General features: G+C 43.9%; 1 protein-coding gene across 2 annotated transcripts; it reads left to right on the top strand.

The window, feature by feature from the left end:
• Window positions 1-69,699: 69,699 nt before the first annotated feature.
• On the top strand, window positions 69,700-264,874 carry TLL2 (tolloid like 2). 2 transcript variants are annotated; one of them, XM_088473853.1, is made up of 21 exons: window positions 69,700-70,048; window positions 173,814-173,924; window positions 212,153-212,230; window positions 219,641-219,787; window positions 220,684-220,801; window positions 225,857-226,035; window positions 228,520-228,625; window positions 234,423-234,547; window positions 236,962-237,077; window positions 238,539-238,641; window positions 241,150-241,266; window positions 243,998-244,143; window positions 245,501-245,696; window positions 248,486-248,611; window positions 250,306-250,466; window positions 250,743-250,923; window positions 251,045-251,170; window positions 251,775-251,902; window positions 253,715-253,928; window positions 255,263-255,513; window positions 263,361-264,874. In XM_088473853.1, exons 1-21 carry the CDS (start codon window positions 69,892-69,894, stop codon window positions 263,493-263,495), a joined length of 3,021 nt encoding a protein of 1,006 aa, XP_088329979.1. In that variant the 5' UTR covers window positions 69,700-69,891; the 3' UTR covers window positions 263,496-264,874. The 2 variants fall into 2 exon arrangements, with proteins under 2 accessions (XP_088329979.1, XP_088329985.1); XM_088473859.1 differs by lacking the exons at window positions 69,700-70,048; window positions 173,814-173,924; window positions 212,153-212,230; window positions 219,641-219,787 and having other exon boundaries at window positions 220,699-220,801; window positions 225,874-226,035.
• Window positions 264,875-281,537: the final 16,663 nt, after the last annotated feature.

Here is a 281,537-nt window from a genome sequence, read left to right as displayed (position 1 = left end):
AGGGGTCTAATGATCTCAATGCACAGTTTGCAGTTATATATGTATTCATAGAGGTAATGGAGAAAATAATGTGAGCACCAGGTTTTGGCTATGTTCCTATTTTGTGGAAATACATGCGAATACTGCATTGGGAGGGATAACTAGCGGTTTTAAGGCAATATATCGGATCACATAAAAAGGTAGTCCTTTCTGGAACGGCACCTCTCCAAAGAGGTGGGTTTTTTTTGTGTTTTGTTTGTTTTTTAAATTACTTTCTATTAAGGCTGCTTCCCTTTTATTAATATATTTATCTGCATACCAGCCTATACTAAACAGCTATACAGCTTAGCAGTTAACACAAAGCAGTGTTCTCCCCACGCTTTATTTGTCGGGCGGTCCACCCGGCAAAAAATCCCCCACCGCCCGGCAGTTGAGCTGCACTGAGAACTAGCGGCAGTGCATCCGGTGCATTGCACCCGCCGCTAGTGTCCCCAGGGCCCCACAAGTGTAGGCCAGACTGCAGTGAGTAGTGCCCTGCCCTACACAGAAACAAACACACAGCCGCCAGCGGCAGCTGTGTATTTGTCATAGCAGAGCAGCCAGCCAATGAGAGTCATATAGACTCTGGGTGCTGCGGCCATGGAGGGAGCCGGCTGGAGCTCACTCATGAGCTCCCATTCCGGCTCCCCCCGCAGCGGTTGATAGGAGAAACGTCATGACGTCTCTCCCATAGTGCAGAGCGGGCAGGGAGCTGCGGTAGTCGTCTGGAGCGGGGTTCAGGTAAGTTGTCTATTTTTTTTTTTTTTTTTTTGAGTATGTGTTACTGTATAAAGGGGGCTGCTACTGGGGGCACTGTATAAAAGGGGGCTGCTACTGGGGGCACTGCATAAGGGACACTATTTAAGCCTGTGGCCAGTCTGGGGGCACTACTTCAGCCTGGGGGCACTGCATCAGGGCAAAGCTAAACTACAGGGGGCAATGTATAAAGGGCACACATACAGGGGCCACTGCATAATGGGCACTTTTGACTGAGAGCCAGTGGGGGAGCAGCCTGAGACCTGTCGGGCTGGATTGGTAAGGGAGATGCCCCTTTTCCCGGTGCGCATAATTGTGAAAGCCCCCACCCGGCTACTTTTTGATGCCACCCGGCTGGAAAAAATTTCTGGGGAGAACACTGACAAAGCTACATAAGAAAAATAAAGAAAATTTCACACCTCCAAGTTCCAGCTTGTCATGCCATCATTTATACAACTACCTGTAAATGTATGGATTAGCATTTATGCCGTGCCAGCATTCTCTACTGTGCTTTACAATTCCAAACAAACCTAAATCAAGACAGGGTATTAACAGGCTGATAAAAGGTGGGAGGGTCCTGCTCTCTATCTATTGGATAATAGCCATTTGAAACCAGAAGGGAAATGCCACAGATTGCACTGTGGTAAAGTCTTGAAAGACGACTTTGCATATTGGATCAATGTGTGTGTGTAGATTTAAATATTATAAATAACATTGCACAGTATTTGTGATGGGAACTAGTTATCAGATTTCATTATGGATTAATGTGCCATACATGTATATTGCAATCTAAACTTTCCTGATCATTTTGTAAACTTTCTGAATATATTGCTACTGTGTAATCGGTGTTGTGTAGACTTGGGAAAATCAATTCTATAAAATATAAATGACTATTTCCTGTGTAGCACAGCAGGGAAAGTCCCATCACGTATAGGGAGACAATTATTGCTGTCCAGCTGAGCTGCACCCAAGCTGTTCTCTTGTGAGGAGGATGGCATTGAATGAAATTATCACATTTTCAACACACGATTTCAGGACCAAGCAGAGGATTACAGCAGAGTGTTTGTCTGCCATTGAACCCTTAAACCAGTCCAGAAAGTGCATTCAAATGGTTTTTCCAAAGTAGTATATTTTTGCATAAGGAAGTAAAAATAACTATAAGGGATTTATATATGTATTTTTCTCATCTCTCTCATATATATATATATATATATATATATATATATATATATATATATATATATATATATATATATATATATATATATTTTATTTCTTTTTTTTACACACACTAGCTGGAGCGCCCAGTGTTGCCCGGCTTTTAAGAATGTTTAAACATCATCCTCCAACAAACCTCTCCTTAGGCAGGCCTCACGAAAAGTGTGACAAACTTCCCCATGAACAGTCCTAAAGTCTTTGAAGGAAGTAGGAACTGTAACGGTGTAAAGCAAACTTCGGAGATAGAAGCATTCAAAATTTGTCGGATGTACAGTGTAAACACGGCCAAGAACTTCTGTTGCTCTCATACCAGGATGACTGTGTACTTCCTGGTTGCTGGATCGCACTATGAAATGCACAGCAACTACTTCCAGTTCCTTGTGCAGCTGTTTCCGGCATTCAGGGTCTTCCACGGTGTATAAGATTCATCCAATCGGTTTTACCCTTCAGGGGCTGACAAAGGAATGAACCGGAAGTAGCCTCTGTGCGTTCCATAGTGCAGTCCAGCAACCAAGGAGGTAGACAAAGTTTGGTCACCACTGTTGACACCATCTAGTTGTGTAAGCTGATGCATGAGCAAGTATAAACAAAAATTTATGCTGCAGAGCTGCGTTTTTGCATCCCAGTATAGTTGCCATCTTTATGGGCCTGATTGTAAATCAGATGGATCTCTCCTCATGGATGCAGATAGCAATTTTTACCATATTCAGACTCATAATAAGCCTGGCTTAATATCAATAGTGGTTATAAAATTTAGAGATATGCGCCAATCAATTTTGACCACCTCACAATATTATTTTTTTTCATCTAGTTAAGGCCAAAAGGTTGCATCCAGCTAGCTGGCTGACTAAGCTAAGCAACATAGTGGGCAGCACTAACGTGGCAGTTCAGCTTCCAATTTCCAACACAGATACAGTGTGGGTTGGATACACCAATAGTGCACTTACTGTGACAGCAGTGTCGGCAGAGCAGAGTTGCTGACTGTGTCCTCAGTACATGGAATGGCAGTGCTGCGGTGTTGGCAGTGTCCTCAGTGAAGGGTACTGGCGATGTCCTCAGTGCAGGTTTGCTGACTGTCGGCAGTGCAGGGGTGTTCTAAATACAGGGTGTCGGCGGTGTCCTCTGTGCTGACAGTGTTGGCCTGGCAGGGGTGCTGGTGGTGTCCTCGGTGTGGGAGTTTCGGCAGTGTGGGGGTCGCTAACGGTGTCCTCAGTACGTGGGGCAGCATTGCAGGGGTGTCAGCAGTGGGGGGTGCTGGCGGTGTTAGGCAGCAAGGGATGGCGGGCACCATCTTCTTTTTCTTCTGTGCATATTAAATGGGCTTAACGCTGATTGGCTCAGAGCTGTGACACAACTCTCAGGCAATCAACGTTAAGCCCGCTCAATACAAAATCTCGTGACCTGACAGCGGCATCGCACGGTTTTGCCTCGGGTGAGGGATCTGGGGCAGGCAGGGAGATCTGAGCTTGGCTTGGATCGCCCCGGATCCCTGAAATTCGGGTGGGTTCAGTTCTCTGAGAACCAAACCCGCTCATCCCTAATAAATTCATACAGCATTTAAAAGGTACTGTAAACGCCATGTGAGAGCCATAGTAAATGATGTTCAGAGACTTAAGGCCCCCATACATCAGAGATTGATTGCAGCAATCGTGCAATTTGCAATCGATTGTGTTTAAAAATCTTTCCCTTTTTCAATCGATTGCAGAATTGCCACAATCGATTGTGTATAAAAATCTTTTCCTTTTTCAATCGATTGCAAATTGCACGATTGCTGCAATCAATCTCTGATGTATGGGGGCCTTCAGATTATATGCTACAGAATAAAATTCCATAATTCCTTAGTATGTAGCAAAATGCATGTTATAAAATCAAATTATATGATGATATATTTTGTGATGAAACAAAAATAAAATTTTTATATTTTTAAAAATAAAATTTTTATATTTTTATTATTGACCTTGCAGATGGCCCAAGAAGAATGGTATCCAAATCTGCATCTAACAATAAACCAAACAGGACAATGCTTTAATTCTTCTTTGGTGTTTAGGTGTAGAACCATGAGAGATCTTGGCTTGTAAACTGTGGGCTAAATCCTTTTCTAATTCCGTACCTGACCTGTAGAGGGTGAATGCTATGCAAAAATTGTGTTTTTTAATTAAAAATTAACAGTAATTTCAATTTCATATTTTTTTTTTTTAGTTGCCTCCGCCATGTTTTAATACGCTCGTTTGTAAAATTTCACGATCTTTGCTTGTAAACTGTGGATTTGTATAGAAAGACAGAAGGACAAATGTTCACTTTTATATAGATCTATATGTATATATACATATATATATATATATATATATATAGATATAGTCCAATATACTGCACTCACACCTTAAAAAGTAATGTGTTCAGGGTGCTCTCCAAACCCTTGGGTTCCAAAATATAAGAAATATCTGTGAATTTCTCAGATGAAGGCACTCACTTAAAAATTATTGATTTTATTGAGACATTTTTCTTCAAAAAACTTTTAGACGTTAAAGTCAGACACCATATTTGGTTGGTTGTGACACAACCAAATATGGTGCCTGACTTTAACGTCTAAAAGTTTTTTGAAGAAAAATGTCTCAATAAAATCAATAATTTTTAAGTGAGTGCCTTCATCTGAGAAATTCACAGATATTTCTTAGAGATTATATATATATATATATATATATATATATATATAATCTCTATCTCTTGAGTCTCTCATAGCCACATATTGCGAAATACGGAAAATACCGGAATATTTTTAGCATGACTGAGATGGTGAAACTTTTGATTTGTGATGGTTCAATGTACACAAACTTTATTAAGGCATACAATTATTAAAAATATTGTGTAAATTGACCTTCAGGCTGTGTATAAGGTGTATATGATTCATAAATGCATTCTTTGTTTAGATTTGGGCTCTGTTCCTAAGACATTTCAATATGGTATGCAATTATTCCAAAATACAGAATATTCCGATATCCAAAATACCCCTGGTCCCAAGCATTTTGTATATGGGAGACTCAACCTGTATATATATTTCTCTTTAATAGCTGCTCCAACAGTTTTGTTTGAAGGTTTTTACTATTGTGCAAAACTGAACTTTGCAATTTAATATGTATATTCTGGTTACAATGTTGGTAATTCTAAACCATCTTAATTGCTATCATTCGATAAATGTGCAACTGTACAATGTACTAGCTTAGCGTCCTGGAAACAACGCTACGTCACTAATCCTTAAATGGAATAAAAATGCTGCGTCTATTAAACTTTCTACAGCAATTTATGCTTGGTGTATGTACAACGTGCACACCCAGACATTTTGGCACATAATACATGTAAACTGATTTGGAATGCCTGAACAAAACCATGTAGGTGCAATCCTTCATATGCCTAATGTAATGAGTATAAAATGACTTCGGATCAGTTTGCGTTCACAGAATTTCACTTCATAGTAGAACTTTTATACGCAGTGGTGTGCAGCTATGATGCTACAGTACTCTGTTGCTTTGCCTTGCTATATTTACACCCTGTACTGAAAATCTGTAGAAAGGGGTATTAAAGGGGTCATTTACCATGTACTTAAAGTGATTTCAATAACTAGCATATGTCCAAATACTTTACACACCACAAACATTCCTTGTTCTAGGTGTGTTAGGAGTCTGGCAAAGTACCGTAAGCTGTGCATTTTATTGTAGGACAGAGGTTCCCAAACTCCTCCTCTTACAGTTAAGGTTTTAAGGATATCCATGCTTGAACCCAACTGGTTAAATCAAATTGGATGAGGTGCAAATTAAGTCATCTGTGCTCAAGCATGGATATCCTTAAAACCTGGACTGTAATGGCGGAGTTTGGGAACCTCTACTATAGGGAGCAAAGCCGCATCTTTGTGGGCAGCCAAACTGCACTCCGAGCAGCTGATGCCAGGATAGCAGCACGGTAGATTGCTGGATAAATGACACCGTATTTATAATCTTTATATTTTCCACCATATTAATGATTTCGCCGACTTCTCAAATATAGACGTCTGGTTAAACGATCTTTGCTTTTGTCTTTTCCATTGGATTACTGATAACGGCCGTCATAAAGGTGAGTATTGGAGAACACCGGCAGCTCCTCCATTTAATGCAATCATAATATACCTTTTGAATGTCAAATATATTTTAAGCTTTAATAAAATTACATACATCCCTTTCTTTTGCTGTAACAAGCATGTAACTCCCACTTCTGGAGAGGACACTTACCACACCTGAGTCAGTGCATTTTTTTAAACTTAATTTAATTTGCAGAGTTGTGATCATTTGCACTGTACTGTTTGTATGGGAACAGTTATCTAGAGAATGTTGTAAATACTAATCTTGGACTTTTAATGTCTTTATACTGTTTTGTCCAATAGCCTTCTCCTTGTACCTGGCTAATTTAATTTCAGCTAATTCTGGGACTGTTAATCTAATCATTAAATATGAAAAACAAGGTTTAATTCCGCTATTTTGCTTATACCCCTTTCAGACAGAGAAAATAACTCGGTAATTCCCCTGCTCTAGCCGGGTCGACCCAGGTTTTTTTTTTTTTCTGTCTGAAAGGGTCAATACGGGACCAAATTCCTAGGACTGCGACCCAGGTATTTTCCTGGGTTTTTCCCGGGTCCTACACGGGTTGCCGGCTGTCTGAAATGCTCCGACCCGGGTTTTTCAACTTTGGGCATAGTAAGCAGCATTTATTGGCTGAGATGGCGGGGCACTGGCTGAGCAGCAGGGTCTCCCTGATTGGCTGAGCGGGCGGGGCAGTGGCACTGGCGTCTGATGTCACAATTGTGCTGCAGAAAAACAGAGAAATTGCTCTCTTCTCCACAGCATAAGCACCTGCATCAGGCTTTCATTTGCTGCGTTAACCAGCAAAAAACAGCAATTACTGTGGAACTCTGGGCTACTGTGTAGTAACTCGTCAGCCATGGTTAATGCAGTGAGCAGTCACCGCCCACTTTTCATGACCTAATCTGTGTGCCATAAAAGCAGTCCTATTATTATGACAGTATATTGCAGGGCTGACCTGGGTTCTGTGTGAAAGGTGTCGACCCGGGCATTTTCCGAGTCTAACGTGTTGTGTGAAAGGGGGGTTAGGAGCAAATTCCCGGGTCCTTCCCGGGTTGAAAAATATGGAAAAAACCCTAGTTTTAGTGATTTTTCTGTCTGAAAGTGATGTTAATAAAACATTGGTTAGTGACCATCTGAGATGTTCTTAATAAAGGCAAACCAGTACTGTACCATGTGTTGGTATTTGGCTTTGAGGGGTGATGTGGATTTGGCACTTTGAGATTAGATTTCAGTAATACATTTTTTTTTTTTTTATTTTAACTTCAGTTTAATCTCTAGATTTAACGGAGGCGAAGCTACTGAGGGTGTTCCTGTGCTGTATGCTCCGAGCAAATTAAATAGCATAATTATGGAATTCTTGGTTTGCGCTGTCTTTTTAAATGTGTTTACAGAGATAAAGAATATCGGACAAATCTTCGTCAAAAACTACTGCTAAGAGGGTAATCTCTAATGCAGGTGTGGGAAATGGCTTTCCAGCTGTTGTTGAACCACACATCCCAGCATGTTCTGCAACAGTTTTAGCATGGCCAAATGGCAAAACTTTGTCAGGGCAAGCTGGGATGTGTAGTTCTAAAACAGCTGGGGGGCAGCTTATTGCCCACCCCTGCTCTAATGATTACTCTGAGTAACAATGGGGCAGATGTGTTAAGCTCTGGAAAGTGATAAATTGGAAAGTGATAAAGTACCAATCAATCAGCTCCTAACTGTTATAGTGACTGTATAGTGCAGTGTTGGCTAACCTTGACACTCCAGCTGTTGTGGAACTATATATCCCAGCATGTCCTGCCACAGTTTTCATGGAAGTTTGGCGTGTGCAGGGAACCACAATCTGATTGTTACCCACAGTGACTTATGCTAAATTCTGTTTGTTCTCCCATCATGTAATTGCAACTGAAATTGTGCCATTTTTTTAAACTACCTCCTCTAGGTCCCCCCACACTCTTTACATTTGGGGTCCTTGATTAAATCCAGCCCCCACCACAGAGAACTGCAATTGGAGCAAGTCCCCAATCATAGACATGTATATGGCTTACATTCTGCTCCCCTCATCTCCTATAGCTGTCAGTCATTACTGAGCTGGGACCATTGCATTTGGCAGACTGAAGCAATGTGCATGTGACCTTAAAAACAGATCCAACTTGTGGCCTATACCCCGTCGGGCACACTGTCAGGACTCGATCATTTTAAGGAACCCCTATAGCACAAAAGAAGGGGAGTGCCTAATGGGCTATGGTAAGGTGCAGCAAGGCTGGTGGAGACTAGGTTGTAATAGTTTCCTCCGAAAAAGTGTCTCCTTTTATTACTGACCACATTTTCTCTATTTGTGTTTGTAACCATCCATTGCAGTGTGTGCAGTGTGTTCTGATAGTAATATGAAGAGTTGTAATACGGAAATAAAGATTTTGGTAACAATAGCAAAAGGTCTTATTTTAAACAAAATCTATGAACTTGTAAGAATAATAAGTGAGTTGTGTCATTCATGTTAATGAAGTAGACCCAGCTAGCTCTGCATTAAACACAGTTCAAACAATTTACAATGGTGGTAACTGTGATGGAGTTAGGAACATTACAACAGGAAACTGCCTAACCTGGCATTGAGAAAAAGATAGTAAATGTTTTATTGGGCTATGTTTAAACATACCTTGTTAAATTCCAGGGCCAATTGACCAGCCACCTGAAGACTATTACGATGAGTCAATAAAACATGCCCTGGAATGTTTTAAAGTAATTATAAGAAATTGTGTTTCCTACTTTGATTTTTCCTGAATTGTTAGTCTACTTGACATCTTTGTGTGGTAAGTGCGTTCATCTGTGTTGGTGAGTTTCACGGCTCTAGTATGGCAATATGCAATGCATAATCCTGGCATTTACATAAATAGCTAACACTAATTTGTATTCTGGAGCTGTATATGCTCGGTGTTGTCCAAGGTTTTCTTCTTGCTTAAGCAAAAGAATCCATATCATGCTTAAAAAGAAACCATATAAATTACTGGGCTATACACAAAAAACTGTATCCATTTTGAAATTCTGTTTACTCCATTATATTGAGGTATGGGCATGTCACAACTTCTTTTTTTTTTTTTTTTTTTCTTTCTTCCAAGCAGTTCTTTTACTATGACATTCACTAAACTAGAATCATTTTTTCTGATTTATAATTACTTAAATATTAGGTCTCGTACAGACTGCAGCAGCTTTATGCCATAATATGTCTTATCAATCCATTTTGCCCAACATTTTGAGCAGTTTTTGCAACTCCAACCCCAGTAGCAGTAACTCCAGTAGCAGTAGAGCATCCCCTAATGCTTCCACATTTCACTTTAGTTGGAGTTCTTGGAATGATGCTCAGTGTCAGGTTTGTGGGGTTGGATATGAAATCCCGGCTGTCTGGATGCTGCTGGTCAAAATACTGACACCCATAGGGAAGACAGGTAAGTGGTTTTTCTAACCCTCCCCGGTGCCTAACCCTAACCAACCCCGTTTTCCCCCCTCTCCTAGTGCCTAACCGCCGCTCTCCCCGTTTTCCCCCCTCTCCTAGTGCCTAACCTCCGCTCTCCCGCACACCCTAACCTCCCCCTAACACTCCGATACTAACCTTCGAGATGCCAGCAGTCTGGATACTGGTGCTGCAATCCCGACCTGTCAGGATTTCGGTGCTGGTATTCAGACCGTCGGCATCCCACGCCTGGATGCCGACTACATCCCATGTTTGTGACATCTAGGATGGAGACCAAAAAAAATGCATTGATTTACATTACAGAATGTTCCCCCACTGTTTTTGTTGGTCTCCCACATGCTTTTTGACAAACTAGCTAGAATTTCATGTGAGGCTAAATCAACTAGTTTACTGTTTGCTGCCCTCCCATTTACTCAGATTTGTAAAGTGCCTGGGCTATTGTCACATGAGCAGGATATAAAGCTGTTATCAATGCCATAGACCTCCCTAACAAGAGGCCCGCACCGTTGTCTGATTTTTATGTATGTTTACATTTTACCTATTACCTAATATTTCTACTTCAGGGTCCATAGGGTATCCACAGGATACCTTGGGGTATAGGTGTGACGTCAGTCGCTGGGCACCATAGAGTTAAGCTTTTCAGCCTCCTAGGATGCACTAGGGTCCCCCTCCTATACCCCGCCCCCGAGCCAAGGCACCCCAGTTTAGTTTGGTGCCCGGCCGGCGTCGGGTGCACCTGTCGGAGTGGGGGCTAGAAGAGCCCCTGAAGCTTTCTTCAGTGCAGCTGTGGCTGCACATCTGGATGTACAGCATGGACAGTCAGTCCTGACGTCCATGCTGTCTTCCCTACACCCCCGCCGGTACCAGAACGCCGGTACCGATCCGGGGATGCTGGTGAGCATCTGGGGTCACAGCTAGCGGTGACCCCAGATGTTCCGGACCATGGCCGGATCCAAGGGGGACAAAGGTAAGCAGCGGGGTCCCGCGGTGGGTCCCCGCTGGTCACATGGTCCTAAGTCCCCAGGCAGGGGGCTCCCTGGGGACTGGCTGCAGCGTGGAGCCAGGCGACCAACCTGCGCTTTTCACTACCCCCTGGGACAGCGGACCGCAGCAGAGCGGTAGCGCTGCGGCGTCCCAGGGGTTAAATGCATGCCAGGGGAGCGCGCCTTCCCTGTCTCACAGCCGGCGCCTCCCCCGCTGCACACAGCCCTCTCTGCATGCTGCCGACTGGTCCTGTGGCAGCGCTCCTCCCCCAGGCCAGCCTCCTCTCTGCTCCTCGGCGGCCATCTTCTCCAGAACGCATGGTGAACGCTGCTGGAAGCGCTGGACGGAAGCATCGTGGTCTGGGTCCCCCCGCATACCTCTCCTCCGCTGTGGCTCAGGTCTGTGTATGCAGCGCTGTGTCCTACCAGGCCCTGTGTCTGTGTAGTTGAGTGATCAGCGCTGTTAGTGCAGGAATTGTTATTTCTCTGCATTGTATGTGACTGTGCTAGCGCTGCCTGTAACTTTTCTTCTCTAAACCGTCAGCTTTATTACTGTCCCTGTTCTTTCTGCTAAAGCCCTTGCGGTGCGGTGCTGCAGGGTGGTCTCTCGCCTATTTAATACTTAATTGGTGAGAGAGGTCACATACGTGGTGCCATCATGTCTGAAAGTGATTTTCCCCTCCGGCTACAGTGTACCACGTGCAAAGTACCGTTAGCGGAGGGGGAGGGTAGCGCGGAGGGCCTTTGCCGGCAGTGTTTGTCCATGGCGCGGCCTATTACGGTTACAGCACCGGTACAGGAGCCGCCCTGGGCTTGTTTCGCTCAGGCGTTAACAGCTTTAGTGGGCCAGTTAGCTCCGCAGCCCGCGTTTACTCCGATGGGTTTGTCCCAGCAGTCTGTGGTGTCGTCACCCATGCAGGGGTTCCCACGACAATTGGTGGTACCCCACAGTCTTTCCCCGCTCCCGGGTTCTCAGGAGCCAGCGTGGGTTAACTCCCTGATGAGTTCTGTACAGCACTTGTCGGATGTGTTGCAAGGGGAGTCTGTGATGCGGCCTCAAAAAAGGACGGTGGCGTCTCTGTCCGCTCCTTATGAGGATGACGAAGGGATGTCTGATGATGGGGAGATTCTGGATCCTTACGATCAGGAACCTCTCCATACTAAGGACGCTGATGCTAAGTCCAAAGTATATATTCCTGGACTTATTCGGGCGGTCCGCACAGCCTTGGTGATTGAGGACGAAGTTCCCCCAGCGGCTAAATCTAAGTATGCCTTTTTCAAAGATGTGAAGGGCGATGCCACAGTCTTTCCTCTTTCGGGTCAGTTGGTGGACCATTTAGAGGAGGCGTGGAAACAGCCTGGCAAGCGATACCAGCCGCAGAGACGCCTGGCGGTGGCTTATCCGTTCGCGGATAATTATTTTGCTAAGTGGGAATCCCCTCCACAGGTGGATTCTCACGTGACCCGTCTTGTCCGTAGTGCCACATTGCCGATGCCATCCATGTCCTCCCTTAAGGATGCTACGGACCGCAAGGTAGAAATCTGCCTGAAGTCCGCTTATTCCCTTGCAGGGGGGGGCAGCACGGCCGGCTATGGCCATTTGCTGGGTTGCCAGAGCGATGGAGCGCTGGGCGGATTCATTAGAGGCTTCTTTTGAATCCGACTGTCCGGCCGAACAGGCGGAGTTGATTGGCAATCTCCGTGATTCGGCCACCTACATCAACGAGGTGGCTCTAGACATTAGTACTCTGATGTCTAGAATTTCTTCAGCAGCGGTAGCTGCTCGTCGCACCTTGTGGCTGCGATCCTGGAAGGCGGACGCAGATCCAAGAAAGGTCTGGAAGCGTTGCCGTTTACCGGAGAAGTTCTCTTCGGTCCGGATCTGGATAAGATTGTGGCCACGCTGGCGGCAGCCAAATCTGCTTGTCTCCCGTCGGCCGCTGCTCCTTCTGGTTCTGGACCATCGTCCTTTTGGTCATCTAGGGCCCAGGGCAGGCCCAAACCACAGTCGTTTCCTCGACAGGCTGGCCCTAAGAAATCGGTCAAGCCCCGGAAGCAGGCATGGAGTACCAGACGTCCGGCCCCCAAGCCAGATGACAAGCCTGCAGCCTGACGGTCCGGGCCTCCCTTTGGGGGATCCCAGGGTGGGAGGCCGCCTGCTACAGTTTGCCCAGTGTTGGTCGACCACTACGACAGACACTTGGGTTCTGGAGGTGGTTTCCCACGGATACGCCCTCTCCTTCCGGCACAGATCCCCGGCTCGCTTCTTCACCACGGGTCTACCATCAGACCGGAACAAGGCTACGGAGCTGCGGAAGGTATTGCACACTATGCTCCAGGCTGGAGTTATAGTGCCTGTTCCATTCTCCCAGAGGGGCCAGGGTTTCTATTCAAATCTATTTTTGGTACAGAAACCCAATGGGTCATATCGTCCGATTCTCAACCTCAAAGCACTCAACAAGTCTTTGCGGGTCCCGAAGTTTCGGATGGAGACCCTACGGTCCATCATTCTGGCGCTGGAACCTGGGGACTACATGGTGTCATTGGACATACAGGACGCTTACCTGCATGTCCCTATTCTTTTGCGCCATCAACAGTTCCTCAGGTTTGCAATCCGCAGCGACCACTTCCAGTTTCGGGCGTTACCTTTTGGCCTGGCAACAGCACCACGTGTTTTCACCAAGGTGATGGCGGTCATGGCGGCTTCTCTGCGGCTGCAGGGAGTCCGCATGTTGCCGTATTTGGACGACCTGTTATTGGTGGCAGGATCTCCAGAGCTCCTGTTACGCCACTTGGACCTGACCATTGCACTGCTGCAACGGCACGGCTGGCTAATCAACTGGCAGAAGTCCACTCTAATCCCGTCTCGGAGGATTCTGCATCTTGGAGCCTTATTGGACTCGGGACAGCAAAGGATCTTCGTGACGGAGGGCAAGATCTCTGCTTTACAGTCAAGGGTGCGCAGTTGCCTGCACAGCCGCCGGGTGTCCTTACACTCGGCGATGAGGTTACTGGGCTCCATGGTGTCGGTGTTCGACATGGTGGAATACGCCCAGTTTCACTCCAGACCTCTGCAGCACCTGATCCTGTCCAAGTGGAACGGGCTGCCTCAGTCTCTGAAGTCCCAGACGATTGTGCTCACCCCGGAGGTTCGCCTGTCCCTTGCGTGGTGGTTACAGACGACCCACCTCAACAAGGGACGTCCGTTCTGGGTTCCAAATTGGGTCCTGTTGACAACGGACGCCAGTCTTCGGGGCTGGGGAGCCGTTTCGGGTCCACACTTGTTCCAGGGCAGGTGGACGCCGACAGAAGCGGAACTTCCAATAAATATCTTGGAACTCCGTGCGGTCTTCAATGCTCTCCAGCAGGCACAGCGGTTTCTCCAGGGTCGCCCGGTGCAGGTCCAGTCGGACAATGCTACCACCGTGGCCTACATAAACAGGCAAGGAGGAACCCGAAGTCGGGCTGCTCTCGTAGAGGTCTCTCGGATCCTGGTTTGGGCGGAGCGCAATCTTCCGGCCATATCAGCGGTCTTCATCCCGGGAGTGCTAAATTGGGAGGCGGACTTTCTAAGTCGCCAAGACGTTCATCCGGGGGAATGGTCCCTGCACCCGGACGTTTTCAACTACTGGTGGACAGGTGGGGTCTTCCAGAAATCGACCTCATGGCGTCCCGGCACAACAACAAGTTGCCGGTGTACGGGTCTCGCACAAGAGACGAAGGGGCGTCTCTGGTGGATGCTCTGTCCGTCCGGTGGACGTTCCGGTTCACATACCTGTTCCCTCCGGTCTCCCTTCTTCCACGGGTAATCCGGAAATTCAAACAGGAAGGAGGGACGCTCCTGTTGATAGCTCCAGCGTGGCCCAGACGGCACTGGTTCTCAGACCTTCAGGGTCTGTCCGTGGACAGTCCTCTGCGGTTGCCGCTACGACCGGACCTTCTGTCTCAGGGTCCTTGCCTTCACCCGGACCTGACTCGGCTGTCTTTGACGGCGTGGCTGTTGAGACGGCCATGCTGAGGTCCCGGGGGTTTTCCAGCTCTGTGGTGCGTACCATGTTACGAGCTCGGAAACCGTCTTCCGCGAGGATATACCATCGCGTGTGGCATACGTTCTTCCAGTGGTGTCGACCGAGAGGTTATGCACCGCGGGAGTTTCGTCTGTCTCGGATCCTCGCCTTCCTGCAAGCGGGACTAGATCATGGGCTTCGCCTTGCTTCTTTGAAGGTACAGGTTTCGGCCCTATCTGTCTGGTTTCACCGTAGGATTGCTACAATCCCGGATGTGCGCACCTTTATGCAGGGTGTTCTCCGCATTCAGCCGCCCTTTGTTCCACCTGTGGCGCCTTGGGATTTGGCTGTGGTCCTGAGGGCTCTCCAAGGACCGCCGTTTGAACCACTGGGCTCAGTGGATCTTAAATGGCTAACAGCTAAGACTGTTTTCCTTCTGGCTATTGCTTCGGCCAGACGTGTTTCTGAGTTAGGGGCTCTTTCTTGTAGACCCCCTTTCTTGGTTTTTCATGGGAACAGGGCAGTGCTCCGCACTCGGCCCGAGTTTCTTCCCAAAGTTGTTTCCCAGTTTCATGTTAACGAGGAAATAGTTGTTCCGGCCTTTAACTCACCGGGTCTTTCCGTGGGTGAGGCCTCTTTGGATGTTGTGCGGGCCTTAAGGACTTATGTTGACCGCACTTCTTCGTTTAGGAAGTCGGACGCTTTGTCCTCTATGGCTCCCGTACAAAGGGTTGGCCTGCTTCAAAGCAAACTTTGGCAGCCTGGATCCGTATGGCTATTTCTGAAGCTTATCTTTATGAAGGCCTACCAGTCCCACCTTCTCTGAAGGCTCATTCCACTAGGTCTGTGGGTCCTTCGTGGGCAGCTCGACGTGGTGCCTCGGCAGTCCAGATCTGCAAGGCTGCGACGTGGTCCTCTGTCCATACCTTCGTGAGGTATTACAGGTTTGACACCTTCGCCTCTCAGGATGCTTCCTTCGGGCGGCGGATTCTCCTTTCTGCACAGGAGCGTCCCCACCCTTAAAGGATACTGCTTTGGGACATCCCCAAGGTATCCTGTGGATACCCTATGGACCCTGAAGTAGAAAATATGAGATATGGTAAGAACTTACCCTTGTTATCTCTATTTCTACGAAGTCCATAGGGTTCCACAGGACTCCCGCCCTGTCGCACCTGTGCTGCAGATGGGCTTTGCTCTGGTCACCGGTTTTCCGTCTCCCTCTGGTGAGAATGTGATTCTTGTATGTGTCCAGATCTTTTTTCTCTCTCTTCCTTCTCCTCCTCCGGCCTATGGCTTGATAACTAACTGAGGTGCCTTGGCTCGGGGGCGGGGTATAGGAGGGGGACCCTAGTGCATCCTGGGAGGCTGAAAAGCTTAACTCTATGGTGCCCAGTGACTGACGTCACACCTATACCCCAAGGTATCCTGTGGAACCCTATGGACTTCGTAGAAATAGAGATAACAAGGGTAAGTTCTTACCATATCTCATATTTTTACTTTAACTTTTTTTTAAACCACTTTTTACAGTGGATTTTCCAGTGCTTCAGAAGATCTAATTTTTCAAATCCTATGCTCCTTGATTTGAGCTTTTACATAATTTTTTGTTGTTGATCTTCATGATAAATCTCTACTTTGGAAATGCCTAAACTGTGTGACCTGCACACAGATATTCATTTTGAAATAATTGAATCACTATAATTGTACACAGGTGGGGGTCTAATTATGTGATCTCTGCACAAAAGTGTATTTGTTTAGGTGTATGATTTGCAAAGGGGTGAATACTTCAGTAGTCTACTTTTCTTTCTTACCTACCATGTGCAAACCAAGTTAAACATGTACATGAAGTGTAACTTCAAGATGTGGTCGTGCACTATTTATGGCAGCTCCCCTCTATCAGCTCAACTCAAGGGGTTGTAGCATAAGACAACAGGAACACAGGACACATACAAGAGTGATGTTTAAGTAAAGAAACAGTTTATTTAAAGTTAATGTTGTGTTGGCTGCAATCAAAGCTCACAAACTAAACCTCACTATGGAGATTTTCTTCTTGAAGTCCTAGGCTAGGAAACACTTTGGCAAAGTCCTAAGACTGCATGTGCATCAGAATGAGGGACGGAAAACAACAACCTAGGCCATTATAGTCTATTTTTACACATACTGCAATCTATTCCATGCACATTTGCAAACCTAGTACCTGGGAAAGTGATACCAATGTGAGGACTAATAATCCAAATTCTAAATGTAAAAAAAATTATAAATGTTGTCTACACACATTGTGCCTCCAATGTGTGTATTAGGACAATGGTTCCAAGTTAATTGATTGTGGTTTTCTGTATATTGGAGTAGACTTATGCACTTTAGAAATATGTTGTACACCTTAATGGAACAGTGCCCCTGTTGCCAAATTATGTTAAGTTGCACAATACATGCCTGGCTTCAGTATCTTATAAAGAGAAACTTTTCTCTTGGTGGAAACTGCATTTTTAGGCGTGTTACACTAAGGTGTCTGTTGTATTAGTTCTGAGGTTGGTGATGTCTGCGTTTGTGAACTGCATGGGAGCTTGTGGTTTTTACATTTGAATGGAATCCTTGGAATATCAAGTCTTGGTGAAAGTGCATTAAAATAGTACATGTTTGCATGCTGTTTGTGTTCATTAGGACTCCAGACCAGTGGAGTCATGCTGGAGGCATCCAAAGAGCATGGGCACTATCTTTGCGCCCATCTTGCTCTGAGCAACTATCCAACCATAAATGGCTTTTTATTGAACCATCTGGACAAAATGGCGAGAGTACATGGACAAATGTGAATTGAGTGAAGGCTTGGACTCTGGCGCATTGTGTTCTAATGTCTTGCATCCATGTTCCAAAAGCCGCTTAAATTAAAAGAGCCTGGGGCTTCAAGCCCTATAATAAAGTAATATTGGCAGGGACCCAAGCTGTGCCCTAGCAGCAATGTATGTATTGTATACTAAGTGACTAGTAATCTTGTATAAGGCTATAGGTTATTTAGCACAGAGAAGAACTTCACCAAATTATAATTGTTACATCTGCGCCAATTCCACCCTTCTCCCTGGCATGTAATCACCATTCCCCTCCAAATAATGTGGAATTTAGAGGACATTTCCTGTGTTGGTATAACAGCTATAATACCAATCTGATGCAGCTGTAGTCCATTCCCAACTGGGTTCAAATCTGTAGCCATCCATTTTCATGCCACGGACTTATGTACGTTGAATTCACTTAGCATGATTATTCATTGAACTAAATGGTTTCTTGACAAATGTTGGCTTCTACTTCTCTGCTTAAAACTTTTAATTCATATATATGCACAGACCTTCTTTTTGAAACACTGTTCATGCATCTAACTTGTTTAATTAGTTAGAGCTTTAAAATACATGGCTTTTAAAACTGACAGTCATACTACCCATTTGAAGCACCATAAATGCACCAAAACAAGTAAACTACCTGCAGTTTTATCTCTATTTCTTGTACACAAAATGTTTTGCCAGGATGTGACGACTTGGTGTTTGGTATGTACTATTATAATATCATGAAATAGCTGGTCACATGTCTGTATGTTTTGTGCTTAACCATCTTTTATGGATAGTTCTAGAGATTGGAGTGTCCCAGTACTAGTTGATTTAGGTCCCAATAAATCCATCTGTATTTACAAAAGTTACAAAAGTAAATTTGTTTAAATTACAACTGAGCAAACAGGTGTTTTTGATTCTTTGCTGTTGCCTCAGTAATGAGGGTTTTTTTTTTTTTTTTGCTACAGCACAAAGTATTTAAAATAAAATAAAAAAATTCTATAAGTGGCTTCAGGTGGCAAGATACATGATTATGTAGTGATACAAGTAATAAGTAATTATCCCCTATATCCACCCTTCACATTTGTGCTGTAAACTTGGACGTGTTGGTTTTTAATTTTGTTTTGCATTTATTTTTATCAAATTTTAATGTACATTTGTTTAGTAGGAAAACAATAACATAATAAAATCAATGTTCCTGTGTTAGGAATATAATCTCAGTTGGGAAAAGAGCTTTAGACATTGCATTGTAAGCTCTTGTGAACAGGACCCTCTGTCTGCTCTCGCCTCACCCAGTTTTGCATCATGGTATCATTCCTCGTGCATGTTTTGTGCTGACACATGTTGTATCTTACCTGTTACATCATTAATGGTTAGCATTACAGCTTCACAGCATTGATGTCACAAGTTCAGTTCCCGGTCATAGACCATCTGCGTGGAGCTTGTATGTTATCCCCACGTTTGCTCCTGTTCTTCCACACTCCAAAGACATATTGATAGGTTAACTGGATGCTGAGAAAAGAAAATTAAAGCTAGTGTGTATGTAGGTCTATGTTATAGGGAATATAAACTGTAAGCCTCACTGGGGGCAGAGGGACTGCTCTGAATCACTTATATAATCTATGTAAATTGTGCCCAATCTTCCGCTAGTGTTGCATCTATTCTTTTTGAATGTATATATGTTGCCTGTACGGTCCTGTCTTTTTAATGTTTTACTCCCCCACTGTATGCACTTCAGATTCATTTATTGCCGTCTTATACAATTAAAATAAAATATTTTATGAGCACTGAAGTTATATCAATATGGTGGAATTGGAGAGAATGATATAGAATTAGCATTTTTTTTATTTTGGTGATTGTACCACAAACGTAGATAAAATACAATAAATAATACTGAAGGTTTCTGTAGGCCTGTGTTGCATATATGTGGCAAACAAAACAGATAACACATACGGCTTTAGTCAGACTGGGAGATTTGTAACATAATACTGAAAATGTGCAGCTATTCTTACACGTAAGCAGGTTACCATGGCCATAACTATTCAACAAATGGCTGAAATGATGAGTGTCCTTGATTCTTGGCTTTCTTTGGAATGACGTTCAGATCGGAACATAAAATGGCGTAGGCGTCGTTAATAATGAGTATATGCATGTGACAGAACTTATGTCATTTAGCAAAAAGTGGTTACCTGAAAGGCTAGATTTGTCTCTTACAAGACTGTAGTTTGTGCACTATATAGGTAAATTATAAATAAATGTATTGGTACGGATGTTTACTAGTTAGCAGTGATTTTTTTTTTTTTGTTTGGTGTAACTTATTTCTTGTCCAGTTTCCATGCCAGTGTAAATAGCTACTTCTGCTAATATCCATCTTTTATGTGGCTAATGGTGCATACACCCTCCCTGGTGTGCTGGATGATCTATATTGATCACCCAACGCACCACATACTTACCGACCACTATGGCCCGTATTAAATTAGTTTCACACCCGTGATACTTTTTCGCCTGCTGGACTTTTCGCCTACATCACGTCTTTTAGCCGTGGAAACCTATTGTGCCTGTCCCCGCTATTCGCCCTATTCAATTCCAAAAGATGCGAAAACGGAGATGCGCTATGTCAGAACAGGCGAAAAGTGGTGTCAGAATCTGGCAAATCAGCCTGAACTCATCCCCCCCCACCCGCAAAAAAAAAAGCGTAAACTTTGGGGATCAATGTAGTAGTGCCCGATTAGCCCTAATGAAACAATTTGGAGTACTTCAGTGTGCACAATTGCCGCTATTTAGCATCTTGCACAAGTGGTGAAGAATGGCATAAAGCAGTGTTTTTAGGAGAAAATAAGTATTCCTGCCAAACTTGGGGTACTTGAAAAAATGGGTGTAAACATTTAAAAGTTGCTAAAGTGAAGTTATAAGAAACAAAGGGCCTGATTCAGAGCCGCTCGTAAGCTCCGAGCGATGTTTGCCCAACTGCATATGCGTACGGATCGTTATACGCATGCGCGAAACAGTCAGTGCGGTCGAAATTCATGTGCTCGCAAAATAGCGAATGCCTGATAATGAGTGACAGGAGTAGGCGTATGTGGGTGCTAACGGGGGAAGGTGCTTGAAAACGGGAAGTGGAGATCCGAACGCAGGCGTGCTTAAAAGTCAAAACGGGCGTTTTATGGGTGTGCATAATTAAAACAGCAGCGTCATTGACCACGTCACTGGGTTATTTTATAGCCAGAACTGCTCGCAAAATTGTGGTAGCAAAAACCAACCCCAAGAATATCGAGCAGTTCATACCCTGGTCGATGTACTCGATTAATCTAATAAATAGCGGACATGACGTAGGATGCGAGCGGCCAGGGGGCGTATTTTTTCAAAAAACAACCGCAAGTATTGTTCGCTCGTTCAGACCTAGAGGCGTGAACAGACCGCAAAGAGCGAACGGTTGATTTGAATAGCCACCCCTATTTTCTGGACGAGCGAGCGCTAATTGCGTCCGGCTCTGAATGAGGTCCAAAGTACGCACCTTCAACATACACCTGCAATGAAAAAAAACCTCACCCATACTTGCAGACCCCCTAAAAGTCTATTTCGCTAGTTTTTAAGTTTGTACCCCCACTTTGCACTTTTTCGCCCCCATTTTCAAAGTGCTTTTTTGGGTGTTCCTCAAATTTTGTTTTAGGGGTTTTTTGACGCAGTTGACCTTTGGGGGCTGTCCCAAGGGTGCTTAGTGGTTGCCCGACCTTTGCACCCCAAAATAGTGATTTTGCACCACTTTTCTCCACCTATTCATAGGCTAATCTCTTTCGCCTATTACATTGCATTGCGTTTTTCGCGTACGCGACAAGAGTTTGCAATTGAATACGAAGATAAGTTTCCGACTGGCGAGGAGTCGCAATCGGCAATACTTTTTCGCGGATCTCTGCTTTTCACTTCTAATTGAATACCCTACCGCTGCACCGACACCCCCCCCCCCCCTTAATCCGGCTCTGAGCAGCTGCTCTGCCTTTCTGGCAGCCCTGCATGACCTCTAGGGGCTGCAGCCACTGCAATCCCTAGAAGCAGGTCTTCTGCACATGTGCTTGTCCCGGTGCTGGGGGCCAGACGGCCGGGCCAGTAGCCCCCTTCATGCAAGAGGGTAGGAGCCGCTGCTGAATATAATAGATATACATATACATGTGTAAGGGAATAATGTTAAATCCTTTCATCATGACCGTTCTTTGTATGGCTCGCAACACGCTACCTATTATTTCATCAAGCTGAACATCACGAAGTGTAATACCTACATTACCCAACTTTCTCATCAGACCAAACAACTTCTCTCCAATTGAACGATTCTGATGTCACAGAAGTAGGCGGACACCAGGAGTGGTTTGAGCCACTGGGTGATCGGGACAGTTCCCGCTGGGCTGGGCCCTGTGCTCCTCTCAGTGGCTTGCAACAGCACTTGGCTGTTCTGGTGGATACAGTACCTGTTTTTTTTAACTGGGGCTTCGCTCACTAACTTGTGTTGGGAATGGCACTCAAACAGAATGGCAGCCAAACAGAACCCCGATCCAACCACCACTGATCCCCCTATCATACTAAGCACTGATTGGCTGTAGCCTCCTAACTATTCGCCGGTCTCCGAATTCCACCCCTTTCCCACCTGCAGCATTTAGAGCCTTCCTCACTTGCCGATTGGTACCATTGGCGAGTGCTGCACCTTATCGCATCTGAGGACACACTGCGCCGCACCGTTGGTTGGTTTGGTGTTAGTGGCATGATTTAGAGCAGACTCAGTCTGTCAGAGTGTGTGGGAGAGTGGCCAGCCTGTGTTGGATCAGCGGCTGTGAGGAAATTAAATGTACCGCAGTCATTTACCTCACTTTCCCGATCGCTGTGGCACCGCCAGTTTGGGTAAGTGGTGGGCAGGATCACCAGTCCTGTACTGGGTGGCCACTAAGGGCTGAGAATGGATCTGCACCCTCCCCCGTTGCTGAGTCATCTGTCTTTTCATTGGCTGCCTCCAGCCTCTATACTGTGCTCACTGATTGCCTCCCTCCCCCAGACTCTACTGTGTCACTAAACTCCTCCCCCCCCCCCCTCTCCCTTTATCCTGTGTGATCTGCTCTTTAGGCCTTCCCCCACCCTGGGTCCGCTCTGTAACTGCCCCTCCCCAGAAGAAGAGAGGGACATCTATCACTCTAGGAAATCTCTTAATAGATTGTTTTGTTTACTCCTGTAACTTATGAATGTATACAGTCAAATTGTTCACCCCTAGTGTAGGAGGAACTAACACAGACAGGAAAGGATTGGTTCAGACAATACAGAAAAAAGTGTATGTAAGTGGTGCAATATAACTTTTATTAAATACTTATGAAAAATTGATTGTGTCATGTTTAATAAAAAAAAAAAATATTTGTATTAATATGACAGTGTATAAAGAAAGAAAAAGCGACTGTCCACACTTTCTATACAGGGTCCCCTGGAGTAGGTATTAACATACGTTAGAAAAGTTAAAAAGTGCCCTATCACGAGCATGGAACACCTAGAAGCTCGTCCTATAAGTAGGAAAAATGTTTTACACCCCTGTAATCGACACATCTTGGTTTGCAAAGTCATGTGCTAAATCAATGAAATTGGCTATAGGTTAAATCTGGGTACACAATGAGATATATCGTTCCTACAGTCGGCGAATTAAATATCGCTAGGTGCATCTGAATGATGTCATTTATTCACAAACACATTGCGTTGGCCCAGCATCACTGCAGATATATTGGTGGTACTTTCTTTTTTTTTTTTCTTTGTGTGACCCAGCCACCCGACCTGGGATGCGACCACAGATTCTGCCGTTCAGAATGCCGACACTGGGATCCTGAAGGTAAGTACTGGGGTTCTAGGGAGGGTTAAGCCACGGTAGGGGGGGGGGGGGGGAGGGGGGGCGTTGGCCCTATACTTCTACTGGCTGTTGACTTTCCTATTGACCTGTTGTTTTTTAAAGTGCTGAGTTAAGTCTGTGCCAATGGCAGATAACCGGATTTGTATAGCTGCAGAAGTACTCTGAAGTGTTCATTACCTTCTGGATGATAGTTTCTAATACCAACTATCTTGATGGTTCAATTAAAAGAATTGGGGATCTTCTCAGCAAATTTTTACATCACGTCCCTTAGAGGCATTTAAAGCTGGTATCCGGCTCCTGCCTTAATTAACAGTTGTTATTATTAAGAAGCAGAGCGGAGACATGGGCACTGCCATGCTGCAGGTAGCTTCCCACATGTTACTAGCTGGATGAAGAGAATTCCCACAACAGGGTTTAAGTCTATGTTGTCTGAATGAGTAATAACAGTAGTCACTCAGCCAAGGGGTGGCACATTCAATGCATATTAGGCTCCTAAGGACACAAGGGCATGCTGAGTCAGACCAGCATAGTGTTAGCAGTAGGGCACACCTCATCTGGAGCACATACTGTGTTATGCTCAGTAGTTCTTCCTGGGGGGAGCCCATAAACCAAGACTCTGATTTTATCACCAGGTGCCCAGTCGGCTGTATCCTTTCCTTCATTTATTTTTTCTTCTCCTTGTAGGGAAATCGGTTACATTGTGTTCGCTTACAGAATGTCTATGCTTTTATTGAAGTTATTTCCAATAGCATATACAAAATATTGTATAGTCCTGGAAATTATATTCTATTACACCTGTACATTGCTTTCCAGTTGTCTGTTACAATGTCCATTTCATGCGGCATATATAATACAGGGTGTCTCTCCCATAGCCAAATATTTCGAAATACAGAGTTTTCTTTAGCATGACCGAGATAGTGAAACCTTTTGCTTTTTGATGGTTCAATGTACACAAACTTTAAGGCACAAAATTATTGAATATATTGTATAAAATTATCTGCAGGCTCTGTATATAAAACACAAGTGCATTGTGTGTTAGATTTGGATCCCATTGCCAAGATTTTTCATTATGGTATGCAAATATTCCAGCTACCCCAGGTCCCAAGCATTTTGGATATGGGAGACTCCACCTGTAGTAATGATTTACACCTAAACAAGCATTTTCTCTTTATCATATAGAAAGTTGAAGGTTTGTGGTTTTTATTTTTTTCACTCCATATCAAAGTCTCTTTATATTCATTTGTTTTATCATGTTTTTTCAATAATACATAGAGGGCAAGGTGTGAAATTAGTGTTCCTTTTTAATTAGAGTTCTAGTAGGCAGGCAAGTGGGTTAATTGCTCATCATGTTACAACTTCCTGTAGGACAAGCTCCCTGGTGTGTGTTCCTGACTGTGCAGGGGTCAGACAGTTTATCTTGGGGCATTAAGTGAAAAAAAAAAAAAAATCAACTAGTAATTCATTGTAATGCAATTAGTCCAGAGTTGCATCAAAGTACTTAATGCATGCCTTATTTCCTATATGCACCACAACATTTCTGCACTCTAGCATTTGAAGCAGTTATTTACTATATTACAAATAGGGTTCTGTAATTAAGTTGACATGTGTATGTCTATTGAAACAATCCCACATTAAGTATATACTGCAAAAATTATTCATTTATTATAATCTTGTCCTCCTCTGAAAAATGTGTACAAGCTCCAATGTCCTGCGAAAATAAGGCAGTGGAAATACTTCTAACAGCTTTACACATGCAGCAAGGGTCAACTCTGGTCGAAATTGCTGGGTCTCTGACCCAACCAGGGTCGGACACCCGTCAGTTTCGACCCGAGTTGCCCCTTTCACACAGGAAAAAAAAACAACCTGTGTTGATCTGCAAATTACCAGGTAAATGTGCTTTACCTGGTAATTTTGTTTTCTGTGTGAAAGGGGGGGTAAGTCTTTAACTGACATTCTGTGTGAAAGTGGTATAAATTATGGCAGACGTTGATCCCGCTGCTTATCCCCATAGAGAGTGGATGTCTGTAGTCTGTAAGAAACTAATAGGGGTATTCAATATGGAGTGAAAACTCAGTTTCTGTGATGTTTTCACTCGGATGACGTTATTTTCGCTGCTTTTACACCATATTCAATTTGAAAACTTTTCGCCGGTGCGAAAAGTATATTGCATTTGACCCTGCGAAAAAGTATCACCAAGGAAAAAAAAGTGCAGAATTGGGGTTTTGGGGTGCAACATTTCGGAAACCACCCTGCAACTTTCAGACAGTCCCCCAAAGGTAAACTGTGTCAAAAAATGTTAAAAGAAATACCTCAGAAGACCCCAAAAAAAGCACTTTCATTTTGGGGGTGAAAAATTTTTTTTCGGTACAAAGTTTAAAAACTAGCGAACTACAATCTAGGGGGTCCCCAAATATGCCCCAGGTGGTTTTTCATTGCAGGTGTTTGCGGCAGGTGGATTTTTCACGTTTTTTATACTTCACTTTAGCAACTTTTAAATATGCTCACCCCCATTTTCAAGTACCCCAAATTTGCTGGGACTACTTATTTTCTGCAAATAAACCTTCTAAATACTATTCATCACCACCTTCCCAAATCCCCAAAATAGCAGCTATTGAGGCCATTTAAAGACCCCAAAAACCTTCAGCAGGCCTATTCGGGGGTGTTAGGGTGATTTCCCCAAAAATCAGCAAAGTTTTCGCTGATTTCACTTTTGCCGGGTGCCGTTTTCGATGATTTCATATTGAATACGGGTATAAGCGGGGGCGCGCAAGATACTTTATCGCCAGCAAAAGCTCCGATGTGCGGTGAAAACTTCAACACGCATAGACGGCGAAGTTTACGTTTCATATTGAATACCCCTCTAAGATGTAATAGTCTCGGGTGCAAATCATATGAAATCTTTTGGTGATGTCTCAATCACCAAAGCATTGTGAAAATATATCCAAACAATTATTCAATGTAAGTGGGAGACAAATCCCCAAATAAAGTTGATGCAGAGCACAACTCAGACAAAAATGCTAACTAAATCAGAGATGTAGAAATGTACCCAAGTTGGGAGTAAATCAAAGTATCCCTATTTGCCTATGTGGGCTAATGTTCCAAAATAATATCTGTGGGCATAGGTTTACTGCATAGGATGATTTACAATATGTGAGGTAAAAAGTTGTGGTCCCAAAGCTTTCATCTAACAATCCATTCACATGTCGCTGCAGCTGTATATTACATATGTAATGGATAATTAGTGAGAAAAATGTTATCCCCCAATGCTCACAAGTGTTTTGATATTTAAGTCTTGTAACAATTACATGATATTGCCCGTAGGTACATAAAAAAAATCACACCAACACACATGTATGCAAAAATTGAGTGCAAAGATTTTGACACAATTCTATATAATATGTGCATTAATTATTGTAACACTTAAATGGAATTTCCCAAAGGCACACAAAGGATCCACACAAAATTAGAAAAAAATGCAACATATATGTGTTTACATAAAGTAGTACGTACAGAATCCACATAGAATTAGAAAGAAAGCAATACATGTATGTAAAAGGTGAGTGCAGAGATTTTAACACATCTTTCTAATAAAGTGCATATGCATGTGTTAATTCTTATAACCATTGAATGTCATTGCCAGTGGGTACATAAAGAATCCACACAGAATTTAGAAAAAATAGCCAGATCTATTTTTCCAGCACATGTGTAACATAAATACATATGAAGCACACACCAGTTCTATTGCCAATGTATAAAGGCAAGTACATGCAATATTGACCTGGGTTGAAGTACAGGAGAAATATAGCACATATGGCACAGCACTGCCTATTCTCTCTCACATATATATGACCAAAAGGGTCTAACCCAGAGGTTCTCAATCATGGTCCTCAAGGCTCCCCAACAGTTCAGGTATGCGATATATCCATGGTTGAGCAAAGGTGACTTAATTATTACCTCAGCCAATTTAATTTAACCACCTGTGTTTAAATATGGATATCTCTAAAACCGGACCTGTTGGGGAGCCTCTGGTCTAACCCAATGTGCACAAATGTTTTGGTAGGTGTGTAATTTGCAGTGATTTTAACACTAATATCATTCTAATAAAATGTATATATGTGTATACTTGTAACAATGAAATGGCATTGCCAGTGAGTACATAAAGAATCTAGAAAAAATGCAACACATGTATGCAAAAAGTGAGGGCGGAGATTTTGCTACAATTATATATTTCTAATACATCTTTCTTACGCACTGATCTTCACCTACGGCACCAAGATTTTTGGGGAAATAGTCTAAATGAAAATTGAGGAAGTGTACCTTTAAACTCATCGAGGAGCCAGTCTTTGTATCTCATCTGCACGTCTTTCAGGATACACTTAAAGTTAGGGTCCTTATTGGTCCCTTGAAATTTCTTTACAACTTCTTTGAATGCTTCCCAGGCCTGTTTTTCAACTGTTTCCATTTTTGTTTCAAACCTCTTTTATAAGTTTCCGAATATCTGGACTGACACACAGCTGTGTAACTGTGTATTTATTAGCCCAGTAGGCAAAAGTTTGTAAGGGCCCCTATGTACCACTCAAAGGTGAAAAATATATATAACACATGTAACTTTGACAAGGAAGATGGGCCCCCTCACCTCTGGGCCCCATAGCAGCTGCACCACTTGCACCTATGTTAATTACAACCTATATACTTTCACTTTTCCTTCTGACAGTCCCGTAAACCTTGTTAGGCAGGTATTGAAAACGCATCTTCTTTTAACAGAGCCTTTACAAAGTGTTTCATCAATCCAAGCTTGATATGAAGTGGAGGCAGGGGGACTTTCTGTGGGTCAATCAAACTTTGCCGTACTACATTTTTGCTTCCAGATTGAAATGTTACCCTATATTCATGATGACTCTAATAGCCAACCTCACTACTCCACCCTATTTACCCCTCTTTGCTCTTGGAAAGCTCCTCCTTCAAAACTTGTTTAAATTATAGTATACAAAATGTTCTGAAAGTGCGATGATTTTTTTTTTTTTTTTTTTAAAAGCTTAATACAGTAATTCTGGATGAATTTGAGTTTGTAGAAAAATGGTACATGATGGAACTTTTTTGTATGGTTTCTGAAAATAGCACCCAAAAACCTATACAAATCAGCTATTTGTTTTCAGACAATTTTTTCATAGTGGACCTGTGTAATTGGGATGTAGTTATGAGACCGATCCCGACACAGAAATCCCGGCAAGGGACTTAACATAGGCATTGAAATACCGACTCCTATGTTAATCCCGATGTTAATGCCGGAACGCCGAGAGGATGCTGGACTGATCGTCCTAAGCCGGGGGTAAGTATACACTTAGCCGGGGATGGAGGGGTTAGATATAGGGACCCCCCAGGGAAGGTTAGGGTTAGGCACTAAGGGGGGGGGATTAGGGGTTAGGCAGCTGTAAGGGGGGCGAAGAAGGGTAGGGATAGTATACTTGTCTGCGCTGTTGGGATTTTGAACCATCGGCCTGCCGGCATCTGGATTTGAACTGCCGGCCTGTAGTCCGGCGGTCATTCATACTGATTCCGTGTAATTAGTATGAATGTCTTTGGTTTAAAAAAAAGAAAAGGCCTAGAAAAATTGTAGATTCACAGCTGCCACTTAAGAACCCCTATATGTTACGCAGAGTTATACTGCGGGTTTATTCTTCACGTCAGTCCCTGGCAGGATTTTGGTTTGTATGAGGAGAGACATGAACGAAGGAGAACAGACAAACTTCATACATATAGGGCAGTGGTTCTCAAACTCTATCCTCAGGACTCCATACAGGTCACATTTTTCAGGTCACCAAGCAGGTGCACAGATGTAGTCATTACTCACTAACACATTTAAAAAAAATCCACAGGTGGAGCACCTGGGAGATTTGGAAAACATGCACTGTTTGGGGTCCTGAGGGCCGAGTTTGAGAACCTGTGATATAGGGGCTTATTCAGAGTTGTATGCAAACCCAATAGTTTACGTACAATGCCGATGGTTGGCGATCGTTGCATGCGCATGGTCTGTAAAATGGTAGCAGTGCCCCCCTAAGCCGCAGCATGATTGGTGATGGCAGGCGTCCCACAAAACAGGCCTGTTGGCCTAATTTCCTGGGCGGTGCTGGGGGAAGTGTTGCGTCTTCTGATGCAGTGTGCTGGGGGAAGTGTTGCGTCTTCTGATGCAGCTTTACTGGCCCCGGAAGCGTGAATTTCACAGCAATCCTGAGTAACCTGAGTCTTACTCAGGATGGCTGATGTTCATGCAAGTGATCCAATGGCTGCGTCTATTTATACAAGACCCCTCCTGCAGCAATACATTATTATTGTGCAGCAGCTGTGCAATACTGTACAACTCTGAATTGAGCCTGTGGTTTCCTGGTTGAAATTAAACTTGCATCCCCAGTGGAATTGTACAGGGTGAGAAATATATTGAGGACTATAAAAAAAATTCAGTGTTGTGTTTTGTTAATATATTCACAAATGTTTCATCTAAACAAAAAAAATTACCATCATTTTACTTTTTTTCTATACTTATTTTTTTTCTTTATCCATCAGTTTGGAGGAGATATGTTCTTCATTTTTGTAGACTTATAATTGGAACTTACCTCTGGGAAATGGAATGCCTGATTCACCAGCCCATGTTAGACTTTAAAAACAAACAAACTGTGCTTTAAATCCTGTGGCAAAATAGCGAAGATCTGTTGATTTTTGATAAATTACATTTACACCAAAGACTGGATATAAATATTTAACTGACAACTACTGTATGTTGGATACATATTTCGCAAAATATCTGAAGTATTATAAGTTAAATACCAGATCAGGCAAGCCTTTAATTTAAACAATAAAATCAAATTTAGAAAAGAGAATTAAAATGACTTCTAAAAGGAAGTGAAAAGTGGGGCTATCACCTTATTTGAACCAAGCATTGACTGTGAGAATTGCAGCTATAGAGTTTTTTTTTTTTGCACTGTTCAAACAAATAGCTCTTTGTACTTTTTATGGTCTATTACTTGAGCCCGACTGGAGGAAACACAACATGAAATGCATGTGCTGGCTCTCAGCCAGGATTAGGGTGGGGTACACTGCACTGCCTAAGGAAAGGGGATTGTCAGACTATCTACCCGGTCCCAGTATGTGTAATAAAAGGTGAGGTGAAGCACAATGACAGTGTAGGACTAACACAAACCTTGGATATGAGATATGAATCAGCCATGTTTGAAATTAAGAAATTATTAGGGAATATTTTGGATTTTTATAACTAGGATTCATATCTGTAAAGGGGCACATCCACTAGCAGACATGGAAACGACTGCACGCTTACGACATTGTAATCGTAAAGTCGTTTCACAGTCTGGTGCTGTGTCTACACTTAACGTTCAGTGTAGGCACATCAATCATCTCCTAACATGCTCAACCTGACATTATCATCGGGTTGAGCAGCATGTTCGGATGATGATCAATGTTGGAACCGATCAGCGGGAGCGCGCATCGCTGGTCGTTTCTGACATTTTCATCTGCGATGTGTGCCCGTTTATTAAGCGATTGCACGATTACAATGTCTTAATCGTGCAATTGCTCTGTTATCTGGTAGTTGATATAACACTTTTTGTACTCAGATTTAAAGGATTGATGTAAAAAAACTTTTTGTGATCCATTTGTATACAAGTAACATGTGTTATAAACAGCTTTTTGCTACAATCACTTATATGTCTACCTGCCATTTTACCTAGTAGGTGTAGTATAGGTAACAATCCTTTGAATTAACAACTAGGAAAACTATTTAATACTTCTTAGAACCCAGCAATATTTAATACTTGTTTTATATACATATATTTTTTCGATGTACCCAAACTTTGAAACCTTTTGGACTATTTTAAAGGGTAATATCTAATTAAAATTATATTTTAAAGTTGTAATCACAAAATTTTGATGAAATTATTTTAAGTGTATCCCAAAAAGCCATTTTTTTTGTCTTTGCTTTGCTCTCTTCCAAAGAAAAAGAAGAAAGAGTTTAGATACTTAAATCTTGGGAGCACCACCAACTAAGAGCTGTATTATATATGTATTTTAAACAGCTATTTATGTTGGAATCTATCAGACATCTATTTTGATCTTGGGTGGACTCCACCTTTGTATATGTCTACTGCCAATATGTACGCCAAAGAGACATTTAACCTACTTGAATAACATTGATCATTTTAAAATGTGTTTATCGAGATCAACATTCTCTCTAAAGCGGAGGTTCCCAAACTCTGTCCTCAAGGCACCCTAATGGTCCAGGTTTTAAAGATATCCATGCTTGGGCACAGGTGACTTAATTAGTACCTCAGTCAATTTGATTTAACCATCTGTGTTCAACCATGGGTACCCTTAAAACTTGGATCTTTAGGGTGCCTTGAGGACCAAGTTTGGAACAACTGCTCTAAAGTAATGATTCCCAACACTTTTACCTTTTGAGCGACCCTAAAGTAGTTTTCAGATACTGAGAAACCTATGTTAATGTATTAGACATGAATGGTTTGGATTCAGATAAATCTGACCAAACCGAATTTGGAGCTACCAAGGAGAATAACCGAATTTGGAGCTACCAAGGAGAATAGAGTCCCGGTTCAGTACCTCCTGCCAAATGCGGTTCTCAAAACGCATCACCTACATCATTTCATCTTGTGTATTTTGGTTTGCATAGAAGTCCCTCCCTCATGATTGCAAGTGCATGGAGAGGGGGTGGCTGTAGCTGTGATCAGGTGGGGTATGAAATCCTGGCAGGTGCGATGCCTGCTGTCAAAATGCAGACAGTGGCATCCAGATGCTGGGAATCCTGACGGCTCGGGTAAGTATGTTAACCCTCCCTTCTTGCACCCTAATCCTTATCCTCCCCCCTTTCTGCCTAAATCTAACCCCCCCTCATGGTGCCTAAAGCTATCTCTTCCCCCCCCCCCCCATGCAGCTAACAGCTAAAGGCACCCTGGCTTACCTAACCCTCCCCCCTTATTGCCTAAGCCCCCAGTGGTACCTAACCCCAACCTTCCCCACCCCAACACTTAACTGTAACCCCCCCCCCCCCACGCGCAGATAAGGGCACCCTGGCTTACCTTTGATCTGGATGCTGTCTGTTGAAATTCTGGCGATGGGATTTAGCCACCTATGTTAAATCCCAGGACTGGATTCCAACTCTGGGATTTCAACAGACGCGTCCCGGCTGTCTGTATTTTAACTACATCCCACTGTGCTTGAATAGCCACCATTAGAGAGAGTTGTAGGTGGTTGGAGTGGGTGAGAGGGGTGAAAAAGAATGCAGGCATCTTTAATCTGTGCGTCTGTGAGGGTCAGACACTAGCAAACAATCTGCACTACATGCTCATGTGTATGTTATGTTTATCAGGCAATTGCAATCTTCAATACAGACTCCTCCTGTATGTTTATTTGAACTTGAAGTGAGCTGCACTTACAATTGTTTTTCACAAGGGTATCTATCTGCACAGTACTGTAGTATATATTAGCTGACAAAAATGTGTATTGTGTGTAAGGGAGCTGCACACCAAAAAATACCTTTCTTTTTATTATTTATAAAATATAATCTCAAGTCTTTTATAATTCAATTTACATATTTCAAGGGCAGAGTGTGTGTTTTAAGAGGTAGTGTATATTACTGCACCGCTGTGTGTTGTGTCCATGTCAGCTTCACCCAAAAATAATAAAAGTGTAATTTTTTTTTACATTTTTTTTCTTGGTTTAAAATAAATTCTCAAGTCTTTTAATAAAACTGTATGGTAAAGGTTACCGTTCCTCATTTCCCTATCTCATTGTACCTTCATTTGGTATGGTGGTAGTTACGGTCAAGTACACAAGTTTTACTCCTGTCCTGGTGTAAAACAATCATAAATCATTCTATAGAAGAACAGGAACAACCCAGTGCTAGTGCTGGTAGTATGAATGCCGTTCAGTCGCTAATTTACGGTGGAAGTTGCTTTAGAAAGAATTGCTTTCTAATCATGTGGTTCCAAAGCATAAAAGTTATTTTATGTAAAAAAGGGTAACATGATATAAGTTTAACAATTAGAGTAAAAAGCAACAATTATATAATAGGTACAGCCGATACATACACGTGTGCACTGGTCCCAGTATACAGTCCTTAAGTCCAGAAGTCTGCGGTTGCAAAGAAGATGTCTGTACACTGAAGCCAGTACACAAGCCTATATACGGTACAGGTTACAGAGATAACAAAGGACATAGTTGGCAGGTTTTCATTGGTTCTTGCTTCTGGTCAATCAGTTCACTGGTCATTTCATACGGTATCATCAGGGGTATGGATCAGTCTTCCGACAGTCACATTGTGTATCTTCCCACCGAAGAACTGGTTAAAACTGGCTACAACACTGCATACAAGAAATAGCATTCTACTCAATAACTCCCTATCATCCACAACTAGCAGACGCATGATGCAACTTCTTTGCCGATAAAAACGGATGTCTGCAAATAAAGAACGATTAAGTATGATACCAAATATGACATGTCCACTGTATTCTGAACCTTAGATCTCTTTTAAGTACATCTTAATTATTAGCTAACAATACCTTTAATAACTATGATTATTATCTATAATGTGTGGGAACCATTTTATATGTATGCGTTTGCATATGTGCATCTGTGTGTGTATGTGAATACATGCGTACGTTCGCATTGGATTGCACCGACACAAAGTAGCGTCCTAATAACACGCCATCAGACTATAGACGACTATATTGTCAGATAATAATTGTAAAGCGATCACACCCAATTATTTTACTTTGACAATCCACCCTTCGATAGCAAACATAACACTATCACTTTCTATTCTTAATAATTTATTATACATGACTAAATAGGTTATCTAAAGTTCTATACGGTATGACACAATTCGGTCATTGAATCGTCAATAGTGCGCCTGAGAAAAGGGTAAAACAACCCTTAAACGCACTCAGCAGATCTATAGGGGACCATTGGTAGGATGTGGGACCTCATCTAACCTATAAAGGAAGTTTGTGGGGAATTGAGACTACATTATCTATGATGTTTAATGTAACATTTACGATATATATATATATATATATATATATATATATATATATATATATATACATACATATACATACCCTATTCACATTTTATTATCGGATGGTACATTCAATTTCAGGATCATAATGCAGTTCTTTATCGACCTTAGTACCTAGACTACCACTACTCCCCTCCATCATGATTTCATTTTCACTGTTTACCTTGGTGGTACGTTTTCCACACTTCAACACACTAGGAACACATCTGACACATAAACCAATCACTAAACTGACAACAAGTATAAGAATAAGGAGCTTACCTACACTAGCAATCATTTCCTGGATCCACTGTCCTAGACCGGAGAACCATTTTATAGGGTTCAACCATGAGAACCATTCCTCTGCCTCTTCCTTTGTCTCGTACAGTGAAGAATTGTGATTCTTCCGAAATTCCCATTTCAGTTGTAGAATTTCATCCATTCTCCAGTCAATCACCTCTTTGGGGTCATTAGTATTATTGGTGATGTATGTGCAACACTTGACACCAAATTTGGTGGCCAAAGTCACACAATATCCACCAGTAATAGATGTCAGGTAGTTTAACACTAGCCTATGTTGTACCAATTCCTTTTTATAAGCCTGTAGCTCCTTACCCGTAAACCTGAAGTGTCATCATACATCTCGGTGATATTGTCTATTAATTTAGCCAGGTGTTGGATGTATCTAAAATTTAAAGTTCCCCGAGTGATCCTGGTGGGATCTAATGCTACCAAAATTTGGAAACCAGTCGTTTCACTAATCAACTGTGTGGCTACATGTTCTTCACCAGGGATTATATTTCTTTTGTTACGATGTTCATACTGTGTATGTATGGAGGTGGTGCAGTTTTATGGACACCAATCATTTCATCATGTGTAAGGGTCATTACCTCTGGGACCAATTTGCCTATAAAACATAAACCCTTGTAACTCGGAGATAACCAAGAATAAGCCCTTCTTCCACAAACATAGTATATATTATCTGGGAGGACATAAGGTATATTATGATCCTGCACAATATCACATAAAGTTAACAAAACTACCTATACCTATTGTCCCCATCTGCTCAAGACACGTTTCAGCCTGAATAACATTTTGACAATAACCCATAGGAACTTTTCCAATCGATACCACATTCGGTTTGTTCCTATGTCCTCGTCTCTGGGGTTCATCACTACTGGTATGGCAAGCCATTGTCTGATCCAATAAGTCTGCTTCCCAATTCTCTAGTCTTTCTATGTATGATATGTTTAGACACAGCAAAGACCGATCTATGGAGTATTGGTGGAGCTTTAAAATAGGGGACCTGGTGATGTTATACTTCCTGTCTATGGACTTCCCTCCCCATAATGCAAGGACCTGAGAGAAATTTAATGGGAATGGTACTAATCCTACATTATGTTGTTCCTGAGGCACGTGAGTTCACACCCAACATTCAGTCTGTTTAAAGACCTTACCCACTAAGGAATGGTAATCCTCTAAAGGATGCCCGCCCAAATACAGATTACTCTTGGACTGGCATCGTTGCATGCATTTCTCATCAACTAGGGATCCACAGTACTCAAAGATACAATATTACTCAGACAATAGCCCCTCACACTGTCTCCGAGTTCCATGGCTAACAGATCTCTTAATAATCCCTGAACTGAGTTTGACCATGTGTTGCCCTGATCGTTCTATCGCCCTCTCCTCTGACTTCACTCTATCAACATCACTATCGGCCTCCCTCTTCGTCATCTGTTCTCTGTCACAGAAATAGGAAATCCTGAAACAAATAAAAATTAGAAGAACCCTGGAACAAGAAAAGGAAATAAATCGCCACTCCATTGCTGGGATAGCAGTCTGTACACGTCTCTGGCTCAGGTGTTTTCACTGCAGGCTCTAGTTCTCCCGGTACAGGTTCGCACTGGCTTGTGGTCGGTAGGGGGTCTGAAGTCTACTATTGATTCCCATAAGTTTACGCATGTTCTGGAAAACATCACCAGTGAAATGAGTACCCCTATCACTTTCTATGATTCTAGGGATACTGTATCTGCATACAAACTCCTGAACAATCTTCTTACCAGTAAAAACAGCAGTATTAATGGCAGCTGGATATGCATCTACCCAATTAGAAAATACATCTTGTACAAACTAATACATACTTGAGATTCCTGCAAGGTGGTAATTGGATGAAGTCAATTTGTATTATCTGAAAAGGTCCATCCGTCGGAGGGATATGTGATGGCTCAGCTGGTATTGTCTTCCCGACATTTTTCCTCAAACAAGACACACAGGACATTGCCCTCTTTCCAGCTTGTGAAGAAAAGCCTGGTGCACACCAATATTCTCTGACCAACTTGCACATACCTTCTTTTCCCAGGTGAGTCAGACCATGTGCTGCCTCAGCCAGGCTTGGGTAGTATGCCCTGGGAGACACAGGCCTACCTTGTCCATCTCTCCAGAGTCCAGAGGACTCTTGACCACATCCCTTCGATCTCCAGACCACCTTTTCCTGTAGGGACCATAAATTTTGCATTTCAATTAATTCCTCTGTGTCTATTGTCTGGACAACCATCACTTTGTTAGTTGATATATTTTCACGTAACCCTGCTGCCCATTTGGCAGCTTCATCTGCTCTGTTATTGCCCAACAACACCGGGTCTTCTTCGCATGTGTGGGCATTGCATTTGATGATGGCTACTGCCTTTGGTAACTGTATTGCTGTCAGAAGTCCTTTTATGTGCTGTGAATGTGCTACTGGTGTGCCTGCTGCTGTCATAAAGTTCCTAAGATGCCAATGGACCCCAAAATCATGTACTACCCCGAAGGCGTACCTAGAGTCAGCGTATATATTAACTGATTTACCTTCTGCCAACTCACATGTTCTTCTTAATGCCATTAGTTCAGCCACCTGGGCTGAGTGAGGTGGACCAAAGGGTTCAGCTTCTATAACATCCTCACCATCTACAACAGCATAACCGGTGCATAGTTCTCCTGTGTCTGTCTATGACAACTCCCATCTGTGTAAAACATCAAATCTACATCTTCCAATGGTGTGTCACGTATGTCTGGTCTTGCAGTAAAGGTCTGATTCAAATATTCCATACAATCATGTGTATCAGTATACCTGCAAAACTCACCTCCAACCAGAAACTCACCTCCTTCCACCCTTTGTGCATCTCGAGGCACATATGGTAAGTACGTTGCTGGATTTAATGTATTGCACCATTTAATGGTGATGTTTGCAGGTTCCATCAGAGCTAGTTCCCATTTTGTGAACCTTGTTGAAGAGACATGTCTGGTTTGGGCTGAATTCAACAAAGCAGATACTGCATGTGGTGTATAGACAGTTGTATCATGCCCTAATACTACGTCCTCGCTCTTATTTAGCAGTTGCAGCTGCACTTCTTAAACATGTCGGGAGTGATATTGCCACAGTATCCAATTGTGCACTGTAGTATGCTACCGGTCTGCTACCATCACCATGTTTCTGTGTAAGGACACCTGTTGCGCAGCCATCAGCTTCCATACAATATAATTCAAAGGGCTTTTCATAATCTGGTATTCCCAAGGCAGGTGCTCTCGTCAGACTATCCTTAAGGTTAAGGAAGGCCTGCTCTGTTTCCTCAGTGTGTGTGACACGGTCGGGTTTTGAGGATGAAACTAAGTCCTGCAATGGTAATGCCAAAATAGAAAAACCTGGGATCCACGTTCTGCAATATGCACACATCCCCAAGAAGGTACGTATCTGCTGCTGATTTTGCGGCAGTGTCATAGTCTGTTTTGCCTGAATTCTGTTTGTTGTCAAGTGTCTTAGCCCCTGGGTTAGACAGTGTCCCAAGTATTTGACCTTAGTCTGGCATGGCTGTAATTTGTCCTTTGCAACCTTGTGCTCTGTTTGTGAAAGATGAATCACCAACAATTTAGTATCATTTAGACATGACATAAACGAATCAGAGCACAACAACAAATTGTTTATATATTGAATTAGGACAGACCCATTACTTGGTTGAAAAGACTGCAAACAGTCGTGTAAAGCCTGGGAGAAAATACTGAGGCTATCTATGAAGCCCTGGGGAAATCGTGTCCATGTATATTGTACGCCTCTGTAGGAGAATGCAAATAGATATTGACAGTCAGGGTGAAGAGGGTCAGAGAAGAAAGCAGAACATAAATCAATGACAGTGAAATGAGTAGCAGACGGTGGAATCTGCATGAGGATGACAGCTGGATTGGGCACTACGGGGAATTGGCTTCAACAACTTTGTTAATTCCTCTAAGGTCCTGTACTAATCTATAGCCCCTCCCCCCACTCTTCTTCACTGGAAAAAAATGGACTATTGGCTGTACTTGCCATACGAATTAAAATCCTCTGTTGCAGTAACCTCTCAATTATGGGATACACCCGTAGCTCCACCTCTGGCTTTAATGGGAACTGAGAGATTTTTGGAGCCTGTCTACCACTCTTCAAGTTAACCATTACAGGAGCTACGTTTGCCATCAATCCAGTGTCTTGTCCATCTTTGGTCCAGAGGGAACCCGGTATTTGCAATAACATCTCTTTTACCTGAAATGGACTTTGTTCTAGAATGGCAGAGTGCAGCATCAACCTTTTGTGGTGTGTCCAATATATCCTGTATCTCATGTGCAACCTTCTATGGAATATCTAGGAATATACCATCAGGGGTACAGTATATGACACATCCAATTTTACACAGCAAATCCCTTCCCAGCAGGTTAGTAGGAGCTGCCGCTGCCAGGAGAAAGGAATCCTTGGTGTGCAGCGGCCCGATAATAACCTCTGCAGATTTGGTTGGGAATTTATTACGGATCTGGTCGCCCCTGTATCTACAAGAAAAGTGTGTTTAGTACCAGATATATCAACTGTCATTGTAGCTTCTACCCTAGTATTCTCAGTTAACCTGACTGGTTGTAGACTACAGGTATGACCTGACCCCTAGCACCTAGCACTGACTATCACCCTCCAGCAGAGCATTTGCTGTCACTATGTGAGCGGATAACTTTCAAATTTCCTGAATCTTGCGAGTGCCCTCTCTGAGTATCTATGTGTTCCCTTCTTAGGTGGCCCCCAATTTCTCAATTTACAATCCCTCTTTAGGTTTCCTTCTTTATTGCAATTATAACACCTTTGTGGTTGGTATGTGTTGTGGCTGTGTATATAATTCCTCTAGAGCCTGAATGCTGTCATTAACCTATCGCTTTGTGTCTTTTTCTTCCTGGATATATTTTTGTCATGTTCTATAGCAGATTCCCTAAGTGCATCTACAGTGATTCCTCTCCAGTTAGGTAGAGAGGTTTGCACCCTGGTCTTTAGATTATCTTTGAGACCATCCATTAGTACTGTAACAGCTACCTCCCTGTGGGGTACATCATCCTTTATCTCTGATATCACTGTATACTGGGTTATCGTTAGCAGCATTCTGGTGAAATACTCTGCTGCAGATTCATATTTTTGTTTAATAGTGAAGATTTTGCTCCAGTTCACTACCACTGGAAAGTATAAGGCCAACTGTGTGATTATTCGCTTTTTGTTTACCTGGTTATCCTCATCCGTTAAGGATCCATCCTCCTCCAATATAGCATCTGCAATAAACTTTTGTATATCTGTATTGGAAGGAAGACAGGCCCTTAACACCACTCACCAATCTTTATTAGTTGGCTCATGAGCATTACCTAAATCTTTAACAAATTTCTGACATTTGGCTAACTCTTTCCTAGGATCTGGGAAGTCTGACATAAATGAATGCAATTCTGCTCTTGTCCATGTACTGATGGGAACTATACCATCTTTGTCCTGTTTCCCATTGGGAACTGCTATTGTATGGACTGGATGTATACCTACCTATCACTATGTTCAGGATTAATTTCTGGACTTACTGTTTCGGTACTAGGGATGTTCCCTCTTCTACTATGTTCTCCACTACTCTCACCAATTTCAGCGGCTGCCCCTGCTGGTTGGATTGCTCCCTTTCCTTGTCTCTGTGGAAAATCTAGCATATGAACAGCATGGGCAATGGCTGAAATTACAGTGAGTTCAACGTCTTCTATAACAACATTTTCTTTAAGGCGACTTAAGACAGGATATAAGTTACTTGTTACGATTTTTTTATTTTTGGTATCGGCTGCACCTTCACCTGCGGCCGCATAGGGCGGCGGAGGTGCGCATGCACTTTCTTCTTTATGCGTGGTAGCGCTACCTTGCAGCGTGAGTACGCTACCCTGCGGTACGCTACCTTGCAGAGTGAGTATGCTACTTTGCGGCGTTCTACTTTGCCACATGAGTACGCTATTTTGCCTCATGTTCCCCTTGTGCTGCCACAGCTTTAAACAGTCATTGTACTTTACTCTTTTCTTCAGTGATTTGACTAAACATATGTTATCTCTAACATTACTTAATACCTCTGAATCGAAACTGCCAACTTTGGGAAATTGTTTCATACATCCTTTGGTCATCTTGACCCATATGTCGCAGTATGCCGTAGCGTACGCACCATACTTCACATGCATTATATACCTTGCCGAACCAGTTGGCCCTTCCATAAGCAGCACCTCATCGACCATCCCTAGAAACTGCTTAGCACCCATCTGGGACAAGCCTTTCGCTACTTTCACTAGAGATTTTGACTGGTGGACGAATCTTACAAGCAGGGTCCACTCACTTCCTCCCACTGTGCACAACCGACCGCTTAAGCATGATTGTCAGAGTACACAATGAGGATTTTTACCCAAATCCTGCCAACATTTGTCAAGGCATTTGTAGTGTCAAAGTAAGTAGAGGTAGGGTCAATAACCATCTAGGCACCTCCTCCCTGTTATGTCATTTGCAGCATGTTCATTCAAGTCCTTTATCAAAATCTGGAAAATCCTATATATTAACAAGCAGCATGTATAGATATCAGATCATGCAATCTCTAACGCAATCACCTTCATCATCAACCTCATTAGCAATCAGAGGTAGTTCTGCAGCCAATATGCAAAGACAAAAGGGGCCCATCCACTAGATGATTAAATTGAGCAATTAAATGATAACGTTATCATTCAATCGTTCATTAATCATTTGCAAAAATGTCTAAAATGACCATTGCCCAAACATGCTGGACAACCTGACGATAATGTCAGGTTCAGCATGTTAGGAGATGATTGATGTGCCTACACTGAACGACTGCTCGTTCAGTGAAGGCACATCACAGACTGACAAATAACTGCACGATTACAATGTCGTAATGGTGCAGTTGCTTTGAGGTCTTTTAGTGGATGGGCAGCATAACTGATACTCCTATTCACAATTCCTAAGAATAATCCTTGTGTGCTAGGGCTGCTGCTTGGAAAGAATTTTCATCACAGAAGGGGACCAAGAAGACTAATACCCCTTTTACACCGACCTAAAAATCCAAGGTTTATGTGTATTAACCTGGGATTTTGTCTGTGTAAATGGATCCACCCGGGTCCAGGGACCAGGGATCCAACTCTGGTGCTTTGCAGGGTTGGCCACGGGTCATTCCCGTGGCACTCTGCAGTGTAGACAGCATGACCCGGGTCACGATGACCCGGATCGTGCCGCATGCTGCCCGATTGGCGGTTTCAGTGGCACATAGAGATGACATCATTTCCAAGCATACACTGCAATGCCGGAAGAGCCGGGTCACTGTAGACCCGGCTCCAGTGTGAACAGCACCGACTCGGGAATATCCTGGGTTGGCGCAGCAGTATGAAAGGGGTTAATTCCAGGTTTGATCCGGATTGGAACCCTGTTCTAACCCCCGGATCAGACCCAGAACTTGGTATAAAGGGTATAACAGTTTAAAACAACAATTGTCTGTATCCAAAGGTGTGAAGTTGAAATAATATTGCCAATAGCCACACTTAAACTTGAAGTTCAAATAGTTCACATATTAAGAAAAGTTGAACAAAATATAACAGGTCCATGCAAAAGATGCTGGCTGTTGCCTGTAAAATGTATTGGGGTGTATAACATTGCAGCAGCTGCAAGAAAAGTTCAATTTGACATGCCACCAACTGAAGCAAGAGGTAGTAACCAGGTGGAATTCCACTCTTTATATGCTTCTGCAACTGGAGGAATAGCAATAAGCTATCATGACATACACATCAAGCCACGAGATAGGCAGAGGGGGGATAAGTTACCCCCTTAATGCAACACACTGGAGAATACTCTTTTTTTTTTTTTTTTTTTAATGTAGGCTACTGAAACCATTTGAAATTGTAATGTATTAAATGAGTTCAGACACTGCCAGTCTGAGTCAGGTCATACCCTTAAATAAACTACTGGAAAAGCAGCTAGAAAATGTTGAGGAGATGAAACAAAGTGATTTTGCTGAGTATGTTGGACTTTAAATCAAGTTCTTTATTCTAGGATCAAAGGGTTTGCAACATCTTGCAATTGAATCACTACATTTTGGCAACCATGCTTGATCCTAGGTTTAAATCCTATGTAATGTCTTTCTTTCCAACTGGCTTGACCTTAAGAGATGCAAAGAGCTCATTGTGAGCAAGTTGTCAGCTCCAGTGGGACATGACCTGGCATCTCCTTATTCAGTTTTTTTTGCAAATACCACTGCTAGGAAAAAAAGCTTACCTTTTCTAAAAGACCCACTGATGATGATGCGTCTACTCAGAGCACCAGAGAGAAACATTATGACATCTGGTCAGGCTTAAAAGAAATATATTGTCACCTCTTTCCTGACTCAGGGGGTCATTCAGACCCACTCGCGAGCAGCAGTACGCTCACAAGTGGGTCGATGTTCCCCACTGCGCATGCGCACGACGGAGGGAGCTCCGTCGTGCGCATGTGCGAGACCCGGGGAGCGACGGGCTTCCCATCGCTCCGGGTCTCGCACCAAAGGGGGCGTGCTGTCGATGTTGATTGACAGCACGCCCCCTTTGGTGGGTGTGCCGGGGGCGTGCCTGCCAGACGGAGGCGTTCCCATGGGAATGCCTACCGTCTGAAGCTGGCCCCACTGACATCACTAGTGTCTGATAGAGCTAAAATCACTCCAGGGCTTGTGGCAGGGAGACGCAAGTCCGTCGCAAGTCCGATGGTCGCGATGGTCAGCACCACTCGCAGACCCATAATTATGGCCCTGGGTGGGAATATGCTCCCGAAGGAAGTAGTTCCAGAACTTAATCAAATCTCTCAATGAGATGTTCACAATGTACAACACTAGTTAATTACAAGATGAGATGCCCGGCAGCAAGACAGACCCAGCTCAGCATGGTGCGCAGTGACTGAAGTTTTCATTAATGACTTGAGGCAGTTGCCCAGGAACCTGTTCCTTGTCATGGGTTGCACTTTCTCCACGTAGCTCTGCCAGGCTATGACTTTATCGAAATCATTTCCGGTCATTCCAAACTTTAGTTTAGTATCTAGGGTTGGAAATAATTAGTTATTTTTGTTGCTAAATATTTATCAGAACTCTTGAGAACGGTTTGCAGAACCCTGGATGTAAATTATTGCTCTAATGGTCTGAAAGCAATATGATGGCCACCATTTTGGAGGGGAATAAAATGTCTCAATTTCACTATTCAGATTAAAACATGGGGCAGAAAATCAATTATGACAAGCTGATTACAAAAACACATGCAACTTTTTCCTTGAGAAAGAGTGTATTTCACCTGTCATAACATAAATAACCTACAACGAGACATGATTTTGAAATCAAAATATGTCTTGTCAGACAAGTTAAGTCCTGATACTTTATGTTGCATCTGGCTACCACAAAGTCACTCTGGAACATACTTGAAATTAATGATTCTACGCGTTCTCATTTTCGAATCTGACTTTACATTTGTAGAAATGTACTTAATTGACATCAAATGACATCTCAAATTGCACACTTATTTTCCGATATTTCTAATTGTCCCCAAGTATTGCAGGTTTGCAGATTCACCTGAAAAAGTATGCAGTGGACTTACTGAAACTTCACTTTAAATTATTTTCTGGCTTCTATATATGACCACAATGTTCATAGGGGTCAATCCAATTAGGTGCGAATTGCAAGTAGCGAGTTTGTTTCATGAAACTCGACAACTTCGCACGAATGCGCGCACACGAGAATCCTTTGAAAAATTTTAAAAAAAAAGTATAAAAAAAATAATTTTTTAATCAAAAAAATTACTGTCATTAAATTGAAACTAAAGAAAAAGTGATCTTTGGGATAATTTGAGGCTTTTTTTAGCCCCCAAAAATAATATGTAATTATTGGACTAATTAAGCTAATTGGAAACTTTCATTGGCCTAATTAGTCATTAGGGGGTCTCCAAGGGGTTCAGCACGGCGACCAGACATTTTAAACTTAAAATAAAGTTTTTCCCACCCTCAGGAAGGTGCGAATGGAAAAATGCAAATTCACTCTGACTTGTTCAGTGCGAGTTGCTAATTGAATTGCAAAATGAATTCACTGTGTGAATTCTAAAAGAAAACAGCAACTCGTACCTCGCAATATGCACCTATTTGGATTGACCCCATAGACTTTTTGGTAGTTTGGAAGTTTATTACAGACAAGTAGAAATTATAAATTAAATTGTGTTTGTTTTTTAACCTTAGTATGTAACGTTTACATTGTGCACTAGAAATGTGCTTGTCTGCAAAATAACTGGAAGAGCTAACCAAATGTGCCTCTCCCCTCCTTAAAGAATTCCCTCTGTAAAGAATCTTATCCTGCACAATTAAATCTAATTTTTATATATGCAAATGTAACTCATGCACTTAACCCACACTGAGCGGTGACAGCCCCAAATCCTTATTACACTTAACGTAATGTTTGGATTTGATACTGCCTTTTTGGAAAACATTCTTACCTAAACATAAAAATGTGTTCGCTGAGATTAGCAAAGAATATTAGTGAATGAGCCTTAATGAACACTGATAACCTTACTTCAGTAACTCATCCAATTTTCTTCAGATCACTGTGACCCCATCTCCCACTCTCCTCAGAAGTACCCCAATTCTCAGAACCTTACTATAAACCAGGAGACACATTTGCAGTGAATTTGGAAACAGAGAACAGGCAAATTACTAAAAAGCTGTGAGTGCAGAAATATATTTTGTACAGCTAACTTGTGTACTGCATTACTATTATGTATCATGTAAGATGTCTCTTTTACTGGCACTGGGGGAATTAGTTTGTTTTTTATTGTCTAGATTAACCTCTCCCTTACATGCATCTGTGATGGACCAATAAATTGATTTCAGCAACTACGATTCTATGTATCACTGTTCTGAGAGTCATGGGTGGGATCAGTAGCTGGAGGCTATGCTGATCCTTGTAGTGCAGTTTTGGAGGATCTTGGTGGCCTCCAGGTGAGTTGGCTCTCAACTAAGAAATACATGAACTTATTACCCAAAATGGTGCTATTATTATGTAGGATAGGACCACCAGATCAGAGACACATTGCTGTGGTTGGTGACTTACCATGTGTTTGCAAATATGTGTAACTGAAATCTCTGCATTACTATTATCATGTAGGATGTATGTCTCTCTTGCTGGCTCATCATGGGGGAATTTGCACCTGTGATGGGCTTTCTAAAGTGATTTTAACAAATTACATAATATGTATTGTGTGACTGATGCAAAGCTAGAATGTTAGCAATTTTGGTGTATAAAGAAAATCTTATTAATAATAATAACAATAATAATAATAATAAACATGACAATGCACAACAATACTGAGCAGTGTCGCTTACCAGCCAGTCCAAGTCAAGGCCTAATGCCCACACAAGCTATACAGACAACATGCAATTATAAAGACTGGAGTCAAAATCCAAATTCTACCACCATCACCAGTTTTCCAAGAAAGCTAAAACAAATACATATAGTACAGTATATATTCGGTGGCAAATGTTAACATTTTCTGGCTAAAAAACAGGGTTCGCAATGAGTCAAACTAAATAAGACGTCATTGGCAGGTTCAACTTTCTCAGTAAATCTGGTAATAATTTACAATATCTGCCATTTAGAATATGAACATCAGTGTTCTCCCCAAGCTGTTTTCTGCGGGCACATTGCCCGGCAGAAACAGCCTACCGTCCGGCACTTCCCCCCGCCGCATTCCCGATCACCCACCACCTCCTGCTGTGGAACGCTGGCGTATGAAGCGAACGGAGGCTAAAGAAGCCCCCGATCCATACAGAGGCAGGCGTTCCCAGGGATGCACTGCGTGCACGCCTGCTGGATCTAGTTAGATCCAGTCAGAGCGAGGCAGCGGGAGTGGGAGCGCCGAGCAGCATATTAAGGTAAGTTCTGGGCTGGGACCCATCTGGGGGCACTGCAAATGGGGCCAGTCTGAGGCAGCACTGCATAAAGGGCCAGTTGGGGGGCACTGCATAGGAGCAAAACAAAAATTCAGGAGGCACTGCATATGGGGATAACTACAGGGGGCACTGCATAATGGTCACTTTTGTCTGAGAGCCAGTAGGGGAGCAGCCTGAGACATGTTAGGCTGGAATGGTAAGGGGGGCAGTGTTCTCCCCAGGCTGTATTTTGCGGGTGCACCACCCGGGAGCCTGCAAGTGGGGACAGTATCTGGGAACTGTATAAAAAGGACCAGATCCTATAGACTTTGCAGCTTTTCATAATCAGACAACTGGGCCTCTAATAAGAGGAGAGTTAATATATAAAAATGTAATTTAAAGTTTAAATCATTATAAGGTCAGGGTTTAAAACATTTTATTATTGAGAAGGCCCCACCCAGCTACTTCTTGATACCACCCGGCTGGAAAATTTTCTGGGGAGAACACTGGAACATTATTACACATGATGATGATGATGTCCATGGCATGAGAAGAGCACTGTTTCCATCTCACACAGCAGAATGAACAGACATAGCCCGATTAGAGCTAAGGGCATAATGATAGATATAGAAGACCAGTGACCACTACAGAGCTAAGCTGGATGTAAAAGTGTCTGGAATGGGTTCTTCTCATGGATATTTGTAGCAGATAACTACCTCACATGTCCATCTATATAATGTTAGTGGTAAGGAATGTGTGCATGTATGTACAAATATATTATTATATAAAATGAAGCTCAATGGCGTTGGCGAGCCACTGAATCTGTGCAATGATGGTGGGATCCACCCAAACATGTTTAAAAAGGAGGATCCAGCCCAGGCCAGGTTTCTTGTGGCCATATGTTCAAGAAGCAGGCAAGACTGTGACTTTGCATGAGGTGGTACTCAGACTAGCTACTCTGGATGGTTATGGCAGAAGAAGTGAGGTAGTGCCCTGAATGGGGGATAGGTTGTTTCTTATTTTCAGTTGCTGAATGTTGATGATATTAAAGCATCATTTTGTTTGCTTTAACCCAGACAAGCTGCATGATGACCTTTATTTGAGCACCCAAACACTGCACAACTGACCACTGTACAGAGCAAAATACCACAGAACGTCACATTATGGTGGAAAAATTGCCTTGCAATTGAGATGAATGCAGAAATTGGATTGCACACAACAGCAACAGCTTAATGTAAAATATGGGTGCTTTCTGCACAGCATCAGTATAATGGTGATAACATGACTTCCTTGCATGAAGCCCAGGGAGGTGGTGAATGACAAAAGGCCTGTTGTGAGGTGTTGTTTAAACAGAAAATTGTATGTGTGGACAATTTGCTAAAAATCAAGTGTTTGTGAAGTGATGCATCAGTGTGCAGTCAGAGAAAGGGTTAATAGAGGAAAACCCAAGTGTATTTCTGCTGAAGAAATCAAGTATTTTTATCTGCCTCATCAGAGTAGGGTGTGGTACAGAGCAAGATACTTTTGCAAAAACAATTAAAGGGACAGTTACTGTGATACATGCTGGTAGTTGTGGTGTCACTCTTGCAATGTCAAGTAAAGTGCTTTCAAAAGTGTTCTCAACACAGAAAACCAAAGTGTGATACAGTAACTTAAGAAAAGCTGCTCATCTATGTACTGTGTGCAGATAAATTTGGGGAATACAGAGAAACCTGCTACTAGAAAAAGCAGGTTACATGCAAAGGTTCAGCTTCAAGCTGGAGAGTTGCAAATCCAGGACTGGAATATACAGTCTGGAAATAAAACAAATACGTATCAAAGAGGTGATTTAAAGTCTTTTGAACTCCTCTGTGATATGATTGAGGATAACTCTTTTCTAGACACTGTGTTGCAAGGTGATATTCTAGAGAAATAGACCTTTAAAATGCAAAAGCAAAGTAAAACTAACAATGTGTATGGTCAGTGTATGGTGCTGGGTTTACCAGCAGAGGACTATGGGCCTGATTCTCTACGGAACACAGCTGTGAATGCTATAGTCAGAGCCGTAACTAGACTTTTTGGTGCCCTGTGCCAGAAAGAGCATTGGCGCCCCCTCATTTTTCAAAGGGACATAATGCACCCATAAAAGGGCCATGGCTTTATGGGGAAGGGCCAGGGAAGAGATAGGAGAGGCCAGGAATGCTGGGGATGACATAAGAGGAAGCTACAAGCAAGAATGATAATAAACAGAAATTTGATAGGCCTAAACAGCGCCCCCCTGACCTGTGGTGCCCTGTGCGATGGCTCCGGCCGCACTACCCTAGCTACGGCCCTGGCTATAGTGATTACGCACGGAGTTCAACTGGAATAGTATGCTAATTCATTGCGATCGCAATGCCATACGCAGTACTACATAAGGACGCCCACCTTACCTAACACATCTGTGATGTTTAGCAAGACTGCAAAACCATCAGTACAATCGAGTACCATCGCAGCCTCATGCACACTTGCACAAGCCCTGACCTTACTCAGAAATTGCTATCTTCCACACACGCTATCAGGCCTCTGGCTGCATAGGCCATTGCAGTGGATAATTTATACACTCAGTTGCAACACTGTTGAAGGGGCATCAGTGATGCAGCACGCACATGAAGAAAAGTAACGGGCAATCACATTTTGCCTCCTCTCCAGTCGTAAAATATATAACATTCCACCTTGTGGTCTCATCCTTGCTCTGAATATGCTGCTCTTACCTTTACCCCCCTCATATTCCTTTTCCATTTCTTTCTAATCGTCCATTTCTTTTTCTCCTATATACCTTTCTTGTACTATAATACTCCTCCCTCTCTTTTCATATAATTTGTCAAGAATAAGTTGTGAGACATTTATGTTCTCTGTCTACCATATCTTTAAACTTAGTGAAATAATTTATTTTCACTATTTATATCTCTATTTGCAAAAATGTAAAACGTAACCATTAAAAATATGAGGTCGTACCTCTCTGCTAGTTATAACAAGGTGAACTTAGGTTGGATTTGGACTTTTCCTCTCCTTTCTTTTTTTCCCCAGAAAATAACTACGTAGCAAAAGAAAATTTGAGCTATTCACCAATTCTATTTCAATGTTACTCGGAATTGTTTAACCCTGCTCTGGGACCATGAAAAAAGTTACGTTGACAGTACCATGGGGTCAAATTGACCACATGGTAAAAAAAAAAAGTACTATATCACCAGAATAAAAACTATGTTTATTACAATATTTTGTTTTTCTCCAAATAGCATTATACAACAAACCTTTGTACTCAAATCTCGACAAACAGAGGTGTATTTGTCTTAGGAACTTTCAAATAGCCTATACAGAAGCCGATACAGAGAATGTATAACAAAATCTTCTGGTTAGTCCAAGTCACAAACCCTGTTATCATGGCGTCATCTAAAAATAACTCAAATGATTTCAAGGGTGTGCCTGCTTGACACACATTCCCTTTCGGTCCTGGTCTCTGTTTGACAATATTTCGCATTGGTTTTCTTCTGACAGCTTTTAGCTTCTGTGACTACACATATCTGTCTTTTCCAAGAATTTCATGACTGTCACCATCTTGCTCCTCTCCCGAATCTGATTCACTTGCACTTAGTTCACTGTGGTTGTCTGACTCTTCATTGGGTTCGGGGTCGCTTCATTCCAGCTCAAACCATCTTCAATATCGTCCTCATCTTCACTGTTGAGGTCACATAGGTCACCTAAAATCGTCTGAATGTCTTCGCTTGACAATTCCTGTTGTTTCGCCATTGTGTTATGCTGTGCACGTCACAGAACCTCGAAAAAAGAGAAAAATATTTATATCACATGGAAGGTACTATGGGGTCCATTTGACCCCATACGGAAATAAACATAAATAAAAAATAAACAGAAAGACATGAAAACTAGCGAACGTGTGCCACATTGTTAGGAAGGCCTTACGAAAAAATACGTGAAAGACGAAGTCACTAATCGTGATAGTTTGAAAAAAAAATGGGTAAAAGAGGAGTGGGGTCACAAAAACCCCATGGTACCACACCAGGGTTAATTTCTGTATTGTTATGTTCACCCTTGATTTGCCATCAAACCATTTTATGTCCTCATATGTATAGTTTTGTGTATTTGTACCTTAATCTTTGTCTCAATAAAAATACTGAAAAAAAAATAAGTGACGGATTTAGTGCTGGTGTTGAAAGAAAAAGACTAATTGCGTCCACACAAGCAAAACTTGTAAAGTGTGAATTAGAGATTGTGTAAATGAGAATCTCTGGGGAAAAAGGAGGACTACCTGCATTTGCTACAAATTCCTGCTCAGTGGGAAAGAAACAGGGATGAACATGGAGATTTTGTTTTCAAGCAAGTTTTCAGGAGCAAATACAGACGTTTCAATCCATCTTTGTTACTTCCAGAGCAACCTCAGACTTTCTTTCTGAAATAAATATATTTCTAGAGGAAATACTAAATGACACAGCAGATCAAAGTGGAGGTTTTGCAGAAATAACTTTACCATGTATATGTTGTGATTGAGGAGTTGTAAATAGAGAATATGAGCCTTGACAAATGTCTATCAAGTGCGAAGAAACAGTTGCACAATCTTCAGATGGAAATGAGTGCCAGAGAACAAGAGCTTGATTGTAAAATAAAAGTTGCAGAATCTGAAATAGCTGAACAAAAGCTGGGACTTGTTAAACTTGAAGATATGGAGAACAATCTTCTGCAGACTCAGAACTACTTGGAAAGTGCAATGGAAAAATGACCTAGCTGGAAGAAAATCTTTCTGAAAATAAGAAAAAGTGCCACTTGGCAGTGGGAAAAGCAGAAAAGGAAAATAGGTTGGACTACACTTTGGTATTTGATTCTGGCCATGTTGATATGATTGATCAATTTACTATTAGTGAATCAAAGCTGATAAACGTCCCGTTATATATAAAGATGTGCAGTCCTCCAAGTGGGTTACAATTTCCAAGGATAAAGCTGTGCCTAAAGTTGGTAATATGGAGTTGACAAATACAAATAGTGATCTTTTGTCCCATGAGGCAAAGGTACTGTACAAGACATATATATAAAAAAAACTACAAAATTATCTAGAACTTCCCCGGATAAGACTTTAATTCCATATGTTCAGAATAATATGGATATGAGCAGGTCACACACTTTTGCAGTTGAACCTAAACCTTGCAGGGATTGATATCTACACTCTTGTACTTCTCCTTACTTTACTTTCATCTGCTTCTTACTCCCCATTAGGGCACCTAACACCTGGTTGCTTATGCTCTGTTGCTTATTTGGGTGTTAAAGTCGCTATTGGAGCAATGTATATTATCCATGTCCTTGTCCTGCATTATATTGTACTGTAAGTCACTGGCCACTTATTGTTTATGTACTTTGTAAGGCGCTGCGGAACACTTGTAGAACCATATAAATAAACAATAAAAATAATAAAGTGTGAAGATTTGTGCTCATGTACATAAAACATTGACTTCTTTATGCAACCAAGTCAGAACTTGTACTACAGATAAATTTGTGTTGTAATGAAGAGAAATTGGAAAATCTCGACCTCCCGGGGACATTTACGGTCTCTGACGTGGCTTTAATTCTCGACATCACAAAAGGTGTGTAGGATGAAGATCCTAACCTCTTGACTTCTGATGTGTGGGAAATTGCTTAAGTTCTTAAGTACAGCCAAAGAGATATGGATGTGGCTATAGAAAATGTTGGGCTAGAGGTTCAAGATAAATATTGGAAGTTTTGAAATGGAGAACGAAGCACAAAAGGCTGTATCTGCAATACAGTATGTTAAAATGCAGGAAATTGTTGCTAAATTTCAAAGCACAATCAAACATCTGATGGAGGATTCACATAAATATATAAAGTCAGCAAAAAAAAAGTACTGTAGGAACATGGAGAATGAGATCCCCAGATGATAAAAATAAGTCTGGATGATATCTTGAAGGTGGTTGATGGCCCTGATGAGTAAGATGGAGAGAGATTACATTATAAAAAAGTCTCACTCACCCCATATATAATTATATAAATGTGACACCCTGCTAGCCTGCATGGAAAGTAAACTTATTTCTAAAGCCAGCATGCAGTAATGGACTCTGGGCCTGATTCAGCAGTGTACACAACTGCAACTCTGTACACAGGGCCTAATTCAGACCCGCTCGCAAGCGGGTCGATGTTGCCCAAGTGCGCATGCGCACGAGGGAGCCGGCTCAGTCATGCGCGAGAACCGAATAACGATGGCCAAGCCGTCGTTATGGGTCTCGCACCAAAGGGGGCGTGCTCTCGATGGTGATTGACAGCACGCCCCCTTTGGTAGGCGTGGCTGCCCAGACGGAGGCGTTCCCATGGGAATGCCTACCGTCTGGGGCTGGCCCCACTGACATCACTAGTAATGTCAGTGGGAGTGCTTTTGGCTCTGATAGAGCCAAAAGCACTCCAGGGCTTGCGGCAGCGAGACCCTACCGCAGGGTCTCGTCACAAGCCCGATGGTCGCGATGGTCTTGACCATCGCGATCATCATTTTGGCCGCTCACTATAGCTGTGGGTGGTCCCCCACAGCTATGCGAGCGGCCAGGAGGCCGCTCCAAAATGGAGAAGGGACGGCCCTGATTCAGAGCGAGCGCTCTGTCAGAGCGTCCGGCTCTGAATCAGGGCCACAGATTGGCCGATTGTTCAGTACTGTGCATGCACCGCACAGCAATCGCACTAGGATTACGCACGCACATAGGAATCCATTGCAGAGTGAGTGACTGACAGGCCGTGAGCGTTTGGGGGTGGTGACGGGGGAGTGGTTGGAGAAACCCAGGTGTCTGTCCATTTGAATGCCGCTGCATGGGCTAAATTAGCCACTGTGATTGCATATGCATCTTGAGGGCTCACGGCGTGCGACGAGACCTGCACTTTCTGCGATGGGTCAGACCTGTTGTAATTCTGCGTGACGGGCCGATGTGCTTTGATGGTACCGATGTATACACAGCACAGTAAGGTATTATGGATATAAGAAAGCAGTAGTGGGCGTCTCTATGCTGACTGGGCTGTGGCAGGCATTGGCATATTTTCGCAGTTTCATTGCGTACGATTACGTAGCTGCGATCACAATTGCGATCGATACTGAATCAGGCCCTGTTAGAGAAAGCTGCACCTGATTTAAACACAGCCTGGGAGTTGGCCCATGCTGGCTAGAGGCACGTTAGTACAGGCAGTTGGTAGCTCAGCCATTGGGGATCAACTGCTCTGTTTTAACGGAAGGACAGGGAGAGGCAGTGTGTGTCTTACCTCAAAGCTACTTGAATGGGAGTCCTGGATTTGCCTGGCTGACATTGAGAGGAAGCGACACGTGGTCTGACAGGGGCGGAGGGGAGCCCATAGATCACCTTGTAAATCAGCCAGAGGTCATGACCGAACTCCTTCGCCTCACTGGGGGTGTTACCAGAGGCAGCACCCATTCACAACTGAACCTCCGGTGAGTAAAAGTGGTCTGATTTTACAATACACAGAATGCTTACCTGCATCACTCCAGTTACGCAGCACATAAAAGCCATATATTGATAGGTAGGCAAGAGCGCCTTGTATAGGGGCAGTGACATCTCAAAACTGTATATCTAATAACCTCTCTCTAAGGCAGTAATAGTGAAAGGGACATTGGGAGAAATTCTAATTAAAAAAGTTACTGAAAGTCAAGCAGTGGGAGAGAGACCGGTAACGCTCAGGGAAAGAAAGACTACTACTACATCACCTGTTATAGTCATTTATTATATGTATCGAGCGGCAGGATTTCTACAATTTCTCAACGCGCCCGGATTGTAAGATCAAAAGAGAAGACTACAGATGTGTCCTCATGCATCTTTGCCGATTGTGCTGCAAATGTGCTCACGAATCGCGCCATGCGATTAGCTGTGGCTGCGTGCGCCACGCCATGCCGCATGCTGCGTTTGCACCATGCTATCCTATGGAGTCGTGATTTGCGGCACAAGCAGCAAAGATGAAAGAGGACACATCTGTATCTGCTAAAAGTAAAGGGATACTTTTGTTGCAGAAACAAATTGGTGAGTGCAAGCAACAACTCTACTTGATTGCAAATGGAGACCAGGGGCATATTTTAAAGCAAGAATAAGATAACTTTGTTCTTTGGGTTACAATTAGCCTAGACCTGAAAAAAATCTATTTAGCATAGGACTCTGAACTTAGAAAACTGAGACAACTAGATAAGATGCTATAGCGATCGCAATTGAGTACTCCAAAGGGAACCGTTTAACAGACTTAAACTAGTGTATGGGGCCCCAGAAGTGCGGTTATTGGTATCTTAATGCATAGTTAATAATAATAACTAAACTGTTTTAGAACTTAAGGCGTTTAGTTCTATTTTGAAATTACCTTTGTTTAGTTTAGTGAACGTATAGACTTGTTTTATTTCTTGGTATAGCTTGTAAGCTATAACTATTTTTGCTGTCTAACCAAGATTTGTTTTAGCTGGTGCAGGTAGTCAAGCTGAGTTCCAGCTAAATAAATATTATATTGTAGTAAAGCGTCAGAGTTATTGAAACTGTAACTCTCTGTATGTATGAAATGATCTGCACTATACACTATAAAAAGTGATTGCAACACTTGTGTTAAGAAAGTATTCTCCCATACTTACCTGAGATCCGGAGAATTGTTGCCAACTTCTGAGATACTCATTCTTACCTGAGTGTTATATATATATATATTAGGGGTGTGCACCGGCCACTTTTCGTGTTTTGGTTTTGGATCTGGATCTTTCTTCGTGTTTTGGATCTGGATTGGTTTTGCCAAAACCACCCTTCCGTGTTTTGGGTTCTGGGTTTTGTGTTTTGGATCTGTATTTTTTTTAAAAAAAAGCATAAAAACAGCTAAAATCACAGAATTTGTAGGTTTTTCTGCTCCTATGCTATTATTAACCTCAATAACCTTAATTTCCACTCATTTCCAGTCTATTCTGAACACCTCACAATAGTGTTTTTATGTCCAAAAGGTTGCACCGAGGTAGCTGGATGACTATGCTAAGCGACACGAGTGGGCGGCACAAACACGTGACCCATCTAGGTGTGATACTGCAGTGGCAGACAGGATGGCAGTTTAAAAAACTAGGCCCCAAACTGTACATAATGCAAAGAAAAAAAAGAGGTGCAAGATGGAATTGTCCTTGGGCCCTCCCACCCACCCTTATGTTGTATAAACAGGACATGCACACTTTAACAAACCAATCATTTCAGCGCCAGGGTCTGCCACACAACTGTGGCTGAAATGATTGGTTCGTTTGGGCCCCCACAAAACAAGCTGGTAATTAATCTGTCCCTGCACAAACAGGCTCTACGGAGGCAAGATGTCATCCTCATCCACCGATTCCTCACCCTCTTCAGTGTTGTGTACATACTCATCCTCACAGAGTATTAACTCGTCCCCACTGGAATCCACCACCACAGGTCCCTCTGTACGTTCTGGAGGCTGGTCTCCCTGGAAGAGCTGATAATTCATTTTGATGAACATCATCTTCTCCACATTCTGTGGAAGCAACCTCCTACGCCTTTCGCTGACAAGGTTCCCGGCTGCACTAAACACTCTTTCGGAGTACACACTGGAGGGGGAGCAACTCAGGTAAAATAGAGCCAGTTTGTACAGGGGCCTCCAAATTGCCTCTTTTTCCTGCCAGTACAGGTATGGACTGTCTGACATGCCTACTTGGATGCTGTCAACGATGTAATCCTCCACCATTCTGTCAATGGTGACAGTATCATATGCAGTGACAGTAGACATGTCAGAAGTTGTTGCTAGGTCCTTCAGTCCGGACCAGATGTCCAAACTTGGTCCTGCCTGCCCTGCATCACCGCCAGCGGGTTGCTTAGGATAGCGAAGTTTTTTCCTGGCAGCCCCAGTTGCGGGAGAAAATGAAGAAGGAGCTGTTGACGTGTCACGTTCCGCTTCAGCTGACAGTGTGTTCACCAGCAGGTCTTTGCACCTCTGCAGGCTTGTGTCGGCCGGAAAGAGAGACACCACATAGGCTTTAAACCTAGTATCGAGCACGGTGGCCAAAATGTAGTGGTCTGATTTCAACAGATTGACCACCCTGGAATCCTGGCAAAGCGAATGAAGGGCTTCATCCACAAGTCCCACATGCCGAGTGGAATCGCTCCGTCTTAGCTCCTCCTTCACTTTCTCCAGCTGCTTCTGCAAAAGCCTGATGAGGGGAATGACCTGACTCAAGCTGGCAGTGTCTGAACTGACTTCACGTGTGGCAAGTTCGAAGGGCTGGAGAACCTTGCACAACACGGAAATCATTCTCCACTGTGCTTGAGTCAGGTGCATACCCCCTCCTTTGCCTATGTCATAGGTGGATGTATAGGCTTGTATGGCCTTTTGCTGCTCCTCCATCCTCTGAAGCATATAGAGGGTTGAGTCCCACCGCGTCACAACCTCTTGCTTCAGGTGATGGCGGGGCAGGTTCAAGAGTGTTTGCTGGCGCTCCAGTCTTCGGCACGCAGTCGCTGAATGGCGAAAGTGGCCAGAAATTTTTCGGGCCACCCAAAGCGTCTCCTGCACGCCCGTCGCTTTTCAGAAAATTCTGCACCACCAAGTTTGTGTGAGCAAAACATGGGACGTGCTGGAATTTGCCCAGATGTAATGCCCGCACAATATTGGTGGCGTTGTCAGATATCACAAATTCCCAGGAGAGTCTAAGTGGGGTAAGCCACTGGGCGATGATTTCCCTCAGTTTCTCTAAGAGGTTGTCGGCGGTGTGCCTCTTACTGAAACCGGTGATACACAGCGTAGCCTGCCTTGGAACGAGCTGGCATTTCTGAGATGCTGCTACTGGTGACGCTGCTGCTGTTGCTGCGTAAGGTGATACATCTACCCAGTGGGCTGTCACAGTCATATAGTCCTTAGTCTGCCCTGTTCCACTTGTCCACATGTCCATGGTTAAGTGGACATTGGGTACAACGGCATTTTTCAGGACACTGAGGACACTTTTTCTGACGTTTCTGTACAGTCTCGGTATCGCCTACCTAGTGAAGTGGAATGTAGACGGGATTTGGAACCGGGGACACACTACCTCCATCAATTGTCTAAATCCCACTGCACTAATGGCGGATACCGGACGCACGTCTAACACCAACATAGCAGTCAAGGCCTCAGTTATACATTTTGCTTCAGGATGACTGCTGTCGTACTTCATCCTCCTCGCTAAGGACTGTTGGAGGATCAATTGTTTAGTAAAAGTAGTGGTGTTCCTACTTCCTCTCTGGGATGATGAACGACTCCCAGCAGCAGCAACAGCAGCAGCGGCAGCAGGAGGCGTAGCAATGCAGGATCCTCCGGAGGAATCCCGGATAGGAGAGTCAGTCAGGCCAGTGACATGGCCTGCAGGACTACTTCCAATCCTGACTAAGGAGGAAATTGACGAGGAGGGAGTTGACGGTGTGGTTTGCAGGCGCTTGGATACAACAGGACAACGGGATTTAGGTGTCCCTGGACTGCTTACGGTCTTAGCCAAAGTTTCTGAACTTGACAGTAACTTATTATGAACACGCTGCAGGTGCCGTATAAGGGAGGATGTTCCTAGGTGGTTAACGTCCCTACCCCTACTTATTTCACCGTTACATTTGGTACATATGGCAAGACAGTTGTTGTCCGGATTTGGACAGAAATATTGCCAGACCAAAGAGGTGGAATGTTTGGTCTTCTGCCCAGGCATGACCGTGATGGGCTTTTTCATCCCACGGACAACAACTATCTCCCCCGGAGCCTGATTTAAACAAACCACATCACCATCAGAATCCTCCTCGCCAACTTCCTCCTCAGCTCCAGCTACACCAGTAGCCTCATCCTGTTGTACTTCAAAAGTGACATCTTCAATTTGCATATCAGCAAGTGGACTGTGGGTGCTCCTTTCAGCACTTGCAGGGGGCGTGCAAATGGTGGAAAGAGCCACCTCTTCCCGTCCAGTGCTGGGAAGGTCAGGCATCGCAACCACCACCACACTTGGACTCTCCTTGGGGATTTGTGATATCTTCTTAGAACACACAGTTCTTCGCTGTGCTTTTGCCAGCTTAACTCTTTTGATTTTTTTAGTGGGAGGAGGGCTTCCATCGTCATGTGAAGCTGAACCACTAGTCATGAACATAGGGATCGACCTTAGCCGTTCCTTGCCACTCCGTGTCGTAAATGGCATATTGGCAAGTTTACGTTTCTCTTCAGATGATTTAAATGTTTTTTTCAAGGTCATTTTCCTGAACTTTGTCATTTGGGATTGTATGTGCCCTCTACTATGACATTGGGCATCGGCCTTGGCAGACGACGTTGATGGCATGTTATCGTCTATGTCATGACTAGTGGCAGCAGCTTCAGCACTAGGAGGAAGTGGTTCTTGATCTTTCTCTATTTTATTTTTAGCGGAGAAAGTTTGGTCCTCCATTTATGTTATATCGATTTGATATATACATGCGGCTAAACACAGAAAATATTTTTTTATTTTTGCTGGAGAGTAGTGCACTTTGTGGGTTACACCACCCTTTAAGAAATGAGCCAGCTGGCTCTTTACTTATGGGACACAGGCGCACGCTTCACGCTGCTCCTTTGTTGATGCACGTGCGGCTACTGCGCACACAATTCACAAACACAGAAAATATTTTGTTATTTGGTTTGGAGTGTACTTTGGGGGTTACAGCACCCTTTAACGGTCAAGCCAGCCGGCCCTGTACTTATGACACAGGCGCACGCTTGGCACTACTTTGTTGATGCACGTGCGGCTACTGCGCACACAATTCACAAACACAGAAAAAATATTATTTTTTTAGCACTTGGGGGGAGCACCCCTGATGGACAGAGCACCCCCTGGACAACACTACAGCACCCCTTTAGGACTGGGACACTGCACAGGACTTTGGAGTGGACACAGCCCCTATGGAGAACTGACTGCACAACACAGTCCAGCCAGCCCCTATGGACTTTGAAGTAGTGGACACAGCCCCTATTAACAACAGCAGCACAGCACAACACAGCCAGCCCCTATGGACTTTGAAGTAGTGGACAACAGCAGCACAGCGCAGCACAACACTACTCTGCACTACACTACACTACACTACACAGCCCAGCCAGCCCTAACTCCCACCCTCCCTCTTCACTGTCCACAGCCGAGTGAGAAAATGGCGCCGACGCGGGTACCTTATATAGGATCCAAAACCTGCGAGACCCGGAAGGCGGGATGATGACGTTTTGCCTCGATTTCAGATCCGAGTCAGGCGGGAAAAGTCGAGCCTGACTCGGACCGGCCTCGGATCGGGGGGGGTTCGGATTTCAGAAATCCGAACCCGCTCACCCCTAATAATAAATAAATTATATATATATATATATATATATATATATATATATATATATATATATATATATAGTGTGTGTGTGTAAACAAATAAAAATATAAATATATATATATTGCAACACAGGGTGTTGAAATGAGGACTCCAGACAGGCAGGTACTTAGTAAAGCAGTGTTACTGCACCTTAGCATACGTGAGCTTAGGCTTGGACACATACAGGCACATAACAGAAAATATATAAAGCAAATAAACATAAATGTCCCAGCACTCCTTGTGCTTAACAGTCAGTTGTTACAATGTCTGTGGACCCTTCCAGGTACTGGCACCCTAATGCTAACTACCACCCGTGGCCTGTAGCCTTGCCAGCTTGGCAGGCATCAGAAGCAGTGAGCATCAGGTATGTGGGAGTTTTAAAACCTTCCTGTGCTACAGTGGTTATTCCAGCTGGGTCTGTGTAAATGTGAAAACCTGAAATTACACACCTCCACTGCCAATGCAGAACACACAGGTTTCACTCCAGCTTCCCTTAGAGGGAGCTGATTCCACCAGAATGTGGGCAATTCAGGGGAGAGACAACTCCCCTCAACACAATATATATATATGTATACTTTATCATGCCATTTCTTATCAGGTCACACCCCCTTATAGTACACCCTGTACTTTTTTGTTGCGTTGTGAACATCTAGACTTGGAATTCCACTGGCGGATGATAAAAAAAAGATTCTTATTTATTTATAAACGGAAAAAATGCTTTATTTCAGTCAAAGTATTTTTCCTTTCTTGACCACCCTCCTATTGCTGTCCTTAGTTGCCATATTGATCAATCACTTCTGCCTTAAGTTGCTGTGGTCTTTTTGGAACATTCCACTAAACTGTTACCAGGGCTGGATTAAGGCTTGAGGGGCCCTCTTGCAGGGGCCCTCTTCAAGCCACACGGAGCCTACAAAGCCACTCCCACCCCTTCCCCCTAGCCATACAGAGCCTACATAGGCATACACACCCCTTAGTCACACGGAGCCTACCGCCCCCTTCCCCCTAGCCACCCAGAGCCTGCCGCCCCCCTACCCCCAAACCACATGGAGCCTATTGCTTCGCCGCTGATTACTTACCTGAGTGACGGTGTGACCTCACAGCAAATTTGCTCCCTAGTCCCTTCATCAGTGTCACGTGACGCTGATGAGAGGGCGCACTGACTGTGCTGCTGCACACAGTAACGCAGAGCCGTGGCAATGAGCCTCAATCCGGGAACAGGTGCCACTGGACACCTGTTCTCAGCAGGGTCGCACTGACCCTGTGTGGGGGCCCCTCCGTGTGGGGGCCAAGGGACAACCGCCCCTGTCCCCCCCCTCCCTCAGTCCGGCCCTGACTGTTACTCTTGGAATGATAGTGTCATTTCACAGCCATAAACCATGCCATTCACCCAGTCCCAACGCCATGATTAAGCAGCTTTAGGCAGCTGTGAGGAAAGCTAATATGGTGTATCAGGCTAAATCTGTTGGCAGTAGGAAGCAGGTGAGGAAAGTTGGTGCAAAGGGAAGCTGTGAGAGACAAGCTATTAGGCAGGGGAACATGTAAGGGTAAAGCTAATGGGCATAGGAGAATGTGAGGGAAAAGCTGGTTGGCAGAGGGCATGTGTGAAGAAAGTTTGTTAGAGATTTCCATTTTGTTTCTCGGTTTTAAAATACACTCTTTTATGTAATGTGTAGGTTCTTAGAGTGGTGCGTGAAAGTTTGTGAACCCTTCAAAATGTTCTATATTTCTGCTGAAATTTGGCCTAAAACTACCTCAGATTTTCACACAAGTCCTAAAAGTAGATAAAGTGAACCAAATGAAACAATAAAATTAGACTTGCTCAATTTTTTTTAGGAAAATGATCCAATATCACATATCTTTGAGTGTCAAAAGTATGCAAACCTTTAGGCCGAGCAGATATTTTGAAGGTGAAATTAGAGTCAGGTATTTTCAATCTATGGGATGACAATCAGGTGTGAGTGGACACCCTGTCTTTTTAAAAGAACAGGGATCTATCAAAGTCTGATGTTCACATGTTTGTGGAAGTGTATCATGCCACGAACAAAGGAGATTTTCTGAGTTGTTGATGCTGGAAAAGGTTACAAAACCATCTCTAAAGAGTTTGGACTCCACCAATTAACAGTCAGACAGATTGTATACAAATGGAGGAAATTCCAGACCATTATTACCCTCCCCAGGAGTAGTTGACCAAAAAAGATCACGCCAAGAGTAAGGCGTCTAATAGTTTGCAAGGTCACAAAGAAACCCAAGGTAACCCCTAAGCAACTGAAGACCTTTCTCACATTAGCTAATGTTCATGAGTCCACCATCAGGAGGACACTGAACAACAATGGTGTGCATGGCAGGTTTGCAAGGAGAAAGCTGCTACTCTCCAAAAAGAACATTGCTGTCCGTCTGCAGTTTGCTAAAGATCACCTGTACAAGCCAGAAGACTATTGGAACAATGTTTTGTGGACAGATGAGTCCAACTTGGAGCTTTTTGGTTTAAATGAGAAGCGTTATATTTGGAGAAAGGAGAACACTGCATTTAATCATAAAAACCTAATCTGTGAAACAAGGGGGTGGTGGTATCAAGGTTTGGGCCTGTTTTGCTGCATCTGGCCCAGGACAACTGGACATCATTGATGGGACAATGAATTCTAAATTATACCAGAATATTCTAAAGGAAAATGTCTGTTCATGAGCTGCATCTCAAGAGAAAGTGGGTCATGCAGCAAGACAACGACCCAAAGCACACAAGTCATTCGACCAAAGAATGGTTAAAGAAGAATAAATTTTGAAGTTTTGGAATGGCCAAGTCAAAGTTCTGACCTTAATCCATTTGAAATGTTGTGGAAGGACCTGAAGCAAGCAGTTCATTGGAGGAGACCCACCAACATAGAGTTGAAGCTGTTTTGTATGGAGGAATGGGGTTACATTTTTTTAGTCTAAAAACATGCGAGTTTGCACGTTCTCGGACTCTATTACACTGGTCGAGTTCAAAAAGTGTGCGAGTTTACCGCTAAACCCTCACATTTTCTAAACTCTCATCCTGTTACCTTTGGCCGAAGGAGTCTAATTTATCAAGTAGCGATTTCTAATTAAAAAATCTCTGAGTTATTTTATTAAATATAGCTTTTTTCAATGGTTTACCAGAGGTTTTGTCTCTAAGAAACCCTGCCGGTTTGTATCTTGGCAATACAAATATGTGACAATTTTTTGAATTCACTCCTTGATAAATCAGACCCATTTAACAATCATTGTAAAAGTGTCTGTTGCTGGATTATCATGTCAATTGTATCTGCTGTGATCTGAAATCAAATCCCCCTGACAGCAGCAAAGCATGGACAACATTCAGCATCAGATATCAGCATTTCTGGACTGCAGTCTTTGCCAACCAGCCAGGAGGAGGTAAGAGCAATTATTTTTATTTTACCAAAACTAAATGTGCAAGGGGCTGGTAAGTGGTTATTGGTGGGATTAGAGGCTGTAGGCTGAAGCTTTGTCTATGGTACTGAGGCCCTGATTCAGAGCCAGACGCTCTGACAGAGCGCTGGCTCTGAATCAGGGCCGTCCCTGCTCCTTTTTGGAGCGGCCTCCTGGCTGCTCGCATAGCTGTGGGTGACCACCCACAGCTACAGCGAGCGGCCAAAATGATGGTCGCGATGGTCAAGACCATTGCGACCATCGGGCTTGTGACGAGACCCTGCGGTAGGGTCTCGCTGCCGCAAGCCCAGGAGTGCTTTTGGCTCTATCAGAGCCATAAGCACTCCCACTGACATCACTAGTGATGTCAGTGGGGCCGGACCCAGACGGTAGGCGTTCCCATGGGAACACCTCCGTCTGGGCAGCCACGCCCCCGGCACGCCCACCAAAGGGGGCGTGCTGTCACTCACCATCGACAGCACGCCACCTTTGGTGCGAGACCCTTAACAACGGCTTGGCCGTCGTTATTCGGGTCTCGCGCATGCGCACAACGGAGCCGCCTCCGTCGTGCGCATGCGCACTTGTGCACCATCGACCCGCTTGCGAGCGGGTCTGAATCAGGCCCTGAGCCAGTTAGCCCTCCAGTCACCTTACCTATAGACTACAACAGTGGTTCCCAAATTTTCTTGAATCACGTGCCCTAGAGTATCAGCATTTTGTTAATTGCATCCCTAGGCTTGAAGTTTCTGCCCCTTTCACATCTTCATATTAACCCGGGTTATTGCCGTGTTGATGCGGCTCGACTCAGGTTGAGGTGCAGTCTAAAAGCACCACTTTCGAATAACCAGGGTCGAGCAACCCGGCATTTCAAACCGGGTTATAAGCAGTGTTAAACACAGGTCGGACTCGGGTCTATGTGCACTTAAAACTGTCTGACCCGAGTTATTCAACCTGGGACTCAGGGAAAAGTGCCGATTGGCTGCTTTTTGTATGCCTTGATGATGTCAGCAGCCCGAGTCCTGCCAGCACACTACACAGAGAAAGAGTGAGCTCTTTCTGACACCTGACACATCTTTCTGAGCCTAAAAGTCCATTTAAAATGACATCCATGGAGTTTTAGAAAAGGGCCATCCCGGGAATAACCCGGGTTGAAAGTGCAGTGTGAAAGGGCTTGACCCGGGTTCAATATCCCTGGTCGGACCCGGGTTTGAGATGTGAAAGGGACATTAGTGAGAAATTTTGCAAAAATGATTATTAAGCAAACTATGCTTATCTGTCAATCTTACGCTACGTTCAGTTACCTGGTGGAGGACAGGGTTGTGCTTGTGTTTGTCCACATATTATATTTGACGTGCAGCCATCAATACTGGCTTTGCCTATCAAATTCACCATAAATAATTTGATTTGGATCTGGATCACCAACCATGGCACCCCTGCACATAGGCAAACGCAGGGGGGGTTTCTGTCTGCCTGGAAACCCCCCTCCCCAGTCCACACCATGACCACAATAGAAACGGTAATATAATAGATTGTTACTAGTGCTGCATGTTCTTCTCAGTATCACAAATGAAATAATTAGCACCACCTGTGGATCTTTTAACATGTATCAGCCAGTAATAAATAACCTGTGCACCAACTAGAAGATCTGGAAAACATGCACTGTTAGAGATGCACTGCAATATAGCCCAATATGTACATATATGTCCAGGGCAGTGCTAGGTTCTTCTTCTGTTCCCCCAGGCTCCCGAACTTGCTCTAATGGTCTGGAATGGTGCCCACATCTAAAGTAAATACATTCAGCTCTGGCAGGATGGCCTACTGGGGCATCTAATGGCTTACCGTGATCACTGGTCCTGTATATGCTGGAATTAATACACACAATACACTTTGTATGACGCTTATTAAAGCTGGTCAAGTGCTAATTCTGCCCTCTTCATTGACAGGCCACACTCGCTCTAAAATTAAGCATTTGGAAACCCCTCTCTGGAAATCCTGCATTTGCCACTGTTGCATGTGCCCCGTGGCACCCAGTTTGGGCACCACTGGACTGCAACATAAGCAGGGGCATATCTATAATGGGTGCAGGGTGTGTGGGGAACAGGGGCCCCGCACCGCACACTCGGCACCCATAGTATTACTTACCGGAGAGGTAAGTAATACTATGGGTGCAGAGTGTGCGGTGCGGCGCTGTAAAAACGACTGGAAAATGTCAGCTGCGGCCATTTTCCCATTGTTTGCGCATGCGCAGTGCAGGGAAAATGGTTGCAGCGGCCATTTTCCCGGTGACCCGCGCATACTCCATAGACTCTGGGCACACTCTAGTGCCCAGACTCCATAAATCCGGCGCTTGCCGCGCATAGCTCAGTGCGTTGCCGGCCGCCGGACAGAGAGGAGGGGGTCCCCTCCTCTCTTGAAATGCCCCTGAACATAAGCATCTCCACAAGATCTGTTCTATAAAACAGATACTAGCACAATTTGCATTATTTTTAGTTTAATGTTTAGAGACATTTCTTTAAAACAATTTGGCTGCCAAATGAACATTGTGTTTTATAGATGTTTATTCTGGGAACAGAAATCTAATCTTACTCTAGCAATATTAAAATATTTGGAAAGGACAGATCTGACAACATCTCATATTCACATGGAATTATCAGGCCATGAGAAGAGTTTCACTTTTTAGGTTCAAGCCCAATCATTTTTTAATTAACAGTCTAATGTAATTTGTATCACATTTATTTTCCAAATCCCCGAAAACTATGAAACAACAATATATAAGCCTAGGACAGAGTGTGCCCTCCACTTCCCGCACATTCTCCTGGGAGTGTGATGCCAGGCTGTGACATCATAGCTTGCTGTTACACTCCCAGTCTATTCGAAACATGAACCAGCAGCTCCCACCAGCTTCCCTGTCAGCAGTTGGCACATATTGAAGTGGCCCCACGGTTACAATAAAGACACTGAATGAGTGACACTATGGGGTAATTTCAATTAGGCGCAGGGTTTGCCGCGCGGGGAAGAGCTTCTGGTTTCATGCCGATTTAATTGTGATTTTCCCCGCGTGGTAATCCAGGAGTTAATGCGCGCTAACCCATAGATTCTGTGCAAAGTGCTGGAATCTATGGGTTTCCCAAGTGTTGAAATGCAGATTTTCTTTGTAGTTCCCGAGAACTTTGCACTTTTATGAAAAGGTCTGTTCTGCTGTAAAACTCAATTTGCACAAAACGTCCATGAAACTGTTAAGTGTTAATAAATAAATAAATAATACATATGTATATAGCGCACACATATTCCGCTGCGCTTTACAGATAACATTTGGCCATTCACATCAGTCCCTGTCCCAGTGGAGCTTGCAATCTATATTCCCTGCTTCATATACACAATTAACCCACTGCACCAGTATATATTTGGAATGTGGGAGGAAACTGAAGTACCCGGATGAAAACCGATCAAGCACGGGGAGAATATACAAACACCACACAGTTAGGGCCATAGTTCCTCAGGCAGCAGAATGTTAGGAGCGGCTGCAGGTAATCGTATATCTCATACCAAAGACGATATTTGGTCACAGAACATCTGTACAGAGAATATCAGAGGTGCCGGGACAGTGGCGTATCTATAATGGGTGCAGTGTGTGCGGGGCACATGGGCCCCTGGGTCCAGGGGGACACCGTACCACACACATTGCACCCATTTTTTTTAAAATTTACCTGTCAGAGGTCCCGCGTCGGGTGTCACTGCTGCTCAGAACACCGGAAAAATGGCCACCGCGGCCATTTTTCGGCGTTCTTCGCATGCGCAGTAGACTCCGGGCACACTCTAGTGCCCAGAGTCTACTAATGTTCCGGTGGCTGGCCAGCCGCGTCAGTCGGCTGCCAGCAACCAGGGAGAGAGGAGGGGGCCCCGTACGAGTATTGCACATGGGCCCCCTCCTCTCTTAAAACGCCCCTGTGCCGAGAGGGGGTGATCAAGTACTCTTTACCTGGGCCTGTTCAAGGGGCAATGCGGTGGCCTGTATCCTACAGCACCCCCCACCCCTGATGCGGTACTATGGGCAGGGAGAGAGAGGACAGCCAGCAGCAGTTGTCCTCTCTCTCCTTGCGTGATGTGCCGGGGGGTGCAATCAACTACTGGGTGTTGTGACCCATATAAATAGAGACCATGTACTACACTCCAAGACTACGGGCACACCAAAACAGCTTCTCATTGATGCAAATATCTAATCAGCCTATTGTGGCAGCAACTCTGTGCATGAAACCATGCAGGCATAGTCAAGAGGCCCTGTTTGTCAGACCAAACACCAGAATGGGGAAGAAATGTGGTCTAAAGAGACTTTGACCTCAGAATTATTGTTGGTACAGGCGGGTGGTTTGAGTATCTCAGAAACTGCTGATCTGGAATTTCCAGATCAGAGGAGAATGTCCAGACTGATTTATGGTGAATTGATGGCATCACAACAGTGGTATTCAGAAGAGGATCTCTGAAGGCACAGCACGTCATACCTTTAATAGGATGGGCTACAGCAGCAGAAGAACACACCTGTTTAATATTAACAAATATTTTGTGACAACCGCATAGTAATGTTACTGCATGGTGCTCTCTAAATATTTTGTAATGTTCAGTGCTACCTGTGTACCCCAGTAGTTTATCAGATGAGGGTGTGTAGGAAGCAGAGAACTGGGGCCTACAGAAGAGCCAATTAATATGCTGGAATCATTTTGCTACTCAATTAATTTAGTAAAGTTACATTTTAGAATATATATTGTTATTGCATTTTTGAACAAAGAACACAATTATAGCAGAAGTTATATTGTCTATATTGATATCCACACTCAGCTACTTTCTGGTTGCCCCATGTGTCAGTTGGAATATTAGCTGTCATCTTACATTCACACCATCTCCTGATAATTCACACCTATTAGTTTCATCCTTTCCTGCTCATCATACAGAGAACCAGGAAATGTTAAGAGGTGACATGAGTACAGAAAGATTGATTGGTTTCTTGCCTTCCACATTACCACTCCTGATTACAAAACAGAAAATATAATGTATAAAGCTATGTATTTATATACACATTATGACTGCACATGAAACAAATGTGGAGTGAGACATATATGCCATTTGCAATGTGACTTGTTTTCAGGTGTACAGGAACTGGAACCAGGTCTGGATCAGGAGTGCAGACATGGCCAAGAGTACAGTAAGGGTGCGTAGTCACAACTCCAACTGAAAAGAGACACTAAAAGTTGCCAATGGGTTGGGTACAGGGTTAGGATACCGACACCTGTTTGTAGGTATCCTAACCTTCCTCCTACCCCTAACCCTCCCTCATGCTTAAACCTAACATCCCCCCTTAGTGCCTAACCCTAACCCAGCTACTTACCTTCAGGATTCCGGCTGTCAGGATTCCGGCGCTGGGATTCTGACAGGAGTCGGGAGTCTGGCGCCGGTATACTAAGCACTGGCATCCCCTTTGCCGGGATATTGACCGCATCTCGTTGCCAACGTATCTAGGTAGAAGGGTCAGACTTGGGGGTGCTATAACCCTTGTCTAATACCTCTTTCAGACCGGCGACCTGGAAAATACATGGGTCTATCAACCCGTGAATTTCCCGGGTCTCAGTTCCTGACCCTGGTATAGTTTGCGTTCACATATAGCAAAAACCCGGGTGAATGCGAATTCATGTGTAAAAGCCAGGGTTGTTGCTCTATGTGTGAAAGGGGTATAAGTTGCACACTGCTGATGATGGTTGCATCTGATTGGTCACACCCATTTAAAACAAACCCATTAATGCAAAAAACACTGAAACTGCTGGAAGTGTTTTAAAAGTCACTTTACTTTTTACAGGTGCATTTTACTTCTCCGTTTGAATAAGGTGTATAAGGGTTATTCAGTTCTCACATACTAAGCACTCAGTATTACATTGTACAAGTGTTCAGCAAATATACAAATAACTTAGGGCATCTATATTTTGGTTCAGTTTCTGCTGGGCTATGAGGCGAATAACTGCCATGGTGCTGGTTACTACACCTCTCTGCCAGTTATTACCGCATCAATGTAATCAATTTCTCCTAATATATATGTATATCTATCGCGAGCTGGCTAATTAATTACAGCATTATCCAGATGACTTCAAACTCACCCTGTTTTGGCATAGAGGATGCATCCATAGAATAAAGAGCTACCTTCTTGTAATACAAGTTTCATGCTACACCCTATACCGTCGCGGTGCTGCTGGGATGAAGTGTGAGCTGCAGATCTCCCTGGCTAATGAGCAGCAGGGACCGGCCCCGAGTACTGGGGAACAGCTGATTGGATAGAGCGGCCAGTGAGAAACACCCCGGGGAGAGAGACAGAGAGCGGGGCTCAGAGCAGCAGCTCAGAGAGACCGGCATCTCCCAGAGCACCGAGACCCCAGCAAACACCGCCTCCGGGACCGCCCCCCCATAACCCACATTTATAGCCGACAGGCACTGGCACCCTAAGATCACGGTACTGTGCACCACCTGCAGCAGCTTCCCTCCCACTAGAAAGACCAGTCATTACTGCTGCTGCCTCCTCTACCCAGCAATGAGCGGCGGGTCCCATGTGAGGAGTCTCTGGGCACTACTGACCTTGCTAGTTGCCATATACCCGGCTCTGGGGCAGCAGGATTATCACTTTGGGTTTGAGTACTTAATGGAAGAACCCGCAGATGAGGCTGACTACAAGGATCCGTGCAAGGCTGGTAGGTGCATGCAGCTACATATATATTTGTACATAGAGAGAGAGAGGTAATCTGTACAGAGTTTGAGTTTATTTCTTTATTATTACACCGCTCTGTCCCTATGATCTGCCAGTAGCTGGGAATTATGTCAGGATAATGACACATACTGACCAATCTGATAACTTTTGGCTGCTTCATTTGCAGTCACTTTTCAGCCTGATGTCTAGTTATCTTAATGCTACAAGTGCAATTTAAATATGAGTTTTGCTATGGTTCTGTCTGGCTATCTTGGGGGACCATTGGTCTATGTGGGCACTGCATTGACGTTCTGTGTGTTTACACTAGTTTGTTAATAAAAATAATTAACTGTAGGGACTACCAAACAGTTTGATGTAGATACATATAGTATACTCAGGTTTATAGTGGATGGTGAACAGCCTAAGCACTATGTTAAGGTAAACTGGCAAAATATATACAACCCTAATATGTGAACTTAAATATTGTAGGTGTATTTTTATTGTACCACCATTAATAGAATATATATAATATATATTGCATAAACCATAATAAATAAGTGTGTGTCACACTGATCAAATAATATGTTTGCTGTATAGGTGTTTTACATGTACCCAATATTAATTTTAGGCAACACAAGCATGAAAACAGTATTTGTCTTCTGTGACATATCTCATTCTAATCAGCCCATGGCAGATATGTTTGTAAAACTTAGCAAGTAAACTAGGGACTCTTGTAAGGTTGAATCATCTGTAGTCCCAGGCTACCAGCAAGTTCTGCATCTTACTGTACAAAAAATGAACGTAAAGCAATGTGTAGCAGGATTTCCATTACACATTCTTCATAAAATATCCAGGTGGTTTATAAGCCAGGGGAGGTCTAGCAGATATACTTTTATAAGAAGAAATAGGGGCCCATTAACTAATGATCACATTGGCAATGTGATCTGGGAATGATATTACTGCCCATGATTGCATTACAAGATGTGATCATAACGATGGAATGTATCATCCAGCGCCCGCAAAGACTCCAAAAGGCGTCCATCCCTGCGATGTACCAGGAGTGTGTGGGGCTACTGTGCACGCGCAGTCCCGCTGACTACACATGCGCAGCCACCATTGCCGGGGAGGGTACCCTCTGCCGGCTAATTATGTGCAGTTTAGCCCATAGGCTACAACAGGCTAACGCCATCTTCAGATGGTGTTAGCTGCGGGGGCCAATATCCATTATGGAACTTGGAAAATCTGGCAGCATCGCATCCCCCATAGAAACCTATAAGGGCTGCCTGCGGTAATGGAGGGATCGCAGCAGTTATTGGAGATATCACAAATATTTCATGATAAATGTGCCCCATAGTAGTTTCCTGCATTTGTCTTTTATTCAAGCCCCTGGCAAAATACCCCCTGTAGAAAAGGCGTGTAACAACTTTAGAATTAAACATTTACAATGCTCACTGACCCTCAATAATATTGTACTTAATGAACTCTTTTGCGGAGGATAGCTTATAGTTTGGGTTTGTAAGGAATTTAATAGGAACTGAGATGGCATAATGCAAGGTTTCCCAAACTTGGTCCTCAGAGCACCATAATCAGCAATCAAATGGGGCAATTCTGCGTTTGCAGATGATTGTGTACAAAAAAAAAAAAAAAAAAAAACTCCCCCCCAAAAAATGGTAATGTATTTGGATTTCACCGACCAATCAGAGCTGTAGATTGTTAGTGTATGGTAACACACAACTGATTCACAGACCGTTACTAGTAAAATGGGCACTTTCATGATTCACAGTTTTGATCTTGGATGAAAAGATCTGCAAATCTGAAAAATATTGGCAGTGTATGGGTGCATATTAGTGGATTGGAGAATTGTTAAATCAGGGAAAGAAACGCAGAATCTGTGAATCTTTTTTTTTTTTATTTTGTTTTGTGATTGCTGATGTATGAGCCCCATAACAGTCCATGTTTTAAGGATATCCATGCTTAATCATAGATGGTTAAATCAAACTAACTGATGTACTAATTAATTCACATTTGCTTAAGCATGGATAGCCTTAAAACCTCGACAGTTAGAGTTCCATGAGGACCGAGTTTGGGAAACACTGGCCTAAAGCAGTGTTCAGTGTATTAGATAAGTGTTTCTCAAACTCTGTCCTCAGGGCCTGGTGCACAGGAGGGGATGTAGTTACAGTGCAGTCGGCGCTCAGAGTACTGGCACAGGAATCCCAGCGCTGGCATCCCGAAGTTTCGTAGCAGGGTTAGGGTTAGGCACTAAGGGGGAGGTTAGGCTTAGGCATGAGGGAGGGTTAGGGGTAGGAGAAGGGTTAGGATACCTACAGACAGGTGTCGGGCATACCAACGGTAAGTATTGGGGATAGGGGTAGGGGCTATGATGAGGACGGGAAAACATGAACTGTTGGGGATCATGAAGATAGAGTTTGAGAAACACTGTATTAGATAGATCTAGGAAAATCAGCAAAGTGGACACATCATCACAACATAAAGCCAAACTGGTAGTTTTAAAGTTTACATTTCTGTCTGGTTGGCTGTGTTAAGAGGACTGTTGTGCTGCTATCTTTTTACTCATATCCCCTCTTATTGGGGTCTATTCAGCATTGATTTTTTGACGTAAAAAATATGGAAACTATGATTTCCGTATTCTTTATGTAAATCTCCTATTCTCAGTGGGATAATGGAGAAGATAACACAATTATCTTCTCCATTCATTCCGTCTCGCTGAGTACCGCACTGTAGGGATCAGGCCATTGATCTCTACAGTGCTTTAACACTTGTTGCTATTCAGCAAAGCAAAAAGTGTTAATTCACCCGATTAAATATTTCCTTTATATAACGCCATTTCAGAATGGCGTTATATGAATAAAATACTTATATTTCCCAAAAACTGCAGGGACAGAGGGACATTTTCCCTTAAGTCCCTGCAGCATCTTGTAAGCCCGCCCAGCCTCCGTCCCTGCTTCCCGGTGATCGGCGGCAGGTAAGTCACTTTTAAACCCCGCAAAATTGATTGATATGTGTATACAGGCTTTATACTAGCCTGTATACATGTATATTTATGTGCGATTATATTTATCATTTATATATAAATGTTAAATATGTATATTTATGCGCTTTTATATTTAACATTTATATATAAATGTTAAATATAATCACACATTCACACATGTGTACAGGCTAGTATAAAGCCTGTATACACATATCAATCAATTTACGGCTGTAGCTGTACCTACCCCTCCACGGTCACCGGGAAGCCAGGCGGAGACTGTTCCCGAGCGCATGACTGAGCATGCGCAGGGAACAAACCGAAGGGATTGTTTTCGGAATCCCGATAGCAATCCCTGCTGTGACATCGCAGGAACAGCGTGTTACCGCAACCGCTGTCCCTGCTGAAAATGTTGCTGAATAGCTGACATATTTTATCATAATTGATAAAATATCGTGACGATGTTGCCCAATAATATTCTGGGCAACATCGTCACTGTTGCTGAATAGACCCCATAGACTTGTAGAATGTCTACTGAATCTGTTTCTAAAGAGGCATCCAAGGTCTTTTAGATCTTTAGCAGTCTGTTGTCAAAGAAGTGTTTCTGGCTTGGGGCTAAATTTATCACAATCTTTGTTTAAATGCGTATGTGATAAAATATTGTCACCTAAATTCACAACCTGAAAATTCAAATTTTATTGCGAATTTAGCAAAGAACTTTTTCCGGGACAGCTTCCAGACTAAGAGCTGGACGTTTGAATGAAAACTTATGTCAATGATTCTCAAAGTTGGTCCTCAGGACACCACTCAGGTCCCATTTTCCAGGTCACCCAGCAGGTGCACAGGTACATTCATTGCTCACTGCCACATTTTAAAAGATCCACAGGTGCAGCTAATTATTTCACTTGTGATTCTGTGAGGAGACCTGGAAAACATGCACTGTTTGGGGTCCTGAGGACCAAGTTTGAAAACCTGTTGCTTATCCTCTCTCTCTGCTTATGGATTTGACGTTGGCGCACACATGTGTATTCATGGCCATCGACCTGCATATGTGTTATCGGTGGCAGATGGAGAGGAATCTGGGGGATACCTCTCAGAGAGAATCTGTGCTACAGTAGCCCCTAGGCTACTATGGGCATTGGTATTAGTGGTCAGGGCCAATGGATTAGCAACTCCCTTAGAAAACTATGGAGGCTGCTTTGTGGTCATATATGTAATGATCGTGTTAGATATTGGAACGACTGCTGCGATCCTTCCTTTTTAAATCCTGGGGATCCTTGATATTCACGGTACTGCCTGAAAAATTTGGGTTTTCGGGGAATATCCTGCAAATGTTCTTTAATAAATATGCCCTTTGTGTGTAATACCGATCAGGTGATATTTTTGGCCGAAAAATTAATTATTACCCATAGTCAGGCTACTTAATCGCAGTGCTTACTTTCTTTTGCATTTTTCTCTTTATTCTCTATTTTTCCTCTGTCAAACTTCCTGTAATAGTTTACTGTGTCCATTTAAGGATAACTCCATAAACAACGTACTTCCCCATTTGGATGTCTATTCCATTCATACACCTTTCAGACATAAGCCACGTGAACGCGCATTGACCGGGTCTGGTGTGCGTCTGAAAGGTCTGACCTGGGTTGATCGTCCCAGGTCGGTGACCCTGTTTGTTATTAGGGTTTTTCCCGGGGCTTGTAACCCGGGTTGACCACCCAGCTCAAGTCTGAAAGATGCGAACCGGGTCTTGCTGACCTAGGTCACACCTAAATTAAATTGCCCACTGAATTTCGGAAAACCCGGGTCCGGTGTGAAGGGTGACAACCCGGGAATAACCTGGGTCATTACTGAAGTGTGAATGGGGTAACCCCGGCTTCAAGTCTTGCTCAGTGTCCGGGGTCCGAGCTGGGTTGAATCTGGGATTTTATGTTTGAAAAGGGTATCTACATACATCTATCCACCTTGCCCTACAAGTCGCGTTACACATAATGCATGAGCGCTGTGTGACTTGGTAGCGCCAAGTGTCTTTTTGTGGGACTGTATTCCTTAAAATGTGTCTTATTTGCGCAGTGGTGCGAATAGGATGCACAAGTAGCTACTGCTGAATAAAATGATATGCGGCATGCCTATGTTCTGTATGCGACTGCGGCTGTATCTGCATGCGAAATGTCAGTGGCTGTGACACTGTAACGTACCATTTTGCATGCAGATACAGCCGCAGTTGTATACAGAATATAACTATGCTGCATATCATTTTATTCAGCAGAAACTACTTGTGTGTCCTCGCATCGCTGTGACACATTTTAAGGGAAAAGGGCACACTAAAAGACACTTGGCACTACCATGGCGCGACTAGAAGGGCTGTTTAATGTGCAAGGAGGCTACATGTATGTGGACACATCTATAAGTTGAACTGCTCATCTAACTGACCACCGGGTACAGTGTTGTTTTTATGTAACTTCCCTGCAGGCTTTGAGCCTAGAGAATCATGGGAGGTGAGGCTTGCTGCCCCACGGCACCTGAATGGTATGGCAATGTGCAGACTGTAGGACTACTGCAGATGCTCTGGGCATGCAGTCTGTACAGCCATGCCCTAGAGAAGATTTTGGCTGGTGCCCCGTAGCGCCACCACTAAGTACTGCCTCTCCCAGCAGCACAAATCACAGCAGCAGCCAGCAGCACCCCTCACAGCTTTCAGCTCAGCACCCCTCACTCATACATGCATCCTGAGCTGAGCAAAAACTCACTCTTAAAAGCTGCCAGGCAACCTGTGAAGCTGATTGCTGAAGAATATAAGAATGCAGCTGCCATGTGTCCGCCGCTGCACTTGTCTCCCGGCTGCTAGTCCTTCCTGTGCTTGCAGGCAATCAGTGCAGCCTGCTCAAGTCTGCAAGGCCCATGGGAGGAGCTACTGTGGCTGGGTATGCACAGTAGCCAGGGCCGTCCCTAGCCCAAAATTTTTTGGTAAGCGAGTATTTCCCCCCCCCCCCCCTGCAGTGCTTTCCAGTAGTATTCCTCCCCTTGTAGTGCCCCCAGTAGTATTCCTCCCCTTGTAGTGCCCCAGTAGTATTCCCCCCCCTTGTAGTGCCTCCAGGACTATTCCCCCCTAGTAGTGCCCCCAGTACTATTTCCCCCCCCCTTGTAGTGCCCCCAGTAATATTCCCCCCCCCTGTAGTGCTCCCAGTAGTATTCCCCCCCCTGTAGTGCTCCCAGTAGTATTCCCCCCCCTGTAGTGCTCCCAGTAGTATTCCCCCCCCTGTAGTGCTCCCAGTAGTATTCCTCCCCCTATAGTGCTCCCAGCAGTATTTCCCCCCCCCCCCTGTAGTGCTTTCCAGTAGTATTCCTCCCCTTGTAGTGCCCCCAGTAGTATTCCTCCCCTTGTAGTGCCCCCAGTAGTATTCCCCCCCCTTGTAGTGCCTCCAGGACTATTCCCCCCTAGTAGTGCCCCCAGTACTATTTCCCCCCCCTTGTAGTGCCCCCAGTAATATCCCCCCCCCCTGTAGTGCTCCCAGTAGTATTCCCCCCCCTGTAGTGCTCCCAGTAGTATTCCCCCCCCTGTAGTGCTCCCAGTAGTATTCCCCCCCCTATAGTGCTCCCAGCAGTATTTCCCCCCCCCCCTGTAGTGCTCCCGGTAATGTGCCCCCCCCCTGTAGTGCTCCCGGTAGTATTCCCCCCCCCTGTAGTGCTCCCGGTAGTGTTCCCCCCCCCGTAGTGCTCCCGGTAGTGTTCCCCCCCCCCCCGTAGTGCTCCCGGTAGTCATCCCCCCCCCCCTTGTAGTGCTCCCGGTAGTCCCCCCCCCCCCCTTGTAGTGCTCCCTGTAGTCCCCGCCCCCCTTGCAGTGCTCCCTGTAGTCCCCCCCCTGTAGTGCTCCCTGTAGTCCTCCCCCCTTGTAGTGCCCCCAGTAGTAATCAACCTCCCCCCGCAGTAAAGACATAATAAAAGAAAAATAAAATACTTACCTGACACCTGCTCCTGGTCCCGCCGCCAAGATCAGCTCCTCTGTCCGCCGCTTTGCATTATGGGAGTGACGCGTCACTCCCATTACCCACTGTGGGAGCCGGAAGATGTCCGGCTCTGGCAGTGGGAGCAGCAGCCGATGAGAGTCTGTCTGACTCTCATCAGCTGCTAAAGCGAACCCACAGCTGCCGGCACCGGCGGCTGTGTGTTTGTGCTGTGTAGCACTGACCGAACTCCGTCCGGTCAGTGCTACACACGCGGTGCAGCTGTGTCACAGAGACACAGTCTGCACCGCGGCCCGCATGGTACGCAGCTGAGGCGCCCTTCACTATGTGGTGCCTTACGCAGCTGCGTACCATGCGTAACGGGAGAACCGGCCCTGACCGTAGCCCACCAGAGTACAGCAGCAGTGGCGGAGCTAGCAAGTGGGGGACCCAGGTGCAACAATATGCTGTGCCCCCCCCTCCTAAAAAAAACAAACAAACAAAAAAAAAACATTATCTCAAACAGGAAAAAATTAAAATACATTGCCTGTCATCCATTATCCACAAACAGTAACCTCCCCATCTCCCCCTGCCCACAGGACATTGCAGTTGTGGGATGGTTGGGAGGTATGCAAAAGACATATAGATCTATCTAGATGGCTATATACATATAAAACTCTCTCTATCTCATCACCAGATGTGAGGTGAGGGGCCCCCTCCTCTAGCTGGACTGCCTCCCTCAGCATTATGGCCCACAGCTGCCAGTGTACTATGAGTCAGTCTGACTCATTATTAGTACCTGGCTGGCTGCGGACCCCTTAATAGCGGCGGGCCCCGGTGCAATGCTGAACCAGCGGTCATTTTAGTTGCTATCGGCTGCATGCTAGCATTGTAGCCAGAGCAGCCATCCAGGTGCCCCAAACCTCCGCCGGCCCAAGGCTTGGAATGCCCTAGGCCAGAGGTTCCCAAACGTGATCCTCAAGGCTCCCCAACTGTTCAGGTTTTAGAGAGATCCATGTTTGAGCACAGGTGACTTAATTAGTACCTCAGCCAATTTGATTTAACCACCTGTGCTCAACCATGGATATCTCTAAAACATGACCTGTTAGGGAGCCTTGAGTACCGCGTTTGGGAACCTCTGCCCTAGGCATTTGCCGAAGTTGCCTATACCTGGGGCTGACTGGTGCCGGCAGCCTCCCCTCCTCTGTGATGTCATGTGTTTAGGGGCAGCGCTGGCGAAATAACACTGCGTGGCTAGTGATGGCCATCGAAGGCTGTACTGTTAATGGGGTTTAAACCATCTATGGTTTAGCCATTGTTGGCTGAATGCTGCGCATGAAATCTCATCTATCATACATGCATGTGCTTAATATGTCCTACGCTATTTGAAAAGTGGCATTATTCTAACTCCCTGCTTCCTCCCCGTCTACCCTGTCTGTGTCACCCCTGTTTGTCTTCCCCCTCCCTTTTAGAATGTAAGCTCTTACGAGCAGGGCCCTCTAGCCTCTTGTGCTTCTCCCTACTTTACTTTCATCTACTTCTTACTCACCACTAGGGCACCTAACACTTGGTTGCTTATGCTCTGTTCTTATAATATACAGTCAGGTGCATAAATATTGGGACATTGACAGAATTTTCATATTTTGGCCTCTATTCACCACCACAATGGCTTTGAAATGAAACAAACAAGATGTGCTTCAACTGCAGAATTTCAGATTTAATTTGAGGGTAATTACATCCAAATCAGGTGAACGGTGTAGGAATTACAACGGTTTCTATATGTGCCTCCCACTTTTTAAGGGGCAAATAGTAATGGGACTATCAACTCAAAAGCTATTTCATGAACAGGTGTGGGCTATTCCCTCGTTATTTCATTGTCAGTTAAGCAGGTAAAAGATCTGGAGTTGATTCTAGGTGTGACATTTGCATTTGGAATCAGCTCTTTGGATCTCATATGGAGAGTCGACAGCAACTGTCACTATCAGTGAAGCAAGCCATCATTAGGCTGAAAAATCAAAAACAAACCCATCAGAGAGATAGCAAAAACATTAGGTGTGGCCAAATCAACTGTTTGGAACATTCTTAAAAAGAAAGAATGCACCGGAGAGCTCAGCATTACCAAAAGACCCGGAAGACCACGGAAAACAACTGTGGTGGATGACAGAAGAATTATTTCCCTGGTGAAGAAAAACCCCTGCACAACAGTTGGCCAAATCAATAACACTCTTCAGGAGGTAGGTGTATATGTGTCAAAGTCAACAATCAAGAGAAGACTTCACAAGAGTGAATATAGAGGGTTCACCACACATTGGTGAGCCTCAAAAACAGGAAGACCAGAATAGAGTTTGCCAAACAACATCTAAAAAAGCCATTACCGTTCTGGAACAACATCCTATGGACAGATGAGACAAAGATCAACTTGTACCAGAGTGATGGGAAGAGAAGAGTATGGAGAAGGAAAGGAACTGCTCATGATCCAAAACATACCACCTCACCAGTGAAGCATGGTGGTGGTAGTGTCATAGCGTGGGCATGTATGGCTGCCAATGGAACTGGTTCCCTTGTATTTATTGATGATGTGACTGCTGACAAAAGCAGCAGAATGAATTCTGAAGTGTTTCGGGAAATATTATATGCTCATATTCAGTCAAATGCTTCAGAACTCATTGGACGGCGCTTCACAGTGCAGATGGACAATGACCCGAAGCATACTGCAAAAGCAACCAAAGGGTTTTTTAAGGCTAAAAGTGGAATGTTATGCAATGGCCAAGTCAATCCCCTGACCTGAATCTGATTGAGCATGCATTTCACTTCATGAAGACAAAACTGAAGGGAAAATTCCAAAAGAACAAGCAGGAACTGAAGACATTTGCAGTAGAGGCCTGGCAGAGCATCACCAAGGATGAAACCCAGCGTCTGGTGATATCTATATGTTCCAGACTTCAGGCTGTAATTGCCTGCAAAGGCTTTGCAACAAAGTATTAAAAAGTGAAAGTTAGATTTAGGATTGTTTAGTTTGTCCCATTTACTTTTGGCCCCTTAAAAAGTGGGAGGCACATATAGAAACCGTTGTAATTCCTACACCGTTCCCCTGATTTGGATGTAATTACCCTCAAATTAAATCTGAAAGTCTGCAGTTAAAGCAAATCTTGTTTGTTTTATTTCAAAGCCATTGTGGTGGTGAACAGAGGCCAAAATATGATCCTGTATTGTTCTGTAAGTCGCTTGTCTACAACTTGTTTATGAACTTTGTAAGGCGCTGCGGAACATTTGTGGCGTCATATAAATGATGATGATGATGATAATAAAAACATTGGTGCTTTTCTCTTTGCTGTTATGTCCATATTTATATTTTTTTGTGTGTGCCGGGACCGACCTAGAGGACCGACCTAGCAGTAAAGGTATGTCCCGGCAAGGAGATAACCGATCCCAATGCCGCCTTTGTGAAAGACAGCATGTGCTCTCCCTCTGCACATGGGAGATAGAAGCAGGAGAAGGGACTGCTGTCATTAGTGATTCTTCAGCACTTTTCTTTTCTCTAAATAGTGGCAAACAAAAGTAAAGGTGTTCTCCAGCCTTCATTTTATTTACTAAATAGACCCCTTCGTATGACAGAAACTGAGCAACATCTGAGTGATTGACTAAAGAGCATCATCAGGTGGGTACCATGAATGGTTTACTACTGCAACAAGTACATGCAGACAAGGTTACATATATGATCTATTTGAAATATATTCTCCCTAGAGGTGTATTTATTGCATTTGCAAAGCCACCACTTGTTGGCTGTTCTGGCTGCAGGATTTAAAAGGGCAATAATATTAAATGTGAAACCAGGAGTGTTGTGCATTTAATATTATTGCCCTTTTAAATCCCGCAGTCAGAAGCACAACTTGTAAATATAAGTTATTTTTAATCCTAACTGAATGATTTTAAGAAATAAGTAAATGGTCAATAAGTAAGTTTCTGTATCAGAACTGCTTGCATAAATAGGAAGTGGTTCCTATCTCAGTCCCACAAAACACAAGTAAGTACCTGTGGATTTGGCTGCCCCTGTCAGCTCTTTTAGCTTTAAATAAACATGCTTTGCGGATTTCTTTCCGGAAACACTGGTGGATTAACCCTTTTGTGCAAATGGCGTAGGTTGTAAGGTGGCTGTCCCATAGTTCATTGACTACAGTGAGCCGTGGGAGGAACTTGAATCACATGCAGGAGGGGATCTATTTTAGTGTAGTCAAAGTATAATTATCCTGTCTTGGTCACACAAATGGAGATCTCTGAGAACACAGTGGTGATCGGAGCAGCTACCTGATTTTCTGGGACATCACTGGTATTTCCCTGAAGGTGAGAGAACCTCTAAGTCATGTAAAACCTTAATCTGCTCAATTTTTAGAGCAAGTGTTTACATGCAGTAATATCTCCGCCCCTATTATGGCATGCTAACACTTGTGAATGAGTAGAAATACAAATTGCTTCCCTAAAGGAACGAAAAACAAGTGGACACAAATATGACCATGTAAACTTTATTACGGTCCACATACCTCAGCGCCAATGATAAGAGTGTTGGTGAGCTAGGCTGGGTAAACACTACAATGATATCTGCACGATTTGCCGTTTACAGACAAATTGAAACGACATATCGTGCAGTGTGTATGCACAATTGCGGGTTGTACACGGTATCTTTTGGTTATCCCTGCTGCACGGCCAATCGGAAGATATCGTGTACGAGGTGGTGCACTTTAATGAAGGACGGAACGAGATTTTGCTCAGTTAATTAAATTGCACAGTGTGTACGGGCAATCATAGATGGTCCGGGACGAAGGGAATTCGTTCTGACTGCCTGTTGTTGCAGTGTGTACTCGGCCCTAGGCGGCATCCTTACCTCCTTTGGAATAGACCTCCTTTGGTGACCTTGTACTTCCCTGACTGCTGGTTATGTTAGCAGGCAGGAGGTGACCTCTCTCTGGGAGAGTGGTACTGTGCAGTTATGAAATTATTCAGTACTACTCTGTCAGTCACTGATATGGAGTAGCAGCAGCTTTTCACGTAAGAAGCTGCAGGTTGCAGCCCTTGGATTCGGTGTCCGGAGCTCCATGAAGATGAACAGTGAGGCCATTAAAAGCACATAATGATTAACATTATCAAAGTCACTTGTTCAGGGTCTATTTATCATTACATAAATATCACTAGTGATAATTATGTTTTAAACTCGCAGCAAGTTTAATTAATATTTCAGAGGCATTCATCATGCCACTTTAACAAAAGTATCACTTCTGAAAAGCTGCTCTTTTTGGAAAAGTGATATTTTTCCTCCTACAGCTGAGGATATCCATAAGGATTTCCTCACTGTAGCCCAGCCGCTGCTGTATGTGCCCCCATCACCCCCCTTCCCCCGCGTGGCCGCTGGTGTCAGTCCCAGCACCCTTGCACCCTTGCAGGAGAGCACAGGAGGGAGCCAGTGACAGCCGTAGATGCTAGAGGTAAGTAGAGACAGCTGGAGGGAAAAGATCCCTCTGCTGCACAAGGTGCCGTGTAAACGTGCCTCATTCAATTTAATTTAACCACCTGTGCTCAATGGATATCTCTAAAACCTGGACTGTTGGGATGCCTTGAAGACCGTGTTTGGGAACCTCTGCTCTAAAGAATAAGCTAGTCACAAGCAAAGTGCCCCAGATGCCCATGTTGCCTGCAACATTTTTGATGGGAAGGGGTGAGAGTGGCGACTACAACCTTTTACTTTAATGTCATTTTGAATGTTCTATAGCTACTACATTTTGTGAAAATTTTTTTAAACATTTGTTTTAATAGCATAAGTCTCATTTACTATTCATTTTTTGGTAAAATAAAACAAGCCACAAAATCTTTTCCAAAAATCCTTCCTTGTTGTTTACCAATGAAAGTATCAAAGATGTCATGGTAAAAATATGCCCACAAAAGTTATATAATTTAGGTACACGCAATGAAGGAAGCTAAATGAGCTTTGGTGGTCAACCGCAATCAGCCTATTAGAAGCAGAGCTAATGCTGGCGGCTGTCCTTGCCATCATCCATTTGCAGAAGCTCTCAGACATTGTCTACTGAAAGGACTATAAGGGGGGAATACATTTTTTTTTTTTTTTTTTTGGGTGGTGATAATTAGTGGGCGTCTGACTGAGCAATTCAATTGTTTTGGGCTCCCATTAATTAAACCCGTCTAAAGTTCTGGCTAATGCACCCAAACCACACACTTTTTATATATTTCTGCTCACCACCTTAGCTGCCGTCTAAGCTAACATTTCTCTATTGCATCCTAGAAAATGATAGACAGAACCTGATTGGCTTCCACACCACTTTTCAAGTTTAGAGGCTTTAGTAATTCTACCGCCTAGTAGGAATACATCAGAACGACCAATAACAAAATGTAACAAGAGACAGGGAAGAGACAAGTAAAAATCAAAGTCCTCACATTTGCTCAACTGCAAAAATTGAAGAAAATAGGGGAAGTTTTATATCCATTATCCAAAACATTTTTTAATATAATTATGTTGTATCGTCACTATTGTTGTGAAGAAGAAAGTTGGAGTCTTTTGAACTGCTTCATTTGGATTATTTTTTGTCAAGTTGTGTTAGGGTGCGTACACACTGGGCGATCAGGAAAGACAGTACGATTACGACATTGTAATCGTACCGTCGTTCCTGATCCCCTGTAGTGTCTGCACTGAACGATCAGTCGTTCAGTGTAGGCATAGTCCATCATTCCTGAACATGCCAATCTGTCGTTATCGGCAGATTGGCCTGCATATTCAGGCGATGGACAATGTCGGAAACGACCAGCGGGAGCGCACATTGCTGGTCGTTTCTGACATAAAATTGCATGATTTGTGCACGATTACTGAGCGATTTCACTATTTTGTAATCGTGCAATCGCTCAGTAATATCGCCCAGTGTGTACGCACAATTACTCATAATTAAACTCCATTGTACAGATGGGAACCTAAAACTACCATTTGCGTTCTGCTTCCTCGGACCAAAATGAATAGTTGCTTGCTCTAGAATCCGTATAGGGAGATTTTTTTTTTTTCAAATCAAATTCTTCCTCTATTTCTGTTTGGTGGACACAGTCATCAAAAGAGCTGCATGACCTTCATTGTGATTATTTCTACGTCTGCTCTATACATGGCATGTAATTAACAATGTATACATTTTTATTAGACTTACTTTTGTGTGTGTTTTATTCTCTATTGTCATGTTTTACCTGGCTATGTGAAATGCAAAGCATATACGGGAGTCTAGCAGTGAAGTGTTAATCGCTGCTGTAACTAATTTCAGTACCTGTTCCCTCTTTTGTAAGGCGTGTCATAAAATATGCACTGCCTGGAGCACAGGGCTGAGAAGCGCTGTTTTAGGTAACAGAAGTCTAAACTCTTGTTATCCTTGAGGATGATCCTAATCTGACAAGAAGTTCCATAAGAATGGAGGAGTGGTATTGAGGATTGTAATTGAAGGGAAGAAGTTCTACCACTGCCTTAATTATATCCTAAGTGGAAGTAGGATATCAGCGACAAGAATAGCTGTTGCCTTGCTTCTAGTTATTGAATGATTACTTATCTGTTAGATAATGTCATTACCTCCTGCTGTTTCCATGATCTACACTAGGGGAGAGATGTATCAAGCCATGGAGAGAGATAACATGGAGATGGTGCTCAAAGCAACCAATCAGCTTTTAAGGGGGTGATTCAATTATTTTCTGGGTAGAGAAAATGATTGGACGCCCGACAGAGAAATTCAATGTTTTGGGTGCCCATTATCACACTTGTTGCACCCAAAAGCACCAGGTTTTTCCAACCATTACTACTTTATGCTCTCCATTATTATAATTTTATTATCTCGTATATAACGGACATTTGATTACGTGGCCATGTTGTAACAGTGCTTACATTATAAATTCCCCACCACACATAGACTCGCACACAAACTTGGTCTCATTTTATCAGGATTCAGTTAACCTACTAGTGTATTTTTTGGGCTGTGGGAGAAAACCGTAACAACCATAGGAAAACCATGCAAACATGGGGAGAACATACAAACTCCAAATAGGACAGCCACATAAATTACTCATGAAGGGGAGGAAGGTAGAATCATATCCATGAACTGTTAGGATTCTCCAAAATTTTTGAGAAGTGTGTGTGTGTGTGTGTGTGTATGTGTGTGTGTGTATGTATATATATATATATATATATATATATATATATATATATATTAGTCCCAATACTCCGCACTCACATACCTTAGTGGAGCACCCCTTTGCTGAATTTTGTTGGTAATAGGCAGTCCATGTACCAATAATAAAAAAAAAGTTATGGTCACTTGGGCCAAAAAGAGGGCACTCCAGTATGAGGAAATTGAAGGCTTTATTGATTCAACAGTATCATAAGTCGACGTTTCGACCCCTGAGGGTCATTGTCAAGACAACCCAAAAAGGCATCAGCACAGCATGCAGTCAATAGGTACTGCATGCTGTGCTGATGCCTTTTTGGACTGTTTTGACAATGACCCTCAGGGGTCGAAACGTCGACTTATGATACTGTTGAATCAATAAAGCCTTCAATTTCCTCATACTGGTGAGTACCCTCTTTTTGGCCCAAGTGACCGTATCTTTATATATACGTCTCCCATATCCAAAATGCTTGGGACCAGGGGTATTTTGGATATCGAAATATTCTGTATTTTGGAATATTTTCATACCATAATGAAATATCTTGGGAATTTTACCCAAATCTAAACACATAATGAATTTGTTTTATATACACCTTTTTTATACCAGTGCTCGAAGTGGGAATTTAGAGGTGCGGGGTGTAGATTGAATTTCTCCCCCTGGGCCCCTGCTTCGATATCACCCCATCGTATATCTCACCCCACCCCCACACTTCTCCCTGCCTGCTCCCCTCTCTCACACCCTGCCCTTCTCACTGATTCTCTCTCTTGTCTCACCCCCTACAATACTAACTGCCTGCCTCCCTCTGTCTGCCCCTCTCTCTACTTCCCTCTTACCTGCGCTGCTGGAACGGAGCTGCCAGGAGCACCGGCCGGGTCTTCGTTACTGCTGCAGTAGTGTGAGCCAATGAGAAGCTGCCACTTGGCAGTTTCTCATTGGCTGGCAGCCGCGAGCCCCGCGATTGGCTGGCGGCCGCAAACGTCACGTTTGGCTGGCAGCCAGTGTACGCTGCTTACAATGCAGCCGGGACCAGATGGCTGCTTTGTCCCGGCTACATGCCAGCCGCTGTTCGAGATGTGTCCCCTGCGGGACATATCTCCACACATTGCCACCGCTTCTCCAGTGCTGGGATGCCATACTGCATCCCAGCGCTGGTGCATTCTCTTCTGCGGTCCGGGAAGTGGCGGTATGTCATACCGCCATATACCGCCATATACCGACCACTGCCTGCAGGTAATTTTATACAATATTTTTAATAATTTTGTGGCTCAAATGAAGTTTGTGTACTTGTATGCAATTCATTTGTTTCGTATACACCTTATACACACAACCTAAAGGTCATTTTATACTTTATTTTTAATTATTTTGTGCCTTACACAAAGTTTGTATAGATTGAACCACCAAAAAGCAAAGGTTTCACTATCTCAGTCATGCTAAAAATATTCCATATTTCGGAATATTTGGATATGGGAGACTCATCCTGTGTGTTATGTTGGAAGTGCAGCTTTTCTACTTTTTTTTTTTTTTTTTTTTCTACAGTGTAAAGCGCATCAGATTATCCCATTTTAAGAGCACTTTGGGGCAGGAAGGGGAAGGTATGCTGGGATATCAAATCTTTTGTCTCTGAGCAGCAACTAATGAGTGTTATCACCTGTCCATCTGTGAAATGACTTAAACAGTCTGTTTTGTACTCTTGAGCTGCTTCTCAAATAATTGTTACCTTTATGACCACAATGCCGGAATGATGGATTCACTACCAGGTTGTGTTCCTAGTTAAAGAAACCACAGAGGCTAAATGTTGCTACTTATCCTGTGTCTTTTGTTTTTGTGTTTTTCTGAACTCTAAATTTATACTCCCAAATAAGAAGATTATCGGTTACAAATTGGTAGTCACTGGGCAAAATTACCTATGTTTGTTATTGTTGGAAAAGGTAATATACTTATGCTGCCCAAGAAATGTTCTTTAAATAAAATACTAGGGAAAAAAATAATAATAATAAATATATATATTACATGTTTAGTGCTGTAAGTGTTGCTTCTGTTATGTATACAGTATAGGACTTTGCCTTTCAGATTCTGAAATAAGGGGACTCTAGATAAATTAAAAAAATGTATAGGATTAATATAAATATTATAGGATGAATGTATGACTTCTTACAGCCTTCACTCTTCAGGGGTTCTGTATATTTTATCTACATTTTATAATGTTGACGTGCAGCATGTGACATAATGTGGACACAGGTGAATTGTCGGCATGATTGAAATGTTGACAAAACAGTGTATCCCGGTGCAGTGCTCACTTACCTTCTATCGGATCTCCGGTGTCGGTGGTTATGTGATAGTGAATTCCGGGTATCATCCAGTGGTGAGTAACACCCCTACTCATATCTCTCCCCTCTTGGTGTCTAACACCCACCTCCCCCTAGTGCCTAACTCTAACCCTTCCCTTCCGCAGCCTAATGTCTGCCTTCTGAAGATTGTCAGCATTTCAGATGTCCACATTGTGAAAATGTCGACATATCAACAGTGTCGACATCATGACTGTCAACAGGGTGACTGCATCACCACTTCAGTAGTAATGCCATTGTTTCTCTTTTTTATAATACATTTATCTCCCATTAGTGTTCTCGTACCAATCCCATTAAGACTGATAATCCATGCAAAACATTTACTTAACTGAGAATTTGTAAGGACAATCTCCTTAATTTATTTATAGTAATTAATAATAGTAATTCATTTAGTTACTATTTGTTTTGAACATTGATATTTTTTTAGGCCATTCTTCAATAAATCTTGTGACTTTAAGCAGAAACCATAGTTAAGATTTTTTTTTTTTTTTTTTTGCTATTGGTTTGTTATCCGATCTAGGTTAAGAATACTATTGGATGTGATTATTATAATAATAATAATAATAATAATTTATTTATATGGCGCCACAAGTGTTCCACAGCACCTTACAAAGTACATAAACAAGTAACCAGTGACTTACAATACAATACAAAGCAAGACACGGACATGTATAATAAACATTGCTATATTAGCGACCTTAACACCCACAAAAGCAGCCAAGTGTTAGTTGCCCTAGTGGGGATTAAGAGATAAATTAAATTACAGTAGGGAAAAGCACTAGAGGGTAGAGGGCCCTGCTTGAAAGAGCTTACATTCTTTAAGGGAGGGGCAGACAAACAGGAGTGACACAGATGGGGTAGGCGGGGAGGAAGGAAGATGTAGCAACAAGCTATGATGAGAGCTGGAAGGCTTTAATGAAGGGTCTTAAGAGCTCGTTTGAATGATTGTAGAGAAGTGCAGGGTCTGTTGGGGAGAGGGAGGGAGTTCCAGAGGAGGGGAGTAGTGCGTGCAAAATCTTGGAGGCGGGAGGAAGTAATCAATATCATGTTTACCATGTTAAGTCTAATACTACCTAGACCTTCTATATAACGACACTATGGGTCAAATAATAGGGTGAGAGTTTAGAAAATGTGAGAGTTTAGCAGTAAACTCTCACATTGGTCGAGTTTTATCTTCAAAATGGGAAAGCATCTGGATGAGATTTTAAATCGTGAGTTTTTTGGGATGTAGTCTGGAACCCGACTGTCTAAATGCCGACCGCCAGCTTCCAGACTGCTTTATCCCGACTAGGAACGAATGACAGGCGTCTAAATCTAGACGCCTGTCATTTCCCCGATGTCTAGAGACCGGCGCCCGGCACCCCGATCGAGCGGATGCCGGGTGCCGCAGCGGGCAGCCGCACGGGTTTTAGGTTTAGGGCTCCCGGGGGGGACTTAGGGTTAGGCACCCCCCCTGGAGGTTAGGGTTAGGCTAAGGGGAGGGTGGGTTAGGGTTAGGCACCCCCGGGGGGAGGTTAGGATTAGGCACCACCCCAGGGGACTTAGGTTTAGGCAGCAGGGGAGGGAGGGTTAGGGTTAGGCACCCCTAAGGAGGGTTAGGGTTAGGGGGGTTAGGTTAGTAAATACTTAACTTTAGGACCATCTGGCTTTCCTCCTTTGTTGGGAATTGTCGGTAATACATATCACACCCAGTTTTTTGAGTCTGAAAAAAAGGCGAGGTTGCTTTGTTCTTGGACTCTATTACATTGAAAAGTGTGCAAAGGTTATATTGGTTGGAGTTTGCACAGGACAAATCTAGAAGGGGGTTGATGTAAGATTTGTTACCACCCAAGTATATTCCTATTGATATAAAGATGGTATAGTAGAAGATGATTCAGGAAGCCAACTAATTGAAATTTATAGCACCAGAAATTGGTAATTGATTTTTAGAGTTCGCGGTGCACCCCAGAGTTAGAATAAATTAATATATAGGTATGGAGAAAAGAAGACTCTTTTTTTGGGGGGGGCACTCAAATGTGTATTATAGTCTTAAAATTTAACTTTTAATAGTTATAGAACTAAAATAAGTTTACACACAAAGGACGATAACAACATATAAATATAGATGATGGTTACCAAAAAAGAAAACCTAAAGAGACATATACTCATAAAAAATAATAATAGTGAAAAATGATCTGGATGAAGGCGAGTATTTAAGAAGCAAAAAAGTTAATCCCTTCATGGTATTCTAATAATACACATGTAAAGGGGATATTACAATTCGATTCATTACGTAACAACTGGTATATAGATAAGTACAATTGGTCTCTATATTAAATATCATAGGATACTCCTAAAAACGGCATATGTACATTGATAGTACAGTATTTTTCTGCTTCAAAAACCCTAAGCATGCAAGGTTATGTATAGAAAAACATATCATATCATAATACATATGAAAAAATAATATAGGTCAAGTACTTCTTTAAATGATTTGTATCCAATTGTAATAAATTAGATAATAAGCGCCACAACAACAGTACCAATTATTTATTTGTTTTATAGCACTCCTTAGGTTTGAGTTGATACTGTGATTCAACAAACACAAGTGCTCCATCGAACATAGGGCCTGATTCAGAGCCGGACGCTCTGACCAGAGCGCTCGCTCTGAATCAGGACCCTCCTACCTAAAAATGGAGCGGCCTCCTGGCCGCTCGCATAGCTGTGGGTGACCACCCACAGCTTATGCGAGCGGCCAAAAAGATGGTCGCGATGGTCAAGACCATCGCGACCATTGGGCTTGCGACGAGACCCTGCGGTAGGGTCTCGCTGCCGCAAGCCCAGGAGTGCTTTTGGCTCTATCAGAGCCAAAAGCACTCCCACTGACATCACTAGTGATGTCAGTGGGGCCGGCTCCCATGGCAACGCCTCCGTCTAGGCAGCAACGCCCCCGGCACACCCACCAAAGGGGGCGTGCTGTCAGTCACCATCGACAGCATGCCCCCTTTGGTGCGAGACCCATAGCGACAGCTTGGCTGTCGCTATGCGGGTCTTGCACATGCGCACTATGGAGCTCCCTCTGTCATGCGCATTAGGGCACCATCGACCCGCTTGCGAGCGCTCAGCGCTCGCGAGCGGGTCTGAATTAGGCCCATAGTCATTTAGATGACTCACTTGTTAAAAATAAATTGAATTATGTACATCCTTTTCCAAAATATCGAAACGTGTGCGATGGATTGTCACCTAAAATAACTGGCAATGTCAAGAATGATAATATGTACTTGCAGCTTAAAAAATCAGTAGTAAGTAGTAAGAGATACCAAATTTATGACAGAGTAGTCTGTCAAGGTGACAAATAGAATGTAAGAAAAATAGGGACCCAGGATCTGTCTCCCCCACTTCTGCTGTCGCCACGTCTTGTAAAAATAAAGGACATGGGATGAGAGAGTGGGGTTGGCAGCTGGTGGGAAGGAAGGGGTATGGGCACTTCTGCTGTTAGTGTGCGCAAACCCTGGCTATCCTGATATTAAGAAACATTGCAGGACATACAGAGCCGGTCAGCTGATGAGAGAGTGCGAAAAAAGATATACAGTACAGCATGTAAGCCAACTTGATAAATAAATATCAAAGAATAGCAAGGACTTAGGCTATGTTATAGGTGGACTATACTTTATCCACCCGATAAGCCAAGATCCAGAGTTTAGTCATACATTACTATTTTATGTTCTGAACAGTGATAATACAGATGCATAGATATATATTGGGCCCAAACGGAGATATTTTTACAGTCCCAAAGGGTCAGTAAGTACTAGGTACTGTATAAGAGCCTACTAGGTCACAGCTCAACAGCTGATATCTGTAAATCCTATGCGGATAAATCTCAAGCGCTATATAGGGTACTTGCGTGTGGGAAAATCCACAGCTGCAGATCAGAGCGGCTGGGCAGGATTGTAGCCGTGAAGGATAGGCAGTTTCTGCTGCCGGTCACTGATCGAGCGGCGGTGAAGTGCATGGGAAATCCTTTATGCACACCAGATGGAAAGTGCACCACATGCAGGTAGGAGCGGCTGTACAGGAATGTGGCTGTGGACAGTAGGCAGTCTCAGCTGCTGGCACATGATATAAACGCTTTACTAGAAAACACGCCTAATATCTTCCCAAGTAGAACTAAACAATCGACTCATATCTATTGATCGCCTCGTGTTTTTTAGACAGAAATACATCTCGATTGAACATGCAGTGAAGCAACTTACACAAGCATCTTCAATGAATGAACATTTGGACTATAAATTGAGTCTTTCAGCATAACTGTTGTGAAACCGTGGGGCACAAGACTCTGTAAATTATATTACTTTTAGATACTGTTACTTTCTTAAGTACAGTTGGCGAGTCACAATCTTGTCGCATATCTGGCCTAATGAAGAGAGACTCTGGAGTTACATCTTGTTTAACATTTCTGTAGAAACATCCTGAGGTTGTTCAACTAACATTACTTATGGCTCTTGAATTTGTTTGACGTGAGCTTTCAACCCCTTCCTCCCTTGTGCACTAAGTTTGATCTACATGACACCGCAAAAAGGCTCCTCCAACACTAACGGGTATATATGAGAATACCAGATATATTAACGATTATCCTGGTTGCCATTTGTTAATTTGATTTTCTCGAGCGAACACTTACTGACCAACTCTAAAATATCTTGTTGGTGTGTGATTCATATTTTTGCTTTGTGTGTAACCCTGGTTAAGGGTTAAAATTAGAACTGTACTTCTAAATCTATGTAATATTTATAAATGTACAAATTATGAGGTAAAATATATATGTATATGTGTGTGTATATATATATATATATATATATATATGTATGTGTATGTATGTGGTACTCTTTTATCTCTGTGGTGAAGATGTGCTACAGTGTGTTGGATGCACTGGAGAAAAAGGGACGGAGTAATATAGGTGGGAGTGATTTGGTTCCTGTCAGGAAAAGAGGATTCGGTGAGGGGGAGGATATATAACTGCTGTTAGCAGCAGCTGAGGGTTAGTCTCCTGATACCTTCCTCCAGTGCCTGCCCTCCTGTGACCCGGGCAGCCAGTGAGCAGCGATATGCTGCCGGGCGCAAGGGGGCAGAGCCAGAGAGGGAGCCTAGCCGGAGCTGGGGAAGAAGGTGGGACAGCGGTACTCACTCTGTCTGCCTGATGATGCCAGAGAGGCGGCGTCGCGGGAGGTGGACCCGCGCTGATCGGGGCATGGCCAGTGTGGGTGAAGTGCCTGGTGAGTCTCCGCTGTGTTGGGTAGCACCTCCGTAGTTACAGGGAGGCTGTCAGCAACAAGCCTCCTCCTTTGGCTCATGGGAGCTCAGCCGGCAGCCAGTGGGGGAGAGAGAGCCAGGAGGTGGGGCCGTTTCAGTGTAAAGGACGGCAGCAGCAGCACTGACAGGGGGATCAGTGCTGAGGTAGCGGTGGTGATAAGGAGAAAGCAGGATCAGCGCTTATACATGCAGCAACGTTGAGGGGACTGTGAGTAAATAGTACTTGGCACCTACACAGCTACATATAGCCCATATATAGGGTATACAATCGGGAAGCCGGCTGCCTTAATACCGGCAGCCGGCTTCCCGACTGTCATATCCCGGCGAGAGATGAAATGCCGGGCGTCTAGATGTAGACGCCCGGCATTTCCCTGACGCCGGGAGACTGGCGTCCGGAATCCTGATCGAAGCCGTGCCGCGAACGGACAGCCGCGGGGGGGGAGGAGGGTTAGGTTTAGGCCACCCCGGGGGGGACTTAGGGTTAGGCACCCCCCCGGGAGGCTTAGGATTAGGCTAGGGGGAGGGAGGGTCAGGGTTAGGCACCCCCGGGGGGGACTTGGGGTTAGGCACTCCCCGGGGGACTTAGGTTTAGGCAGTGGGGAAGGGGGGGGTTAGGGTTAGGCACCCCTAAGGAGGTTTAGGGTTAGGTTAGGTTAGACAATACTTACCTATCCACGATCGGGATTTCCAGCGCTGTCGGGCTTCCGCTGCCTGTAACTCTGCCGATGTCGGCCAGGCGCTGCCGGGAATCTAATTCATACCGATTCCATATATAGAGACCGCTGTTGAGGACAGAAGAGCAGTAATATCCCATATAAGATCCCATATACTCTGTACACAAGGAGTACATACTTGGTTGTGGTACTGACACTCATATGGAGAGAGAGTTTCAGCGCATGTTATCTGTGTGGATGATGCTCTAAATAGTGGCAGTGGTAATAAGAAGTATATGCCATTCAAGGAACATTACAGTAATCTTTAGATTACATTCAGGGAAGAACAGAAAAGGAAAAAGAGAAGAATTCATAGTGTCTATATGAGACATTTTATTATATCCAAAGGAGACAGCTTTCAGCATAAGGGAAAGAAGAGAGGGAAGGATACAATTAAATACATAATACTGCAATTTAACTTATTCCTGAGGATTACAGTATAGGATATAGATATTGGATATATATTCTTACTACAACTATCCGAAAACAGCATATTCTAGCTGTATGGATGAGGCACTGGTTCCATTTTATTAAGACCCACATTTTTTGTTGTTATAATACTTGTCAGTGTCAATATACAATATTTATTCACCCAGCACTTAGAGAATACAGCCTTGAACTGGAATAAATATATGAACTTCCTTTTACTTTAAGTGCAACAGGACTTATGCTCTAGGGTTCTGGACCTTTAAGAACTCAGTATTCTCTACTCTAACAGACTCTTAGGCAAAAGCTAAGTGTTGGGCATAATATTCAGAGTTAAGTGATTATATTGTAATTGAATATTCCATTTGCATAAGGAAACAAAGTATATTGTGTTTGTGATGAAACATGTCATGATATGAATTATTTCGCTTCATGAATTACATAATACAAAGTGTTAACCTATTCAAGAGTGGTGCATAGTACTTACCTTTTAGGAACTGGAACAGCGTCACCAGTGGAGAATTGAGAGACCTGAAAAAAAAGAAATAACAGGTGGCCGAATATTTGTATATTTGTGTGTGTATATATACAATCAGGTGCATAAATATTGGGACATTGACAGAATTTTCATATTTTGGCCTCTATTCACCACTACAATGGCTTTGAAATTAAACAAACAAGATGTGCTTTAACTGCAGACTTTCAGATTTCATTTGAGGGTAATTACATCCAAATCAGGTGAACGGTGTAAGAATTACAACGGTTTCTATATGTGCCTCCCACTTTTTAAGGGGCCAAAAGTATTGGGACAAACTAAACAATCCTAAATCTAACTTTCACTTTTTAATACTTTGTTGCAAATCCTTTGCAACAATTACAGCCTGAAGTCTGGAACGCATAGACATCACCAGACGCTGGGTTTCATCTCTGGTGATGCTCTGCCAGGCCTCTACTGCAAATGTCTTCAGTTCCTGCTTGTTCTTGGGGCATTTTCCCTTCAGTTTTGTCTTCATCAAGTGAAATGCATGCTCAATCGGATTCAGGTCAGGGGATTGACTTGGCCATTGCATAACATTCCACTTTTTAGCCTTAAACTCTTTGGTTGCTTTTGCATTATGCTTCGGGTCACTGTCCATCTGCACTGTGAAGCGCCGTCCCATGAGTTCTGAAGCATTTGACTGAATATGAGCATATAATATTGCCCGAAACACTTCAGAATTCATTCTGCTACTTTTGTCAGCAGTCACATCATCAATAAATACAAGGGAACCAGTTCCATTGGCAGCCATGCATGTCCACGCCATGACACTACCACCACCATGCTTCACTGATGAGGTGGTATGTTTTGGATCATGAGCAGTTCCTTTCCTTCTCCATACTCTTCTCTTCCCATCAATCTGGTACAAGTTGATCTTTGTCTCATCTGTCCATAGGATGTTGTTCCAGAACTGTAATGGTTTTTTAGATGTTGTTTGGCAACTCTAATCTGGTCTTCCTGTTTTTGTGGCTCACCAATGGTTTACATCTTGTGGTGAACCCTCTATATTCACTCTTGTGAAGTCTTCTCTTGATTGTTGACTTTGACACATATACACCTACCTCCTAGAGAGTGTTCTTGATTTGGCCAACTGTTGTGAAGGGGTTTTTCTTCTCCAGGGAAATAATTCTTCTGTCATCCACCACAGTTGTTTTCCGTGGTCTTCCGGGTCTTTTGTTGTTGCAGAGCTCTCCGGTGCGTTCTTTCTTTTTAAGAATGTTCCAAACAGTTGATTTGGCCACACCTAATGTTTTTGCTATCTCTCTGATGGGTTTGTTTTGATTTTTCAGCCTAATGATTGCTTGCTTCACTGATAGTGACAGCTCTTTGGATCTCATATTGAGAGTCGACTGCAACTGATTCCAAATGCAAATGTCACACCTAGAATCAACTCTGGACCTTTTACCTGCTTAATTGATAATGAAATAACGAGGGAATAACCCACACCTGTCCATGAAATAGCTTTTGAGTTGATAGTCCCATTACTTTTGGCCCCTTAAAAAGTGGGAGGCACATATAGAAACCGTTGTAATTTCTACACAGTTCACCTAATTTGGTTGTAATTACCCTCAAATTAAATCTGAAAGTCTGCAGTTAAAGCACATCTTGTTTGTTTCATTTCAAAGCCATTGTGGTGGTGAATAGAGGCCAAAATATGAAAATTCTGTCAATGTCCCAATATTTATGCATCTGACTGTGTGTGTGTGTGTATGTGTGTGTGTGTGTGTGTGTGTGTGTGTGTGTGTGTGTATATATATATATATATATATATGTGTGTGTATGTATGTATATGTATATATATATATACACGCAGTATACATTGTAGTCAAAGAAAACTTATACTGACATTATATATTGTGGGTTTTCCCAAGTAGACCCACATAGACCATAAGTACTTGGGTGGAGGCACTGAAGATGGAAGGTACATCACCAGGAGAGGTTGGGGTGGGTACATTAGGAGTAACAAGCGTGTTAGTAACCTGATGACAGTTTATGGATAAAAGGGGGGTTGCATTTGAAGTTATAATATTAAATAGAAGTTGAGAGGTGTTAGTAACCTGGTGGGTTACATGTATGTTATGGACTACTTTTCGTTTGAAAAAATCCCTGCAATATCTCAGGCCCTTGCTGAGTATCATCATTGCTGGTGCTTGTCCTGTAGTTGCATGTTTAATATTTTGATAATTATGAAATTGTAGAATTTTATGTTGTAGAGTAATTTGCTTATGGCTCATGGCATTGATTGCCTTCAGTGTCTTGAGTGAGTGCTTTACTCCATCATTTTTTGAGGAATCTCTGTAATTTTTCTGAAATGGATGGCCGTCAATCAGTACTACAAATTTGTTCAGGTAACTTCTTTCTGGAGACTATTCTCAAAATACTCATAGCAATAGCTTTTGCAAATGACGTAGACTTTATCTTGTAGACAACCGGCCACTTGGAATGTACATCTACTGCACTCAAATCTAGGATTCATGAATGGACCTATAAGACCCATATGAACTGAGTTAATGGAGGTGCATTTTGAATCTTTTGACAACCTTCACAATATTTGGGTATATATTCCAGGCCGCCATACATATCTTCTAGACTTTAATTTTCACTGGCAGGTGGATTCCATGCAATTTTTCGAATGTTCTTGTACAAAACTTGGTAGCCACTATTACTCTAGAACCTCACATTAATGTTTCTTCAAATACAGATTGAAGAATCAGCTGTGCCGATGTTACCTATAAAGATGTATTCCAAACCAGTGATTTAGTAATATTTTTTTCAGTTTATTTTGTAAAAAATAAATAAATAAAAAAAATCTGAATAAAATGTTTGTCTTAAGCTTATAATTCACATTGTACATCCATATCACATATCATTCACAGCTTGATCACCTATCTATTTGAATAAAAATCTTTCTATTAAAGTCTCCAAATGCAACATGTAGATGTATCAAAACCATTTAGACAACATGGTCATAGGCGAAACTGGGGGGTGGTCCGGGGGGTGCACAGGTCCACGCATTAGCCCAGTTCACTTAAAAAAAAAAAAAAAAAGGCCTACCAGGGGAGCTGCTGCGCATGCCCAGCAGCAGCTCTTTCCACAAGCAGTAAAGCAAAGGAGCAGCAGGTAAGTGCTGGCGGTGACTGCAGGGAGGAGGGTAGGGGGGATTGGAGCTGTGCACAGTGCATATTGTAGCTGTGCACAGTGCTGAGGAGGGAAGGGGGGATTGGAGCTGTGCACAGTGCTGAGGGGGGGGATTGGGGCTGTACACAGTGCTGACGGGGGAGGGGGTATTGGAGCTGTGCACAGTGCTGAGGGGGGAGGGGGAGATTGGAGCTGTGCACAGGGGGGAGGGGGGGATTGGAGCTGTGCACAGGGGGGAGGGGGGGATTGGAGCTGTGCACAGTGCTGAGGGGGGATTGGAGCTGTGCACAGTGCTGAGGGGGGATTGGAGCTGTGCACAGTGCTGAGGGGGGATTGGAGCTGTGCACAGTGCTGAGGGGGGGATTGGAGCTGTGCACAGTGCTGAGGGGGGGAGTGGAGCTGTGCACAGTGCTGTGGGGTGGTGGAGCTGTGCACAGTGCTGAGGGGAGATTGGAGCTGACTGCACAGAGGGCCGGGGAGGAAGGCTGGAGCTAACTGCACAGGGCTGGGGGAATGGGGCTGAGAAATGCACACTGGGGCAGAGTGATGCACACTGGGGCTGGTGGAAAAAGGCTGAGAGCCACGGTGGGCCTGGGGATGGAGAGACAAGGGGGCCTGGAGATTGAGAGACATTGAGGCTTGGAGATAAAGACACACAGAGAGCCTGGAGAACCACTGAGGGGCCTGGGGATGGAGACATTGGGGGGGGGTCTGGAGTAACACAGGGGAGCCTGGAGAGACACAGAAGTTTGATCAGGGAAATTCACATTTTTCCTGCACAAAAGCTTCTGTTCCTACAGTATATATATTATCAGGTTATGATGATGACATGGGTTATATTTCTACGTAAACAGCCATTTTCCAGGGAATGTTATCTCCTACGTGAATAGTGAATACCGGCTGAAGACACTGCCCAGTGAGGCTCAGGCAGAGAAACCACCATATAGGTAAGAAAAGACTTTCAAACTGACTGGGGTCCCAAAAACCCGCCTAGGGGTGACACCATGGTGACAGGTTCCGGATGCTGCACTGTAGCATTAAATGCAGAACTCGGCTCCTGACAGTGTGAGGGAGCTGGCACTGCACAGTGCTCACTAGTACTTCTTCCACACACCAGACATCTGGGGTTCAGGCTGCGAGGCTATTCCTCCTTCTCAAGTGCCCACGCCCCCTGATCACACGGCCACGCCCCCTTATTGCTGGCGAGCGGTGTAGATGCGCGCACAGCATACCTCCCTATGCCGGGTGCCACCATGGGGAAGGATGCCACTGGTGTTATTTTCCAATATCTGACATGGTGCTAAAACTGGGACCACCCATTAACAGATCTCTAGTTTCGCCTATGAACATGGATATAAGTTGAGTTGTGTAAACCACAGGCAATCTGAGTATATTAGTTTGAAAAAAGTGTCTTTGTATAACCGAACCCAAAATATATCTATGTCTAAAATATTGTGGATGCAGTCAGTCTTTTTAGGACCATTCGGGGCAGGACCACAGAATAATAAAATGTATATAAGTTGAAGTCAGCAGCCCTTAAAAGTTCATGTAGGCTAACCTGAAGGGAATGTAGTCATATGACCGGCGTCCGCGGGGTTAGGTTTTTGGGGGGGGGGGGGGGGATTAGGGATTAGGGTCCCTAGGGGGAGGGTTATTGTTAGGGTTAGGCATCCACAAGGAGAGGTTAGGGTTAGGCACCTTAGGTTTAGGGAGCAGTAAGGGGAGGGTTAGGGTTAGGCACCACTAAGGGAGGGTTAGGGGGGGCAGGTGAGGTTAGGGTACTTACCTGTCGGGATCTTGATCCTGTTGGGCATCCGCTGTCGGGATTTGAACCGGCTAAATAGCCGCCGGCATTTCAATCCCATTCCATCATGAAGTCTACTTTTAAGTGTTCTTATCCATTTTTCAAATGTGTGTTGTGTAGAAGTTATTTGAATCTCCTATTCGTAATGTTGATCCTGTAGATATTGATGCCTTTTTCGGGGCCAAAAAATAAATAATAGAGGAGAACCACACTGAGTAGCATAATATAACACAGTATTATATATGATCAAGAATTCAGATGGACTGGCTTAGTAAAAATAACAATCAACCATTTTAATTAAACCTCAAACTAGCAATTAAATATTGTGATTCACCTGGAGGTACAAATATATAAAATCAAAGATTTTTCAAATAAATATGAAGGACACATAAGGAGTAATCTAAAGCACCAACTGTCAAATTTTTCAGACATTGTCAATTAGGACTACTTTTCTGCTGTAGTCTATTTTTTTTTTTGGGAAGGAAAAACTCAGGGTAGGTGGCTAATTTAGACTTGGGGTTTGTTTTATTAGGTAGCTATTGTGCCAGGGTACTTGCTTTTGGGGTTCAGGTAAATTAGAAAGTTACGGTTTTATAACTATTACCTCAAGAATGTGCCATTGTAAAGATAGGACTTTTCAACTTGTTGTGCAGCTTCAGGAGAAGCCTCCAGAAGGAGTTCTCACTGTGGCTTCACTTGGGAGCACAAAGATGGCCGTCGTTTGCGGGCGATAGCGGTGCTAGAAAACACCATTGGTAGCAGCGGCGGGGACACGGCGGCAGTGGGGAAATAAGCAGTGGCGGGTTGCGAGTGTCGGTACCCAGCGGCGGTGGAGGGTCCGGTGGCGGTGCGGGCGTTGGTGGCGGGCCGAGAGAATCCAGTCCCCGCCAGCCATTCTGCCGAGTACGGCAGCGGCGCCGATTTAAAAAATGGCGCCTCAGCGCCATTTTTTTCAATTCAATGATGGCCGCCGCGAGCCAATCACGGCTTGCGGCGGCCATCTTTGAATTTCAAAAATGGCGCTGAGGCGCCATTTTTATTAAATGGCCGCTGCTGCCGCACTCGGCAGAATGGCTGGCGGGGACTGGATCCTCTCGGATCCAGGCCCGATACCTGGACAGGCGCCTGTCCCGCAGCTGCCTGGTGCAGTAGACGATGTTGCGAGCCATAATTGGCACGCGGTGGCCATCTTTGATTGCCGCCGCGAGCCAATCATGGCTCGCAACGTCATTGGAGGCGGCAGCACCTGAAGAGGACTACAGAAGCCCTGGGGAGGTGGCAGCCACCCCCCCAGGTGAAGACACCAGAATCCCTGGTGGGTGGGCGCCCGCCAGGCGGAGACGCCATAAATCCTAGTGGGAGGCAGCCACGAAAAAGAGCTAACACAGGCTGCTGCCCACTAGGTGAAGACGTTGAAGCCCTGGCGGGTTGGCGCCCGCCAGGTGAAGATGCCAAAGCCCTGGTGGGTTGGGGCCCGCCAGGCGAAGATGCCTAACTCCTGGGGTGGCGGTGGCCACGTAAAAGAGCTTAATGGCCGCCGTCTCCCAGGTGAAGACCTGTAAAATAAAATATTACAATACTAAAGTGTGTTGTGTTATTTTTAATATTTTTTTTTTAGAGGTGGCAGTGGGCCCTAATGCCTAATGTTTTCCAAGTACCAGCATGCAGGATGCAGGAAGGCGTCCTGGGACCTATAGGTCACCTGCAAAAGAAAATATTCTTTAAAATGCACCACATCACACAACCTGGCATCCACTGCCCAGGGGTGCTGGGGATAGCCCCGGGCAATCAGCCTAGGCCTGGGGTGCACTGAGGAGGGGGACCCCTTTATTGGGGGGGTCCCCAGCTCCTCAGGGATTTCCGGCATGGACTGACTAGCGGTCAGGGTTGATGCTGCGGCTGGGGGGCCCGGTGAAAGGGCTTCCCTGGCTGTGGCATCAGCCAAGTGTTAAATAGTCCGGTGCTGGTTCTGGAGAATACAGGGGGAGCCTACTCATTTTTCTTCCCCTGTATTTCCAGAACCGGATCAGAGCCCAGTGCTGATGGCGCAACGTACGGGGGATCCCTACGTCATTTGTCCCCCGTATTTTGGCAACCAGGGCTGGTTCTGACTAGCCCGGTGCTGGTTGCGCTTAAATACGGGGGACCTCTATGTCATTTGTCCCCTCTATTTAAGCACAACCAGGACTGGCTGCCAGTATTTAAAAAAAAAAAAAGAAAAAAAAAAGGGCGCCTCAGCGCCATTTTTGAAATTCAAAGATGGCTGCTGTGAGTCAATCACGGCTCGCGACGTCATCGCCCCGCCCACCTCGGCTGGCTTATATGCAACTGGCGCAAGGGCCGGCCACTCAGTCCATTGGCCAGGAGGCAGCAGAGAAGAGCTGCTGAAGATAGAAGACGCCGTGTAAGCCCTGGATGGGCGGCGGACATGCAAAATAACTGAAAGGCTGCCGCTTTCCAGGTGAAGACGCTGTAGAAGTCCTGGGGGAACCAGCAGATATGAAAAAAATCTTAAAGGCTGCCGCTCCCCCAGGTGAAGGTGCAGCTAAATAAAATTATTTAAAAACTGTCTGTTTGTTTTATTTTAATAATTTTTTTGCAGGGGTACTATAGTTACCGGCAGGCCCTTAATGCCCTGCCTGCTGGCACTTGTGGTTCTCCATGTACCAGTGTGCGGGGATGCCTGCTAGGACCTGTATATTTATATTTTCATACGCACTACACACTGCCCTGAGGAGGGGGACCCCTTTAATGAGGGGGTCCTCAGCTCCCCAAGGATCCCCGGCCTGGGCTGACTAGCGGTCAGGGGTGATGCTTTGGCTGTGGGGCCCAATGAAAGGGCTTCCCTTGTTGTGGCATTACTCCCCCGCTAGAAAGAGTCCGGTGCTGGTTCTGGGAAATACAGGGAGACCCTATGCATTTTTCCCCCTCTGTTTTCCTGTACCAGGACTGGCTCAGAGCCCAGTGTTGCGCTGAATACGGGGGACCCCTACGTCATTTGTCCTCCGCATTCTGGCAACCAGGACTGGTTCTGAATAGCTTGGTGCTGGTTGTATTTATTACAGGGGACCCCTATGTCATTTGTCCCCTGTATTTAGCACAACCAGTACTGGCTTTCCACAGCCCGGTGCTGGTTGTTTTTTGGGGAGGGGACATGCCATTTTTTTTTTTTTTTTTTTTTTACACAGGGGTTTTTTTAATCACAGAAGCATAGACTGGTCTCTCTAATCCCATCCGTGCTTTTGTGTTTATTTATACACAGATGCAGGTATCATGGATCTTTCAGATCTGAGCCTGCATCTGTCTGCTGCTACCTCCCCCGAGTCCTTCCGCCTGCTCCACCGCCGCCACTAACGCCCCCGGGTCCCGGCCACAGCTAACGTCTGCTGCCCCTCTGGGTTCCTGCCGTAACTTACGGCTGCTTTCTTCCCCCAAGCCCATCCGCTGCTACCGCCTGCACTGTCCTGCCATCTTTGTGCACCCAAGTGAAGCCACAGTGAGTACACTTGATGGAAGCTCCTACTGAGGCTGCGTATCAAGTTGAAACTTCCTATGTCTGTAATGGCAGATTTGTGAGGTAATAGTTTTAAAACTGTAACTTTCCCAATTACCTAAACCCCAAAACACCTAACGTTGAACAATAGTTACCATATAAAACAAACCCCAAGTCTAAATGTGCCCCCTACCCTGAGTTAAGCCTCCACAAAAATCCACCATAGAGAACAGCAGAAAAGTGGTCCTAATTGAGTGTCAGAAAAAAAACGACAGTTGAAAATTTAGATTACTCCCAAGTACTCAATTTTTATGTTTTTGCCCTGAAATTTCATGGCAAATTTCAGCTCCGTACCTCCCAATAACTTTTGAGGTGTAGCCCCTTTAAACACCATGCAAAAAAATACTTCAGGAATTGCAGACTAGCACAGTTGGGAGAACACATAGCTGTAGGGATGGGGAAGTTATAGCAGCATGGAGGCAAAGATAGTGTACATGTATAGACAGAGTATGATAGTTTTAGCAATTGGGAAGCTGAATGTGTATAATGAATGAGATGGATGTCTGGAGTGAGAAGGATGTTGGAACACAGTGAAATTTTTGTGGTGACTGAATGGGAAGATTGTGGGCACTGAGTGGGATGTGTGTGCCACATAACTGGTCAGACCTCAGTTGCATAGACTGCATGTGTATATTGCAATGAGCACACAATTCTGTGAATTAGCAGCTCCACCATTTTGTGAGTGACCGCAATCTCACTCTGGGCTCTATTTATTAACATTATTTTTACTAAAATAATGTGAAAAAGGGTGTTTTCACACCCTTTTCACATTATTTTAGTATCACCTACAGTTACTAAAGGGCTATTGGAGTAGAATTTGTAAAATTCTACTCCAAGCCCTAATTATCACTTATTTTTAGTAATCAGATCGCATTTCCCATAATTGTAATGGGAAATATGATCTGACCAAAGTTACTAAAAATAAAATGTGAAAAAATATTGGGGAAAGCCCTGTGATAATAACGCCACCAGGAGGTGGCGTTATCCAGGGTCTCCCCTGGTTACCGGACTCCTGCTCTGCTATAACAGGCAGAGCAGAGCCTGGAACCGGCCCCAGTGATCAGCTGTGTGGTCTAAACAGACCATACACTGTAAAAAAAAAACACAAAAAAAACCCCAATATAAACTTACCTGAGTCCAGGGACCGGAGTTCGGGGTCAGCTGGTCTCCCATGGTGCACTGGGGCCCGGTCGTCACCTGACAGGGTCCCAGTGCAGTATGGGATGTCACCTGACCGGAGCGACAGAGGACATCACCGGAGGCCCGATAACTGCAGGTAAGTGTAATTAAGGGGGGTCCGCGATCGCGGGGGGCGGGGCTTGGTGACAGGGGGGGTAGCGGTGGCCGGTTGGCGCATGCGCGGGGCAGTTGTCACGGTATTTTCGCAAAAAATACAGTGATAAGGCTCCGGAGGGGATTCGCAGGGACAGAGCTTTATCACAAGCTCTGTCCCTGCAAGGGATTTGTAGTAAATCCCTCTGACATTGCCTGAATTCAGTCAGTAATATCACACTACAATCTGCATTACAAATGCAGATTGTAGTATATAGAGCCCTCTATGAGAGTGCTGAATCTGCAGTTAACCACATGGTGTCATGGCATACCATATCTGTATTACGCAAGGAACACGTCCATTAAGGCGTCAGCCTTCATAATCGTAATTTCATTGCTTTTTGAAGTTTGAGTGGCAGAAATTCCATGTGTTTTGTGAAATTTCAGATCATGTCTAAGCAGCCTTAATGGGACATGTGAAACCGTAAGGTTATTTGTCTATGGAATATATATATAGTAATGCAGACAACGGGGATAACACTCAGAGACTCCAATGAATTAACAACCAAATGCACAAGTGGTAGCCACTTAATTTAATATTGGATTAGCACCAGAGCGTGCAGTGTTATTTTGGAGTGCTGGTCCTTCACGCATATATATATATATATATATATATATATAATAAAGTTTTTAACATATGTATATCACCAGATGTGTCCGCATACACTATTACTGCAGTTGTGCCAAACAGCCCTTTGTGGTGTACTAGGTCCCTGCTTGCGCAAGGTCTTTTACATATCTTTTTTTTGCCAGAAGATAAGTCACAAATGGATGTGACCAACTGATTCACGAGACTACACTGATTAATTTGATATGCAACACTTGTATATCTGTGTGTGTCTGACAATTATCCATAAATATTGGACATAATTACACAACCTAATGGAGAACAGTTATAAAAATGTATGCAGAAGATAACTTTTTTTTTTCTAAACCATATAGGATTCTAGCCATCATTTTTCTAGGGCAGTTTAGCAAATTATAATGCGTTTTACATTTACTTCCTATGATCATTTTCACGATATAGTGCCATGTTTTCACGATTATGACTTTTGTTCTTTATATAAAAACTTTTGCGGTGTCTTACTTTTAGAATTTTTTTACATTTTATAATCTCATTAAGTTTTAGTACTCCAGACAAAGAGCAAGTCGGCATATTAGTGGAAATGGCGATAGGTGTTGAAAGTGGTGTGACCAACCCATTATATACTCCTTTCTTCTTGCCTGGATCCGCAGAACTGTTCCCTGTGACCTTTCTGCCTCCACACACTGCACACTATGGGCATGCTGCCCTAGCTTTCAGCACTGATAGGGGCTAGAACGTATCCTGATTTTACATCATGTCATCTCGTCCAGCCCTCCCCCCTTCCCCGATCCTTGTCCTCAGAGATTTTTTCTGCTAGCCTCATTTGGCTAGCAGGGTTCCTAGAATGGCACACTGCAGCCAGAATCTATGCAGCAGTGCCGCCTGGAGAAACCTTAAGATGCTTCAGATGGTCACACCGCTGCCTTTACAGCTCCCCGGAACATCCTCAGGTTGCTCCAGGCATTGCTGTAATCAGCTGCGATTGTGGCCCTGCCCCCATGTGACGTCATGTAGAGGGGGCGTGGCCTAAACCAGGCCCGCAAATATGTTATATATATCAAAATGGCCCTCGGCAGAAAAAAGGTTCCCCACCCCTGCTGTTAGTAGGACATATACGTAAAAGAGCATCCTACATACTGTACATGTCTTATAGGTTTCACATTGGCATAACTTGGTAACTGTCTATGCTAACTGTATGTATTCTACATAATGATAAATTGACACATAAATAGGAATCAAGAACATGTGTCAATGATTAATACATTGCATTTATAAGGCAGTAATCGCATGTGGTCCCTAGATGTGAACCTATTATAGCATTATTAATGTAACATTCAGTGAAATAAAAAGGTGGAGAAATCGGTGATCTCTCAACACTAGGCACTTTTACAGAGAAAATAATACTTTTGCTGGAGAAAAGTCTTTTTATAGTTTAATAAATAGGGGGGGGGGGGGAGAGAGAGAAAAAAAACACAACACACAAAACAACAACACACACCACGAATACTGGCATAGAAACAAACTGTGGGATTTTGGGGCTGTGTTCCCGGCGTGGAAGCTACTTAAAGCGGCTGGGTAACCGTATGGAGATGGTGGTAGCGTGGAAGCTACTTGGAGCGGCTGGGTAGCCGTATAGAGATGTACAAGCTGAATGGTAGCAAATACCTATGGAGCTCAATGGGAAGGCTCACTTATAACTAAGAGACTTGTTGCACTGGCAACTTGTGAGGGCTGTAGAGATCCTTTTATAGGAAGTGCAGGAAGCTGTTTGGCTGAGAAATGAGGGAGAGGTGTTCTATTGGATGAGCCCGTGTCACATGGGCAATCTAAGATGGCCGCGTCTATGGACCGGAGGCCCGTGGTGGACCCACGTGTGAGACGCCGGGCCGGGGACTGAGGAGAAGATGCAGGCGCCATCAGGAGACAGGGAGAGAGATCGCCTGCTGGAACAGGCCGGCGGAGCAGCAGACTGCAGCGCTCTGAGAGGTAAGTGCCTAGGTCTGATTCTGGGGTTTCTGTGGGGAGTTATGACAGTACCCCCCTCTTGACGAGTGGCCTCTGGACACTTTCTGGGTTTATGAGGCAACTACTTGTGGAAGATCTTGACCAGGCGGGGTGCATGTACATCAGGAGCATTAACCCAGATTCTTTCCTCTGGACCGAAACCCTTCCAGTCTATGAGATATTGAAGGCGATTGTATCATAAACGAGAGTCTAGGATGCTATTGACCTCAAATTCCTGTCCAGGTTTAGCTTGAACACCAGCAGCTTTAGGAGGTTCCTTTTGAAATCTGTTGCGGATAAATTGTTTCAGAAGAGAGACATAGAAAGAGTTAGGAATGCAGAGGTGTGGAGGTAGTTTTAGCTTGTAAGCTACTGGATTCAGAACCTTGGCAATTGGAAATGGCCCAATATAACGTGGAGCGAATTTCATTGAGGGAACCCGGAGTCTGATGTTACGAGTAGAGAGCCAGACCAAATCTCCAGATTGAAGACTAGGTACCGCACGTCTCTTGCGATCAGCAAATCTTTTATAATGGGCAGATGTTTTAATGAGGGTGGAACAAACCTTCTTCCAAATATCAGAGAACTGCTGGAGAGAAATCTTGGCAGCTGGCACATCCAGTGTTGGAAGAAATGAAAATTCTGCAACTCGAGGATGATGACTTAACACTGTAAGGAAAGGAGTGGAATTAGTGGATGTGTGGTAATGATTGTTGTGGTAAATTCGGCCAATGGGAGGAGTTCTACCCAATCATCTTGAGAAGAAGAAATGAAGGTGTGAAGAAACTGTTCGAGATCTTGGTTGATCCTCTCAGTTTGTCCGTTGGTCTGGAGGTGATACGCAGTAGAGAAGTTAAGTTTCACCCGAAGTGCCGAACAAAGTGATCTCCAAAATTTAGCTAAAAACTGCACTCCTCTGTCAGACGGTTTTCCTCAATATATTACATGGATTGAGTTTCCGGGAGTGAGAGTGGATAGGTGTGTCCCCTAGGGGGGTTCTTCCCTGGAATCAAATCTATGGGACAATCCCATTTGCGATGGGGAGGTAGAAGATCCGCCTTTTGCTTACTGAACACATCCGAGAAATCCGAATAGGGTTCAGGTAGACCCTTAGGTAGCTGTAGATCAGAGGACCGAACGGGAACCACCCGATGTAGACAATTCTTGAAGCAATTGGCACCCCAAGAGGTAATTTGCATGGTTGACCAATTGATTTATGGGGAATGTCTCTGCAGCCAGGGTAACCCGAGAACTAGGGAATGAGAGGCTTTGGGAATCACTAGGAAAGATAGTTCCTCAGAGTGGAGAACCCCGACGGTGAGCTTAAGGGGTTGAGTACGTTGAGTTATGGTTCCACTATTAATTCGACTACCATCGATGGCAGTTAGAGTCACTACTCTGCTTAGAGCTTCAACAGGAATCCGATATTTTTGAACAAAGTCTGTAGTCATAAAATTTTCTGCAGCCCCTGAATCTAGAAGGGTTAGAACGGCAGTTGGACCCTGAGGAAGTGTCACTTAAGCGTGAATAGTGGAGTCAGACTTCTTGGGTGTTTCGATGGCTACTCATAACTTAACCTTTCCGCGATAGGTTAGGAGGAGGCGTTTCCCGGGCGGATGGGACAGAATTGAACTAAATGTCTCTGTCTTTTCTGCCGTTCCTCAGTGGACAGGTGGGAGCGGTTGACCTGCATGGGTTCGTCGCCCACGGGAGGAGAAGGTAGTCGAGAAGCTGGACGTGGCCTTCCACGATTGAATCTGCCTCTCTCCAAGGCACGCTCTCTGTGTCGAAAGGTCCACCTTATTGCAAAGAGAGATTACACTATCCAGACTGGTTGGAAGGTCACGAGAAGCTAGATCGTCTTTGATTCTTTCTGAAAGACCACTCCAGAAGGCAGCAATGAGAGCATCCTCAGTCCAATTGAGCTCCGAAGCCAGGGTCCGGAATTGGACGACATATTGGCCGACGGTCCTGCTGCCCTGACAGAGGCGTAGAATATCAGCTGATGCAGAAGTGGTTCTTCCAGGCTCATCAAAAATCCTGCGAAAAAGTGGCAACGAATTCAGGATAGTTGGAGAGCAAAGAATCCGACTTCTCCCAGAGTGGCGAGGCCCAATTGAGTGCTTGACCAGAGAGTAGAGAGAAGATGTACGCCACTCGGGTTCTGGGTGTCGGAAAATTGGTGGGTTGAAGCACTAAATGAATTTCGCATTGATTCCAGAAACCTCTGCATAACTTGGGGTTGCCATCGAAATTGCTTGGAGGTGAGAGCTGAAGGTGGAACCGAAGGAGCAGGTGACACTGCAGGAGGAGAGGCGGCTTGTGCGCCAACTGGAGCAGGGTGGGCTAACTAGGCCTGAATGTTGTCCAGACGCGAAGACATATCCTGGATGAATTGGATCAACTGGGCCTGAGAGATCTCTTGTCTTTCCAGACGAGATAGCACATCCTGAGAGGAATCAACTCCAGATCCTTGACCACTTGCCAAGTCCATCTGGCCAGTGCAAACTGTCACAAGCCTGGGATTTTGGGGCTGTGTTCCTGGGTTTTTGGACCTGTGTTACTCAGCTCAGATGCTCGCTGGAGGAGACTTGTGATGAAGTTCCTCCCCATGAGAGGGTACAGAAGACTGGTAGAGGATTGGTATGACACGGACTGCTAGGTGCGACTAAGGAGTCGTATGGTAAAGGTGGCAGCACGGGCTGCTGAGAGCGGCTAAGGAGCCGTAAGGTGACGGTGGTAGCTCGGACGCTACTTTGAGCAGCTGGGAAGCCGTATGGAGAGGGTGGTAGCGTGGAAGCTACTTGGAGCGGCTGGGTAGCCATATGGAGATGGTGGTAGCGTGGAAGCTACTTAAAGCGGCTGGGTAACCGTATGGAGATGGTGGTAGCGTGATAGATACTTGAAGCGGTTGGGTAGCCGTATAGAGATGGTGGTAGCGTGGAAGCTACTTGGAGCGGCTGGGTAGCCGTATAGAGATGTACAAGCTGAATGGTAGCAAATACCTATGGAGCTCAATGGGAAGGCTCACTTATAACTAAGAGACTTGTTGCACTGGCAACTTGTGAGGGCTGTAGAGATCCTTTTATAGGAAGTGCAGGAAGCTGTTTGGCTGAGAAATGAGGGAGAGGTTTTCTATTGGATGAGCCCGTGTCACATGGGCAATCTAAGATGGCCGCGCCCATGGACCGGAGGCCCGTGGTGGACCCACGTGTGAGACGCCGGGCCAGGGACTGAGGAGAAGATGCAGGCGCCGTCAGGAGACAGGGAGAGAGATCGCCTGCAGGAACAGGCCGGTGGAGCAGCAGACCACCGCGCCGCAGCGCTCTGAGAGGTAAGTGCCTAGGTCTGATTCTGGGGTCTCTGTGGGGAGTTATGACACAAACTACACACCAAACCATACATACCAAAAGACCCAGGTGATCCCAGGTTCAACAACTAGTATGTACCTGTGTATGTATGTAAAACATTAGTAAACAACCACATACCATTACTAACTTCATCCCTAAAAACACAAACTTCAATATACCTCCCTGAAAACTATAAATTACCCCATATTAATGTACCCATTTCCTGATAATATAGATACACACCCCACACCTCATAACCTTAATCCATACCCCACTCCACTTACAAGTTGCATTAACACACACTCGCTCAGATGGCTCTCTGGTCTGTGCACACTGCGGAGTTCCAAAGGAGAAGCATGGAGAAGAGAGACAACAGGAGCAGGATAGTGGAGAGGAGGAGGCAGGGACTAGGAGATGAGATGGAGTGTAGGAAAGACAGGGACGGGGCCACAGAGAGAGGAGGATAGCGATAAGTAAATGCAAAAGAGACGAGGCCTCAGGAGGAGGCTTAGAGCGTGATTGACATGGGTAGTCCAGCATACTCCCTGCAGCATGTCACGGCCCTGTGATAGTGGAGTGGAAGTAGCTGTGGATAGTGGGCCGGCATCAACTGGTGCGTAAGCAATTTTTTCTACTTCAGGGTCCATAGGGTATCCACAGGATACCTTGGGGTATAGGTGTGACGTCAGTCGCAGGGCACCAAAGAGTTAAGCTTTCAGCCTCCCAGGATGCACTAGGTCCCCCTCCTATACCCCGCCCCCGGGCCAAGGCACCTCAGTTTAGTTTGGTGCCCGGCCGGAGTCGGGTGCACCTGTTGGAGTGGGGGCTAGAAGAGCCCCTGAAGCTTTTTCTTCATGCAGCTGTGGCTGCACATCTGGATGAACAGCATGGACAGTCAGTCCTGATGTCCATGCTATCTTCCCTACACCCCGCCGGTACCAGAACGCCGGTACTGATCCGGGGATGCTGGTGGGCGTCTGGGGTCACAGCTAGCGGTGACCCCAGATGCTCCGGACCATGGCCGGATTCAAGGGGGACAGAGGTAAGCAGCGGGGTCCTGCGGTGGGTCCCCGCTGATCACATGGTCCTAAGTCCCCAGGCAGGGGGCTCCCTGGGGACTGGCTGCAGCGTGGAGCCAGGCGACCAACCTGCGCTTCCACTACCCCCTGGGACAGTGGACCGCAGCAGAGCGGTAGCGCTGCGGCGTCCCAGGGGTTAAATGCATGCCAGGGGAGCGCGCCTTCCCTGTCTCACAGCCGGCGCCTCCCCCGCTGCACACAGCCCTCTCTGCACTGTGCTGACTGGTCCTGTGTCAGCGCTCCTCCCCCAGGCCAGCTTCTCTCTGCTCCTCGGCGGCCATCTTCTCTGCAACGCATGGTGAACGCTGCTGGAAGTCTGGAAGGAAGCATCGTGGTCTGGGTCCCCCCGCATACCTCTCCTCCGCTGTGGCTCAGGTCTGTGTATGCAGCGCTGTGTCCTACCAGGCCCTGTGTCTGTGTAGTTGAGTGATCAGCGCTGTTAGTGCAGGAATTGTTATTTCTCTGCATTGTATGTGACTGTGCTAGCGCTGCCTGTAACTATTCTTCTCTAAACTGTCAGCTTTATTACTGTCCCTGTTCTTTCTGCTAAAGCCCTTGCGGTGCGGTGCTGCAGGGTGGTCTCTCGCCTATTTAATACTTAATTGGTGAGAGAGGTCACATACGTGGTGCCATCATGTCTGAAAGTGATTTTCCCCTCCGGCTACAGTGTACCACGTGCAAAGTACCGTTAGCGGAGGGGGAGGGTAGCGCGGAGGGCCTTTGCCGGCAGTGTTTGTCCATGGCGCGGCCTATTACGGTTACAGCACCGGTACAGGAGCCGCCCTGGGCTTGTTTCGCTCAGGCGTTAACAGCTTTAGTGGGCCAGTTAGCTCCGCAGCCCGCGTTTACTCCGATGGGTTTGTCCCAGCAGTCTGTGGTGTCGTCACCCATGCAGGGGTTCCCACGACAATTGGTGGTACCCCACAGTCTCCCTATTTCCCCGCTCCCGGGTTCTCAGGAGCCAGCGTGGGTTAACTCCCTGACGAGTTCTTTACAGCACTTGTCGGATGTGTTGCAAGGGGAGTCTGTGATGCGGCCTCATAAAAGGCCGGTGGCGTCTCTGTCCGCTCCTTATGAGGATGACGAAGGGACGTCTGATGATGGGGAGATTCTGGATCCTTACGATCAGGAACCTTTCCATACTAAGGACGCTGATGCTAAGTCCAAAGTATATATTCCTGGACTTATTCGGGCGGTCCGCACAGCCTTGGTGATTGAGGACGAAGTTCCCCCAGCGGCTAAATCTAAGTATGCCTTTTTCAAAGATGTGAAGGGCGATGCCACAGTCTTTCCTCTTTCGGGTCAGTTGGTGGACCATTTAGAGGAGGCGTGGAAACAACCTGGCAAAAGATACCAGCCGCAGAGACGCCTGGCGGTGGCTTATCCGTTCGCGGATAATTATTTTGCTAAGTGTGAATCCCCTCCACAGGTGGATTCTCACGTGACCCGTCTTGTCCGTAGTGCCACATTGCCGATGCCATCCATGTCCTCCCTTAAGGATGCTACGGACCGCAAGGTAGAAATCTGCCTGAAGTCCGCTTATTCCCTTGCAGGGGGGGCAGCACGGCCGGCTATGGCCATTTGCTGGGTTGCCAGAGCGATGGAGCGCTGGGCGGATTCATTAGAGGCTTCTTTTGAATCCGACTGTCCGGCCGAACAAGCGGAGTTGTTTGGCAATCTCCGTGATTCGGCCACCTACATCAACGAGGCGGCTCTAGACATTAGTACTCTGGTGTCTAGAATTTCTTCAGCAGCGGTAGCTGCTCGTCGCACCTTGTGGCTGCGATCCTGGAAGGCGGACGCAGATCCAAGAAAGGTCTGGAAGCGTTGCCGTTTACCGGAGAAGTTCTCTTCGGTCCGGATCTGGATAAGATTGTGGCCACGCTGGCGGCAGCCAAATCTGCTTGTCTCCCGTCGGCCGCTGCTCCTTCTGGTTCTGGACCATCGTCCTTTCGGTCATCTAGGGCCCAGGGCAGGCCCAAACCACAGTCGTTTCCTCGACAGGCTGGCCCTAAGAAATCGGTCAAGCCCCGGAAACAGGCATGGAGTACCAGACGTCCGGCCCCCAAGCCAGATGACAAGCCTGCGGCCTGACGGTCCGGGTCTCCCCTTGGGGGATCCCAGGGTGGGAGGCCGCCTGCTGCAGTTCTCCCGGTGTTGGTCGTTCACTACGACAGACACTTGGGTTCTGGAGGTGGTCTCTCACGGGTACGCCCTCTCCTTCCGGCACAGACCCCCGGCTCGATTCTTCACCACGGGTCTACCATCAGACCGGAACAAGGCTACGGAGCTGCGGAAGGTATTGCACACTATGCTCCAGGCTGGAGTTATAGTGCCTGTTCCATTCTCCCAGAGGGGCCAGGGTTTCTATTCAAATCTATTTTTGGTACAGAAACCCAATGGGTCATATCGTCCGATTCTCAACCTCAAAGCACTCAACAAGTCTTTGCGGGTCCCGAAGTTTCGGATGGAGACCCTACGGTCCATCATTCTGGCGCTGGAACCTGGGGACTACATGGTGTCATTGGACATACAGGACGCTATGGCGGTCATGGCGGCTTCTCTGCGGCTGCAAGGAGTCCGCATGTTGCCGTACTTGGACGACCTGTTATTGGTGGCAGGATCTCCAGAGCTCCTGTTACACCACTTGGACCTGACCATTGCACTGCTGCAACGGCACGGCTGGCTAATCAACTGGCAGAAGTCCACTCTAATCCCGTCTCGGAGGATTCTGCATCTTGGAGCCTTATTGGACTCGGGACAGCAAAGGATCTTCGTGACGGAGGACAAGATCTCTGCTTTACAGTCAAGGGTGCGCAGTTGTCTGCACAGCCGCCGGGTGTCCTTACACTCGGCGATGAGGTTACTGGGCTCCATGGTGTCGGTGTTCGACATGGTGGAATACGCCCAGTTTCACTCCAGACCTCTGCAGCACCTGATCCTGTCCAAGTGGAACGGGCTGCCTCAGTCTCTGAAGTTCCAGACGATTGTGCTCACCCCGGAGGTTTGCCTGTCCCTTGCGTGGTGGTTAAAGACGACCCACCTCAACAAGGGACGTCCGTTCTGGGTTCCAAATTGGGTCCTGTTGACAACGGACGCCAGTCTTCGGGGCTGGGGAGCAGTTTCGGGTCCACACTTGTTCCAGGGCAGGTGGACACCGACAGAAGCGGAGCTTCCAATAAATATCTTGGAACTCCGTGCGGTCTTCAATGCTCTCCTGCAGGCACAGCAGTTTCTCCAGGGTCACCCGGTGCAGGTCCAGTCGGACAATGCTACCACCGTGGCCTACATAAACAGGCAAGGAGGAACTCGCAGTCGGGCGGCTCTCGTAGAGGTCTCTCGGATCCTGGTTTGGGCGGAGCGCAATCTTCCGGCCATATCAGCGGTCTTCATCCCGGGAGTGCTAAATTGGGAGGCGGACTTTCTAAGTCGCCAGGACGTTCATCCAGGGGAATGGTCCCTGCACCCGGACGTTTTTCAACTACTGGTGGACAGGTGGGGTCTTCCAGAAATCGACCTCATGGCGTCCCGGCACAACAACAAGTTGCCGGTGTACGGGTCTCGCACAAGAGACGAAGGGGCGTCTCTGGTGGATGCTCTGTCCGTCCGGTGGATGTTCAGGTTCGCATACCTGTTCCCTCCAGTCTCCCTTCTTCCACGGGTAATCCGGAAATTCAAACAGGAAGGAGGGACGCTCCTGTTGATAGCTCCCGCGTGGCCCAGACGGCACTGGTTCTCAGACCTTCAGGGTCTGTCCGTGGACAGTCCTCTGCGGTTGCCGCTACGACCGGACCTTCTGTCTCAGGGTCCTTGTCTTCACCCGGACCTGACTCGGCTGTCTTTGGCGGCGTGGCTGTTGAGACGGCCATGCTGAGGTCCTGGGGGTTTGCCAGCTCTGTGGTGCGTACCATGTTACGAGCTCGGAAACCATCTTCCGCGAGGATATGCCATCGCGTGTGGCATACGTTCTTCCAGTGGTGTCGACCGAGAGGTTATGCACCGCGGGAGTTTCGTCTGTCTCGGATTCTCGCCTTCCTGCAAGCGGGACTAGATCATGGGCTTCGCCTTGCTTCTTTGAAGGTACAGGTTTCGGCCCTTTCTGTCTGGTTTCACCGTAGGATTGCTACAATCCCGGATGTGCGCACCTTTATGCAAGGTGTTCTCCGTATTCAGCCGCCCTTTGTTCCACCTGTGGCGCCTTGGGATTTGGCTGTGGTCCTGAGGGCTCTCCAAGGACCGCCGTTTGAACCACTGGGCTCAGTGGATATTAAATGGCTAACAGCTAAGACTGTTTTCCTTCTGGCCGTTGCTTCAGCCAGACGTGTTTCTGAGTTAGGGGCTCTTTCTTGTAGACCCCCTTTCTTGGTTTTTCATGGGAACAGGGCAGTGCTCCGCACTCGGCCCGAGTTTCTTCCCAAAGTTGTTTCCCAGTTTCATGTTAACGAGGAAATAGTTGTTCCGGCCTTTAACTCACCGGGTCTTTCCGTGGGTGAGGCCTCTTTGGATGTTGTGCGGGCCTTAAGGACTTATGTTGACCGCACTTCTTTGTTTAGGAAGTCGGACGCTTTGTTGTCCTCTATGGCTTCTGTAAAAAGGGTTGGCCTGCTTCAAAGCAAACTTTGGCAGCCTGGATCCGTATGGCTATTTCTGAAGCTTATCTTCATGAAGGTCTACCGGTCCCTCCTTCTCTGAAGGCTCATTCCACTAGGTCTGTGGGTCCTTCGTGGGCAGCTCGACGTGGTGCCTCGGCAGTTCAGATCTGCAAGGCTGCTACGTGGTCTTCTGTCCATACCTTCGTGAGGTATTACAGGTTTGACACCTTCGCCTCTCAGGATGCTTCCTTCGGGCGGCGGATTCTCCTTTCTGCACAGGAGCGTCCCCACCCTTAAAGGATACTGCTTTGGGACATCCCCAAGGTATCCTGTGGATACCCTATGGACCCTGAAGTAGAAAATATGAGATATGGTAAGAACTTACCCTTGTTATCTCTATTTCTACGAAGTCCATAGGGTTCCACAGGACTCCCGCCCTGTCGCACCTGTGCTGCAGATGGGCTTTGCTCTGGTCACCGGTTTTCCGTCTCCCTCTGGTGAGAATGTGATTCTTGTATGTGTCCAGATCTTTGTTCTCTCTCTTCCTTCTCCTCCTCCGGCCTATGGCTTGGTAACTAACTGAGGTGCCTTGGCCCGGGGGCGGGGTATAGGAGGGGGACCTAGTGCATCCTGGGAGGCTGAAAGCTTAACTCTTTGGTGCCCTGCGACTGACGTCACACCTATACCCCAAGGTATCCTGTGGAACCCTATCGACTTCGTAGAAATAGAGATAACAAGGGTAAGTTCTTACCATATCTCATATTTTTTTATAACCTGTCACTCTATCATAAGTATAAATAACTATATGAATACAGAAATATAGGAAAGAAAGCCTGCTATAAATACACACAACCACAGAACACCAGAATCCACACTAAAACTACAGGGAAAGCCACAACAATACACATACGGTTGAGTCTCCCATATCCAAAATGCTTGGGACCAGGGGTATTTTGGATATCGGATGATTCCGTAGTTTGGAATATGTGTATACCATAATGAGATATTTTGGGAATGGGACCCAAATCTAAACACAGAATGCACTTATGTTTTATATACACCTTATACGCACAGCCTGAAGGTCATTTTATACAATATATTCAATCATTTTGTGGCTCATACACAGTTTGTGTAGATTGAACCATCAAAAAGCAAAGGTTTCACTATCTCTGTCATGCTAAAATAAAATTTCGTATTTCGGAATATTTGGATATGGGAGACTCAACCTGTATAAGAAAGGCAAAATCTATATTAATATAGCCAGATCCACATAAAATACAGTGACAAAACCAGAACCACACACAATGGGATATAGTCAGGATCCCGCCCATCAGAATGCTGACTGTCACAATACTGATAGTGACATGCTGACTGTCACAATACTGATAGTGACATGCTGACTGTCACAATCCCAACAGATCCCGATGGTATATGTAAGGGTTAAAATACTTACCAAAATCTGTTGGGATTTTGACCATCGGGATGCCGCTGTCAGGATTCCTACTGTCGGCATTCTGACCCCGGAGGATGCAAGGAAAGTTGGACGTGGGGTCACAGGGCAGGCAACCGCAGCGGCCACTCCTGATTGGCTGCCATTGGCTCGAGACTGGTGCCAAATTCAAAATGTTGCTTCATGATTGGATGGCTGCTGGTCTGAGAACTGCAACTAGCTTGTGGCCTGTTGCCAGTCCACTCCGCTGCCACCCGAATCTCAATGCTACAGGGGGGTAATGACGCTGGGGTGGGGGGGGATGTGGGTTGGGCAGTTTACTGGTGCGCCTATATTGGTGTATGTTTCCTTTGCAGTGGCCTGTGATACAGTGCCATAATGCTTTAACATTTCCTCTTCCCCTTTGATTTTTATTTATACTATCTAGTTGTTTTCATGTTACCTTTAAAAAAATCCTGATATATAATATATTGAACACCATATATTCTTTACATAGTGATGATTTCTATATACAACTGTCATCTTGCAGTAATGTGCTGACTTTGTAATTCATTTTAATGTCGCAACATTTTTTTTTTTTTTTAGCAATCTGCAATATGGTGAAATATTTTTTTTTTGTGTGTGTTAATTTCCACAGCAGGAGGAGTAGTTGCTGACTCCTACTCTAGGCAAGATTTGCTTGTTTTGGGTGCTTAAAATTCTATCCAGTGCAGGACTCGGATTACAATATATAGATTTAGTTTATACCCCTTTTGTACAGAACCAGCAGCTGTGAACAATCTAGTAGCAGCTGCTAACATTCTACTGGCTCACTTAAAAAGCCTGGAGACCAGGAAACCCTGATTTTCAACCGTGCTGAGTACATTCCAGGGGTTTCAGTGTTTAACTCTATAGATTACTGCGGAAAAATGTTTTACCTTCCCGGGAACAAAGGCACCTTGTATATATTCTGATCATTATCTCTGCAGCCACCTGATGGGAAATAATTCAGATCCAATTAAAAACCCAATTTGGTGCTGCTCCAAATGCATAACCAGCACATTCAATTGTTCTAAGAATTGATTGTATAGTTTAATTGATTGTCTTCTTCTTTTTATTAGTTGTGAAGCTTTAGCACTACAGGTATTACATTACATATATAACATTAAGTAAAAAGTACATTGCTTATCACTTAACATTCGTAACAATGACCTCCTCCATAATGTATATATTTCACCTGTAATCTGCTGTAGCATCGCCACTTCTCCTGACAATCTGTCCTAGAACAGTGCTCCTCACACTGACTGTAGAAAGTCTGAACACCTGGTAGTCATGTCTAAAGGTGCGTATCCAATACGCGATTAAACAGGGCGATTGAACAATAACGACATCGTTATCATTGAATTGCTTGTTAATCGTTTGCAAATCGGGCAGTTTAATGTAAAATATTACTATCGATGCCGCACCTGCTGGTCGTTTTTGACATTTATTATCGCCCGAACATGCTGGTCAACCTGCCGATAACGTCAGGTTGAGCATGTTAGGCAATGATTGATGTGCCTAGACTGAACGTTCAGTGTAGGCATATCGCAGACTGTGAAACGACTGCACAATTACAATGTTGTCATCGTGCACTTGTTTCACAGTCAAATGGATACGCACCTTCAAGGGGGGTATCCACTTATCGATATGCAAACGACAGCATGATTGCGACATTGCAATCGTGCTGTCGTTTGTATAGCTAGTGATGTGCCTAGACTGAACGTTCACTCGTTCAGTCCCGGCACATCCCTCATCCCCGTACATGCAGAACCTGACGAGATCGTCAGGTTGGCCTGCATGTACGGGCGATGTCGGATGTCGGAAGCGACCTGCGGGCATGCGCATCGCGGGTCGCTTCCGTCCAAAACATCCCTGATGCATGCGCGATTTGCAAGCGATTGCACGATAACGACATCGTTATCGTGCAATCGCTTGCTTAAATCGCTTAGTGGATACCCCCTTAAGACCTAACAACATAAATATAATCATTAGTTTGCATATTTTATCCTAATAAAGAATCATGACCCCTGCAAATATTTAAAGAAAAAAAACACACTTGGTACTGTATATGTGAGGTGTAAAATATCAACAAGAAACTTCAGATTGAGTAGACACTAGTGATATTATATTAAAATCAACAACTGTTGTTACCTGTACTACTGGGATGTTGGCTAAAAGGATGATAGCATTGGCTGCAAATGGAGAAGTTTGCCACAAGCAAGCAATCTCGTTTTGTTTTTCTTTTCGTTATCAGAAATTCGGGAATTGTTAGTTTCTCAGTTAAAGGACCCATGTTGGTGTACAGCCTGGGCTTCCTTGCTATCTTATGGCTATGTGTATCTATATGAACATAAAATAAGAAAATTAAGCGCCCCTTCACAGAGGTACGAATAATTGTCACTTTACGTCAATCCACTATCAACGATTCGGACATCAATATTCCTCTGAACAGAAAAGATGTATAGTTCTCCTTCATTCAAGACAGCACCTTCCCTGTACGATAACAGGTCCCTGTACGATAACAGGTCTTAGGTGGTCTCAACACCCACAGATCAACACCAAAGGCTTAAGAGCCTTTATCAAGGTGTCAAGGTATCTATATGGCCTGCAATCAGCAGTTATATGTGTGTGTGTATCCCCCCATTGCATCTGAGCATAGTTGTGTGTGTGCTGTGTATCCCTCCATTGCTTCTGAGCATAGTTTGTGTGTGTGTGCGTGTGCGTGCGGTGTATCCCCCCATTGTGCCTGAGGATAGGTGTGTGTATGTGTGGTGTATCCCCCCATTGCATCTGAGCATAGTTGTGTGTGTCTGTGTGTTTCTGTGTGTGCGTGTGCGGTGTATCACCCCATTGCATCTGAGCATAGTTGCCTATCCTGCAAAGCTTCCAGTTTGACTGGTCCTCATTGCCTGGTATAGGTAAAACCATCTCAATAAATGTAAAAGTGGAGATCTCCCAATTGCTAAAGTGCTCTAACTTATTGTCCTAGTATTCAAAGCTTGCTTCACTATAGCTTACTTTGCATACCTGGGCACATTTTTCAACTTCACGCCTAATTGCTATATAGTCAATGTATTCTTAGTATAACATTGTACCATGTGCACCACCAAACCTGTACCAAAGGTTTGAAGACCATTAGCAACAGACGCTACCTTTCCTGCAGTACCTTTCGGTTTTATTTTGGGTAAGAGAATAAGGAATGGGACTCGGGTTGCTAGACATTTATTATGTTTTTGCACTAGAGTATTCATCACAGATCAGTTTGTATCATTATCTTAGATCAGTTTGTATGAATCCAATTTAATTCTAATCAAGGTTTAACTCTTTGCTTGATTATCTTTAAATTTGGTCCATTCCACTGGATCCTGCGTCTCCTATCTCTTTTCATTCCCAAGATATTAAACAGGGATTTTTTTTAGGTATTTGTGACTGTGTTGCAAGTTCAATTAATAAGTGGAAATCAGACTACTGGATGTTGGATTATGATGACCAGATGAATCTGGAGGTGAACATTGATCTATGGGCCTGATTCAGCAAGGAACACAGTTGCTTATATGCACTCAATCGGCCGATTGTTGCGCTTTGCGTATATGCATCGAAGTGCGCAAACTAGCCACTGCGATCGGGACTGCGATAGCAGAGGCTTCGCTCCCATGGCAGAGTGACAGGAAGTGCCATTTGTGGGTGGTGACGGGGGGGAGGGTTGGGCAAACGCCGGTGTGCATAAATTCTCCACAGCCATACCATGCGCAGCCTGAGGCCTCATGGTGTGCGCAGAAGTAAGCAAATCCTGAGTGAGACCTTACCTGCCTTAACTGTGCATATGGGTCCGATGTTGCTGATGGTTTAGCTATATTGCCCAAGTATACGGATGTGAGTAAGGGAAAGTGGGCGTCCTTATGTCATGTTGCGATCTCAATGCGAATGCAAACATTTACATATCACCGGTGATATTAGCAACTGCGTTCTGTGCGTATAAGCAGAATAGAGATCCATGCTGAATCAGACCCTATATGTTCTGAGGAGAAAAAAATAGAATGTGGTGCGCAATTATAGTCCAATAAGAACAAATTAAAACAATTGAATCTACAGAGCTGCTACAATAGGTGGGAACTGCACCCCACCAAATGATTACATCTTGTGGTGAACCCTCTATATTCACTCTTGTGAAGTCTTCTCTTGATTGTTGACTTTGACACATATACACCTACCTCCTGGAGAGTGTTCTTGATTTGGCCAACTGTTGTGAAGGGGTTTTTCGTCACCAGGGAAATAATTCTTCTGTCATCCACCACAGTTGTTTCCCGTGGTCTTCCGGGTCTTTTGGTGTTGCTGAGCTCCCCGGTGCGTTCTTTCTTTTTAAGAATGTTCCAAACAGTTGATTTGGCCACACCTAATGTTTTTGCTATCTCTCTGATGGGTTTATTTTGATTTTTCAGCCTAATGATTGCTTGCTTCACTGATAGTTGCTGTCGACTCTCAATATGAGATCCAAAGAGCTGTCACTGATTCCAAATGCAAATGTCACACCTAGAATCAACTCCAGACCTTTTACCTGCTTAATTGATAATGAAATAACGAGGGAATAGCCCACACCTGTCCATGAAATAGCTTTTGAGTTGATAGTCCCATTACTTTTGGTACCTTAAAAAGTGGGAGGCACATATAGAAACCGTTCACCTGATTTGGATGTAATTACCCTCAAATTAAATCTGAAAGTCTGCAGTTAAAGCACATCTTGTTTGTTTCATTTCAAAGCCATTGTGGTGGTGAATAGAGGCCAAAATATGAAAATTCTGTCAATGTCCAAATATTTATGCACCTGACTATATGTCCACCCTTGTTTCATCTTCAGCATCCTGGTAGATGGCAGCAGATTGTTATAAAGAATGTCTTGGTACATTTTTACATTCATCCCACCTCCAAACTTCACTGTTGGTATGGTGTTTTTGGGGTGATGTGCAGTGCCATTTCTCCTCCAAACATGGTGTGTATTATGGCATCCAAAGAGTTACATTTTGGTCTCATCTGACCAGACTATATTCTCCCAGCATTTCCCAGACTTGTCCAAATGTTGTGCAGCAAACTTTAAACAAGCTTCAACATGCTTTTTCTTTAGCAATGGAGTCTTATGTGGTGAGCGTGCATACAGGCCATGGCGGTTGAGTGCATTACTTATTGTTTTCTTTGAATCAATTGTACCTGCTAATACCAGGTCTTTCTGTAGCTCTCCACAAGGGGTCCTTGGCTCTTGAACAACTCTTCTGATAATTCTTTTCACTCCTCTGTCAGAAATCTTATGAGGAGCACCTGGTCGTGGCCGGTTTATAGTGAAATGATGTTCTTTCCACTTCCGGATTATGGCTACAACAGTGTCACTGGAACATTCCGAAGTTCAGAAATCCTTCTGTAACCAATGCCATCAGTATGTTTTGCAACAATCTGGCTGCAAAGGTCTTGAGCGAGCTCTTTGTTTTTACCCATCATGAGATGTTTCTTGTGTGACACCTTGGTAATGAGACACCTTTTTATAGGCCATAACTTGGGACTGAACCAGCTTATATTAATTTGCACTGACAAGGGGCAGGATTGCTTTCTAATTACTGATCATTTCAGCTGGTGTCTTGGCTTTCCATGCCTTTTTGCACCTCCCTTTCTTCATGTGTTTAGTACTATTTCCCTGTGTCATTTCACATTATTATACATAACTTAATTTATGGACATCTATGGTTTGGTTTATTTGCATGTGTGGATTGCATGGGTCGTTGCTGACATTTGGTGAAAATTTCATTACAAATGCCCCATTACAAATATATTTACTGAGAAAAATGTTGATGTGTTCAATACTTATTTTACCCACTTTATATAATATGTGTATGGGTCATTCCATGTGACTCGCGTTACATTTCATGTTCATTTTTAGAAGTGTAAATGCACCACACACAAAAATGACGCTAAAATTCAACATTTTAAAAATATGACAGTATTATATGGGCTAGGTAGTCTTAGTTACTGCTCAGAAGCAGAAAAAATGTACACTTCATAGTTTTCAATTTTAATGTTTATATGTGTGATTCGTGTTACAACAGAATGGACATAAGAACTGAGGGAACTTAATTAACTGTGAAGATATATAAAATATTTAATCTGGTAATGATTTCCAGTTGCTGACAGCTTGCTCCATTGTGCTCACTAAATAAATTCACCATCTGTGATGTCCTTCATCTCACCTGAGTAACTGTTTCTATCATATTCAACATAGAGCCAACGTTAACTACATCATATGAAGTTACTGTGACGGTTACATTAATATACTATCATTTAGCAGCCTACCTATACTAAAATGTTAGTGGTAATGTGAAATTTAATTTGCATGTGTTGTGACCTATATTTCATGGAATGAAAAAACCTGTGTGAAACCTACATCCTTTTAATCTCACAGGCTGAGCAAACTAAGTTAGTCCTTTTTAAAGTGACCATATATATTAGTTAGCCTTCTGTGTTTGTATGCAAGGACTTAACTAGAACTTTGGGAGCCACATAGCAGATTCTTAAAAGGGCCCCCCTGAGGTAAAAATAGACATATATTTGCCCCCACATAGAGCCCATTCATGTTATGCTGCAGAGAACCCATTCTGATTATGCCACACAGTAGTACCCCTTATACACATTATGCCACGCAGTAGTAGTGCCCTATTACTGTGGTTCCCTAACTTTTTTGAATCGCAGCGTCATAGTGCATCAGAATTGTTGTCACCGCACCCCTAAGCCAAAAGTTTGTAATTGTGAAATTCAGAAAAAAATGTAGTGAAGTAAATTGTGCTTACCTGCATCCTTAAGTTCATTAATGTAGTGGGTGACACGTTTGCGCTCCTGTTTGTCCACATATTTATATTACATGGGCCATAAATTGATTTGGTGCTGGACCATCAATCTGAGGCACCCCTGCAAGTGTCCCGAGGCACCCCAGGGTGCCGCAGCAGACAGTTTGGGAACTACTGCCCTAATACATTATGCCACACAGTAGTGCCCCTTACACTACACCGTAATGCCCCTTACACATTATACAACACAGTAATGCCTTTTACACATTATGCCCTCCCAGCAACTCTCCTCCCCATGTCCCTCTAGCAGCCCATCTCCTCCCCCTGTGTGCCATCAGCAGCCAGCAGGTGTGGTTTTAGTGCTGGGCCACCAGCTACTTACAGCAGCGGCAGACATGGACAGACAGCGCTGGTGCAATTTGACACTGGCTCCTGTCGCGAGCCAGTCAGAGCTCACGTACTGCAGCCAATCCAAAGCCGCCACTGCTGATTAGCTGCCGATCCGCAAGCTCTGATTGCCTTGCAAATGGCGGGGCTGTCTCTCCATGTATGCCTGCTGGTGGGCCAGCTATAATCAGCTGGCGGGCCGGCAGCAAATCAACACTGCTGCCACCCGGGCTCTCCTCTGCGGCCCTGACTGGACCGGCCCACCTTGTATACGTGACTGGGTGCAGGGGGAGTGGTGGGCAAACCACAGAGGCAACTCGAGCACCATAGCAGCCGCTCCCCTTGCACCCACGGTAGTTATGCCAGTGTTTGCATGCATGTTAGCAAAGAGTGGGCCTCCTTTTCAGGATTAATGGAATGGGGTTATAGGCAAGGACAATGTAAAGAAATAAAGGCTACAGGTGTACTTCAGGGCCAGTCTTCATCCTGGGCAACGCCATATGTGTATGTATGTTAGGAGCACCCAAAATACTCCCTTCTTTTTGGGGGTTGTATAGCATCTTTCATACCTGTCTAGAAGAACTCTGATTGCCTTTTGAGGGTTCTAGTGAGGACACAAATTAGTAGCGTCTGCCACAAATATATGTATTTAGGGAGGGCTTTCATTTTGAAATCCACAGTACATCCAAACCATGATATTGTGAGCTTGGCCCTTGTTGCCAAATGTGATTTAATTGAACCTATCAGTCATGGAGAGTTGGCAGCTTATAGTTGAGCTACTGTTCTGATTTGATTAAGTGAACACATAGATAATTTAATTTTTGGTTTTGCCATAACAAGTTATAGTTTTGTTAACATGGGCATAATTTGTCCATGGGCATTTTCAGATGTAGGGTTTCTGATTTTATCAGTATGTGTCTTAGAATTTGAAAATTCACTATATGTTTGAATTTCTCTTATAGTAAGTTAATGAGTGCGATGTTTGGCTTGAAGGCCAATGGTGTATGAGGCTGTTGTATGCTCTTGGGTACCAACCTTGAAACCCGATGTGTCAGGGTTTCTGCTGATTTGAGCTGCAAATGGGTAAATAACACATAAGGGAGATATGGTACAACTGTGCCTCGTACAATAACTGATGTGAAAGGAAGAGGATGAGCAGCTGTTCAAGCACTGATTATGATATAAAGCAGAAAAGCCCTTGCAGAAAGTTCCCCTGATTGCCATGCTTACCAGAGTTGTTTGTAAGATCACACAACCCTATCAAAGACTTCTGCGTCCATGGTCTAAGCTAAAAGAGCCTTCAATCTGCAACGTATATGCTTCTCGTGGTATCGGAAACCTCTCGGAGGCACCATGCTCCTTAGTGGTCCTGTCAAATAAAACAAATCTACTGTATGGGGAGATGACCGTCTGTGCACTACATATTGTTTGAAGCAATGAAGATGCCTGGGGTAGCCAAGCATTTATTTATGTTGTTTTGTCTCCTTGACTGGGTTTTCCTTCTTAAGAAAGGAAGCTTCGGCACTCGGCGGATGGGAAGATGGCATGACTGCTGTTGATGTTTATTGTCATTTGGGAGATTGTATATTTAAGTATAATCATCTTGAAGTTAGGGCAAGCTTTTAGTCATATTCCATAAATTGGACATATGCACTATTTCCATGAACATTCGTTTGAGCTAATTATTTTCTGCATGAATTTTAGCTTTCAACTTTCCGCCCCAGGAGGGTATCTGCCCTGTCTTCTTTATCATAGCACTTCTATTGCAGGCCAGTTTCAGCCACTTTTTTTTTGGAGAATCTATGGTTCATTTGTCTCTTGAGAGCAGGTAGTTGATAATCGATTTATGGATTTTTTTAGGGAATTTTTGGTGTTTCATTTTCAGGATTGATAATTGGATTTAATATTTTCTTTCCACACTTTTTCAGGGGCATTGCCCGGAAGTCTGATTAAGCTAGAAATGTATTATTTCGCTTCCAACAAATGTTTTTGTGACCCAGGTGTAAAGTTGTTCTGTAGAAATTAATCACTTGCGCAATCTTTAACATATATGATCTTGTTTGTGTAGCATCATCTCACCAAGGGGGAGATGTACTAAGCCTTGGAGTAAAATAAAGTACCAACCAATCGGCTCCTAACTGCCATTTTACATGCTGTGTTTGAAAAACTACAGGAGCTGATTGGTTGGTACTTTAACTCTCTCCAAGGCTAAGTACATTTCCCCCTAGGGCACCAGCAACCATGACATTGGATAAAAGAAAATAATCTTTTCTGATGAAAGTGAAAGACCTATACAGAGATGCGTTAAGGAAGATTCCCATTTGCGAACTTGTTTTTGCAACCATTGTTATCTAATCTCTACTAAACTAAAGGAGGAGGAAGTCTCCTCATCCAACAGCTTGTGGACTTGTTAAACATCTCCATAATCACCTGGACAACTATTGCAGAAACGTATACACTACTGCAGGCCTACATACAGGAGTAAGCTGCGGAATTCCGTTACAATGTCTTAAAGCACTCCTAAAGAAGATTATGTTCATTGCTTTATAAGAACAGTATTGCAACAAGCCAGTGATTTATACTAGAAGTAATTATTACACCTTTGCTGCTAAATCACCCTCATGCATGGCATATGATCATTCAATGTTTTTTTTATATATAAATTGTGCAATATTAGTCTGTTTTTATTTATATATAACTAGCTGAAGTAACCGGCATTGCCCGGGTTTAAATCTTCAAGTTATTAAGTTTTATTATGTGATGTCGTCCAAATCCATCCAGTGGAAGGCCCAGAACAGGCTCCCTGGGTCAAAGTTCTGCCCAGCGCACTCCGCTGTGAGGTCCGACCGGGACCCAAACCACTCTATTAGGCATATTGACCAGTTGTCACCCCTCTTTCAAGTTTTCATCCAAATCCATCCAGAGGAATGCCCAGAACAGGTTCCCCGGGTCAAAGTCCTGCCTAGCATACACCAAAGGGATGTCCTGGCTAGGCTCCATCTGTACCACCTCGCTTTGGTTTCATCTCAATCAGTGCAGGGGTGTCTGACTGCATTACCAGACAAACAGACCAATTAATTTTATATATGATAGATAAATGACATTGTATTGTTAGCACTTTTGTAATTGAATTTTAATAACTAATTCCCGTAGATAAACACAGAACCCAATCAGGGCATTGGAACAATTTAATGTTGGGGAGCAACATAAAATTGTTCATGTGGCCCTGCGAGCCCCCCCTTCCCCTCTCTCCCTCACTCTCTCTTACCTGGCAGGGTCGGGACTGGAGCGGTGGCCGGTCAGGGGCTGTGCTTTTATAGCAATAGGCTGCACAGCCCCTGCACTGCACGGAGAGAGAGGTGTAATGTGAGGCCTTTTAACTTAAACACCGCACATTACACCTCATCCTGAGCAGCCTATTGCTATATAGCACAGCCCCTAACCGTCTGCGACTGCCGCGCCTATCAAATGTTTTGGGGGGAGGGGTGAGCCACTCCCTTGCCTCCACCATTCTGACGCCCATGATACCAATGTCTCTTTTAGCTTACCATTTAGAAAATCCTCCCTATATATAATTATGCAAAACATTTTTGTTCAAGGGTAACTTGCACCAAAAAAGTGTTACTTGGATAGTCTTAAATTTGTTTGATGGCTTGGGCTAATCCCACCCAACTGTCCTGATTTATCCGAGTGCTCTTTCTTGACTGCAGACACGTGTCCCACGGATCGGAAGGTCGGATGGTATGTACCATTTCCCCAATCCTCTGCTGCCCTAAGTTATTTTTAGCCATAAACCATTAGTGAAGGGAAATTAAGTATGAATTAGTTGCCATTTTTTCAACACAAAACAAAATATTGTCCAAAGGAAAAAATAGAGAAACACATTTTCAAGAAGAAATTTATAATTATTTAAATACATTTTTATACTATATAAAAAAAAATTAAAACTGAATGCAAATTGTTTTCCATTCTGTAGTTACACTTGTCCCATGAACTTCTATGGTCATAATGTACCATTAACTTCAGTGACTGGTGGTAGCCCAGTTATACTTTATCTGCCATCACTGCATTGCTTATGTCAGTGATTCCCAACCTCTGTCCTCAAGGCACACTAACAGTCCTGGTTTTGGTGATATCCATGCTAAAGCACAGATGGTTTAATCAAAATAACTCAGGTTCTAATTAAGTTGCCTGTGCTCAAGTATGGCTATCCTTAAAACCTGGACTGTTAGTGTGCCTTGAGGACCATGGTTGGGAACCCCTGGCTTATGTCAATATATGCAGCTTCATGACACCATGTGTATTCATAAGAGCAGGTCTACTCTTATCTTGAATACATTTATTTTTTAATTTACTTAATCTAATGTTACAAAAACACTTTTTGTAAAAGACTTTCATTATTTTTGCTTTTTCAGTTTCCAACATTTATGTTCGTTGCAAGATAAAACATAATTTTTTTATTTATTTATTAAATATAACTTGCTTGACCTTGGTCTAGTGCTCTAAATAACCTACAACAAAGGAGTGAGGAAGAGGACAGCCATTTTACATTGCCCATTTAAACATAGCCTGACCTACTGTGTTTGTTTCAACAGAAACAAAACTCAATGTACTTTCTAGAGCTCTTTGGGGGCGATTCAATTCAGCGCGATGCTGAATAACCCCGGGAAGGAGTTATTAGAGCTATTCAATTGGCCACGTTGTTAAGTCCGACTACAAGATTTCTGGCTACACCCTCCTGAAGTGCAAGCAGAAATCAGACTTAAGCGCCGGCTGCGATGATGTTTAAATGCCAGTTACCGCAACCAAACACCTAGCTAGAAGCTCCTATAAGAGCTGTCCTTGCGGGAAGGGGACTTCCGGGTTTATTACCCAGAAGTCCCTCTGGTGTCCTTCTGCGAATGCTTGAAACTCGGGAGACCCTGGGAGGGATCCTATTGGGTCCCTCTCTGGGAAAACTCCAAAAAGAATCCTATAGGTTCTTATTAGAAACCACCATCTATAGATGGCGTTGCCTACTGAGACCAATCTTCGGAAAGTTTCGTTTTCCGGAGCTATTTTTAAAGGTTTTACTGCATTTTTGCCTTTGATGCATCCTGCCGAAGGTATGAAAAGTGTTGGATGGAGACTTTATGGTGTGTATGTGGGTCACAGTCATTGATAATGCATTAGCATTGCACTGTATATTTCGTATATATATATATATATATATATATATATATATATATATATATATATAGTAGTAAAGTTTCCTGTTTTACCAGGACAATTCACTGCGCATTCAGCCAGATCACACGAGAGAACACTGCACACTTTCACGTAAATCGGTTTTATGATTATGTGAAATCCTCTTTCCTTACTGTTCCAATGCGGCAAGTTGTAGAAAGTCTGTACGTATTATTTAAGGGATGGGTAGGAGAAGCTGGCGCTCGGGATCCCAGCGGTCAAAATCCTGATGCCAGCATCCTGACAGGGATAGGATACAGACACCTGTTGGCAGGTTTCCTAACCCTCCTCCTCTCCCTACCCTTAACCCTCCCTCCCCAGTACCTGAACCTAACCCTCCCTCCTCAGTGCATGGCCCTAACCCTCCCCCCAACTCCGCAACTTACATACGGGATACCGCGGTGGGGATGCTGGCATCGGGATTCTGACAGGTGTCTGGATTCTGGTATTCTAAGCGCCAGCATCCCCAATGTCGGGATACTGAACTTATCCCATTATTTAAGGGCTCTACTTATTCTGGCTGCTAAAGTCTGCAGAGCTGTTTCACACATTTTGATGGTAGTTGTTTGTTGTGAGCAATAAAACCCTTGTTGTAACTGGCAAAGAAGCTTAATGTATGGTTATATGTCATCATGTGAGTATTAGGATATCAGAAACCTGGCCCGCTGTCATTGTGTGTCTCTGTAATACCCATGTGTATGTCATTTCTTCCCTTTTATGTGCTGCACAAATGACCTGCTTTTCAAAGCTCTGCTTGGCTGAAACCACCGAGCTTTCCTTGACAAACTGTGATATGGATTTGCATAGGACTTTGGAAAGTGCTTTCCCTGGGGGTGAATGAGCCTGGCAATGAACTGAATGGATTAGAGTGGAGACAGGCAAATAAAAGAATCCAGCAGGAAGGTGGCTAAAGCAATCAAAACAAAGCGGCGTAAAGAAGCAAATTAGTAAAACTAGAACATGTTCCACATCGTAAACCGACCGCTCTGGATTTTATACAGTATATACACTGATTATGAATAATGATTAGGTAATCTCTTGGCTCCATACTCCATATAAACCATGTGATGACTTTATATTCGTTTGAAAACCCCCAAAACATTCTGCCGTGTTTCAGTTCCAGCCGTGTCAAAATATTGTATGTACTTGTAAATAGTCGTCATACATCCCAATGGAACAAATGCCGGTTAGTCTTTTTGAATTTTAAAATCTCATTTGGGTTTGTAGCATTAAATAATAACCGGTGTCAATACCTTCCATTCATTAATTTATAGTAGATATTCTCTAATAGTGCAAAAAAGTTATAGCTGAGAATCTCAAAAAGAAATGATCTGGTACATTACTTTGATTTTCTGTTACTGTAGGAAGGAGGTTACCTTTTATCACCCCAGGAATACTGCAGGCTGCTGCTATTTATTAAATTGCAATGTAGCCGATTCAGAGTTGGCTGCATTGCGCGCTCGGAAACCAAAGTGGTGAAAGTAGCCATTCTCGCTATAGGCACATTTTTGCACCAGTGCTGTCCTTGTTACAAGACAGTAGTCTCAAGTCGCATGGATTGCAGCATACGCTCACTTTCAAATAGCATGCAATTCTGTGTAGTATTATTATTATCCTTTATTTATATGGCACCACAAAAGTTCCGCAGTGCCTTACACAGTACATAAATGAGCACACAAGAAAAACAGTTAATAGTAATATAAAACAATACAGGCCAAGTACATAATTATAAGCATAACACAAGCAGCAGGACATGAGCAACCAGGTGTTAGGTGCTGTTGTGGGGAGTTAGGAGTAAATGATACTATAAGTAGAGGGAGGAGAAGCACGTGAGGGAAGAGGGCCCTGCTCGTGAGAGCTTACATTCTAAAGGGGAAGGGCAGACAGACAGGGGCGACACACATGGGGTAGATAGTGAGGAAGGAGCATGGAGCAATGGGTTAGGATATGTGCTGCGGAATGTGTGTGTGTATATAAGATGACCTGATGTTATGTAAAAATTAAGTCCTTCATACATCTATCTATGGCAGAAAATAGATTGTTTATGTGTTATTTACATGAGAGATGTACAAAATAAAGTTGTAGCACTTTAATTGTTGTGTGTTACATTTTTGCATCAATATACAGCCTGACAAAAAATGCAGCTATTATGGGACTGTCCCGCCATCCTAATACAGTAGTGACTACTTTAGTCCCAGCTGCTGGGTGCTATGCCATGCTCCTGTGAGTGGGTGCATCTCACATGCTAGACCCACTCACAAATGGGTGCAGACATACATGATGTGGTCCCACAGGATGTTGCAGTACCCGGGCCCAGAATATCTCTTGGCAGCCCTGGAGGTGATAGGCAGAACCAGGGGGATGGGTCTTGGTGGTGGGGTAACAAGGCCATGGAGGGAGGGAGGTGGTTGAGAGTGGAGGGACAGGAAAGATGGGGGGAAAGAAGCAGAGGTTTAGAAAGCAGACTGATGAGAGAAAAACACCCATGTCTCACCCACGGAACAAATATCCTACATGTGCACGCCACACGCAGTTATACCCACTGTGCTGTAAGTGTCAATGCAGCTGAGATGCGTAGGACAGTAAATCGCCTGTAGTTGATCCATTCTCCGACGAATGTGCAATTGCTAAGAAGATTGCGATACGTCCCCAAAGTGGACCTGCATGCTACTCTGAATCAGGACCCATTTGTTTTTAATTACAGAATTTGCTCAAATATCTCAAGCAATGGACAGTCGGTGTAACTTAATATAAAAATGTTAAAGCAGCCAGGGATGTACTTAGGAAGCTGGCAGTCATAATGCCGACCGCCGGCTTCCCAAATGTGAAATCCTGGCAAGAGACTAATGATAGGCGTCTAAATCCCGACGCCTATCATCAGCCCAACGCCGAAATCCCAACGCCCGGCTTACCGATCGTAGGTAAGCCGGGCGTCGGGAGCAGATAGCCGCGGGCGGGAGGGTTAGGTTTAGGGGACTTAGGGTTAGGCATCCCCCCGGGAGGGTTAGGCTTAGGGGAAGGGGGGTTAGGGTCAGGCACCCCCGGGGGGAGGTTAGGGTCAGGCATCCCCCCCATGAGGGTTAGCTTTAGGGAGCGGGGAGGGGAGGTTAGGTTTAGGCACCAAGGGGGGGAGGTTAGGGTTAGGCACCCCTAAAGGAGGGTTTGGGTGGGGGGGGAGAGGGGAGGGTTAGGTAGTTTACTTACCTCCGTCGGGATCTTCTGCTGTCGGGTTTCTGGCATCGGTATTTCATCCGCCGGGCTTAGGTCTGGCAGTATGACATACCGATTCCAGCAACCAAAGGATTACACAGAAAAGTACAATAAAATCAACTGCCTGGTTAGAAATCCTATACAGGGAAACTTGGTTATTAGCAAGGGAACAAAAAAATTGGTCAGTTTTCAGAGTTTGCTGAATATCTGTTGGTCCTATTTGGATCCCTGATGATGAATGGTCCGGTAACTTAAATATGCGGAAAATAGCATTTCCGCATGGTTAACCGGCCAATTTTTCTTTTGATGAATAGGCCCCAGTGTTCTCCCCAGGCTGTTTTCTGCGGGTGCATCACCTGGCAGAAAAAGCCTGCCGCCCTGCAATTTTCCCCGCCGCCCCCCCGCTGTGGAACGCTGGCCTCTGAAGTGACCGGAGGCTAAAGAAGCCTCCGATCACTTCAGAGGCCAGCGTTCCCAGTGATGCACTGCGCGGGTGATGTCATGAGCCTGCCCCGCGAGCCGGCTGGATCTAGTTAGATCCAGTCAGAGCGAGGCAGCTGGGCCCGGAGAGGAGACGTCGACTGACGAGGTGAGGACAGCCGTGCTGAGAGACTCGATCGGTAAGTGACTGCTGGGCACCGCAGCGTCACACACACACACACACCACAATCACAACCTGCCTACTGCCAGCAGCCAGCCCATGAGTAAATAAAAACGGTGAAGTGTGTGGTCCACACACTTCACAATTGTTTTTACTCATGGGCTGGCAGCAGGCACTGGAAGGCAGACTGGGGTGCACTGGCAGTGGCGGATTCAAGGGGGGCACCAAGGCACGTGCTCCCCCCTGTCATTTTCGGGATTTTTTTTATTTTAAAAGTTAGTGGGGCGGCTGTTTCACTGCTGTTACTGGCAGTCGACCCTGATACATAACATCAGCTGCAGTAGGCCAGCTCCATGCTCGGAGGCTGAGGCTCACCAGCTCCGCCTCCTTGAGGTCAAGCTGCCCTGCTGCTTGTGATATGTGAATGTGACGTCATGTCGCGCACACTGAAGACGAGCCACAGGACGTGGTGCAGGTGCCGCTACTAGTCAGCACTGACCGCCGAGTGCGTCCATCAACTAGCCCTGTGGATTCTAAAAAACAAGGAGCCTTGTGTTAGTATTCTGCCCCAGGTATCCCATTCCTGGCAATGACCAATGCAGACAATACAACTCGTATTGTCAGCAGTGGTCACCGGTCACCTGGGGTAGTGAATTATACAACTGCCCTCTTTAACCCTTCTCAAGCCAGACAATCTGCACAAACTAATGAAAGATTGTGCAGTGGGCGGTTGCAAGAGGTAATCAGTCAGCAGCTCTTGGATTCACAGTGACCTGATGCTGCCTTTACTGCCCATAGTATAGGAACTAAAGTTTTAAAGCTAATTATTAAAATGTTTGGGAATCAGTAAATTTTCTGAATATAAATGCAAACACTTCAGATACATTTCTGGGCCACTTCACCTCAGGGAGACTGCACCATTATATATATATATATATATATATATATTTGCTTTCTGGCATGATCGTGCCAATGTAAACTAGACTAGTGTAGAAGCTCACAGTGATTGGTTAGTGACTGGCATAATGAGGAATGCTCCTCTTCCTGTGTATGAGGCGCATGCCAGTGTGGGTGGAATACTGTAAAAGTACTAGAGTACAGTATAAAGTAAAGTTCACATATGAATGAAGGGCCTGATTCAGCACAGATTGCTATTGCTAAAGCGTACCCAGATGGGCGATTGTTACATACAGCGCTTGCATATGCATTGCAGTGCACGTGCGTAAAAGCTTCACTGCCGCAAGCCCTGGAGTGATTTTGGCTCTATCAGAGCCAAAATCACTCCCACTGACATCACTAGTGATGTCAGTGGGGCCGGCTTCAGACAGCACGCCCCCTTTGGTGCGAGACCCAGAGCGATGGAGAGCCCGTCGCTCACTGGGTCTCGCACATGCGCACGACGGAGCTCCCTCCGTCGTGCGCATGCGGGGAACATCGACCCGCTTGCGAGCGGGTCTGAATGACCCCCACAGTTCCAGTACATGCTCTGTTACTTGTGATTCTCTGTGTGACACAAGTGACATTTACATGCATTCAAGTATGTGAACTGTTTCTATACCACAATTGTACATTTTTGTTTCTGGTGTCCAAGTCTTAAATACTTCGTTGGCAGAAAATATACTTCAGAAAAAAAATCACTACAGTATACTGTTCCTTTTGAGAACTCTGCGTGATGAATGGTGCTCTCTGGGAGAGGGAAAGAGTGAAAAACAAGAAAAGAGAAAGGGAGGTTGGAGAAGCAACTGAATAAGAGGTAGGGGTCGGAGCACTATAGGAGGGAGCAAGTTAAGAAGATGGAATGGGAGGAGCACATTTGCAGTGATCTGCCCTTGCTTGCCGTGTATATCCCATATATCAACTTAAGCATCCTGCCCTAAAATGACAGACAGTGGGTTGCAGGACATTTGGTTGGATGGTTGCTCCCTAAGTTGGGGACAGCCACCACAAAAGACATCAATGTCACAAGCCCTAAAAGTCTTGGCTGGAGGGCTTTTGTTCAACTTTTATAATGTTAGGTACTCTAATAGCATGTGATCTTACCAATGGTTGTACATGGGTAGGGGTTTATTTATTTATTTTTTTTATTTATGTAACAACTAGAATGGACCTCCTTTTAAATAGGGGCAATGGTTAAATAATTATATAAAATGTGTTTGCGTTGATTGTTTTTCTATGAAGTGTAATATATATTATAAGGGTACAGTCGTGCCCTTTTATTAAGGCTGCATCTAAAAAGAACAGATTTCTCCATAGTGAATTCCGAAGGGAGGGGGGGGGCAGGGTGTTCAAGGGGCTACACAAAAGCTATTAGAGGTATGGATCTGAAATTTGGCTTCACTTGGGTGCACAAAGATGGCAGTCGTTTGCGGACGATAGCGGCGCTGGAACACAGCAATGGTAGCAGCGGCGGGGACATGGCGGCGGTGGTAACATCAGTGGCGGCGGCACAGGTGTCGTCGGCGGAGCGTGGGTGTCAGCGGCAGCAAGGGTGGTGTCGGCGAGACCCAGCAGCGGAGGAACCGGCGTCAGATCAGAGAGGATCCAGTCCCCGCCAGCCATTCTTCCAAGTACGGCAGCGGCGCCCATTTCAAAAATGGCGCCTCAACGCCATTTTTGAAATTCAGAGACGGCAGCCGCGAGCCCATCACAGCTCGCGGCGTCAGTGGAGGCGGCGGAACCCGCCAGCGGCACCTGAAGAGGACCACAGAAGCCCTGGGGATGTGGCAGCCACCCCCCAGGTGAAGACTCCAGAAGACCTGGCGGGTGGGCGCCGCCAGGCGAAGACACCAGAAGTCCTAGTGGGCGGCGGCCAAGTAAAAGAGCTGACACAGGCTGCCGCCCACCAGGCGAAGTCGCCGAAGCCCTGGCGGGTTAGCGCCCGCCAGGCGAATACGCCAAAGTCCTGGGGGGTTTGCGCCCACCAGGCAAAGTCGCTGAAGTCCTGGTAGGTTGGCGCCTGCCAGGCGAACATGCCTAATCCCTGGGGTGGCGGCGGCCACGTAAAAGAGCTTAGAGGCCGCTGTCCCCCAGGTGAAGACCTGTAAAATAAAATATTACAATATTAAAGTGTGTTGTGTTATTTTTAATATATATTTTTTTTAACAGGTGGCAGTGGGCCCTAATGCCCAGCATGCTGGTACTTGTGGTTTTCCAAGTACCAGCATGCAGGGAGGCATGCTGGGACCTATAGTTCACCTGCAAAAGAAAATATTCTTTAAAGTGCACCACATCACACAATCAACATGGCATCCACTGCCCAGGGGTGCTGGTGATAGCCCCGGGCTATCAGCATAGGCCTGGGGTGCCCTGAGGAGGAGACCCCTTGATTTTCGGGGGGTCCCCAGCTCCTCAGGGATCCCCGGCCTGGACTGACTAGTGGTCAGGGTTGATGCTGCGGCTGGAGGGCCGGCAAAAAAAAATAAAAAAACGCGGACCCATGGACATTAGTATTGTTCTTAGAGAACACAACTTCCCGAATGACAGCTCCGCCTGGCATTTCAGTTCAGAAATCCCGATGCGGAGCGCTCATTGGCTGAGAGAGGCGAGCCTTCCGCCTCTCATCAAATGAGCTGTTCTCACCATTGACTTCAATGGTGAGAACCGAGTGTGCCCTTTTCAAAAATGGCGTCTCAGCGCCATTTTTTAAATTTGAAGATGGCCGCCGCAAGCCAATCACGGCTCGCAACCTCAACGCCCGCCCACCTCAGCTGGCTTATATACAGCCAGTGCGAGGTCCGGCCACTCAGTCCGTCGGCCGGGAGGCAGCGGAGAAGAGCTGCTGAAGGCAGAAGACTCTGCAGAAGCCCTGGATGGGCGGCGGCTGTGCAAAAGAGCTGAAAGGCCATCGCCATCCAGGTAAAGATGCCGTAGAAGTCCTGGGGGAAGCGGCAGCCATGAAAAAGAGCTTAAAGGCTGCCGCTCCCCCAGGTGAAGGTGCAGATAAATAAAATATTTTAAACTGTCTGTTTGTTCTATTTTAATATTTCCTTTACAGGGGTACTATAGGTACCAGCAGGCCTGCTGGTTCTCCAATTACAAGTGTGCGGGGATGCCTGCTGGGACCTGTAGTACTACCGCAAAAGACAATATTTATATTTTCATATGCGCTACACTCCATAATCAACCCAGCACCCACCACCCCGGTGTGCTGGGGATAGCCCTGGGCTATCAGCCTGGGCCTGGGGTGACCCCTTTATGGGGGGGTCCTCAGCTCCCCAAGGATCTCCGGCCTGGGCTGACTAGCGGTCAGGGATGCTTCAGCTGGGGGGCCTGATGAAGGGCTCCCGTGGCTGTAGCATCACTCCCCCACTAGAACGAGTGCAATGCTGGTTCCGGGAAATACAGGGGGACCATATGCATTTTTCACCCTGTGTTTTCCTGAACCAGGACCGGCTTGGAGCCCAGTGCTGGTTGCGCTGAATACGGGGGACCCTTTACGTCATTTGTCCCCCGTATTCTGAAAAGCCTGGTGCTGGTTGTGCTTAATACGGGGGACCCCTACTTCATTTGTCCCCTTTATTTAGCTGACCACTACTGGCTTTCCAAAGCCCGGTGCTGATTGTTGATTTTGGGGAAGGGGAACAGCATTATTTTTTTTTTTTACACAGGGTTATTTTTTAATCACAGAAGCATAGACTGATCTCACTGATCGCATCCGTGCTTTTTTGTTTATACAGAGATGCAGGTATCACGGATCTTTCAGATCCGAGCCTGCATCTGTCTGCTGTTACCTCCCCTGAGTCCTTCCGCCTGCTCCACTGCCGCCACTAACTCCCCTGGGTCCTGGCCACAGCTAACATCTGCTGCCCCCCTGGGTTCCTGGCCAAGCCCATCCACTGCTACCGCCTTCACTGACCTGCCATCTTGGTGCACTCAAGTGAAGCCACAGTGAGTACACCTGATGGAGGCTCCTACTGAGGCTGCGAATCAAGTTGAAACTTCCTATCTCTATAATGGCGCACTCGTGAGGTAATAGTTTTAAAACTGTAACTTTCTCAATTACCTAAATTCCAAAAGCACCTACCGTTGAACAATAGTTACCTAATAAAACAAACCCCAAGTCTAAATTTGCCCCCTACCCTGAGTTATGCCTTCCCAAAAATCCACCATAGAGAACAGCAGAAAAGTGGTCCTAATTGAGTGTCAGAAAAATATGACAGTTGGAAATTTAGATTACTCCCAAGTCCTCAATTTTTGATTTTGACCTGAATTTTGGCATGCAGCACTGAGCGACAATTCTACCAGCCCATGCCAAATTTCAGCTCCGTACCTCCAATAGCTTTTGAGGTGTAGCCCCTTAAACACCATGCCCCCTCCCTCTGGAATTCTGTATCGGAGAATTCCGTTTTTTTTTAGGGGACCCCTACGTCATTTGTCCCCTGTATTTTGGTAACCAGGACTGGCTCTGATTAGCCTGGTGCTGGTTGTGCTTTATACAGGGAACCCCTGCGTCGTTTGTCCCCTGTGTTTAGCACAACCAGCACTGGGGCTCCAAAGCTTGATGCTGGTTGTGCTGTGGGGGCACGTAATTATTTATTTTTTTATTACAAATTAATTTTTTAAAACAATGCATGGATGGATCTCACTGATACGTCCATGTGTGTCTTAGTGATTTGATTTTCTCAGGTGCATGCCAAGCACCAGTGAGGCCCTCTGTCACCCGCTGATGCTTGTGTGCACGGCTCTGTTGCTGCCACTGCTCCATACCCCCGCTGCTGCCACTGCACCACACGCTTGAAGCCTGCCCCCACAGCCATCTCTCCCTCTGCACCCTTAAAACACCTCCTGTGTGCTTTCTGCTTCTCCACCTGTGTTATTGTATTTATTTGGTGACCTTCTGCCCTGCAGGTGGCCCGGTTTGCTCGTCAAAACACTGATGGTTAATACATTTTAAAAAATCTATGAAATTCCATAGACAAAAAAACCTTATGGTTTCACATGTCCCATTAAGGCTGCTTAGACATGATCTGAAATTTCACAAAACCTATGGAATTTCTGCCACTCAAACTTCAAAAAGCATTGAAATTACGATCATTAAGGCTGACACCTTAATGGACGTGTTGCTTGCGTATTACAGATATGGTATGCCATGACACCATGTGGTTAACTGCAGATTCAGCACTCTCACAGAGTGAGATTGCTGTCACTCACAAAATGGTGGAGCTGCTAATTCACAGAATTGTGTGCTCATTGGAATACACACATGCAGTCTATGCAACTGAGGTCTGAGCAGAACATACAGCTGCGCAGATGGGATAAGAGTATGGTGGATGGGGGAACAGGGAGACAATGGAGGTACCTGCCGTCGGGTGCCAGCACTGTAGAGGCACCTCCTCTATTGCTCACAATATATTTACCCCACTTAAGGCTATTTTATATTAGTGTTTTTGTGCATATGTAATAGATAGATAGATATGCACAATATATATTTTCCCTTTTTTAGGGGGGGGCACCAAATTAAAACTTGCCTCCGGGCATCTGGGATGAACTTACGCTACTGTGGGGGAAGAAGACAGAGCAGTGTGGATGGGGCAGACAGAATAGTGTGTAGAGGGGAAGATTAGGCAGTACAGAAGGGGACGAGCCAAATTGATGCATATTGGTGGAAAACGGTGCACATGGGGAGACAGAGTGGCACGGTTTGGGGGAACAGAGCGACATGAATGGGGGGTACAGAGTGGCATGGATCCGGGAAGACAGAGCAGCGCAGATGGGTAAAGCCAGGTTGGTGTGGATGAGAAATACAGACTAGTACAATGGGAGAACACACAACAGAAGGGATTGGGGAGGACAGATTGGTTCAAATGGGTGGGAAAACAGAGTGGTATGGGTGGGAGGGGAAAGACAGAGTGGCACGGTTCGGGGAACAGAGTGGTGCAGATGAAGGAGTAATGTGTGGCAGAGATAAGGGGAAGACAGAGTGACATGGCTGGGGGCAAGGCAGTGGTGCAGATGGAAGGAAACACAGTGGCACGGATGCAGGAAGACAGGGCGGTGCACATGGGGAAAGATATTTTGGTGTGGATGAGGGCATGCAGACTAGCACAGTTGGGAGAACACACAACTGTAGGGATTGGGGAAGGTATAGCGGCATGTAGGTCGAAGATAGTGTACATGTATAGAGAGAGTACGATAGTTTTAGCAATTAGGGAGCTGAATGTGTATAGTGAATGAGATGGATGTATGGAGTGACAAGGATGTTGGAACCCAGTGGGTTGTTGTGGCGAACGAATGGGAAGATTGTGGACACTTTTTGAAGTTTTGAGTGGCAGAAATTCCATAGGTTTTGTGAAATTTCAGATCATGTCTAAGCAGCCTTAATGGGACATGTGAAACCGTAAGGTTTTTTGTCTGTGGAAAAAAGGAAAAATTAATAAATATATATATATACAGTGTATGTGTATGTAATCGCACACTCACAGAAAGTAATAAATAAAGGGTGGTGGGTTATAAATGTAATATAGCAGCATATCCAAAGCAGGACAACCAGCACACCTTAGATTGAAAAAAATATATTGTGCATATAAATAACGGCTTCAGAGAGTTTCACTACCTTCAGTCACATATTAAAATATATATATATATATATATATATATATAGTAAAAAATGCCATGATAGTGTGGGTGAAGCCAGACGGCCGTTTCGGTGCTCAACGTCACCTTCGTCACAGGGCACAAAACCAACTCTTGGCTTTATGCCCTGTGACGAAGGTGCCGTCGGGCTTCACCCACACTATCATGGCTCCGTGTGTCTCAATGCAGTCTGTAATGTATTGCTCTCATGCACTTATAACATTTTAATATGTGACTGAAGGTATTGAAACTCTCTGGAAGCCGTTATTTATATGCACAATATAATTTTTTCAAACTAAGGTGTGCTGGTTGTCCTGCTTTGGATATGCTATATATATTAATATAATTTTTTTTTGTTTCCCTTACAGAAGTCCACATACAATGTTAGTGTGATGTAGACTTCAAGGGCTATATTCAGTAACATATGCATTAATGGTTTGAAATATACCACATGTTATAGAGCCATTTTTCAAACCTATAACTGCATTATTTATATGGAACTTCTGTCTGGGACAGATCTAGCTGTAAAGGTTATCCGTGTTATCTTGGGTGGTATATTAATGTCCTGTAGAGGCTGGTGATCTAAATGTAGTACTGTTTTTTTTCTGGGGGTTGTAATGCATATAATAAATATCTATATATTGCAGCCCTGACGTATGGTTTAATTTATGTTCAGCTGTGAGAGACATGAAAAGATGTAGCACCCCAGAAGTTATATAATAGGACTCCTCCTTGTCTCTTTTATTAAATCCCTTTTTTTATTTTGCTTTATTTCTGTATATGGATTATCTGCATTGCAATAGAGCAGGAGTCAGGGAACTTTTTTACCTTTTATCCCAAAATATATTTAGATACGCCGACGTTACCCCCTTGATTTGAAAGGAAAGAAATCATATAGTAGTGCCCCCATATAATGCCCCTGTAGTAGTGCCCCCATATAGAGCCACCATATAGTGCCCCTGTAGTAGTGCCCCCATATAATGTCCCTGTAGTGCCGCTTGTACAAAAAAAACACCTTAATACCCGCTCCTGCATCCGCCGGTGTCCTGTCCGCCCGGCTGCTCCTTGGAACTATGGGAAAGACTCCAGCCTCCGGCTAAAGCGGCGCTGCAGGGAAGGAACCGGGCGCCCCCTGGTAATAACATCTCAGTGGGTGTCCGGCTTAGAGCTTCCCTGCGGCACAGCCGGGCATGCATATGAATCATTCTATGCATGCGCGGATGTCCGTCCATTACCCCCAGGAATTTCATTTTTACCCCATGTGGGGTAAGTTACCCCTGTTCCCCGACCACTGCAATAGAGGGAATCTGTATGATTTACCGCTGGACCCATGCCGGGCGGTTGGAATCCCGACAGCGGCATCCCAGCAGAGGAGGAAATCCTGATAGTCCAAGGTAAGTATTCTCTAACCTAATTCTACCCCCTAACCCTAACCCTCCCTTAGGGATGCCTAACCCTAACCTCCCCCCCCTGTGCCTAACCCTAATCCCCCCTCTAAGTGCATAAACCTAACCCCCCCTTCCCTGCCGCCTAAACCTAAGTCCCCCCGGGGGGGTGCCTAACCCTAAGTCCCCCCCGGGGGTGCCTAACACTATCCCCTCCTTCCCCTAGCCTAAACCTAACTTCCCGGGGGGGTGCCTATCCCTAAGTCTCCCCCGGGAACCCTAAACCTAAAACTGCTATCTGCGCCCGGCGTTCCTTCGATTGGGATGCTGGGCGCCGGTCTCACGGCATTGGTAAAATGACAGATGTCTAGATTTAGACGCCTGTCATTTAACCCTCGCCGGGATTTAGCAGTCGGGAAGCCGACTGTCGGGATTAGGTCCGCCGACTGCATACCCAATAGAGTAACATACCTACATGTGTGCTTTAAAATGTATGCATACAGTGTATCTGATCCCAATGAAATTTCTCCCATTTGTGATTATAATTCCATGTCAGTTAGTTGTACATACCAATAGTTAGTTTTCCACATACCTTGTCCCTGCCATTACATTGCTACCTGCTAAGAACATATACTTAATTTACTTTGGCAGAATAGTATTCTTCTTTTTAAATCTAAATCGCCAAAATGATCTGCAAAAAATAACACCTAATAAAACAAGCCTGTCCATACTGTGTATGTCTGAAACTGTGCTCAGTGCACTGGCATTGTATAGAATAAAAAAAGAAGCGTACAAATTCTATAATATGGCAGAAATTCTTGTTCCCCAATAAAATATGTTGGTGAACTCTGTGGAAAGTTTGCAGAACTCGTCAAGTCATCATCTGTTCTCGTTCTCTTTATGAGGAGTAAAAGGGCAAGTATTGGAAAATAGGAACCACTTTTCAAAGAGCAACAATTTAAACTGAAAAATGTTCCACAAGTGAGAGACTTCACAGACCATTAGCTTGCTTTTAGGGACACTCGCGCTTCTGTATTTATGCTGTATGCTTACAATATATGGGATATTGTAGTTGGAGCTCCAAAATTACTGTCTTTATTCTTGTGTATAGGGGTTGATTTCATGACATGCAGGTATACTGCGTTTCCAAGACCTTTTGCAAAGTAATTAAGTTGGCAAAACTTGCGGAATGGTCATTCAAAATATTTAGTTTTAACCAAACGGGCTTATCCGTCGCGGCATTATCCAAATGCTTAAAATCTGTGGTTTCAAAAACTGGAGAACTGATGCGACTAGTGGAATCCGGATGTGATTTATTATTAGTATACGTATTTATTAGTATTATTTATTAGTGGTATTAATTTATTGTTAGTATTATTATTTATTAGCATTATTATTAGTATTATTATTCGTATTATTTTACTGTTTTATGCCAAAATAAAGCCAGGCATGTGTTTTATTTATTTGTAAAATTGAATAAATGTTTAAAGGCTGTTTTGAGGGCAAGAAGCAAGGGTGTATCTTTGGCCATTGACTTTTATATAGGGCCCATTAGCACAAGGGCCTCTGGGCCTGATTCAGACCTGGTCGCAAGCGCTGAGCGCTCACAACCGGGTCGATGGTGGGCCAGTGCGCATGCGCACGACTGAGCCGGCTCGCTCCCCCGGCCCGCCTCCTTTGGTGGGCAGGCCGGGGGAGTGGCTGCGCAAACAGAGGCGTTCCCATGTGAACGCCTCCGTTTGGGGGCGGCACCACTGACATCACGAGTGATGTCAGTGGGTGAGATTTCGGCTCTGTTAGAGCCGAAATCTCTCTGGGGCTTGCGGCCACGAGACCCTACCACAAGGGTCTCGTCGCAAGCCCGATGGTCGTGATGGTCTTGACCATCGCGACCATCTTCCTGGCCGCTCGCTATAGCTGTTGGTTGTCACCCACAGCTATGCGAGCGGCCAGGAGGGCGTTCTAAAAAAGAAAAATGATCGGCCCTGATTCAGAGCGAGCGCTCTGTCAGAGCGTCCGGCTCTGAATCAGGGCCTCTGGGCCTGATTCAGAGCCGCTCGTAAGCGGCTGCTCGTTCGCTCCGAGCGATGTTCGCACAACTGCGCATGCGTATGGGTAGTAATGCGCATGCGCCAACCAGTCATTGCGGTCGGAAATCGAGCACTCGCAAAATAGCGAGTGCCTGCTAATTTGAGTGACAGGATGAGGCATTTGTGGGTGGTAACAGGGGAAGGTGCTTGAAAACAGGGAGTGGAGATCCGAACGCAGGCGTGCCAAACGGTCAAAACGGGCGTTTTAAGGGTGTGCATAATTAACAAAGCAGCGTCATCGACCACGTCACTTGGTTGTTTCTTAGCCTGAACTGTTCGCATGATTGCGGTAGGAAAATCCTACCACAAGCACTGCGAGCAGTTCAGACGCCTTTCGATGTACTCGATTAATCAAGTAAATAGCGGAGATGACGTAGGATGCGAACGGCCAGGGGGCATCTTTACAAAATAGCGAGCGCATGTTTCGTTCGCTCGCTCAGACATAGAGGTGTCAACAGACCGCAAAGAGCGAGCACTCAAATTTAAATAGCCGGCCCCTTTTTCTGAACGAGCGAGCGCAAATAGCGTCCAGCTCTGAATCAGGCCCTCTGTTCCAAAGAAAAAAATGTGCCATACATTCAAACTTACTATGGGCTTGTAACAAATTTATCCAGGCTTTTTAACCTGCCGTCAATTAGCAGTGATTAGCATTGTGGTCAACAAATATTTGTATTCACATAATTGCTGTACAATCACTGAGGCTTGTCACTAAACATTTATTTTGCAATAAATCCAATGTTCAAATGCACTCAGTCAACCTAACACAATCCATTTTTATTTATTTAAATGCTGTTGAAATTGTTGTGGGTTGGGGGTGGCTGTGCGGTGTGGGGAAGGACTTCATTTGGCCATGTTAACGCTTTAAGAAGCTGCAGTATTTATACATGACCATTATAGATTAATAGAAGATGCAGACTGGTTGATGATTGAGGGAAATAATTGCACCAGTGACTGTTTTCCACTGAAGGTATTTGGTTCATCAGTTTGATAATGCTACTTTATGAGCTGACTGATATGTAGATTTTGTTTTAATTTATACTAGTGTATTCAGTGCTGTCAACCGAAATGTTGGGGCCCGGCACACATGTTTTTGGGGCGCCCTATCCCCTCCCATGTCGACCATTGGCTCATGTCCCTGGTCTCTCCAGCCTCATCCTGCGTCTTTGAGCCTTATCCTCGCTTGTGTTGCACCAGCCTCATCCTCACCTGCGTCGCTCCAGCATCATCCCTATCTCCAGCCTTATCCCCCCTGTGTTTCTCCATCTCCAGCCATCCACTAATGTCCTGTGTCTGTCAGCATAATTATCCCTCCACCTGTCTCTCGGCTTCATCCCACCCACCCCGTGTCTCTCAGCTTCATCTGCTCCACTGTCTCTCAGTCTCATTCCCCACCCTGTCTCTCATCCTCATTGCCCTTCCATGTCTATGTTTCATTCCTCAACTTGTCTCATCTTCATTCTCCAGCCCCTGTCTCAGGTACATTCCTCAGCCCCTGTGTCTCTCAGCTTCATTCCCCACCCTGTGTCTCTCTGCTACATTGCCCACCTTGGGTCTCTCAGACTTAACCCAGCACTTGTGTCTCCCCAGCCCGTGTCTCATCTTCATTCCCCATTCCATCTCTCAGCCTCAACCCAGCCCATGTGTATCCCCAGCACTGTGTCTTTAGCTCCATCACCCTCTCCCGCCCCCCCTTCATCTATAGCCCCTCAGCCCAGCCATCACTTGCTTGCTGTACTGTACCTCTACTGGTGGCTCGAGTTTCGCTCCTCTTTATCCAGCGGCGCAATGTCAAGACCTTACGCACTTCCCTCGGGTGGCCGGTCTTCCTCACTCTACCTGTGCCCTGCAGCGCTTACAGCAGCGGCAGAGGCAAGGGGGACGTATGAACTGGACTTCCTAGATTTCTGAGGGACCCCTCGGAAAGTCGAGGCCCAGTCAAGTGTCCCCCTGTCGATAGGCCTGAGTGTATTGGACCCAACGAGCGGTTGACTTCACTTACTTTGGCCGCACTTAAATACTGGGCAGGATATTGGCAGTGTCTTTAACTACTGAAAGAATAAATGTCTGCTCTAGTATACTGGTGTTATAGCTGTGAGTTAGTGGGGCAGGTTCAACTAGCCGCGGCGTTTACTGCACGAGTAAAGCTTGTGATTTAACGCCTGGAGCTATTAAATTGTTATGCATTTTCCCCAGGGAGGTAGACCCGCGGCTAACGCACGTTAATCCAAAGATTCCACTGTAAATGCCTGTAATCTATGGGTTATACCATGCATTAAGTACCAGAGACTGCATTAGTTTTTTCTCACAGCTCCAGAGGCTGTGAAGAAAAATGTCCGGCGCTGCGGAGCATTGTAGCGCCTTACACATTGTTGATGATAACATGAGACATATATTTCCAGTTAAGATTCCTGTCATGCTGCAAAGAAGACTTGCTATTTGTTGTATAAGATGACGTTAACCTAAATTGCACATCTGTCACTGAAATGGCAAAAACAAGAAACTGATCTTTCCAGAGGATATTTGTTTCGTGAACTTGTTTGGCCTGTTAGTAACCACAGATGTAACCTAGAAAGTATTGAATGGTATATTTGTAACAAAGTTCTGTCAAGGATAGCGATCCCGATGAGAGCAGACATTATCCTCTAATCTGCGAGCGCTAACGGCCATAAGATTGGCCATGATAAATTCCCATTGAGATGAGGAATGTGTGCCAATAGGAATTCATTCCAGATATATAGCAGCTGTGTCTTGTATAAGCAGCAATGGAAGGACAAACAGGAAGCCCGTCATGCCGGGCAATAGAAAGCATTCCGGAAATTTCTACTCATTATTACAGAGAACATAAAACTATATGTAAACTTCTTATTACAAATACTGTTCAAATGTGTCTTTTTGAGAGAGCCATTTGCTTTAAATATGGTAGCAAATGTAAAAAATATATTTGTGTTTTACAAGAAGATCCCATAAACTGTGGCTGTTATTTAAAGTGCAAAATGAGTTGTTACAATGAATTTGCAGCGCCTTACACAATACAGAAAGCATTAAATTACCTAAAGTCCAAGATATTACCGTACTATACAGATAGATGAATAATAAACAGTTATACAGGTGCTGGCATTATAACATCAAAGTCAGTGCGACCTGAAGCATGTACCCTAGTTGGTGGGTGCCACAGACCGGTTTAGGGCCGCTGTAACCATGGGAGAGGAGATTATGGCAAAGTGAGGGAGGGAAGAATACACAAGGGAAGGAAGAGGACACTGCTAGTAAGAGTTTACAATCTATAGGTACTTACAATTCTTCCCTAAGGACATAGGGTCTTATTCAGACCCGGTCGCAAGCGCTGAGCGCTCACAACCGGGTCGATGTTAAGGCCCTGCGCATGTGCAGTGGCCGCACTACGCGTGCGCAAGCCCCGGAGCGAGAGAGAAATTCTCTTGCTCCGGAGCTCACTACAAAAGGGGCGGCTGTCGATGTTGATCGACAGCTCGCCCCGATTTGTAGGCGGGGCGGGGGGGGGTGGCTACACAAACGGAGGCGTTCCTGATGGAATGCCTGCCGTTTTGTGGGCGGCCGCACTGACATCAGCAGTGATGTCAGTGGGGAGCTTCCTGCTCGATTAGAGCAGGAAGCTTCCAGGGGCTTGCGGTTGCCGAGACCCACCTTTAGGATCTCGTCACAAGCCCCGATGGTCACGATGGTCTTGACCATCACCCTGGTCGGTCGCTAAAGCTGTGGGTGGTAACCCACTGCTTAGCTAGCGACCAGGAGGCCGCACTAAAAAAATCAAGCGGCCGCCCTCATTCAGAACGAGCGCTCGCTTCTTGCGAGCGCCTCTGAATGAGGGCATAGTGTACTTTTAGCCAGTTTAGACCCGGATAGTAATTAGAGGTCGTCTTCTTAAGTTTACATGTACCTTGATTATAATGATATCAGTCAAGGGCCGGGATGTACTAGAGGGGAAAATGTGGTAAAACCCCAAAACGGGAGTTTTACAGCATTTTCCATATGTATGCTTTGTCCCGGTGGGTAATGTCACCTCCAGGTGGCGTTACCCAATAGAAGTCCATGGGCTTTTTTATCGGGATGCATACCTTGAGAGTGATCCGATCAGATCCCTCCCATCACGCCACGCCATTCTTCTGCCCATGCGCAGCGGGATGCCAGAGGGCCTTCTGGGTGTTAAACCCAGAAGTGCCTCTGTCCGGGGGCATCGTAAAGGACAGCTCTTATCAGCATTTCTAGGTACATAACAATGCCAATGTACAGATGGGTCTACATGTATCATCCACGGCATGGCGTGACTAGAAGGGCTGTTTTACGTGCAAGGAGGCTAGGTGTATGAGGAGACATTTATATACAGCACTCTGTGTAGCTGCAAATTAACAAAAAATATTTAAGTGGAACTTGTCTGAAAGCTAGTCTTCACCATAACATAGTAAAATATTTATACACCCTAGGTAAAAATGTAAAAACCTTTTTAATTTGAGTGATCCAATTTGGGGACCAATGTCTTCAGGGAAAAACTCATAGCCCTTCTAAGGCCCACAGACAGACGTGATGTCTTGGAAATGCTGAGTGTTGAAACTCTCCTAGCAATCATGGCCATAGAGATCTTCACTACAGTGGCACAGGATAAGAGACCGACGAAGGCCACTCAATCTCCTTAATAGTAAAAGACCTGTGCATTGGAACCCTGCTGTTATTTTGCTGGCCGTTGAGATGTTTAACACTGTTTTTATTTATTCACTCAAATAAAAAAAATAAAAAAAAATACTGCCCAGTAGTTGAGTAATGCAATAGGCGTTTTTGTTTTTTGTTTTTACCATGTGTTTACAATCCTTTTACAATTTTATTGCCATTTGTTACATGTTGGATAACTGCTGTATGTGTAATTCAGCGTGAAGGATTCCTCAATCACTGTTATCCATATGCATCAAGCCGGATATAATGTCGTACTGTTGAAAATGACCATTTTGCATGGAGATTACAGTGGATGGCAGTGTGACAGATTTGTGTTTTTCCATGAAATCGGTGTGAATGTGAAAAATACAGCTCTAATTTTATACGTACGGCATTTCTGGACCTGTTCACCCCCCTTTCCTCCTACAAACTGGCAAACAGATGACATTTTAGTACATGCTAACTACACATTTAACTATTTAGTAATTGTCTGTTTCTAATTTATTTGTTTTTAGATTATCTGGTTGAAATAAATCATTAGCGACTGGATGTGGGCGTATTATAAAATCTCACTTTTGAAAATAGATAAATGCTACACACCAGTTGCAGAACTAGAGAGTGATGGGCCCAGGTGCAAGAATATGCTTTGGGCCCCTCTATGCAGTGTCCCCAGTAGTGGTTCCCCGTAGTAGTCCCCCCTACGCATTGCCCCCAGTAGTAGTCCCCCCTATGCATTGCCCCCAGTAGTATTCCCCACTATGCATTGCCCCCAGTAGTAGTCCCCCTATGCAGTAGTAAACCCCTATGCATTGCCCCCAGTAGTAGTTCCACATATATTGTGCCCCCAGTAGCGGCCACCCCCCAATACAGTGCCCCCAGTAGTGGCCCACCCTATACAGTGGCTCTAGTAGCAGCCACACCCCCTATACAGTGCCCCCTGTAGCGCCCCCAGCTATGCTGTGCCACTTACCTGAATCCCTGCTCCTGCCGCAACCGCCGATGTACGCTCCTCCCGGCCCGCTCTGCACTATGGGAGAGACGTCATGACTTCTCTCCCATCACCCGCTGCGGGGGGAGCTGTAGGCCGGAACTCATGAGTGAGCTCTGACGCAGCAGCCAATGAGAGTCTGTCTGACTCTCATTTGCTGCTATAACAAACACACAGCCGCCGCTGGCGTCTGTGTGTTTGTTACTGTGTAGTGCGGACCGCTCTCACTGCGGTCTGCACTACACTTGTGGGGACACTAGTGCCGGGTGCAGTGGCGGCTATGAGCCCCTGCACCACGGCGGACCCTGATGCAAGCCACCGGCTGCAATGCCGCTAGTTCCGCCACTGCTACACACAAAAAATAAAAATATATATTCTCCTAATAAAAATGTCACATCTTTGTCAGTGGAGTATCAGAAGTCAACGGGTGTTGTTCGTAAACCTCCACACAGTTCCGGATTAAACCCTGTGGAGGCCCCTAGGCAGTCTAAATCTCAGGGCCCCCCTCACAAACTGTCTCCTAATACGTTTTTACATTTACCAACCAACAATTTTAATAAGCCCTACGTTGGTTGCCCCAAAAGTTTTTTTACAAGCTGACAGAAGATGAGCTTTTAAGAGAGAATCTGTAATGTGAATCTGATGTCTTTGGTTTATGTACTTTCAGTTGTCTTTAATGTAAAGTTTTTGTTTCTTTGAGTTGATAGAAAAAATTTATCTTTTGGAAACAATTTAAGAAAGCTTGATTTTGTAATTTACTTTTAAGATCAAATCAATATTATTTTGATCTGTTGTCGTGGGGCCCATAGGCCAGTGCCTACTTTTTTGGTAATCCAGCACTGCCTCCAGGCAATCCTGAGATACTTGGCAGAGGTACAGTACTGTGCAAAAGTTTTAGGCAGGTGTGGAAAAAAATGCTGGACTGATGAGTAAAAATTTTAAATATTTGGACTGTAACAGAAGGCAGTTCGCCAAAGGGCTGGGGAACGGTACAATAATGAGTGTCTGCAGGCAACAGTGAAGCATGGTGGACGTTCCTTGCAAGTTTGGAACTGCATTTCATCAAATGAAGTTGGGGATTTGGTCAGAATTAATGGTGTCCTCAATGCTGAGAAATACAGGCAGGTACTTATCCATCATGTAATACCATCAGGGAGGCATCTGATTTTCTCCAAATTTATTGTGCAGCAGGACAACGACCCCAAACATACAGCCAATGTCATTAAGAACTATATTCAGCATAAAGAAGAACAAGGAGTCCTGGAAGTGATGATATGGCCCCCACAGAGCCCTGATCTCATCATCATCGAGTCTGTCTGGGATTACATGAAGATACAGAAGGATTTCAGCAAGCCTACATCCACAGAAGATCTGTGGTTAGTTCTCCAAGATGTTTGGATCAACCTCCCTGCCGGGTTCCTTCAAACACTGTGTGCAAGTGTACCTAGAAGAACTGATGCTGTTTTGAAGGCAAAGGGTGTTCACACCAAATATGGATTTGATTTAGATTTATCTTCTGTTAATTCACTTTGCATTTTGTTAATTGATAAAAATAGACTACTAACACTTCTATTTTTGAAAGCATTCTTACTTTGCAGCATTTTTTTCCCCACCTGCGTAAAACTTTTGCACAGCACTGTATAGAAAACAGTATTAGCGTTACTGCCCGGATAATTAACGTTCTTTATCACCGCCTATTGCAGAATGGTATTTTGTCTTCTATTTAACAGTCCGGGTCTCCTTAGTAGTTATTTTCTTAGAGAAGTTGCAGCTCAATGCGCCTATGCAAATTTAAGGTTGCCTGTGAGGGATCTTTTGGAATATTGAGATATCCGAGTCTGTCCCTTGAAAAGGCAGACAGATTTATAATATATACCTTTTAAAAGATAAGGTGTCTATGTACTAAGCTTTGGAGAGAGAGAATGTGGATGGAGATAAAGTACCAACCAATCAGCTTCCAACTGTCATTTTTCAAACACAGCCTGTAAAGTGACTGTTAGGAGCTGATTGGTGGGTACTTTGGGCCTCATTCATTACGGATCGCAACTGCGATTACGCAGACGGCCAATTGTGCGCGAAGGCTCCACTGTGATCGCAGTGACGACTTAGACCCATCGCAGAGTGATTGACAGGAAGTGACCGTATGGTATTGACGGGGGTGGTCATGAGAAACGTAGGCGTGTCAGTGTGTTTGAACGCCATTACAGGGGCGTGCATAAATTAGCCATTGCAATGCCTACTGTAATACCTGTTGTAATTGTGCGTGAGGCTCCGATGTTACCGATGGTTTTGCAGACTTGCAATGTATTACGGATGTGAGTAAGGGGAAGTGGGCGTCCTTATGTTAGGCTGTGACGGCATTGCTTTTGCAAACAATAGCAATATTTTCACAGTGGGACTGCATGCTTAATCGCAGCTGCGATAGCAATAGCGATCCGTAATGAATCAGGCCCTTTATCTCCATCCACTTTATCTCTCTCCAAGGCTTAGTACATAGACCCCGTAAAGAGGAACTTTCTATCTGTACACATTGTTTTTGGTCCTCAGGTACCTCTGAATGCATGGATGGTGTATGAAGTCCCCTTTGAGCTAACTTTATCTCTGAAACAGTTAATCTGGGTACACACCATGCGATGGTGCAATGCGATGTAACAATACATTGCACGCTGTACACACTGCACAATCCGGCGTACGACGTGATGTGAGTAGTTGCATGCTGCATGTCACAGCACTGTCATTCATTGCATTGCCCCATCTGCTGTGCAGAAAAGCAGACAGGACTATGCAATGAACAATGGATTGGGCGTACATACTATAAAATGTGTACGATCTATTCCTATCCACGTCAGAAATATACTGTACAATCTATAACATGCAGAGCTTAATATCAGGATAAATTATATGAGGGGAAGCACTAAATAAAATATGGATACAATTAAAAAGACTATCAGTGTATTTGTGCCGTACCAGAAGTGACATCCGTTAATTTCTGGTACACTGGAAACGCCGGGAACTCATAAACAGTACTGAGATGATGGTTAAGAAGGTGTATCATATCATCCGAACAGCCTTCTCTTGCTTATACATTGTGCACAAGGCTCCCCACTATCTCCGTCAAGCATAACCACCTGCTTTCGCCAGGTGGAACACACATGACCCACGCGTTACTTCTGGTTTGTCGGCCATCCAAGTCCCCTGAGAACAACGTCTGGGATATAGATAGTTCTGTTGTGTTCCTTTATAATGGGGCTGTTCCTATTGATGTTGTATGACATACTGTAGACGATTTGCACGTTTAAACAGAGGAGCAGGGCCGGCCCGAGCCTAATATTTTTGGTAAGCGAAGATACATTTTGGCGCCCCCTGGCGGAATTTGCACGTGTCGAAGGTGTGTGCACCCGACAAAGGAAAGGAGTGTGGTATAATGGGAAAAGCCATAATCATGAGCGCCGCCCTGTAATTCCAATCATGCTGGATACATGCCCAGTGCTCTTGGAGCTGCTGGGCATGCTCTGTGCCTTTCTCCAGTCAATAGATGCCGCATGCATGTGCATGGCATCTATTCACCAAACCCCCCCCCCATCTGGGCCACTTTCTCGCCATAATGGGGGTGGTTAGGAGGTATGCTAAAGGCGAGGTCTCAATAGAAAGGGGTGTGGTCACACAATAGTATTCCCAATTCAAACTACACCACAGAGTAGTGCCCCTTATACAAAGTGCCAATATTAGTGCCCCTTATACACAATGCCCACAGTAGTAGTGTCCCTAATACAATGCCCACAGTAGTACTGTCCCTTGTGCAATGCCTACAGCTATAGTGTCACTTACACATAATGCCCACAGCAGTGGTACCCCTTATGCAGTGCCCCCAGTAGTGGCATCCCTTCTGCAATGCCCCCATTAGTAGTGGCCCTTGTAGTAATGCCCCCAGTGGTAGTGCCTCTGTAATAGTGCCCCCAAACGTAATGCTCCCTGTAAATGTGCCCCCTGTAGTAGTGTCCCCAGTAGTAATGCCCCATGTAACAGTTCCCCCATTAGAAATGCCCCTGAAATAATGCCCCCAGTAGTACTGCAGCCAATAGTAAGGTCCCTGTAAAAGTGTCCCCAGTAATAATGCCCCCTGTAAAAGCACCCCCAGTAGTAATGTCCATGTAATAATGCACCAAGTAGTTATCCCCCAGTAGTAGTGCCCCTGTAATAATGCCCCCAGTAGAAGTGCCCATGTAAGTGCCCCCAGTAATAATGCCCCCTGTAAATGTGCCCCCAGTAGTAATGCCCCTGTTATAATGCCCCCAGTAGTAGTGCCCATGTAAAATTGCCCACAGTAGTAATGCCCCCTGTAAATGTGCCCCCAGTAGTAATGCCTCTGTAAAACTACCCCCAGTAGTAATGCCCTATGTAAAAGTGCCCACAGTAGTAATGCCCCTGTAAAAGTTTCCCCAGTAGTAATGCCCTACGTAAGAGTGCCCCTAGTAGTAATGCCCCCTGTAATTGTGCCTCCAGTATTAATGCCCTATGTAAGAGTGCCGCGCATACTGTACACACAAATAAAAACAAAATACTTACCTCAAGCCCCGATCCTGCGTCCTCTGCCGTCCGCCGCTCTTCGTTACTATGGGAGAGACATCATGATGTGTCTCCCATAGTGCCTGTGGGGGGAGCCGGAAGCCGGACCTCAGGAGTGAGCTCCGGCTGCCGCTGTGAGGAGCCGGGCGCCCGCTGGTAGAATCACAGCGGGTGCCCGGCAAATGGACCTCCCTGCGGCGGCCGGGGGGGGAGTATTGCGGGAAGGAGTGTGGCGACGGGAGGGGACGGGAAGGAGTGTGGCTGCGCTATTGAGCTGTGGCCTGGTGACTAATCCAAGCGCCCTCTGCTGGTCGGCGCCCTACGCAGCTGCGTAGTCGGAGTAACGGGCCGGCCGGCCCTGCAGAGGAGTATTCGGTCTGCTAAAAAGAATAAGATTTACTGTGTTTCAACTAATTAAAATACTCATAATAATGAGAAAAATGTATCTTAATCGTTATATAAAATATATGAACATATATATATATAAATGAGAAAGAAAAGGAATAATGGCCATAGTCAATTAGATGCGAAAAGTCGCGGCCAGCAAAATGTTTTCGCTACTGCATTCTTTTTCCCTCATTCGCCTATTTGGTCACAATGTTTTCGTGTACTTTCAGAATGCACGGAACGCCCTATTCAATTGCAAAACAGGCGAAAATGCAAAGGTGCGAATGCAACAAAAGGCAAATCTAGCGAAAAGGACAGTTTAATTTTGGGGAAATCAGTCTGTACCCCATAAAATGCCTAACTGACCCTGAAAATCAATATAGAAGTGTATTAATAGCCCTAATAAAAGTATTTGGGGTTTTAAATTGAGTCACGGGGCTGTTATTTGCATAAGTGTGGAAAAATGAGAGAAAGCTATTTTTTGTGTGCAAAATAATTGCCATAGTTAAATTGGGGGTACATTAAAATGGGTCCTAGTATATTGTGTCTCTAAAGTGTTTTCTAAAAATCTTTAAAAAATACACCTGCTGCAACCCCAAAAACGCCTGTCCCATCCATACAGCACCCCAAAACACCCGAACCAATACATACATTTTCACCCCAAGTGAAAGTGCCTTTTTTAGGGGTTATTAAGAAAGATATTATATATATATATATATAATATATATATATATATATATATATATATATATAATATTACTTATTTATATATATAGATATATATTTTTTTCTTCTTTGCCTAATTAGTCATATGGGGGGTGCCCAAAGGGTTCTTAATCAAGTCCCCTTTTAAATATAGTGAATACCAGATAAAAGGACAAATCATATAAATTACAACATTTCATGCACAAATGTGGTTTATTTTATCCAATGCAGTTGTAATTGTGTTTACGTTAGCAGAACCAGTAGGGCTTTGAAGACCTGCATAAGGGAACACCTTAGAAATATAAGGAAAGGAGGAGAGGAGAGAAAAAAACGGAATGAAGTGGATATTTAAGTTAAAAACATTGTCAACAAGAGCTCTTGTTGACAATGTTTTTAACTTAAATATCCACTTCATTCCGTTTTTTTCTCTCCTCTCCTCTTTTCCTTTCCTTATATTTCTAATGTGTTCCCTTATGCAGGTCTTCAAAGCCCTACTGGTTCTGCTAACGTAAACACAATTACAACTGCATTGGATAAAATAAACCACATTTGTGCATGAAATGTTGTAATTTATATGATTTGTCCTTTTATCTGGAATTCACTATATTTAAAAGGGGCCAAGTTTCTTCTTTTGGTGACCTTAATGGGTATGGAACCGCACTTCCGCCCTCACTCATGTCACTTCCAGGTACATCTACGGAAGGGGATCTATGGGGATCTATACACTAACGATCGGGAATGGGCAGCCATCTTCACCTTCCGGCGTTAACTCTACTAGAAGTGGCAGCCGCGGCTTATGGTAGCCATGGCTGCTGCTTTGTCCCTGGGCAGCTAGCATCACACCGACCCACCGCTGCTGCAGGACAGCAGAAACTCTCCTAGACGCAGCAGGCTGCTGCTGTGTTTCTGGGCAGCCGGCATCACTTTGACCTGGCACTTCCAGAAGCAGCAGCAGAATCTGCGGCTGCTGCTGTGTGTGCCTCCGGTCAGCACTCCAAATGTTCAGTACTTCGGTGCCCTCACAAATGCATAAATATCGATCACAGAGGTACGGCACTCCAGGCATAGATAAGAAAGATCACAGAAGCGGATAGGATGTACTTTCAACGTTTTGTTATGTAGATAAATATATTATAGTATTTAGGTATATGTGTATGTATGTATGTATGTATGTGTGTGTGTATGTGTGTATATATATATATATATATATATATAACACACACACACACCAATAGAGAGTGACAACTGGCGCCTAATAGTGTTAAAATTATCTAAGTGGTGATTTAGGATATAGATCCAACACCTTTATCTTTTTAGAGAGGTTTCTTTGGTCCAATGACCATCCTATACGGTATTTGGGATATATAAAATGAAAGAAGAAATATAACATAGTGTATACCAGTGGTAGCCAACCCTGATCCTCAAGAGCTACCAACGGTGCATGTGTTGCAGGTCTCCTCACAGAATCACTAGTGATATAATTAGCTCCACCTGTGGATCTTTTCAAATGTGTTAGTTAGTAATGAATACACCTGTGCACCTGCTAGGTGGTCTGGAAAACGTGAACTGTTGTAGCTCACGAGGACCGAGGTTGGCTACCCCTGGTGTATACTGTTTACTGTACATGCTGTACATTTATGATATCAGCAGTAAAAAAAATTAAAATGATAAGAAACCAACCAGTCCCACAATTGAATATCCACCATCAATTTATTACAGAAAAAAAAACCACGAATAGTGGGTATCACACGTACAAGAATAAAAATTATCTATAGCTTATCTGTACATATAGGAAGATTAGGATACAGATCCTAGACATATGACTTCATCATGGGGACGAAGCGGTGTGACAAGCTGCAGAGGAGTGAGGGGGAAATGAAATAAACTAAGAGGGCGTAGTATAGGTAATAGAGTTTAGAGGAAATGAGTTCTCCATTCGGAGAACAATCCTGCGTATATTCATAGGAAGAGAATCTGGATGTTACTGTATACCAGGGGTGGGGAACCTTTTTACTGCAGAGGGTCATTTTGATATATACAACATTATTTGCGGGCCTGGTGCAGGCCACGCCTCCTCCGTGTGACATCACACAGGGGCGGAGTCACAATCATTTGTGATTACAACAATGCCTGGAGCAACCTGAGCATGCTCCTGGAAGCTGTAAGGACAGCCGTGTAACCATCTGAAGCGTCTTAAGGACGGTCCAGACGGCACTGCTGCATAGATTCTGGTTGCAGGGTGCCAGATGAGGCTAGCAGAAAATGCTCAGAGGACCAGCCCAAATGATTCCACGGGCCTTATGTGGCCCCCGGGCCTGAGATTCCCCATCCCTGCTGTATAGGAACCATGGTTCCCACATTTTTCTGAATGATTTATTCTAATCTATACTTTTAACTATGCAGCAATTTCAATATGAGTGGTGGTGCAGATTATTTTTGTTGTTTACTACCTACAGTACAGATAAGTAGTCATAGGTCATTGACATAGAATGTGTAGCGGACTTTGGCAGTGGAGATATTAATAACAGCAGAAGTGGTTAAAGTTCATTTATTCCATTCATTTGCATGGTCCTGAATGAGCATGTTGAAACTTAAGTTTTATGTGGGTTTTATTTTTTTCCAGTTACTACAGCTGGAGTTATCCCAGATTGTATCAGCTGAAAAAACACATTCTGACTGCTCCATCTCTTTCCATTCCACATAAAAAAATGTGGTCTGGAAGGATTCCAGTAATTTGTATGTGCACCAATTTAGATAAATACTGATTAAACGGTGACAATGTTAAGCAAATTTGCCACAGTTATCAAATTTCCATGTTAAAAAAAATATATATTTTACTCTCCTATTCTAAGTTTGTAAAATAGCATTAATCAGTAAATAGCTTAAATTTCATGGGAAGAAAAACAAAATAGCAACGACCACTTTTTTTTTTTTTTTTTCTTTACAACGATTCTTTCCTGTAAAGATGGTAACTCTCCCTAATTTCTAGGGACATTCCTAGATTTAAAAGATTAATCCATGGAAATGTTTGTCTTGTCATTGTCTTTCAATGCTGACCAACTCTACAGTACAATTGCATGATTTGTTATTATGTATGTTCGATTTATATTCATTACTATTCCTGATCTGTAAATTGTGAACACAATAAAGCACAAATAAGCTATATACTGTGTTTCTTTCAAAGAAGTAGATGTATTCTTATGGAGTGGAGATGATACTGTAGTTACCTACTCTCCCAGGCAGAGTAGCCCAGCCTCCCGATTCATACTCTCTTCCACAGTGAAGTGGGCAGCACAACCCATTATGTTTTGGGAGTGTTTGGGGCTACCAAATAGCACACCTTTATTTTTGTATCTCTGGCAAAATAAACTTGCAAAACTGAATTCATGAGCTGAGACGTATGTATGCGAGTGTGTGTGCAACAAATATGTATGTATGTGTGTGTGTGTGTGTGTGTATGTATGTGCAATAAATATGTGTGTGTATGTATATATATATATATGTATATATGTGTGTATATATATGTATATATATATATATATATATATATATATATATATATGAGTATGTATGTATGTGTGTATATATATATATATATATATGTATAATATAAAATGGAACCAGAGGTGTGGCACTCGAGACCTTAATAAATACGACAAGCTGGGTAGCTTCAGAACATTTCAGTTTATCACTGGATTTAGGTGATAACTGCAGACAGTGATAAACTGAAACGTTGTGAAGCTACCCAGCTTCTCGTATTTATTAAGGCCTCGAGTGCCGCACCCCTGGTTCCATATCCGTCTGTTTGTGAGGACACCGACCACAGCTATATCTCTTTTTTGGGAGTGCCGGACCTTTGATAGCACCATGTTGTTCACATGGTGCTGACTTTATGCTGAAGTGGAGGCCTTGAGAAAGATCCTTGCAGGGACCGAAACGTCGACCTACGGCTACTTTGGGTATTCCTATGAAAGAATAAAGTGTTGGAATTTCTCTTACGATTTCTAAACTAGTCTGGTGAGTGCGCTTCTTTAAATCTAACTATTGTGGACTGGGTCTTATGGGCAAAGCCTGAAGAGCACCCCAGCTGTTGCAGACTTAAAAAAAAGTGAGTGCTACTCCAAAATATATATATATGTATATATATATATATATATATATATATATGTGAATTTCATTTGATTGATATGCTATTTTGTCAAGAACAATTTGCGTATGAGTTTTTAATCTATATTTGATATAAATAATTTTTGATATATAACCCTATGAGTTCTCTCTATCTGTCCTTGGTGCTGGGCTTTATCCTGCAGATGTTTAATTAAATGAAGAGTCTGTTCTGGTTCATCATACATTCAAGCAAAACCACATTGAGTCGAGCATGACTATTTTCTACTAAATGTACGCACATTACTTACTCTTATCCCATTGGAGTTTCAAAATATTACACCATTTAGCGCCTTCTTGTCTTGTTGTTTGTATATGTATGTATATGCATGTGTGTATATATATATATGTATATATAATATATATGTGTGTGTGTGTATGTATATATATATATATATATATATATATATATATATATATATATATATAATATCTTAGTTCCTTTGTCTGGAACGCTCTTTGAATTTGAATATCTCAAAGACTAATTGAGATATTAATGTGATTCTTTGGCGATGTATTTCAATCAGCAATAAATTACAGAATTTGGAATAAAACTGTATAAAATTTGATTTAAAAAAAAATCGACAAAAACCATAATAAATGCTTTGGTATAGCTAACCTTAAAATGTCAAGAAAACTACCAGAACACAGAGCCAGCACAGTGACCTGGGGGAAGCGGGATAAGGGTGACCACCGCCGGCTGCTGTTCTAATGCACTACTGGTGGTCTGTGCTCTCACATGAACCTGGCACCCTAGCCATGTGCGGACACTGTTTACATTCTGCCCAGTTCGGCTCCTGATTGGCCACCTGGCTGCGTGACGTAGCTATTACATAATGAGGGAGGGCGGCACACCACGTGAGGCTGCTGCCATAGGGGGTGCTCTTCCCTCACCTACTTTCTCCAACATGTTGATTCCAGGTTCGCAACTCCCAGCCAATCAACACTGGGTTTACGCCTTGAAAGCATCACCTCTTCTCTGCTTTCCATGGGAGCTGCCGGCAGCTGGTTATGTTTCACACACATGTTTTATTACTGTCATATTATCATATGATCGTACCATTATCTAGCAAAGCATTTTCCTTTATGTATGTTCTGGGTTCAAATTGGCTATTGAGAGGCTGTTGTTTTGGTGAGTGGGATTTTTAGTGGTCACTCTAGGTGCAGGGTGCTGATCAGTGACAAGGGGATATTTTAAGTTTGAAGGGCAAAATTTTAGATGTGATATATCGCTATAGCTACAGGAGCTGGAGCTATTTATTACATTAGAAATTTTGCCCTTCAAAATTAAAATATGCCATCCTAACTGATTAGCATCCTGCACCTAGAGTGACCACTACATTTTTATAAAACGGTACTGGTGCTTGGATGGGTGGGTGTTTTCTGTGCAACAGGAAGCTGGCGCTTAGGTGAGGGAAACCTCTGTGCATCCATGTAGTGGAGCATAGAGGTTCTTTGTGTAATATGTGCATAAATGTCTACTCTCCCAGGATGGCCGGGAGTCTCCCGAAAATCATGTGGCACTCCTGCCCCCCCCCGGTAAAGTAGGTCAATTTACCGACTGCCAGCACCCCCCTGCATCGCCCAGGACCCCCCATATTCCAATACATACAACCCAGCATCAGGGTCTCTGAAACGCGCCATCATGGCCCCCACCACCTTCTTCACAATGCCATTTATCTCAGCATTGGGAAGAGGGGGCAGGGCCACAATGACACGATTGTGCGGTCACACCCCCTGCTCCACCCCAATGCTACATCACCGCTGTAACTCGCCCCCTTCTGCCACGCCCTTGCTGTAGAAACCTAGAAACGGACATTCAGCTAAGGAGGGAGCTGAATGCCGGTAAGTATGAATGTGTCTTACGATGATCCCTGTGCAATCTGTATGGTTATCCTCCGCCTACTTGCTGGATAAGAGAAAAGCATCATTACTGTGCAGAAGTATCTAGTCTTGTTAGGTAATATTGCTATCGGCGCCAGTTACAGAGGTGGGCTCCCAAAGGTATGTGATGAGTAGAACACCAATTGGCAAGGTACAGAGTGGGCTCCCGCTGAGCTTGTAAGTGGTGGTGGGTTAGTAGGCCAGTCCCTTGACATGTTTCGCTGTGCAGAGTCACATCTTTATCAAAAGGACCACACTATCTGCAAAAGCTCTATCAGCATTGCTAAAAGGACCCCCACAATCTTGGACATTGGACCTGGTAACTAGTACTCTATGCTGAACCAAGTTCTCTTTCTTAACACTAAAGCTGCATACACACACAACGATTTTTTTAATGAACGATTTGAGTAAATGATTTTTTCCCTTGAAAAAATTTACTAAAATCGTTTACTAAAGTTGTTCATTTACTAAATGTCATGAACGATTTTTATGAACTACAAACTATTTTTGCATATTCCCTTAATGAAAATCGTTGAGTTGACAAGTCTGACTGAACGACAAACTACAAACGACAAACTACAAACGTGAACGCGCATGAACGATAATCGTTCATCGTTTGACTCAGAAAGTGAACGATTTTTGCCATCAATTATCGTTAAACGATATCGTTTAACGATAATCATTAAAAAAATCGTTGTGTGTGTATGCAGCTTAAGGGGTAAATTTACTAAGATAGGAGTTCTATTAAAAAAGTGATGTTGCCCATAGCAACCAATCAGATTCTACTTCTCATTTATCTAGCACCATGTAGAAGATAATACCTGGAATCTTATTGGTTGCTATGGACAACCTCACTTCTTAATAGAACTCCCATCTTAGTAAATTTACCCCTAAGAGTTTGCCTTATGTGGACTAATCCAGGAAATTATACTCCTTTTGGCTGTATAGTTGGGACTGAGCATCTACACATTTTTTATTGTGTGGATATGACATATATATTTTTTACTTTTAGTCAAACGCGATTTTCATTTTAATCTATATTTTACATTTACATGCTATTGTGTATCTGCATTCATGAGATTAAACTCTGATCTTTTATGTACTTAGGGCCTGATTCAGAGCCGCTCGTAAGCGGCCGCTCGTTCGTTCCGACCGATGTTCGCACAACTGCGCATGCGTACGGATTTTAATACGCATGCGCGAACCAGTCAGTGCGGCCGAAAATCGTTTGTTCGCTAAAGAGCGAATGCCTGCTATTTTGAGTGACAGGAGGAGGCGTATGTGGGTGGTAACAGGGGAAGGTGCTTGAAAACGGGGAGTGGAAATCAGAACGCAGGCGTGCTTAAAGGTCAAAATGGGCGTTTTATGGGTGTGCATAATTAATACAGGAGCTTCATTGACCACATCACTTGGTTGATTTATAGTCAGAACTGCTCGCAAGATTGTGGTAGGAAAAACCAACCACAAGAATAGGGAGCAGTTCATATGCCGTTCGATGTACTCGATTAATCTAATAAATAGCGGACATGACGTATGGTGCGAGCGGCCAGGGGGGCGTCTTTTTCAAAATTACGACCGCAAGTTTTGTTCGCTCGTTAAGACATAGAGGCGTGAACAGACCGCAAAGTGCGAACGGTTCATTTGAATAGCCACCCCTTTTTAATGAACGAGCGAGCGCAAATGGCGTCCGGCTCTGAATCAGGCCCTTAATGCATTTAGTTGTCACTGTCGAATGCTGATTCCTCTCTATTAGTGTAAGAAATACTTGTTGATGAAAACACACTGATACTTTTCAGAAAATGCATGTAGCCATAGCATACTTGCCTACTTTTGAAAAAGCATTTCAGGGAGATTGTGAAAGCAGCACCTATGAGCGCGTGTTACAGTCGGCGTGTACTGATAAATCTGAGAGGCGTGTCCTAAACCTGACTTACATCCAAATGTAATTCCAGCCCAAAAGCAGTTAGTAAGATCTGTTTGTTGGTGAAAACACACTAATACTTTCATAGAAATTCATAGGGATCATTGGGGTAGATGTATGAAAGCAGCACGTTAAGTGCCGCTATAACGCTTCCTGCTTTGCCTCTTTACCGAGGCGAAGCAGGAAGCACTACCAATGAGATGTAAGAACATCTCATCGGCCGGAGAGGGGGAGCGTTAACTCCCCCCTCCGGCGCTACCCGCTAGAGACCACAGCGCATCAGCTTAGTGCTGATGCGCTGTGTCTCTGTCCCCACCGCCTCCACTGAGCATGCGCGGGATCTCGCAAATATCGCGAGATCCCCACGTGCAGCCTGGAGCCGGCAGCAGCCCCAGCAGGGACAGCGCTGTCCCTGCTGTGGGTATAGGCTAGCACCAGGATGTAGCTGTCGATAACGACAGCTACAGCCGGCGGAACGGTCATGCGGTATGACCGTTCGTACATGGCCCTGCCTCTCGGCACTGCTATCTTGTAGATAGCAGCGCCGATAATGACAGGAGCGCATAGCGCCCCTGTCATTTACCGCTCAGACCCCCGATCATACATCGGGGAGAAGCGGTATCAGTGCACATAACGTGCGCTGATACCGCTTCTGGGCTTTATACGTCTACCCCATTGTGCCTTATAATAATCAATGCAAGGAAATGACACTAATGATCCCATTTGAATGTATATATCTCTGTTTTTTAATATAACAGCTTCATAATGGGGGTAAGGATGAAATGAGGGAGATTGCTAGACTCTTCAGGGAGACAGGGAGATTGCTACTATTTCAGGGAGTCTCCCTGACAATGAGGGAGAGTTGGCTCCCTGACAATGAGGGAGAGTTGGCAAGAATTAGCCATAGGGATCATTGTGCCTTATAACCAATGCAGGGAAGTCATACTAATGATCCCATTTCAATGTATAGATCTGTGTTTTTTATATGTAACAGCTTCATAATGGGGGCAAGGTGCAATCAGGGAGATTGCTAGACTCGTCAGGGAGACTGCTACCATTTCGGGGAGTCTTCCTGACAATCAGGGAGAGTTGGCAAGTATGATATACTTTGGTGTTGATATAAATTAAATATTTTCCAAAAAAACATGTAACCAATAGTAAAAATAAATCCACAAACATGGTATAGAGACGAACATGATGACAAACTCTCAGGCAGTTAAATTAGAGTGGGATAGTTCCACATCTGGGTTACTAATTGATACACAATGCATTCACTAATCAAATTGTAATGTTCTTGTTCACGTGAACAATTCAAGTCCCATCCAACAATTTAGGAACAATAGGGGAGATGTACAGTATGGAGGGTAGTTATTGTGCCAAATCATCAGTGACCGTTACCATTTCCCTGCATGTGTGAAAACAAGGAAATGACAGGCAGCAAGGAGGTGTTTGGTGTCTCCATCAGTATCAGCAGCTTAAGTAAAAACAATAGTTGTGCCTGCGCTTGAAAGATGATGAGGTGGTTATGAGATAAATGAGGAAAGCTGGCCACACACATGGCGATGTGCTGACGATCAGCCGATGTGTACGATTTGCCGTGCACTCTCCACGGGAGCTCCCCGGCAGTCGTGAGCATGATTTGGTCCAAAAACCTGACAATGTGACTTCCAATCCATCGGATCGTACGAATCGTGAGTTTCATCTTGACTTTCCCAAAACAAGAGAAGAGGCTCTTCATGATTGGTGGGACATTTAAATAATAATAACAAAGGGAGGGGCTAGCCAGGGGGTATAAAAGGCAGTCACCATTTTAACCCTGTGCACATTCTGCTCTGCTACTAGTGAGGCTAGGTTTATACCAGCTGAAACCTGTACATTGCTACTGTGCTCTGCTTTGTATTTGGCTTTTACCTTTTACAAAGTGTCTTCTACCTGCAAGTGTGTGCAGCTGCATTCTATCCTGTTCCTGAATTATGTGCTGATGCATCCCTATCAGTATAAAGTGTTGGTATCCCAAGCTGGGGCCCAGTTGATCCAGGAGAGGACCCAGCGAAGGAGAAGAACATGCTGGACCAAAGAGTGGCTACAGCAAAGGGATACCCGCTCTCACATGTCCCTGTGATGGAGATCAAGGACAATAACCAAGACAACTACCGCAACTACCTGTGCATGGATGATGCCACTTTCCAGGAGTTGCTGAGTATGGTGACCCCCCAAATCCGGAGGCAAGACACAAGGTGGCGGAGGGCAATCCCTGCTGAAGAGAGGCTGGTGGCTACCCTGAGGTATCTGGCTACAGGAAGGTCATTTGAAGACCTGAAGTTTGGGACCCTTATCTCATCTCAGTCCTTGGGCTTCATCATTCCAGAGACCTGCAAGGCTATCATTAAAGTGCTGCAGTACCAGTATTGCAAGGTAAGAAAAAAAAGCACACACTACACATTTGTTTCTTGTGAAAAAAAAAAAGCATTTGTGTTGCAAGAACAGTACACTACGTAATTTAAAATATATTACATAAACGTGTATAAACAGTACAAAACAGTATTATCACCAAATGTTATCAATCCCAATAGGTAGTATGCTGTATGTTGTCCAATTAGTGTCATCACCACCGTATAGCATACAGCCTGCACCTATTGGGAGTGATGAAATTTGGTGATAGTACAGAAGAGGAAGAAAAAAAATTAAGAGTAATGCGGCAAATCCTCCTCTGACTCCAGCAGAGCATTGTAAACTGTCCTGCTAGTGGTTGGGGTGCTGGGTGGGGGAATGATCTCCAACTGGGCTGGGGGGGAGCCTGACATAGGCATTTGGAGCAGGGGAATAAAGCATAGGATCAGTAATATAGGTGGAGTTGTGCAAATTACTATTGAGGGATCGAATGGGAAACTCATAGACGAGCCTATGGAAATTTTTGGAAGTTGCCGCATCCATTTTTCTCATCTGACTATTAATGTGAGCAGTAAGTCGTCAATATCATCAGGGGCTTTTTGAAGGATGCTTTCTGCTTTTTGTAGAAACAACTCCTCCTGTTCTGTGTGCTTTTGCTTTTTCATTTTTGGGGTGTTACCGAGGAGGATGATGCTCCTGGTTTAATGGGTGTGGTAATTGTGGTGAAGTTTTCCACCACGCTGTCACCGATCAAAGTTAGGTCCGGCGTGATGCACAAATCAGGATCTTGGGTGGGAGTCTAATATTTAATTTTTTTTATATATATAAATTCATGTTTTTCTATAAACTTATTTTTTTATTTTTCCAGTTTCCTAACACCATGGAAGAGTGGAAGAGCATCGCTGAAGAATTTGAACAACGTTGGAATTTCCCTAACTGCGGAGAAGCCATCTATGGAAAACACACCCGCATGAACCCACCTGCCAACACCGGATCATATTACTACAACTACAAAGGCTTCTTCAGCATCGTTCTCATGGCAGTGGTGAATGCCAACTATGAATTTTTGTTTGTGGATGTCGGCAAGAATGGCCGTGCTTCGGATGGTGGGTCCTTCAAACAGACTGCTTTCTACCAGAGACTCAGCAACAAAACCCTCCACTTGCCATCACTGGACGAGACAAAGCATGGCCTAAATTACGTTTTCGTTGCAGACGAGGCTTTTGCATTACATTAACATGTGATGAAGCCATTTGCACAGGGGCCTGACCAGAGAGAAGAGGATCTACAACTATTGTCTATCCTGGGCACGGCGCATTGTGGAAAATGCGTTTGGAATACTCAGCAACCGGTTCCGCATTTTCCACACCACCATAAACCTACGTGTGGAGAAGATAGATTGGGTCGTGATGGCTTGCTGTGTGCTGCATAACTTTCTGCGAAGGAAAACTACACAATGAGGTCTAGTCCCAGCTAGACCAGAAGATGTTGGAGCTCTGGAGGACACTGCCCAGTTTACATCAATGTCTGCACCAACAATTGCAACAACATCAACAGCACGTGCCAAAGAAGCGAGGGAGGAGTATATGGCCTATTTCAACGGACCAGGTGCGGTGCCATGGCAGGAGGGCTGTCTGTGAGATAAATGACTATAGTGGACAACTGTGATTGAGCAACAAAAAAAACTTATACGGTTTTGGTTTATGAACTGTGGCCCTGATTCAGAACCGGACGCTCTGAATCAGGGCGTCTTTTTTTATTTTTTATGGAGCGGCCTCCTGGCCGTTTGCATAGCTGTGGGTTACCACCCACAGCTATAGCGAGCGGTCATGATGATTGTCGCGAAGGTCAAGACCATCGCGACCATCGGGCTTGCAACGAGACCCTTGTGGTAGGGTCTTGTGGCCGCAAGCCCCAGAGAGCTTTCGGCTCTAACAGAGCCGGAAGCTCTCCACTGACATCACTTGTGATGTCAGTGGGGCCGCCCCCAAACAACAGGTGTTCTCATGGGAACGCCTCCGTTTGGGCAGCCACCCCCCCGGCCCGCCCACCAAAGGGGGCGAGCTGTCACTCAACATCGACAGCTCGCCCCCTTTGTTGTGAGACCCGGAGCGACGGAATGCCCGTCGCTATCCGGGTCTCGCGCATGCGCACAAGGGAACCGGCTCCGTTGTGCGCATGCGCTCTGGACCACCATCGACCCGGTTGCGAGCGATCAGCGCTTGCGACCGGGTCTGAATCAGGCCCTGTGTCTACTTACCAACAATCCTCAGACGGTGCAATCACTTCTGCCGCCTCCTGTTCTCCATCTCGCTTGGCCATCAGGACCACTGACTGGCGTTGTGGCTCTTGTTCAGTTATAAAACTTATAAGCTCATAGTACCAGAGTGTTGTCTGGTACACGTCGTCACTGCCTGCCCCGGAACTTTTGGAGTCATCCACTTATCGCTTTTCTTTTATATACACGGTACGCAGGTTCTGTATTTTGTGCCATACTGCTTTAAGATCAGCATCCGCAATGAACCTTTTTGTGTACTCCAGAAGGACATTCAAGGCTGCCAATTTTGCCGAATTGTGGTGGTACTGTCGACAGGATATCCTCCATAGACACTCCTTTTCCTGGAGGATCTCTAGGAAACCGGTTACAAACTCCCATTCACTATCCACAGACATCGCTAGGAGGAAAAAATAAGGACATTTTAATAATCTACAAATGTGAATTGTTTTGTACATGTTTAATGTATATTTTTAAATTTTTCAAGATTTTTGTATATTTTTTTTTTTTTGCTTTTTGACATTATATTTATACAGGAATTTTTAATGGTTTTTAAAAAATGTATTTTAATGTTTTATTCTCCCCAGGGATGTTTTGTGTTTTTATATATATATTTTAATTTTTTTTATTTTTACAGGGATGTAGTGTCTGTTTGTATGTATCGTAATATCTTTTATTTTTGTGGTTGCAATATATTTGTTTATGTTGGTGACATACATTGGTTTAGGGTGGTATAATCAAACATCACAAACTAATGTATCACAGCAACAAAAACAAATTTTATATATGTATTGATGTTGTTGTAAAACTACATTTTTTTAAATCAATTTATAAAATTTTAGTGATTTTTTTTAAGCTAGGTTATTTTATAGGTGTCACGTGACATTGGTGGGTGGCACACATTGGTGGGTAGGTGGAGGGCACACATTGGTGAGCAGTGGGAGGTTAATGCATGGCCCAGCAACCGCCCGCCGTAATGAGGCGGGCGGTGGCTGGGTCATGCATTTAGAAGTGGCTGGCACACATTGGTGGGCAGTGGGGTTGCAGTAAATATGGTACCAATACTCACCAAACTCCGGTAATCCAGACTTTACTGTGCAGGCTCTATCGTACTTCCTCCTTCTTGTAGCCACGATGCTGCACAAGATGGCGATTGGGCATGTGTATAGGGTCCTGTCAGTCAAATTTCCCAAAGTATGATGAATCGTGAGATACATCGTGAATGAAAATCCTCACGATTTGGTTCAAATCGTGTCCCAGATTGGTAAATCTGGCCTACAGCACGCCAGATCTCAAGATGCGAGGTGCGACGAGTGGGGACGTGCATCGGCATCGTGATCAGGAGTAGGACTTCACGATTTGGTAATTTTAAACAATTTGTCCTCATGATTCGTCTAAATCGTCCATATCGGGTAAGAAATCGCCATGTGTGTGGCCATCTTAAATGTAAATGGTAAGTATTTTATTTATTTATAAGTTGTAGAGTTATTAATGAGTCACAGTGCTCCTTGGCCCTCATTCAGAGCCGCTCGTTAGCGGCAATACGCTCGTTCCGAGCGATGTTTGCACATCTGCGCATGCGTACGCTTTTTAGTACGCATGCGCGAACCAGTCAGTGCGGCCGAAAATCGTTTGTACGCTATATAGCGAGTGCCTGCTATTTTGAGTGACAGAATGAGGCGTATGTGGGTGGTAACAGGGGAAGGTGCTTGAAAATGGGGAGTGGAGATCCGTACGCAGGCGTGCTTAAAGGTCAAAACGGGCGTTTTATGGGTGTGTATATTTAAAACAGCAGCGTCATTGATCACGTCACTGGGTTATTTTAGAGCCAGAACTGCTCGCAAATTTGTGGTAGCAAACACCAACCACAAGAATAGCGAGCAGTTCATACCCTTGTCGATGTACTCGATTAATCTAATAAATAGCGGACATGACGTAGGATGCGAGCGGCCAGGGGGCGTTTTTAACAAATAAACGAGCGTATGTTTTGCTCTTTCGTTCAGACTTAGAGGTGTGAACAGACTGCAATGTGCGTACGGATCATTTGAATAGCCACCCCTTGTTTTTAAACGAACGACCGCAAATAGCGAACGGCTCTGAATGAGGGCCCTTGTCTGCTAAACACTTATGATGCAGGGTGGGTAGGGGGGAAGGCATAGGGAAGGGGGATAGTGATGGATGCTGGATTGAATCCGGAGGTGTCTAGTGCCAAAATGGTTGGGACTAGTAATTGTTTTTAAGGGGGTTGTGTGCGTATAGCACAGTGGATATGATCATTGAGGGTGGGTAATTGTCACATGGAGCATCCAAATAGATAGTTAAAAAAATTGAAAAAAATTAGGATAAAAGATAGATAAAAAATTATAGAAAAAAATCCAGGTAATGGCGCTCTGGAGGGGCGGTGTCCCGTGCCCTCCGGCCCGTCAGCTTATCCTATGTCCTGTGAAACACCACGATCCTCCACTGTCCTTGATGGTAATCGACTCGCGGCCTGCTTCTTGAGTGTGTGCCGCGTTACACACTCTCTGTGGTTCCTTCCTGTTCGCCGGCCACGGGGACGCCTGATAGAACCCACGCTTCCTTGCGGTCACGCGGTCCCGACTGACTGATGATACGGCCGGCCACTCGACCCACCAGCCAGTGGGGAGACTTGGGAAATGTAGTTCTATTATGCAGCTCCGGGTGTGCACATATGCTGTGTGCCGGACGAAGTCAGTGGGTTCGTTGATGGATTCGCTGGCAATAAATCAATAAAGATGATGGTGTGTGTAAGACTGTCTTTGTCCAACGCGTAGGCTGGTTAGCCTTCAGGTATTCTGAAGAACTAACGCTACGCGTTGGACAAAGACCGTCTTACACACACCATCATCTTTATTAATTTCCCATATGTGCACACCAGGAGCTGCTTAATAGAACTACATTTCCCAAGTCTCCCCACTGGCTGGTGGGTCAAGCGGCCGGCCGCGTCATCAGTCAGCCGGGACCACGTGACCGCAAGGAAGTTTGGGTTCCGTCAGACGTCCCCATGGCCGGCGAACAGGAAAGAACATCAGCGTGTGTGTAACGCGGCACACACTCAAGCAGCGGGTCGATTACCGTCAAGGACAGTGGAGAATCGTGGTGTTTCACAGGACATATGCTAAGCTGACGGACCGGAGGGCACGGGACGCCGTCCCTCCAGAGCGGCATTACCTAGATTTTTTTCAATTGTTTTTTATCTATCTTTTATCCTAATTTTTTTCTTTTTTTTTTCCACGTTCTATTTGGATGCTCCATCTGACAATTACCCACCCTCAATGATCATATCCATTGCGCTATACGCACACAACCCCCTCTAACAACAATTACTAGTCCCAACCATTTTGGCACTAGACACCTCCGGATTCAATCCAGCATCCATCACTATCCCCCTTCCCTATACCTTCCCCCCCCTACCCATCCTGCATCATAAGTGTTTAGCAGACATGGAGCACTGTGACTCCATAATAACTCTGCAACTTATAAATAAATAAAATACTTACCATTTACACTTAGTTATCTCTACTAATTTATCTCATCACCACCTCATCAGCTTTCAAGCGCAGGCACAATTATTGTTTTTACTTATGTTAATCAGGAGTGGGGATTACTCCTAGTGCCCGCTGCTCATACTACTACCCCAAGAGTAAGCGCGGGTGGTATTCAATTTTTAGTATCGGCAGCTTAATACCTTTCTATGGTGCCATTCGTGATTCAGAAGTTATGAAGGGTCAGTTACACTGACCGTTACAACTGCAGGCTGCTTCCATTACGTCTTCTCCGGCTGTCTGTACTGCACATCCCTGGCTGTCAGAATATGCTTGAATCATTATGTTGTCATAGATGCTTCCTTCAGTAGGCAGAAGTACTGTGATGGGTTTAAGGTGAGAGTCTGTCTGTCATATTGCATGCACAATATGCCTTTTTATGCTCTGGTCTCCATTGGTGGTAATACCGGCAGCCGGCCTCCTGACTGTTATATCCCGGCGAGGGTGAAATGCCCGGCGTCTAGATGTTGACTCCTGACATTTCCCCGACGCCGGGAGACAGGTGCCTGGCATCCCGATCGAGCGGATGCCGGGCGCCATGAGCGGACAGCTGTGGGGGGGCAGGGTTAGGTTTAGGGCACCCGGGGGGGACTTGGGGTTAGGCACCCCCCTGGGAGGGTTAGGGTTAGGCTAGGGGGAGGGAGGGTTAGGGTTAGGCACCCCCGGGGGGACTTAGGGTTAGGCACCCCCCGGGGGACTTAGGTTTAGGTAGCGGGGAAGGGGGGGATTAGGGTTAGGCACAGGGGGGAGGTTAGGGTTAGGCACCCCTTAGGAGGGTTAGGGGGGTTAGGTTAGGTTAGTAGATACTTACCTTAGGACGATCAGGATTTCCAGCAGTGTCAGGCTTCCGCTGCCGGGCTCTGCTGGTTTGTCGGGCTGCCGCTGCTGGGATTCGAACTCCATATCATACCGATTCCCCATTGGTGGTATAAGCTAGGGATGGCTATGGGTGGGGTAACAATAAATGGTTGATGGCTATCCCTAGTATGAGCAGGGCAGGAATCACTGAAAAAAGGCAAAAGTTGATTTTTTTAATACAATTCATTGATATTTGGCCATGCTTCACCTCATTATTGAGCGAGGCAGGGCATTTAACGATCTTTAGTGTCCAGGATATTACATCTCCCCCCAATGTAGCTTTCTTGCTGTATATAACCTATCTCTTAGTAATGATATGGTCATGAAACCATAGTGAATGAAATGCCAAATGGCAAAAATAAACAACTTTACATACTAAAATAAGTAGCAGTACAGGTCGCTCACATAGTTTGGTTAAGCAAACAATATGGCATCTCTTAGTCACACAGATATTTACAAATATGGATAAAAATAAGATCATGCATGCTTTTGTTACATTTTAATATATATTATGTTCTCTTTACACACGTGTCATTGTTGTTGTTGGATATTGGTGAACTTCTACATAAATTCAGTTGTCTTTAATTTACATATAATATATCTTTGTTAAGAAGCCAGGCACTTGGAGGAAGGCAGCATGTGTTTCAGTTTAGAACAGTGTGATATTCTATCTTTATTGCATTAGTGGAATGCCCTCCTAGCATGTAACCAAGATAATTATCATTCATTTGTCATGGTCTCCACAGCTGCATTCTGGGGTGATATTGCTTTGGATGAAGATGATCTGAAATGGTTTCAAGTAAACAAAGCTAGCGACTTAGGAGAAGCAAGAAATAGCCAGACTGGACTTATTGCAGGTCAGTGAACTTAAAAATCACATTAATTTTAAATTATTTTATTGACTTGCTAAATTAATGCTCATTTGTTCAATGTAGTATTGGAGTCTCCAGGAAACTGCCAAATTTCTGTGAGCTCTCCCAGACACCTGAGAGTAGACCGCCTCCTGGATTCGCCCTCTTCCCTTGAGAAGCAGGGGGTCTGAGGGCTTGTTGACTCGATTCTCAGTGAATCTCATCCTTCATTATACAATGCCACAAATCATGGCGTTGTAGAGTAGGGGACAGGACCACCATAATGTGATTTATGGCACCATCCCTTTCACTGCTAACGTGGACCCTACCCTCCGGCATCTCCCAGATGGCCCAGGGAAAAAGTCAGCGGGTTTGCCTTAATCTTTTCTACAGCAGTACCCTTACAGCTGGAACACTCCTTATTTAGACCGAAGGTGCAGTTGAGTGCCTGTAAACATCCACTGGAGAAGTGCAGTGGGATCTAACCCCAACCCATACATATGGATCTTGTTGGGTTGAGTTCTTTACCCACCTCCGACTTTCCTCACAGGACTGTGCAGAAACCTGAGTGTCCTCTCTGGTATGGTGATCTTAAGATCTGTGGGGAAAAGTGACAAAAATAAGTGGGGGCAAAGGCAAACACAGGATTTCTAGAGGGGGGTTACCAAATGCTTGATTGTAGAGCATGTGGTCAGTCCATGAAGAGGGCATAAGTAGCACTTAATCAGCTTTAATATGCGTTATACAGAGTTTAGCGTATGTCATAATTTCAACATATACAGGACCAGCGATCACCATAAGCTATTAGATGCGGCAGTAGGGCCATCCTGTCTGAGCTGAATGTTTTTATTTCACATGTGGACACCACTCTATAGCATGGGAGTAAATCGAGAGTCTGCAAGCAGCAGAAGAACCTTGCTTTGGACATATATGCACATATTGGTGGGCTTATGCACTGGATACCAATATTAATAATTAACCCTATAGATTCAGTGCACCCCTAATAGTACATGTTTTTCACATCTTCTTGTTGGTGCACAGATTAAAAAATCCACTAATTATTTAATTTGTGATACTGAGTAGAACATACAGCACTAGTAAAATTGTATTATGTACTATTTCTATTGTGGTCATGGTGTGGGCTTGGAAGGGGGGTTTCCAGGTAACTGCGTTTGCCTATTGAATATTTAATCTGCTGCTGGGAGTGGTTTATCGAAGATGAGGCTATTGCTCTGTGGTTTGCTTGCATCCTGTGTCATTATATCTATAAGTCTCTCCTACTTTGTTGTTGTTAATATGCTTCATCCAAAGACACAATGAAAATAATCTTGCCAATGCAAATTCCATCACGGTGTTAAAATATTGTTACTCTACTTTTTTTTTTTTCAACTAATGGTATCGTATCTATAAAACCTGACCTAGTATAATCTGCTACTAGGTGCAAAAATATGATAGACTCCTGATGGTTGCATTGGTTATGTCTGTGTTCTGTATTGGTTAAGATGACATGTTTCACATTCTAGAGATTACACTTTTTTTTGCATTATATTGTTTTAAATAAGAGCCTTACGCTAAATGTAATGGCGACTTTTAAATGTTCTAAAAATAGGGGGGGGGGAATTTACATAATGAATAACTGCTATTTAAATTTGTTGTTCTGTGGGTGTTAAAAGAATGTTTTGATGGATTACATCCAGCAATAGTAGGCATTCTGTCAGCCAGGAATGTGACCAGCTGCCAGGGTTAGGGAACATGCTCTCTCACAATGCACAGATTTAAGAATCTTTCTATTCCAAATAACAATTGTTAGCAAGCAAAAATGTAAAGTGGACCACATAGCGTCCATGTTGAAGGCTGAACCAATAATGTAGCTAAAATATTTATAGGCTGCTTTCTTATGAATAGATTTATATGAACTTGTGCATCTGATTGTGTGAATAGGTGTGCAGTTAGTAATTCGGCATTCACAATGTCGACAGCTGGAAAATATCGACATGGACAGAACGTAAACATTTTGCATTCGGGTTAGTGATAGTGACAGTAAAAAGTATGTCGACATCACAACAATGTCGACATGCTGAATTTTACAGGTGTCATCATTATGTCGACATTTTCAATTACAATTTCGACCATACAGATGTGTCCTCATACACCTCACGTCTATACACCGTATGGTGCAACTGAAACGCTTGGAAAGGTGTAGCATAGCATATTTTCATAACATTTTGCCTCTTACACGCATCGCAGAATCAACGAATAAGCACAAAGGAACTTGGCATAAGGAAAAGAACGGGCTCTCGCATCGCAGGCCTTTTTTGCACAAATTCAGATTGTCGCACACAGATGTACAAATGTCGCACATCATATTGATCAGTGTAATCTAGCAATGTAGTTTGCTCACTCCCAGTTTTATTTATGTGAAGATGCACATTTTGAAAGATGCTTGGTGTCCGGGACCTGGCACAGAGAGGGGCTCTTTGGTGTGACTGAACCCACAGTGTCAATAGACACCTCTGTATACAGTATATATCTTAGAAACATAGAATTTGACGGCAGATAAGAACCACTTGGCCCATCTAGTCTGCCCCATTATTAAACATATTATTACCTCAACCCTTAATGATCCTTACTTCTTCTGAAGGATATCCTTATGTCTATCCCATGCATGTTTAAATTGCTCTACTGTCTTAGCCTCTACCACCTCTGATGGGAGGCTATTCCACTTGTCCACTACCCTTTCTGTGAAGTAATTTTTCCTCAGATTTCCCTTGAACCTACCAGTTTTAGAACATGTCCTCTTGTTCGAATACTTCTCTTTCTTTGAAGAATGTCTCCTTCCTTTAACTTGTTAAAAACCCTTTTATATAATTGAACGTTTCTATCATGTCCCCCTATCCGTTCTCTGCTCCAAACTATACATATTAAGATCTTTTACTCTTTCCTGGTACATTTTGTGGTGTAGACCTTGCACCATTTTAGTTGCCCTTCTTTGTACAGTCTCTAATGTATTAATATCCTTCTGGAGATATGGCCTCCAGAACTGAACACCGTATTCGAGATGAGGACGTACCAATGACCTATACAGTGGTATTATCACTTCTTTCTTTCTGCTACTGATTCCTCTCCCTATGCAACCAAGCATCTGACTTGCCTTCCTCATTGATTTGTTACAATGTTTGCTTGCCTATAAGTCACCTGAAATAGTGACTCCTAGATCCCTTTCCTCTTCAGTAGTTTCCAGTATAGTGCCATTAATTCTATATTTAGCCTTCGGATTTTTGAGACCCAAGTGCATGATCTTGTATTTTTTGGCATTAAACTGTAGTTGCCACATTCTTGACCATTCCTCTAGTCTACCTAGATCATCAATCATTTGTTTTACCCCTCCTGGTGTGTCTACCCTGTTGCATACCTTTGTGTCATCTGCAAAAAGGAATAGTTTCCCTTCAATGCCATTTGCAATGTTACAAATAAAGATATTAAAAAGCACTGGTCCAAGTACAGATCCCTGAAGTACTCCACTGGTAACATTTCCCTCTTGAGATTGCACTCCGTTTACTACAACTCTCTGTGTCCTATCCTGCAGCCATGATCGTATCAGTCTGCGATGTGGAACACTGTCAAAAGCCTTACTAAAGTCTAGATAAGCTATATCTATGGCCCCCCCTTTATCTATTTCCTTAGTCACCCAGTCAAAAAAGTCAATAAGATTTGTTTGACATGATCTCCCCCCAGTAAAGCCATGCTGTTTGGGATCCTGCAAATTGCTGGATTTGGGATAATCTGTGACTTGTTCTTTTAAGAGTGTTTCCATAAATTTCCCTTCTACTGATGTAAGGCTCACTGGTTGGTAGTTGCTTGCCTCTTCCTTGATTACACTTTTGTGCAGTGGGACAACATTTGCTCCAGTCCTCTGGAATTACTCCAGTAGCTAGTGACTGGTTGAATAATTCTGTTAATGGTGTTACCAGCACCCCTTTAAGCTATTTTAGTATCCTTGGATGTATCCCATCTGGCCCCATTGATTTATCCACTTTCAGTTTTGAGAGTTCTGTTAGGATCTTCTCTGTAAATGTGCTTGTTCCTACCTCATTTTTCTGATTACACCTGCAATTTAACTGTGGCCCCTTGCCCTCTCTTTCAGTAGTGAATGCTGACCAAAAATAATTATTAAGATGATCAGCTATTACATTGTCTCCCTCAACAAGACTCCCTCTTTCTGTCTTTAGTCTTTTTATTCCACCTTTTTGTTTTTCTCCTTTCACTTATATACTTAATTATATATATCGGTATTATACACTTGGACACATCCTTTTTGGAGTGAGAGATTTTTATCGCCCACTTGGCCATTTCAGACCAATAATACAAATGTCAGCATTTGAGTTAAGGGTCAAGATCTTCGATTGTGACAAGTTTCGACACCTTTATGATGGATGGGTAGATAGATAATATTGGTTATTGCCACTAGTAGCTGATTTTTGTATAAAAGATTAGTGGTACTGTACTTTAAGCTTTTGGTTATAGTCACCTTTTAATTACCTCTAAGTATTAGTACTTGCTTTGCTTTGTCTCAATGGATTTTTTAGGCTCTGTAATAGAACATATGCCATTTACTAAGATCTTTGGCAAAATATTCCTCATAAAACCTTCTGCAGGGAATTGCTGAAAGCAACCTATTGAATGGACAACCAAAAACCACAAGTGTAGGATGGAGAACATGCTCTCACGTGAAGAAATTTGCTTGCAAAGTTGGTGTACATTTTAAACTGATGGAACGTGGTAAAATATCTCTGAAATCTAATCTAGTGAATGACAAATTCAAGGGAATTTATTTATGGATGTTTAATTAAGTTGCTGACATCTCTTTAGAGGTCGCAAGAAACCATCACTGTTTAACTGTTAAAGTGCGTACACACTAGACGATGTGCTCACAATGCGATATCGTGAGCGATTTCCCTTGAACTCTCCCTGGCACTTCAGGACATGATATTGTGCTAAAAAGTGTCCAATCTGACCAACGATCTATCGTGCGTACTTAACGATTTCCAGTGCGTCGTGTACGAGATTGGCAGATCTTGCTTGCTGTAGGCAAGATCTGATGATGCGATGTACAACCCGCGAGTACGCGCATCGTGATCATAAGTGGACACTAACGATTTGGACACATTTTTCACGATTTGACGTTCCGATGCAGGGAAATTGGGCGAATCGTGCAAAATATCGTCTAGTGTGTATGCATCTTTAGTGCTGAAGAAAAAGTTTTAAAATTTTTTTCCCTCTTGTACTTGTGAGCTGTTTCCTTTATTATTTATAATATTAGTATTGTATAGTAGTGTTCATAATTAGTAGGTTATTTGCACCAAAAAGTATTAAAAAAACGTAAAAAAGTAATTCCCTTCCCTAATTTTTTTTTAATGTTTTTTTGGTTTACTGCTTATTATAAAGTGACAAATTGTGTTTGTACATTTGCTTGACAAATACATTTTTTGTTCTGTCAGTCACAAGCTGTTGCTTAGGCTACAAAACTCCTTAAGCTAGACCTGTTCCTGCACCACTGAGTGTTAATTTATAGGGTGCTTGAGGGCCTATACAAAGTCATACTTGAGTTTAGTAATAGTTTTTACCTTGACTTAAGGAAAAACTTGACATTTGTCAGCGCATCAGGGAGTTTAATAGGCCTTACAAAACTAACATTTTATACAAATTCCATAATTTTGGAACCTATAGAAAGGTCAAATAAAATTCTAAAAACCCTTAAGCTGGGTACACACCATACAATGGTGCGACCTGGCAATGACACGATGCGATGTAACAATACATTGCACGCCTTACACACTACACGATCTGTAGTACGACAGATCGATGTATCGTTACATTGCATCGTGTGTACTCAGCTTTAGTCCCATATAGCCTATTTATTTTCTTTATATTTTAATAATCAACCATTAAAAAGTTTGTTTTAAAGATTTGAGGGGAGATGTACTAAGTTTTGGAGAGTGATAAACTACCAGCCACTCAGCTCGTAACAGTCATGCTACAGGCTGTGTTTGAAAAAGGACAATTAGGAGCTGATTTGGTTGGCAGTTTTTCACTTTCCAATTTATCGCTTTTAAGCGCTTAGTACATCTACCCCGTCTGTTTATAATGGGGCGATTAACACCCACTTTTGTCAGCGATAACCCTTTAGATGTATAGGGCAAAATGGTAATGAGCCCTCTATCCAGTAAGTTTCAATTACTTTGCATAGGGTATAGATGTGCCCAGCTGATTTGTTGCTCCACACAGCCATGTAGCGAGCCATGCATCTTGTGCCACACAGTAGCCTTGAGTCGCGCCACACAGAATGTTTCGTAACGGAATGTAGCGTAGCACTGGAAAAAAAGTCATATCGTGTAATACAACTTTTTGTCCACCAGGTGTCACTTCCTAAACTACACACCGCATGCGTCAGATTTCCAATGCATTTTCTGTATCACTGCCTGATGATTGACAGAAGCTGTAATTCGGTACACTATAGTACAACATTTTGGTCATGGAATCAGTGCTGTAGAAGAATGTGTAGTAAAGTAATAAATAATTCCAGTACAGTATGAGTCCTGTACTGTTAAAAAAAAAATATATATATATTTTTGTCTCGTGGGCTCAGACAGGGGTCATAGGCACGCACAGCTTGAACAGACGTGATGAATGTGTTTACATGTACTGTACTAATAAGGCATGACTCAATAGCGTGAGCGCCTTTTATGCAACTTTTTACCTTCAAATGCGTCTGAATCACACAGCGATGCGAAGTAACAGCACAAGCAACTTATGTTGATTAAAATGATATGCAGCATGTCTATGTTCTGTGAGCCAGTGCGGGTGTAACTGCACGTGAAACGTTACGTAACAGCATCAGCAACTATAACATTGCATGCTATTGACATTGTACACATTGCCTGGTTTAATTTGTACACTTCACATCACATACACGATAGGTGCAGCTCCCAACATGGCTAGTGTGTGTGGATTAGTGGTTAAAGTCTGCATCTTGCACCTTGGGTTTCCCGGGTTCGAATCATGGACGGGAAGGTTGTTTTTTCTTTTTTCTTTAGTTTTTTAAATCTTGACTACTGGATTAAAAATAAATCACTTGGTGGTGTGTGAATTCTGTTATTTATACAAATACATATATAGAGATGGGTCCTCATACATCCAGCCTCCTTGCACGTTAAACAAGCCTTCTAGTCGTGCCATGCCATGGCGTGACTCGGTAGCGCGAGCGTCTTTTATGAGACTTTTTACCTCCAAATGAGTCTGAATCATACAGTGAATCGAATTGATAGAACAAGCCGCTTCTGCTGATTAAAATGATATGCTGCATGCCTATGTTCTGTGAGCCAGTGCGGGTGTATCTGCACGCGAAACGCTACATTACACTAACAGCCACTGTAACACTGTAACATAGTGATTTGCTTGCAGATACACCCACACTCGCTCACAGAACATAGGCATGCTGCATATCATTTTAATCAGCAGAAGCTGCATTTTAGTGTAAAAAGATGCAAAAAAGACACTCGGCACTACCGAGTCACACCGCACTCCTGTGACCTTGGACTCAAAACATTTCTCTCGTCATCCCACCACTTGGCATTTCTGCTATACAGTAGACATTGTATTGTACACATAACAGGGGGCAAGTTTTTCATAAAGAGAGATCATGTCAGGTTCGATACTTTTAAAATTCACTACTTTGCACTTCCCTCCTCCATTCCTTTCTGTGTATGGCCACCCAAGTTCCTTCACCACCTCCCCCCACAATCACGCATTACTATTAAACTCCACTGAGCTCATTGTATAGCTCACCACCACCCCACCATCATTCGCTTCTATTCAATGCCGCCGCATGCTGAGCACGCTATTGACATTCTACACATTGCCTGCTTTAATTTGCACACTTCACATCACATACATGACAGGTGCAGCTCTCAACATGGCTAGTGTGTGTGGGCTAGTGGTTAAGGTCTGCATCTTGTACTTTGGGGGTATAAGGTTCAAATCCTGGAACGGGAGTTTTTTTTTTTTTCGTTTTTTACATCTTCACTACTAGATTAAAAATAAATCACTTGGTGGTGTGTGAATTCTGTTATTTATACAAATACATATATAGAGATGGGTCCTCATACATCCAGCCTCCTTGCACGTTAAACAAGCCTTCTAGTCGCACCATGTCATGGCGTGACTCGGTAGCACGAGCATCTTTTATGCAACTTTTTACCTCCAAATGAGTCGGAATCATACAGTGAATTGAATTGATGGCACAAGCAGCTTCTGCTGATTAAAATGATATGCAGCATGCCTATGTTCTGTGAGCCAGTGCGGGTGTATCTGCATGCGAAACGCTACGTTACACTAACAGCCACTGTAACACTGTAACATAGTGATTTGCACTTGCTCACAGAAAATAGGCATACTGCATATCATTTTAATCAGCAGAAGCTGCGTGTGGTAATAAGATGCATTTTAGGGTAAAAAGACGCATAAAAGACACTCGGCGCTACTGAGTCACACAGCACTCCTGTGACCTTGGACTCAAAACATTTCTCTCGACTTCCCAACTCTTGGCATTTTTGCTATACAGTAGACCTTGTATTGTACACATAACAGGGGGCAAGTTTTTCATAAAGAGAGATCATGTCAGGTTCAATACTTTTAAGTACTTTTAAAACTTTTAAGAACTCTACTGAACTCAAAGCATTTCTCTCAACATCCCACCGCAGTACAAATGTTATCAGTGGAACATTCGCCATCCAGTGGTTAAGCAGTGTATTACTTGCCATGGCTTATCTTTCGTTGTAGAATACCAAGGTACGCCACAGTACAGCCATCACGTAATGTTCCATGGCGTGACACAGGAGGCCTGAATGGCGCGTGAGCAACAAACTAGCTGGACCCATCTGTAAGTAAAATTAACAAGTACCATATGGATTTCTGTTTTATTTCCATCTCAAGCTGGTTCAAATATGCGCACAACTGCGGAGTCTCTCTGGCAAAGTGGTAAGTTTATTATAGGCACTTTTTTTCACATATCTAGTCACTCTGATATACCTCAGCAGACAATAGAATACCAATACAATATAATACAAAGTGTCATCAAATTAAAAATTAGCAACCCATAGATACAGTATTCATGGTAAGCACTGAAATCTAAGAATGGATAATATTTCAAGTTTAGGACTATTGTGGACAGTGGCGTCACAAGGGGGGCACAGGCCGTACCTGGGCGTCACCCACCGAGGAGTGACACCAAAGTGCCGACTCTCCCCTCAGTGACAGGAGCCGGGTGCTCGCACTGTAGCATTACGTGAGGGAGCCGGCACTGCAAATACCCTGGGCTCAGTCCACACCTCCAGGACCCCCCCAGAGAGACTTTAAAGGAGGGTTCTGCCCCTACCTGTGAGACCATGCCCCCTTACTGAGAGGCCACACCCATTTTTACAGGTGCAGGGCTCCACTGCGCACAACTGTAATGACCGCATCGGGTGTCATCCAGTTTGGGGACGCCACTGTTTGTGGGTGCTGGATGAGAAAATGATCCATACAGATCTGTACATCAGACATGTTTATAACGATACATAGATATCCTATTTGTCTACTCTGCCAGAATGTCCAAGAGACTCCTGAATTTTGAGAGAGTAGAGAGCAGCTTCTGGTATCTGCAATGATATGGACGGTCCGAGGGCCGACTTGGGTGAATCATTTCTTCATGGCCCCACTTCCTGTGGCATCATGGCACAAATCACGTGCTGGGCACGGCTCCACAATGCATTTACCTGCCCCCTGGATGCATGTGCACAAATCCTTCTCAAACGCATGCGTACACTGCTGTCCCACTTCGGCTGCTAGAGATGTTGGTAGATATACTGTAATGTTTTTATTATTTATGGTGTTGTTATAAAAAAAAACCTCAATACATTTATTAATAATTTTTGGGTGGAATTGGCCTCTAACTCTCTCTCCCAGGTTGTAGTTCTTGTACAGGTAATTACAGAAATATACATATGCATGTAATAAATGTGTAATGCTATATTGTTGCTGCTTATTTACAGAGAAATGAAACAGCTGAAAGTATCTTAACTTGAAATTGTTCCTCTTTCAATGTATGATCTATCATTCATATATAAATACATACATATTTGAATGCCTTTTTGTTAACAAGTGGTTATTCAATGCTAAGTAGTTGATGGTGATGAGCACACAGGGCTTGTATTGGGCCAGGAATGCTGTCCTAATTAGAGTTTTCCCTTCCTTTCTAGCAGTGTATAGTTGCGGTCTGAGCTGAAGCTGACCTCATGACTATACACATCATTGGTATTTTTGTGGCTATTATGGGGCTACAATGTCTTCCTTACTGTTTGTGAAGTGCTGCGGTGTGACATGCCCTTCGAACTGTGAAGTTTCAGCACTTTGGCCTTTGTGAAGTTTAGAAAATCTTCCTATTTGGAGCAGTGTTTTTCTTCCTTCCTCTCAATACCCCCTCCAGATCCTAATGTCTTGGGATCCTAAAAGGCTTTGTTGGTTTCTCCACTGGGGGTATCTGCACCTTTGTATGCTTTTTATGTTGAAACTAAAGCGAAGCTCTTGTGATTTATCCAGCAAAAGAGATAGAGGTTTCAATTCTCAGCACATCTCACTATTGTTGGTGAAAACTAATCAAATCTGTACAGGAAACTACTGTAGAGAATGTCTAATGGACTAAAGTGTTACCTGATTTGTTTTATTTGTGGTGTTTATAAAAAATGTAACTAAAAAACAACAACCTAGAATGTCATGTTTTGGTTGTTTGGTTATGGACTTTTAATCCTATGTAACCATTTTTGTCTAGCAGATGTGGAATCAGCCTTCATAGAGGCACCAGTGTAGGAAAACTATAGCAATCTATTAAGGACTTAAGCTGGGCACCCACTATATAATTTTCTGTCCGATATCTGTCCAGTCAGGCTGGTTGGAATGAAAACCTGGTAATATATGGGAGCAAATAACAGTCGATCATATATTTTTACACACTGGACATTCACATTTTATACCTTCAGGAAATTCAATTAGAACCCGTTTTTTTCTGCCTGAAAAATGATGACGTGTTTTCACTGCCCGATCATCGAAAACTGGTTAAATATCAGGGATTGTTTTTGGAGTCTGCTGAGGTCCCGAAAAAAATCCCTGATAAGTGCAGCAGACGGCCGCGCTTCAAGGCTAATTTGACAGCCCCAGGGGGTCACTTAGCCCACCCCTCATGAACTCTTCCATATGAAACGTGTAGCATGGCCTCCCATGCTGTGTTTGGTTGTACAACCTTGTGGATTGTGGGTACTCCAATCCAGTGGACCTTATTTGGACTTTACACTCTAGCTGGCTTCTGGAGTGTATCTGTTTTTCTACAATTGAGGAGATATTCCTGTGTCATTGATGGTGGAGAAACTGGAATAAAGACACTGCAGATAGGCTCATTATTCTTTTATTAGAGGTACGTATGAATTCCACAGAATCACTCCCTCTGTAAAGGATAATATGCTATGGGTGCCCGCCTTTCTCTTAAGTGAATAAAGTGTTTGAATATTTGCACGTGGTGAATAAACAAACAAAATGTTTATTTCCCCATAGAACCTTGGTCCCGACCTCCCACTAGTCCAAAATTCCAATGACTGAAGCTAACTAAATTGCCTAGTAGCTGTATGAATATCTAGGGGGGGATTTATGAAACCTTCTTTAAACCTAGGGAACATTTCAGCAACTGCCCCTGCTCTCTCCAATTTATAATATGCCACGTATCAGAGTCCCCAGTTTATAATATGCACAGCAGTGTCTCTCTCACTGCTGTGCATATCAGCTTGCAGGGACTGAAACAGGCATCCCTTTCTTTTTTTTTTTGTGGATCCAGCGGCGCCCTCTAGTGGCCGGGGCCCTTAGGCACATGCCTAAACTTGCCTAATTGTAGCGCCAGCCCTGGTGTTACCCATAGCCAGGGCCATCTCTTCCATTGGGCTTGTTGGGCAATTGTCCAAGAGCCCAAAGCTTGTAGGGGCCCACCAACCCGACCCCTATAGCCGCGAGTACTCACCTCAGTCCCAGTTTCACTTCATCTGCCAGCTTCAGACCAGTCAGAGTGTCTCTGCATGTGTGGGAGGTCTGATGGGCATACAGGAGGGTTTAATTTTTATTGACCATTTATATTTTTTTTTCCCCGTGAATGGGTGGGTAGGGGCCCCAGGGCATTGATTTGCCCTGGGCCCACACTGCTGTTAAGACAACCGTGCCCATAGCAACTAATCCGATTATAAATATCATTCATCTACTGCATTTTATGATAGGAGCTGGTCGCTAGAGGCAATACCTCCCACTTGTCCTCTTTAGAAGGTTTGATACAACTTCCCAGTAGTTTTAATTAGTTAACCCAAAATATCATTGTTACTGATCCATTAACCAATCAGTACACACAACACTGGGTCAGACATAATAGTGGATAAACATATTACTATATCAAACAAGCATAATTACTCACTATAAATATCATACAAGGGCATAGATTGCTGTGCTTTAAATGCTCCAAACATCCAAAAAACACATTGTCATCAGTGGCTGTATTGCCACTATTACGTCTGTCAGGTTCCGGATTGCATTGCACCCTTGGAATGCAAACGTCTCTTCCGGTTTGGCGAAATCTGGAAATGATTCAGCAATGCATTACAGAGAGAAAAAAATAGTGATAATGTAGCAGAAGCTACATGATATTAAAAGGACAGATCACTAATACAATGCTCTTAAATGTTTACCATGATCGAGACTTTGAGTCAGAATAGTGAGCTAGGAAGTGGCAGATTTTACCTAGGGACTAGAGAATACCTCAGTAAAATCCCCCACTCCAGCGAATGCAGTACACTGGCAATGGCTTCCAACTGAAAGTGCTTTCTGCTAATCATACGCCGGACTTCTAGGGGCTACAGCCGGAGCAGTCCCTAGAAGCTGGGGCGGGGTTGTGTGGTTCTCTCCCCCCTCCTCACACACACGCACACACCTAAAATAGCAGGAGCTGCCATGGCGGAATGGGTATGTAATGCCGGCTGACGGGATGCCTCCTGTCAGAAAACAGACAGCGGCATCCCGATGGTTGGTATCCCGACAGGGGACTGGTAAGTATGCTTGCCGTCCCCCCCTAAACCTAACCCTCCTCTTTTGTAGCCTAACCCTCCCCGTTAGTGCCTAAACCTAACCCTCCCTCCTTTGTGCCTAAACCTAATCCTCCCCCATTAGTGCTTAACCCCTCACAGTAGTGCCTAACCCTCCCCCAAAACCTAACCCTCACCACACTACGCACCCTAAACCTAACCCCCCCCCTCCCGCGGCTACCGCTAAGTGTACCCAGGGCTTGCTTCCTTCGGGCTGGCGTCCTTCAACGTTACGGCTTCAGGATTAAGATAGGCGTCGGTATTTCGACGCCTATCTTAAGTCCCTTTTTGGGATTCCCCTGTTGGTATTGAGACCGGCGGCATAGCGGCCACCGGTCTCATAACTACATCCCGTCATGGCAGCTAACTAAAAGTCATTATATCCATAATACTGTCTGAATCACCAACAGGCAAGTGTGTATATGTGTGTGTGTGTGTGTATATATATATATATATATATATATATATATCTGCACAGTCAACTACCCATACAGTGAGAAAAATAATACATCCCACCAAATCAACCAAAAACAAAAATAATGATGATAAATACAAATACCAATTTCAATTTGTGCTACAGTATGCAGTTAGTAATTGGATGAAAGAATATTATTTATATAGATGAGGAAAAAAAGTAAAAATATGTCCAGATTGCTCCTTATTCCAAAATATATTAAGATCCTTATGAACATTCAGTTCACGGAGGACCACCGTTTCCAAAAGTGAATCCACTTTGCTTCTTTTTCAACACATGCTTGACCTCAATCAGGAGTCTAGAGGTACCCAATCAACAATCCTATATCATAGGGATGTATGCGCACAGCATCTATTCACCGTGAGTGGAGAGCTTGGGGGAAGCCCACCACCTCCGTAAGTCCTGGGGACACCCAATGTGTGATAAATTGGAGGCGTCCCCTTTTTGAGTCCGTGCGGGCCTTCAGCATGCGCAAAGACTTTCTGCCAATACCCTGCCCTGCCCGCAGTCTGGCGGGAACACTATTTCCACCTTGCCATTTAAATGATATGCCCATCTAAGTGTGTATCTGTTACCCCGTAGTCTGCCACCACTTGCAGTATAATGGCCACCGGTGCCCAAATCGCTTAAGTTACATTTGCGCAGTGTCTGTAGCACAAGCAATAATATAATATACTTAGTCTCACAACAACTCTGGTTAATAGTTGTAGGGTAGCTTAAGCGATTACATGATTCTTCAAAGACTAATGTTCCAGAGAATATATGACAAACTAATAAAGGAAGGCTTTATTTACAAATGGTACTATGCTTTGTTACAAAAATGATGAAAATAAATAAAAAGGTACAATAAAAATAGACAATACATGTATAGGAATTCAAGATAAAGGCAAAACTTTCAGAAATACATCATGTAGGTTGTATCGTCTAATGCTGTGGGGATAGCAAGAAAACTGTGCAGCTCTTAATCTGCAATTGTTCCCCAGAAACTGACACACAGAACATAGTTGCAATACCTTTTAAAACTAAAGGTGCCCATACACGGTGCAATATAGCAGCCGATCCGATGGATTGGTACGATATCGCTACTATATCGTACGGTGTGTGGGCATGATATCGGCCAGTGCGCGCTCCCGTGGGGTCGTACATCGTACCTCCAGATCTTACTGCAGGTTCACTTGATCTGGGGATGCGCTGTATGATCCCATGCAGTGCTATGCGGGAGGGGGTGCCAGCATATCAGGCGGTCGGCCACCAGATCGCTCCTTGTGTGGGGACTGCCCTAAATGTCGCCCGTCGGATCGCAGGTCACGTTGCCAGGTGCATATCGCACCGTGTATTGGCGGCTTTACACAACACATCTATATTGATGTTATGCCCAAGTCTTCTGTGACTGATGGCTGGTTTCTGATCCTGTTTTATGATACTGGAATGGCCTATGTTACTTCTACCTTTTAAACACAGAACATTATATAACTTCACTTGTGCAGGGGCACTTGGAAAAATTGTATACTCCAATCTATTTTTCATATATTAATCTCTAGCATGCAATTGGACTTTACTGCATAGAGGTGGGTGGGCGCTTAGATACCCAGTTCCCCTCTCCCTTGTAGTGTGATTGCATTTGAAGGCATAAACTTACTACATAGTGTTATGATTTGAGATATTTTTTTTTTGGCTACATTTGAAGTAGTATTTTGGTTTTTATCCAAAAACAGATTCAATATCTGCTGCCTTTTGGTCTCTTCAGATGGTTTTGACACATAAGTTTTGCAGACTCCTGCCTGTTGGTGTCCAGCTATGTCAGGAGACAGGCAACCCCTTGAGGTCCATGCTTGGTGTGTGAAAGTATTCTATATGCCGAACAAGGACGTTCCCAATTACTTTATAACTGATGGATAAAGTCTGTATATGTAATTATTCTCCGACACACAGGATACCACATGTAATTTAGAATATAGAATTTGTTTATTTCATAATTGTCTTGCTTCACTACTACCTGGCACTTTGAATGTAGTTTTTGTATATCTATAGTTTTCATATGGGCAGTTGAGAAGATTTAAAGATACATATCTAGTGACACTGGTAACCAGAGAGCCAAGGGGGGTGTGCAGATACGGCATACAGGGTATATTTTATAAATGTCTTGACAATTGGGTGTAATGTCCCATGTTTCAGTATGCCCTCTCTAACACACAAACCCGCAGTATATCTTGGCAGCTGTACTTCTAACTAGGCCCATATTGCTACACTATTCAACTGCTATATCAATAGGAAGCTAACAAAATCCTGTTATATTTACATGTGTGTATACGTCTATGTATCCTCTTGTGTCAGAAAGCAATACATTGTCATTAATGACTTGAGAGAATGAAAGGTTATATGCAACCAGGAGCATTACATGTGATAACCAGACACCATAGTAAAATCAGGGGTAGTACAAGTGATACTGGTCGATAGTCGTTGAATGGTCCCTTCATGCTCTTTTCAGCATGTGCATTGTCCGTGCGTGCTCCATGAAGCATCATCTTGGCTTGCAGTTCTGGAACTTCAAGTACCGTAGGTAAATTACCAATTGTATCATGTAACAATATGTAAAAATGTCCTTAAAAAAAAAAAAGTATATTTTTCTGGAGCTTTAAATGTGTCTTAATTGAACATGTAGTTGTCTCCACACATTCTTTGAATGAACAGGGCCTCTGTTGGTAAAGGTCCAGTCTTCTCAGGGTCTTCTCACAAGCATCATTGGCTGCTCCTGAAGGTATTCACTCTGGAAAAGGTGTATTACGCTCCTGTATCTAGATGGGTATGTGCCAGAGTTGCCTACCCTCCCGATTTTCGCGGGAGTCTCCCGAATACAGGTGGGAGCTCCCGCTACCCCGTAAAGTAGGTTGAATCCCCCGCATTCCCTCTGCCCTGTCTAAAAATCCGGACTGCACTTGCGCGAGTCCGGAGGTAAAGGGGGCGGGGCCCGAGCTTAAGACGCAGGGGCGCACTCACCGGGTGCAGGGAGGCAGGAGTGTGGCTGCTGTGAGGTCTCCTGGGCACGCCTTCCCCTGCTCACAGACTGCTGCTGGGAGAGACTGATGCTCCCAGCATTCCCTGCCCAGCCTGTGATGACAGAGGGGGGAGGAGCCGACGCCGGAGGACACTGAAAACAGAGGAGCTGCCTGAGACTGTGAGTGTTAGAGCTCACTGCAGCTCCTGCTACATGTATAACTCATGTCAGTGCCGTGGGGGAGGGAGGGCGATCTATTACTGTGTAATTGTATGTGATGTATGTGTAGTAATGTGATGTACAGTATGTGTGGGTGTAGTAATGTGATGTATGTGTGTGTAGTAATGTGATGTATGTGTGTGTAGTAATGTGATGTGTAGTAATGTGATGTATGTGTGGGTGTAGTAATGTGATGTATGTGTAGTACAGTATGTGTGGGTGTAGTAATGTGATGTATGTGTAGCAATGTGATGTGTGTGTGTGTGTAGTAATGTGATGTATGTGTAGTACAGTATGTGTGGGTGTAGTAATGTGATGTATGTGTGTGTGTAGTAATGTGATGTATGTGTGTGTGTGTAGTAATGTGATGTATGTGTGTGTAGTAATGTGATGTATGTGTGGGTGTAGTAATGTGATGTATGTGTAGTACAGTATGTGTGGGTGTAGTAATGTGATGTATGTGTAGCAATGTGATGTGTGTGTGTGTAGTAATGTGATGTATGTGTAGTACAGTATGTGTGGGTGTAGTAATGTGATGTATGTGTGTGTGTAGTAATGTGATGTATGTGTGTGTAGTAATGTGATGTATGTGTGGGTGTAGTAATATGATGTATGTGTAGTACAGTATGTGTGGGTGTAGTAATGTGATGTATGTGTGTGTAGTAATGTGATGTATGTGTGTGTGTAGTAATGTGATGTATGTGTGTGTAGTAATGTGATGTATTTGTGTAGTAATGTGATGTATGTGTGTGTGTGTACTAATGTGATGTATGTGTGTGTGTAGTAATGTGATGTAATTGTGTGTGTGTGTGGGGAGGTGAAATCTTCATATGATGTGTGTGACTGACTGGGTGTCTGTGTGTGAGAGACTGTGTGTGTGTGTGTGAATCTATTCATGGGATGTGCTGAGACTGTCTGTGTGTGACTGTGTGTATGAATCTATTCATGGGATGTGTATGAGACTGTGTGTGTGTGTATGAATCTATTCATGTGATGTGTGTGAAACTGTCTGTGTGTGTGTGAATCTATTCATATAAATGAATGTGTGCGTCTGGGGGGGAATCTATTAATGTCAATATGGCAGGGTAGAGATGTATTAATGTCAGTGGGGGAGCTAGGGCGTCAGCTTATAGGAATATATACGCCCATAGGTGGAGTTAGACACGCCCTTTGGGTGGAGCAGACCACGCCCCCACAAAGGCACGTCGCATTCTGCAGCCATCTACAATCTCCCTCAAAGTCATTTTCAAAAGTAGGCAAGTATGGTATGTGCAGGGTTAATTGTGTTACTGCCTTAGATACAGTACCGGTAGTCCTTCTAGTGGGCACAAACCACATAGCTGCTGGTAAAAATGTGTGGCCTTGTATAAAATTATATTTCCTACATTTAAAAGTGGACCATATGTAATAATAATAATAATAATAATAATCATAATTTTATTTATATAGCGCTTTTCTCCTAAAGGACTCAAAGTGCTTTACATTTACAGTACAAAATTCAAAATAAGCTTAAACAAGGGATACTAGTGAAATGCTTGGGTGAATAGGTGAGTCTTGAGTCTATTTTTGAAGGATTGTAGAGCGGAGGCCTCTCGAACTGTGCGGGGAAGTGAGTTCCAAAAGGTTGGAACCACAAAAGCTCGACCCCCAGACGAATTCTGTGAGATTCTAGGTACTATTAATAGCCCTTCGTCAACGGATCGCAGTAATCGAGTGGGACAGTAAGGAATCAGAAGCTTCTTCAGGTACCCTGGGTCATGGTCATGAAGGGCTTTGTAAGTTATTAATCCAATCTTGAAAGCAATTCGCCATCTGACAGGCAGCCAGTGAAGGGAGTAGAGAATGGGTGTTATGTGGCTGGAACGGGGCTGGTTGGTTAATAGCCTGGCAGCTGCTTTTTGTATCATCTGCAAGCGGTGTAATTCTTTTGCTGGAAGACCGAGGTAGAGGGCGTTGCAGTAGTCTAGGCGTGATTGATTATATAAATGCATGTATGACTTTAGGCAGATCTTCTGAGGGAATTAAGTGCTTGATTCTGGCTATGTTCCTCAGATGAAAGAATGAGGATTTGATTGTGGCTGATACCTGATGTTTAAGTGTCAAGAACCAAGGTTCTGCACATGTTTAGTGTTTTGTAATTCTGACATAAGTAACATAAGTCCAAATAAAATAACAGCAATAACACTGTTTTGCAGATATATTGAAGATACATGATTTAGAGCTACTTATCACATAAATATATTATAAATTGTAATGCGTTGATTGTCTTAAAAGAGTTAACCAGTGACAACAGAGAAAAGCTTAATAAAAAAATTAATTTAATAAAATAAATGACACTGAAAAAATAAGTAGAGTCCTTTTAAAGTGTCTTTTAAGTTTAAGCCCCTCTGTGGGTCTTAAATGTCACTGATGAGTCAGAGTTAAAATACTCTCTTAGGGCATGTGTACTCTGAACAGTAGTCTTATGAGTAACAGAGGACAGGAGGGGGGGTGGATGGATTTCCAAACCACCTACCTTTTTATGATGCTTGGAGTGAATGTGAAGGGGCCCTTCTATTTTCCTCTGGCAAATGGCTGTGCTAGTCAGTAGGCGTGCTGTTACTTAGTGCTATCTGTACTGGACCAGTCAGTGAGTCCAGGCTTGGCCGTCGCAAACTCACTGCAGTTCTTTCAGTTGATCTTTGGTCTCTACTGGCTGAGCTCTTGCCAGTGGGATGTGCTGATGGTTGTGTACAGCTGCCTGGAGGGTATAGAGGTCCGTGTCACATCTGGGTATATAAGATGGTGCGGCCTTGAGTGCAGTGCTGATGATGACTGTTAGGGGTGTGTTGTTTTATGTGTCCACTCTGCCTATTATGGAATGGGGAGAGTTGTGCCCTTTTGTAATTATTATGTGTAGTTTATATCTCAACAGTAAAGCTGGCAGGATACATATCTGTCCTTTAGAAACATATTTTCATATCATATGTATGCCATACATAAAGTTACTCAGCAATGACATAGCTCTAATAGACAGACCCTATTATAAATAGAGGGGATGAGGCTAAGGTAGACGGTAGAATAAGCCGATGACTGACGGGCCTGTACCTACAGTACCTGGACATATATGGCGGTCACTAATGCTGTCTGTATTATATGCCGGTCATATATTTAGATGGTCACTACTAGCAACTAGATTGGGGGAGGGGCGAGATTAATTTTTGTCCTGGATGACAGAAAGCCTAGCTTCACCCTTGGCACCCACAGGAAAAGGCAAAAGAAAAACAACAAATGTAAAATAGCGCTGATCGATCAATAATATTTAGTTAGTGAAAAAATGTGTACCCCTGGTAGGGTAGAAATTGTGATCAGAATGCAGTAACATTAAAATATATTTTCCAGATATTTATTATATATAAGATCAATGTCTAAAAAGATAATACATATACAAATATCATTATAAAATATCCAAGTCCAGCTTTCATATGAGCAATTGTGTAATTATTGATTGTAAATCAATATTACAATGAAATCCCTATGCAATCAATGTCTCTATTACAAACCGCTAGACAAGTGATATTTCCTCCGCACATCAGGAACAGGGTGTCACAAAGTCAGGTATCTAACACATAGGCTGAGTATAATTAACAAAATGTCCAGTTATGCATATAGTCCCAGAATAGACAGTGTGATGGGGTGGCCACCCAAGTACGGAGAAACTTGGCCATTTGCTGCAGCCGCAGCTGGCGTCGGATGGAAGCGCAGCCACTCTTGCATGTGGCTCCACGTACACAGCAATCCAAATCTGTGGACTTGTTTTAAGGGATTCACAGCGACGCAAGTAAGCTGTTTGATTGGATTGCAAATGACCAATGTAATAGGGGATCCAGAATAGGTGCAGGAACAGGAAAAGGAGAGTGTAGTCCCCTTGTCTGCTGACACACAATTAGGGCTAGGAGACATTGAATAATGTCTCTTAGCCATAAGCTAAGAGACATTGGGCCTGATTCAGAACGAATGCCCGCTCTGAATCAGGGCGTTTTTTTTTTTTTTTGGTGCATCCTCCTGGACGCTCGCATAGCTGTGGGTTACCACCAACAGCTTATGCGAGCGTCCATGATGATGGTCGCGATGGTCAAGACCATCGCGACCATCAGGCTTGCGACGAGACCCTGCGGTAGGGTCTCGCTGCCGCAAGCCCTGGAGTGATTTTGGCTCTATCAGAGCCAAAATCACTCCCACTTACATCACTAGTGATGTCAGTGGGGCCAGACCCAGACGGTAGGCGTTCCCATGGGAATGCCTCCGTCTGGGCAGCCACGCCCCGGCACGCCCACCAAAGGGGGCGTGCTGTCACTCACCATCGACAGCACGCCCCCTTTTGGTGCGAGAACCCGAGCGACGGCTTCCCCGTCGCTCACCGGGTCTCGTGCATGCGCACGACGGAGCAGCCTCCGTCGTGCGCATGCGCATTTGGGTACCATCGACCCGCTTGTGAGCGTCCTGCGCTCGCGAGCGGGTCTGAGTGAGACCCTTTGTTCATAGTTGTTTGTCGCTGGAGTCCTTCTGCGTGCTATCTGGAAATCCCAGTGAAGTTACTGGGTCAGTAGCCATAGGTCCTTGGGGGAGATGTACTGTATTATAGTGGCATGGATCGTGCTGCTATAACTCTTCCTGCTTCGCCTCTTTACCGAGGCAAAGCAGGATCTATGAACATCTCATCTAAAAACTCCCTCTTCTAGCAATCACTGACCATTCATACATAGAGATGAACATTGGCAGGCTAGCTTGTAGATAGCAGCGCCGATAATGAAGGGGGTGCATAATTTTACACCCAACCATACATTAATAGATGGGAGAGAAGCGAATCAGTGCACATGTAACGTGTGATGATATCACTAAACACCCATATAGCACCTTCATATATCTACCCACTTGTTAGAAGAGCCGCCCCTGGTCATAAGCCATGTAAGATGAATGCCTTGGGCCCCATTGCTCCAGGTGTGTGGCCATCAAGAAGTGAACTCGGGGCAGTTATATGTTCATAATCATGTGACCTTTGAGCAGTAATGCGTGGCATAATCATGTGACCTTGAGGCAGTAATGTGTATTATCATGTGACCTGGGGCAAAAATGTATGGCATAATAATGTGACATGGAGGCAGTAATGTGTGGCATAATCATGTGACCTGGAGCAGTAATGTGTGGACTTGGGGGCTGTAATGTGGGCATATTCGTGTGATGTGGGCCAGTAATGTGTGACATAATTATGTGACCTGGGGGCTGTAATGTGTGCTTTATCATGTGACCTGGGGACTATGTAGTAGTTTATATGTGAGTGTCTAAACACAATGTTTGGTGGCAGGATTAGCTGCAATTTAAGGGGCACAAGCTAAAATCTTGCCAAGGCCACCAAATTGTTCAGGGTAGGCTCTGCTTGTTAAGGTTACGTGAATCAGGTAGCCAATGCAAGTCACAGGTTCAATAGTAACTGTACTGGTAGTTAATACTAGAGTTTGCAGGGCATGTATTTTAAAAAGACCACTCAGGTCCTGAAAATTGGTAATGAGGAGACACCGTAATGGACATGGTGTGATGGTTCTATACACATCATTATTAGCCAACTTTAACAGTACTTTATATATGCACCTTTGTACATCCGCTCTCTGCCCATAATATATGTATGATCAGGCCCCATCACTTTCAGCTATTTTAATTTTTTTTTTTCCGAATTTCCACTCAAATACATCACCATTTTCGGAATGCACATTTTATGACATTTTAGTGTCTCCATGTTAAATGTTGACATTTTGAATGTGTCAACCATTTAACCCTGTCACCCTACATACATGTCTACAGAAGGATGGACGACTTAATGACCATCTCGACTTTTTGACTGTCGACATTCTGAATTAAAAAAATTTTTTTTTATGATCGACCTGCAAATTCTGATGTGCCCCTGGCCAGGCAGCTATGAGGGGTGTGCAGCTTGGGCTGTTGTTCCTGCTGCAGTGTCTCTATTTGCTCAATCACAGGCTGAACATCGGAGCCAGAGGAGTGTGTGCTGATCCCTGATTGGAGGGAATGATCACCTTAACTGTGTATGCAAAATTGTTCTCTGAACTGCACAAATTTTGGGTCAACAACGGCACATTTTTGTTTTTAGTACTGCACACGATATTTTCCCTGTGGGAAGCAAGAGATGTTTGCTTCTGTTTGAAATCTGGGAGAAATCAACTATTTGCATACTCATTTCACCCACTGTCCCCAAAAACTTGTTACACCACTGGGCTGGCTTTTTACTTACCGTCTGCAGTCACGGCCTCTCTGGCTCCGCCACTCTGGTATCCAGTGGCGGAACTGTTTTGGGGTCTGTTGCTGGCTTCGTCCTCTTAAAAGCAGCCACGGTGGGTCCAGGCTGTGTTTGTGGCAGCTGACCCCTGACTCTATTTGGTGCCCAATTCAAACAGCCCTGCTAATTTAAACCCCCTCAATGCACCATACTGATGCCAGAGTATCAGGGCTCCTGCTTATGCCCCAGCTTTACATCTGTGCTAATCTTAATCCTGTGTACTGACTTTCTCTTTTCTGCACCTTTGCTTGTGACCACGCCTTCAAAATGTTCCGTCATTCTGCACCTTCGTCTGTGACCCTGACCTCAGGCTGTGCTCTAGTTCCTGTACCTTTGCTAGTGACCAGGACGTCGTCTTGCCTGGTAATTTTTCTGTCAGCTGATCCTGTACCATGCCTGCACAGTGGGGCAGTGAGAGGGCCACAACCTGTGGATCCCCGGCAACAAAGCCCATCCTGCTCTGCCACTGTTACATTAGACTCCGTGTCTCGACTGTGCCATTGCTAAGCCTGGTCTGACTTCAACTTTTATCCGCGTAGTGCTACAGCACTTTGGTTTAGTTCAGTGGTTCTCAAACTCTGGGCCTGATTCAGACCCGCTCGCAAGCGCATTGCGCTTGCAAGCGGGTCGGTGGTGGCCCAGTGCGCGTGGTGTGAGAGCCCCGAGGCGAGCGCAAAAAGCACTCGCTCCGGAACTCACTACAAAAGAGGCGGCTGTCGATGTCGATCGACAGCTCGTCCCATTTTGCAGGTGTGGCGGGGGCGTGGCTTCACAAATGGAGGCGTTCCCATGCGAACGCCTGCCGTTTGTGGGTGGCCCCACTGACATCACTCGATTTGAGCCAGAAGCTCTCTGGGGCTTGCGGCCACGAGACTCTACCACAAGGGTGCATTTCACTTGATGAATACAAAACTGAAGAGAAAATGCCCCAAGAACAAGCATTAACTGAAGACATTTGCAGTAGAGGCCTTTCAGAGCATCACCAGGGATGAAACCCAGCATCTGGTGATATCTATACGTTCCAGACTTCAGGCTGTAATTGCCTGCAAAGGATTTGCAACAAAGTATTAAAAAGTGAAAGTTAGATTTAGGATTGTTTAGTTTGTCCCATTACTTTTGGCCCCTTAAAATGTGGGAGGCACATATAGAAACCGTTGTAATTCCTACACCGTTCACCTGATTTGGATGTAATTACCCTCAAATTAAATCTGAAAGTCTGCAGTTAAAGCACATCTTGTTTGTTTCATTTCAAAGCCATTGTGGTGGTGAATAGAGGCCAAAATATGAAAATTCTGTCAATGTCCCAATATTTATGCACCTGACTGTATATATAATATAATATTTCAAGGTTCTTACATTCACTTACAAAGCCCATCTCTGATCTCATCTCCCTTCACCCTGTCCGCCCTCTACGTTCAACAGATGCATGCCGTCTCTCCTGCCAACCGATTACTTCCTCCCACACCCACCTCCAGGATTTTGCTCATGCTGCTCCCTACCACTGGAACTCTATCCTTCTCCTCATCAGACTCTCCACCTCTCTACAAATCTTCAAATGGCCTTTCAATACTCACTACTTCTTCAAAGCCATCCAGCTCTCACCCTAACCCGCTGCTACATGTCCTTCCTGTGTACCGCATCTGTCATGTCTGTCTGCCCCTCCCCTTTAGAATGTAAGCTCTCACGAGCAGGTCCCTCTACCATCTTTGTACCCTCCTTACATATACTTTCATCAACTCCTTACTTCCCACTAGGGCACCTAACACTTGGTTGCTTATTTGGTGTTATGATCACTAATGCAGTAATGTATATAATCCTTGTTCTTGTCCTGCATTGTATTGTACTGTAAGTCACTGGTTTCTTGTTCACTTATTTATGTACTTTGTAAGGAGCTGCGGAACACTTGTGGTGCCATATAATTAACGGATAATAAAAATAATAATATATTGCTTTTAGATCTGGAGACCTATATTCCAAATATTTCAAATGGGCGAATAAAAAAACCGTACTTTTATATTTCTTTTAACAAAAATGGATAAGTTCACCTAAACCAGTGGTTCCCAAACTTTTTCTAATCACGGTGCACTATAGTACATTTTGTCCATGGCACCCCTGGGACAAAAGTTTCTTAATGAGAATTTCAGCAAAAATGAAATGTAGTAAGTTGTGCTTATGTCACCCTTAGATTCAGTTATGTGGTGGTAGACAGGGCTGTGCTTCTTATCGGTAGCTGTTCGCGCTGGATTTACCTATCACACTGACTAAAAATCATTTTATTTGGTACTGGACCACCAAGCTGTCTCACCCTTGCAAGTGACCTGAGGCACCCAGTTTGTGAAACGCTGACCTAAACAATAATATACATGGCGAAAGCGGTTTTGAATCCATGAGTCCATGTATTTGTTTGTTAACAAGGTTTAGCCGTCCGACCCCAAAAGAAGATCATTTTAATAGAAAGAGGAATAAGGCATTCAGTCAGAAAAAGTAACATTCCTGTGAAGTAGAAAAAAAAAACTTCTCAATTTGTCCAAAGAATTTAAATAAAAAAAACAAAAAGTTCTACAAAACTTTCACAGAACGGGATCAGCTTGTTTGCCATGGCTCTAATGATGTTGGAGCCTGATAAAGAGACATTGGTGGCTGCAGCACTCGGCAACATGGTTCAGTGAAACCAGTTCACTGCCAACCGTAATTGAAAACAGAAGCTCAAACCCATGTTAATCAAGGTCAATGCCATCACCATGTGACATTGAAAGGTTTTTTTTTTTTTTTTAACATTTTATTTTTTTTAAATAAATTTAAATGTGACTGAAATACATACACGTAGGTAAATCTGTCTACAAATAAATAACTTTACATGTTCCCATTAATTAAAGAGAGATAGAGAGAGAAAAGGGGGAGGGGGGAGAAAAAGCAAAACATTTAACCCCTGTAAAGTATGTGTTAGTAGCTGTCCGTCAGCCAAAGAGTTTAAGCTGGTCCCTGGGAAAGAATGTAATTGCAGGCCTGAAAAGAGCTTTTCTGCTTGTTAAGACAATAGCACAAAGGTCAGGCCTGCAATGTGCACTACGGGGTAATTTGCAATTCAATCTCCCAGTTCATTTTATGTCACAATTTAATACATGCAAAACATTTTTAATTGACTATAATTCATGCTACAAATTAGAGTTAAATCTGTTAGGGTAAAAAAAAGCTACAATTAAGGTTGATCCATGAAATTATTTGTATATTTAACAAAATGATTATGCATGTTAAAACATGTTATAACAGTATGTACTTTATGTATTCATATATTTTTGTTTTATTTTCATTAAGTATGTAAAATATACAGTACTTATTTCATACAAAACTGTATGAAATACCCAATTTACATTTAATCCTAATGAACACAATTCTTTTGACTGGGGCTCTTTGGCTATCTGCCAGGATGATGTCATTCTGTATGCTTGTCACCTTGGAGTCAGAGGTCCAACTACAATAAAGATAAGGGCACCTTGCCTCAGAAATTAAGTGTACAGCATTCTTTTTGGACTAAAGCAATGCTGGTAAAATACATGTAATAGTCTAAAATTAAGATTCACAGAAGCGGGTGACCTCAAGATGTCATTCTGGTTCAGTGACAGCTCGAGACGGAGTCCAGTGCAGAATTTAAAAATGAAGCCCTTTCAAATTGCTTCGGACTGCGACACTGTGGGGCTTATGCAGGGATATATGCATTTCTTGTGTCAAAAGTGCAGGTGTAATATCCGCGCAGTAACTCTGTACTTGGATTCGACTAGAACAGCATGTTAAGGGCTGACTCTGAATTGGGAGCAAAGCAATATAGAGCAAGTAAAGGGGGGTATCCACTAGGCCATTTTAGCAAGCAATTGGACGATAACGACGTTATCGTGCAATCGCTTGCATCGGGCATGATTTGGTTGGAAGCAACCAGCGATGCGTGTGCACGCTGGTCAATTCCGACATCTATCATCGCCCGTACATGCTGGTCAACTTGACGATCCCGTCAGGTTCAGCATGTGCGGGGATTATGGATGTGCCTGGACTGAACGGGTGAACGTTCAGTCTAGACACATCACTAGATATACAAACGAGAGCACAATTGCAATGTCGTAATCGTGCTCTCGTTTGTATATCGAGTACTGTATACCCGCCTTAACTCTGCACCTTGGTTAAAAACATGTTGCACTGCAGGGGGGCAGATCTAAAATGGTTGTGTACAGTGGCGGCTCCAGAGGTGGGGCTGCAGCAAAGTCCAAAATTCAAATAGGGGAGCCACACCAACTGCCATGTCAAACGCTGTCAAACATCGCTGGCCAGGACTCCCTGGCAGTTGGTGTGACTCCTCTATTTGAATTTTGGACTGTGCTGCAGCCCCGCCTTTGGAGCCGCCACTGGTTGTGTATAGTGCCCCTTCAGTAGATGTACCTGGAAGTGACGTGGAGTGAGGGTGGAAGTAGAGCCGTAACAAGGACCCCACCAGTGGTGTAAGTTCATCCCAGACGCCCGGAGGCAAGTTATAATTTGGTGCCCACCTCCCCCCTCCCCCGTCACTGTGCCTGACACTGTAAAGTAGCAACTTGCATGCAGTTGGGCTATAGATAGACGAAGGCAGCAGCTGATGGTCTGACATGGAGCTCTCCACTAGTGTATGGTGGCTTTACAGGTGGTAGGAAGGGGTGCCATGTATTGGGCGGCCGTGACGGTACACTCCGGGTACATAGTTACAGCCCTAAGTGGGGTGAATATGTTGTGGACAATGGAGGAGGTGCCCCTTCAGAGCTGGAGACGATGCCGCCGACAGAGCCCTGCACTCTTTGCAGTCGCACACCTCTAGTTACGGTCATGGGCGGAAGTGTGGTTCCATGTCCTTGAAGGCCACCAAAAGAAGAAATGTGTACCCTCGTGGGCTCGCTTCGCTTGCCACTGGTTACCATTCCCACTCTCTCCACGTGGATGGTAACTGATGACATTGGATAGTAACTGATGACGTTAGGGTACATCTACTGAAGGGGATCTATCTGCAACTGATTTAAAATATGAAGAGAAATCTAGATTTAGGAGGGGTGTGTCCAAACTCAAATCTAAATTGCAGTGTAAAAATAAAGCTGTCCAGCATTTGTGGGCTACATGCAAAAGCAGCAAAAAAATTATAAATGTTTTTGCATCCCTTGCATTGCAACATGGTTTGTTCTAGATACAATGTAACTTTTATTTTTTTTATTTTGCTTAGCTCCCAACTCAGAATCAGCCCCATGGACTCTCCAGAACTAAGCCCAGGGAGAACAAGCAGCATCTCCTCGCATGGGGGTCTGAGAGAAGCTTTTTTTTAAAAAATCGACCTATCCCATCATGGGGTCGTTACTACCAACACCTCTAAAGTATGGTGTGCAATCTATGAAAGATTGCTTAGCCTAAGGGATGTGACATGAGTGTCACGAAATATATTATCCTCCAGACTTTTGTGTTGGAAATAATCGACTATTTATGTGATCACGCATAAAGGAGTTGAGGGGTCAAGATTTTCTTTTATCTACAAGGATCATAATAAGGATCTGTGCAGAGAGGCTGTCCTAAATTCCTATGGTTTAAAGATATATCAATAATTAATGCAGATATGTAGCAAGAGGATCATATTTTAATTGGTTATAATTCTCACTTTGAAGTCAAACACGAGCACCAACCAAATCCAAAAGTGGCATTATATACAGTTAGAGATGGCAGTACTTTAGATTAATTATGTGCCTCCCTATATTGTCACATCCTCACAACTAAAATTTGTGATGGCATTGGGAAAATACAAAGTGGATAACTTAGCATAACTATGTACTTTCCTTAAAGTTGTAACTGCTGCCACTAGCGAGGCTGCAAACCTCACCAATTGGGAAAAGAGATGGCAGTGACTTCAACTCAGGGTTGGTTTGAAGATTTAGTTGTACTACTTGTAGTTCAGCTACTGAACCCAATGAGTTTTACTGTCATTTGCTGTTGCCTTTTCTTTTTCTCCATTGGTGTTATCTGTGGCTTGTTTGGTGCCAGCAGCTGGAGATACAACTATACCAGATACCAGGCAAATAGCTATTTTCAGCTAGTGGGTATGACAAGATTGACCGTGGTGCACCAAGCTAAAACCTTCTACAGGAGCAGAAGAGAAAGGAAGTTCGGCTTAGATAAATAGGTGATGGTCATCACATTACTGTTAAATTTAAACACACTGACACCACTTGACTGAGTGTAGTCCGTTACAAATGTTAACATGCCTTAACAGTAATAGTCACTTTGAGAGCCAATAAAGGATGTAGAAGACATTAAGGCCTGTGTTCCAGCACCTTACCAAATAGTTTTTTTTTTTTTTTTACTAAATCCATCGTGTGGAGATGATTCTTTTTGGAATGTTCCTTTTTCACACATATTATGGCAGCCTAGTGGATAATATTTCTGCCTCCCAGATGCAGCAGTACATTCCCTTGCTGTCTTGAAATGTGGGTAAACTCAACTCCCCGATAAAATGTAAAAAGGTGCTCACACACACTCGTTGGCTGCGCTCTCAAGTGGTTTTCTCACGGGAGACTCGTTGGGTGGAGGGGGGTGGCTGCACTCTTCTGGCTTCCTGGATTGGGGAGTGTATGTGTGATTTACGATATACCATTTTAGACTCCATGTTTGATCCTAATGACCGATATATTGTGGTGGATGTGGAGATGGAAGGTACGTGATACATTTTGGTAAATGTTTACCTAATGTCAACCCTGGGGTTCATGATTTAAGTCAAATGTTGGCTGGTCGTACTTTATATTCATTGATCATTGGTGGAGATTTTAACACTGTGGATGATCCAGCCATTGACCAATCTTCCCCGGCTTCTAGATTATCCTCGCAATGTTGGCATTATATCCAGGAATTAAAACACGTACTTCATTTGAGGGATCCCTGGCGTCTTTTGAACATGACAGATAGATCTTGCACTCATCACGCTAGAGCACATCATTCTCTATCACTATCTATAGATCATTTTTTAATAACTACCTCGCTTTTGACTTCGGTCAAATCAATGGACATAGGACATATTATAGTTTCCAATCATGCCTCAATACGATTATGCCTGTATTTGCAGACTACTTATTCCTGGGCCCGCTTTTGGTGTTTCCCAGATTACCTTTCTCAGTCAGACTTTAAACACTTTCTGTCATACTCTTGAACTAACTTCCTAGATGACAATATAGAACATTGGGACGATCCAATACTTTTCTAGGAGACGTCAAAGGGGGTGATGAGGGATCACATTATAGGTTACGTTGCAAAATAAAAAAGGGATAACACTAGAAAATATCAATCACTGCAAGAGGCTGTATTATGTAGTTTCCGCAGCAACCCCTCTGACTTAACCCTAGCACAATATTTACAAAACAAAAAGCTGTTTGAGTTGTCTTTAACCTCTCTGGCGAGTCAGCGTCTAGATTACACAAGACACACCTATTACAGATGGGGACATCTTTTCTGCGCATGCGCAAGTCACCGAGAAAATGGCCGCCGCCATTTACCTAACTATACCCCATAACATTGACCATATGACTGAGCCAACATTCTTGCCTGCTTTGCTCACTATAGAAAGGAACTGTTGAGGGGGTATGCTACAGGTGTCCAAAAAGATTGTGTATTACAGCTATTTCTACCCTTGTCAGGGTAAAATTATACTGCGCCGAACTGAATACGGTCAGAAGAGGAAACTCTGACAGCTCACGAGTACAGTAAGCAGATTCTGCATTCCGAAATAAATTTGTAATTTTTATTTTATGTTTCTGGTGCGTGTGAGGCTGGCGAAGCTGGGTGGTTTCTTAGCAGGGATAATACACTTATGGTGTTGCGCTAATTGGATTTGTAATTACAAATAAATACTTAGCGTGGCAGAAATGAATTCAAGACACCAAATAAATCTACCATGAATTTAATAAATACACAATAAGCATATCAGTAATGGTATACAAATGACATATAACAATCACCTTAATATTGTAAAAGTCTGTACAGACTATCATATATTACCATGGAACCTCTTGATTCCTAATAGAAACCTGCATAACTGACAAGTTTACTAAAGAAAACATAAAAATATCAAAAAAAATTGTATATTGCATGTAAACTGTGACCAATCTTAATCTGACAGTTCTCACCCGATTAAAGTCCACATATGAGAGTCCTAATAACCCCTTGATTTTACCTCTGGGTTTCGACAAGGGGTAGTGCTGGAATGTTTTCCAAAGGTGTAAACAGTACAATGTTATTTAGGAAACACGGACTCCATGCTAATTCGAAGCGCACATATAATCCACCTGTATATCCTGAAGAGGTATAGCTGTTATTGGTATCTCCTACCGCCTGGCCAATGGACATGGTTATCCTCTGACGGGGAAATCCTGAGGCTGTAATATGGTCAACACATGACCGCCTGGTTATCTCTCACCGTCTTGAATCCAGCCAGTGGGCACCATCACCGCAATGTGTAGCGCTTATGGCTCTCCGTGGAACTAAATGGGTATCCAAAGTCAGCAAAACGACTGTGTCACTTGATGAAAATCCTCTAACTAGTTTCGCTTCCACTACATGAAGCTTTATCAAAGAGATTCATGCTCTTTGTTTGGGATCATCAGCAGGTGATCTTTTATTGGGTTTACACTAGGGGTGAGCAGGTTCGGATTTCTGAAATCCGAACCCCTCCGAGCCCCCCGATCCGAGTCAGGCTCGACTTTTCCCGCCTGACTCGGATCTGAAATCGAGGCAAAACGTCATCATCCCGCCTTCCGGGTCTCGCGGGTTTTGGATCATATATAAGGTACCCGCGTCGGCGCAATTTTCTCACTCGGCTGTGGACAGTGAAGAGGGAGGGTGGGAGTTAGGGCTGGCTGGGCTGTGTAGTGTAGTGTTGTGCTGTGCTGTGCTGCTGTTGTCCATAAGGGCTGTGTCCACTCCTCCAGTCCAAAGTCCATAGGGGCTGGCTGGACTGTGTTGTGCAGTCAGTTGTCCATAGGGGCTGTGTCCACTCCAAAGTCCTGTGCAGTGTCCCAGTCCTAAAGGGGTGCTGTAGTGTTGTCCAGGGGGTGCTCTGTCCATCAGGGGTGCTCCCCCCAAGTGCAAAAACAATAAATATTTTTTCTGTGTTTGTGAATTGTGTGCGCAGTAGCCGCACGTGTATCAACAAAGTAGTGCCAAGCGTGCGTAAGTGTCATAGGTAAAGGGCCGGCTGGGTTGACCATGAAAGGGTGCTGTAACCCCCAAAGTGCACTCCAAACAAAATAAAAAAATATTTTCTGTTTGTGAATTGTGTGCACTGTGGCTGCACGTGCATCAACAAAGGAGCAGCGCCAATTGTGCGCCAGTGTCCCATAGGTAAAGGGCCAGCTGGCTTGTCTGTTAAAGGGTGCTGTAACCCCCAAAGGGCATTAAAACAAAATAAAAAAATATTTTCTGTTTGTGAATTGTGTGCACTGTGGCTGCACGTGCATCGACAAAGGAGCAGCGCCAATTGTGCGCCAGTGTCCCATAGGTAAAGGGCCAGCTGGCTTGTCTGTTAAAGGGTGCTGTAACCCCCAAAGGGCACTAAAACAAAATAAAAAAATATTTTCTGTGTTTGTGAATTGTGTGCACTGTGGCTGCACGTGCATCAACAAAGGAGCAGCGCCAAGCGTGCGCCTGTGTCCCATAAGTAAAGGGCTGTCTGGCTTGTCCATTAAAGGGTGCTGTAACCCCCAAAGGGCACTCCAAAAAAAAAAAAATATATATTTTTTTGTGTTTGTGAATTGTGGGGGTCATTCAGACCCACTCGCGAGCGGCTGTCCGCTCGCAAGTGGGTCGATGGTCCCCACTGCGCATGCGCACGACGGAGGGAGCTCCGTCGTGCGCATGCGCGAGACACGACGAGCGACGGACTTTCCTTCGCTCGGAGTGTCTCATCAAAGGGGGCGTGCTGTCGATGGTGACTGACAGCACGCCCCCTTTGGTGGACGTGCCGGGGGCGTGCCTGCCAGACGGAGGCGTTCCCAAGGGAACGCCTACCGTCTGAAGCCGGCCCCACTGACATCACTAGTGATGTCAGTGGGAGTGATTTTGGCTCTGATAGAGCCAAAATCACTCTTGGCCTTGCGGTTGAAAAACCCAACCGCAGGCTTTTACTCGCAGTTCCGATGGTCGCGATGGTCAAGACCATCGCGACCATCATTTGGCACGCTCGTATATGCTGTGGGTGGTGACCCACAGCTATACGAGCGGCCAGGAGGACGCTCCATATTAATGGAGGTGGGCCCTGATTCAGAGCGAGCGCTCTGGTCAGAGCGTCCGGCTCTGAATCAGGGCCTGTGTGCACTGTGGCTGTACGTGCATCAACAAAGGAGCAGCACCAAGCCTGCGCCTGTGTCCCATAAGTAAAGGGCCGGATGGCTCTTTTCTTAAAGGGTGGTGTAACCCACAAAGTGCACTAGTCTCTAACAAAAATAAAAAATTATTTTCTGTTTGTGTGCGCCTTAGCCGCACGTATATATCAATATCACATAAATGGAGGACCAAACTTTCTCAGATAAAAATAAAATAGGGAAAGATCAAGAACCACTTGCTCCTAGTGCTGAAGCTGCTACCACTAGTCATGACATAGACGACGTCTGCCAAGGCCGATGCCCAATGTCATAGTAGAGGGCACATACAATCCCAAATGACAAAGTTCAGGAAAATGACCTTAAAAAAAACATTTAAATCATCTGAGGAGAAACGTAAACTTGCCAATATGCCATTTACGACACGGAGTGGCAAGGAACGGCTAAGGTCTTTCCCTATGTTCATGACTAGTGGTTCAGCTTCACATGACGATGGAAGCCCTCATCCCGCTAAAAAAATCAAACGAGTTAAGTTGGCAAAAGCACAGTGAAGAACTGTACGTTCTAAGAAGATATCACAAATCCCCAAGGAGAGTTCAAGTGTGGTGGCGGTTGCGATGCCTGACCTTCCCAGCACTGGATGGGAAGAGGTGGCTCTTTCCACCATTTGCATGCCCTCTGCAAGTGCTGAAAGGAGCACCCACAGTCCACTTGCTGATATGCAAATTGAAGATGTCACTGTTGAAGTACAACAGGATGAGGATACTGGTGTAGCTGGCGCTGAGGAGGAAGTTGGCGAGGAGGATTCTGATGGTGATGTGGTTTGTTTAAATCAGGCTCTGGGGGAGACAGTTGTTGTCCGTGGGATGATAAAGCCCATCACGGTCATGCCTGGGCAAAAGACCAAACATTCCACCTCTTTGGTCTGGCAATATTTCTATCCAAATCCGGACAACAACTGTCTTGCCATATGTACCATACGTAAAGGTGAAATAAGTAGGGGTAGGGACGTTAACCACCTAGGAACATTCTCCCTTATACGTCACCTGCAGCGCGTTCATAAAAAGTTACTGTCAAGTTCAAAAACTTTGGCTAAGACCGTAAGCAGTCCTAAATCCCTTTGTCCTGTTGTATCCAAGCGCCTGCAAACCACACCGTCAACTCCCTCCTCGTCAATTTCTTCCTTAGCCAGGATCGGAAGTAGTCCTGTAGGCCATGTCACTGGCATGACTGACTCTCCTATCCGGGATTCCTCCGGAGGATCCTGCATTGCTACGCCTACTGCTGCTGTTGCTGCTGGGAGTCGTTCATCATCCCAGAGAGGAAGTAGGAACACCACTACTTTTACTAAACAATTGACCCTAAAACAGTCCTTAGCTAGGAGGATGAAGTACGACAGCAGTCATCCTGAAGCAAAATGTATAACTGAGGCCTTGACTGCTTTGTTGGTGTTAGACGTGCGTCCGGTATCCGCCTTTAGTGCAGTGGGATTTAAACAATTGAGGGAGGTAGTGTGTCCCCGGTTCCAAATCCCGTCTAGATTCCAGTTCACTAGGCAGGCGATACCGAGACTGTACAGAAATGTCAGAAAAAGTGTCCTCAGTGTCCTGAAAAAATGCGATTGTACCCAATGTCCACTTAACCACGGACATGTGGACAAGTGGAACAGGGCAGACTAAGGACTATATGACTGTGACAGCCCACTGGGTAGATGTATCACCTTACGCAGCAACAACAGCAGCGTCACCAGTAGCAGCATCTCAGAAATGCAAGCTCGTTCCAAGGCAGGCTACGCTGTGTATCACCGGTTTCAGTAAGAGGCACACCGCCGACAACCTCTTAGAGAAACTGAGGGAAATCATCGCCCAGTGGCTTACCCCACTTAGACTCTCCTAGGGATTTGTGATATCTGACAACGCCACCAATATTGTGCGGGCATTACATCTGGGCAAATTCCAGCACGTCTCATGTTTTGCTCACACAATAAACTTGGTGGTGCAGAATTTTCTGAAAAGCGACAGGGGCATGCAGGAGACGCTTTGGGTGGCCCAAAAAATTTCTGGCCACTTTTGCCATTTAGCGACTACGTGCCGAAGACTGGAGCGCCAGCAAACACTCTTGAACCTGCCCCGCCATCACCTGAAGCAAGAGGTTGTGACACGGTGGAACTCAACCCTCTATATGCTTCAGAGGATGGAGGAGCAGCAAAAGGCCATTCAAGCCTATACATCCACCTATGACATAGACAAAGGAGAGGGTATGCACCTGACTCAAGCGCAGTGGAGAATGATTTCCGTGTTGTGCAAGGTTCTCCAGCCCTTCGAACTTGCCACACGTGAAGTCAGTTCAGAGACTGCCAGCTTGAGTCAGGTCATTCCCCTTATCAGGCTTTTGCAGAAGCAGCTGGAGAAAGTGAAGGAGGAGCTAAGACGGAGCGATTCCGCTCGGCATGTGGGACTTGTGGATGAAGCCCTTCATTCGCTTTGCCAGGATTCCAGGGTGGTCAATCTGTTGAAATCAGACCACTACATTTTGGCCACCGTGCTCGATCCTAGGTGTAAAGTCTATGTGGTGTCTCTCTTTCTGGCCGACACAAGCCTGCAGAGGTGCAAAGACCTGCTGGTGAAAACACAGTCAGCTGAAGTGGAACGTGACACGTCAACAGCTCCTTCTTCATTTTCTCCCGCAACTGGAGCTGCAAGGAAAAAACTTAGGTATCCTAAGCAACCCGCTGGCGGTGATGCAGGGCAGGCAGGACCAAGTTTGGACATCTGGTCCGGACTGAAGGACCTGGCAACAATTTCTGACATGTCTACTGTCACTGCATATACTGTCACCATTGACAGAATGGTGGAGGATTACATCGGTGACAGCATCCAAGCAGGCATGTCAGACAGTCCGTACCTGTACTGGCAGGAAAAAGAGGCAATTTTGAGGCCCCTGTACAAACTGGCTCTATTTTACCTGAGTTGCCCCCCCTCCAGTGTGTACTCCGAAAGAGTGTTTAGTGCAGCCTGGAACCTTGTCAGCGAAAGGCGTAGGAGGTTGCTTCCACAAAATGTGGAGAAGATGATGTTCATAAAAATAAATTATCAACTCTTCCAGGGAGACCAGCCTCCAGAACGTACAGAGGGAACTGTGGTGGTGGATTCCAGCGGGAATGAGTTAATACTCTGTGAGGATGAGGATGTACACAACACTGAAGAGGGTGAGGAATCGGTGGATGAGGAGGATAAGGACGACATCTTGCCTCCGTAGAGCCAGTTTGTGCAGGGACAGATTAATTGCCAGCTTGTTTTGTGGGGGCCCAAACGAACCAATCATTTCAGCCACAGTCGTGTGGCGGACCCTGGCGCTGAAATGATTGGTTTGTTAAAGTGTGCATGTCCTGTTTATACAACATAAGGGTGGGTGGGAGGGCCCAAGGACAATTCCATCTTGCACCTCTTTTTTTTCTTTGCATTATGTACAGTTTGGGGCCTAGTTTTTCAAACTGCCATCCTGTCTGCCACTGCAGTGTCACTCCTAGATGGGCCACGTGTTTGTGCCGCCCACTCGTATCTCTTAGCATAGTCATCCATCTACCTCGGTGCAACCTTTTGGACATAAAAACACTATTGTGAGGTGTGAGGTGTTCAGAATAGACTGGAAATGAGTGGAAATTAAGGTTTTTGAGGTTAATAATAGCATAGGAGCAGAAAAATCAACACATTCTGTGATTTTAGCTGTTTTTATGTTTTTTTAAAAAAAAATACAGATCCAAAACACAAAACCCAGAACCCAAAACACCGAAGGGTGGTTTTGGCAAAACCAATCCCGATCAAAATACAAAACACGAAAAGTGGCCGGTGCACACCCCTAGTTTACACAGACCCATAGGTGTTTGCAGCTGTGGTCTATTATTCAATTGTAGTTTATTAGCGCCAGGCTGTTATTTGGTGGGACATATTGGTTTCTTAGCAGGACAAGAATACTCCATCAATAAACTATAATGCAGGAACTATATCCCAATATCGCAGTCTTTACACCAAGAATTAAGTCTGTTAAAAAAATAATAAATAAAAAAAAGTCGAACATTTTAAGTTAACCAATTATCCAAAGGTTTATCAAAATCTATTTTTTCCCAGCAATAAAATATAAGGCCTGGCATGCCACTCGTGTGCTCATAGGAAATACGGGAGATTTGCCTACTCTTTTGGGGGTGCGGGGGTGTTACCCGAAAAATCGTGAGCCTCCCGGGAGAGTAGGCAAGTATGCAACAACAGCACAGCAATCATTTGCGGTAATTTCCAAACTAATGAGCTAGGCTGATATATGAAGTACGGTTTCTATATTCCGCTTAATTTTGCCCTTCTATTTGTTTTCATTTGAAACAAGATCTTAATTATCTTTATGAAGAAAGTCAACCAAAAAATGAGTAGCTGAGACATACATGTAGACATAGATGAACAGTAACTGGAGATGGGTAACTAGCCTACAGGCTGGCAAACTCAAATTAAAATAAAATTAAGTGCACCAGCTACATATTAAGATTTTAATAATACTCCCTTTCAGTTTGTTTCAAGAAGTAAACCTACAATGTTTATCTTGCTGCATCTTATACAGCTTTAATGCAAGTAATTAATTTTGGTAACTTTCTATTGTCTTCTAGATGATCTTCCTGAAAATTTTACTGCTTCAAGTTTCAACATGACAGCTTCCAATCTCACGACCCAAAAAGTTATAAAGGGTAATGTGGTACCCCACCCAGTCCTTTGGGTATCTCTTACTTATTTTCATAACTTCAATTATCGTATTTTTATTTTCTGGTGCTGATTTAGATAGCAATCTCTGTATGGTAACCATTGTGCTCTGATTAAAAGGAAACCTTTTTAACTTCAGTTTTGTGTTGAACACCATTGTCATACCTTGAAAGTTTTTAAAAATAATCTACAATATAAAAATGGTTATCCAGATCCACGGCAGCAACCAGCCCTGTATTATTTTGCATGCTGCCTATAAGGCTATGAAAGGGAGAGCTTTGCTGAGCCTGACAACTGTTTGCATGCAGCAGTTGTCACATTTTCCCGTTCCTTGTTTCCTTAATTCTTTTAATCTCAGGTTCATGTTAAGATTTGTAACACAGGCTAGTAAAATGTAATTGTCAGAATTGTATATACTGCTGTTATATAATGTGTTAAGCAGTGTTTTCTGTTTTCTCCGTCTTTGTAGACAGCTGATGTTCTCATTAAGTAGAAAAATTGTAGTGGTGTCCGAGCCCAGGTCTACACATTCACAGTTTGGGCAGACACTGGACTGAGGGCCTGATTCAGACCCTCTCGCTAGATGCGATCACTCGCATCCAGCGTATGCAAATTTTTCAAAGTGACGCCCTGGGAAGCGATCGCTCGCCAAGACATAAGCACACCCACTTTGGCTATGTGAGCGATCGCTCTGTGTATGCAGACACCCATTTGCGAATGTTGAGATGCCCACTTGCGCACGTCATCTCCAGGAAGTGTATTAAAACACTGGTACATCGAGCACCATCGGGAGCGATCGCAGCGCTTGTGGTTGCCTTACCCTACCGCAAGCACTGCGAGGACTTCAGCGTAAAAAACAGGCATGTGACGTGTACTATGACGCTGGCTGTTAATTATGCACGCCTTAAAAACGGTGTTGAAACACCCAGGCATGCCTGCGTCGTTCACACCTCTACACCCCCGTTGATAGTGTCCTGCCCCTGTTACCACCCACAAACGGCCTCTCCTGTCATTCATTTCACTGGGCTGTCTTTGCTGGGTGAGCAAGCGGCCTGCGATCGCACAGAGTAGTTCACGAACGCGCTGAACGAAGCGTGCACATGCGCGTTCGCAGACCATCTGGCCGCTTGCGAGCGCACAACGCTAGCGAGCGGGTCTGAATCAGGCCCTAAGTGCCTGCAGTAAATGCTGCTCAGCCTTGTCAGAATAGTGGGCACATACAACTCTGACAGTGCATGCCATGCAGCAGTACCATGAGAAGGGTGGTGGGTGCCCTGTAGAGGTAGCCCAAACAGTTATAGTTCTGGGCTGCCAGCATCCTGCCTCCCCCTCTACTGTGTGGCTTGCGCTGCTGAATACAGCTGAGGCAAGGGGGACACATTAACTGGATTCCTGAGGGACCGGGGCACCTTGGAATCTCAGGGCCCCGGTACATGTGATTCACCTTTGTCCACCCCCTGTCGCCGGGCCTGATTTTACCCCAAGCTTTTACACAACCATTCAGCATTAAAAGAGCTTTGTCTTCAGTACAGCACAATCGTTCATCATTTGGACATGTAAAATTATATAGAATTGGATAAATTTACTCCAATAAGGATACAGTAAGAGTGGTTCTATTTGCTCAGAGGACAGGTATATAGAACTGATATGTGCTCAGATTGGGATAAGTTTTTTTTTTTCTTAAATCCCTTCTAGTTTAACATATTTTACTGAACTCCCTTGAGCAGTTTGGGGGTGGGTATGGGAGCCCGGGGACTCTGGATGCTGGCTGTCAAAAGACTGACAGCGGCATCCCGATTCTGAGAATCCCGACAGGGGCGCGGTAAGTACTTTAACCCTCCCTCCTTCACACCCTAACCCTCCTTTTCTGTATCCTAACCCTACCAAGCACCCTAACGCTCCCGGTTAGTGCCTAAACCTATCCCTCCCGCCTTAGTGCCTAACCCTAACCCCCACCCCCCCATCTGCAGCCTAACCTCCCCTCTCCCGAAGCCTAACGCTAATCCACCCGTGGTGCCCAAACCTACCCCCCCCCCCGCCCCGCTGCTAATGTCGCCTGCCATACTTAAGATCGGGATTCCGCCGTCGGCAACTCCACTCATGTAGGAATTCCGCAATCAGTCGTGTGGCCGTGGTTCAGGATTCCGGCGCCGGTATTTCTGCAGCCGGCATCCCATTTGTAGGTGTATAAAGTACATCCCGTGTAGTTTACATACTGTAACAAAATACAGTGATTGACTGCAGTGGTAATGTGCCTTACTTTTATAACCGTTTTATTTCCCCTTATTTTACATATTATTAGAATATATACCACATTTTTGGGAAATTGTAGTCTAACTATTTATTTTACTAAGGCAGTGGTTCCCAAACTTTTTTGAATCACGGTGCCCTAGACCATCAGTATTGTTTCACGGCGCCTTTTACCTCAGCCGATGCCGAAACGCCAGTATCGCTATGTGCCCTGGGGATTTCGGCGGGCCTCATTGTGGCTCAGCTAGAGGCATCGCTGGGGTACGGACTGCGATCGGTTTCACGGAGATGGCAGGTAAGATGATTCCTCATGGAGAATCATGCGCGGAGCAGTCCAGGCCTCCGGTGTAGGAGACGCATCAGAGGCAGCTGTAGGTGAAGGTCTCGTTTAACGTGTCCTCACTAAGGCAGCCAGGGCCATATCATCTGTCACCGGGGATGGGTAGTAGATGCACTAGAGCGCACTAGGTAGCGTCTACTACTGTAAGGCCAGCGTACCCGTGCCATCAAAATCGCAGCTTAGTGGAGATAGGCGCTCTCCCGGCCGCTCCTCCCCCAACCCAGACGCAACTTCCGGTTGCGGATTCCCGCCTCTGGTTTGCTACTTCTGACCACCTAGTGTGTGAGACGCTCACAGTCCACCTTGGGTGCGCTGCTGAAAGCTGTTGGTCTCAGAGGTTAGGTCTGTTTCTCTGTATACCTCTCCCTTGGGTCAAGTATATAGCACTCTATATCCTACCAATACCCCTGAGGGGGCTGGTTGGTTGATTCAGAGTCCATTTGTATTTAGCATTTGAATATATGCATTGTATGTGACTGAGATGTGAGCTGCTGTATTTATACTGCCTTTTTGTTTTCAAAACTGTCAGATATATCTATCACTGTGTTTCTCCTCATCCCTCTCAAGGTGTGTGGGGTCTCTTCAATTAAAGTCACATTGCATTTATACTCTATAATTATAACTGTTGCACATTGTTATATCTAAAGGTAAAGGAGAGAAGGATGAGCTTCCTGTGCTAAAATCATGTAAATCCCGTTTTGCATGCCTGTCTGAACAGGATTTTGTGCAAGATGGGTTGTGTAGTGTCTGTTGCAAACAGCGACCTTTTCTATCTTGTACACCAGCGCAAGAACCACCCTGGATGGCCTCTTAGTCTCAGGTGTTGTCAGAAATTGGTGGACAGGGCTGCAGCGTTGCGTGCTCCTGACACAATATTGCCTCCTTTTATGGGATACCCACAGTATTTGCTCCTTCTATGTATATGTCCCCCATGAATCCCTGTTGGTTTGATTCTTCTGCTCACTCTAGTCATAGTATGCTCCCGTCTATAGCCTCTCAGAAAGTGGTGCAGGCGAATAGACCAGTGGCAGTAAAGCAGGGGCATAAGAGAGGTTCTCTTCAGACATTGCCTCAGGATTCTGACTCAACGTCCTTATCGCACTCAGAGTTCTGGGTCTTGCTCAGTGGAAGAAGACCATCAATCCTCTATGGATGTCCCCTCTCTGGTGAGAGCGGTTAGATTTGTCCTCAGTATAGAGGAAGAGGAGGTTCCGCCGAAATCTAATGGTGCCTACACACGGTCAGATGAACGATTGAACGATTTTACCAATGATTTGAACGATTTCAGACAGTGTTAAAATGAATTAAATCATCAAAATCTGACTGCAAACACAGCCGATGTCAGATATCATTATCTGACATGCGGGAACGCGCATCGTTCATCATTGCAGGTACACATGTCAGATTTTCTTTCAGGTATGAACGATTGAACGATTTTTAAAATCATTATCGTTCATATCTGACAAAAAATGTGACCGTGTGTATGCACCATAAGACTCCGGTCTTTAGGCATCAGAAGGTGGCTAAAGATTATTTTCCTCAGTCTGAACAACTGACAAATCTCATGTCTGAAGCATGGTGTACTCCAAATAAGCATTTTCATGTTACAAGGAATTTAACATCTCTATACCCATTTGCACTTGGTGAATATTAACAAATGGGAAGTTCCCCATCAGTAGATGCTCATGTAACTAGATTGATCAAGAGCTCTACATTACCCATTCCTGCAGCATCCTCATTAAAAGAGGTTACAGATAGAAAACTTGATAACTATTTATCTTTGATTATTAGTGAAGAAATTGTAGTCCCGGCCTTTCAGTCTTCAGACCTTTCTAAGGGTGAAGCTTCCCTTGATGTGGTTCGTGCCCTACGTATCTACGTGGATTGTACCAGCTCCATCAGGAAATCAGATGCGGTCTTTGTGTTATATGGGTTTCACAAATGAGATTGGCCAGCTAACAAACAGACTGGTTGCGTATGACTATTTCTCAGGTCTATACACAAGGTGACAGCACATTCTACTCGGTCTGTGGGACCATCGTGGGCAGTTTGACATGGCGCCTCAGCTGATCAGCTGTGTAAGGCAGCCACTTGGTCTTCTGTCCATACCTTTATCAAATTCTATGCGTTTGACACTTTTGTCTCCCAGGATGCTTTCTTTGGGCGGCGGATTCTCCTCTCTGCTCAGGAGCGTCCCCACCCTTAAGGGGGACTGCTTTAGGACGTCCCCAAGGTAGATCCTGTGGAAGAAGAAGAAGAAGAAGAAAATTTGAGTTATGGTATAACATACCTCAGTTAACTTTTTTTTTCTTGAAGGTCCATAGGGTCCACAGGGCGCCCACCATGACGCACCTGGCCTCAGTTGGGATCTGTTCTTTGCTTTTTTGTATCACTGATTCCCTCTTCATATTTTGAGAGTGTTTCTTGGGTACATTGTACTTCCCTCTCCACTTTCCGTCTCTTGTTTACAAACTGAATGCCTGTGGCTGGGGGCTGGGTATATAGGGAGGAGGACCAGTGCATGCTGGGAGCTTCAAAGCTGTAAGCTGTTTGGTGCAATGGATCCCCTCAACTACATACCCCAAGGTAGATCCTGTGGACCCTATGGACCTCGAAGAAAAAGAGTTAACTGAGGTATATTCTACCATAACTCCAGCATTACTCGTTTCATACATAGGTGAAGTGAAAAACTTTCAGGTGAAAACAGAAGTTTTCACCAGTGCTTTGGCTTTTTACTAGTTGTTAAGTAGACCCCTTAAAGGATGGGGGTAGGGAGGCCAAATCCAAGCCATTTTTCCAATTCAGGGATTTGTGATTGTAAAACCTTCAATCCTGGGATTCCCGGGATTGAGTTGGTCAATGGGGCGGGTGGACATGGCAGAAGGGGCGGGCTAGCGCGGGGACAGCTGGGCGGGGGGGGCATCCGGGCAGCATCTGAGCATGCGATCACTAGTCCCGAAATCCTGGGATCTCACTGATCCCAGTATTGGCCTCCCTAGATGGGAGGACATGACAAACTCCATTTGGTCTCCCCCACACGTAAGCCTCATGTCACCAATGCAGCTCTACCAGGACCTAATCATGAAGCCACACAAGTTGCTTCAGTTATCAGTGCCTCATTCCAAGCATAGACCTGTGGATGCAACATCGTTTCCAGGCCTTGTTTGAACATTTAAGCTCCATTCTTGTAAACCTCCACTTTCTGTGTTAGTGCATTTAATAGAGCCCTCAGGATGCACTTTTACCTTGGCAATATCTGCTGCATTTCCTGTACCTGTCATCACCAACTTTTATGCAGATGAATGTGCTGCCATTGAGTGTCCACCTGTGTCTATACCCTGTGCAGTGACAACATTGCAAGTAGTGTTGTTTTATATGTATTAGATGTGGTGCCTGACCCTATTGTGGGCTTCTGTGTGATGATCCTACTAAGCTAACGAAAAGCTGGCTGTTATCACCACCTTTTTTTTTTTTTTTTAGCCTCTGGCCTGCTCTCACTTTGCCTTCTGTTTTGAGGATCGTCTCTTAGCCTTCAGCCCCCATTGTCTGAGGTTGTCAAAATCTCCATTGATTCTGACCTCCTCACTTGTGTTGATCTCACCCTAGCCCCTTTGAGGGTCTCTATTTGTCAAGACCAGCCCTGATTGATTCAGGGAAATATAAAACAAACTGGGGGGTTTCCTTCTACCAATTATGCCCATGACTGATCGTGGCAATGCCCCAACTGTTTGACCAAACCATGTTTCACTTCTACAGAGTTTGAGAGCTGTGGGCTCGATTCAGACCCGCTCGCTAGATGTGTACGCTCGCACCCAGCGTATGCAAATTCGGCACACACCCAGCAAGGAAGGCGATCGCACGGCAAGGCATAAGCATGCCCACTATGTCTTGGCGTGCGATTGCTTTGTGTATGTAGACGCCCACCAGCCTGTCTTAAGACGCCCAATTGCGCACAACATCTCCAGGAAGTGTATACAACCATCGGTACATCGGGTACCATCGAAAGCGAACGGAGCGCTTGAGGTTGACTATACTCTACTGCAAGCACTGCGATCACTTCAGTGTGAAATAAAACCAGGTGACGTGTACTATGGCGCTGCCTGTTAATTATGCACACCTCTGAAACTACATTGAGACGCTTAGGCACGCCTGCGTTCGCACCTCCGCTCCTCCGTTGTTAATGGCCAGCCCGTCACCACCCACAAACGGCTTCTCCTGTCACTCACTCTGCTGTGCTGTCTATGCACAGTGAGTGAACACTTCCCGATCTCTCGCACTGGTTTGCGCACTGCAATGCATACACATTCATACAATGCGACAATCGGCCAGCTATGAGCGAACGCATCCTAGCGAGCGGGTCTGAATCAGGTCCTGTATTTCCACCTTATGGAAACAGCCACATTAATAACCACTCCAACACTGTGTCCTCAATACCAATTTGTCTCTGAAGCCAGCTCACGGAAATATTTTGGACCTGTCTCCATCATCTCCTTCTAGCATTTTCCAAGTATGTGGAAAATAGCACGAAAGAATAAAGTATTGTCTATCGAACGCTTTTTCTACTTCTGACAGTTTTGCTGGAGGGAGGGGGAAGCGAGCCCGCCTATGCCGTCCTAATAAAACTCCAATTTCTCCTGGAAGCGCTGGTGCTGATCATAAAACACATCTGTCTAAAAAAGTATTTATTTTAAGGAATAAATAACAAGAGAATTTCATGGGTTCTCAGATCACTGATGTTAATTTACTGACCGTTTGATTAGTATTATGTACTAGAATACTTAAACTATGTTGCTACTTTCTGTACAAGGTAGCTTGGATGCTGTGACGGCAAATCAGTCCACAACAGAACGTCCCCGAGATCATGGAAAAAGAGACCGCAGAGCTGCAACTTCAAGAGCAGAGAGGATTTGGCCAAGTGGTGTCATACCGTATGTCATAGGAGGGAACTTTACTGGTTAGTGGTTTTCAACTGTTCAGAATTATGTTGTAGTAATGGAAGTAGCACTTCCAGAATCTGTAAAAGCAAAATAATCAGTTAGAAATAGTTAAAACATATGTTCTAATGTCTTTTGTAATGGATGACATCGGTAGTATAAAAACCGGTATACATGTGGTGCAGGATTTACAGCAATTACGGCTTTGCAAAATAACTTGAGACATCATTCTTTGTCCGTAATTGATTTTTACTAGATTAGCAGTGTTAAGCTGGCCACACATCTAAAGATTATCTGTCCAACCAGCCAACTAGTTGATTGGTTGGAATGGAAATCTGGTAAGGTATGAAAGCAAATGACAATCAGCAATTTGCTTGCAAATGGCGGAAAATGGACAAAAACTGTTGTTTGAACAAATTGTTGTCTGAACGGCCATCTGTTTTCTGGCATTTAGGAGCAAATTGCTGATCATCAGTTACTCCCATACGTTACCAGATTTTCATTCCAACCAATCAACTAGTTGGCTGGTTGGACAGATAATCTTTAGATGTGTGGCCAGCTTTAGAGAATTACAAAGATTTTTTTTTTATAATGGGTTTAGATATAAGCGCAATGGGCGGGGTTTTACATAGTTTACATATACTTACTGATTGGTAGGACTAGCAAAAATGTGGGTGTGACAACTGCTGCTGATGATCAATCAGCCTGTGCTATGGAACTGTTAATACGATGATGTTTTACATGCCCGTTGCACTGTACGGAAGTCTAGTTGGGCTATGTTCTGATGGAGCTAATAGGATGGAGCCTTATATATTTATAAATATCTGCTCCACTGTTTATTCCCTCATTTATATTTCTGCAGCTCGATGTGTCAGGAGGAATTCGCATTTAATTGGTCTTAAATTGATCTTTACAGGCCCTCAAAGAGCAATCTTTAAACAAGCCATGAGACATTGGGAAAGATATACCTGTGTGACATTTGTAGAAAGAACAGATGAGGAAAGTTATATTATATTTACTTACAGAACATGCGGGTAAGTATGAAATCTGAAAGTAAGAGAAACATTATTATTTTTTTAAACCTTTACATTAGACTGAGGGTCTTGTGCGAAGATCAGGCCTTCAGTTTACTTGGGCTTTTGGAAAATAAGAGTTAAAAGTATAGAGTAGAGGTTCCCAAAGCACTCAACAGCTCAGGTTCTAGAGAGATCCATGGTTGAGCACAGGCAGAGCCGTAACTAGACTTTTTGGTGCCCTGTGCCAGAAAGAGCATTGGCACCCCCCTCATTTTTCAAAGGGACATAATGCACCCAAAAAAGGGCCATGGCTTCAAAGGGAAGGGCCAGGGAAGAGATAGGGGAGGCCAAGATGTTGCTGGGGATGAAATAAGAGGAAGCTACAAGCAAGAATGATAATAAACAGAAATTTGACAGGCCCAAACAGCTCCCCCTAACCTGTGGTGCCCTGTGCGATGGCACCGGCCGCTCTACCCTAGCTACGGCTCTGAGCACAGGTGGTTAAATCCAATTGACTGAGTTACTAATGAAGTCACCTGTGGTCAGGCATGAATATTCTTAAAACCTGGACTGTTACAGTGCCTTGAGGACCGAGTATGGGAATCTCGGTATAGATGTAATATTGTAATTCTCTGTTCCTAGTTTTAGAAAGTCTGTGATAGCCCAGGCTTCAATGCCCCATCCACACTGCACACATCCAGTATAATGTCACATGTTTGAGCTTCATTTTGGAATATACATGAAGAACTTAAAACAAAATTATACATTTGTTCCTTTTTTTTTTTTGTAATAACCATGTTAATGTCCGCTTAATGCCTTGTATTTCTAACTCTTCGTAGGTTCGTTATAAACAGAATATTTTTATGGTTAGGGCTCAAACACTGGCATTTTTTTGGTGTGGACCATGAACATTTAAAGGGAGTACAGTGTAAGAAAAGTTAAAACCTCACAGTCCTTCTAGGATCATCATCATACACATGGGCTTGGCGTCCCATGATATTCTTTCTGTAATATTAGCAGTGAACCACATGCAGACATATATGATATGCAGATGCAATCGGGTGCATTGCTCCCTATCAAAACTAAGGGCCGTATTCATTAGTTTTGCACCCGCGGAAAAGTTTTGCCTGCCCGACTTTTGCCGACATCACGTGTTTTGGACGCGGAAACTTATCGTGCATGTCCCCGCTTTCCGCCGTGTTCAATTCCAAAACAGGCGAAAGCAGCAAGCGGCGAATTCAGAACAGACGGAAAGTACTGTCAGACTTGGGGAAATCAGCTTTACCCCCCCAAAAGATGCACTAACATTGGGGATTAATGTAGAAGTGTTCCAATAGCCCTAATAAAACCAATTGGGGTACTGAAGTTGTTTAAAATTCTTTGTTATTAGCACCCTTGCAAAAGTGGTGAGGAATGGCATTAAGCAGTATTTTTGGTCAAAATAAGTAGTCCCATCAAATTTGGGGTGCTTGAAAATGGGTACTAGCATATTGTAATGCCTCTAAAGTGAAGTTTTAGAAAAGTGAAATTCCTCCGTCATACAAGCACCTGCAATCCCAAAAACACTTGGCTCCTTCTTTGAGCACCCCCAGAAGCTTATCTTGCTAGTTTTTGAAGTTACCCCCACTTTTGTGATTTTTGCCCCCATTTTCAAAGGCTTTTTTGGGGGTATCCTGGAATTTTTTTGTTCTTTTTTGGGGGGTGAGTTGTCCTTTGGGGGGGTGTACCAAGGTTTTTGAGTAGTTTTCCAACATCTGCACCCCAAAATATAGATTTTAGACTTTTTTTCACCTGCTATTCTGCGCTTTCAGTGCCTTGACTTTCCGCATAGGCGAAACCGGAATGGAATTGAATACGGAGTAAAAAAAAAATACACGAAAACCGCTAAAAACCACGCGAAAACAGTTTTTCGCTTCTAATTGAAATTGAATACGGCCCTTAAGCTGGCCACACACTAGACCAACTTTCATCCAACCATCCAACTAGTTGATTGGTTGGAATGAAAATCTGGTAAGGAATGGCAGTAAATGATGATCAGCAATTTGCTCCTAAATACCAGAAAACAGATGAAAATGGTCGTCAGACAAGTTTGTTAAATGTTTGATCGAAACAATTTGTTCAAACAACAGTTTTCTGGCGTTTGGGAGCAAATTGCTGATTGTCATTTGCTTTCATTCCTTACCAGATTTTCATTCCAACCAATCAACTAGTTGGCTGGTTGGATGTAAGTTGGACTAGTGTGTGGCCAGCTTAAGTCTCTCTTACCACTACAGATATTTATTTCTGTGTTTATTTTTCCTATAAGTCTGACTCCTACAAATCTGTATCATAATAATAATAATACAAGGGGCTATAATGGTTTTACAGTATTTGGCAATCAAAAGAAGGTATGGGATGGATATTATGGCTCGGGCAAGCTTGACGTCACAAGCCTTTCCTGACTCGTATCAGAATTGAGGGAGACTAATTTGAACTCCTGTGCCTATAGTACATTTCCATATTTTGCGTCTATAGCAGGCTGCACAAATATAGGTCAGCTGCACAGAGGTCCGTCATTAGCTGTCTGTGCCAGTCAATGGCTTGGTAATTGGCTATCAGTGTTTTTTTTTTTTTTTAATTACTGCATAATGTAGTTTTCCTATGAGAAATTTTTAATACAGATAATGCAATCTGCTCTACTGTTAATTGATTTCTGAGTAGAAAAGGCAATTAGTCTTCTGTATAGTCTCTTGTTGCTAGAGGCCTCTAATGCTGTTGTGTATCTGTCTGAATTTTATTTTGTGTTTTTCAGATTGTGGTCTTTGATTTTTCTTGTATTTTTTTTTATAATAAATTCTGTAAACTGTATAGTATTGCATTTTATTTATCTTCAAATTCTAAACATTTTCTAAAAGCAAAAATGGTCCTAATGGTAGGCCACATATTTACCTAAAAAAAAAAAAAGCTTTGTATGCAGTAATTAACTTTTTTGTTGTTGTTATGTGTCGTCATGAGTAGTTTATGAACTGATATTGGATAATATCACTCTTCATTACAGTAGCAACAAGCCATTAGATATTTCCATTTCATTAATAGATTTCAGTGCTTTTGTATGCAACATGGTAGATGCTAAAGTCAACTATTATATATCATTTAAATTGAGTTTAAAATTGTCTTTTAAGAAAACAAAGATGCTGCAAATTGGTTCCCTATCCGAACAATCCCCACGGAAGATAATGATACTTTATTAGCAATTTTGTTTAGAGAATGTCAATGCAGCAATCCTACAAAAAGAAAGTCAAGTGCCTTTTTTTTAGCATTCAACCTACAAATCATTATCTCCTTTTCAAAACTGCTCTGGATTTAGTATGGAGCTAGACATGCACACACAGTCGTACTGCTGTCAGCATGTCATGTGGTGGCAGAAGGGGAAGAGAGGGGGATGGATTTTACACTGCACAGAGCACAGGAGATTGTTAACAGCGAGTTGAGTATGAGATCCCAGTGGTCAGAATGCCACTGGTCAGAATCTCGACACCCATAAAGAAAGCAGTTAAGACTAACCCTTACCCCTACCCCTAACTCTCCCTCCCTGGTGCCTAACCCTAACCTCCCCCTCTAGTGCCTAAACCTGACCCGTCCCCCCCGTAGTTCCTAAACCTATCTGGTGTCGGGATTTCCGCGCCAGCATTTTGGACGTCGGCATCCCCGTTCAGAGCATCTGTGCTTATCAAAGCATGTGTCATGTTGATTGCGTGTTTGCTATGGCAGTCACATTTGCCCATACAGAATTATAAACCACTGCCGGGAGCCTGATTAAAAAAAATAATAAATACATAAAAACGGTAATTACCAAAAGTCTGCTTGTGGCCTGTAATAGTGATTTATATTAACAAATAAAAAAAAAGGCACCCACTTGTTTTGTAGGATTGTTGCTTTAGCAGCATCATTTGCGAACATCACATGGGTGAATTTGGATATTTAGGTTGCAATGTTTGTGTAAATAGCATATATTTGCTATAATGTCACAAACACATTGGCAGTTCTGCTTATCCACGCAAATTTTTGAAGGGTCAATTTGCATAGGTTAGTTTGGACATCTTCATTGCAGTGAGTTTCTTACCACATTGTTGTCCTTGATGATCAAAACCATGGCAATATTAAATTCCAATGGAACAGAATAAATATGATGTTCAAACAAAGCAGCGTTTGGTTAAGTGAGCGGGTTCGGTTTTACTCGGTTTTACTCGGTTCTTATCGCCACTTTACCGCAATTTCGGCTCGATTTCATTCGCTATCCAAAACACGTGTTCGGCGATAGCCAATAAAAAGATCCGAGTAAAACCGAACCCGCTCACCCCTATATACTAGGGGTGAACAGGTTCGGTACTACTCGGTTCCGTTCGGGTGTTTTTACCGAATCTTATTGGCTATCCAAAACTCGTGACACCTGAAACCCAATAAGATTCGGTAGAAACACCCGAACGGAACCGAGTAGAACCGAACCCGCTCACCCCTACTATATACACATTTCTATGTGGGCAACTTAACACACAGCTAACAGACATTGGCGTTCACTAGATTTGTTACCATTTGGGATCATTTCATTCTTCAACAGCCGCCTTAAGTTTAGAGTAAAAATCATTTTGTTTTTTATTTATATAGCACTACAGTAGTCTTATACTTAGGATGTCAAATAGACCATTGCAAAAGTTTAGCGGATTGTGCGCTTATCAACATACTCTTCGAAAAATGTGTTGGATTGATGTGCACAGCGCGCATGCACCAGCACTGGTACTAATGAAAATAAAATATTTTGTTTGATGATTTAGAAACTGACTTGGGCGATATTGGCTGTCTGTTTATGATCATTTTAGGATGTGTTTCTGTGAGGAAATACCAAGATTGTCCTTCTAGAATGACTGGATTGTAGAATGATTATCTTCCAACTATAATAGTCATTTCACTTTTTCACTTTGATTCACAAGTTATATCAATACAGAAATAGTGTCCAATTAAAGCACAAGGCGTACAATTATGCACAAGGCACAAAATGTATAGAACTTTTTATAATTGTTCTTAAAATTTTTTAAGCTGCTGTTCATATGTAGGTCGACGAGGAGGAGGTCCTCAGGCTATATCCATAGGCAAAAACTGTGATAAGTTTGGCATTGTTGTCCACGAGTTGGGTCATGTGGTTGGATTTTGGCATGAACATACCCGGCCAGACCGAGACCAGCATGTGACCATTGTAAGAGAGAACATACAGCAAGGTAGGAGACTATGCAGTGTTATGCTTTATCTAGTCCTATATATTGTTGCATTATAGAGCTTCTACGTAATCAAATTTTTATCCTGCCCGATGGGTGTATTTATTATATATAATATGATTCTCATGCTACTGTTTTCTCTGTGTCTTTCATGTTTCTTGCAACTAACAATCCTAAATTAGAATGCTACCTTTCCTAAAATTCAGATTTAGTAGAGGTGCAAATAAATCTTATTGGTTGTGCAGTATTATACACAATACAAGAAATGCAGGGATTTGTAAGCTCAAATTACTTCTATGCCAACCTGTTTGGTATAACTGTGTTCAGTGCTATTTTTCAGCAGGATAAGTTTAATTTTAAAGTCCCTTTTGAGTGCCTACCTCTATCTATCTATCTATCTATCTATCTATCTATCTATCTATCTATCTATCTATCTATCTATCTATCTATCTATCGCATCTGGAAAGTATTCACTTTTTCCACATATTGTTATGTTACAGCCTTTTTCCAAAATGGAATAAATAAATTTTTGTCCTCAAAATTCTACACACAATACCCCATAGTGACAACGTGTAAAATGTTTTTTTGAGATTTTTGCAAATTTAATTAAAAAATAACACTAAGAAATCACATGTACATAAGTATTCACGGCCTTTCCCATGAAGCTCAAAATTGAGCTCAGGTGTATCCTGTTTCCACTGATCATCCTTGAGATGTTCCTATAGCTTAATTGGAGTCCACCTGTGGTAAATTCATTTGATTGGACATGATTTTGAAAGGCATACACCTGTCTATGTAAGGTCCCATACTTGACAGTGCATGTCAGAGCACAAACCAAGCAGGAAGTTCAAAGAATTGTCTGTTGTCCTCCGAGACAGGATTGTCTCGAGGCACAAATCTGGGGAAGGGTACAGAAAAATATCTGCTGCTTTTGAAGGTCCCAGTGAGCACAGTGGCCTCCATCATCCGTAAATCGAAGAAGTTCGGAACCACGAGAACTCTTCCTAGAGTTGGACGGCCGTCTAAACTGAGCGATTGGGGGAGAAGGGCCCTAGTCAGGGGAACCCGATGGTCACTCTGTCAGAGCTACAGCATTCCTCTGTGGAGAGAGGAGAACCTTGCAGAAGGACAACCATCTCTGCAGCAATCCACCAATCAGGCATGTATGGTAGAGTGGCCAGACGGAAGCCACTCCTTAGTAAAAAGCACATGGCAACCCTCCTGGAGTTTGCCAAAATGCACCTGAAGGACTCTCAGACCATGAGAGACAAAGACAGAACTCTTTGGTGTGAATGACAGGCATTTTGTTTGCAGGAAACCAGGCACCGCTCATCACCAGGCCAATACCATCCCTACAGTGAAGCATGGTGGTGGCAGCATCATGCTGTGGGGATGTTTTTCAGCGGCAGGAACTGGGAGACTAGTCAGGATAGAGGGAAAGATGAATGCAGCAATGTACAGAGACATCCTGGATGAAAACCTGCTCCAGAGCGCTCTTGACCTCAGACTGGGGTGACTTTTTATCTTTCAGCAGGACAACGACCATAAGCACACAGCCAAGATATCAAAGGAATGGCTTCAGGACAACTCTGTGAAAGTCCTTGAGTGGCCCAGCCAGAGCCCAGACTTAAATCCAATTGAACATCTCTGGAGAGATCTGAAAATGGCTGTGCACCGACTCTTCCCATCCAACCTGATGGAGCTTGAGAGGTACTGCAAAGAGGAATGGGCGAAACTGCCCAAAGATAGGTGTGCCAAGCTTGTGGCATCATATTCAAAAAGACTTGAGGCTGTAATTGCTGCCAGAGGTGCATCAACAAAGTATTGAGCAAAGGTTGTGAATACTTAGGTGCATGTGACTTCTTAGTTGTTTTTTTTTTATTAAATTTGCAAAAATCTCAAAAAAACCCGGAGGTAACCCACGCAAACACAGGGAGAATATACAAACTCCACACAGTTAGGGCCTTGGTGGGAATTGAACCCACGACCTCAGTGCTGTGAGGCAGTAATGCTAACCATTACACTGTCTTTTCTATAGCTCCACCCTCAGTAGCTCCGCCCACAGTTCCTGAACCTATTTTTCAAGAAACATAGCCCTAACTGTGTTGCTTCCAAAAGTAGTAAAGTCCTTTTATATAAAGTCTGTTACGTTTCTAAGTACATTAAACTACTATAAAATTAAGGTTCTCAAATAATATTTTATTGAAAACCACAAATGCTTTATAGCGTGAACGCTTATAACAGTCCTATAGGATCCTAAGGAGTCTGTGTACTAAGCTGTGGAGAAAGTTAAAGTATTAGCCAATCAGTTCCTAACTGTCACTTTACAGGTTTTGTTTGAAAAATGATAGGAGCTGATTGGTACTTTATCTCCATCAACTTTCTCTTTTTCCAAGGCTTAGTACATAGACCCCAAAATTGTTTAATATATATAATTTTTTTTTTTTTTTTTCCCCATAAAGTTTTCAAATGATGATGTCATTGCAGGACAGGAGTACAACTTCCTAAAAATGGAGCCTGGGGAAGTGAGTTCTTTGGGAGAGACCTATGACTTTGACAGTATCATGCATTATGCCCGGAACACATTCTCAAGGTTGGAATCTAAGGTTATGTCTCTTAAGTTCCTAATAGAATTTGTTTTTGTCTATGTGTTAAGTGTAATACCATTTTTTGTGCTTCATCTTAAGAAAGATTTTTGAATGATGCAAACTTTATTTTATAGCAAAGCGGTTTATAAGTATATTAGTCTTAATAGAACGCGACATAAAATATCTTGAATGCTATACTAATTCATGAACCTGAAGAAGTTATGCAAATATTTAATAAATGGGAGTCATACATTGTTTTGTGTTTAGGTTTATATAATGCAGTGTTGATTAGCTTTTAAGTGGTGTCTTACCAATACATTAAGAGGGATATTCACGATTCACTAATTTTTCTCACAGCATTTCATTGTAGATCAAAACTTAATTTTTTATTACAAGGGGAATTTATTTTTATTTTTTTTATTAGTCACACCTCTTCAGACTGCTGAAAAAAACAAACCGCTCATAGACCACAAAGTAATAAATACGCTTTATGGTGGTGTATATTTTGTACCTAGTATAAGCCAAGTGCACGCTGATGAGGACTAGAATTGGACCAGCTTCACATGCTACAGATGCAATACAGATGGTGTAGTGGTTAACATAACTGCCTCACATTACTGAGGTCTTGGGTTTTATTCCCACCACGGCCCTAACTATGTGGAGTTTGTATATTCTCCCTGTGCTTGTGTAGTATTCCTTCCTCACTCAAAAAATATACTGGTAGGTTAAATGACTCCTGGCAAAAATTAATCCTACAGTGCATCAGCCCCATGCTAGGTTCAAGAGATCTGTCGGAAACAGGCTTCCCTTCCCCGTACACATGACTCAGAATCACTCTGAATCTTCTGCGCATGTACTGTACCCATGATCTCGCCATTTGGGTCCAGAGATCCGTGCCACTCAGAATCGACCCCATAATATATGCAAGTTTTTACTTTGATCTGTGATCTCTGTTCAACTGGGGGAAAATGTATTTCATACTTGTCTCCTTTTGAAAAAGCATTTCAGGGAGATTGTGAAAGCAGCAACTATAAGCGCACAATAAAGTGGGCGTGTACTGCAGCATCTGATAGGCGTGACATAATACTGACTTACATCCACATGTAAATGAGCCCCAAAGCAGTTGGTAAGAAAATGCATGTAGCCATAGGGATCACTGTGCCTTATAACCAATGCAGGGAAATTACACTAATGATCCCATTTGAATGTTTATATCTCTGTTTTTTTTTAATATAACAGCTTCAGGGAAGCAATCAGGAAGCCGACTGCCTATATACCGGCAGCCGACTTCTCGACTGTCTTATCCCAGCAAGGGTGAAATGCCGGGCGTCTAGATGTAGATGCCCGCATTTCCCCGACGCCGGGAGACCGCGAGCGGACAGCCGCAGGGGGGGAGGGTTAGGTTTAGGGCTCCCGGGGGGGACTTAGGGTTAGGCACCCCCCCGGGAGGGTTAGGGTTAGGCTAGGGGGAGGGAGGGTTTAGGGTTAGGCACCCCCCCGGGAGGGTTAGGGTTAGGCACCCCCCCGGGGGACTTAGGTTTAGGCAGCGGGGAAGGGGGTGGTTAGGGTTAGGCACTTAGAAGGGGGATTAGGGTTAGGCACTTAGAAGGGGGATTAGGGTTAGGCACTTAGGGGGGAAGTTAGGGTTAGGCACCCCTAAGGAGGGTTAGGGGGGTTAGGTTAGTGGATACTTACCTATCCACGATTGGGATTTCCAGCGTTGTCGGGCTTCCGCTGCGTCGCACTCTGCTCCTGTCGGGCTGCCGCTGAATCATACCCATTCCCAGCTTCATAATGGGAGTAATGTGTAATCAGGGAGATTGGTAGACTCTTCAGGGAGTCAGGGAGATTGCTACTATTTCAGGGAGTCTCCCTGACAATGAGGGAGAGTTGGCAAGTATGATGTATTTACATGGTGCGAGCAAAGACCATTCCATGACAACAGAAATAGTGCTACATATATGTGCCCGCTACATCTTAAATGGTCCCAAGATAGTGAGATATGCATCATGTGAGCAGTGAGTAAAAAAAAATATGCAATGGTTTGACCTGGAAAAATAAAATGTCCCAGAATTCTAATGGACTATAACAGCAGTGTCTCTGTGGGATACCTTTTACAAAACAAATTGAATTATGAATTGTGCTGTAGAGCCTCCAATTAAGTGGCAGAAAATCTGCACTTTGAAGTTTTTTTTATAATAGGAGCAAAACTCAGATAAATCTAATCTTTGTTCAAATAAAGCCATTTAGTGAGGTTTGCAGCTCTGGGGGGACCCCCATCTCCTGGTAAATGACAAAGCTTCTTTACCTAGTGTTGCCAGCCCGGTTTTATCTAAGACTTTAGGAATTAGCAATTCATCACCCGTCAACTGAAGAACTTCTAGGAATTAAGGATATTAATCTTCCTATAACTTGAAAAGAGCCATTGGAGATAAAAGAATCATCTCTAGGAATGACAAGTATGTCAGAGCAGACCATGAAAGAGCCATTGTGACGGGGAAGACATGTGGATGAATGAAATCACTAAAAGAATGTTTGAGACAAAACAAATGCAGTCACTTCCTTAGGTATGGCAACTTCATGTGTGGGAAATATGATGGAACTCTTTGCTGCGTTTATTAAAAACAAATAAATAAATAAATATTTTGTTACAAAATATTGAAAAATATAAACTACCATGGCACTTTATGGTAAATTGGTAATCTAATACCCCTTTCACATCGCCAAAATAACCCGGGTTATTCCCGGGTTGTTGCCGACCCGGGTCGACATGATTTTAAAATGCACCAAAATGAATAACCCGGGTCGACCGACCCGGTATTTCAACCCGGGTTAAAAGAAGGGTTAAACACGGGTCGGACCCGGGTTATTTGGCTCGTAAATGGAACAGACCCGGATATTCGACCCAGGTCTGAGAAAATCGTGCTGATTGGCTTTTTCCAATCAGCTGACCAGCCTGCACACAGAGCACGTCTCTGTATTTACATTACTGTCCTGCACTGCACACTTTGGGCCTGATTCAGACCCGGTCGCAAGTGCTGAACGCTCGTAACCGGGTCGATGTTTGCCCACTGGGCATGCACACGACAGAGCCGGCTCCGTCGTGCGCATGTGCGACACCCGGCTAGCGACGTGCGCTCTGTCGCTCCGGGCCTCGCACCAAAGGGGGCGAGCTGACGATGGTGATTGACAGCTCGCCCCGTTTGGTAGGCGGGCGAGGGGGGGGGGGGGGCTGGCCAAACGGAGGCATTCCCTAAGGAACGCCTGCCGTTTGGGGGCGGCCTCACTGACATCACTAGTGATGTCAGTGGTGAGCTTCCGGCTCTATTTAGAGCCGGAAGCTCACTGGGGCTTGCGGCCTACAAGACCCTACCGCAAGGGTCTCGTCGCAAGCCCGATGGTCGCGATGGTCAAGACCTGGGCGCTCGCCAATAGCTGTGGGTGGTCACCGACAGCTATGCGAGCGGCCAGGAGGCCGAACAAAAAAATCAAAAAACGCCTTGATTCAGAGCGAGCGCTCGTTCAGAGCGTCCGTCTCTGAATCAGGCCCTTTGCACACTTTGCATCTGTGACATGTGCTCTGTCGGCCATGATTGCTGCACTGCAAGCATTCCCCAGCCCCTCCTTTTTCTTTACTGAAAACGTCATCATAATTGTGAGCCAATAAAATCCTTTCAAAATTACATCACACTGTTTTAACATGGGCAACCCGGGTTGAGTTAAACGGCACCAAATCTCCAATAACCCGGGTTATTATGGCGATGTGAAAGGCCCTAACCCGGGTCTGACCCGGGTTCAAAACCTGTGTTGGCGCAGTTATAATGCCAGCACTTTTAAAATTGTTTAATTAACATCACACCTGTCAATCTCCCGTCAACATAGTGCTGTTGACATATTGACTGTTGACTGCATTACTGCCAACAAGCTGTTTACAACAAATCAATGTGTTACTCTAGTTTTAACCTTTGCTCTTTTAATTGTATCACATTGTTTATATATAGTACTTTTATTAAATGGTTACGTAGTCACTAATAAGATCTTATTGAGTAAGTGCTGCCTCCTAGTCATTGTTCTAGTTGGCAAGCTGCAGCAAATGGGTTTTATTTATCGATCTGTAAACGTAGTTATGTAGCTTTCGAATGTTGGCCAGTGGAACAGATATAGATTCAGTTTTGTAGTGGTGAGCAAAACAGTCCTATAAAAATATATTTTAATCAATTCCATATACAGTATATTGCAAGCATTCACAACACTAATACCCCTTTCAGACATCTCGAGATTCCCGGGAATTTGGCCTGCCTCAGCCAAATTCCCGGGAAGCCAAGTCTGTCTGAAAGGTACCTACCCAGGAACACGTTCCCGGGTAGCCGCCCCTTCAATCGACCAGGGTTTTTCCCGGGACTTAAGTCCCGGGAAATTACCCTGCCTCTGTCTGAATGGTGCTACACGGGAATTTACTACTCCCGGGCATCACCAAGCAGCTTTTACATGGAGTTGGCAGCGCAGAGCGTCCTATAGGACGCTCAGCGCTGCTGCTTTGAGCTGACAGCGCAGAGCATCCTATAGGACGCTCAGCGCTGCCGCTCACCACCCGTCCACACTCCCGCTGGACCACCACTACTGCCCCTATTTTCCGGGCATAGCATCGGGTGATGGGGTGAGATGCTGGCTCGCTGGGGGTTCTGCCTGCCCCGGCCACTGTAGAGGTGAGAGGCGGGGAGGGCTGGGTGGGACGCTGCTGCTGCCGCAAATATGGGTGGGCGACTACTCTTCGTGCACCTGTACCCGGCCTGTCCGGCCCTGGCACCTCGGCCGCTGCTCTGCTCTTCTCTGTGCCCGTGATCAGTGCCAGGCAGGAGACTTGTGTCCAGGGGCAGCCTAGCCAGAGGCCTGGGGATGGGGGTGAGCTGCCAGGGCAGGTAGTTTGGGGACATGTTGGGCAGTGATTCAAATTATGTGCACCCCCACATACACAGCATGCCAGTCACAGGGGGCACATTGTTGTGTGTGATCAGGGCCTGGCACCACTCACATCAGCTCCACCTCATCTTTGTGTCCAGCAGTTGCCATGTAATCTAAAAAACCCTGCTCTTGTCTGAAAGGGGTCTACCTGGGAATTTCCCAGGTAGACGTTGTAGTGTGAAAGGGGGGTCTCTACCAAATACCCGGGAATTTGCACAGGAGAAATTCCTGGGTCTGAGCAGGAAATTTCCCGGGTCGTATGTCTGAAAGGGGTATTAGAATCTTTAAAAAGTTACAAAAAGGCACAAATAGAGGTCACTTAGCGTAGGAAAAGTGTGTCAAAATCTTGCATTATGTTTGTTATTGGCTACTGAAATGCAAAAATTGTGTATATATTTTTGTTTTATTCAAGTCTAGATAAAGAGTATGGTGGAGTAGCAATGGAGAGACTGGAAAAGCTACCATTTGGACATAGGAGCAATCTTTTAAAAAAATAGTGAGGTACCCATACGACTAAGAATTGTCATACATATGCAAGAATAGCAGCAGCACAAATAGTGGGGGTGCACATGTGTAAACTATAGTGTAGGGAAGGGACAAGCTTCTCAGAGGAACTTTACAGTGGAAGAGATACTTAGGAAATGTTTTCAATTATTTATCCTTGGGATACGAAAAAGGGCCTTGGGGAAATACTTGTGATGGATGAATGACTGGGAGATGCAAACCTTTTGGACAGGAATATTATAAAAACTAATTTTTGAACTTTTTGAAAAATGAATGCTAAAATTTGCAATTAACATATTCTGCAACATAATTTTTTGTTTTTTTTGTCTGCAACAGGGGTGTGAATATCGATACAATACTCCCTAGGAGAATGAACAACCAAATTCAACCAACTATTGGACAGCGCATACGGCTAAGTCAGGGAGATATCGCACAGGCTAAAAAATTATATAAGTGTCCAGGTAATTTCCAGAGATTTTATTTGTCATTTTCATATTTACGTATGAAAATAATGCTGCTGAATATGCAATATTCTGTGCTGCTGAATATGCAATATTTTCTGCAAGTGTTCCCTGTGTGTTTCAATATACATTGTAGCAAAGCCCACATAGCTTCTAACAAGGCCATCAATACTAAAATATTTAGAAAATAAAATGGTTATTTTTCAACTCTGTCTCAAAAATTTTACAAGCGTAAAGATCGAAGGCTGTGACAAGGGTCAAATTGTGATGGATATAGACGACTGGGACAGAGCATCTCCAAGACAGCAGGGGTGTTCCCGGTATGCTGTGGTTAGTACAGGAAGGACAACTGGTGAATTGTGTGCGTGTGGAGCGAATACTAGCCCGTCTGGTCCAATCCCACAGAAGAGCACAAATTGCTGAAACAGTTAATGCTGACTTTGATAGAAAAGTGTCAGAACACACAGTTCATTGCATTGCAACTTGCTGCATAGCCATAGACTGGTTAGCGTGCCCATGTTGACTCCAGCCCGCTGCTGAAAGCGCCGACAATGGACATGTGAATGTATGTGCGATAGATCTATCTGTGTGTGTGTATGTGTAATGTGTGTGTGTATATATATATATATATATATACATATATATATATATATATATACATACATACATACAGTCAGGTGCATAAATATTGGGACATTGACAGAATTTTCATATTTTGGCCTGTATTCACCACCACAATGGCTTTGAAATGAAACAAACAAGATGTGCTTTAACTGCAGACTTTCAGATTTAATTTGAGGGTAATTACATCCAAATCAGGTGAACGGTGTAGGAATTACAACGGTTTCTATATGTGCCTCCCACTTTTTATATGCACCTGACTGTATATATATAAATATATATATAATATATACATACTGTATGTGTGTGTGTTTTATTTATATATATATATATATGTGTGTGTATAAAATAGAATACTAGCTGTTGCCTGCAGCTTCGCCCATGATGAAATTACTTCTGCTGACATTTTTTTTTATTTGTGCTGTTCTAGTGCTTAGCATAGGGGCCCTGTCACAGGAGTGGCCTGTGTGACCAGCAGCGCTGTACAGACTAGTGGCAGCAACGCTTTAACCCACCACTCACACCAATGTCAGCATGTGCCCTGTGCATAGACTGCTATGTAGCATATCCTATTCAAGTGAACGAGGGCCCAAAGCATCTCTTCACCCGCCTTTTACTGGATATAATTTAAACCATGTATAACAACACTAGCCAACAAGGTTTCTGCAACATGGATGAAAACTGTAGCTTTCTATTCACTTTAATGTGCCAATTCTAAGTATGATACTAAGAACTTTCAATTTTTTAGATACAAGCAAAAATATCTTAGACGTTTGACAACACAAAAAATTACGATGCCTTCTGGATATGAACTACATGCCTTTCTATGTTGAATTTATTTTTAATAATGGACAAAGTCTGTCTTGTTTGCATGTGGAGGAATAGTGATTTTAAACCATTTGTAATTTCTGTAATATTAGGTGGTTCTAAGAAGCTCAATATCCATGTATCTAAATTATTTGAATCCAAGGAAGTAGGGCCCTCATTCAGAGCCGTACGCTCTGAGCAGAGCGCACGCTCTGAATGAGGGCCGGGCTCCATTTTCATGGAGCGTCCTCCTGGACGCTCGTATAGCTGTGGGTCACCACCCACAGGCTATACGAGCGTGCTTTGTGATGGCCGCGATGGTCGAGACCATCGCGACCATCGAATTTGCGAGCCGGAGCCTGCGGTTGAGGTTTTCAACCGCAAGCTCCGGAGTGATTTTGGCTCTATCAGAGCCAAAATCACTCCCACTGACATCACTAGTGATGTCAGTGGGCCGGCTTCTGACGGGAGGCGTTCCCATCAGGGAGGCACGCCCCCGGCACGCCCACCAAAGGGGGCGTGCTGTCAATCAACATTGACAGCACGCCCCCTTTGATCGGACACAACGAGCGAAGGACTTTCCTTCGCTCGTCGCGTTTGGCGCATGCGCACGACGGAGCTCCCTCCGTCGTGCGCATGCTCAGTGCATAACATCGACCCACTCGCGAGCGGACAGCCGCTCGCGAGTGGGTCTGAATCAGGCCCCAGGTCTTCCCAACCTAGTGTTTTATTCATTAGTTGACAGTGGCTCTTTCTATTTTTGTTTTCTGATTAACAGTATATTTTTATTTTGTTATTGTTTTTTACATTTTATAGTCTTCTGGGTTGGTCTGTTGTGATTGTATTTGTATAAAAATACATATTGCTGCTTAGTGCTGGAATAGAACATTAATCTAGTTGATAAGGGGAGATTGGCATGTCCCTTTCCCTAACTATGCAATTGGGAGGAATGATTCTATTTTAATCCAATTCTGTCTTTCCTTAAGCATGCGGTGAAACTTTGCTGGAGTCAAGTGGTAATTTTTCAGCCCCTGGTTATCCAAGCGGTTACCCTTCTTACACACATTGCATATGGAGAATATCCGTTACACCAGGAGAGAAGGTATTAAAAAAACATTAATAATAAAAAACAATTTTTTTTTTTGCTAGGTTGATTTTAAATAATCATGAATTATTTGATAATGGACATTATATATAAAACATTTTGGTACCATCCTTGGATAATGATCACTGATGCTACTAAGTAATTTTCTGATGATCACTGGGGTAGTTTACTAATCTGCAGTGTCCAAGCCATCAGCAGTGATAGAGGGTTAGTTTAAGCACCGATGGTCACTGCAAAATATTGCTAGGCTTAAAGATGAGCAGCTGCTGCTAAATAAAAAGTCCTGTAATGTTCTTATTGCAAAACTGTAATATACTGTACCCTGTCCAGCTGCTGGGATATAGGTATTTATAGGGGATGCCGTCAGGAAGCCGACGGTCGCAGTGCCGACCGCCGTCTCCCCGACTGTCAAATCCCGGCAAGGTACAAATGACAGGCGTCGATGCTTGTCATTAGACCTACGCTGGGAGCACAACACCCGGCTTACCGATCGAAGGTAAGCCGGGCGCGGACAGCCACGGGGGTGGAGGGTTAGGTTAGGGGCTCCGGGGGGGGGGACTTAGGGTTAGGCACCCCCCCCCGGGAGGTTAGAGTTAGGCTTGGGGAAGGGGGGGTTAGGGTTAGGCACCCCCGGGGGAGGTTAGGGTTAGGCTGCGGGGAAGGGGTGGTTAGGGTTAGGCACTGAGGGGAGGAGGTCAGATTTAGACTCCCCCCGGGAGACTTAGTGTTAAGCTGCGGGGAAGGGGTGGTTAGGGTTAGGCACTTGGGGGAGGAGGTTAGAGTTAGACACCCCCCGGGAGACTTAGTGTTAGGCTGCAGGGAAGGGGTGGTTAGGGTTAGGCACTTAGAGGGGGGTTAGGGTTAGGCACTTGGGGGAGGAGGTAAGGGTTAGGCACCCCTAAAGATGGGTTAAGGGGTAGAATAGGGTTAGTTAATACTTAACTTTTTACGTTCGGTATCTTCATCCCTGCCGGGCTTCCGCTGTCAGGATTACATCATACTGATTCCATTTATAGACCCTGGGCATATAAGTGTCCGCTCAGTACGTGTATTCTGTTGAAGCATTGTGGGTGTACCCATGGTGGGATACCCCGATGTACATCACCAGCCTCTTCTACAAGTAAAAGCCATGGACCTAAAATCAGGGAGCTAATATAGATAGAAAGACAACAAAGAGTGAGATCATTGCAGTGTGGTTGTGCAGTCATTTGGTCAGCTACACTAACCACTGACATTAGAGCGATCTAATGTAAGGGGATGGTGTGGCATTAATGCAAGCCGATGTTTCACTTTTGGATAAGACCTTGTTCTTGGACCAATTATCTTTGTTTAATATTCTGTGATCTATTTTATCATTTTGTCATTTTTATAATGCCAATACAGCTGTACATATATGATCACTATTTTCCTTATCACTTTAATATATTTGAAGTAATTTGATCTCTGTACTTGTTTTAGATAGTTTTAAATTTCACAGAAATGGACCTCTTTAAAAGTCGGCTTTGCTGGTATGACTATATCGAAGTTCGCGATGGTTATTGGAGAAAGGCACCCATACTAGGTAAAGACAATTGCAGCTTAAAATGTGACAAATAGAAAATACAGGCTTGCTGGCTGATTATGTGTATAAACATACAGTAAGTAGGCAACAGAAATCGACTGGAGTGTGTTACAGGGTTTAATAGATTCCATAATTGTCTCTATAGTGAGAGACACTACAATTGTGTAGGACTGCTGGAGTTAAACTGGCTACTTCCTGTCTTTGACATCTAGCCCACTTTGAATTTGGTAAATCCTTTATTATGCAAGACATAGGATCCAAAGTTTAAAGATGATTGGTATAGTCCTGCCTCCTACAGCTGGGTATACACTAGGATGACCGATCTGCCGCCAGGCTGCTCCGCCATCCTGTCTGACAATTTGTAAGTTCATACAGACTTGCCAATCGTTTGCCTGATGTGCCGTGACTGACGTCACAACTGGGGTTGGCATTTACTTGTGCCCGCCTATTTGAGCTGTTAGTTACCAACTGCCTCTGCAGCAAATGTACAAGTGGTCAGCTGACCGCCCGTACACACAGCACGATGCACGAATATATCTGCAGATACATTGGGCATCAGCTGTGCTGCACAGCCAAAGCGATAGGTCTGTGAACGATGTTGTTCAAAGACCTATCGTCTGTACATACTGGCCGACGCGCACATGATATATCGGCTGTTGAATTGAATGGCTGATAAATTGGCCAGTGTGTACCCAGCATAACACCGTCCCACCCCGGCAAGCCACCCAATATGACTGAAAATTGCGGCGCATACACATACAGTAGTGACTGCACTAGCTCATACATATGTGTCCTCAAACACGTTTGCTGTAGGCACACCTAATAATGTCTAATTCACAGCGCTTATAATTACAAGAAGCAACAAACTACACTGCAACGGTACACTGACCACAGGGGCTTGCGGTACTGGTACATCTGCGACTAAGAGCCGTATTCAATTAGATTTACCAGGCGATACTTTTTGCCTCCCGGACTTTTCACCTACATCGCGTGTTTTGCAAGCGAAAAAGTATCGGGCGCGTCCCCGCTTATCCCCGAATTAAATTTGAAAGTGCGCGAAAACGGCACTCGGCGAAACTAAAACAGGTGAAAAGTGCTGTCAGATTTGGGGAAATCAGCCCGACATGGGGGATCACTATGGGTACCCCCGAATAACCCTGCTGAAGGTATTTGGTGTTTTTAAAAGGGCTCAATAGGTGCCGTTTTGCGTTTTTGGGTAAGTGGTGAAGAATAGTATGTAGCAATTTTTTGGGGGCAAAATAAGTATTCCCATCAAATTTGGGGTACTTGAAAATGGGGGGCAGCATATTTAAAAGTTGCTTAAGTCAAGTTCAAAATATCGTGAAAAATCCACCTGCTGCAAGCACATGCAATCGAAAAAACACCTGGGCATACTTGGGGACCCCCCTGGACTGTATCTCACTAGTTTTTAACTTTGTACCCCAACTTTGTACTTTTTCGCCCCCTTTTTCAAAGTCATTTTTTGGGGTGTTCTTAAGTCTTTTTTTTTAAATATTTTGACAGTTTACCTTTGGGGGACCGTCTTAAGGCTGCATGGGGGTTCCCGCAATGTTGCACCCCAAAACCCCAATTCTGCACTTTTTTCTGCCTGCTATTTTCGCCTATTACATTGCATTGACTTTCTGCCTAGGCGGAAACTCTTTCAAATTGAATACGACAATACTTTTCCGCCTGGCGAAATGATGTCATCTGCGAAACTTTTTCGCCAATTCCGGCTTTTCGCTCCAAATTGAAAACGGGCCTAAGTCTCAAATCTGTGTAATAAAGGTTCAGATAGGCTATTCATCACGCGTTTCGTTATACTTAATCTGCAACTTTGTACATATGTTATACTAAAAAAAAGTACTAATGTACAGTAGTAGTAATATACAGTAGTGTCCCTGCTACACTGTGAGTAGCTTTATATGTGACTACAATGTGACTCAGACGCAGTATTAGGAAAAGTCAGCTGTGCTACCCATGGTGGAACATCCCATGCTTGCCCAGAAAGACGCTTAGCACACGACGCTAGGTGTATAAGAGAACATTTTTGGGTGCTCAAGCACTTCCCACATCCACAGAGCCAGCTCCTATGGTTCAAGGCACATTCGGAAGTGGTAGGACGCCATGCGGAAACCTAGCAAAAGGCCATCTAATGGTGCATACACACACTCAGATAAAAAGAACGATTTAAAAGATAACGATATCATTTATCGTTTGATCATTTAAATCGTCCTTTTTTTTTAACCCCCTACAACGACCAAACGATGGTCGATGCGCGGGCAAGGATGGTGATATCAATAACTAATCAAAAGTAATTTCTAAATATTTTTATTGCATATTTTGACTAATGTTCCCTCCAGAACTCAGGAGGTTTCTGAATCTGTCATGGATTTTTCAATCGCACTTTAGAGTTCACCAGGTGCCTAAGCACAGACTAGTACTATGATGTCTGCACTGTGGAAATGTTGATCAGTGCTTTATAAGTGTTCTTCATTTTCCGATTAGGTCGATTATGTGGTGATCATATTCCGGAGCCAATAATATCCTCTGACAGCAGACTATGGATCGAGTTCAGGAGTAGCAGTAATATCCTGGGTAAAGGATTCCTTGCCGTCTATGAAGGTTTGTGCCAGTTTTCAAATACTTAACACACAAAAACATTGGGCCTTTTGTAATAGCTTTCATGGTACAGGCACGGGCGCGATTCAAACAAGTTAGCCTGTACTATTAAAGCGCCAATACATTTAGAAGTCAGAAACAGGTTGGTTTTGCTTTTTTAAATTCTTAATGATTTAACAATATGGGCCAACATGCAGGCTATTACATAAGGCCCATTGATTTAATATTAAAATACCTATTGTTAAATTCAAACATTTAAGATAGATTTGTTAATCTAGTGTTAATTGATGGAATATGTGTTACTAGTATTGCTGGTGGCTCGTCTAAGATTGTTAAGTGCAAACTTGTGTTTTAAATGAAAAACTATCACAGAACGGACATAAAGAGAATGATGACTGTGTGTCTCTAGGTGGCTTAGTGGCCAGGTACTATAAATGTATGCAAGTATTGAGCACTGTCCAACAGTCATTGTAATTTAATCCACCACTGACCATATCTGTGTGATCTGTTGCTTATGTGGGATTTCAACAAAGTTCCAATAGATTTTCAAGACTCCCCTGAAAGAAATTTGTCTTTCAGGGATCTCTAACATACAGCAGACGTGACAAACAGGACAGGAAATCTCGTGCACAGAATACAAATGCAGAATTAAGAGCCTGATTTACAGATGTGTCTTTACTTCGCTATGCTAATATCCCGCAAAAGGCCGCACTGTCTCGTGTCACAGTATTGCATACAGTGATGCGCCATGTTATAGGCTGTTTGTAATGTGCGATGTCTCTCAAAACATTCCTGTTCATCTGTTGCGCAATATTCAAATGAATATTATCAGTAGCATAATATTAGGAGAAAAGTAGCATCATATTAGTGAAAAAGTAACAAAGAGCATAAAGACTAATCAACATTGCTGTCTATAAAGGACACTGACAATGCGGCTAAACATAGAAAATCATGTTGTCATACTTTTGAAAGTGCTATGTTAAGTATAGTACAGTAGTAACGTCAGTGCAACAATACTGCACACTCTAGAAACCTTAGCCCGAGATCTGGGGCAACTCTAGTGAATGTGTTGTGCTGAGAGCAAAGCTGAGTCAGGACAAGTCTGTATATTCCATGTATATTATTATATATTTCTCGAAGATTATTATATAAAGCAACTTGCATCCACTTGTTGCTTACCTACCAACTGTCCCGATTTTAGCATAACTGGATGGATTTCAGAGCCCTGTCCCTCTGTCACATTTGAGTCAAGAGGTTGGGAGGAATTTCCTATTAAGTCCTGCTCTGCATAGTTGGGCAGTGGTGAACAGGTGAGGTGTGCGCCAAATTAATGGGTCCTTTTTAGGGGCCGTCCTACAGGTCAGAAATGCTGGGAAGTATACTTTTAGCTTAATGTGACCCTTCAGAATGAAATGCAGGTTCTGTTATTGTGGTCTAAAGTTATCACAATAATGTACTAGCTGAAGCACCCGGCTTAAATCTTAAATGAAGTTGCCCGGGTTTAAATCTTCAAGATATTAAGTTTTATTATATGACGATGTCCAAATCCATCCAGTGGAAAGCCCAGAACAGGCCCCCTGGGTCAAAGTTCTGCCCGCCGTAATGTCTGACCAGGACCCCAACCACTCCCTTAGGCATCCCAGACCATTTGCTGCCCCTCTATGAAGTTTTCATCCAAAGCCACCCAGTGAAAGGCCCAGAACAGACTCCCCATGTCAAAGTTCTGCCTAGCATCCCCGGGTCAAAATTTTGCCCAGTGTTCACCAACGTGAGGTGTGACCGGGACCTCAACCCCATGGTATGCCTTCTGGGATCCAATATTACCACTCTGTGAACTTTTCATCCAAATGCATCCAAGGCTCGAATAGGCTCCCCGGGTCAAAGTTCTGACCCTAACCACCCCTAAAATCTGGCCAGGATCCAACTGGGCCACCTCACGTTGGTTTCATCCCAATCGGTGCAGGGGTGTCTGAATGCATAACTGGACAGACAAACATACCAATGAATTTAATGTATAAGATTTTACATAGTTGCAAGGATTTTTTAGGCAGTAAACACAGGATGAAGTGGGTATAAAAATATATTTAGATTAAATTGCCCAAAAGAATGACTGTTTGAATATTAACATTTTACACACACATGATCCCTTCTGATGTTGATTATTAATAATAATAATAATAATAATAATATTATTATTATTATTATTATTATTATAATAAATAAAAAGGTGTGTCCATCTTGTAGGACAGTTCAATAGGATTATACCATTCTGCATTTTCACTGTCAGTTTATGGGGTAATTTTTTCTGATGTTTGTCGATCCATCAAGGTCAAAGAAATAGCACTATACTCATGCATTTTATCGTGTATGCATCCAAATATTAGTACATATGCTTTTAATGGTTGATCTGAACATCTTACAGTCTTCAGGGCTTAGAAATTATTTATTCTATGAAAACCCATGCATGCTGTTTACTTTAAAATCTGAAATTGTATAAATCATTCCTTTCTATTTGGCCAGATACTTATTTGTAGTTTAAATTTAAAAGAAACCAAAAAAACCCCAAATGCAATGAGAGAGGGGAAAACGCATATCAAGCACCAATTATCTAAACTGGTAATCTGACCGCTATCATTTCAGAATGAAAACTTGTACAGCTCCAGAACGGAGTGAATATTATGGTCAATTGTTTTCATAGCATAGAAAGTTGTAACTTGTCTGACATTACTTTCAGCTATATGTGGAGGTCATTTAAAAAAGGACATTGGTCAGATTCAGTCTCCTAATTACCCTGATGATTATCGGCCAGATAAACATTGTGTGTGGACTATTACGGTCTCAGAAGGATTTGTAGTTGGTCTTTCTTTCCAAACATTTGAGGTAAGATACTGTTGGAAATTCACTCTGCATTTACGTGGTCTTTTATGTATTAAAGCTGAAACTCATAATTGTGTGCTATAACTTTATTTAATATTGTCCAACCACAAGGTGTAATCTGGGTAAAAGGATTGGTCTCTTTGCAGAACATCTTTTTTTTTCAGTAAATTAAAGCTGATCTCCATTTTCTCATTACTGCTGTAACCACAACCGTATTCCGGACCCTGCACATTCTGAGCAATCTAGATGGTTGGTCATGTCCACATAGAAAACGCCTTCACTACACTTGTGCATTAGTGGTGACTTCCACATGGTTACTTCAAGGAGTGTGGTTTGGGAAAAGAGACTTCCTTAGGGAAAACAGCTGATCTCCTGGGATTTTCACCCACAACAGTCTGTAGCGTTTACAGAGAACGTTGGGAAAAGCTAAAATAATTTAGCGAATGGCCATTCTATGGGTGACCACAAGAGGTCAGAGGTGGCAATAACTGAAATAACCTTGTGTTACAAAAGTAGCCTGTAGAAGAGCATCTCTGAATTCACAGCACATCTACAGCAACAGGAGACTTCACACTTACCCCTGTCAGCTAAGAACAGGAAACTGAACAGGGAAACGAGATTTGCAGCATGAAATGTGTATCTGGCAAATCTGCAACAGCTACGCAATGCTATCGTGTCAGCAATAGACCAGGATCTCTAAGGAATCTTTCCAGCATACTGATAAATCTGTTGCACGAATAGTTAAGGCTGTTCTAGGGGCATATATATATATTGAAAACAAGTTATGTGTGATATTTTAAAAGGGACCAAATTTTAATTTAAATCCTCTACCTCTATATCCTTACAAGATGAATCAGGTATTAAGGGGTTTTTGTATCAAGCAGTGAAAAGTGTGGAGAAATCGTCAATAGCAACCAATCAGCTTCTACCGATCATGTTATATAATGTACTACATCAAAGCTGATTGGTTGCTAGGGGCAACTTATCCACTGGTCCACTTTCCCACTCTTTGTTTTCTTTTCTTGATACACCAACCCCTAAGTATTATAAGGTGTTTTCGATCAGTTAAAATGTGCCGATTGGATAGAGATATAGGTGCATGAAATAGTAGATAATGTCTTTGTTGTGATTAATAGACACCTGGATATTTGTCTTATGTCGGATAGTTTGCAGGAAGTTGCTGTAGTAGTGATGAGGTTATACCTGTGAATAGGCTTGTCAAGGTTTTTCTTTTTAACTTTGTACTAATTGAGTGCTCAACTATAAAGTTTCTTTGGTTTTCATTTTTTACTTGTATATACGGTTATAGCTTTTTCTATAAACTGAATGTAAACAGTCCGTCATATCTTCTGTTTGGTAGTTTGAACCACATGACAATTGCTTATATGATCACCTGCAAATACGTGATGGCCCATCAGAAAATAGTCCATTGATGGGACAATTCTGTGGTTATGAGAAGCCAGACGACATTAAATCTACCTCAAATACCCTGTGGATAAAATTTTTCTCTGATTCCTCAATCAACAAAGCTGGATTTTCGGCCAACTTCTTCAAAGGTACAAATTTACGTGATTATACCTCTTACATACAAGAAAAAGGATGTGGGTTTTTGTATGTATCAAGAAGATGTGTGTTTTAACTAATTGACCATCTCCACCAAACGTGCTTGGAATCCCCTCATACTGTCCAAAAAATATCCATAAAAAATATATAAATATGACAGCTTTTTACTTCTTCTTCTTTTGACAGGCTTATACACTTTCATAGCCTATTGTGTGGTTTGCAGATACTGCACAGTACTTGCAGTATAACTATGCATCCATGTACCTCTCCTGTCATGTTTACACTGACATATGCTGTGTTTTATAGAACATTCTAGTGTTCCATTATAATGAGCAAGGACATTTAGCATATTATACTGTAACAGCTAGACAAGAGTGCCATGGAAGCAAAGGTGATTAGAATGCTGCCCGGCTGATATGACCAGCTTTTTGTACGAGAGAGGTCCGTTGCAGCTTGGAATACCCAGGGCTGTATGTTACCCCTCTGCTGTTTAATAAAATAATTTTGTGTTCACCTGGGCCCAACCTTACAGTTGTCTGTTTATAGCTGGACCCAACATCCCTGCATATATATTAAGGATATCCATGCTTGAGCACAGGTGACTTAATTAGTACCTCAGTCAATTTGATTTAACTATCTGGACTCAAGCATGGATAGCCTTAAAACCTGGACTGTAATGACCTGGACTGGAATGACGGAGTTTGGGAACCTCTGTATTATCTGATAGGCCAACTGAAATTACATGATCTCCTAACATCTACATACCACCAACAAACCTTTATATTAGTAGCGTGAACTTTAAAAGGCAAATATTGCATTGTATGCATCTTTTAGACTTATGAAGACTTATGGTGCGTACACACTGTACGACGGGGGGACGATCAGATAATGATAGCGATCGTTATCTGATCATCCTGCATTTGTTGGATGATCGTTATCGAACATCCAACACATGCTGCAAGCCCCTTACAACTATAATGACCCGCGATTAACAATGTCGACCAGGTATGCCTGCTTGCACAGATTACCGACGATGGTCGATAACGACCATACGTGGCCGCGCATCGACCATCGTTTGGTCATTTGCAGGGGCCAGATGCTGTCAAATTTAAACGATAACAATAGGATTGTTATCGTCCAAATCTGACAGCTTATCTGACCGTGTGTACCAGGTGCAGAACTAGCAGCGGTGCAGCCGGTGCATTGCACCGGGGCCCGCTGTGGTGCAGGGGCCCTTAGCCGCTCCTGCACCGCCGCTAGTCCTCCGGGCCCCACAAGTGTAGGGCAGACCGCAGTGAGACCAGTCTGCCCTACACAGTTTACAAACACACAGCTGCCAGCGGCGGCTGTGTGTTTGTAAAAACAGCCGATGAGAGTCAGCCAAACTCTCATTGGCTGCTACGTCGCCCAAGACTGAGGGAGCCGGCTGGAGCTCAATCATGAGCTCTGTATTACGACTCCCTCTGCAGCGGGTGAAGGGAGTCATGACGTCTCTCTCATCCCATGGTGCAGACTGCAGAGCGAGAGGGGGCCGGGAGGAGCGTCCGGACAGCGGCGGTTGTCGCCAGGAGCGGGTATCAGGTACTGTAAGTTGTGTGCTTTTTTGTTTGTTTGTGTAAGGGGGCACTGGCTAGGCATATGGGGGGGCGCTACTATGGGGGCACTGGCACAGCATATGAGCTACTGGGGGCACTTTATAGGGAGGCGGGGCGCTACTATGGCCACTGTATAGGGGGGGCACTGTATGGGGAGTCTGGCCACTACTGAGGTCACTGTATAGGGGGGACTACTACTGGGGGCACTGCATAAGGGGGGTTACAACTGGGGGGACTACTACTGGGGGCACTGAATAGGGGGGACCACTACTGGGGGCACTGCATAAGGGGGACCACTACTGGGGGCACTGCATAAGGGGGACCACTTCTGGGGGCACTGCATAGGGGGACCACTTCTGGGGGCACTGCATAGGGGGACCACTTCTGGGGGTACTGCATAGGGGGGCCCAAAGCATATTCTTGCACCTGGGCCCACCACTCTCTAGGTCCGCCACTGGTGTGTACGCTCCATAAGTATAAGTCAGCAAGAATATTGGCATTAGTTTATTTTAAGATTACCTTCATATTGCTGTCTCATTCAAAGCACAAGCCTGAGAATCAGTGAGTGAAGTTTGTGGAACAAGCATATACAGGTTGAGTCTCCCATATCCAAATATTCCGAAATACTGAATATTTTTAGCATGATTGAAATAGTGAAACTTTGGATTTTTGATGGTTCGATGTACACAAACTTTATTAAGGCATACAATTATTAAAAAATAAAGTATAAAATGACCTATAGGCTGTGTGTATAAGGTGTATATGAAACTTAAATTAATTTCATGTATGTACACAAACTTTGTGTGAGCCACAAAATGATTGAAAATATTGTATAAAATTACCTTCAGGCTGTGTGTATTAGGTGTATATGATTCATAAATGCATTCTGTGTTTAGATTTGGGCCCTATTCCTAAAACATTTCAATATGTTATGCAATTATTCCAAAATACGGAATATTCCGATATCCAAAATACCCTTGGTCCCAAGCATTTTGGATATGGGAGACGCAACCTGTAATTTACCTTTTAGCAGAGTTGTCCATTTTTTTGTTTTCTTGCTTGTTCACAATGTTCTCTGTGAATCTACCATGGAAATCAACAAATACGTCAACAAAGTGGATACTAATTTGGTTTAGATCTAAATATCTGTTAATGGTTTGAACTCTTATCTTTTTGTTTTTGTAAAGAGATGGATGAATGTGCCAGGCCAGATAACGGGGGATGTGCCCAGCGTTGCGTTAATACTTTAGGAAGTTACAAATGTGTCTGTGATCCGGGATATGAGCTGACTTCAGATAAGAAGAACTGTGAAGGTAAGTGGTTTTATGTAGATCTAAATGAAATGTATTTTACGGTATAAAATTACTTGAATGAAGAGCATTAAAATGTCATGTACAATATCCAGTGTAATAGTATTTTAAGGTGTGACTCACTTTTGCAGTATTTCTCAAACTCAGAACCCTTAAGAGTGCATGTTTTCAAGGTATCCTTAGCAATAACTAATACCGCCTGTAGATCTTTTGTGTTAGCCAATTAACACACCTGTATTCCAGCTAGATGATGTGGAAAACATACACTGTTAGGGTTCCATGAGGATACCCTTCTTCACAAACTACAAGTTTGGTGTGGGGTGTCTCCAGGCTTCCAAATTTAACAGGGGACGGCAATCGCCTATTTCATCGTGTTGGAGATGCCAGCGCTCTTACAGGAAGGTGAAAACGGACCACGTCAATTTCACTTCGTGTTTCAATAATTGGCGTTTCTGAGAATATGTGTATAATCTATGTTCTACTCTCTTTCAATATTTAGGGATAATCTGATGTAGATATTGCCAAAGAAATAATCTACTTGGGAAACTGAACGGATTTAACTATTTTTCTTTTTTTCTTTAAACTCTACATTTTATGTATGTCTTTTTTTATTTATTTTTTACTAAGTTTTAAAATAAATAAAATTTAAGTTTTAAATAATAAAGTTGAATGAAACCCTGCCGCTTTTAATCATCAACCAAAATGTTTCTGTGTAAGCATTCCAACCTGGTCCAATTTTTTCCTATAAAGGGAGATTTTTTTTTTTCTTGCAATTCAATATCAAAATATTCTATTCCATGGGGGAAATCTGAAAGCCAGACTCTTCTTGAAAACCTTTTGCAGAAAGTGCATAACACTGACCGTTAGAAAATATAATATTTTTTTTTAAATAGTTCATATTAATTATTTAGCTATTTGACAACCAAAATTGTTTGACCAAATCTCCCCAAAGTTTTCTTTGCAGAGGTATCCAGATGGAAGATCTACAGTGTCTAGATAGACAGTCTATAGGTCGACATGGTCAAAATGTTGACAATTAAAAGGTCAACCTGGACTTAAGTCAAGATGGTCAAATGGTTGACATGGTCAAAAGGTCGACACAGAAATGGTCGACATAGTTTTTCATGATTTTTAGGGTTGGTTAGGATTAGGCACCAGGGAGAGAGGGTTAGGCACAAGAGGGGGGGTTAGGGTTAGGCAGCGGAAGGGGACGGTTAGAGTTGGGCACAAGGGGGAGGGCTAGGGTTGACCTTAGTCTATATCGACCTTTTAACTGTCGACCATTTGACCCGTTGACTAATTTCCTGTTGACCATCCAGTATGGATCTATTGACTGTCTTTCTATACACTGTAGATATTTTATACCACACCCCTTTCCACACGAGGAAACCACTTTTATTTTTAGATATTTTTTTCTACATAAAATAATGATAGTAATAATAATTTAAGCATAAACTCAATAAGGTTGATAAGCATAGCAGTATATAAATAAAGAAATTATAATTACCTGCTCAAAGTGCATCTGTGCAATCCTTTCATGTTGTGTGACTTATGGTAAAGCTGTTCATTAATGGGTAACCTGAAGGGGAACAGGCACAGAAGATCAGTGTTCGTACAACAACCAGTCATAAAGATGAGCACAGGTTTTTTTCTCCCTTTTTTTCTGTATGAAATTTATAGTCTTCTTTCTCCTATAGTTGCATGTGGTGGTTTTATCACAAAGCTGGATGGTTCCATAACTAGCCCTGGCTGGCCAAATGAATACCCCACTAATAAAAATTGTGTGTGGCAGGTGGTCGCTCCATCACAATACAGGATATCCTTGCAGTTTGAAGTCTTTGACCTTGAAGGCAATGATGTAAGTTCAACAAACTTGTAAAGATAAAATAAAAAAGTGTGGGCAGCCTTTCTTCCATGCCATGGAAATTAATTTATGCACCTGCAGCAGTACCTAATTACACACATAAGGGTCAATTCAGTTAGGAGCGAGGGGAGCGAGTTGCCGTAGTAAGTGCGGCTAATTGAATTGAGCCCATTAAGCAGATATTTGTCTTATACTGTTTGTGTAGCATTATGTTACCTTGACAATTAGAAAACTTTTATTAATTTTACTTTTTTTTTTTTTTTTTTTTAGGTCTGTAAATACGACTATGTGGAAGTACGCAGTGGGCTGACTTCAGAGTCAAAAATGCATGGAAGGTTTTGTGGCTCAGAAAAGCCAGAAGTGATCACCTCCCAAGGCAATAGTATAAGACTCGAATTTAAATCTGACAACACTGTATCTAAAAAGGGATTTAAAGTAAACTTTTTTTCTGGTAAGGATTTTTTTTTTTTATAACCCAAAAATGACACTGAGAACATGAGATTGTGGTGTAGCAGTTGGTAGATTCATCGTAGCTATCTTGGTGTTACTAATGTAACTATTTGTCTACACAGATAAGGATGAGTGCTCCAAAGAAAATGGCGGCTGCCAGCACGAGTGCATCAACACCTTTGGCAGCTATGCATGCCAGTGCAAAAATGGTTACATGCTTCATGATAATGGACATGACTGTAAAGAAGGTAAATACAAATGTAAAATTGGTAAATATACACGAAAAAGTCCACTGACTGTATTATTAGATTATCTGTATTTCCGTTGACCACTAGTCAAAACACAATCAATGATTTCTATTTGAGGCCAACCTTGTTCTGTAAGTCAAAAAATACAAACCCTCATATCTCTGATGGTGGTTTTGCTTAGAGAGTGATAAAGTACCAACCAATGAGCTCCTAACTGTCATTTTTCAAACACAGCATGTAAAGCTGATTGGTTTACTTTATCTCGCTCCACTTTAGCTCTCTACATCTACCCTCTAATTTTATAACACTTGTGTGTTGGAAACGTGGGAATTTTCAAAGCCCTATGAATCATTAAGCAAAATATGTAATTACAATTTGTTATATTAATATTCTATCTTTATAATCTCAAAATAAAATACTTTTCTTTTATGGACCTATTTGTAGTTGATGTGAGCTGCTTATAGCAGTATATTCATCCTGAATCTAAAATTCACTTGTTTGTGAATTCCCTAACATATTGTTATGCATGTTGGACAATGCTACTGAACCATTGCAAATGCAAAGAGTACTAAATCATGTTACTAACTTATCAATTTACCTCTAGCTGGCTGTGAACACAGACTTACTAGTGCAGAGGGAACGATTTCAAGCCCAAACTACCCTGATAAATATCCCAGCCGGAAAGAGTGTACCTGGGGCATATCCACAACTGCTGGTCATAGAGTCAAACTTGTAAGTGTGAGTCCTCATGGTGAGAGAGGCTCAGCCAGAACTAATTTAGCCTCGTTAAACGAATTCTAAATAACTTTTGATATTTATTCCATTTTGTTTATTAAAATTCACAAGTGCATTTTATCATATATTAGTGTTGATAATTTTACCTTTGTTTTGCAATACACCACAATACTTGCAATTCAATGGGGGAATTCAATTAGCCTCGCCATTTACCCCGCAGCTAATTGATCGCGCCATGCGGAGAATAGCTTTGGGTTTCACTCCTGAAGCTATTCAATTATTAGCCTTTTCCCTGCGCAGTAAAGCATCTGTTTAACGAGCTGAAACCACTGATTCCACGTAAAATGAAGAATCTAATGGATTTCCCTCCTTGTTTGATGCAGATTTTTCCTTGCAGCTCCTGAGGCTGCAAGGAAAAATACTGCCTTTGGGGATTAGTGCGTGGGGTTCCTGCAGCTATAGTAATTGAATCGGGCAGCGCAATTAGCTGCAGGGTAAACCCTGTGGCTAATTGAGTCCAACTCCCCCCGCCCCCCCAATGCTCTAGTTTAGGTATTGATCCTAAATCGCTTGCCAGTCCAAAAGCAATCCTTGCGGGGCACTATGCATCCTTGACGGAGTTTCCGTGCATGGCTGGTTCTCTATGGAATGAGTGTTTATTTCTGGGTGTCAACTGTGCAGCTACCTTTGGGAATGCATGCAAGAGATCCATTTAATTGGAGTGGTCGATGGAGTGTAGCCAGGCTTACGTGCAATGAGTATCGCCAGGCTTCCGTGCAATGAGTGTCGCCAGGCTTCCGTGCAATTGAGTCATGTTTATGCTTTTCGGGACTCTTGGTTCTAGGGATCTTTTGCACCCAGCATGGTGTGGGTGTAAGTCTTGGTATTAATGATGACGGTTTTGACTATGATCACAAACAGTGACTATATGTATGAATCTGCGCGGGTATTCGCATTAGTACATCTAGCTGCCGCAGCAAGATAAGTTGCATCCGACTCAGAATCAGACCTTTATGTTAACTTTGTTTTCTCTTATTCATTTTGGGCCTGATTCAGCAAGGAACGCAGGAATGCAGACGCACGCACCCGGCAGCTGTGAGAATATGCTAATGAATGCATGCACATGGCAATTGCAGCTCAAAGATGTAGACGCCCAGCACTACATAATGCCGCCCCCTTTACCGTCCGCTAATGTCCGTTCTGATGCGCAAGGCTGTGAAAACATCGGGAACATCAAGTAACATCGGAGCAGCATGCAGACTAAAGGTAGACCTGACCCTGCTGCAGGAGTTGAGAGACTTCCTGCACGCAGAGGGATGCCAGGCTGCGTCCGTCATCTTAGTGGCTAATTTCTGCACGCCCCTGTAGCTGGGTGTGAAAGCACTGGTACGCCTGCGTTCGGCCGATCACTCTCCGTATCACCCACAAACGGCACTTCCTGTCAATCACTTTTGCCTGGGTCTGCGTATTCACTGCGCTCGCTTTTGCGGATCAGTGAGCAGTTCACGCACTGCGACCCAGACTGACGCGCAGACTGCGAACATCGCCTGATTGCGTGCATCTGCATTTGTGCGTTCCTTGCTGAATCAGGCCCTTTGTCAGATGTAAGCTATTTTATCCACCGTAAAAGTTATTTCAATACATATTCAGGAGAGCACATGAACTAGATCAGGCTGCACAGATCATATTATTTGTGATCATTTTTAACAATGCTTCCCAGGGTTTCTCATCACTGCTCCCTGAATTTACTATTTCATTTACACCTAAGCTCAGATTGTTTTTACAACTTTATGACTTTTACGCTTGTAGGTATTTAATGACTTTGAAATTGAACTGCACCAGGAATGTGCCTACGACCACCTCGAACTGTACGATGGACCCAGCAGCAAATTTTCCATTCTCGGACGGTTTTGTGGCAGCAGCAAGCCAGAAGCTGTCATTGCCACAACAAGCAATATGTTTCTGCGCTTTTATTCTGATGCATCAGTGCAGAGGAAAGGGTTTCAGGCTAAATACAGTACAGGTATGTGACCACATCTCATTGCATCTGTAATGTCAGGTGAAGTACTGGAAATAACATTGCAGTTTAGTCCTTAATGTCAGATTCGGTTTTATCTACTCTTAGTAAACATACTGGTGGATGGAACGATGCTTGGCAGTCCTGTAATTATAAAGAGAACGAATGGCAAGCTTTGGCAAATCACAAGTTAAAGTTTTTGTAATGTGACTATGACAGAACATGTACTAGACATATCCTTATTAAAAAGAAATTCTACGTACAAAGCTATGGCCGGCGTTTGCAGAGCGAAGCCCTATTGCCGGCAAAAGAACCACATGTTTATGCCGGTACAAGGGCCTTTTGGTAAATACACTCCTTGTACGTTACAGTTCTGGATTCAAGCAATTCCCTAGGTTGACCTGCTTTGTGTTTATAATAACCTAGAGAGACCACGCTGCATAAAGAAAGACAAATTCAGCATTTCTTTTCAGTGCGGGAAAGCCCGTATTTCTATTGTGTCCGGTTACATTAAGCAGAAACTAATGCTGCTTCCAAATCACATCTTGGTGAATGAGGTGCATTCTAGCTGGTAGTATGTACAGTCTCTAGGTCTCTTTTCTCTCAGGGCATGTGAAGGTAATCATCCTGTGCCTGTGATTTTACGTCATTTGTAACTTGTTACATTTTAAGTTTACATGGACAGTTCAGTTTTTGTCTTTTTTGTGAGTTATTTTTTTCTCACTTTAATCAAATAAAAAAATATTACCGATAACTACTTAAATGTGAAGGGGATGCAGTCACGGTCCCAGCCCTCAGGATGCCTATGGTCACAATACCGACAGTGGAATCCTGACGGTCACAATCCCGACAGATCCTGACAGTAAGTATTCGGGTTAGGCTTTGGGAGGGGAGGATTAGGGTTAGACTGCGGGACGGGATAGTTAGGGTTAGACTGCGGGACGGGATGGTTAGGGTTAGGCTGCGGGAGGGATGGGTTAGGGGGAGGGTAAGGGTTAAAACACTCAAAGAAATCAGTCAGGGATGCTGCTGTCCGGATTCTGACTGTCGGGTTTCCGTACCCAACCCATGTGAAGTATGTAGTATGTACTGAATACAGTTTCAAGAAAGTATTCACATCGATGTGATATGATTGGTTATTTTTTTAAAGATCTTCTCAAACAAAAGTTCTACAATTTCATAGTAAATGTGCTTAAAAGCACAAGTTTTAGAAGTTAATAATCAATATCCAGTAGAATTTGGAGTTTTCTAGGAGCAAGTGACATCACTATGAGGAACTTCAGGATTAATATTACTGTATTTTTATACATATTTTATGTTTTTTTTTTTTTTTTTTTTAGAATGTGGAGGACGATTAAAAGCTGAGATTCAAACAAAGGATCTGTATTCACATGCTCAGTATGGTGATAACAATTACCCGGTACAGTCTAATTGTGATTGGGTCATTGTAGCAGAAGATGGCTATGGAGTAGAATTAATTTTTGAAACATTCGAAATGGAGGAAGAATCAGATTGTGGTTATGACTACATGGAAATTTATGATGGTTATGACACGACCGCTCCACGACTAGCTAGATACTGTGGATCAGGGGTACGTGTTTAATTGGTGTATAAATGTGTCAATTATATATTACTTTGAAGATAACATGCTGGTTGATGTCCCACCCCGTACTCTGACGACTCAAAAGGTTTATTTTCAGACTCTTAATTTCACTTCCATATACACCACTGTGTGCGATCATTTGCTTAAAACATATGCTGGTGATGTTATGTGAATGATGATTGGTTAAAAACATAATCTTTACAAATATTGGTAACATTGATTCTGGGTAGGAAATTTAAATTCTGCAAGATTCATTCTATTCTGGATTATTGTGGGTGTAATAGATAAGACTACCTAGGAGGACAAAGCTCAACCATTCAAGCTCTGTATAGGACATTTTATTGGAATATTTGTTTCCTTTTCAACTTCCTATACTGTATAGACGATGATTGCTATGATGTGGTAGCTATGAGATTTTGACATAAGCTAATGGGGAAATCATAATTACAATAGACAGTTTTTTTTTTTTCTGTATTTTGTATATTATTATTAAAGTGTTAAATTACTTGCGGAAACGGTTAGGTTTAGAATCAGTAAGCGTTAATAGTTAGAGATCTATTTATTGTAGTAAGAGGAGCCATAGTTGGGGCTTCTCCTTATTTAACAATCGGCGAAGCCGGCAAAAGCTATTGCCGGGTAAATCAGTGTGTGTGGAAATACTGGTGCTTTATTATGTTGTGTGCTGCAAGTCCCTGCGCATGCGTTCTCCACTGATATCTTTACATAATCCCAACAATAATAGCCATTCCTCTGCGTTCTGGTGTATCAAACTATTGATTGTTCATATAAAAAGAAAAACAAATAGTGTAGATAGTTAATACTAGAAAGCTATCTGGTAAGTAATGCTAGGTGCAGATTCTCCGTTAGATTATGTCTTCCAATGTGCGCGATTAAGCATCTGAGTTTGCAGCCAGTTCAATGACACACCCATTAGACGGCACATCCCCACGTGCCTGAATAGCCACCTCTCAGTCACCGCCGCGGAACACCCAGCACATCGGGAGCCAAAAACAGAATCTATCGCACATTTCTTCTCGCCGCCTCAGCAGAAATACTGGCGCTGGCAGCTGTTCGCGCCCTAGCAGAGTAACATTTGAATTGCTCCGTTGGGCGCCTAACACTACCAGCCAATAGTGAAATCAATTAACTTGCCCCCGCATTCGGTATGATTTACCGCGGCAGCAGCTGCCCAACAGAGGAGGAAATCCCGATCGTCCTAAAGGTAAGTATAAACTAACCTAATTCTACCCCCTAAGCCTAATCCTCCTTTAGGGTGCCTAACCTCCCCCCGTGCCTAAACCTAACCCCCCCCTTCCCTTCACTGCCGCCTAACCTAACCTCCCCCCGGGGGTGCCTAACCCTAACCCCCCCTTCACCTAGCCTGACCCTAACCTCCCGGGGGGGTGCCTAAACCCTAAGTCCCCCCCGGAGCCCTAAACCTAACCCCCCCGACCCCCCGCGCTCGGCTGTCCGCGCTCAGACCCCGCCATCCCTTCGATCAGTCTCCCAGCGTCAGTAAAATGACAGGCGTCTAGATTTAGACGCCTATCATTTAACCCTCGCCAGGAGTAAGCAGTCGGGAAGCCGGCGGTCGGCATTGTGTCCGCCAGCTTCCCGAATTATACCCTTGCCCCCTATGCGTCTCAATTACAACAGTGCCTTGGTGTGTACACTCTGTAACGCATGCACCATGGGGAAGCTGGTTAATATTAAACTGTCCCTACAATGTTACCAGCTCTGGCTGTCCTAATCAAAGTGCTGTTGATTAAACTTTTAATGTATTTATATGTATTTAACTGTATGTAAAGTAACTTTCTACTTCAGGGTCCATAGGGTTCCACAGGATACCTTGGGGGGGTATAGGTGATGGCGGCAGACATCGGGCACCTCAGAGTTAATTTTTCAGCCTCCCAGGATGTACTGGGGTCCCTCTCCTATACCCCGCCCCGAGCCAAGACAAATCAGTTTTGTAGGTGCCCGGCTCGGAGTTGGATCACCTCTTCAGAGGGGGGCTGTTGGACAGCCCCTGAAGTTTCTTCCAGCAGCTTTTGGTGCGATGATATGAGCAGGCAGCATGGACAAGCTAATTAAAGGTCCATGCTGCCACTCCTTCACCCCGCCGGGCCAGAACGCCAGTACTGATCCGGGGATGCTTTCGGGTACCAGGGTCTCAGCTAGCGGGGATCCGGTATTCCAGACTGTGGCCGGATTCATGGGGATTCAGGTAAGCGGCGGGAACCCGCGGTGGGTTACCACCGATTCACAGTCTTATTTGCCCCTAGGCAGGGGGCTCCCTGGGGACAGGCTGCGCGTGGAGCAAGGTACTGATCCAAAGCGTCCACTAGACCACCAGGGACAGCGGACTGCAGCAGTATGGAAAATGCTCCAGTGTCCCAGGGAGTAATAGCATGCCAGGGGTGTGTGCTTTCCCTGTCTCACAGGCGGCGCCTCCCCCGCTGCACAGTGCCTTTCCACAGTGGTCTGGCGGGCTGTGGCAGCGTTCCTCTCCCGGGCCTGTCTCCTATCAGCTCCGCGGCGGCCATTTAATAAAAGTGGCGAACGCTGCTGGAGTCTCTTACAGAGAGCATTGCGGTCCGGGTCCCCCGCATACCTCTACTCCGCTGAGGTCAGTGTATGCAGCACTGTTTCCTACTAGGCTCTGTGTCTGCGTAGATGATCATAGTGCTTGTAGTGCATGTGATTTATTTCTGCATTGTATGTGACTATATGCTAGCGCTGTCTGACTGTACTTCACTTCTGACTGTCAGTCATTTTACTATCCCTGTCTTTCTCTCCCTTGCTGTGCGGTGCTGCAGGGTGCTTATTGCTTCACATACACATCGTTTGCACTCATCATGTCTGAGAGTGAACGTGATTATTCGCCTCAGCTATAACGTGCCGCATGCTCAGTACTGTTAGCGGAGGGTGATGTGAACACTGAGGGTTTCTCACATATATATATAAAATATGTATTTGTGAGAATTGGTATTGCACTGCCATATTTATGCAGTAAGTTCCTGCGGCGTGACAAGCATCAGACAGGACTAGTATTTTGCTTTACTACTATGTGTATATATATATGTATGTATATGCTATGTGGTCGCATTATACCCAGTGCATGCTGGGTGCTATTACAATTAGGGGTGAGCGGGTTCGGATTTCTGAAATCCGAGCCCCCCAGATCCGAGTTAGGCTCGACTTTTCCCGCCTGACTCGGATCTGAAATCAAGGCAAAACGTCATCATCCCGCCTTCTGAGTCTCGCGGGTTTTGGATCCTATATAAGGTACCCGCGTCGGCGCCATTTTCTCACTCGGCTGTGGACAGTGAAGAGGGAGGGTGGGAGTTAGGGCTGGCTGGGCTGTGTAGTGTAGTGCAGAGTAGTGTTGTGCTGTGCTGTGCTGCGCTGTGCTGCTGTTGTCCACTACTTCAAAGTCCATAGGGGCTGGCTGTGTTGTGCTGTGCTGCTGTTGTTAATAGGGGCTGTGTCCACTACTTCAAAGTCCATAGGGGCTGGCTGGACTGTATTGTGCAGTCAGTTCTCCATAGGGGCTGTGTCCACTCCAAAGTCCTGTGCAGTGTCCCAGTCCTAAAGGGGTGCTGTAGTGTTGTCCAGGGGGTGCTCTGTCCATCAGGGGTGCTCCCCCCAAGTGCTAAAAAATAATATTTTTTGTGTGTTTGTGAATTGTGTGCGCAGTAGCCGCACGTGCATCAACAAAGTAGTGCCAAGCGTGCGCCTGTGTCATAAGTAAAGGGCTGGCTGGCTTGACCGTTAAAGGGTGCTATAACCCCCAAAGTACACTCCAAACAAAAAAAAAAATATTTTCTGTGTTTGTGAATTGTGTGCGTAGTAGCCGCATGTGCATCAACAAAGTAGTGCCAAGCGTGCGCCTGTGTCATAAGTAAAGGGCCGGCTGGCTTGACCGTTAAAGGGTGCTGTAACCCCCAAAGTACACTCCAGTCCAAAGCAAAAAAATATATATTTTCTGTGTTTGTGACTTGTGTGCACTGTGGCTGCAAGTGCATCAACAAAGGAGCAGCGCCAAGCGTGCGCCGTGTCCCATAAGTAAAGAGCCGGCTGGCTCATTTCTTAAAGGGTGGTGTAACCCACAAAGTGCACTACTCTCCAGCAAAAATAAAAAAATATTTTCTGTGTTTGTGTGCGCTTTAGCCGCACGTATATATCAATATAACATAAATGGAGGACCAAACTTTCTCCGATAAAAATAAAATAGGGAAAGATCAAGAACCACTTCCTCCTAGTGCTGTTGCTGCTGCTGGGAGTTGTTCATCATCCCAGAGAGGAAGTAGGAACATCACTACTTTTACTAAACAATTGACCCTCCAACAGTCCCTAGCGATGAGGATGAAGTACGACAGCAGTCATCCTGAAGCAAAACGTATAACTGAGGCCTTGACTGCTATGTTGGTGTTAGACGTGCATCCGGTATCCGCCATTAGTGCAGTGGGATTTACACAATTGATGGAGGTAGTGTGTCCCCGGTTCCAAATCCCGTCTAGATTCCACCTGCTTCCTCAAAGCAGCAGCGACAAGCGTGCGTCTGTCTGTTAAAGGATGGTGTAACCCTCAAAGTGCGCTCCACAAACAATAAAAATATTCTTCTTCTTTTTTCTGTCTTTGTGAATTGTGTGGGCTGTAGCCGCACTTGCATCCTCAAAGCAGCAGCGACAAGCGTGCGTCTGTCTGTTAAAGGGTGGTGTAACCCTCAAAGTGCTCCAGAAAATAAAAAACTATTTTTTTAATGTGTTTGTGACTTGTGTGCGATGTAGCCGCACGTGCATCAACATAGTAGCAGCGCCAAGCGTGCGCCTGTGTCATAAGTCAAGGGCTGGTTTGGACATCTGGTCCGGATTGAAGGACGTGCCAACAATTTCTGACAAGTCTACTGTCACTGCATATGATACTGTCCTCAAAGCAGCAGCGACAAGCGTGCGTCTGTCTGTTAAAGGGTGGTGACACCCTCAAAGTGTGCTACACAAACAATAAAAATATTCTTCTCTTTTTTTCTGTCTTTGTGAATTGTGTGGGCTGTAGCCGCACTTGCATCCTCAAAGCAGCAGCGACAAGCGTGCGTCTGTCTATTAAAGGATTACATCGGTGACAGCATCCAAGTAGGCATGTCAGACAGTCCGTACCTGTACTGGCAGGAAAAAGAAGCAATTTGGAGGTCCCCTCCAGTGTGTACTCCGAAAGAGTGTTTAGTGCAGCCGGGAACCTTGTCAGCGAAAGGCGTAGGAGGTTGCTTCCACAAAATGTGGAGAAGATGATGTTCATAAAATGAATTATCAACTCTTCCAGGGAGACCAGCCTCCAGAACGTACAGAGGGACCTGTGGTTGTGGATTCCAGCGGGGACGAATTAATACTCTGTGAGGATGAGGATGTACACAACACTGAAGAGGGTGAGGAATCGGTGGATGAGGAGGATGAGGACGACATCTTGCCTCCGTAGAGCCAGTTTGTGCAGGGACAGATTAATTGCCAGCTTGTTTTGTGGGGGCCCAAACGAACCAATCATTTCAGCCACAGTCATGTGGCAGACCCTGGCGCTGAAATGTTTGGTTTGTTAAAGTGTGCATGTCCTGTTTATACAACATAAGGGTGGGTGGGAGGGCCCAAGGACAATTCAATCTTGCACCTCTTTTTTTTTTCTTTGCATTATGTATAGTTTGGGGCCTAGTTTTTCAAACTGCCATCCTGTCTGTCACTGCAGTGCCACTCCTAGATGGACCACGTGTTTGTGCCGCCCACTCGTATCTCTTAGCATAGTCATCCAGCTACCTCGGTGCAACCTTTTGGACATAAAAACACTATTGTGAGGTGTGAGGTGTTCAGAATAGACTGGAAATTAGTGGAAATTAAGGTTATTGAGGTTAATAATAGCATAGGAGCCGAAAAACCCACAAATTCTGTGATTTTAGCTGTTTTTATGCTTTTTTTCAAAAAAATACAGATCCAAAACACAAAACCCAGAACCCAAAACACGGAAGGGTGGTTTTGGCAAAACCAATCCAGATCCAAAACACGAAGAAAGATCCAGATCCAAAACCAAAACACAAAACACGAAAAGTGGCCGGTGCACACCCCTAATTACAATGCGGTTGTGCCTGCAGGTATGACGTACACCCTGCTCCACTCTACCTGGAGGAGAAACAGCTAATTCTCCCTCCCTGGTAGTTCACGCAGTGTTCACAGTAGTGTCTCTCTCTCTACCTTTGTACAGAGACTGACTACTGGTTAACACCATGCTCAGAGCTCGGAAGCCTGCGTCTGCAATGAATTTACCACCAAGTGTGGCATACTTTCTTTGAATGGTGTCGCCCTAGAGGCTATGATCCTCAGGTGTTTGGGATATCCAGGGTTTTGGCCTTCCTACAGGTGGGTTTAGATCACGGTCTTCGCCTTGCTTCCCTGAAGGTGCAGGTTTCTGCCGCCTCAGTGTGGTTTCAGCGTAGGAGTGCTACTCTTCCTGATGTCCGTACCTTTCTGCAAGGTGTACTTCATATTCAGACTCCCTTTGTTCCACCAGTCTCTCCTTGGGATTTGGCTGTGGTCCTTAGGGCTCTCCAAGGATCGCCATTTGAACCACTAGGCTCAGTGGATTTAAAATGGCTCACAGCTAAGACTGTGTTTCTTCTGGCCATTACCTCGTCCAGAAGGGTGTCAGATTTGGGGGCTCTCTCATGTCATCCTCCCTTTCTGATTTTTCATAGAGACAGGGCGGGGCTTCACACTCGCCCTGGTTTTCTATCTAAGGTGGTATCTAGTTTCCACATTAATGAGGAAATCATAGTGCCGGCCTTTAATTCCCCAGACCTCTCAGCTGGTGAGGCCTCCTTGGATGTGGTACGTGCTCTAAGGATTTATGTTGACCGTACCAATTCATTTCGGAAGTCGGACTCTTTATGTCCTCTATGGTTTCCGTAAGAAGGGATGGCCTGCCACTAAGCAGACTTTGGCAGGGTGGATTCGCATGGCGATTTCTGAGGCTTACATTCACGAGGGCCTTCCTGTACCATCCTCTGTTAAAGCTCATTCTACTCGGTCTGTGGGTCCTTCGTGGGCAGCTCATCATGGTGCCTCTGCTGTTCAGCTCTGCAAGGCTGCCACGTGGTCTTCTGTCCATACCTTTGTGAGGTATTATGCATTTGATACCTTCGCCTCTCAGGATGCTTCCTTCGGGCGGCGGATTCTCCTTTCAGCACAAGAGCGTCCCCACCCTTAAAGGATACTGCTTTGGGACATCCCCAAGGTATCCTGTGGATACCCTATGGATCCTGAAGTAGAAAATATGAGATATGGTAAGAACTTACCCTTGTTATCTCTATTTCTACAAAGTCCATAGGTTTTCCACAGGACTCCCGCCTTGTCGCACCTGTACTGCAGATGGGCTTTGTTCTGGTCACCGGTTTTTCCATCTCCTTCTGGTGAGAATGTGATTCTTGTGTGTTCCAGACTATCTTCTCTCTCTTTCTTCTCCTCCGGCCTATGGCTTCTTACGTAACTGATTTGCCTTGGCTCGGGGGCGGGGTATAGGAGAGGAACCCCAGTGGGAGGCTGAAAATTTAACTCTGAGGTGCCGATGTCTGCCGCCATCACCTATACCCCCCCAAGGTATCCTGTGGAACCCTATGGACTTAGAAACAGAGATAACAAGGGTAAGTTCTTACCATATCTCATATTATACGATCTATAGTGTGACATGATTACACTTTTATACACAGTATATTCATAAAAATGCTATATATATCCCATGCCTGTATCCAGATGTATTTCTATTTATTCACTAAATAAAACTATTTTGCTTTTCTTTAGCCTCCTGAAGAAATCTATTCAGCTGGGGACTCCATCATGATTCGCTTCCACACAGACGATACCATCAATAAAAAAGGTTTCCATGCCCGATATACCAGTACCAAATTTCAGGATGCACTACATATGCGGAAATGACTGTAGTCCACGGTGATACCTAGAGCCATTTTAGTGTCTAAAATCAATGGTTTATGGAATTGTGAGAGTGAATTAAATGCTGTGCATGTCTCTGTGATGTCTGAATGCTGCCTGTAAGATATTTGTATGAATAAGCATCCAAATTTTAATAGCATGCTTTTTGTGTCAGTGTACCAAGGACCAAATATTTCTGTGTAATAAATCTAACTTGGTTTATATTCCTTTAAAGTGAAATGTCTAAGAGGGCTTATTCACCCTGTTCATCAGTCCTGTTACGCACCAGACTGCTGAAAGCCCAGTTGGTCTGAATGGGGAGGTTTAGGTTTTTCTGTATATTAGGAGTGGGACTTCAGGTCTTATCAGCTTCTAGTTGGTTGGCTGAGAATCCTGGGTATATTTGGAATCTGAAGCACCGATGTCCACCCCTACAATACACACACTAAATCTCGCACCGATGTGGTATTGTGATAATGGGGGCAGTGGTGACATTTTTAAATGTACAAGTCGCACAATCACTTATTTGAGGCCTTTCTCACAGTTGACCAAATTTAATGGACATCAGGGATATAATAAAACTCTTCACTACCATGCAAAAAATTGGTTCATGAGTTATAACAAGGTGATAGATGCCCAGTTATCTTTGTAAATACGTTTCTAAATGCCATATCGCATGGTTAGCATTGGTTAAATTTAGTGACTTTCTCCGATATTAAAGTTCCTGCTCATCATCCAGGTCTGTAAAATAGTAGTTTATTTTAAAGGACCAACAGCTGGTTATGACCAAGTATAAATACTTGACCGTAAGTTATCTTTTGTTACATTACAACGGTGGATTTTTTATTTTATTTTATTCACACATTGATTTGCAGCCTGTGACTTAGGAGTTCATTTTGTAGTACTGCAAGTAACTGGCAATTGTGTATATAGTTGTGTGCATACTGCCATCTACGGGTGTGACATCGGTAGTGTTTTTGAAGTTCCTAACAGTGAAAGTACTGTATTGCTGACCTTTTTTGTTTTTTCTTTTTTTGTTATTTACTTTCCTATTTTTTAGTATGGTTTTGTACTTAAATTATGTAGCTATTGTATCTTGCAAATGTAAATACAATATTTTAAATGATCTGATGTTAGCCTGTGCAATACCTAAAACTAATAAGCTTCTCATCCCCTTCCTTGCATCTGTTTTGGAGCCATCCTCGGTATTGGCTTTACTACCTAATGTTTGATGGGGGAGAGTGCAATCTTGTCATTAACAAAATATTTTAGATTGCAAATGATCACCAGGAATAAGAAGAGCCTGTACTTTTATGGAATTACATTTTTTTTTAATGTGACGAAGGGAATTGTAATGCCAATTTTATTACTATATAACTGTTATTTCTTGCCATGTCATTAACAGAAGGATAATAAAATATTTCAATGCCAGACTGGTTTAAGTATAATATGGGTTCCTGCCTATCTGTTTCTCTTGTGCTTAGGATTCAATCCTTGTTCCATAGCAAAGTGTATTTATATGTGTGTACAGTATTTGTATCTATGTACATATAATCTATCATCTCTAATCTAAAATGAGGAAGTGAAAGACATACTGTCCTCTAGATACTGTAAAACTGCATGCTAACATATCGTGATCTTTTTAAATGGCACACTAATGATTACATACATTATTGTGTACATACTCATACATATAGAAGCAGGGCACACACGTATTGTCAGACATACTGTAAAGCTGCAAGGTTCCTTGCCTCACTGCAGGAGCTAGAAGGATCACTTTGAGTCCTTCAGTTAATCAGGTTTAAAGGGTGAAAGGTTGTCCAATGTTTTTAGAATACTTTATAGGTGAGTACAATAGCAAAAGTAAATGACATGTACACTGTGGGGCTGACTTAGTCGGATGCATCTATTTGACAGGTACAAATAGCGACTGATCGTATATAGCGCATGCACAGGAGCGAATTTACCCATTTTTGCATACAGATGGGCCCAGCTTCATTGTTGCTCATAACGCACAAGACGCCTTCCCGCAATCTGGGATGCACAATAGCGTCTCCATTCAATCCTATGGAGACTCACTCCGGCGATCGGGGATGCTTTAGTGCGTCTCCATAGGTCTGAATGGAGACGCACTCCCGTGATCGGTGACGCGCCATAGCGTGGCGCATAGTGCGATTCACGGGTACGTTTGTACCACGATCGGTAACAAACTAACTGGACGCATCTGTATATCGATCCATTTCTGAGTTGGATGGATCTTTGCCGGAATTCGCGTTACGTGAAATGGGCATTTCAGGGACTGGGAGGAGACCGTGTGATCGCACAGAACTGTCCTGTCTTGTGGGAGCGTGGAGAGCGTGCAGCTTAGAGGTCAGCGCTATTATGATTTGTGTGTTCGGAGAAGGGAAGCCTGCTGCAGACGGATCTCTTGGACCTAGCATTTGGCTGGTGCAAGTGCTGATATTAACGATGACCGTTGCTGCTGTTGACGGGAGAAGTATTTAATTATTATTATTATCCTTTATTTATATGGCGCCACAAGAGTTCCGCAGAGCCTTACAATATACATAAAGAAATGATCACACAAGAAAACAGTTATTAACAGTACAAACAATGCAGGACAGATACATGATTAATACATTCCTGCATAACACTTAGATAAGCAGCATGGTGTCGGCAACCAAGGGTGGGGTACTGTTGTATATTAAAGTATAATCAAGTGAAGGAGAAGCACATGAGGGAAGAGGGCCCTGCTCGTGAGAGCTTACATTCTAAGGGGAGGGGGCCGACAGACAGGGGTGAAACAGATTGGCTGGATACAAGGGTGACAGTAATATAACATTTATGTAAGGGTTAGTTTAAACTTAAGAGGAAAGGACAATGAGTTGATCCAAATTTCACCAAGCCTCAAGATTTGGGGCCACAACCAAGGTCCATTAGAGGGGTCAACTTGCTGCATCGTTTGGTATGGCATTTTTGGAGTGGACAAGCAGATTGCATGAGGAGGTCAGGAGGGATGTGAGCAGCATTGGGGATCCAGGTACAGGCACAATCCATAGGCATGTTGGAAGTGTGGTGGTTTTTAAAAACAGTCCTTAGTAGCAGGAATAGTTGATTTGTTAGTTTCTCCTTCTGTTCTCCTCCTATTTAACTCCTGAATAACTCCAGCTTCAATTTAAAAATTCTAGTTACACTTCAAATATAAGCACTCTTGCAAACGCAGCCCTGGCTTAGCAGCCCAAGATGTAAGTAATAAGTATGGCTGAAACAGGTGTCCACACTGAAACCAGGTGTTGAGCAGCTTCCCGCTTAAAACCACACAGGTCCTTGCATTAGTCCTGGTATTTGCTTCCTGCAAAAACAGCGACTTTACGCTCAACTCGGAATCATCTCCCTTATGTCTGGTGCACACAGTTTTTTTTCTTCTCAGTACACGCATGGAAATAAGGCACAGAATAAGTGCCAGATAAAAACCAATTCCTTAGGCACTTGGAGGTCTATTCAACATGTTAATTATCGGGGTCCGAACCTTAAATAAACATTTTAATTATCAGGGATACCCATAATTAACGTTTCTTCTCGATGCGAGCGCCAGAGCAATTCATCATTGCTCCAGCGCGGAGACAGCTGATCCAAAAATCAGCTGTCTCCCAGAAAGCTTTCACTGCTCCTTTCGGCGCAGTGAATCCTTTAGGAGCAATGACACAGGTCACACATTCGCACAAGAGCTCTGGCGTCCGGTGGAAGGAGCCTGACAGGCGGCGTAATCCGAAAAGGTACCTGTTCACAACCCGGGACTCCTTCCCATAGGGAAGGAAAGGGTAGCGGCAGCATTCGCCATCTGAAGAGAGAATGTAATTTTGCTATATGCAGTTTTGCAGGGATAGGAAGTTCCATCTATGGCTCACATTTATAAATAAAGCAGGGACAATGCTATTCAATTTATTCTGCTGTTTGATTTGGATAAGGTAGGTTTTCGTAACATGTGTGACATTTCCTAGCCAAATGCAGAACCGTTCTGAAAATTTAGCTTTTTCTACATTCTTCTGTCCCTGGTAAATAATGCCACCTGTGGTCCTTATAGTATGGTCCTCTCTAAACTCAAGGTCAGTTCATTGTTCCAGCCTGTAATAGTCCAAATACATACTCTTGTGTGCGTTGATCCTGTGTTGCCGTTTCTAGACTTCCAAGCTGCTATTTTGTTCTCCGGTCTTGTATTCTGTGTTTGCCTTTTCAATCTTGTTATAACTCGGACCTGTTTTATGGACTGTCTTGAACTTTGCTTGTATCTGACCCTTCAGCTTCTGTGCTTGCATATGGTTATAGCTCCCTGCCTGTTGCTGACCATCTGTTTAAGAACCACACACACACACTTCAGTCAGCCCAGACTATATAGCTGGTATCAGAAAGCCTATATTGCTGTGCTATAGCCTCAGGTAACCTGCATTTATTGTGTAAATTGCATTTACCAAGTCCTTAGACTGTTCTATCTTTCATGTTTGTCTTTTATTATTCTACTCAATAGCCAGTCTATCATTATCTCAGCATTGCATATAATACTTATCATATTCACAAACCTCTCCATTGACTTAAAACGATTTATAACATTTGCATAACAGTCGACCATTATATGTAATCATGTTTTGCTTTAGAGCTTTCTGTGAAATCTTGAAATTTCACAAACTATATTATACCTGCACCATACTTACCTACTTTTGAAAAAGCATTTCAGGGAGATTGTGAAAGCAACACCTATGAGCGCAGCAGTAAAGTGGACATGTCCTGCTACATCTGAGAGGTGTGCCATAAAATTGACTTACATCCAAATGTAAATGCACCCCAAAGTAGTTGGTAAAATCTACTTGATGAAAACACACTGATACTTTTCAGAAAATGTATGTAGTCATAGAGATCATTGTGCCTTCTACCCAATGCAGGGAAATGATACCAATGATCCCATTTGAATGTGTGCATATATATATATATATATGCCACTCTGTGACCCGGCACTCACAGCCCACCTCGGGGTACCTTGCTCCGGTGCCTTCCCAGGAGGGCAGCACCCCAACAATATACACCCTGCAACAGGCGGCACTCGGAGACTTAAAGATTAATGAAAAAAGACTGTGCATGTGTATCCTGAGGACGGGGATACGTTCCCCGAAACGTAGATTAAAGCACAGTCTTTTTTCATTAATCTTTAAGTCTCCGAGTGCCGCCTGTTGCAGGGTGTATATATATATATATATATATATATATATATATCCTCCAATGAGCGGCACTCATCTGGACTTAGAACAAACTTCAAGAAACAGTGATGATGTTCCAACTTTTCGGATATAACTCCTTGTTCACGGAACAGACAAATACAAGAAACGAACACATACAAATACACTTACCTATATAGTGTCTAAATGCTGCCTCACGCCATGAGCTGTCCCTCCGGCCCGTGATCCACTGCACTTCCGGGTTCGCGTCACTTCCGGTTTCGCCAGCCGGAAGTGCGTAAGTGGGCGTGCTCGGTCCCGTAGCCACTGAGACAGTGAACACGGGGAGTCATCACCACACCCCCTACCATGTGACATAAACAAAACACCGATCAATGCACAGTCAAATAACAGATAATAAAGATATGCGGTGATTATGATGGTACTACACTCGTTGTCAAATATGGAAAATATCCCATAATAAAAAGCTAGAGTGAACAAGAAGACAGCAATAAATCAAATACAGTAACCTTCTAATGCAAACTCCCTATTGAGTATTAACTGTAATCTATGTGATGTTACTGACATATGCCTAATGCTAAGACTATACATGAATTACATACACTACAATGAGATCCCTAAAGAGAAGCCTAATCGCATCAAAGCAACACTCAAGTGTTGTTGTATATGTGATATGACATGCACTATTATGTTGCAATGTGTGAGACAGCATTATAAAAATACAGCATAAGAGATGTGTTCATTAAGTCCCCTGGGTCTGACAGTATCCAGACGATGGATCCAATGCATCTCTCTCTGCAGGAGCTTCTTATCACGATCTCCTCCACGCACATCCTCCAAAACCTGGTCTATAATAATATAACGCAGAGCAGCAAGGTTGTGCTTAGCTGCCACGAAGTGCTTAACAACGGGCTGATCTATGTTCTTGCCATTGAGCGCCCCCCTAATGGCAGAGCGGTGTAATGCCATCCTGTCTCTGAAGGGTCTGATAGTCTTGCCCACGTAGCAAAGCCCTCAGGGGCACTTGATCATATATACTACGTGGGTGCTGATGCACATCACAGGACTCCTGATGTCGTACCTTCGTCCAGAATGTGGGTGAAAAAAGTATTTGGAATTAATCATATAGCTGCATGTTGTACATCCCAAACACCTATAGCAGCCACCTGGCTTGGTTCTGGTTTTAGGGGTTCCCAACCGTGAAATGCCCGTGCGTACAACCCAATCACGCAGATTTTTCCCTCTCTTGTAACAAGACATAACTCTGCTACGTTTGAGTATCTTAAGATCCTTGTCTTGTTGGATCATAGGCCACAGCTTGTTAACCGTTTTCTGGATTGTTCTGTCCCTAGTGTTGTTTCTACGTATCCAATGTATACGGTCTTGTTGAGGTGTCGATGTTTTTGCAATTAATGTGCTAGATCGTGAGATGTCATTCACTTTAGCTACTGCTTTATTAAGGATAGCTTCGAATATCCTCTCTCCGAGAAGCGTTCCCTCACCTGATCAATGCTAGTACTGAGTAATGACTCTTCGCTAGTGATTCTTTTGACCCTTACGAGTTGTGAATAGGGCAATCCTTACTTGAGGGATTCTGGATGATGGCGCTGTGCCAATAATAAGTTGTTCCTATCCGTAGGTTTCCGATAAATCGATGTACTGAGTCTGCCACTGGATTTAACAATATTCGCGTCCAAGAATTGGACGCAACCTTGGCTCATATAGTACGTGAATTTGATTGGGCAATCCATCCCGTTGAACTCTTCAATCCATCCTCTGAACCAAGCCAGGTGGCTGCTATAGGTGTTTGGGGTGTACAACATGCAGCTATATGATTAATTCCAAATACTTTTTTCACCCACATTCTGGACGAAGGTACGACATCAGGAGTCCTGTGACGTGCACCAGCACCCATGTAGTATATATGAACAAGTGCCCCTGCGGGCTTTGCTACGTGGGCAAGACTATCAGACCCTTCAGAAGGTTACTGTATTTGATTTATTGCTGTCTTCTTGTTCACTCTCGCTTTTTGTTATGGGATATTTTCCATATTTGACAACGAGTGTAGTACCATCATAATCACCGCATATCTTTATTATCTGTTATTTGACTGTGCATTGATCGGTGTTTTGTTTATGTCACATGGTAGGGGGTGTGGTGATGACTCCCCGTGTACACTGTCTCCGTGGCTACGGGACCGAGCACGCCCACTTACGCACTTCCGGCTTGCGAAACCGGAAGTGCAGTGGATGCTGATCACGGGCCGGAGGGACAGCTCATGGCGTGAGGCAGCATTTAGACACTATATAGGTAAGTGTATTTGTATGTGTTCGTTTCTTGTATTTGTCTGTTCCGTGAACAAGGAGTTATATCCAAAACGAAGAACATCATCACTGTCTCTTGAAGTTTGTTCTAAGTCCAGATGAGTGCCGCTCATTGGAGGATATTTTTGCTGTGACATACACAGAAGCCGAGCACCCTGGCCCTTTACACCCTGGCTTATGGGAGTGCCATCCATAAGGTGGATTATATATATATATATATATATATAATCTCAGACAGAGCCTCCCCTCTCATACTCCTATTTGATAGAAATATGATCAGAATAATACAAAGAAGATATTTATAACTTATAAACATCTTTGTTTATTGTAATAATTTGTATAGTTAACACTCACCAGCTTTGTGGAGTTCCCTGGTTCTGCAGGGAAACGAGAGAGGAGGCAGCAACAGCTCAGCCTTGCTTCAGTATAGTCGGACACTGCTTGCAGAGCTGGGGGCAGTTCCACACCACGGACAGTAAGCTGGACAGAAAGAGAGCTAATAGAGGTGTGCCACTGAGTATCGGGGGTGTGCCTTGAGCACTGATGGACAGCTTGGATGTGTCATGTGACCAGGAAGTGTACTGCAGTGTTTAGAGATTAGAGCTCAGTCAGCAGCAGCAAGAGAAGACACCGTGATGCAGGTAGGAGATTCAATGGACACTGAAGCTTACTGTAGTGAGGGGAGATTTACAGTAAGTGAGGAGTGAGACAGGCTCCCAGCACTCAGACCCATCTCCATGTGTGCCTCCCCAGCCATTGACCTCATCGCATGTCACTGAGAGATATAAATATATATTTATATACTGTATGTGTGTTAGAGAAATGACGGAGCACTCCAGTCTTCTTGATACAGACACGAGGATAATTTATTTACTCACATCACGATAAAAAGTGCAGATGTCGACGTTTTGGGCCATGCAAGGCCCTTTGTCAAGACCCAAAACCAGAGACCGGAGTGTGTAAGGAACCATGTTACAGCAACTGAAGGGAAGGGGAAAGAATCTGGAAAATACCACCGCACTGGTATAACTACTAAATCATTTACAGAAAAGAGTGAGATTAGAAAGGCATTCTGCACAAGTTTTCCATAATCATTAGACAATATATTCATCAAGGAGTTTGTAGTGGTGCTGCTCAGAGTTAACAATAGTAGTTTAAAGAAAATAAGGGGATCAACCCACAAGAATCTTATAGCCCAAGTAAGTATTCAGTCACTTAAAACATAACCTTTATTACTTCGACTAAATATTAAAATTGACTTACAAAACAAACACCAGAAACAATAGGATAAAGTATTCAATTTATACACAAGGAGGTGTGAGGGGTCGTCCCTTTTGGAGCGGCGAAATATGACATAAAATAGTATACTCTACATACATACAAATAATTACATATATAAATACATGTAACAAAAGGACAATTATAAAATACACCCAGGAATAGAGTATATCAATATTGTTATCACTGCTTACATGAAACTAGGTTGCTCTGTATTCATATAATTCAGTGCAATAAATAACATCAGTATGCACTTAGGGCCTGATTCAGAGCTGGACGCTCTGACCAGAGCGCTCGCTCTGAATCAGGGCCCTCCTGCATGAAAATGGAGCGGCCTCCTGGCCGCTCGTATAGCTGTGGGTGACCACCCACAGCATATGCGAGCGGCCAAAAAGATGGTCGCGATGGTCTTGACCATCGGACTTGCGACGGAGACCCTGCGGTAGGGTCTCCCTGCCACAAGCCCTGGAGTGATTTTGGCTCTATCAGAGCCAAAATCACTCCCACTGACATCACTAGTGATGTCAGTGGGGCCGGCTTCAGACGGTAGGCGTTCCCATGGGAACGCCTCCGTCTGGCAGGCACGCCCACCAAAGGGGGCGTGCTGTCAATCAACATCGACAGCACGCCCCCTTTGGTGCGAGACCCGGAGCGATGGAAAGCCCGTCGCTCCCCGGGTCTCGCGCATGCGCACGACGGAGCTCCCTCCGTCGTGCGCATGCGCAGTGGGGAACATCGACCCGCTTGCGAGCGTACTGCTGCTCGCGAGCGGGTCTGAATGACCCCCTTAGTTTTATAGCATACAGTATGGAATAATAAGTCAGGGCATTAAGGACCTGTGTTACACTATGTTCTGCTACTTCCCAACTTACCAGAAGGCATAGGGTGGGGCGTGAGAGACGTGTTCCACAGTAACCCTTGGAAACAACAGTCAATATCCTTCCCTGTTACACCGTTTATCTCTACTTTTCACTGTCTTGCCCATCAAAGCATAGGACAGTGAATGAGAAGACTAATGCAGAAAAAAAGGACCCATACTAACTTAAATCACCTAGTACAGGTAGGAGGAGTGCTAGCCCAGGAGAAGTGGTCTCACCTTCATGTGTACCTTTAAATACACACATACATAGGAAAAAAAGGGGGGGGGGGGCTGGGCTGCACATCCTAATACATAATAAGATAATTTAAACATAATTATCATGTTTAAATTAGAATGTGTAGCCCAGCCCCCCCCCCTCCATTTTTTCCTATGTATGTGCGTATTTAAAGTACACTTGAAGGTGAGACCCCTTCTCCTGGGCTAGCACTCCTCCTACCTGCCCAAGGTGATTTTAATTAGTATGGGTCCTGTGTGTTGCAGTACACACATGTAATGGGCACTATTATAGGTACGTCCTAGATAAATTTATACAATGTGTCAGTATTAGGGATGTTAGGGACCCACCTGATGAGGTCACCGGAATGAGAAGACTAGTAGGCTATATATGGGAACTGATCGGAATATTATAGGTAAGACCACTTATCAAGGTTCTCAAGTCAATTAATATAAATAAATATAGATTATTATATATAAATAGATTATTTCATAATCAAAAACATTTACTAACAGTCATGTATACCCATATAATACTCCATTGTTTATAATGAGGTATGCAGCTGTGCATAATGTATAGCAGCAACTGACAATAGGATAAAGTGCAAGATTCTAAAAAAAAATATACAGCAACAACAAAATATAAAGTGCATCCATAGTGGAGATTCACTTCATGTTAATGAAATACATTGCAAATATGCAGTATTTATTATATGGATTATAGAGATCAGCCAGTTTACAGAAACTGACTGAAAATTAGTCTCATGATTCATCAGTGAGGAGGCTCAGTTATCATGTACAATGATGTAATATAATGGCAGACACGGGCACCAGTTCTAAATATCCTTGGTACATAGATGACACCAACAGACATTTATAAACAAATCTCTAAACAGCAGTTATCCAAGTTGCCAAAATAGCGAGAGGTCTGTGTGAGAAATAATAAGTTAAGGCTGCCCAGTTTTAACAATTAGTGTCTAGTTTTAAAGTACATAATGAATTAGATCAACATCATGCCTGTGAAAAACTGATGCTCTTGTCTATAAAGAGTTAAGTGGACAGTCTATGAAATGGGTACATTACATGAAGAAAATAGTAAGAAAGGGTAAACTACATGTGTCTACATATAATCTGGGTGTAGGGGTGTCCCACACTGTGCAGTTGTGTATAAGGAACCAGCCATACCACCGGCCCAAGTGGGCCTATAAATACAAGACAAATCCCCTATAGACATGCCCACCGCTCACTACAGGAGTTTTGAGTTGTTTCTTAAAACCCTTACAAATTGTGAAACATGTAAGTTGGACTTTAACGGACGAGGGTGGTGACTTGAGGCCCACAAGAGTGTGTTTCTATCAGTGTCCTTCCTATATAGCGTGTAACCTAAGATAGTTTCCTGCCGCACCACCGTAACATCCAAAAACTGCATCTGGGATTGATCTACGGCAACTGTAAATCGAATGGGAGAGTCCAGTTGGTTCAAAAACTCCACCATTTTGAATAAAGTCAGCATCCCCCCTCCATATAACAACAATATCAATATATCTTTAAAAATAAACAACATCTGAAAAGTGCTCCAAAATATATCTCTGTTCATACTGGTGCATAAATATATTTTGGCGTAAGATGGCAACAAGGTTTAAAGCCAATGGCAGTCCCTGCCAATTGAATAAACCGGTCACCTTGGTACAGAAAATAATTAAATTCCAATACTAGACAAAGTAATGATATCAGGAACTCAATTGGAGGTCCATCATATGGGCCTATTAAGAGTGCTTCCCCTTCGTGGGGAATCAAGGTGTATAGGGGAACAGACATCAAGGATACTCAACAGACAATCAAGTGACACAATGCTCAACAACCTCAGGTCATTAAAAAAAATGTCCTGTATCCTTCAGATAGGTACTATTTAGATTTCACAATAGGCTGGAGGTAGTGATCTATATATTGTGCCAGCAACTGAAGCAGAGAACCTCAGGCAGAGATTATGGGACTTCCAGGGGGGTCAGTGAAGGAGTTATGGATTTTTGGTAATGTGTACAATATTAGGCAGATCGGATAATTCTACGCCCAAGAAAAAATATATATCAGCCTGGTGCTAATAAAGCTAAAATTGAGTAAAGTAACACAGCTGCAAACACCTATGGGTCTGTGTAAACCCAATTAAAGATCACCTCTGATGATCACAAACCAAAACTACAATGATGGTGTTGCGCTAATTGATATTATAATTAGTCATAAGCAATAGCTTAGCATGGCAGAAAATAAATTCAAGACACCAAGTAAGTATATCAGACATAAATTTTACTTATATCTGGTAAACGTCAATAATGCAGTGAATATAACATATAAAATACAACCTATATAGTTAAGAAGTCTGTACAGACTAATCTACATACATCTCAAAATAACCTACTGATTCCTAATAAAAACCTGCAATGGCAGATTGACTGAAAAAGGAAGGATCATATGAAATTTGATGTCTATAAAAACTGACAGTTCTCACCGGACCATATTCCACATATGAAGGTCCTAAAAAAACTCCTTTATTCTGACCTCCTGGTCTTATCGTGGGGTAGCGCTTATTAATCTCTAGATGTATATTATGAGAAGATATTAAAACAGCAACCTCCGTGCTAGTGGAGCACACTATTAATCCAACCTGTATTGTCCAACAGGTATAGCAAGTAATGATGTCTCTCAACCAACACACTGATGGGTAAGATTATCCTCAAACAGGGAAATCCTGAGGCTATAATAAAATCAACATGTGACCACCTATTACCTTTCTCCGTCCTTATCCAGACCTGCGGGCACCGTCACAGCATACTTAGATAGCGCTTATGGCTCTCCGTGGAAACAAAGTATTGTCCAGTATCAACAGAGCAACTGTGTCACTTAGTAGTAGTCCACTAACGCATTTCGCTTCTGTTACACAAACCTTTATCAAAGAGTGTGAGCATTCAGCAATATTCAATGTATGTGAGGAGAGATTGAAAATCAACTCCTCTAACCCATCTTGCCCCTTGGTCGCCCTTGCCCTCTTGCCCCACCCTCTCCTTGGATGTGGTCTTGATTTTTTTAAACCTATGTGGCATAGGTTACGGTAAGGGGGTGATAGAGGAGGAACCTATGTGGCATAAGTGGCTTTTTGTGTTCCTTGGATCGAGGCCTAAAAAAGAGGCACCAGAGGGGGGCAGACTTTCAATAGATTCTGTTTCAGAAGATGAGTTAGAGGAATAGTTCTCAGCTCTCCTGTATCCACCCTGATGTCTCACTTTTAAATTAAATTGAGATCTAGAACTGCTGTTATTCCCTGATAACCTCTTATACTTGGTATGTCTTTGGTAATCAGACTCAACGTTCTCTAGCTTCCTTCATTTAAACGATATGAGATCTGTCTTATATTTATCTATTTGCATTTGTAACCGCTCAATCCAATTGTCCGTTTTATCAGCTTTCAATATGGACACGGATTCTTTCTCACAGTTCTTGATCTCACTTTTCACCTTTAATAATCCCAGATAAGCCTCTTCAATTACTAGGGCTATAACATATATATATATATATAACAGCCACATAATGAGTTAATGCGCAACCAGGGAGATTGCTAGAGTCTAAAGGGATATTGCTACTATTTTATGGGGTCTCCTTGACAATCGGGGAGAGTTGGCAAGTATGACCTACACTATGTTGCTGCTGTATTTTGTGTTTTGTGCTATGTGACTACTGCTGTGAGCATCCAGGATTACATTCCCAATTTGCTGCTGACAGATATCTGTACAATGTTATTTGGTTCCCTGCCATGACATTTTCTCCATACTATTCATGTTTTTGTGTTGTGATTCAATAAACTGTTACTACTCCATCTTTCTTGCAAATTGCAAACTGCACCCTAACAGGAACATTGCAGAACCATATTGATACTTTACTGGAGACAACAATTATTGATTGTTATTATTTATTTATTTTTAACGATTTGTTACTTTTCATTGCTTTTTTTTTCCCTATTTTTTGAGTAAACGGTTTGACTTATACAATTCAATTGTTCTACAACAAAAATCCTTGCAGATTTCTTTATCATAAAGGATTTTCACCTTTTTGTGTGCTGTCATTTTGGCATTACATTTGTGTTCTAAATCTTTAATCTATCTTGTTTCTTCTGACGTGATCTGTTTGTGGACTGTTGATCCTTTACAGTAGTTACCATTTTCTGTCATACCTCCTCTCTAGGCTCTACTTTCTGTGTTCTGCTTGCATTTATTAAAAGAGCAGCAATATAATTGGAATGTAACCAGTCTCTTCTCATGAATAGAATGTATTTACATATAGTCAACCAGAATAACTTGACAATCACGCTGTATATTCTTATTGTTATGGTAAAGTGATCTCTAGTACTTCACATGTTTAGCCAATAAAAGTTCCTTGTCTGCAGTGCCAATCTCCAAGTCATGCTCTAAAAATTTATGCCATTAACTCAAGCGGCTGCAATGTTGTTTTTTTCTTCCTGACCTCTGAATGGATGGGACTTGTTTGACTTTGTACTAAGGGCCTGATTCAGAGCCGGACGCTATTTGCGGACACTCGTTCAGAAAAAGGGGCTGGCTATTTAAATTGAGCGCTCCGAAACATTCGCTCGCTATTTTGTAAAGACGCCCCTTGGCCGCTCACATCATACGTCATCTCCACTATTTATTTGATTAATCGAGTACATCGAAAGGCGTATGAACTGCTCGATATTCTTGTGGTAGCATTTTCCTACCGCAATCATGCAAGCAGTTCAGGCTAAAAGACAACCAAGTGACGTGGTCGATAACGCTGCTTTGTTAATTATGCACACCCCTAAAACGCAAGTTTTGACCGTTTGGCACGCCTGCGTTCGGATCTCCACTCCCCGTTTTCAAGCACCTTCCCCTGTTACCACCCACAAACGCCTCATTCTGTCACTCAAATTAGCAGGCATTCGCTATTTTGCGAGCACACGATTTCCGACCGCACTGACTGGTTGGCGCTTGCGCAGATGTGCGAACATCGCTCGGAGCGAATGAGCGGCCGCTTACGAGCGGCTCTGAATCAGGCCCAAGTTCATGGAAGGTGGAAACTCCTGATTCCACCTTCCATGAACTTACCTTTCTATATTCAGATAAGCCATTCCCTTTTTATCCTTCCATTTTTTGTCCTCCACATTTTATTCCTTATTTTTATGCTAACTGTTTTAAATATCTGTCAGTGGCATATTTATTATATGTATTGTATGTTGTTGTCCCATTTGCTCGGGGTAATTCTTGTGATTAAATTTATATACCTTTTAATGTACTCATCATCTACTAAGTTATCTTGATTTTTTTTTATAATAATATTTATTACTATATTTACACTTGTTGCACATGCACGGGTGACACTTTGTATTGTAAATTTGCACACACTCATAAGCTTTTGTGTTACGTATATATGTGTGTATATATATATATATATATATATATATATGTATATATTATTTCTTAATGTTTGTATTCTTGCAATATTTGCACTTACATAGCACAGTGTGCGGTTTATATCAGTTTTGCTATTTACACATCTTCTTTTAACAACTCACCATTGTTAATATTTTACTGATAAGCTGACACCCTTAACATTGGGGAGTGCTTTGTTTTAAATACTTTTGTTCTGATATATTAATTACCTGAATTACGGGTCAGTTTAAACTGTGAAGGGATTCTGATTCTCTCTGGCGCTATAGTCTCATATATATATATATATATATATATATATATATATATATACACACACACACAGGTAGAGCTAGCTGGGCTATTTAACACTATAGGATATTTTTTTTTACAGTTAAACTAACCCAATTCTCTGTGTCTTAGCTGGGTCAATGAGTCGGTGGAGTGGATGTCTCCCATGGTTCCCACATCCAGGGATGCCGAAGGAAGCTGTCTTTTGCACTGCGGGTGAAGGGTGGGAGAGAGGAGGCAGCTTGCTACACTGCGGGGGGGAAGGGAGTCGATGCCGGAGGAGGGGGCTGTCTGCTACACTGCGGGACGGGGGGGCATAGGAGGCAGCTTGCTACACTGGGCTGGGGGAGACCATGCTGCTGCTGTGTGTTCTAACACAGCTCGGCACAGCAGGTTCACTCCAGGGCCGGATTTCGAAGGGTGAGGGGCCCGGCCATGGGCCCCTTGGTACCCGACGGGCCCTAGGCGGGTGCCTAGGTTGCCTAATGGTAAATCCGGCCCTGCCCCATTCCCGCTGGCAGCCGTATCCCCATAGGTTTCTATGGGGGATGCAATGCTGCCAGATTTACCAACATTTGGAATGCAATGCATTCAGGATATTGGCTAACGCCATCTGAAGATGGCATTAGCCACTGTTGCCTATGGGCTACACTGCTCATAATTAGCTGGCAGAGTGTTCTATGGCGGCCGTGCTGCATGTGCAGTCAGTGGGACCGCACATGCGCAGCAACCCCGGCAGCTTTCCGGGCACATCGCAGGGACGGGCTTCTTTTGGAGCCCATGTCCCTGCATGTGCCGGATGATACATCCAAGCGCTACATTCGCATATTGTAATGCGATCATGGGCGGTAATGTCACGCTCAGATCGCATTGCAATTGCAATCATTAATAAATGGGGGCCTAAGAATTATACAAACAGTTGAATATAAGAATAAGAGAACATAGATTACATGAAAAATAAAGGGGGAAATGTATTAGGCTGTAAATTTATAAGGATTATCCAGCGGGTTTGTTCTCCAAATCACATGTAATACCCAAGAAAAAACAAGTTGCCGGCAATGTGCTACATGTTGAAAAACATTTAAAATAATAAGTGTGCAGCCAACCCCCTTTCTCTAATCAGGATCTGGTCTGGTCCTCTAAGTAGGGGTGTTGGTAGGAGAGGCGAATGAATGTGTGCCCTTCATACAGTCAACCTACTGTATCCAATGCAGAATAGTATTCTGCCCATCCTAGTACCCCGTCGGTTTTGGTAATGATCCCGTAAAACAGGCACAAAAATGTGGACATTTTCACAAAATTGCAAAAAAAAAAATATTAGTTTTCATGATAACATTTTTGGATCCTACTTCAAGCATTTCTAGCAATTTATTTGATCAAAAGTATTCAGGGTTTTTTTTAGAAAAAAAAAAGTAAATCATTTGAATTGGTTTGGGTAATTTGTATTTCACCTAGGAACCTTTTAATACAACCTTTACATTTTACAGTACCCCCTAACATTTGAGAGAGGAGCCGGTCAATGTACTGGGTCTCGGGGTACCAGTCAATGGGCCGGACATAGGGGGTGATTCAGCAAGGATCGCAATTGCAAAGCTGCACGGAGGCAGCTTTGCAATTGCGATCCTTGCACTAATGCAAATGCAGCAGGAGGTCTATGACACCCCCTGCTGCATTTGCGATCCCAGCACTGCAACGGAGATCGCAGGCTGGGATAACCATCGCGACCATCGGTGGTCGATGGTCGAGATGGTGAACGGAACCAGGAGGCCGGACAGCTGAGTAAGCCTCAGCTTACTCAGGCTGGCCGGATTGCGAGCCCAGATGCATTGGTAGTATTGGTTGCTGTCAGCTGAGTATCCTCCAATGGAATGCTACCTTAGGGTATATAACCGGGCTCTGGACAACAGGAAGTTACCTGTACAACATCGATACTTCCAGTGTAAACTTGCTGTTGCAGCGTTCCAGGTTCCAAGCTCTGTTCCTTCTAGTGACTTGATCCTAGTGTTATCCACGGTGTGTGTACTCAGAACCTCTTCTGACTACAATTTCCTAGAGTCATCTACTGTGCTTATTCTGCGTCTGAAACCACAGTGTGTGTCCTTAGTACATCATCCAAGTACCAGCTCACAATTCCATCCTCCTGTGCCACTTCTAGTCTGAAGCCATTGAGTGTGTACTTAGTACGTCATCCAAGAACTATCTCTTAGTACTAATCTCCAGTTCTAGCCTTGCGTCTGGAGCTATAAAGTGTGTACTCACTACACCACTTCAGTACAAAGCTCCAATATCTTTCTCCTGTGCCTGCCCTGTGATAGTGTTCCTCCATTTTCCCACTTGTGCCGGATACCTGACCAAAGGGTCACAACCTACTTGCTGGGTGTAGC

Source organism: Taudactylus pleione, unplaced genomic scaffold, assembly GCF_031769625.1.
Source record: "Taudactylus pleione unplaced genomic scaffold, aTauple2 ptg000016l, whole genome shotgun sequence".
NCBI classification, from domain to species: Eukaryota; Metazoa; Chordata; class Amphibia; order Anura; family Myobatrachidae; genus Taudactylus; species Taudactylus pleione.
This window is presented reverse-complemented; position numbering and strand designations above follow the sequence as displayed.

What these genes read in the sequence shown, in the direction of transcription:
- TLL2 (XM_088473853.1), top strand. Translation starts at nt 69,892, where the DNA reads ATGAGCGGCGGGTCCCATGTGAGGAGTCTCTGGGCACTACTGACCTTG. An exon ending in GCCCGGAACACATTCTCAAG is followed by an intron (nt 228,626 to 234,422) that starts GTTGGAATCTAA and finishes TGTCTGCAACAG; the next exon opens with GGGTGTGAATATCGATACAA. An exon ending in AGATAAGAAGAACTGTGAAG is followed by an intron (nt 248,612 to 250,305) that starts GTAAGTGGTTTT and finishes TTTCTCCTATAG; the next exon opens with TTGCATGTGGTGGTTTTATC.